General features: G+C 39.6%; 1 protein-coding gene and 4 long non-coding RNA genes across 20 annotated transcripts in view; 2 read left to right on the top strand and 3 right to left on the bottom strand.

The window, feature by feature from the left end:
• The window catches only part of Mecom (MDS1 and EVI1 complex locus), a 558,464-nt gene extending 458,821 nt beyond the window's left edge, over positions 1-99,643 (top strand). The window contains exons 1-16 of one of the 15 annotated variants that reach the window (XM_011249661.3): positions 1,806-2,796; positions 41,042-41,176; positions 53,191-53,293; positions 57,237-57,453; positions 63,762-63,909; positions 65,442-65,598; positions 69,982-71,338; positions 73,593-73,680; positions 78,233-78,259; positions 84,120-84,286; positions 85,413-85,490; positions 87,711-87,880; positions 89,822-89,966; positions 93,390-93,626; positions 94,450-94,633; positions 98,089-99,643. In XM_011249661.3, the coding sequence (XP_011247963.1) occupies positions 53,245-53,293; positions 57,237-57,453; positions 63,762-63,909; positions 65,442-65,598; positions 69,982-71,338; positions 73,593-73,680; positions 78,233-78,259; positions 84,120-84,286; positions 85,413-85,490; positions 87,711-87,880; positions 89,822-89,966; positions 93,390-93,626; positions 94,450-94,633; positions 98,089-98,223 (3,159 nt within the window). In that variant the 5' untranslated portion in view covers positions 1,806-2,796; positions 41,042-41,176; positions 53,191-53,244 and the 3' untranslated portion in view covers positions 98,224-99,643. Of the gene's footprint in view, positions 1-1,805; positions 2,797-37,433; positions 39,869-41,041; positions 41,177-53,190; positions 53,294-57,236; positions 57,454-63,761; positions 63,910-65,441; positions 65,599-69,981; positions 71,343-73,592; positions 73,681-78,232; positions 78,260-84,119; positions 84,287-85,412; positions 85,491-87,710; positions 87,881-89,821; positions 89,967-93,389; positions 93,627-94,449; positions 94,634-98,088 lie in introns of those variants that run through there. The other 14 variants (XM_006535394.3, XM_006535393.4, XM_030252416.1 and 11 more) reach the window with 14 other exon arrangements.
• Mecomos lies at positions 27,761-30,999 on the bottom strand. The gene is made up of 3 exons (XR_003954597.1): positions 30,799-30,999; positions 30,386-30,468; positions 27,761-28,390 (listed from the first exon to the last, which is right to left on the bottom strand). It is a non-coding gene; the product is annotated as an MDS1 and EVI1 complex locus, opposite strand (long non-coding RNA).
• On the bottom strand, positions 50,692-54,646 carry Gm52621. The gene is made up of 3 exons (XR_003954598.1): positions 54,446-54,646; positions 51,196-51,357; positions 50,692-50,849 (listed from the first exon to the last, which is right to left on the bottom strand). It is a non-coding gene; the product is annotated as a predicted gene, 52621 (long non-coding RNA).
• Positions 99,644-126,747: 27,104 nt separating the features above from the next.
• Positions 126,748-159,922, bottom strand: Mannr (Mecom adjacent non-protein coding RNA). Its single transcript, NR_110437.1, has 2 exons — positions 159,690-159,922; positions 126,748-127,949 (listed from the first exon to the last, which is right to left on the bottom strand). It is a non-coding gene; the product is annotated as a Mecom adjacent non-protein coding RNA (long non-coding RNA).
• Gm33206 lies at positions 157,712-286,434 on the top strand. Of its 2 annotated transcripts, XR_880724.2 has the most exons (6): positions 157,712-157,833; positions 186,612-186,799; positions 218,870-218,967; positions 277,378-277,539; positions 280,073-280,165; positions 286,366-286,434. It is a non-coding gene; the product is annotated as a predicted gene, 33206 (long non-coding RNA). The 2 variants fall into 2 exon arrangements; XR_880723.3 differs by lacking the exons at positions 277,378-277,539; positions 280,073-280,165; positions 286,366-286,434 and adding an exon at positions 224,387-225,845.
• The last annotated feature ends 1,924 nt before the right edge of the window (positions 286,435-288,358 follow it).

Below are 288,358 nucleotides of genomic sequence, written 5' to 3'. Positions count from 1 at the left end.
AGTCTTTGTAAGCAAACACTGCAGCCCTGGGATCACACACACCACAGCGATTTCAGAGGACTTGAGTTCAACCGTTCCTTGTTGACTGGCTTTGCCATTCCTAAAATCTCTCTTACACATTCACATAGAGAATGGAAGGGTAGGGTTTCCTTGCTTTCTGCACAGTAGCTTTGGCATTCGAGTCTAAAGGGTTATTTCAGAGTAAAGGCCTTCTGTGGTCTGGAGGAGATGTTTAAATGTAGGCTGTGAGGAAAGGCATGGATGACACAAGAGAGGTAGAAGTAACAACAGTAACAAAGCAACAATGTACAGATAACTTTCAAAACTTTCTGAAAAGGTGGACTCTTTTAATACTATTGTATTTTTCCAAGTAGATGCCAGAGGGTTTTTTTTTATTATCCTTATTGATTTTCTTAATGTCTGAATGTATTTATGTTTATAAATAATAAGCACTAAATTAGTAATGTAGGCATAGTATATCCCAAACTGAAATTCTCATGCCATTTAGAAAACTGTAATTTAATGAATAAATCTGACTAATGGGAATGTCTTCGACACAGTGGACAGCAAGAGGTGTCCAGTGTCTGAACATTAGCATCCCCATGAAAGGCGCAGTTATATGTATTTCAAAGAATAGTTATCATTTTCTTTGGGATACTAGCACACACATTTGGTCTACATAACCTATTTTATTTATCCATATGCCCTGGGTTGAATCAAAAATCTCGCATGGGGAAGGGAGTGTGAGTGAGTGGAGGTAGTTTGAGAATCTGTTATGGGTGAGGAGGATGTCTGTAAAATAATAAAGACACTAGAGATAGAAAGAAATCACGGACTCGGGATTAGAATATACAAGTCCTACAGCTCAGACTTGAAATGTTTCGTCTAGCCATTAAAGATGATGCAAAAGAAAAGACCGTCTGCCTGTTCTTAATGCCTGAGTATTAAAATGGTGTTTCCTACCTGTTTTGCCCTGTGAAGAGTTGGGCTTCACTTTGTAAGGAATGGGCGTCAGTGGTTGTTTGCCCGGGTGCTGGCGTAATTCCTAGGAGGCAACATATTCTTGTGTTCAATGTTAAGTACCAGGTGTCAGCTTGGAAAGGAAAGGAGACAGAACTGACCTTGTCTTGCGCTGTTCAGCTGCTTTCTCCCAATCTAGCTTCTGTTGGATACTCCATAATCTCCAGCTGTCTTTCCCAAGAAGGTGCAAGAAAACATTATTTAGCAATATAGCCCTTACATTGGCTTAGTAAGGATAAAGTACATCTTTTAAAACTAGTTTATAATTGAATGATTGCTGATATCCCTAATGGTTTAGGGCTAAAATTATTTCTGTCTTGATGTTCGTTTTTTTAAAAGATGTTTTCACTCCTGCTTTCCTTCCATTGTGTCCTTTAAAAACATTATCTTTCCACGTAGTCATTGCAGTAACCCAAATCATCTGGAAGGTAGCTTCTGTAGTTTGATGTCACGCATTCACTGAAGTCTGTGGAGTATTATATCTGCATGCAAGGAAAATGTGCCCGGGCAGGGCTGCCAACCTGAACAAAACTTACTCCTATGCTAATTTTGTATCTAACATGAGCCCGCAACAAAGATTCATAAGACTATTTTCCTGGTCTTGAAAAATCTTAGGGTTTACTTGTAATTAGATAGGTAGACAGACAGACAAGACAGATAAGGAGACAGACAGACAGATAGGCAGATGGGAAGATAAATAGAGATATTTTAAAGAAAACATTGATAAACTTACGTCCAAAAGGTCATGGAAACAGAAAAAAAAATGCCCATTCATCGTGAGTTTGGAAATTTATTACCTATTTCTAGGGACAAACAACTGTGAACCATGAGTCAGTTAGGTATGTAACTGTTAGAAACGATTTAAAGGGCCACGTGGTAAGCCAGGTTGTACCTGTTGAAACAAGGACTCAGAGCATAACCACTAAGGTGAACTGAAGCTTTTATATTCCAGTCAGTCCTCAGAGAATGCCAAACAGGGAGTGGGCAAACCAGAGCTTGATAAGATGCTAGAGACCACATGGAGTGTCATGCAGAATTCTTTGGCCCTTTGCCTGTCAGTGTGTCGTTTAGGGGCATAAGGCAAGGAAGGTGTGTGTGTGTGTGTGTGTGAGTGTGTTATCTGCATGTGTGTCTGTATGTGTCTCTCTGTGTATGGTTTCCTTGCAATTTGGAGCTGAGACTGAATCCGGGGCCTTGTACACCTGAGACAGGTACTGTCCTACGGAAGTAAACCCCTAGCCCACAGAGTTTGCCTTTTATTCAAGCTACGTCAACCCAGTGGCATTTGGAGAAATGGCTTAAATGAAGTGGGTTTGTATGCAAGAAGCTGGGTGTGCTGACTGATGTGGAAGAAGATAAGCAAGGGTGAGAAGTGCCTGGCATGAAAGCTGCTTAGAAAATGTCATCAACAGGCCTTGGGAACTAGCTGAATTCGGGGCTGGAGAGAAACGCCGAGGCTAATCAAGTAGCAGCCAGAGAAAGAAGGTACACACATTTTCAGAGTTGGCCAAGTTGAACTTAGATACCTCTGGGACAACTGGATGAACCAGTTTGAGGTTCAGAAGGAAGCCTGTGGTTAGAGGCATTGTCAGTGAGTTATCAGCATAGGGAAGGAAAGAAGATTATAGTCTGGGAGTGGTTGAATAGAACCCAGCAGGCATGTTAAAGGAAGAATAGACTGGGGACTAATCCTTGGGAGAAACTCAGTCTGTCCCCAGCAATTGGAGAAGATGACTTCGGGTGAAGGTTTTGAAAATGAATCCAGAAAAGTAGAAGGTAAACCAGGGGAGGGTGGGCCATAACTGCCAGTGAGGGGCACTCTTAGGAAGCAGCACCAAATATCATTTTACATATAGCTTAGCATTGACATTATGTTCATTTTTGAATGCACTTTCTGAAAATGGATATAGGAGTGCATAAATGCATCCAAACATTTTATAAAATATAAACACCTTAGTGTAAACATACAACCCCATTTTTAAATGTAATTAGAGTATCACAATCCTCTAACTGATTATTAAATAGTATATAGATCATAAATGTCTCCATCTACAATGTTACTTGGTATTTAATGAGTGTAGTTATGATGAACATCAAGACCTTAGGATTTTTCATTTTCTGTGATCATCCCAGTGGCTTGGCAAGGGGAGCTCCTGGGAGCTGAGGGGTTTGCTCCAGAGCATTGCCTTCTCAGCCTTAGGACCTGTCAGACCTTGATATCATGTTAAAAGCCCAGACATGACTGTTACACACCCATTTAGGCTATAGCCACAAATGTCTCTGCATGAATTCCTCAGCCTTTTTAGCTCCCCCTTAGCCATTGTTGTTCAATATCACGAATTTCATATGGTGCAATAATGACATTATGAACCACCACTTCAGTGTAATCCATTGCTCCACATTTCAGGCCTTTAGAAAAATCACTTGCAGATACAAATTATTTCCTGGGAGATTGAGTTTATTTATAGGCTAATCACTATATGCTTAGGTCTTTAATTGAATCTACAAGGGTTCCCCCAGGAAGACATAAGGTAAAAACCTGCATACAATGGAGAGAAAGAAAATAAACTGACAGTCATCAGGATCTGTATATCATCTAGAAACTATTCCAAATAAAAGACAACAACCTATAGACATTTAAATCCATGGCATCAGAGGTGGTCAGGCTGTATCTCTTAGTACAAGGAATTTGCTGTCCAGGTAGCTAAGCATGAGTTATACTTCTACACCAGGGTACACCAAGGACAAAGTTTTCATTGTAATCTTTGCATATATACCCTTAGAAAGACATCTGTCTCATTATTCAATACTTCCTTTGTTAGTTTACAAGATTCATATGCAGTTCGTGTTATTTCCTCTGTCTTATGTCCAACTTTTGATGGCTGCTGTTGAATGTTGGTTTAATTTCTGATTTCCCATTGCGGAATGACCTAGTCTTTTCCTATTTGTGTTTCCCAGGAACTTTCTATTTTGTTAGAACTAATTCTCTTTCTTCTCCTGAGAGAACTAAGGTCCAAGTCCTTGCTTATCAGTGCTTCACCTACATGTTAATTATTTGAACAACTTTCCAGGTCAGTCTCCCTGTCTCTCCTAATGGCCATGGCCATTTAACAATAGCTGAGCGGTTCTTGTTCCCATTTTTATCATCTGACTTAGAATAATATGGTATAAGCTTTTGATAAAAGATCATTAAATGATGTATTGCAACAGTCATTTATTTTATTTGAAATTACTTTCATTTAATGTTGGATGAATTTCTAAATAATTTTTAAAGACAAATTTACTCTACTGTAAAAGGACAATGGTAATATAATGTTGAAGAGTTTTTAAAGATTATTTTAATTGGTACAAACACATTATATATATATAAGTGTGTGTATGTATGTGTGTGTGTGTGTGTGTATCTTGTAACAATATTGTGATATGTGTATATGTTGTATAATGTTTGAATCGGGTTCAGCACATATGAGTTTTGAAGCATTACATTTATCATATATTCTTGATGAAAACATTCAAGTTACTTACTTTAAGTTTTTGCTGTCTATACTCTATGCCCTGTAAAGTAGCTCCATAGCGCATCTTGTTCCCCTAACTATATCTTAGTACTAACTGATCTACCAGTCCCCTTCTTACCATCCCCACCCCCACCATAGCCTCTGATACCTACCATTCTATGTTCAACTTCTATGGGACAAAATATGTTAAAGAGCTTTATAACTGCCATAAAACAGTATTGCCAACTGTCATTTCATCCCACGTGTATTGTATATAGACTATATACCAACTTCCAGATGAGGCAGTAAAAGAGGTAGAAGGAAGAAAAGGACCCCCTTCCAAGATGAAAGTCTAATATGTTATACGGGAAATGAAAATCTGATGAACAATATTGGTTTATTGTTGGTTAATAATGGGTTTCCTCTTGATAGCCAACAACTTTGCTATTGTATAGGTAGCAAACATGGCTAACAGAAAAAGAAAATAGCCTTTTACTCAGACCATCTTTTTCCCTCTCTCAAATCTTTACTATTATTTCTGCTCTGCAAAAAACCATATTTTATGGTAGAAAATTGGCATGTGTATGCTTAGAGAAGAGACTATTTTTAAGAGGCATTGCATTCATACAAGGAATATGAAAGCACATAGTGACAGAAAAGCAGAAATAATTTTTGAAAGTACATTTGAAAACTGGCTGCTAATCTAATAGCATTGGAAGGAGAATATCTGTTTTGGAGTTTTATCATATATGTCCAAACTCTGTTGTAGTGTGTGTTATAAAGTGGTGTGTTGTATATTGTGAAAAGTGTTTATATTGTGTGTTTTGAGTATATGGTGTGTGAAGAGAGTATGTGATTATGTCTTGTGTGTGGCATGTTTGTGTTGTCTGTGTGTGTTGTGTATACATGTGTGGATGGTTGTATGTGTGCTGTGTGTTCTTGTTTGTGTGTTATATGTGGTACATATATGTGTTGTGTGTTGTTCATGGGAGTGTTGCCTGTGGTGCTGGATCAAATTCGGGGTCTTGCACATGTTGACAAATGGACTACCCCAAACTACATCCCGAACCCCTATAATTCATCAGCTGGACTCCCTTCAAAAAATTTAGAATTTAATTCAAAATGGGGAATCCAAGAGTTTCCAATGTTTGCCATCTCGTGGTGGAAGAGAAAATAGTAAGCAGAAGTGCGAAAACACCTAATATTTCTTCAAGAAAAAGAAGTTAATTAATTTTGGTGTTTAATCCTCTTTTGAGTCCCATGATGTAAATAATCCAAGGCGGAAGGGTGCTCAGATATTCTTTGTGTTTGACCTCTCACTTTCCCTACTGCTGTGTAAACTACTATGGATGTCTCTGCAAAGCTTTGTACATGTGGCTCAGAATGGGACCTGTTGGCTCATAATGCCAAGCAGAGAAGTAACCATAGTTCTACCTACTTTCTGCTGGATGGAATTTCATAAATATGTATGTTCCCATGTAACTTTGTTATTTTATATAATATAGTATATCTGTGTTAGTACACATTTTGTTGCACAGGTGTGTATTTGAATTGTATCTTCCTCTGACTTGCTACAATTAAGTATGCTCTACTTTGAGAGTGAGTTCTGAGAAAAGGCGATGCTTTCGACTGTTAATAGGCAATTCCAATGACTCAACTAGATGTAAATCAACAGACGTAAAGACACAGCGCTCAGCTCCGAGGGGCTTGTAATACCAGGATGCATTTGGAAAAATGTCTGTGACAGTCTGGGGACTCCGTTACCAGTCTGGACATCACAAATGGCTAAATACAATGACTTCCTCTCACCAGATGCAACCTTGCTCTTTTGTGTTTGTCTGGCTAACATTTGTTTCTTTCCTATGAAACGAAAGGAAACAAAACAAGAGCCCTGCCTTCATCTAGAACGGAATAGAACAAAGTACCCTGTTGCTACTTCATATTTGTTAAGGCAAACTTCTGATAAGATGTCGGCAGAAGTTAGGGCAACTCATGGAAACTAGACTGCTTGCTCTCGTTAGTCCACACACATTATTGTACACTTTAGAATCCCATATTGAAGCTATCTGCAGTTTTTAAAAGTATACAATGTACTGAATTCTGAATACCTTTGGCTTCTTTTTGTTGACACTGAGTAACTGAAAATCTTAATATTTTTACTTCTGTTGACACTCTGAGATCAGGACAAATGTTTAGCAATCTAACAGGTAGTGTGCATTTGAGTTCTATAATATTTTCAAAGAACATAGCAGGAAACTTCAGAGGAAAAACCACCATCATTTCTCTTTATGAATCATTTTGTTGCATAATAGTTAATTATAAATTAAGGTGGTGTTTTTAATTCATTTTGATGGCTACAAACATGCCTTTCTCCAAGTGTTGTATCTGACTGAGGAAAAGGGTGGCCACAAACCAGGACAAGCTAGAATGTGTTATGTTAATCAGGATGTATAATGTTTTCCCTACATTTCATAATAAAACAGAAGACTGACTAATTTAAAAATAGTTTTTTATTTTATGTGAATGTATTTTGTGTGTCTGTGAATGCACACATGCGTGTGTGTATGTGTGTGTGTGTGTGTGTGTGTGTGTGTGTGTGTGTGTGTGTGTGTGTGTGTGTGTGTGTGTGTGTATGCAATGCTCTTGGAGGCCAGAAGATTGCATCAGACTCCCTGGAATGAGATTTACCAGTGGGCATTGCGTCATTATGTGGGTACGAGGGACAGAACCCCAGTTCTCTTCAAAAATAGAAAGTACTCTTAATTACTAAGCCATCTCTTCAGATCCTGACAAATTCTTAAGTGCTGTTTTCCTCAGTGAAAGCATACAGTTCTCTTATATTTATTCTATGCTTAGAGAGTAAATAAAGGAAAAAAATTACCCATAAAATTTTAATACACAAAATCTACTCTACGCAATATATTTTTCTTTATTTTTGTCTATATGATTTTCTATTCATACTATGTTTAAATTTTATCTATAGTCATCTATTATATTTACAAATATTTGCCTATAGAATTTATTATGTTTTGCCTATAATAAATTTTCTTCACATATTTTATATATAGGAACATCATGGATCATTTCATTTATAATAGTGTATTCTAAATCATGAGTGGTTTAATTTTATTTTATGTTAGTTATGCTATATGCTAGTAATATAACTTTAAATATGAATTCGTATTTTGTATATAACTTGCCAATTTTCTGGTTCTAATCAGACAAGTCTCTTCAATGAAAACCAGGATACTGAATAGCTTTTAAAATACTCCCTCCATAAAGTTCATGTACCAGAAATTAATAAAGTAGACTACTGAGATCTATAAAATAGCTTTAATAAAGAGAAATGATTAGATGTCAAATCAGCATAAACTTTGAAGTTGGTATAACAAATAAATGTATAACTTTTTTGCTTGGTCATAACCAATCCCAATGTAGTTTTATGTTAACAACAAGTCTGCTACAACAGCATTTAAATCTAGAACCTGACATTTTCCAACTTCACATATAAAAGTATTTAACTTGATATCTCTAAATGAAAATAAGAGAACTATAATGAAAACCAAACAAAAATAAAATAATAGTATAATTCAAATAAGGACCAAGTAGATTAATTTGGGGAACATGGAAAGAATTCTCCTGCATTTCTCATGGGCTTTGCACACTGTTTTCAAGTTGAAGTCTCAGTGAGCACAAGCTAGTCAGTAGGCAGTCAGCAACCTAGCAAGTTAGTAAAGCAACTCAAAAGTACAATGTGATTTGTTTATCAAGTACAGTTTTGAGGGGCTGGAGACATGACTCAGTGCTGGATTTTCTTCCAGAGGACCCAGGTTCGATTCCCAGCACCCACGTGACATCTCAAACTATATGTAACTCCAGTTCTAGGGGATCTGACGCCCTCTTCTGTCTTCAATGGGCACCCAGATACAGATGTGGTACAGAGACATACCCTCAAGTTAACATTTATATGCATAAAATTAAAAAGAGATACAACTTTGAAGCTGTATGTATGTATGTATGTATGTATGTGTGTGTACATCTCAAACATGAATTCTACATTCCTACATTAGAGTTGAAGAGTCTACTTATAGTAGACATTGAAGTTAACTTTTAATCACCTAAGAACAAGTTGGCACATTTGGGGAAACCTTGGGAAAAGGCAATCCTAAGGGATTTGTGGAGGTAATTTAAATGTTTGTCAGTCATCTGGATTCCCCCACAGTAAGGAGTTGTTTATGATTTAGAACTATGTAGTAGATAAGTACTCACACAGCATCTTTTTCACTCTCACATGGGGGCACAAGCTTCCTGGCCAGTCAGAGACTTTGTACGATCTGCTTTGTTGCTGTGACAAAATGCCCTGATGGAAGTGACTGAAGGATGGAAAGGTGTGTCCTGCCGTACAGTCCATCACAGTGAGGAAACATAGCAACAGAAGCATGAAGCATCTGGGGATATAGCATCTGAGGTCAGGAATCAGAGAGCGATAAAATGCTGTGTTCAGACTATGTCATCCAGTCTGAGATCGTAGCTCATGGGGTGATACCATTCACATGTAGGTTCACTCTTCCTGCTCCATTTCACAAGAGTAGATATACCCTCACAGATACAGTGAAAAACACATTTTAATGGTGATTCTAAGTCCCATCATCATGACAATGAAAACCAACCATCACAACTCCATTCTTTGTCAACTTAATATCCAAACACATCACTTTTAAAACAGAACTCTCTATCCATTGCCTCTATCGGCTTATGACCACTTTGTAATATAAAAAGCATTCAGTTCGACTTCAAAATTCCTTATGGTCTTTAACAATCTCACAGCTGTAAGTCCAATGTCCTATCTCATATGAAACTCAAGGAAATCTCTTAATATGAGTTCCTATAAATAAAAGCAAATTACCTTCTTCACATTGACAGTGGCATAGAATAAGCACCTCTATTCCAGACAAACAAAGAAACGAAGAGAGTGTGGGCAGAGAGAGGATTGAGCAAAGCAAAGCAAGACTGAAAAGGCAGAAAACACAACAAATACAACTCCATATCTGGGGTTTGAGGGTTGTGATAGAATCCTTGAGACTCCAGATGGCTTGGGTAGACCCACCTCTCCAGTTAAGCCTCCTGAAGCACATATACTCTCATTTAAGCTAATTCCACTCCATTCTTGCAGCTGTCCTCAACAGACATCCCATGGCCATGGCATACATTTCCTGGCCTCTTTAGCTCTCAGTACAAGGCTCCATGACCATGACCATGACCCACTTAATCCTGCATCCTACAAAACCAGTACCATGTGAATACTGTTGCCAAGTTCTGATGTACGCTCTAGTGGAATCTGGGCCCTCTTTAACTTGTGTCCCTTCAAAGGAGACTTTAACATTTCAAATGGGTTTTCACAACCTTCTTTGTAAAGACACTTGCCCTCAAGGTTCCTTTCTCAGTCCAAAGCAGGAGGTATTTTTAAAGGTGTAAATCTCTATTCAAATCTCTATACATTTTCATCAGCATTCCCCTTACCAGAAACTTTCAACTTGTTTACAAACTTTTCCTCTCAAAGTTCATAATTATCTTAACTTTCAGCTTTATATTTTCCCTCCCTCACTATAGAACTGAATGGAAGCAATGAGAAGTAACCCCAACAAAATTGAGTGTGCTCCTGTTTTAAATCATCTTCTACTAGACAAATTAGTCCATTGCCTTTAAGTTCAGCCTCTCACAAGTTCTTAGAACACAGGCAGAAAACCATAAGGTTCTTTGTCAGAATACCACAGGAATGACCCCAGCCAAGTTCCTTGCTCCCCTCCGAAGCCTCATGAGCTAAGCCTCCACAGTCCCCTTGATAATCTTGTCTTCCAGGCTCCCACCAGAGTACTGTACAGTATCCAACTGACTTTCTAGCCCAAAGTTTCAACTTCTTCCACAGAGTTACCACAAGTTAGTTCCAAAGGCCCAAGGTCAGGTTTATCAAGCAATGGTCCCATGTCTTAGTACCAATCTTCTGTATAAGTTATCCTAATAAAAGCTGCTGTTGATAGAAAAGTTAATTGTACTAACATTTGGAGGAACAGGTTTACCCTAACAGGCAAGGAGTATCACCAGTGGCCACATTGCACCCATAGTTTGGAAGCAGACAGCAATGAAATGTTAGCTTTCAACTTTCTTCTTTTTATTCAGTCTGACAACCCATCCCTTGGGATGGTACACCCTACATTAGGTTGGAACTTTCTGTCTCACTTACTCTAATGTAATTACTCACTGGTACTCCCAGGTGTTTACTTCTATGGTGATTCCAAACCCCATCATGTTGATAGTTAAGCTTAACTGTCACACACAGTTCAGGACAGTCACAGACAGTACAGAAATATTTCTCTGTTCTACTCACTGCCCTCCTTAGAACTAAGAAATGGCTGGGCTTTTGGAGAGGCTAGAAGGATTTTTGTTTTTTGTTTTTTTGTTTTTTGTTTTTTCTACTCATAGTAGAACTGCAGAGCTAGATGCAGAGAGGGGAGAAGAGAACGGAACACGTGAGGGTTTGCTTTCCCATCACACGGTCCTCTCTCTCTATTGGAGACGGGCAAGCACAGAAAAGTCAAATCAACTGTGAATCTAGCGGTAAAAGTAAACATGAAAGATGTTAAGGAACACAATGCTGTTCTTATTATATTATGTAAACTGTTCCATTTCAGGAAAATATTTATGTGTTCTGCAAATTTAGGGACCAAACCTTTTGCACTATTGATCTCACTCCCTTAGGTGTAAACAGTAGGCTGTTAAAAGCAAGATGCTATTGAACTGACTACATCACATTCCATATCTAACCTAACCCTTTTAAAAAAGCATTTGCTTACTTTCATTTTTTTTTTTTTTGAGACAGGGGCTTATTTAACTCAGACTGGCTAAGCATGCACTATGCGTCCTAGAATGCTCTTGAACTTCTAATCTTCCTTCCTGCTTATATCCCCCAGACCTGGAATTACAGGCACATAATGTTCCAGGTCTATGTGGTGCTTGGGTTTGAACCCAGGGCTTCACAAATGTTAGTCAGATCCTCACACATCCTCAGCCAACCGCTGATGACATTTGTGTTTCCATTGATAACGCATTCATACATCACATGACCCACTGTCTTGTCACCCGTGAGAACTGGTTTGTAGATGGGCAACTAAGTGGGCAGGGAGTGGGAAATGGTTGCAATGTGTCAGTGTGCTCTGTAAATGTCCTTTGTGCATTTTCAGTGTTATTGAGAGACAGATGTCTAGGCGATGCAGATAATAGACCTTGGAATGTTCAGGCTTGTTGTTGAGGAGGTAAAGGTGAGGCTCTGAGAGAAGTCGATGCTGTTTCTTCTCCTCTGGCAGCGTCTTGTTAGGGTTAAAGTTTACCATGCAAACTTGTTGCTTTTGTCTAGTGATAAATATAAGCCATCCACACTTTTTGAATAAAATAAACTTTATGTTTTGATGAGGAATATGGAATTTGGCAGTTGGGGTTCTAAAGTATAACTTTTAAGAAAGAGGTGATCATACTGGAAAGCCATTAAGTTAGCTAAGTATCAGAAAGTGGAATTAAAAGGGACTCTGCAGTCGGGGAGATGGGGTCCTTCAATGCTGGTGAAATGACGATATACACACTGTGACCCAGTTGCTTGAGAACATTAAAAATCCCTTCACTTAAGCTGTTGAAAGCTGCTGCAAAAAAGACCAAGTGTTCTCCATCTCAGAGCACATTTCACTTAGCCATGTTTTGAAAGCTGTTATCTAAACATTAAAAAAAATCCAAATCCAGTATATTTTAGAATGATTTCTTCCTTGGATGTAGATTTCGAGTTATACTTTAATTTAGGAAAGAGAATTTAAAAGGAGAATGGAAAAATCCCATTTTATTTTCCTCCCTCCTTGTTGATCTTTCCTCAAAGCCCTTGCGGGATATAAAACAATAAAAAGCCACCAGGTTACAGTTTGGTTAACTTATCTTGTGAACATTAAACATTATGCCTCAAATTTCTTATGGTACATAAAGTGTTTCGCCTTGTAAGATCGTGTATACAGCACTTCAAAAGCTGGTGGGGCAGCTCACTGACCATGATGAACGTGTGACAGAGCTCTTTAGATCTCTTGTATTTAGCATGGCAACTCTAGGCTCTTAGGTGCTTTAAACATGATATCTAAAACTACATATTTTCCCCTACTGGTGAAAAAATGTAGACTAATTACAAACTTCTCATATTATATAGTTAGCCAGACAGTCTGGTACAATGGCAACATTTGATTGGACCAAATTTCTTTTCCTTACTGAATTTTAATCAGTTTCATAGCTTTACTTTATTGCTCTTAATGAGATTCCCTGCTCCACTCAGTAGAATGAATGGTTGCATAGGCAGGGCTGGAGTTTGGACCGCCCACGGAACAGAGTCTGTGTTCCATTCTCCTAACATTTCTGAGATCTGAATTCTTAGGTGCTTTCCAAATGTGCATCTGTCTCTCTGTACACCATCCCCAGTCTTTCACAACTTTAATCAGCTTCTGAAGATGATCCTCAAACAATCCCCACGGCAATACCTGCTTTATGAACCAAATACTTTGCTAGTTGACTGCTATATTAGCAAAACTTTTTTCAAGATACTCCTTCCAGAATGTGGCTAACCAAGAGATATGCTGGAAGATCACTGCCTTGCACCCCAGGGGTGGACCCCAAGTGGATCTTCATGCTAGAAGCTTTGAGGTGTTGTAATAATATAATGTAAATAATGCAATATAAAAAATCAAATCAGGAGGCAGAGAGAAAGGACAGACATGCTAAACATAGGAGGAAACTTCTACTGACCCAGTGACCTTCCCTGGGCTACAGGACACAATTATGGCTGAATTATTTATATATTATTAAAAGTAAAAGCTTATTGTGTTATGTGTATATTTTGACATAAATTCATAGATAGAAATTAATTTTTTGCCTTCTTTAATGATTATATGTTTTATAGAAATACAGATGTATAGTAAGGGTAAGTAATGCATGTTTTAGGGAAAGTTATGACAATCTTAGAACATGAAATTTCCACTTATAACTTTATGGGAAAGGAATGATCCTCCTCTTTGAGCACTGAATTTCTCTTTGTACATGTTCTTTTTGAAAGACTATAATTAAAATACACTTAATCAATGAGCGAGTAATTGAAAAACTGGTGTAATACCACAGAGCAAGCCAGGATACAAATTAGTTCTTGCTTTGATTTGGACCAAGCCTTGGCAGCGCCAGCATACTTATTGGCCGACATTTAATTAATAGAGCATAGACTTCCCTCATGTCTCATGAGTCCATTTTGGTTTTGAAAAAGCCTTTAGATGTATTGCTTTGTTGATTTAATGTATATGATATTAAGCTGAGGTTTGGGGTTCATCCTAAGGTTCCCTGAAGTCATTGGTTGACTTGGTGTGGCCAGAAATGACATCTTTCAATGATCAGGAAGACAACATATTTGGCACTTTAGCAAGCCAGCCTGTCAGGTTGCTATGTCTGATGTAGCATACACTTGGGGTAAGCAGTACAAAGTACAATGAGATAGATCTGAGCAGGGCACAATAAGGTCATGCCAATACATGGGAATTGGGAGGTAGAAGCAGAGAGATCAGGTATGTAAGGCAAGCCTTGAGTTCTTAGGGAGTTCAAGAACATTATAGACTGTAGGAGCCCCTGTTTCAAAACCAAAACCCAGATGAACAAAGACATAATATGACTTAGGGCAATACTTACTTAGTCTTGTTGTATTAAACCTATCCATGTTAAACAAGATAATAAGTACCTGAGCGCGTGCCCGCGAATTACTAAATCAAATTGTACATTCCTTCTGGACATAAAGAAAGACTTATTAAACAATTGATTTGTCACTCCTGCTATTTCCTGCCTTCTCTTTCTTCTGCTGTCTCTCTAGCTGTCTCTTCCATTACCTGGTATCACTGACTCTGCCCCCATTGCACACTGTTGTCAGTGGAGTTTCTAAGATGAGAATTTGGCAAGGATTATGTCTGATTTCCTTCTGGGATAAGCAAGTAAGTTGGTGAAATGAACAAGACCAACTTAGGTTACAAATAAAATATTCAGTTCCTTTCTAAGAAAAACAAGCAGAGGGAATTTGCTTCTGCTTCTGCTCTTAGTCACATAATGTTAAAGGAGTTAAATGCATCAGCTGGCTTGGAGTGTTTCCTTAGACACGCTTGCACTGTCGGTTAGTCTCTGCGTTTGTTACTATTTCTGTTACAATGAAGTGAATGTAGCATACAGTGTAGTGCTTTGAATAAATAAATTATATAGGAAGATCTACTGTCAGAAATCAATGTTTTCTGCTTGTTTACAACTCATCTTGACTGTATGAATCAGTATGTTAGTAATGTTTAGATTAAAATTTCACTTCCCTATGTACCTTATGTGTTCTCCCAGTTGTCTTTTGAAAATACTTTAACTAACGCCGAGTGTTTCTGAAGGACAGGGCACAAAACATTTGATAACTTAGTATCCATCAGGAGATTGAGTATATTTAGAACATGCACATTAATGTATATATACCTATGTATACTGCTGCACTTTGAGGCTGATCTGATATACACAGGAAACAACACCATGATGGGATTTATCAAAACAGTTAAACCCAGAAGACACTTAGAGTCTCCTCTCCAGAGTTCAGAGTGAGATGAGGGCTGACTGTGGCCCTGAGGCCTCCCCTAACATTCAGGCCTTTACCTATCTTTCTCTCTTCTGTCCTAAGATTTATAGATCTTACAGATCAAGGCACATCTTAGTAACACACAGTCTTGTGCTGTCTGCCACTCCTTCACTGCTAAAACCTATCACATGGGGCTTACCAATGGCGGCAATAGTCTAAAGTCATTGTGTGATTCCCTGTGGCTTCTCAACCTTCTCCTGAGACTAGTTCTATCATTTTCAGCCTATAAGTTGGAGACCAAATGGTGGAGAGAGTGATGTGGGTGTTGGGGAAATATCCCAGCATTACTCCAAAGCCCATGAGCCCACGTAAAGCTGTGTCCTTGCAAATTTCTTTCCAGGAGCATGTGCAGTTGGACATTATTAGAAAAAGGCCTTTGAAGAGTTAAGACCATTGAACTTGTAGTTTGCCTCTGACAATGTTGCACTCAAATCTATGTTATCTACTTATAGAGATAGCATGTCCTTAGAACTCTACTTTGGTTAAGGAACGTTATTTGAGACAATTTATGTGATCAAGCTTGTTGAGTTCAGTGTGCTTGCTTGTAAAACAAGGATTATAATCATCATATATATTTATTGTAAGTGGATGACTAGGTGAAATGATGTGCAGTAAGCCCTGGACATGACTTTGGTTGCTCTTCATGTTATTGTGACAATCCCTTTGGGAAATAATACACGCCAAGGAGATGCTTTGCTCTCATGGGCCAGCACAAGGTCATCCTCTTAGGATTATGTTGCTTTTTGTTTCTGGCTTTGGAGATCTCTTGGTAAACAGTAATGCACAATGTTCCATGACTAACATATTAGCCCTTGTACATACAATGACAGAAATTAGTTCGAATTTGTAAACCAACTTATCTCTCCTTTACTCCATGACCTCACACCCACTTGTCAAGCCCATCATCTACTCCGAGGATCCTGGAAATCTTACTATGCTTCTACTCTGAAGCCTTTGTTTTAGATCTGGTTTTTTAAGACAGGGTTTCTCTATATAGCCCTTGCTGTCCTGGAACTTACTTTGTAGACTGGGCTGACCTCAAACTCTGAGATGTCCTTGCCTCTGCCTCCAGAGTGCTGGGATTAAAGGTGTGTAATCCCACTGCCCAGCCCACTCTGAAATGTATGATCACTGTTATTTTTTTTTTAATCCTAAGTAGTCTAAATGCCAAGTGGTGTTAGAAGCCTTTCATTATTTTGTCTTATCAAGTCATGTCCCCTGATGCCCGACCACCCTGGGATATTCTCGTGAGTCTATTAACTTAGGAGTTAATAGACTTGGGAGTAGAGCCAGGGAAACAAATATGGCTAGATGACTAGATATTAACTCTTCTTTGATGCTATATCAAGATCAGACTGCTTCAGATCCAAGTCAAGACAAGCTCCTTAGCTAGATGCATGCCTCCTTTGCTGTGTGCAAGGATGCTACGGCCCAGAGGCCATCACCAATCCCTTAGTGGTACTCTTCTCAGGAGTGGTAATGACACACTGATATTCTTCCCATAGGACAGTCAGGTGACTACAGGGTACAGCTTATAATGATGGCCAACACACTGGAGTTTCCTTCTAGACTCTGGAGTTCCTTGTAGGCAGGAACTTAAAGGCTCAGTTATCAGCATCTATTCAGTGCCAAATTATTCATCAAGATGCTGCAGATTCCTCCTAAATACTTGTGGAGCAAAGCAAACTAAGCTGTCTTACAGATTGAATCCATGATGTGATCTTATGTAACATAATGGCATCTGAAACATCATGTTTACACATTCAGGGTTCAGCACCCTCTCCAGATCTTCTGGATTCACCCAGTGTCACATTCTGTGTAGCCATCTCTCTTTCCTGGTATACATCTTTTGACTCATCTTACAGTCTGAAATATGTCTTTGAGTACCCAACATTGCATATTGACCAAATGGATAGTTCAAATTGATTTTCTGTCGAAGGTTTGTTTTTTAAAGACTGTATCAATTCTGGCAGCATTATGAAAATGCCCATGTTTAACTTGGCATTGTGGCACATGTCTCTAAACCCAGCACTTGGAAACTTTAAGCAGGAAGGTCTTGAGTGCAAGGTCATCCTCATTTACATAGCTAGTTTGGGGCTAGCCAATGCTACATTTATTTTGTCTGCACAGGACAAAAAATGATTACTGTTTTTCTTATGTCTCATTTTCCTTATTCAGAAAATTTACTTCTTAGAAGATAGTTTTTTTTCTCCTCTTGTCAGGATAAGGATCCCTGACTTCGCTAGCAGCCATTATGGTGGATCTCCAGTCTATCTCCTTTCCATTATTTGATACTGGCTTAGTGTATTTCCATTTGAAAAACAAAAACAAACAAACAAACAAACAAACAAACAAACCAGGACTGGAGAGATGGCTCAGCGATTAAGAGTACTGACTGCTCTTCCAGAAGTCTTGGGTTCAATTCCCAGCAACCACATAGTGGCTCACAACCATCTGTAATGGGATCTGATGCCCTCTTCTGGTGTGTCTGATAAGAGCGACAGCATCCTCACATATATTAAATAAATCTTTTTTAAAAAGCCAAAATTAGAAAAACAAAAACAAAAACAAAAAAACTACTGCTTTGGTGAGCAGCAAATAAATTAGGAAGAAAAACAGCCTCTCTCTCCTGGTAAAAGGATTCACACATAAAATAATGAACAGAACACAGAGGGTATTTGTGAAGATAGTTATTCTGTTCTCAAGGTAGCATCCTATTATAATGGACGTGCAGGAGGTCTCCACCTGCTAGCCGCTGAAGTGAGGGAGGCCTGTGTATAGATCGTCTTCTCTAATCCTCTCAATAGCAGTATATCACACACTGGCTCTTATGCTAATTTATCTTCATTTTACAGAGGAAGAAACCAACAAAGCCAACAGGATGCCTTTTTACACACGCTCCTCACCTAGCGCACCATGAGGCTTATAACTGTGGCAAGGGCCTTTTGGATTCTGTGGTTTCAATCTCTTGTATTAAGTGTCCTCCATTGTAGACTCTCTTATGGATCAGGCAATATATTGAGCATCCTATAAAGCTAATCTCCCTTGCTTAATTCTAGGAGCCTCCTGTGATGAAGGTGCATTAACTCAGTTTTAGAGGTAGCAAGAAGGAGGCTCAAAACCCAATTCTCTCAAAACTACCTAAGTAGAAGCAGGCTGGGAGGGCTCTGTCAGGAGAAGGATACAGCCTAGCAGGACTGGGCAAGAGGCTGATTTGCCACGAGCCCAAGGTTTCCAGCCTTCCAGAGAGGATGCTTGCAGTCTTCAGAACTCCAGGAAAACGATCTTTTTACCTTTGTGACAGCTTAACACATTCAGTCCGTTTCTTTCTTGTTACAGGCCAAAGGAGGCAGGAAATTTGCTAAAACAAACTGTTGTAATTACATCTAGGTATACATCTAGGTATACATAGGGAGGGATATCCTGTGCCAATATTATTTTCTGAATCATACCAAAAAAAAAAAATCAGAAAAACAACAAAACAAAACAAAAACAAAAGCAAAACAAAACAACCCTGGAGGTGGAAAAGAATCAGAAAAGAGCTGATTTTCTTTCCAGTGTTCAATAGATACACTCTTTGGTGATTCATTTCTTGAGAAACCCGTGTTCTGCTTAGATATGTACAACTGTCTGTAACTACTCTCTCTCTTTTCCTCTCCCCTCCCCTCTTCCTTTCCCTCCCTTGACCTGATGCACATTTTACATCTTTATCAAAACCTTTTTCTGGTGCTAGAGGGGTGTCTCAGCATTTAACAATGCCTGTTATTTGTGCAGAGGACCCAAGTTCAGTTCTCAGCACTGAAACTCACATGACAGCTCACAGCTATCTGCAAGCCCAACAAGATCCTGTCCATTCCTCTGATATCTTCAGGTTCCCTTATGCAGATGGCACACATACATACATTCACACACATAAAAGAAGAAAATAAAGTTCAAAGCTAGATTCCCAGTCTGTTACATAAAAATATAGTTTTAGCCCTAATTATTACACTTGTCATTATTATTCAATAGTTTTCAAAATTGAATCCAAATGCAAATAATTTCTATCTTTCTGAGACATTAGTTTGTGCAAGGAACAAATCTCTTTTCTTCTCTCCATTTCCATTTCCAGTTCATAATAGTTACATTTTACTAAATGGAGTATACCCCCATTGTCACCCACTGTCTTTGACAAAACACATTATAGAAAATATTTACGAGACAGCCGGCCACCTTCCTGGTGAGAGCACGGGGTCTGCCTGGCCTGAGAGGTTTGTGGCACAGGCGCCGGCGGGAGCCTTCTTGGCTCCGGGACTCCGCGGAGGGCAGGCTGCACGGGTGACCGTGTGGAATACAGAGTGCCAGCTGTTTCTGGGACGGGCGAGAGAGTCGCAGAGCTTCTGGGCGGCGCCATCTTTAGCTCCAGACAGCCGGCCACCTTCCTGGTGAGAGCACGGGGTCTGCCTGGCCTGAGAGGTTTGTGGCACAGGCGCCGGCGGGAGCCTTCTTGGCTCCGGGACTCCGCGGAGGGCAGGCTGCACGGGTGACCGTGTGGAATACAGAGTGCCAGCTGTTTCTGGGACGGGCGAGAGAGTCGCAGAGCTTCTGGGCGGCGCCATCTTTAGCTCCAGACAGCCGGCCACCTTCCTGGTGAGAGCACGGGGTCTGCCTGGCCTGAGAGGTTTGTGGCACAGGCGCCGGCGGGAGCCTTCTTGGCTCCGGGACTCCGCGGAGGGCAGGCTGCACGGGTGACCGTGTGGAATACAGAGTGCCAGCTGTTTCTGGGACGGGCAAGAGAGTCGCAGAGCTTCTGGGCGGCGCCATCTTCAGCTCCAGACAGCCGGCCACCTTCCTGGTGAGAGCACGGGGGTCTACCTGGCCTGAGAGGTTTGTGGCACAGGCGCCGGCGGGAGCCTTCTTGGCTCCGGGACTCCGCGGAGGGCAGGCTGCACGGGTGACCGTGTGGAATACAGAGTGCCAGCTGTTTCTGGGACGGGCGAGAGAGTCGCAGAGCTTCTGGGCGGCGCCATCTTCAGCTCCAGACAGCCGGCCACCTTCCTGGTGAGAGCACGGGGTCTGCCTGGCCTGAGAGGTTTGTGGCACAGGCGCCGGCGGGAGCCTTCTTGGCTCCGGGACTCCGCGGAGGGCAGGCTGCACGGGTGACCGTGTGGAATACAGAGTGCCAGCTGTTTCTGGGACGGGCGAGAGAGTCGCAGAGCTTCTGGGCGGCGCCATCTTTAGCTCCAGACAGCCGGCCACCTTCCTGGTGAGAGCACGGGGTCTGCCTGGCCTGAGAGGTTTGTGGCACAGGCGCCGGCGGGAGCCTTCTTGGCTCCGGGACTCCGCGGAGGGCAGGCTGCACGGGTGACCGTGTGGAATACAGAGTGCCAGCTGTTTCTGGGACGGGCGAGAGAGTCGCAGAGCTTCTGGGCGGCGCCATCTTCAGCTCCAGACAGCCGGCCACCTTCCTGGTGAGAGCACGGGGGTCTGCCTGGCCTGAGAGGTTTGTGGCACAGGCGCCGGCGGGAGCCTTCTTGGCTCCGGGACTCCGCGGAGGGCAGGCTGCACGGGTGACCGTGTGGAATACAGAGTGCCAGCCGTTTCTGGGACGGGCGAGAGAGTCGCAGAGATTCTGGGGCGGCACCATCCTCAGCTCCAGACAACCAGCCACCTTCCCGGCAAGAGCCACAGAGCTTCTGAGGCTGCGACATCTTCGACTCCAGACAACTGGCCACCTTCCTGGCCAAAGCAACACAGCTTCTGGGAAAGATTCTGTTTTGGGCCTTCACCTTCAGCCAGGAGGAGGTCCAAACACCAGATAACTGTACACCTTCCCTGAGAGAGGAGAGCTTGCCTACAGAGACTGCTCTGACCACTGAAACTCAGAGAAGAGAGCTTGTCTCCCACGCCTGCTGATAGAGGGTAACAAAATCAACAGAGGAACAATCTTTTAACAAAGACAACTATAACAACTAACTCCAGAGATTGCCAGATGGCGAAAGGTAAACGTAAGAATCCTACTAACAGAAGCCAGGACCACTCACCATCATCAGAACCCAGAACGCCCACTTCGCCCAATCCAGGACACCCTAACACACCTGAAAAGGTAGACCTGGATTTAAAAGCATATCTCATGATGATGGTAGAGGACATAAAGAAGGAATTCAACAACTCACTTAAAGAAATACAGGAGAACACTGCTAAAGAGTTACAAGTCCTTAAAGAAAAACAGGAAAACACTGCTAAAGAGTTACAAGTCCTTAAAGAAAAACAGGAAAACACAACCAAACAGGTAGAAGTCCTTATAGAAAAACAGGAAAACACATCCAAACAGGTGATGGAAATGAACAAAACCATACTAGACCTAAAAAGGGAAGTAGACACAATAAAGAAAACCCAAAGTGAGGCGACGCTGGAGATAGAAACCCTAGGAAAGAAATCTGGAACCATAGATGCCAGCATCAGCAACAGAATACAAGAGATGGAAGAGAGAATCTCAGGTGCAGAAGACTCCATAGAGAACATCGGCACAACAATCAAAGAAAATGGAAAATGCAAAAAGATCCTAACTCAAAACATCCAGGAAATCCAGGACACAATGAGAAGACCAAACCTACGGATAATAGGAGTGGATGAGAATGAAGATTTTCAACTCAAAGGACCAGCAAACATCTTCAACAAAATTATTGAAGAAAACTTCCCAAATCTAAAGAAAGAGATGCCCATGAACATACAAGAAGCCTACAGAACTCCAAATAGACTGGACCAGAAAAGAAATTCCTCCCGACACATAATAATCAGAACACCAAATGCACTAAATAAAGATAGAATACTAAAAGCAGTAAGGGAAAAAGGTCAAGTAACATATAAAGGCAAGCCTATCAGAATTACACCAGATTTTTCACCAGAGACTATGAAAGCCAGAAGAGCCTGGTCAGATGTTATACAGACACTAAGAGAACATAAATGCCAGCCCAGGCTACTATACCCAGCCAAACTCTCAATTACCATAGATGGAGAAACCAAAGTATTCCACGACAAAACTAAATTCACCCATTATCTCTCCACGAATCCAGCCCTTCAAAGGATAATAACAGAAAAAAAACAATACAAGGACGGGAACCACGCCCTAGAAAAAACAAGAAGATAATCCATCAACAAACCTAAAAGAAGACAACCACAAGAACAGAATGCCAACTTTAACAACAAAAATAACAGGAAGCAACAATTACCTTTCCTTAATATCTCTTAATATCAATGGACTCAATTCCCCAATAAAAAGACATAGACTAACAGACTGGCTACACAAACAGGACCCAACATTCTGCTGCTTACAGGAAACCCATCTCAGGGAAAAAGACAGACACTACCTCAGAGTGAAAGGCTGGAAAACAATTTTCCAAGCAAATGGTCTGAAGAAACAGGCTGGAGTAGCCATTCTAATATCGGATAAAATCGACTTCCAACCCAAAGTTATCAAAAAAGACAAGGAGGGACACTTCATACTCATCAAAGGTAAAATCCTCCAAGAGGAACTCTCAATTCTGAATATCTACGCTCCAAATGCAAGGGCAGCCACATTCATTAAAGACACTTTAGTAAAGCTCAAAGCACACATTGCACCTCACACAATAATAGTGGGAGACCTCAACACACCACTTTCATCAATGGACAGATCGTGGAAACAGAAACTAAACAGGGACACAGTGAAACTAACAGAAGTTATGAAACAAATGGACCTGACAGATATCTACAGAATATTTAATCCTAAAACAAAAGGATATACCTTCTTCTCAGCACCTCACGGGACCTGCTCCAAAATTGACCATATAATTGGTCACAAAATAAGCCTCAACAGATACAAAAATATTGAAATTGTCCCATGTATCCTATCAGACCACCATGGCCTAAGACTGATCTTCAATAACAACATTAAGAATGGAAAGCCAACATTCACGTGGAAACTGAACAACACTCTTCTCAATGATACCTTGGTCAAGGAAGGAATAAAGAAAGAAATTAAAGACTTTTTAGAGTTTAATGAAAATGAAGCCACAACGTACCCAAACCTTTGGGACACAATGAAAGCATTTCTAAGAGGGAAACTCATAGCTCTGAGTACCTCCAAGAAGAAACGGGAGAGAGCACATACTAGCAGCTTGACAACACATCTAAAAGCTCTAGAAAAAAAGGAAGCAAATTCACCCAAGAGGAGTAGACGGCAGGAAATAATCAAACTCAGGGGTGAAATTAACCAAGTGGAAACAAGAAGAACTATTCAAAGAATTAACCAAACGAGGAGTTGGTTCTTTGAGAAAATCAACAAGATAGATAAACCCTTAGCTAGACTCACTAGAGGGCAAAGGGACAAAATCCTAATCAACAAAATCAGAAATGAAAAGGGAGACATAACAACAGATCCTGAAGAAATCCAAAACACCATCAGATCCTTCTACAAAAGCTTATACTCAACAAAACTGGAAAACCTGGATGAAATGGACAAATTTCTGGACAGATACCAGGTACCAAAGTTGAATCAGGATCAAGTTGACCTTCTAAACAGTCCCATATCCCCTAAAGAAATAGAAGCAGTTATTAATAGTCTCCCAACCAAAAAAAGCCCAGGACCAGATGGGTTTAGTGCAGAGTTCTATCAGACCTTCAAAGAAGATCTAATTCCAGTTCTGCACAAACTATTTCACAAGATAGAAGTAGAAGGTACTCTACCCAACTCATTTTATGAAGCCACTATTACTCTGATACCTAAACCACAGAAAGATCCAACAAAGATAGAGAACTTCAGACCAATTTCTCTTATGAATATCGATGCAAAAATCCTTAATAAAATTCTCGCTAACCGAATCCAAGAACACATTAAAGAAATCATCCATCCTGACCAAGTAGGTTTTATTCCAGGGATGCAGGGATGGTTTAATATACGAAAATCCATCAATGTAATCCATTATATAAACAAACTCAAAGACAAAAACCACATGATCATCTCGTTAGATGCAGAAAAAGCATTTGACAAGATCCAACACCCATTCATGATAAAAGTTTTGGAAAGATCAGGAATTCAAGGCCCATACCTAAACATAATAAAAGCAATCTACAGCAAACCAGTAGCCAACATCAAAGTAAATGGAGAGAAGCTGGAAGCAATCCCACTAAAATCAGGGACTAGACAAGGCTGCCCACTTTCTCCCTACCTTTTCAACATAGTACTTGAAGTATTAGCCAGAGCAATTCGACAACAAAAGGAGATCAAGGGGATACAAATTGGAAAAGAGGAAGTCAAAATATCACTTTTTGCAGATGATATGATAGTATATATAAGTGACCCTAAAAATTCCACCAGAGAACTCCTAAACCTGATAAACAGCTTTGGTGAAGTAGCTGGATATAAAATTAACTCAAACAAGTCAATGGCCTTTCTCTACACAAAGAATAAACAGGCTGAGAAAGAAATTAGGGAAACAACACCGTTCTCAATAGTCACAAATAATATAAAATATCTCGGCGTGACTCTAACTAAGGAAGTAAAAGATCTGTATGATAAAAATTTCAAGTCTCTGAAGAAAGAAATTAAAGAAGATCTCAGAAGATGGAAAGATCTCCCATGCTCATGGATTGGCAGGATCAACATTGTAAAAATGGCTATCTTGCCAAAAGCAATCTACAGATTCAATGCAATCCCCATCAAAATTCCAACTCAATTCTTCAACGAATTAGAAGGAGCAATTTGCAAATTCATCTGGAATAACAAAAAACCTAGGATAGCAAAAACTCTTCTCAAGGATAAAAGAACCTCTGGTGGAATCACCATGCCTGACCTAAAGCTTTACTACAGGGCAATTGTGATAAAAACTGCATGGTACTGGTATAGAGACAGACAAGTAGACCAATGGAATAGAATTGAAGACCCAGAAATGAACCCACACACCTATGGTCACTTGATCTTCGACAAGGGAGCTAAAACCATCCAGTGGAAGAAAGACAGCATTTTCAACAATTGGTGCTGGCACAACTGGTTGTTATCATGTAGAAGAATGCGAATCGATCCATACTTATCTCCTTGTACTAAGGTCAAATCTAAGTGGATCAAGGAACTTCACATAAAACCAGAGACACTGAAACTTATAGAGGAGAAAGTGGGGAAAAGCCTTGAAGATATGGGTACAGGGGAAAGATTCCTGAACAGAACAGCAATGGCTTGCTCTGTAAGATCGAGAATTGACAAATGGGACCTAATGAAACTCCAAAGTTTCTGCAAGGCAAAAGACACCGTCAATAGGACAAAAAGACCACCAACAGATTGGGAAAGGATCTTTACCTATCCTAAATCAGATAGGGGACTAATATCCAACATATATAAAGAACTCAAGAAGGTGGACTTCAGAAAATCAAATCACCCCATTAAAAAATGGGGCTCAGAACTGAACAAAGAATTCTCACCTGAGGAATACCGAATGGCAGAGAAGCACCTGAAAAAATGCTCAACATCCTTAATCATCAGGGAAATGCAAATCAAAACAACCCTGAGATTCCACCTCACACCAGTCAGAATGGCTAAGATCAAAAATTCAGGTGACAGCAGATGCTGGCGAGGATGTGGAGAAAGAGGAACACTCCTCCATTGTTGGTGGGATTGCAGGCTTGTACAACCACTCTGGAGATCAGTCTGGCGGTTCCTCAGAAAACTGGATATAGTACTACCGGAGGATCCAGCAATACCTCTCCTGGGCATATATCCAGAAGATGCCCCAACTGGTAAGAAGGACACATGCTCCACTATGTTCATAGCAGCCTTATTTATAATAGCCAGAAGCTGGAAGGAACCCAGATGCCCCTCAACAGAGGAATGGATACAGAAGATGTGGTACATCTACACAATGGAGTACTACTCAGCTATTAAAAAGAATGAATTTATGAAATTCCTGGCCAAATGGATGGACCTGGAGGGCATCATCCTGAGTGAGGTAACACATTCACAAAGGAACTCACACAATATGTACTCACTGATAAGTGGATATTAGCCCAAAACCTAAGATACCCAAGATATAAGATACAATTTCCTAAACACATGAAACTCAAGAAAAATGAAGACTGAAATGTGAACACTATGCCCCTCCTTAGAAGTGGGAGCAAAACACCCTTGGAAGGAGTTACAGAGACAAAGTTTGGAGTTGAGATAAAAGGATGGACCATGTAGACACTACCATATCCGGGGATCCATCCCATAATCAGCTTCCAAATGCGGACACCATTGCATACACTAGCAAGATTATGCTGAAAGGACCCTGATATAGCTGTCTCTTGTCAGAGTATGCCTGGGCCTAGCAAACATAGAAGTGGATGCTCACAGTCGGCTATTGGATGGATCACATGGCCCCCAATGAAGGAGCTAGAGAAAGTACCAAAGAAGCTAAAGGGATCTGCAACCCTATAGGTGGAACAACATTATGAACTAACCAGTACCCCGGAGCTCTTGACTCTAGCTGCATATGCATCAAAAGATGGCCTAGTCGGCCATCACTGGAAAGAGAGGCCCATTGGACACGCAAACTTTATATGCCCCAGTACAGGGGAACGCCAGGGCCATAAAAGGGGAGTGGGTGGGTAGGGGAGAAGGGGTGGGTGGCTATGGGGGACTTTTGGTATAGCATTGCAAATGTAAATGAGCGAAATACCTAATAAAAAATGGAAAAAAAAAAAAAAAAAAAAATAAAAACTTCTGACGGGCTCTGTGAACGCAAAAAAAAAAAAAAAAAAAAAAAAAAAAAAAAGAAAATATTTACTTTATGGGCATATCCCAGCATTCAGTGCCAAGGAGATGAGTGCAGAAAATGAGTAACATTTCTGAAAAGACAACAGCGCAGTTTTCAAGTTACATGACCGAGGTACCTAGTGAATTATTAAGGTTTGGTTCATTAACAGCAGACCCTACTGGCTCTGGTAGGAAGGAGGCAGTGAGCAGCAGAATAAAACTCAGTTAGAGATGATACAGTTTGGCTCAAGTGTTTGAGTATAAATTTGAAAATCAGAAGTCACTGGAATTGTACCATTCTAGGCTCCTGGTCTGAGGTTGCCCATGTCATGGCAGAGAAGTAGCCCCATGTCACATGAACAGAGATGCATGTAACTTGGGGTATCTGAATTTATGTGTCTACATGAAGACCCCAAGGCTTTCCCTTCTCGGATGGTAAGATACTAAATGGGCAAACCTGGGAATTTTTTGTTCTAGTCAAAATTTATAAACAGAATACAAATAACTTTAGTGCTCTTCCTGGTAAAAGTGACCAGTATTTAATTCCGAAGCTTACAGATTGGCTATACAGTAGGGGTTTATTTGAAGATGAATAGGACACACTTTACAGGAAGAGCTTTTGAGGTCTGTGTTTTTAGAACAACATTAGGATTTTGCTGTTAGTTTAAAGACTATTGTGATAGTTTGGCCTTGAGCTGTATGTATCATAAAATATGCCATACATATAGTGGATTATAAGCTATACTTTTCTGCCTCTGCAGAGATTTTATTTAGCATGCCTGGCTGCAGTCACAGAGACGATAAAATGGAATTTTAGGATTATCAATATAGAATGGACACAAATATTTCATTAGATCATAGATAAGAATTTAACCCCTGAGTCTTAGCTGTTTAACAGGTGTAAATAGTGGAACAATTCCCCTATAGCCTCTGTCACCTCTATGCTGCTACGTGACTAAGGCTAGTCTCTGAAGCCTTACGTTCTCTTCTACCTTCCATGTACTGAGAAGACAGGCACCCTACCAGCACCCACCTCCTCTTGCTTTAGTGTATGCCTCTACCCGGAGCTCAGCATTTCCAATAGACTGTAAGTTTATCACGGCATAAGTTAATTGTGGCAGTTGCTGCTCTGTGTAGAGATGATTGTGTGGTTGCTGCAGGGAACTTCTGCTCCTCAGTGTGCAGAGTTGATTCATCTGGAACTGTGTTAGTTCCTCAAGGTGTGTGGTTTATCTACAGATAAAATTTCTGTAACTTTGTATGCCGTCTGATTTAATGTCCACTTAGTCCAGTGACTAGATGGCTCTAAGCAGGCCAATACATGACTCCAATGTCAAAAACTCAGTAGGAGGAATTCTTCATATTTAATTCAGGCATCTGTAGATGGAGAGTGTCCCGAAGCTTTTCTTTATCCTAGGGAAATATACATCTAGATAAGGCCAAATCCTATTAAGGAAAACTAAATGACAAGAAGCACCATGTGAAACCATGCTCATGGTAAAAGTTACATTTCAGAAAGACTTTTAATGGAAAATGATAGGAATGAGTTACTTAATTGTGAAATGAGATTTTATTCATTCTTTCAGAAAGTTCTCATAGCATTATACTCAACTACAACTTGTTTTAACAGTTTACAGGTAAAGGATCAATTGGCCAGAATTTATTGATGGCAATTCCTTTGTGAAAGACCTTCTGGATGTTTCTAGAATAAAGATGGAAGGTTTTGGGTTTTTTGTTTTTGTTTTTATTTTTGTTTGTTTTTGTTTTTTTTTTTTTTTGGCTTCTTTATGACTCTTTTTGTTCAAGAGTAGAGTCAGTAAATAGAAGAGTATACATAGAAATGTTTATGCTTTTTTTTGAAACAGATACAAAATAAGTTGTTTGTAAGACCTGGCCCCTACCCTAGGTGTTTCAGTGGAAAGAGAAAGAGGGTTTGTGTATGTTTAAATACCTTCCATGATGCCTAGTAAGATCAAACATATTTTACCTAAAGGGCTTATATTTTTAATTTTCACAAAGCATTTACGACATAATTTTCACTGGGATGCTTCAAGAATCAGATATATTGATGTCAATTAGCCCCAGGATGTCTGTTATTAAGAAGGACCTCCTGTGAATAATCCTCCAGGCAGGGTGTGCTGTTGTGCAGCATGGTTCTTGCCATAGACTAGGTTACAAGCAGCTTAGAAGATGTTGGGTGAGCATGACAAACAAAGCCAACACTTCATCTCCTCAATCTATGGCTCTAGTCACTGAGTGACTGGGCCATCAGAGGCAAGAGAAGGAGCCATAGGAACCCAGTTAAAGGGTCAAGAGCATGCACTTGTGTGCTCATTTCTCTGCTATAGATCGGTATAGGAGGAAACTAAGGGAAAGGGCCTGGAAGCTGAGCTTGACGTCAAGTTGTAGAGGACATTGAATTTTGGATCAGTTTTTTTTTTTTCCACCAATAAAGTAGGATCTAGTGTAATTTTTATTTAGTTTAGTTTAGTTTGAAAAGTGTGGGTTTTTTTTGTTTGTTTGTTTGTTTGTTTATTTATCGATTTTTTGCTTTTTTTGTTTTTGGTAAAGTACATTATTACAGCCTTGTTATTTCAGAAAGATGAGTTTTCACTGTTAAAAATGCCATAGAAACTTGTAATGATAAGAATTCCACTAGGACCATTCACATGGGGAAGGAGGAGGGAGAGAGCAAATCAACTCGAACAGGTTAACAAAGCCAATGCCTGGCCACTTGGGGAAAGGGAGAAGGAAAAATTTAAAATAAGTTGCAGCAAAATCTAAACTGAGCCCAGGGAAAAGGCTGACACAGAAATGAATTTGGGGGAGAAAGTAGCAAAATGGCCAGGATTCTACTCTAAAACAACAAAAATGGAAGACATGTTTGTGGCCGAGTCCACAGACAATGAGCTATGTATCAATATGTATCAACTGATTCCTCTGGGTTGGGGGAGGGGGCTGGGGGGGGGCAGCATCAACCAGCCAATATCAACCAGCCAAGGATGGCGTTCTTTCAAATGTGTCCTCATGTTTTATCATAGTTACTCTCACAAAGACGTACAAGTTTAGTGTAGTTTACTGTGAAAAGACACCAACTGAAGGTAGCCGTGTGAGTGGCTCCATCTTCTAAATCATGGTGCTTCTTAAGGGCAAACCTGCTACGGGAGCTGGCTTTAATCCAGGAGAGAAGCCCAGTGAAGGAGAAAGGCTTTGGACCCAGCTGATACCAATCAGTAGGCAAAAAGGAAGAAGTAGGGGGTGGGGGAGAGGTAGATAAGATTTAACCTGAGGTCACCAAGGTAAAGTGAATTCCAGGCAGAGTGACAATAATTACATCAGCACTATCAACAATAGTAGTCACTTTGTATTGACCAAATGCTGTGTCCCATGCAAGATTCTACGACTTACGTTTAGTGCTTCATACGATTCCCTCACACTGGGATAGGTCTGCATTTCAATGACAAGGTCCTGCAGAAGGTTGGGCAGTAGATCTGGACAATATAAAACAAAGAAATGAGTCAAGGGTGTGCAGAAGCTGAAGATCTGTGACCAGATCATTACAGTCATTCAGATGGATGGTCCCAGGCATCCAAGTTTAGGCTCACTAAGACCAAGCACGCGTCTGGTCAGCAAATACCTCTTTAGTACTTGTTTCAGCTTAGACCCTAGGCAACAAGGGGTAAATTATACCTACCTAATTCTCGTTTTTCTGGCATGTGAAGTTTACCAGAGGACATTGTAAGTAAGGCATGCCTTTTCTGACCTGAGGGGCGGGTGTGATGTGTGGGCGAGCACGCATGCGCGCTCCTGTTCGAGCTTACCTCTTTGGGTCCCTGTTCACCTTTGTTTATAAGGCTCTCTTGCTGATTAGCCTGATTAGCAGAGGACACAGTAAATGGGAATGGAGAAGCTCAGGTGCATGCCAGACATGGACAGACATCTTCCAGGGAAGCAGAGCGAGAGCGAGAGAGCGAGAGAGCGAGAGAGAGAGAGAGAGAGAGAGAGAGAGAGAGAGAGAGAGAGAGAGAGAGTGAAAGAGAGAGAAAGAGAGAGAGAGCAAGAGAGCGAGGAGAGAGAGAAACAAAAAAAACCCAAACGAATTGTTAAAATTCTCCTCTCCCAAAGTCAAGATAAGAATTAGGGCAACTGACGTTGGAGCAGAACAAAGGATTAAAAAAGTACAGTCACACTTGCAGGCGGGACTAGCTTCCGTGTTGTGCATACGTGGGTGTTTACTTGAGTCTGGTATACAGACACATTGCAACTTACTTATTTTGACCTGTTCCCACGGAGTCAGAGCACCTCACGCTTACATTACCCAATGGATTTTCCCAACACTCTCATTATGCTGATATTATGAAACTTGCATGGAAATCAACTCAAAGGTTAAGTGACTTACCCAAAGGTACACAAGAGGAGTGGAGGCGAGGCGTGCATGCCTTCCAACTCACTCTCTCCACAGATTAGAAGGCTGAAAGCACTTTTGAGTAAGTTTCTAAAACCCTGGGGAGGACTTCGACCCTGGAGTTATTGCACACTGTGCTAAACACTGTCTTGAAAAGGCTGAATTAATTAAAATGAATAAAATAATGAAAAAGAAAAAAGCAATTCGTACAGAGTTGAGGTGAGTTCCAAACACATTAACTGCCTTAGTTCTGCTCCAGCATAGACATAAGAGAAGATTTGGCATTTTGAGAATGACCATGGTTAGTTTTCTCTAGAAACTGAAGATAGTTATAAAATGCCCTCAGTGGTATAAAAGATGCCCTTTATCCTATTGGCACAGGTGTACGTTGTGCGTTTTGTGACTCTTTGTTTCTTAGACTTGTGAGTATATATTGGCTTGTCTCTTTTTTTCCTTTTGAATGTGTTCACATCGAAAGCATCAGACAGTCAGATAAGAGAAAAAGAATGCTATTCTGTGCTCCCCTCCCACTTTGCTGTGTTTTATTAAGCTGCTTATTTATCATACGGTGTTCACTGAAACTTTAAAAGAAGCCTTTTTGTTGTGATACTTCAGCCACTCAGCATAATGGCTCAGGAAATAGATCAAAATAGCCAAGGAAAATATTTTAAATATGGCAGCTGTAGTTGAAGTTTGGGAAATAAATCTTTGAGAACAATAATTTATTCACTTGAGCTGTTGTTTCAGCAAAGTATTTCATCTTAGTTTCAGAATAGTTGCTATTCATTACTAAATATGTTTAAAAATCGAAGCAGAGAAATTGATTTCATTCTTTCCAGACATCCTAAAAAATACTCAGGTGTTAAAGTTGGGTGCTGTATCGGTAAAAGCAATCAGATAGGGATTGTGGCTATGTGGTTAATTAAAGGTAGTAGGCGCCTTCGGGGTAACTTTGCATCATGGACTTATGGAGGACTTCACACTGTAGGGACAATAACGTGGCGCTCCTTCCGAATGTGCACAGTGCTGTCCTACAAAGACATCAAGATGTGTAGGAAGTCAACCCTCCTGCAGTCCTGCCAAGCCAGACTGACCCCGGCAAATGAAAATAATCAAAAGTAATTAGAAGCGTGCTGGATGACTCCTCCGAGAGCCGAGCGGGAGAGTAAACACGCCCGAATCCTCGAGCCACTGCAAAGGCCCATGTCTGAGCTGTTAGGTGCCCTGACCTTGTCCACATAAAGATGTGATTTATGAAGTGCAGGGCACAGCAGCAGGGCTTCTGTCTTCTCCTGGAGAACCAAATTACTGAGGCGGAGATTAACATGGCTTCAGTGGAGCCTGTTTCCAGACCAGGGGAAATTTTTTATTTACCTTTTTTTTTTTTAAACCTTTAATTTCCTTTCTGTCTGTCTGTCTTTTCTTTTTTTCTCTCTCCTTTTCTTTTCTCTTTTTTCCCTTTCTTTTCTTTCTTCCTTTCTGCAGCACCGTATTGGTCAACTTAAGAAAAGGAAAAATAAATAAATACAAAGGAAGAAAGGCAGAGAGTCCCTCAGAAATGACCCAGGATCTCTCTGGAGAGCCATGCTGACAGGATGCTCTGGGGGTGCAGTCCCTTTGTGCCTATAGCTTGGTGTTTGGCTGGGCAGACTGCAAGTCTGCCTACCAGTATCCCAGAATTCAAGTTCAAGTTTGTGACATACTTCCCTGATAAAGCAGCATAAATAATTAAAGTCAAATGGAACATTCGTCACATCGGCTCCCTTGGCTTTCTGATCTAGTTTCTGCACCTGTGCATTGAATTTTATTCAAATTTCATGGAACAAAAAGATTTAAAAGATCTGATAGGTGGTAAGAATTTGGAGGAGTCGGAGGGAAGGAAAATGGGGTAGCAATTGTAGAGGAATCAGCGACACATCTCTTGAGTCCCAAAATAATACTGAAATTTTCTTACCTGTGTCTCACTTAAGCTTAGGTGAAAGTCTGACCACTTCCCACATTGCCACTGTGCCGTGGAGAGAAAGCATTGATTTTCTTTTTAAACACACATCAATATCTATACACAAAGCTAATTTAATTAGCAAGCAGTTATTGTTCAGCCAAATGTCAATTTCTCAAATTATTTCATGCTTCCCAACTGTATGAACGGTATGAAGCAGGATTTCACAGATAGTCTGTGAAGGAGAGACTGCATATGAGATGCCCCCCCCCCCAAAAAAAAACAAAAAACAAAAAACAAACCCATACATTTGCTTGGTGTTAGAAGAAAAAAAAAAGTCAGACTTGGAGTTCAATGGCTGCTTAGCCACCCCAAGAACCCAGAGCTGCAGAATTAAAAAGACTATACTTAGGCTGAGGTTATAAAGGGCCTTCCTCTATAAACTCAAAACATAATGTCAGGGTGAATGGGAGCCTACTTTATTAACTTTATGGTATTGAAAACTGCCAGCAAGTTGTCTTGTTTTTAAATACCGTCCTCTGCAGAGTGTTACAGGGCCGTTTGTCCACAGGAAGCCATTAAAAGTGGACAGTGCAGTCATTTCATCTGGCTTTCTGTGGACTGCTTTTCTTTCTTTTAATGATGTGCTGGCATGTACCATGCCCATAGGGCCTCCATTAGCTGGACTCTTGCTTCTGGGACAACCCTGAAGTTTAAGGCTTAAAAGAGGCATCGGTTTACAGTCCTGTGGGAATCACTTGGATACTGGGGCGCTGACTTATTACCGCTTTAACTAATATATTGACTTATTTTAAATAAACAGTTATACCATGAAGGCAGAACCCATGGCCTTATTGGAAATCTTTGGGCCTTTTAAAGATTCTGCAGTCCTTGCAGCCTAGGGAGGAAGGGAAAGGATTGCGGAGGGTTTATACCCATTTCAAACCTGGAAGAAAATGCATTAACCCCTCCCACCCCAGCCTGGCCATCAACCAGTGTGTGACTCCTAGAAAATCTACCCACTCTGCTCAAACTGAGAATTTCCCAATGTTGTCTTCTTGGTAAACAACAATTAAGAGCAATAAAGAAAAGAAGCGTGCCATGGCTAGTACTGAAAAGCGGTTTAAAAGTATGATTATTTAAGAAAAAAAAATCTGATCGCTACTCTGTAAAAATCTGATCGCTACTCTGTTGCATGCATTCTCAAAGCCATACATTGCTTAAAGCCGCCTCCTGCCTTCCACTACCCTGGTAGTTAGATCAACTTTCCTGATCCGGGCTTGCAAACTAAAGCTGGTTCGAGATTAAGGTAAAACCATTATTTGTAATAGTCTATTGCAAGGGCGGTGCTAAACTCTGCAGAACAGGCGTATTCCTGATCACTGTGGAGCAGAAAGCAGCTTTGCAGTGGCTTAATTTGTAGCTGGTAACTACTGTAAACAGATTTCTCTAGAAATCCAAGGAGTAAAGGGAGTTGGTGGATTTGGCTCCTTGTATTTATTTATTGTTTTAGAAGGCTCCTAACTAACGGGAAGCAAGCTTACAGGGAAGCAAAGCACACTCCTTGCAAAACTCTGCCCTCTACCCTTGTTTGAGCCTGTTTTTCTTCGGATGGGGTAGATCTCCTAATGGGTTACTATTGGAGAGAGGCAGGGAGGAGCGCTCTATCACTTATTGTGAGATTGTGGGACTTTTTCTCTAAATTTCAAGTTATGTTAAGACAAAGCAGGATGGCTGTCATCATGTGAAGTTCCTGCCTCATATGCAAAAGAAGACGGTGTTGGGAGGAGGTGAGGGGAGTGGGGACCAGGAAGCTGCTGTTAGACTTTCTTCGCCCAGATAGATGCTTGTGATAATGCCGTGTAATCTTTCCTGCAGTTTATCTGTTGTACAAGAGTGAGAATCACAGCACCAATATTGATACTATTTAATAAGAGACACATATTAAACGGATAGCGGTAATGTTAGAATGGATCCTCGCTGTCTTTAGACACATCTCTCAAGGTCTCAGGGAGGAAATTAAGGAAATTCAGAGGTAGGAGCATCCTCCACTCAGGCAGTTTCCCAGGGTCTGTGTCTGTGAGACCTGGAGGCTGCAACCAGGCTGTCAGATCCTGGTGGGTTCACCTAGGTCGTTGAGGCTGCAGGCACTGTACTTTATTTCGGGATACATCGCCACCTAACGGCCTCCAGCCGTACCTGCAAGAATACCATCTAGACCCGTCGCTCCGCCTCCCACACCAGAAGCTAATGTAAGTGGGGAGAAAACAAAACAAAACAAACAACAACAACAAAAACCTCAAAGGTTTTTTTTTTTTTTTCCCTGAAATGTGAATTTAGTTAGGACCTGTCACTGATTTCCCAGGACCTTTGTGTCGCCACCAACCTTTCCTGCTTTTCTGAGAAGCTTTGAAAAAGGTTAGGCAGTGGGTGCTGCAAGGCCAGGGTGGGGTGAAGTAGGGGCTTGGAATGGTTTGGGGCACTGAGCACCCAGACCCCCTGATCAAGCTGAAGTGTCTGAAGCACTCAGTTCCCCAGATTACTTGTATTTAATACACAATGCATCATAAAACAAATCTCTCATCCTGACAGGAAGAAAATAGAACAGCTCATAGCTCCAGCTATTCCAATTTATGGCTAAATTAAAAAAAAAAAAAAAAGTAAAAGAAAAAGAGCACTTCAACAATGGGCAAGTTGAGGAAGGGCCTAAGATCAATGCAGGGAAGCCCAGACTCCTCATGATTCTCAGGCAGGGCTCTATGGGAATATCTCAATGCTTAGGTTATTTACAAAGGATTTTTCCCCTGTCTTACCTACTACTGCTGTGAGATCTCCCTCCCCCCCCCCCCCCCCCCCGCCAAACAATGGCCATTATCTGAAATAACAGTTCAGTGTCATAGATAACAGGCCACCAAAATGAATTAGTCACCACCTCTAGTCATTTACTGTCACCTGCTTCCTTGTCTTCTGACACTATTTTTGTTTTTTGATCAGCATTTTGGGGAAAATAAAGATCTACTGGATTTTCACATTAACTTGCCCTTGGAGAGAAAGAAATGTGGGTGGTACTGTGAGTCCTGATTCATAGATAAAAGTTTAATGTCAGCACACATTCTAAGCCTGTGAGCTGGCTCCACCCCTCCCAAGTACCTGTTCCTAGACCTAGGCATTTTACTAAATTTTCCATTGTTGAGTTGAGAATAAATTGGATCTGAGGGCTGGCGATTTAGCTCAGAGGCAGTTCTCTTGCCTAGTGGGGGTTGGGGGTGGTTGTCCTGGAGGTGTTTCTGTCTTCTCTTGGTGGGTAGGTGAGCTGTATCTTTCTATTTGCTTTTATAAATGGAGTTTTCTCATCAAAAGCATTTATTCTCAATTAAGCGGTGGGTTTAACATTTTTTTTTCCAAATTTATCTACAAATAAACACATGGATTCTTATATTTTGCCATCCTCTATCCAAATTCTTTCACCCAATGTCATCTCTGCATTGTATTGATAGAAAGTGCCCAAACTTATTATAAAGTTATCTAATATATAAAATATGAATCACTAAAAGCAACCACTTGCATAACTTGACTCTGGGGAAGTCATGGCCTTTTGAATAACTTAGAAAATATTCTCAATCTACTACAATCTATTTGTGAGAGAGATATGAAAATAATGCTTTAGATTTTAAGATTTGTTCTTGTGTGTGTGTGTGTGTGTGTGTGTGTGTGTGTGTGTGTGTAGGGGTATTTTTAAAATGTACACATTTCTGGGGACCTAACTATAAAAAGGAAAGGAATAAATTTAAGTAGAAACTTAAATTATATTTTATTTTAAAATATGCTTAACTGGAAACTGGAAATGTGTGTTAGTTTTCACTTTTGAAGCTGCTGTCTTGAGACTTTTAATGCGAGCCAGTATCTCTTTATCCTAAGAGTTGCCCTGGCCCTCTTCAGAGCTTCCAAACTACCAGCCTGCCTGGGGAGGCACCCTCACACCCCTGAAAGCAATTCTCCACCCTATCTTTCCCATCCCCCACCCAACTCTAACACAGACTCTCTCTCTCTCTCTCTCTCTCTCTCTCTCTCTCTCTCTCTCTCTCTCTCTCACACACACACACACACACACACACACACACACACACACACACACCCTTGTGCTCAGGACATCAAAACCAAAGAGATTTCCCTGGGGAAACAAATCCTGCCTGGAGAAATTTCCCCATTGGTTGTTTATCGGCAGAAATCTACATGTTTCTGGGGATGGTGCATCTATAATCAGTCTGTCCCTATAGGACTTGGGTCTTGGCGACCTTTTTGTGACCTCTCCCGCCAGAGGAGGCTGCTGTCACTTTAAAAATTTACTGAAAGAGGAGCCCGTCGTCTGGCTTCCGACCACTCTGGAGATAGCTCCCTTTCTCCCTCGCCCCGGTTTCTTTCTGGATGGCCGAGCAGATCCCCTTTAAAGAGACAGTTCATGAAATAGAAACCCTGCGGCTGGGCGCGGAGTGGCTAAAGGGGACGAGCCGGTGAGGGTCTGGCCCCGAGAAGGCTCTGGGAGGACCTGGGGGGCCGTCCTGGCCTGGCAGGCCCCCTACCTTCGCACACTTTCCTCCTGCGGGTCTTGCCCCTGGAGCTGCGACAGAGGAGTGGGAGAAGTTTTAGTAGGTTTCAGATAACTTTCATTACACATCGGGCTGATAAGAGCAAGAGAAAGTGAGGAAAGAGGGAGGTAGTGAGACCAGAAGGAATAGCTGCGAGCTCATTTAGGAAGAGGGGAAAAACCCAAATACACCAAACCCGGCTCAATTCTGGTCTTAAAACACTGTTGGCGGACAATAAATCCGAAACGCGTGGTCCTGGCGATCAGCTCCCAGGGAACGACAAACTTATCAGACACCCATTTGGAAGTGGAGACACGAGGCTTTTATTTTAAAAAAAAATTTTTTTTTCTTTTAAAATATCTCGAAATGTTAGCGGGTGTTCTTTGAAAAGATTTTCCAACTCGAGTACCTGGCTGCTGCTGATCTTATTTTTGTTTAATTCTGCTGTGATTGCTTTTGATTGCTGAGTTGAGGCCGTAGAAATCGGAAGGTAAGCGAACTCACTTTAAAAAGTCTTGGCTGTGGGCAGGGTGTCGCTGGGGACAGCGTCTGCGTCCCGGGTTTGCGCTGAGGTCCCCGTGCCCCCGGAGCGTCCCTGGTCGCTGGGACTCCGCCGCCTCGGGTGGGTCAGCCCGGCTGGCTGCCGCCTTCTCGGCTCTCGCGTCCTCCTTCCCCTCCCTCCTACGTTCAGTCGGTCAGGTTCGGGGACGCAGAAGGTGGGGTTGCCAAAAGTCAGAATTCCTGGCACCAGCCAAGCGACTTTGGAAGTGGCTTTCGGTGGAGTCTCACCTTGCCAAGTAACAGCTTCACTGGCCAACTGCGTGTGTTGCCTTGAGAAAGTCACATTCGGACTTTTGGCTTACAGTCTGGGATTTTCCCCCCTTTTCGTTTGGGTATTTATTCTATTTTTTTTTTTTTTTGAAAGGGCCTTTTTCTCAAGTCCACCTAAAGAAATTATTATTGTTGTTATTTTGAAGCTTAACAGCTTTTGAAAAGGCAGGACTGTGTTAGCCGGAGAAGGGAGAAGATGCGCTGTTTATCTTACTCAGATTTGAGGTGACTGAGACATTTGGACACACATGAAGTCGTGGTAGCAAATAACTTGGACAACTTGCCCGGAGTGGAGACAGTCAGGCAGCCTTGGGGCAGGAATATTGAGAGCAAGGAATCAGTATGGTGGTGAAACCTTTGAATAATCGTGTAACATTATGTTAAAAAAAAAAGAGAGAGACATTCTTTGGAAATGATTTTTTTTTAATTAGCCTCCCTGTTGACAGTGGCAGCAGCAGGGATGTTAACACGAAATAAAATTACACCTATAATTTTATGTGCACAGTATGTAATCTTTAATTCCCTACCTCTGCTTGAAAGCTGAGCGGGGTGGAGGATTCCTGACTTTGAAATGAACGAGTTTTCCATGTCTTTCTGCAGCATATGATGAGACCAGGGAAGCATTTAAGCGGCTTCACCAGTTTCCTTTATTAAATATTTCTTTGGTGTGTCAGTTGACATGCCTCCCCACCCCTTTTCTTCTCAGTCAAGAAAACAAACGATACACCCCAAATCAGAATAAATTCCCAAACAAAACAACAATCCCACTTAAAGAAGAGCAGCAGACTTTAGAATCTGTGCTAATTATTCACTCTGTTTCTGGGACTGGGAGAGATCTCAGGGCCATTTGCATTGCTCAGCCTTGAGAGCTGAAGGAACATCTTAGAGCCTGGAATTTTATAAGTAACGTATTTGTTAAAATGTGTCTTCCATAGAAAGGGTATTTAACTCTCTGTTAGTGTGGAGAGATGGAAGGAGGGGGAGGGAGCAATTATTGTCTTTCTCTTCCGTTATTGTTTTTCTTTTTAAAGTCCTGCAACGACTTACTGCCCTTTGAGGGCCTCATGGTCAAGGACTTATTCATAGTGCTTTAGCCTGGAACGCTCAGAACCGAGTTCTTGAAGTTTATGGTGAGTTAATGACTTGAATCTGCAAGTGGATGGTTATTGGAGTTCTATGTAAAACTGCTTTCGGGCCATATAGCCAAGGGTTTCATGTTAACTTCCAGGCAGTATAGTATAGCAGGAACAGAGTTCAAGGGTTATTTAAGTCATTAGTTTTTGTTGTAGACTATGCTATTTCGTCTGGAGCAGAAAGCGTCCTCACAGTTTGCATGAACTGACTGACATAGCATTACCAGCCCCTAGTTCTCCACCATGGGCTCAATGACGCCATAGCTTTTAATATTAAGTCATCGAGGTTAATGATTCAGAAAAGGCTTGATTTGAGTATATGAAACCTTAAAATTAAAAGCTTCCCGTCTCACTTTAGGTTTCCTAAGTGTCCTTAGTAATATTAACATTTCAAATGGGCCAAGCACAAGTTGTCTGTAATGATAAAACATTGTCATAAGGCAATACTGGCAGTATGTGATGACATCTACCAATTTTGGACTTACCTGTAAACCACTTTGTTATTCTGTTTGCTGTATGTGGCATGAAAACATGTATTGGTGTTGGTTAACTAAGTCTTAGGTTATACTTTGCATGTATGTTCATATTTATATAAATTTCATTTTCTTTTCTTTATTTTGGTTAGAAGCATCTATGAGGCAGTTCTTTAGCTAAGAGTATAATTTTATGGTGAGGAAATACAAACTAATAAATGAAATTTAATAATAGTTATATGAAAGTTTTTAATCGAATTAAAATGACAAAATATGTATAAACCTTCACCCACTTATAGAAGAGACTATAGAGAGCTACAGTATTGACAGTTGAATTATCCAAACCTAAATATTGAATGTTTAGTTTAGAAATATTATGTTCTACATGCTGCTCTATATGACTTTTCTGTAAAAACACAATGAATAAAATTAAGTTAATGAGTTTTTTCATGGATAATAAAGAAGCAGGCTTATTTTGAAACCAATTAATCAGTTTTTGTGCTGTTACGATTGCTTTATGTCTTTTGTAAACGCAGCATAACTTATGTCTCCTTTAATATTATGTGTGCTGCCTGACCTTTTTCTTGTAAAGATTCAAAGGAAGAATATGCATTTCAATGAAATATTTTCAAGGAACTGGCTACTTGCTGCAATGGACCGATATGGCAATTTATTGTTCTCTTCTTCTTCCTCCCAGATCTTAGATGAGTTTTGCAATGTGAAGTTCTGCATAGATGCCAGTCAACCAGATGTAGGAAGCTGGCTCAAGTACATCAGATTCGCTGGCTGCTATGATCAGCACAACCTTGTTGCATGCCAGATAAATGATCAGGTATGTTGTAAAGATTTTCTTGCCTTTCTTTGAGAGCACTAACGTATCAGGGAAGCCTGAAGAGTAAAAATAACAGGGAGCTGCAGCAGACCCATGTGGCCTGTTTGTTGATAACGGCAGAAGGTAACACACAAGTCCAAGATGCAGAACGAAGACATATTCAGCTCTGCTTGTTTTCACGGATGTTTTCTTTGGGTGATTATTCATGTTGTCTTAGCATCTTTATAAATACTGCAGTTGTTGTATTGTGACCCTAAGTTCTTCTTTGATACTTACTGTTACATTTTTTTTCTTTATCATCCAAATGGATACATTCATAGGATGTATAGAGCTAAAACAGTTTGAGAATTTGTACAGAATTTGTAAATGATATATGAATAGTTTTAGTTTTATTTGAAATGGTAGATGTATATGTCTGTTATTGGTGTCGACTTATCAATTATACATTATAGAATACATAATTATAGTTAATTTTCTAAGTCAGCATAATAAAATGAGATTTTTTTTTTTACTCTTTGAATAGTCAAAATACTTTTCCTTTATATAATGTATAAGTTTAAAGTTTTCACGATTGGAGAATTTTGTGACTTTATGGATGATCAAGCAGTGAGACTTTAAGAAAAGTAACTATGAAATACAAACCGTAATATCATCATAAAACTAATTTTACACTTAATAGAATTTCAAGTCTTTGAACTTTGAGAGTACCTACAGAATGGGAAGCCTCATCCTGTTGATTTTCTTCTTACAAACATCACTGGGTTAAAATGTAATTGTGTTACAGTCATCTAGTGTTTTTAACCCCATGGTGACTTAAACATGTTTCTAAGACCATGTAGAAATGGTTGTTTGGCAGCCCACAACACCAGAAAAAGGAAAGTTTAAATTAGCTGGTTCTGAATGAAAGCTGTGTAGCATCATGAGCCCAAGAGTCTCAGTCATCGTTAGGAGGTTGCTCTTTGGCATCTCACCAGCTCTCAGATAATTCTTACTGGCTAAACGAAACATGAGGTAGTAAGTTGTAAAATTACATTTAAATAGGAATCACTTAAATTGTCAGCATAATCAAAAATAATAAACTCATCAATTGAGTTTTTCCCTTTGCTGTAAGAGAACAAAGTGTTATTGACAAATGAAAATATTATTAAATTAGTTATTGATTTTGAACAGAACATATCCCAAGTCTGTCTTAGGAGTTATTGTCACCACCAGCAGCAAATATTTTTTGAGCACCTACTGTTTAGAAGTATGGGAAATGGTTAGGTGTTATGAGGGGGTAAAATGTTTTTGCTGTGTTTTCTAGTAAAGAAAGTGTAGGACCTCAAAAGATACCTTTAAGATGAAATAATATAATTACATATTATGTATATATATATACATATATATCATAATGATTATTTGCTGTTCATATTTACTAAAAATGGATATGTTTCAGTATTTATCTAAAACAATTTTATAGTCAGTGAAAAGATGGCTCAAGAAGGCTACTTGTAGCTAATACAAGGCCACATGTAGCCAATTTTGAATTTGACTTTTATGTTTTATAATAAAGTCTTTTGCAAAGCTTAATTGCATTGAAAAAAAGTCCCATGGTTCCTGACTATGTATGAATAAGGTTGCTCATTACAGTTGTCACTTGTAATTAGCTTGAGAGTACACATTGTGTAGGCATTGTTTCCAAAGAAAATACATTAACCTTCTCTCAAGAACATCATGTTTACTTGTTTTAACTGAAGAAGTAGCAAAAGTAATTGAGAGAGAGACTGAACACTGATTTTAGGTTCATATTTATCATTTCTTAGAACTATTCACTTTAAGCCTCTGTGGCACACAAGCCAAAATTAAGATGATAACACAGTGAATGTACATCAAATAACACAATGATGAAACTGATATTTCATGGTCAAGTAGGCTCATCCATAAACAGGAGAGAAAGTCAAAGGTGAGAGACACATGTGTGTGGCAGGTATGGCTCTGTAGAATGTTATACTGGGCCCAGCTAACAGAACAAAGGGGGACAAGCACCTTGATACTGTGCACAGGTAGATTATAAACTCCTTTACTAATAAGCTCATAAGCAGTCCAGGAAGACAATTTAGATGGACATCTCTGGACAGCTTTGACATGTGATGTTAGATCAGGTACAATGAGACAGTGCTGACAACAGAGACTCTCCAGGTCTATCGCTGCATGTTCTTTTCCATGGTAGGGGCTGCCAAATGGTGAATAGACACAGTTCATCACATCATAAACACACTCATTTACTACCAAGACATCAAGGGACGCCCTGCACAGGGGACCGACTGCTCAGTGACATCAACCATTCCTGCACAGCACAAACCTGTAATATTCTAGAATAAGTCATAAAAATGGTCCTTTTTGCTCTGATTCTTAGAAGGATTTTAAGTTTTTAAAAGAATTATGATAGCACAATAGGTAAATATTGTAGGCTCTTAAAGAACTGCAGGTAAACCTTTCAGCTCTGATCTAAGTCTGGTGCTCTGTAGATGGCCCAGTAAACAAAAGTAATGGTTATCCTGAACAAATGAAGGGCGTGTATACTACATTCTGTTTTGGTGAATATATATATTCAAAAACGTTCTAATGTTTAAGTTAAAGTTTAATGGATTTAAATCAGCTTCACTCTTGTATGAAAGGAGAAGATCTACAAAAGAAAATAAATATGCATGCCATAATGCTGAAATTGAGAGTAGGAAACTGTCAAAACATGCGTCCTGGATCAAACCCATGCTTGCCTTGTTTGATTGGTGGATTTTGTTTTTTGAGTAATGCTAATAATGAATGTAATCTGATTTGTGTCATAAAATAGAAACAGGGACCACACAATTAACCATTTCCCACTACTTTTCCATAAGCACTTTATCCCAAGTGATTTTCCTTGGTTTAAACTTTTTAACAGATTCAGATGTGTGTGTGTGTGTGTGTGTGTGTGTGTGTGTGTGTGTGTGTGTGTTTTACTTTCAGATATTTTCATACCAGAGTGAGCCTTAAAAAGATAGTGTCTTTTTTTGACACTGTTGCCTAGAAAAGACTGAGGTCTTATGATTTTAGATGGCCTTTTATTTCACATTCTCAGAGTTATTGCTGTGATGTTTGAGAGGATGGAAATTCTGGGTGTGCTGGCATTGCTGCTAAAACATAATTTCTAAGTAGCTGTGAGCCTGACTGATGTTGTATTCTCCAACTGGAAGTACAGAGTTAACTGTAGTAATTTATCTTTATGAAGGAAGGCCACACCAAAGACACCAGGGGAGTGAGACCTCAATCACAGACAACCCATAGAATACCACGACCATTCAAACATCCACGTGTCCTGCCTCTTGGTGTCTAGATTGTTTTCCCATGTTCCTTAAAGTTTGTATTCAACAGCACATAGCTTCACTGCTGACACCCAGTATTGAGCTGGGACATCTTCACAGTGACAGACAATGAGTGGACACATTAGAGAGCTTGGGTGGCTTACAGAAGCAGCAACTGGTTCTGAGCAGTAGGGCGGGGCAGCAGCAAAGGCAGGAGTTAAGTTGGATACTGGAAGTTGTCCCAACCTCAGTCCTCAAGGGGACCAAACACAGAAAGGACACCTGAAAGAGCTTTATCAATTGTTCAGAGATTTTTCTTTATCTCCAGGAGCTCCTCCCATTACTACATAGTTAAAGTCAAATAGTCCAGACATCTAATGATTTGCTCAGGCTTTTAAAATTTCTTGTTATGATAATACCTTTCTCTTGAAGTCTTACATAGCTCCCCTTTACAAACCAGTTTGATTGGAATAAGTAGCACATTTCTTTAGACTTGGTCTCATCTTACCTGTGCATCTCTCTCCATCCTTGATAAATCTCCTCTTAATCTTACCTTTCTATATTCTTTACCTAAAATCAAAGGCATGCCTACCTACAGGGTATTATTGTCCACAAGCAATGCTTTTCTTATCATCGTTGAATATAGCCACAAGTTTTGTGTACTTTTTTTTTTTTACCCTGAAGCATCTTTCTTCCCCCCCACCCCCGAAAACTCAGACTCTTTGAATTTCCCTGAGAGAGGCCATTAATACTCAGTACACATAAGTTGATCTTTCAGATGAAAACCAAGCCAGTCTTTCTATTATGGTGATCAGAATGACCTAGGCATATTCTGTAGGATGTTTTGTCTGTCTGTGTGTGTGTGTGTGTGTGTGTGTGTGTGTGTGTGTGTGTGTGTGTGTGTGTGTATTAGGATTCTGCATCATGGAAAGGAACATAGTCATTTGAATTCTCTCCTGCCCTCACATGGTCCTCAAATGTAGGAAAGCTCTCAGGCAGCCAAGGTATTGTTAACCTTGTCATTTACCCAAAGTGATAAGTACTTTCATTTTTAAACTGGCTCCTGTCAGCTGGTATTTAGAATGAGAGAAGTCTACTGTTGCCTCTCAATCAAAAGAAACACGTTAATAAGAGATTACCCAATGCCTGTTGTCCATTCTGAAGCAACGAGATATAGAAGAATGTGTGCCCCACAAAGAATACGAAGGCAGAATTCACTTAGGCGATCCTGCCAGCTCCCTGGTGGTTAATGAATGGCAGCAAGACTCTGCAGTGTTTTCAGTTGGAATGGGCATTGTTCTCATTTGTGCTTTACCTTATAAACTTTTAACTGCTTCCAGGACGATCATGGTTGATTTGGCACACCCGCTTCCACTCTGCTCAGGCTCATATGAGTGATGCTATCGGACTGCCTGACACTAGAACAGTGTTGTTATTGCAAGCTTATTATGGGCTCAATTATTAACTTATTTTCTTTGGCCTTTTACTGAGGAGAGGAAAATCCACTTTCCTTCAACATTCACTTAATATACACGGTGCAAAAACAATGAGGCCAAAAGCTCCGAGTGTAGAGAACGGCAAGCTCCCTCGGCTCCCCCCACTTTGTAGAATATGTTTGCCTCCACTGTCAGGTAATTTGTTAATTTCTCCTCCACTACAAGGATTTCTGTCCACGTTCCCTATGCTTTCTTTTGATGTTAAAGTTATTATTGGCTTTGGGCATTTGCTTTGCTTTGCTTTTAAGTCAAATCCTACTTTTATACCAAAGTTGTACTCTGCTGTTTTAAGATGAATGCCAGCTGGCAGTACCCAGGGACCAGCTTTGAGTGCAGCGTGCGAGCTGACCCTGGAGGATGCTATCTGCCTGATAAGTTGCTTCCTTTACCCTAAGATGAAACTGCCTCGGACATAGTTTGCTGTTTGATATTTGCATGAGAAAAACAGTCCCACCTCCCTTCCTGTCTATAATGCTCAGACCATGATGGTGGCACAATACATACAGGAGCCTTTCACTGGGAATCACAGACACTGTGCCTTGAAAATGGTGACCTAAAGTATTATGCCATATTAAATTGAAAGTCACCTGCTACATCACGTGTACATTTTTAATAATCAATGTTTGCATCATCTTTCATTCAGGAAGAGCTGAAAACATAAAGCACTCAGGAGATTCTAGCTCTTTCTGGTACAAAGCCAGAAAGGTGGTCATCAGCAGGTTTCACAAGCCACCAAGGAGAACTTGGTGGTCAAGGGCATAAGAAATGCCTCCAACTTGGAAGGACACCATCCAGAGATGATCTTTAGCTTCTTTGTAATGAGACTGTGGCACTTTTGCCAAAGCTTCAGAGAAGACTTGGAATGTTCAATTGGTTTACATAGGATTAAAAAAAAAGTCAATATGTGTAAGCCCTTTCCTTACACAGGCACCTTCCTTGTGGGCCCTGTGGGGGAGATCCTGAGACATTAGTTCAGATATTGGTGCAGGCTTCTACACTGGGTAAACAGCTCTAAAGGCACACTAAGTGGCTCTTCAGCTCTTTTCTTTTTATAGAAACTAAACCCGAAATCAAATTTGTCTTCTTTAATTCATTAAATTATATTTGGCTGTTTTCTCATAGTATTAATAATGAGTTGAGAATGCATAGAAGAAAAAAAAAACTTCAATGATGTTTTCTACTGGATGTTTTTAAAAGAGGGAAACCCCACTTTGTCTCGTGTGTGTGTGTGTGTGTGTGTGTGTGTGTGTGTGTGTGTGTGTGTGTGTATTAATGCAATTATTTATTTTAGGCACATGGATTGACCTCAGGGCTTCATACATGCCAGGCAAGCTTGAGGACACAAGGCTACCTCTATCCATTCCAATCCCCTATGTCTTGATTTTTCTCTGTGGCTATAAAGATAGATGCAGAACACCTTCTGTTTGGAGAAACTAAAGGGTGTATGGCTTATGCAAGGCTTAACCATGATAAAGCTAACATTCTGTTGGGAGGGCTTATTTCCTGGCTGCCCATGTCTGTCTTCCAAAGATGCTTCTCTGCCTCCCTGTAAAATTAGACTCAGAATGTACACTGGGATCTTTTTATCCAGAGGTCAAAAGCTTGACTTCACTATAGCTTTCTTGAGTTAGGGTTTCTCACATTGCTCTAGGGGTAGATGAGGGGTCTAGGCTGTGCTTCTTGGGATGGTCAAGTGTATATACATATGGTGTATGAGCCCAGGCTGTCTCTGCAGCACCAAGACTGAGAGCTATGTTCCCACCAAATGTTGACTCTGTTTAGACATGGACACTGTCACTCAGACTCCCTCCCAGCCACTTCCAAATACACAAGTTCCACTTGGCTTTCCCTGCTCCTGCGTGGTCCTTTGAATGAAGCTATAGAAGAATAAAGCACTCCAGCCAAACATTAGGAGTTGGAGGAGGGAGAAATCAACTGACAGCTTGAAAGGGGAAAAAAACAGTGATAGTCTGAAAAAGCTGATTTTTCATATAGATTCTGCAGGGAGTATATTTCTCTATTATTTCAATTATTAGAACTTCCTGAATAGGTTGCAGGTCACTCATAATTCACACTTCTGTCATTTTTAAACATGCCAAGTGCAGAATATTATGCATAAATAAAACTTCCAGTGCTTTACCAGAGACATAAACGGAAAACCATAACAATGAGGCCTTGTTCATCTTTTAAAGAGTAAATGGTTTATTTTGTTTCTTTTTTTCTCCTGGACACCGGTTTACCTTCTAAGTCAATAGTACAAACATAACACTTTGAGGTGACCCAAGTGTGGTAGATTATCAGCAAAGCTGTTCTGAAAGATTCTTAAATTTTCTCTTCTGCAGAATAATGAATAAGAACGTAGTTTTACCTTTTGTAAGGGCAAATGGAAATATCGTTATCTTGATGGCAGATTTGGTTGGACAGAGGCCTTGACAAAATTGAATTAGTCTGAGAGCCTTCTGTGGACTCTTAACTCTTCTCAGAATGCTTTTGAGCATCTCTACCCTCTGTGGTGTGGCCTTCTTGAGCTAAAGAAACTGAAGGAACTAAGCATCCAATGACATGTACTTAATGTTAATTCTCATTTTATTTTTATATAAGATATATATATATATGTATGTATGTATATATATATATATATAAAAAACATAATATATAATTAATTGTGGCCTATATCAAGCACAATTAGAGTTAATCTGGTCATTACACATTAACAATTAATGCATATGATTGTTAATAGTTTATGTAAAATTTTAAATTCATTGAAAATATGAACTTTGCTTATTAGATGTCACATGTAAAGTACATAATATGTCTTAGTAAAAATTATTTATGTGTAATACTGAGTGACAGTTGATCTCTAGAATCTTAGAATTGGCTGACTTCTGTCCATACCACTGCTATTTTTAAAAAATTCTTTGTATTGTCTTGTGGACTTGCTTTTTTGCATTAGAATTGGTTTCAGAGTTTGCTTAAAATATATTAATTATAATAACTATATCTATAGTAAGTGATGCCCATTTACAAGTATACTTATGCTTAAGCAATAAATGTCACTAATAATGAAGGAGAACAATGTTGACTATTTTTCATCTTGTTTTTCAATTATGTAAACAATTAAGGATTCTTTTTGAAGAGTCATCAATTTTGCTAGTGAGAGGAAATACAATGAGAGTTGGTGATAAAAGACTATGGCAAAGTCAGTTAGTAAAATAAGTGCTATAGACCCTTAGTTTTTTAAGTTGAAGAATTCAGAAGTCCAAGATATCAGTCATGCTTTTTGGAAAAGAAAAAAAAAAACCAGTCTATCCGTATGCTAGAAAAATTAAATTTTTATGTTATGAAAAAGTTTAACTGTATGGAAAACTCAGTCATTTTCTTAATATCTATTTCTGAATTTTAGTATCATGTATCAAATTTAGATTTCTAGAGAGATCAATGAGTTTGAGATATGTAATAATTCGATTGAGTTTGAGATATTCAATAACACAATTATTATATTAGAATTTCCATGTTCCTGTCTCCCAAACTGCAAGAACCATTCTTCTGCCTTTCCACTATGTGCTGGGATTACCTTTCATTTTAGCATAGTCTTTATGAGTGAGTGAGAGAGAGAGAGAGAGAGAGAGAGAGAGAGAGAGAGAGAGAGAGAGAGAGAAACAACTTTTGTCTTGGTTGAAACTTCTTTCTGAATACTTAATATTTCTGTACTTGTATTGAATTCATCACAAACCCTAGGACATTTTAATTTTGGATCCAGTTAAGTTTTTCCACACAACTACAATGGGGAAGGAGAACTGTTAACTCTTTTATGGAATTTAGCAGACAAATCAACTCCCATTTTTTTCCACAGCACAAACCCCAGAAAAGTAGTGTATTTTCTTCTGCTGCATAACTCAGATGACACAGGGTTTACAGGCTTGCAGTGCAGCCAAGTCTCTGGGGATGCCCTGGTCTTAAAGGCGGGCTGTCTATAGCATCCACACCGGTAAGCGCCTGCACACACCACTCCTGACGCTGTCAGTTTCTTATTTACCACAAGATGTTTTTATAACTCGAAAGGAGAGACATAGCATTTCCTGAGAATAGAGACACAGCATTTCCTGAAGGAGGAGGTTCATTCAGGGTTGTCTCCCATCGTTTTCCCATGTAATTCAGTTTGAGGGGAAACAAAAAAAAAAAAAAAAAAAAAAAAGGAAAAGAAAAGCCATTTTGTCTTGTATTATAGGACTTCTCTCACATGTCAAAAGCTTGATAGTATATTTCTATTGTCGTAGGCATATCTGGGCTCAAGTATTTGAATTATACTTTGGTGCCATTCTAATTAGAAAAGGCCATGGAGTTTGAATGTGGGTCTTCTAAGATCCCAGGGAATGGCAGACAGCAAGGACCACAGGGGCAGAAACACCTTGAGTGGAAGACCGGACCCTCGAGGGTGTGGAGGGTGCGACTTCGAGGCACATTCTTATTGCTGCATGGGGAAGCATGCCCAGAATTTGCCCTCGTTATGACTGGCGCTTGCCAGTTCTTTTCAAACCCCAGTTTCATGAGCACCATAAAAATTCAGTTAAAATAGAAAAGAACACCCTGAAGTTAAAATCCACTCTGCTTTGCCTTGCCTTTCATGGCCTGGAATGTCACCTTTTACCTCCAGTAAATAAAGCCAACGTCAACACTCTTCCATGTCTTTTATATTTTATGCACTCAATATTCTTCACATGACAATCTGGACACTTAAAGGGTAATTACAGGAGTGATCTATGTCCCGGCAAAGAGAATTGTCTTCATAATATATAGTTGCAGTGTATCTATCATTTTCTTTTGTTCCTTGGACTGCTCACATTGGATTGAGTAAATCTAAAATGGAATTAAAAGAGACATGATTAATAGAGGACTGGAAAGAAATCATGATATCATAATACTTTCTTAAAGTGGCCTGACATGTGTGTCTGGGAAGCGTTCCTCAGCCAATACAATCCTTCTCTTTGACCGTCTTGCTGTGCTTTGTCTTTTTAACCTCACTGTTTCTGAGAAGCGACTGAAAAGTCCGAATGTGTCACGATTCAAATGTTAGCATGCTGTTGGAAAGGAAGCTAATAAGTTAAACGTGTAAGAGATGCCAGGACAGAGGTGATTCAAACTGCTGAGAGAAGCCATTGTTTTCTAAGGGGAAATGGACTCAAGAAGGAAGCGGGGTACTTACCCATGTTTAACTCAAAGGTGTAAGGAGGAAGGCACACGGGCACAGTGATATTATCTTCATCTGTTAACTTCATGAGCAGGATTCTCTCCTCTGCCTGTGAGGCCCTGGAGAGTGATGGGTAGGCTCTGGGTACAAGGTGACCATGTTCTGCTTTGCGTTTCCCTTTAAAATAGAAACTTCAGTAGAAGAATCCTGTTCTATAATAGTCTAGATTTCACTTTTAGACAAATAAAAGAATCTCAGGTTGTATTACAGCAGTGTTCAGCACTCTTTTCTGATGGCCAATATAGAGGAAGTTAAGTTAGCTTAACTACTAATGAATAAAGAAAGCTTCATTTTAACATGGAAGAGACTAAGCAGAAAATATTATTCATTGAATATACCTAAATTTCACATAATTCTGTGCTCTGGTCTTTTTATAGAAACACATACACACCACCACCACCACCACCACTACCACCACTACCACCACCATCACTACCAACTGGAGTTTAGAGCCACCTACTGGAAGAAAGAGGCGCATACTTCTCTGAAGCCCTCTAGCATTTCAAAGGATACACAAATAGTTAAATATAAAAATAGAGGAATATTTCCATTTATCTTATAAGCCAGTTTACACAGATTTCCTCAGTTTGAAACAACCAAACAGTCCTGGTTAGCAGACACAGAGCCAGTCCAAAGCTGGTCTTAAATGAACAAACATTTTCTTCAGGTTATTCTTCCAATTTCTTGGTTGCAGTTGTCTTCCCTATTGTTTTATATATATTTTTTTCCTCCTACATTTGTCCTGGTGTTCAGAATAATAGGGATGGAGTGCAGTCTTGTTTATTTAAGGTTTAGCTAGTAGAAGTATTGGTGTGTGGTAACAGGAAAATAGAATACAGGTTACCATGAGCAAGATGAAAGTGTGAGAAAAGACATAGGGCCGATGCACACTGATGGTTCACAGGGCTAAAAGTTTTAGTGTTTACGAGGTGCAGTATAGCTTCTCTTTTATCCCCCCCCCCCAAACCTCCACTTGATTATAGAGTTGTTATTTAATAAATAACCTCCGGATAAGACAAATGATTGATAGCATTCTGGTGGTAAGGTAAATACATATCTTGAAGATATCTGTGATTAAATGTGTCATTTATCCGTGATAAAAGTCCGGAGCCTAAACACACAGGAGGTCACGGCTTCTCTGTCACTGAGCTCTTAGGAAAGGTAGGTAGTAGATCTTGGATATTTCAGATTATGATTCTTCACACAGCTTCCCCAACCCACTAGTAGCAGATTTATTAAGTCTTTCCTGTCTGTCTTGCCTTATCGAGAAAGCCAGGGCAAAAGAACCCAAATCAGCAGCCAGATCACAGAGTGAACAGGAGGCACAGTGCTTGCATGTGGGAGCTGCAATCGGGAGCTGGGGCACAAGGTCAGGGACTAGGTAGGGGATCACCTTTTGCATCGGTGGAAGCAGAGAGTGGTGTTTGGGAAAAATGATTCTGTTCTTCAGAGACCATAGCTGTTGAGTTTGCTACGATCCATCAGCCATTCCCTTTGGAGTCTGTTGTAGAGAAAGGATCCTTTGCTAAGCAGGGGCCCCTCCGGGTTAGCTAGGGCACTGCCGGACAGGACAGCCAGGAGTGTTAAGCTTTGCAAAGACGTGGCCTGCTAGGTGCTTTGAGGAATTCAAGGATGGAAAAGTTCTTTTCTAAACATATGTAGATTATAGGTAACACAGCAAACTCACATTATGAAATTTTGTGTGTATACTAGCTAGGATTTGGAAATGTCTTGTAAACTCCTTGAGAGATTTTTTTTTTCCAACAAGGAGATTATTTTCTTCTCTTAGTTAATAAAACAGAAATTACCATTTCCTTTGGTAAAAATAAAAATAAAGGGGAATATGTTTATGAAAATAGGAGAAAATTTAAAGCTGCCCTGGTGCATCCTGCCTTTTGTTAACGTTTGCTCATGTCTGTCTTTCCTGCCACCTGTGCCTGCTCTTTGAAGATATTCTACCGAGTAGTCGCAGACATTGCGCCTGGGGAAGAGCTCTTGCTGTTCATGAAGAGTGAAGAGGACCCGCACGAACCCATGGCGCCTGACATCCACGGTGAGTGCTGAGTGCCAGGCGCAGTGGTTTCAAGAGCAGCATGTCTAAGAGGGTCCTTCGCACCTGTGGTTTCTTCCTTTACTTCCTTGGCTGCACAGTGCCATTTTGGCAGACATGTTTATCTCAGAATGGATATTTTCTGGAGTTGACATGTGGCTACATTGATGGAGAAAGCAGTTAGCTGAGGTCTAAGCTGAAGTATACATAATGAAAAACCTGAAAGCTTGATCAAGAGCATCACTTTAAGTTTGGTTACAATTCCCTCTGTAAGAATCTTTCCACTCTTTCTAAAGAGTTTGTTGTTTAGTGCGTGAGTGTTCTGGCTGCATGGCTGTATGCGCACAATGTACACGCAGTGCCTACAGAAGCCAGAAGGGGGCGTCAGATCCCATTAGCTTGAGTGATACACGATTTTGAACCACCATGTGGGTGCTAGAAATTGAGCCCAGGTCCTCTGCAAGAGCATCAGGTGCTTTTAACGACCGAACATCTTTCCAGCCTTCTCTTTTCACTTCTTGAGAGTCACCATAAGTAGCCAGGCTTGGATCTTTCTTCAAATACCAACTGTCTCTCCCATGTGTATTTCTATTACTGGCAAAGTGTCTCTGTGAGAGCAAAATCTTGATTGCTTGTGTGTCATGGAGGTGAGTTGTTTTCTTTTCCTTCCAGTTCCTGTCTCCTAATATAATGTGATTTGGTTCAACACTGTATGTTGAACCAAAAATACTTGAGTTAGAGGCCAGTCTCCAGTGACTCGAGGGAGACCTTTTGCTTTCAAACCTAGTTATTTTAACTCAAGTGGTATCCCCTGTAGTTGGGCTCCATTTTGTTTGTTTGTAAAGTATTATGGTGATTTGGGAATGTCTTTGGGGCATGTGTTTCCCTTTTGGAAGTCTGACATTGAAATTGCTTTTAGAAATATAGACTTCCCGGTCAACCTGGTAAAGTTTGAGCCTGAATGGGGAGTCTGGCCTTTCTTAGACAGTACAGCATGCTTCATGCTACGGGCTCCTCTGGTGTCCCATGTCATCTGTACATGGTCATTGAGTTCTAGGTGTTTCAGGTCCAAATAGAAGTGCTCATTCCACTCTTAAGTGTTTTAAGATACTCATTAAAGCATAAAGTATTCTTGGGGCTAGAGAGATAGTTTACCTTGTAAGTTTGTAGGCCTGAGTTTGATCTCCAGAACCCATCTAACAAAATCCAAGAGTGGTAGCAGGTAGTCCCAGTGCTTATGAGGTGGAAACGTGTGGCTTTGGGACATTGACTGGCTTGCCTAGCTAACCTAATGAGTTCCAGGGCAGGCATACACACACACGCACACACGCACACGCACACGCACACGCACACGCACACGCACACGCACACGCGCACGCGCAGGCGCAGGCGCACGCACACGCGCACGCGCAGGCGCACGCGCACGCGCACGCGCACATGCACACTCATCCTTGAACCATTAGCTGTATGTTGTTTCAATGTATCAGGCTGTTCTGAAACATATAACCAAATACTGAATGTTTAAGTGGTTATTTGGATTTTTTACTTCTAGACAAAATAAATTTAAAGCATATGCATTCTTTATGCAGGATATAGTGCATTTTGCATATATTATCCTATTTAACCTTTTACATGCAGATTAAAATTTCTGAGTGAGGAATTTCACAGATGGAGAAACTGAGGCTAAGGCAATGTAGGTTATCTAGGAAGACCACATGGCTAGCATGTAGAGTTGGCCTCCAGGGTAGTGCCCTTGCTGTCTAATATTGGGCTTTTTCTATGCATTTTAAAGCCTGGAAGTTTTCTTTCTTTATGGGCTCCTGATTGAGATTGGAAGCCAAGATCTTGAATGTATAAGACAGTGTTATAACTGTAGGAAAAAGTTTCTTTGGTTGCTCCTGTTGAGATTTCTGTCTCTAAGGCAGAGGAGATTGATTGAAGAGTAACCCACCCTTGTAACTGGGCATCCAATCAGATGTCTCTAAGGCATAAGAGATTGATTGAAGAGTAACCCACCCTTGTAACTGGGCATCCAATCAGATGTCTCTATGGCAGAAGAGATTGATTGTAGAGTACACCCAACCTTGTAACTGGGCGTCCAATCAGATGATGCTACCTGAGCCCTTTGCCATTGGACCCTTGTAACCTTGTTAATGGTGTCATTTAAGCTAAATCCATGTCCCAGTGGATTATGGTAGCAGGCTCTTGGTAGTTTTCCTCTTAGATCTGCCCCACTGCAGATGGGTGAATTCTTCTACAAAGCAAACCTGAACACATCCCAGCTCCCAACTTCCAGTGATGTTCTGTTCCTTTCTTAACATGACCATCCATGCCCTTCTGTCCCTTCACTTCCTTCCTTCCTTCCATGTGCCTTAAATCCCTGGCATACTTGGCTACAGGCTTACCCCTCTGTGAGTCACGTGTGTGAGTCCCTCTAGCCATCCCACCTGGCTGAGTGTTACCCATGAAAGCCCTTTGTGAGTCAGTTTCTCCAGCTTAGCTGAGTTATGCAGTTCCCCATTGCTCCCGTGTGTTCATTTGTCTTGGCATTGCAGCTATACATGTGCCTCTGAGTTCCTGCACACGCATTCTCTAGCAAAGCATATGGCAACTCAGTAGGCAATTACAATGTTTTCCCCCAAACACTTAGTCAATTAATAACTGAAGAATAACGTCTTCCTTGGTTATGGGTCTACAAAACAGTCTGTGTGTCATGGTGTTACTATGGGTGTTTTTAGGCATCACGAGGTATACACAATACCTCTTGGGTCATACCTGTGGACTTTTGTGTGGGTTCTCAGCCATTGAGTAGAAAGAGTAGGAACAGTGCTCTTTCTAACCAACTTCATTAAGCTCATTGTATTTTCAACTATTACCGTCTATGTACTCTACTGATTTAAAGTATAAATTCATGTTTGCTATCTAACAAAGCTATGCCAATTATCGCTGGCTCCTGAGAAATATAAATTAGCCTCAAAGAGTTCTGGAAACACCTTGTGCTGCACTCCAGGTAATTGATGGTTTACTAACAATGATGGGCATAATTGCACCTCAGACAGGGCCTCTGTGTACATGCCTTTGGCTTAGGGAAAAGAAGTGAGTTTGGGTTCGGACCCAGCCACTTCTCTTTTGGGTCCATAACTGATTACTTAGTCGCTCTAAGCCTTAGTACTGTCATCTGAAAAATTGGGTGAAAATCAGACCTATATATTCTTATACTTAGCTGTTAAGGAATATGAGTAACTCCTGGATTGGCTTGAAACTTGAGATTATGATCAGTAAAAGGCAATTACCACTTCCATTATCCCGAGAACCTACAAAGATTCAGGTGCTAAGTTTTACTTGAAGGGGAGATTACCTGGTAGCCTCTGTAGGTGCATTATTCTCCCAGACATCTTATGGGGTCCTTCGCATTTCTTATTTTTACTTTCCTTGTTAACTTGACTTGGAGAAATGCTGGTCAAAGCTTTCAGGGTTGGGAGTGGCAAAGTGGGTAAATAAAGTGTTTGCTGTCCAAGCCTGAGGACATGAGTCTGAATCCTCAGCATCCATGTAAAAGCAAGCATGGCTGCGCACATCAGTAACCCCATTGAAGGGAGGGACAGAGGCAGGGGCATCCCCAGGGTATCGAAATGGTGAGTCTAGGTTCAGCGAGAGGCCCTGTTTTAGAAAAAATACAGTGAGGAGTAGAGTAAGACACACAATAGCAACCTCTATGTGTGTACACATGTATGGGTGGGTCCACTGTCATACAGTCTCTCTCTCCCTCTCCCCCTCCCCCTTCCCCTCCCCTTCCCCTCCCCCTCCCCTTCCCCCTCCCCCCCCTCTCTCTTTCTAAGCAAACTATGGGCTGTGTTTTGTGTAACTCCATAAGACGGCTGGTTATGGTGATGAGGACTTTTGGATCCCACCTTGCTAGCTAAAGATCCTTGCACTGTTTCTACAGAAGAACGGCAGCACCGCTGTGAGGACTGTGACCAGCTCTTTGAATCCAAGGCAGAGCTAGCCGATCACCAGAAGTTCCCATGCAGCACACCTCACTCGGCCTTCTCCATGGTGGAGGAGGACTTGCAACAAAACCTGGAGAGTGAGAGCGATCTCCGAGAGATCCATGGCAACCAGGACTGTAAGGAATGTGACCGAGTTTTCCCCGATCTGCAAAGGTTAGAGAAGACATGGTGAACGTGGGTGTGTGCTCTGCAGCAAAGTGTTATGCTGGAGTTTGACAAGTTTGCTCGGGGGAAGACTAGAGCTTCAAAACAACTGGCCAGATGTGCTGGTGGCATGCTTGGGAATCATTGCTTCCTTAAAAAGCCTTGTCCTTAAGATACTTACAGTGGACCTGGATCATTTTTGTCAATCAGAAAATATTCCATCCCTTCCCTTCCCTTCCCTTCCCTCCCCATCCCTTCTCTTTCCTCATCTTTCTTTTCCTCCCCTCCCCTTCTCTCCCTACTCTTCCTTCCCCTTCCCCTTCTCATTTTCCTCCTAAACCTAGGGATTATACCAGAGCCTTGACTGTATAAGACATCAATATGTCATTGAGCTATATTGCTAGTCTATAGATACTATGATTTAAGCAGGGTTATAGTGAACTCAAGTCTTAACTTTACAGGGAATTATGACTTTGAGGAAAAAAATACAGAGTCAGAAGAAAAAAATAACTAGTGATATGTCAAGAATAGTAAGGCTACTTCTAGTAAGGTGACCTCTACCTCATTTAAATAGCAAGGCTACCTCGATGTCATTTAAATAGTAAAGCTACTTCTATCTCATTTAAAGGGCTAAAATTCTAGATCTCAGGCTCACTTTCAGAGATAAATTTTGACAGATCCATATAGGTCACAGATTTAACTCAAATCATCCATCAAATTGCATATCCACAAAAGAACCAGACTATGTTCAGGTTCCCAGTGTAGCATTTTCTAAAGGGAAGAACAGCACTGTAGGGATCTAAATGAAGCAATGCTTTAATATTTAAGAAGATGAAAATCAGATCTCAGCAGTGTATTTGCTTTGCATAGCCTTTTGAATTTAGTTCCTGAATGTTCTTTATTTGACTGAAGGAAACACCAGCACTGGAACCCCCGCCCCCCCTTTGAAAACTATGTTGATAATTATACTACAAAATGCAACTTTATGTTCAGAGATGTCAATAGGTTTTCTTTTTGTTTATTTCTACCTAATGCCTTTCATTTTTGCTTTGCAAAAGGGTTTTAATAATTGTGTTCATTACTTCTTTTTTTTAATTAGGTATTTTCCTCATTTACATTTCCAATGCTATCCCAAAAGTCCCCCATACCCTCCCCCCCCACTCCCCTACCCACCCACTCCCACTTTTTGGCCCTGTTGTTCCCCTGTACTGAGGCAGATAAAGTTTGCAAGTCCAATGGGCCTCTCTTTCCAGTGATGGCCGACTAGGCCATCTTTTGATACATATGCAGCTAGAGTCAAGAGCTCTGGGGTACTGGTTAGTTCAGATTGTTGTTCCACCTATAGGGTTGCAGATCCCTTTAGCTCCTTGGATACTTTCTCTAGCTCCTCCATTGGGGGCCCTGTGATCCATCCAATAGCTGACTGTGAGCATCCACTTATGTGTTTGCTAGGCCCTGGTGTAGTCTCACAAGAGACAGCTATATCAGGGTCCTTTCAGCAAAATCTTGCTAGTGTATGCATGGAAACAATCTTTGGAAGACATAATTAGGCTTTTCAAGTGAAACCATCACATTGTGTTTCTATGGGGATGCTGGTGTGTCAAATGGCCTTGTTCTACAAACAGCCCCCACTGCACCTCACCCTTTCCTTCCTTCTTTCCTTACTTCCTGGATGCTTTTCCTCTTTTCCTTTACTTCCTCTTACTGCCCTGACTTCTTTTTCTTCTCCTGGATCATGCAAATGTCACTGAGTTGAAAGCACGGATGACTAAGAAACATTGAAGTGTAACCACTTCCTCATCAAGACTGAGTCAAATGATGCATCTCTAGCTTTGAAAATTCAGGCCCAAGTTTGTTAGTTACCAATGAAAAAGAAAAATGGAAAATAAGAGGGTTTCCCTAATACCCTTTACACTCATCTCTATAGATGTGAATCTACCAAGAGTGTAATTCAATAAATTCCCTATATATGTCTAGTAAAATGTAAATTTATAGTAAAAATTATATAATGTCTTTTAAATATAAACATGCCCCTATATTATAAAAAATAAAATGAGACCAGAAAATGCCAGTAAGATAACAATCCACAGAAAGAAGTGCTATCTCTAGTACCAGAAATAAATTATTTCACTTTGATTTTTTTACAAGAACAATGGATTATATTACTGCACACAAAAAACTAGATTCTCACTTCCTCTGGGAAGTGGATAGCAACCATTCCTAGGAAGAACCTTCTGGATCTATTCAACCACTGGCAAAAGCTCCAAGAAGCTCCACTCCATGATGAAGGCAATTGTCAGTTAATCATTGAGTGGACCCCAGTACAGAATCCTCCAAACGTAACATCTGGAAGCTCAACCAGACGAGTAGAGTATACCATCAAGCAGTTAGACACCGCTCTCCAAGTGTGGAAGGCGGTCATGCATCCTATACTATAGTCTTAACCCAAATTCACATTTTTGGGTATTTCCTTCTTCATTGAATGCTGCCATTGTTGCTGATATTGTCATGAGAAGACAGTTCCATCTTCAATGTGATACAATCTTCTTTCTGCATCCCCCATCTAAAATCTCTAAAATTCCTTTATTGAATTTATGTGTGTGTGTGTGTGTCTACTTGCAGGAGTTGATTGGTTCTCTCCTTCAATTATGTAGAATGTAATTTGGTATCCTTGGCACCTCTACCCACTGATCCATCTTTTTGTTCTTAAGAGTTTTTAAGCTAATGCAGAGGTGGGGGCTGCTGACCAAAGCTCCATGAACTCTTAAGTTATATGAAAAGGAGGGAAGACTGAAGACTGGCTAGTGTGCTTCTGTGTCTATGGAAGCAATAGAATTGCCTTTTTGAGAGCTTGTTTGTGTTCCCCACTTTATGTGTGAGCTTGAAGGCTATGAGTGTGTATGTGTGTGTGTGTGTGTGTGTGTGTGTGTGTGTGTATGTGTGTGTGTGTATGTGTGTGTGTGTGTATGTGTGTGTGTGTATGTGTGTGTGTGTGTGTGTATGTGTGTGTGTGTGTATGTGTGTGTGTATGTATGTGTGTGTGTGTGTATGTGTGTGTGTGTATGTGTGTGTGTGTGTATATGTGTGTGTGTATGTGTGTGTGTGTGTGTATGTGTGTGTATGTGTGTGTGTGTGTGTGTGTGTGCACGTGTTCACATTTATGCATTGCTATGTGTATACATACAGGCATATGAATGAGGAGGACAGAAGACAGCCTTGACTATCATTCCTTGGAGGCTGTGTACCTATATTTTTCCTTTTTATTCTGAGACAGGGTTTCTCTTTGGCCTGAAGCTTACCAAGTAGGCTACATTGGCTGGGGCCACTGAGCCCACCCAGGGATCTTCTTGTCCTTACCTTCTCTTCTTGAATTACAAGTGTGTGCCACCATGTCAATCTTTTTTTACGTGGGAGCTAGCAACTGAACTTTGCTCTTCATGGTTTCACTTTACCAATGGAGTTATCTACATGATCCACCCCTACCCACGTTGTTTTGCGGGTTTGCTTTGTTGTTATTGTTGTTGGCCTTTTGTTTTGTGTGTTTTGTTTGACAATGATGCAGTGATAACGCCATGGAATAATATAAACCTTATACTGCACACAGAAAATAAGAAGGGAATGTCCCCTTGCTCTGTCTTCCCTTCCTGAGAGCTACATGCTCACAACATGCCCTTGGAACGAGAGCACATCCTTGTAGTTGGAGAGAGAATCAGACCCAGAGCACATGGCAGCCTTCTGCCACTGGGATGCGGGGATCAGGGTTTCACATGCACATACTGGGATACCTGTTCCCTCCTTGGCTGCTAACAATAAACAATAAAAATAAAATAGTAGCTCTAGTACTGTGTGTTGAGGAAGGTAGCAGCACTTGTGGACAAACAGTGGCACTGGCATCTGGATTGACTCATGAGCCCCCCTCCCCCCTCAAAAAGTTCAGATGGCAATATGGATAGGAAGGAGATATTGGAGAAAAATAAGTGTGGGAAAGGTATTTTTAATTTATCACAATAGGAGCACAATGCTTTGCTCACTTACCAATTCCATGCACACTGCTGAAGAATGAATATTCCAGGCTGGTCTTCACTGATATTCAAATATCGATCTCACAGAAAAAGGAGACAGCATCAAACACTCACACTTGGCAGTTTTAATAGCGTTCAATTGTAGAATGCTTCACATAGGCACAAATCAGAGAGAAAGGTGAACTTACAAACACCCCTGTGCTTCAACATCTTCAGGTACCACAGGAGGCCAGCTCTATTTTGGAGTATTTGAAACAAGGCCTGGACATTATTTCATGAAATTTTTGTTTGTTTGCTTGTTTTGTAATTTCTGCTGGATAAGTCTAGATATGACTGTAGAAAGTAAAGACTTTTAATGTGTTGGTTCGATAGAGCCCTTTAAATCACAAGACTGGAGTTATCAGGTCAGAGTTTAAATGCTAATAGTTAGGGCTTTTAGGACTGTTATATATAGAAGGTCCATGTATGTCAACTGATTGTCAGAATCATGTCTACTTTAGACTAGTGAGCATTCCTCTTGTCAAACCCTTCCACTCTGGCTATCTAGCTCTCCAGCTGTTGGTCTCAGTGCGTTTCTTCCCTGTCAAATTCTGTTGTTTATATGTCCTTGGTAGTGCCTAACACCTTTCTTCTTTCCTTCTTTTATCCATAAAGGCATTATTACTTCTTAAGCCTTAGTTGGACTTTAGATGGTTTAACAAAATGGACATTATCACTTATTTATATCAGGAAGCATGCAGTAGATCACCCAAATTCAGGGCACATGAAGAATTCTGGTTTCATCATCCTTTCATCATTTATTATAAGGATTAACTAATTTTATCTAGAAAAAAACGATTCCTTATTGTCTATTTTGTCTCCCTAAAATAGAATTTACATCACAGGAAAAACATGACATGTTTGTGCATTTTCCCCTTACAGTCCGGTTCTGCAATAAACATCCTATAAGAGTGACCGGCAAGGTTCTGTTTGTGCATTTTTTAAATACTCTTTTTGTTAAAGAGTATTGTCACTGTTACTGGTGCTTAATGTGGACTACCTTTGGATAATGAGCATCTTTAAAATTGGCATCCTAATTTCTTTTGAGGTCATCTGCTCCTTTTTTGCTCTCTGCAATAACAAAATGTTCAGAACGTAGCCTGTGTGCTTTATCAGATTGGAAATGGCCAAAGGCTCTCAGGGGCTTTGGCTACAGTGGGTGAGTGCAGTATACCAGTGTGCCAAGGACAATGTGGTCAATGAACAAAAAAAGCCTCAGGTAGCTTTCAACTGCAGCAGTAGCACATTGTCTATATTTTCTTTCCATTGTATTTGTGCAGATTCATGTACAAATGTAGAAAAAGCAAAAAGCAAAAAAAAACAAAAAACCATACAACCCAGAACTTTCTAAACTTTAAAACATAGATAAACTATCTTATGAGGACACTCTAATCATGTTTTTCTCCCATTAGAAGTCTTAATGCTATATTGATTTAAATTATGTATGTTATTCTTTGTAATTCATGAGTTATCTATCATCTATTTATCTATCATCTATCTACTGATATATCTATCATATCTATCTATCCTATGTATATCTGTCTGTCTATCATCTATTTATGTATGTATATATGTATGTATGTATGTATCATCTGTTTATGTATGCATGTAAAATGTATGTATGTATGTATGTATGTATGTATGTATGTATCTACTTATCTTCTTTTTTGTTATCATTGCAGTCACCATCATCATTGTCATTGTCATCACCTGTGATTTGTACACATGTATCCCCATGTATCTACCCACACATCGCATCCCTTATCAGGGCCATAATATGAAGTTACTTTCAGTTCTCTTTCCTCTATGACTAAAAATACAAATATTTCTGAATCTAGAGGTTACATATATTAGAGAGAATGTCTACCTTATGTTCTTAAGTATTTTATTAACATGATTTTTATTAACATGATTAATATTTGAATGAAGTAAATAGTAATCAATGTTGATAATTAAGATCATAGCACAAATCTTAATAGACAGATAACTCTCTCTCATAGTTCCAAATTATCAAATAACCCTTGATAGCTGTGTCAGATTAATTCCAAGCAGGGCTATATCTCTGTAATGGTGGGGCAAAGTCTACGAGAGACAACATGTACTTTTATCTATCTAAGACCATTTCTTCTCTTTCTTCTTCAGCTTCTTTCTCTCTCAACTCTCTCCTTGCCAGTTGGATTAGTAATTAAGTGGAATTCTGTTTGTGGCCATATTTCATGTCACCCTGTCTTATTAAATCAATTGTTCTCTTGACAGCTTGGAGAAGCACATGCTGTCACATACTGAGGAGAGGGAATACAAGTGTGATCAGTGTCCCAAGGCATTTAACTGGAAGTCCAATTTAATTCGCCACCAGATGTCACATGACAGTGGAAAGCACTATGAGTGTGAAAACTGTGCCAAGGTACAGTGAATTTGTAGGCTACTCACCTCTCTCTATCCTCTCTCTTAATCCTTCACTTGCTCCACAAGCCTTGAAAGAGGGAACCATAAATACCCTCAGATAAGTAGGCTGAGTGTCGCATGCTAGAAGGCATTAGCACAGGGTATAGAAACACTTAGTGAATATTCTTTTATTTCTGGAAGAGAGGAAGTGAGGCTTAATGGTAAGTTACCGAGCTAGGTGTCAGACATCCTTGGTAAAATCCCAGGGCTGCTACTGACTTACAAGTGCGGGCTTGTTTTATAGCCTTGTGGGGAATGAACATTGTATCCAACATGCATTACTTACTTCTTTTAATAGCAATTTGTGAGGAAAATCACATAAAGCTTCTGAAGGCTTATTCATGAAGAATGGGAGACTCCAACTTTTTAACCGAATCCTTCTTGTAAATCATAGCTTGGTACACACTGAACAGCACAGGGCATCTCTGTCTTAGTGGCCAGTTCTGTACAACACTCAGATGAAATAACAGCTTTGGGCCACAGAGTGGGCTACAGCAATGGTCGTTCACAACTTGCATGGTTTGGTTTTGTTTTTTCCTTCCTTTTTTCCTTCCTTCCTTCCTTTTTTCCTTCCTTCCTTCCTTCCTTCCTTCCTTCCTTCCTTCCTTCCTTCCTTCCTTCCTCCCTCCCTCCCTCCCTTCCTTCCTCCCCTCTCCCTCCCTCCCTCCCTCCCTCCCTCCCTCCCTCCCTTCCTCCCTCCCTTCCTCCCTCCCTTCCTCCCTCCCTCCCTCCCTCCCTCCCTCCCTTCCTTCCTTCTTCCCTCCTATTCTCCCTCCCCTCCCCTTCTCTCTCTTTCTTACCCCCTTCCCTCCCTCCCTTTCTTCCCCCTCTCTCTTTCTTTCTTTCCTCCTTTCCTTCTTTCTTCTTCTTTTTCCACAGTGAACACAGAGAAGTCAGGGAATGGTTTCTTTCTATTTCTACAGTTTTTCTCATGGCCGTGGGAACTGGGACACTTGATAGTGCCTTAAAGGATATTTTATTCATGGATGCATTACTGGGTCTCTCATATTTTTATTTCCTGAAACATTCAAAGGAAAAGGTCTAGGTTGCTAGAAACACACGGAAGAAGCAATGTGTTTGAGTTTAACCTCTGAGGGAAATTATTTAAATTGATTTGGGGTGCTTTCATCAAAATCTTCCAAATCCTGTGTGTAATGTGTCTTTATTTTAAAGGGTACTTTTAATAAAATCTAGGACTGAACTTAGTCTTTGGCCGTAGTTTCTACAAAGGCCTTCACTATGGCCTGATAGCGCCATTCATTGTGTAGTCTGATAATGGACACTAATGGATACCCTGATCAATGCAGAAAAGTGAATCATTTCTTGTTTCTCCCTTCAAGGAGTTTCTTGCACTTTGGAAACACAGCTTTCATATTGTCTTTGCTAAAAACTACAAAAATGCAAGACAAAGAAAATTCCGCTTTGTGCCTTCACTGGTCTTTCTTGTATCTATAAGTGAAGTTTCTGGATTAATCAGTACTCATTTCCTAGCAGGTTTTCACGGACCCTAGCAACCTTCAGCGACACATTCGATCTCAGCATGTTGGTGCCCGGGCTCATGCTTGCCCCGAGTGTGGTAAAACATTTGCCACTTCGTCAGGCCTCAAACAGCACAAGCACATCCACAGCAGTGTGAAGCCCTTTATCTGTAAGTCTTTAAATACCCCAGCCTTCTTTCTGCATCCATCTCTCCTTTAAAAGCCCCGCCCCCTCCCGACAATCGCATGGCCACACATGGCCTTTGTGGGTTGGAGGAGTTGCCTTCTTAGCTTTGTTATGGTCCAAAATAGAAGGGCTGTTTTATGTTATAAGAAAAATATTTTATAAGCTTATCTGTATCATTTTGTCTGTAATCCTTGGGGTGTTTTCTTTTAGGTAAAATCAGTATCGAGTAAAGAATAGAGTTGTTAAATAAATAAAGAAAAGTCTTCCTAGGTCGTAGGATTTAATCAAGACAACCAGATTTGTCTCTTACCGTAAATGTTCATAGCTTTGTAAAACAGCCAATTACTGATATCACTAAGCAAGATGATCGCTAGGAGCTGGAAGAGCCCTGCCTGGCAAGAAGGGTTTATGTTGCTGTGTGTGGATTAGAGTGTATGTGTGGGTGGGGTAAGATGTTCTTTCCTCCTTTGCTGTCTGCTGTTTACATTGCAGATCTCTATTCTGGGCCACTTGAAAAAGCTAAGTATTCTCCCTTTGATGCAGGACAGGCTCCCTCTCCCATCCACTGCACTCAAGCAGAGTTACAAGCTTCATGCTTTCAGGGGACACCCCCTTTGCCCACCTACTTGGCACACTGTTGGACCCAGCACTTTAATAACACTTTAATAACTCTTCAAGGCAAGGAGAACTTGACTCACGGTCTTCTGTTTACCAGTGCAGGTCTGTTTCTGGGTTGTGCTGCAATAATCCAGAAGGTAAACCGTTTGTTCTCACTTCATCTAGGCAACAGCTCCGGAGCCCTTTGTTCCAGAGCTATGCTGGGTGTGTAAAGACAGGGACAAAGTGAGCTATGCTACCAAATTCTAAAGTGATTTTGGATCCAGATATGGATGGGATTGTTTGACTCGTTACAGGCACCTCGCAGCACCTCTGAGTTTCTGCTTTGGGAACTCCATGAAAACCAGTTTCCCCCCCTCTTTGGTTTGTTTGTTTGTTTGTTTATTCGGACAAACACTGATGGTTTGCAGTGAGTATCTGAGGTATTGTACTCCTACAGGACTTGTTGGCAAGGCACCTACTCCTCAGTGCCAATGTGGATCTGCCAGAGACTAACTACACTGTTCTTCACCTTGACACAGCCTTCCTTTGTGCTTCCAAGAGCCAGAAGTACTTGTCTTTCCTTCTCCAGGGTACAAGAGTCTGTTTTACTTAGATGTCTGTTCCCTGGGTGGAGTGAAGACAACCAGCAAAGAAACAAAGGGTGCCCTGATCTACCTGGGGAAACTTGGTTGAAACCATGGGAAATTAAGTATACAACAGGAATTTAAAATTTTTGTCTTAAGAAAGAAAGAAAGAAAGAAAGAAAGAAAGAAAGAAAGAAAGAAAGAAAGAAAGAAAGGAAGGAAGGAAGGAAGGAAGGAAGAAAGGAAGGAAGGAAGGTTGGTTGGAAGAAAGTGAGCATTCATGACTTCATGACTCTAAGCCACATTTCACTGCAAGCCAGCTTGGAAGTGCTCTGGGCTTTCTATATTAGTTTATTTCAGGCTTATCAGAAATAAATGCTGGCAAGATTTATGTTTTGGTGAGAAAAGCAGACTAGATCACAAGGAACTCTGATTATCTATCTCATACTTTATCTATTGTTAAAACACGAAAGCATAGGCTCCATCGCTTAGCTCTTGCATCTGCGCATTCAACACATGAAGCCTGTTAAAGGAAACAGTTCCACTTAAGTATCAGATTGTCCTTTCTTATTTGACTTGCATCAAATATTTCCCTTGAATGCATTCTCAGCAATTATTGGTAAATTTAAATAACAGATGACTTTCTTCAAATATCAAATCTGACAGTGAACCATGGCGTAATTACAAATAATAGCCGTGCAATTTCAGAACAAAGGGGTTTATGGCTAGGAGTTGCCATGAGTCTGCAAGGGTGGAGGTTCACCTATGGCTGCTATCTATTTCTCTCTCAAAGGCCACACACCATGATTTGGCCCCACTGGTGTGTTTATGACAACTGTCTCTTATTACAGTGAGCACAGGGTCCCTAGCGCTAAGGTAATTACTCACTGCCTTTACAGCAATCTCTAGCCTTCCCAAATAGAAACCACATGCTCTAATAGACAGAAAATATTCAAAATACTTCTTAACTTGTTTACGAGGGAGATGCAATGTTAACTGCAGACTAATTCCTTGTTACTGAGAAAATTACACTGGAGTATAGACTTCAACATCAATTGAACCATTGACCTGGAGCCTGGTTATTGATGTCTTAGATCAAGCCTTCAAGGGTGGTAAACTAAGCTCTGACTAAAGAAACATCCCAGATTCAATGATTTTGAGACCAGACATAGACTCTACTTGTCCTGCAACAAAAGCCGCAGCCAGACAAGTCAAGAACATCTTCTGTTATTCCAACGTACACACTGTGGATTTTCTTAGAGCCATCCTGCTACATGAAAGAAGAGGCAAGAACAACAGTTTATTTCTAAAACAGTACAGCTCCTGCATTTACACTTGTTTAACTACCCATCAAGACATTTTCTCATAGTACATTTAGTCTCAAAGGATATATTCCTTTAAAAAAGAGTGTTATTTTATAATTTCAATAAAAAATGACTTGATAGTTTCTTGGAATTGCCCATAAGTGAATCAACATAATACAATCATGTGGGAAGTCTGTTACCCACCTCCATGGTGACTTTATTTAGTGTATCAAGTAATATAAATAGAACATGTATAGATAGAGCCTTTTTAATACTGTCAGAACAGACTAAAGGATGTCCTCTGGTAGAAATCTGAAAAAAAAATCATCTCTTCTTATTAAAATCCTTGTGACAGTCCCTGAAGTGTTATTCACAGGCACACTGATGTGCAGAAGGACTGTCTAGTCTTTATCAGAAAAAAAAAAAAAGCAATTGCTTAGCACTTCCTGTTTGTGGAGGGGGAAGGGCAAATTTCTGGTGAGTTTTGCTTGACTGAGTTCTATAAAATCATCTTTGCATGAATTGTCTTAAACGTTTTCATTGTTTTGATTCAAGTTTTTGACTCGAGCATTCTGTACCTACAGTCAGTGATCACTGGAAAGGAGTAACTGTCAAATTTTATGTTTATTTTCTTGAAATAAATTGGTTTCAACAATTACCAGCAAAAGACGTCATATTTCCATATGTATAAAACACACACAGAAGCATTAAAGTGAGCTCACACATAAAGTAACTCATCTCCAGAAAAGTTTTTAAAAAATGATGTTTAGCGATTTGATCTTATAATCAATCCTGTAAGACTCAAACTGAGTAAAGTCTTGCTTGAAAGGGTGAAGGGTTACACAGTTTGGCTTTAAAATATACTCAGAAATCTTGGCACATCTGTGAGAAGGGGTGTGCTACTTTATTGACAGATTCTTAGTTAAAGGGGATAGCTCAGGACCACACTGGCTGCCTGAGTCTTTCAGGATCAGAGTTGTCTCAGCCCTCTCCTCTGCTTCCCATACTCGGCTGACACACACTGAAGTCAAGGCCCGAGATAACTGAGGAAGATACACCAGCAAGTGAGCATGTTTCCCAAGGATGGGGGTTTCATCTGCAGGAAGGTTACCACAGCCATCGGTGTGAGAGGAAGTCAGAGGACGTGCTCATAGTTCATGGGAACCAGCAATCCAGGATGGGCCACATTCAATTTAGTTTCCTCCGCAGGCTTAAAATAGAGCCATTGTAAATTATGTCAGTCTTTCTCAAATCATGAAAATGATTGTTAAAAGGGTCTCCCAATACACAATGTGCATTGTTGTGTGGCTTTGATGTGTGAACGATGAGAGTGCATGATATAACGCTGATGAAATAGTGGGAGAACAGCTTCCAGCCCTTCCCCACAGGGAGAGGGGAGAAAGGGGAAGGTTGTGGATATGGGGAAGGCTGTTTACCCTGTCTTGGTGTATACAGTGCAGAATGTTTTCAATGCTCTGAAGTGTTTGTGCTAAACATATCTTTAATTTTTCAGAGTCTGCTAGTGTTAGGAAGCAGGTGGGAGAAGCAATGCATTCTGGGCTGTGTCTTTTTCATCAATATTTAAACATACAAATATTATGAAAAATATTGTGCAGTGGGGGTGGGTGGGTGGGAAAGGTTTACATTCTCTGTGTGAAATATTTGTGCTGCTTTGTAGACATTTGTCAGGTTGGATGCCTTGCTTTGGAATCTAGTAAAATGGCATTTTCTGTGTCCTGAGCATCCAGATCGCTGACTCCCAACTTCTATTCCTGGCTTCCTAATTGAAACTATTCTGGGTAAACCACTTGTGCTACTTGCTGCATCCAGAAGCAATTGTCATAAAGCCTGAGACTCTTTTTTGTTGTTTGCACACAGGTGAGGTCTGCCATAAATCCTATACTCAGTTTTCAAACCTTTGTCGTCATAAGCGCATGCATGCTGATTGCAGAACCCAAATCAAGTGCAAAGACTGTGGACAAATGTTCAGCACTACGTCTTCCTTAAATAAACACAGGAGGTTTTGTGAGGGCAAGAACCATTTTGCGGCAGGTGGATTTTTTGGCCAAGGCATTTCACTTCCTGGAACCCCAGCTATGGATAAAACGTCCATGGTTAATATGAGTCATGCCAACCCGGGCCTGGCTGACTATTTTGGCACCAATAGGCATCCTGCTGGTCTTACCTTTCCAACAGCTCCTGGATTTTCCTTTAGCTTTCCTGGTCTGTTTCCTTCGGGCTTATACCACAGGCCTCCTTTGATACCCGCTAGTCCTCCTGTTAAAGGATTATCAAGTACCGAACAGTCAAACAAATGTCAAAGTCCCCTCTTGACACATCCTCAGATACTGCCAGCTACACAGGATATTTTGAAGGCACTATCTAAACACCCACCTGTAGGGGACAATAAGCCAGTGGAACTGCTGCCCGAGAGGTCCTCTGAAGAGAGGCCCCTTGAGAAAATCAGTGACCAGTCAGAGAGTAGTGACCTTGATGATGTCAGTACACCAAGTGGCAGTGACCTGGAAACAACCTCGGGCTCTGATCTGGAAAGTGACCTTGAAAGTGATAAAGAGAAATGTAAAGAAAATGGTAAAATGTTCAAAGACAAAGTAAGCCCTCTGCAGAATCTGGCTTCGATAACTAATAAGAAAGAACACAACAATCATTCCGTTTTCTCAGCATCTGTAGAGGAGCAAAGTGCCGTGTCAGGAGCTGTGAATGATTCTATAAAGGCTATTGCGTCTATTGCTGAAAAATACTTTGGTTCTACAGGACTGGTGGGGCTGCAAGACAAAAAAGTTGGAGCGTTACCTTACCCTTCCATGTTTCCCCTCCCGTTTTTTCCAGCATTCTCTCAATCAATGTACCCATTTCCTGATAGAGACTTGAGGTCGTTACCTTTGAAAATGGAGCCCCAATCACCAAGTGAAGTTAAGAAACTGCAGAAGGGAAGCTCTGAGTCCCCTTTTGACCTCACCACTAAGAGAAAGGATGAGAAGCCCTTGACTTCAGGCCCCTCGAAGCCTTCAGGAACACCAGCCACAAGCCAAGACCAGCCCCTGGATCTAAGTATGGGCAGTAGGGGTAGAGCCAGTGGGACAAAGTTGACTGAGCCTCGAAAAAACCATGTGTTTGGGGAAAAGAAAGGAAGCAACATGGATACTAGGCCATCTTCAGATGGCTCCTTGCAGCATGCCAGACCCACTCCCTTCTTCATGGACCCCATTTATAGGTAAGGATGATGGGAAGAGACAGTGGATGAGACAGATGTGTGAAGTGCGGGTTGTATGCTATGTCATCCCAGATCCCCTATGATCTCCCAGATCTCCACCCCTCCTCCTTGTGATTATGAGGTTTAATCAAATGAACTCATATTCTTAAATTCGGAAATTGACAGATTAATTTGGACTTATTTTTGGATGTCTCTGAAATTGAGGTTTTGGAATAGACCCACAGGATTTTTTTTATTTCGACAATACACTTATTTTCAAACATTGTCAGGAAGTGGAAAATATGAGAAAGTCATCTTTAAAGCAAGGCTCCTGAAGGATTAGCACTGATATGCGTGGGCGTGTAAATGGGTTGCTTATTTAGAATGACACAAGACCTAGAACGGCCTGTCTTCTCTTTGTTAACCCAATGGTATATATTGATGTGTGTACTAAATGCATTCTCTTTCTAAATAGATCTCTTAGAACCCCAAGTATGTGAAATAGTAATCACAAAATGGCTTTCTATTTAATGAGTAAGTTGCTTAAAATAAATCTATTTAATCCCATCATTACTTAGTTTCCTTTAGTATGTGTAAGCATTCTATAGGTAAATCATATACGTTTCATAGAATGTGTTTTACACAATATATTGTAACAATTACCACAAAAAAAACGATTTGGTTTTTGAATTTTAATTTTCTTTAACCATCATATTTATTATGCCTTTTACAGAGAATAGGACTTTTCAATTTACTCTGAAATTCAAATTCTGAATAGTCTCAAGACTTTGTGGAACATGTGGACTTTTTAATTGAATTTATGTAGGATCGGATCATTTTCATAGTGTGCCTAGTGCTTCTTAATGAAGAAACTTGGCATTACTCTTTCAGTCAGTAATACTGATAAATAGCCTCTAGTTTAGTCAGTGCCAGAACCGAAAGTCCTTGTCAGTGTCTTCTTCTAAAGTTTGCTAGTGTGCTAAAGACTGTCTCCATTTCAACAAGAGAAACAGAAGAGCCCAGTACAAGAGCACGATAACATGGGCCAATCTTCACATTCCCGAGGCTGAGGCAGGAGCATCACAGGTTTGAGGCTAGCTTGAGTCTATGTAACAAGACCATATCTGGGGGAAAACGAAGACAATGTAAAATGTTCTTGTGCTACCAGTGGTCATGTTTCAGCACTGATAGAATACCCACTATGCCATCTTCATCACCTCTGACCTTCCTCAGCCCATGCCTGCTGACTTCAGTTTTATGGCTCCAGACCTTTCATTTTTTTAAGAGGCAAAGTGTCATGAAAAACCCCAAAGCCTAGTGTTAGTGCCAGGCCCAGGGTACAGCTTAGCCTTGCAGCCTCCAGAATTTTCACTCTGAAATGGACCTCTTATTGCTCACTTCAGTAAGTAAAATAGTAGATCTAAAATACAGTATGAGTAAAATGTCGTGAGTTCACAGCTATTATGTTTCAATGGCATTTTCCAAATTTGTTCTTGACATGAGCCTAAAACTCCCCATGCAGCCAAAGTTGACCTTTATCTCCTAACCCCTTCTTTCATTTCCTAAGTGGTCCCTAAGTCTGGCTTTCAATTAAAGCTTAAATGTGCTTACATTTTCTTAAAAGGTAATTGACAATAGCTGGTAAGAATGAATCTGTCTTACATCACTTCTCTAGATGCCTAACTGCAGAGAGAATGCGGGGCATGTTTAAAGTTATTCCTATTTTTCCAAACTTACTTCCTACCTTCCCTTGAAAGAGAGATAGAGACTATTTGAACATTTATATACCCATCTCAAACATATGTTGCATATAAATGTATGTACCTGAGCCCATCTTGAATATCTGCAACAGAGCCTAGCTAACTTGGAAGTTCCCTTGCACCCAATAGGCAGATTTATGATCACTAGAGTGGATATTTAGAAGGATGTAGTAATTAAATCATCCCAGTTTTCACCGGCCATTTCAAACTCTTCTCATGTCTTTGCTCCGTCTGAGTCAGAAGAGTCCCAGCCTTGTACAGACTCCTGTTACTCAGTGACAGCAGCTTTCAAACTCCCTTTCCACCCTAGTCATCAAGTAGGATTTTTCCATTATCAAGTGGACTTTCTCCCTTTGAGGACTTAGAAGTGTCCAATGTCCCCTTTCCCAGGAGTGGTCTCCTTTTAAGTGTGTCCCGGTGAGAACTTCCTTCGGCTTTGCTTCTTTGAGTGACACTGGCTGTCCTGTTACTGAGATTCAAGACTGACTCTCCCAAATCTGATTCTAACCTTTCAGAGTAGAGAAAAGAAAGTTAACTGACCCGCTTGAAGCTTTGAAAGAAAAATACTTGAGACCTTCTCCAGGATTCTTGTTTCACCCGCAAGTAAGTAATTTGGATTTTAGATGTCAAGCTTGTAAACTTGTTGATCCTAAGAAGCAGGTGCAGTGGATTGAAAGAAACTTTAATAACACTAGTATTTCCTATGACGTTGCCATGCAAGAACACAGGAAATTTTAGCAAGACTAAAAACCCAAGCTTCTTAAAAGAAAAAGTCATCAGTATATGTGTAAAAATAACATTGTTTGGGTGTTAAATTGCTATGCGCCTTAACTGTTCACCGAGCTAAAGTGCATGTTGGAGCGAGTCAGACTCAGCTAAGGAAATAAATATTGAAGTCGTCTTTTGTGTTTAAAGTTTCCTGATATGAAGATATGGATCACACTGTGACTCGTCCCAACCTCATGAAGGTCACTCCTGTCCTTTCAGTGCTTAGATAAAAACAGGAAATGAGTCTACCTGACAAGTTGTTACCATAGAGGGTGAAGGAATTTATCTAGACACCACTGGGCATTCCAGGGAAGGTCTATAATTGCACAAGAATTCACCACAATACACAGAGCTATTTACTGAATGGAGCCAGGCCCATTTATCAAAAGACATACAGTTTCTCTTTGCAAATCGGTATACTGAACAGTGCTATCTTGTGGCTTCATCTCTGGGTCGCCACCCATTTAATTTTCTTTTCTGAAGACTGGTTTACATATTAATCCACAGCTAGAGAGTCATATTGAAAGTGCAAACATAATGTCTGGAATCTGCTTTTTTAAACTCACATTTCATTTTGTTGTGCTTTGTGTTTAAATGATGCAAACTCTGATCTTTAAAGACACTGAAGGTTTTAAAGAAAATACCTGACAATTTGGTACATAAATTTGTTCTGTTGTAGTATATCCAAGCCATAAATGATAGTCCTCTAAGTAAACTGGTGAAAATCTCTTCCTTTTAGGTAGCAAAGGCATTAATTTGTCTTAGGATAGGAATCTTACCTTTTCTCTCGTGTTCTTAGTTTTTCAATTTTCTTCCTTAATACCGAAACAAGCATGGGAGAACAGAAATCCAAACATCTGTTTTAGTTATACATAAAAACTTACTTCTGTTCCAAAATTCCCACTCTAATCTAAATTGAGAAAATATATGCTTAGGTATCAAAAATTCCAGGAACATTCCACCATGGATTTTATAAAGGAAGGTTAAGGACTAATACTGTTTACATAACCCCTTCACAGAAAGAGCCAAGTGCTGAAGCAGTGAATGTTTATCGGTAAATATTTGATATTTATGCTGACCTAATAACACTTGCAAGGGTTCACAGTGTAATAATCTAGAATACAAAATGCCCTGTTTCAGATGTTGCATAAAAATACAACTCTCTTGGTATATTCTTTTCTAATTATAAACAAAAGCACACATGCATCTATATTACTGTATACATTTAATAATAGTAACCAGGTTGCTTATCTATTTTTATTATATAATAATAAAATAGCAGTAAAAAGCTGAATACTCTAGGGTATGATAGAATGAAGAAAATGGGAATGGGGTTTAGAGTCTGAGCAGTTTCTTCTATCTGGGTGTTAGTTTTCTTATCTATGAAAATTTTCTGAACATGTTGACTTCAAGGTACCCATGGCCTCTAAAAACCAATGGCCAGCCTTGGTCATTGTGCCACTTAATAAAGTGGTTAAGTTCATTTACCAATAATTACATGTCTGTAGGACTGTATTATAAATGTGGAATTTATTTATATTTAATAAGGGAATATGAAGGAATGTGTTATATTTTAGTATTCTCAAAGGTAACAGTGAATATGACAGGTAAGGGTTGTGCCCATTGCTCACAGCAGAGTAGTGGCCCCTCCTGTAGACCCTCTGAGGAATGCCATGGGAATACAGGGGGAGTGTATTTCCTTCCCACCTACAGTGTCACATTTTGGTGTGTAGACTGCCTGTTGCTGCGTGTGGTTGTTAGGACCCAGTAAGGACAACAAAAGTTAATTTGCAGTACTTAGTGTGTCCTAGATCCGACAAATAGAAGTGGATTCCTGCCATTCTGTATTCAGTGTCAGTATAATGCCAATATCATATGTGCTGGGCAGTGGGGAATGCCACAGGGGACTTTGGAGGGACAGAAGTGGTAGATAGATATTCAGGGTGCCTAATTCACAAGCTACTTCCAATCTACAGTGGAGCACTGTTTAAAGTGCCATTCCTGCAGTCTTAATAAGTAATACTTAGTAGGTGAACTCCTGGGATGCACGCAGGAGAAGCTCAGCTCTAACTTCAAGTTCACTGTCTTAAGAGAGGTCTGCTCTTTCAGAAAACTGCTCATGTCCCAGTGTTAGTCATTTTGTTTGTTTGTTTTTGTTTTTGTTTTTGTTTTTTGTGTTCTATCAATTCCATTCTAACCTCAACTAATAAAACAAAGGGTTTGGGATTAGGAGTACCTGTGGCACAGTGTTTTTACTATTTATAATTAGTCAGAGTGTTTGGTTTTGAGGAAGATTGCTTAGTTCTTTGTGTATAATAGGAGAAAACATGGCTTTACAGGGTAGCTATAAATGGCAAGGTTTACCAAGAGGGTATATTTGACACTGTGTCTGGTTTCTGAAAGAAACTAATGGACATCCTTAGAAATGGATGTGCAGGTCTCCCGTGGTGAGGATAAAGTCCCTGTAGTAAGCATCTCATGTCCTGATCTACTTTCTAAGCCATGGCTTCTCCATGTACCCTGGGCTGTTTAGAAAGGTGGTTATCGGGTCCTTGGTATGACCATACTATGTAGATGCTATAAGCAAACACAGAAAGGTTAGCCCCTGCTATCAGGGTTTTCCACAATTTAACAGTTAAACAAATGCTTTGGTAAGACCATTTTAAGACTCTTCCCATTCAAAATTCACCGAAGCACATGTAGGAGCTGCTGACATTCACTGTCTGTTTTTCATGCTACCACACAACAAAGAAGATATCACATTCTAAGATAGCAGATTTCTATTGGCACATTTTCTCAGTTGCTTTAGAAAACTGTGAAGACATATACCAAGTTTGCTTAATGGCATGCCACAAAGAAGCTGAGCTTTACATTATTTTAAACACAATCCCTCCAAACAACTCAGTCTTTAGACAATAATAAGAGAATAAGTCAATACATATCTATTGATTTTTACTGAAAGACTGTTAGCCTATCTTACTGCTTATGGCATTACAGTATTTTAAATTGTGTCAAAGTATTTAAAACATACATACTCAGATATGTTCAAATTAAGAGAGAAGTCCCGAGAGTCTCAGTTTCTCCTCTCAGTACTTGGAGAAGCAATTTGTGCTCTCAGGCTATTGGAAGATGCTGCTTCTCTTCCTCAGATCAAGAAGGTAGCTGAGTAACAGGAGTAATGAGCACTGTAGATGTTCTCCCTGGATACAGAGTTGAAGATTATCCATGGTTCTTTAGATTGAATTCTAATTTTGAAAAAGAAAGCACAGCCACGAAGAGATAAGGTGGAGAGAATATGTCGCTGAGTAATACCACAGACTTCACTTCTCTAGTTCCTGCTCAGGTCATCTTCATCCATGCCACACATCACTGGGAATGAAGTACGAACCATTGGTCATTATATCCACGTCAAAGTGGCTATGACTCATGGTTTGATTTTCCTGCACTTTTGATATTATTCTTAGTTATTTTCATACATTATTTTCATAGATCTGATGTTTTTCATCTATATCAAAGACCTTTTGTCCAAGCTTTGCTTACATTGCCTGACCGTGTGTCTACTACATTTCAAGGAGCTGAGGATAACATAACATATTCCAGGCTGTCACTTACACACTGTTGTGGGAAAACGCACGTGTTCTTTGCCTTTCATAGTCTATTTTGCTTTCCTATTGGCACATTTCTTACTTGTTACGAAGCTTATGCAAGCATGGAGTGTTTCTGCTAACTGATATTTTCAAGGGTTTAAACTTCAGCCTTTGATAGAGCATCTAAGCCATGGAGGCTTTCCCTGAAGACCATCATTGTCACAAATAACTATAACATTTTTATTCATTCCTCCTATGATATATTCTGAGGACCAACAACCCAAGTCCCTTACTACCAAGCACGGAATTCCAAATAACAATTTCAACGAAAGAATTATCTTTTATTATATAATTATTCCCATTTTAGTAAATGCCATATTTGCCTGATTATTGATGTGATAGAAATACAACAGACTAGATTATGGCAGGAAATTGCCTTAAATGAAATGAAAACAGAATTTGGGAAATTTGGGACCATGGCTTTGTAGTGAATAATAAAAAAGGAAGGATTCCCCTGCCTGGTTATGGGTTCCATAGCACACAGTAGGTAGCTTTCATAGAGTGGCTGTCATTCTGGTTTCTATCCAAGCTTGGTTCAATGATTAATTTAAGGAAGCAGAGGAAACTCACCAGTGTTATACATAGACTTAATTTTATTTCTAGAACTTTTACTGAAGATAGAGTTACATGATAAGTAAAAATGATCAGATTAGAATAAATGCTCATTTCTCAGAGGAGAGATTGCAGTCAAGTTCCAACACAGAAGTAATTTTCTGTTTCTGTTTCAATTTTGCTACCAGTTCCCACTACCTGACCAGAGAACATGGGTAAGTTCCTTGCATTTTTGACTAAAGTAATGTAGCATTAAAGAGAATAGAGCTTATTATGAATGCCAGGCAGACAGGAATCTGGAGCTGTCCATGACACGATAGGGGTGAAGCGCACAATTTCCCTGCTCATATTCCCAGTAGAATGGGCATTTAATAAGCTGAAAATGACTTATGCAACAACTTAATTTGCTAAGTCATACCCACTCCACATAATTATACTTTGATATTTGTGTCCTCGTATAGACTCTCTATGGGGAGTTTTGAAATGAATCATTAAGTAGAAACCATTATTATCTGGGGACAACACATTGCAGATATTTTTTGACAAAGCCTCACGCAGTGGAAGACCTGAACTTGTGTAGAACCACAGACTGATTCTGGAGTTCCAGCTCCTCTATCCCAAGGCAGAAATGTCCCCTGCTGTTTGGAGACGGATATAAAACTAAACGTTTGTACCTAAGTACTGCATGGACTTTTCAGGACTAGGTCTCAGTTCTGTAACTTTTCGCTGTGATGTATGAGTAAATCTGGTTTCATTTCATGAAGCAAGGGATAGGCTTGTTTCTTTTATACAGGAAGTTGTACATGGAAGGAAGAATCCTTATTTTATATTTCACCCTGAAATAGAACTTGGTGGATGGGCAACATGCATTTCAGATTTTCACATAGATGTCCATGTCTTCACACCATCACTCAAAATGGCCTGCTTCACAGGGGTAGAGTGCGTATCCTAGAGTCATATTGTTTTCCTATCTGAACTTAGTTAGATAGAATACATTAGCACTTATTTATTTCTTGTAATTATTCTTTACCATGAGTTTGTCCATTTTTTTTCTATTGTGGAGTATGTGATGAATTGTGAATTCACTACTGTTGAACATCTAAGTATTAATCTCATGTATTTAAAAAGTATAAAAATATTTATTAGCAGTGAGGGGAGAGCTTGAGAGAGGGTGGGGGCACCGGTGAGAAAGCATGCAAGTCCCTACTTTAATCGTGCTAAGCTGTACAACAGTGGGTATTTCCTTGGAATATTCTGGCCAGTACTTTCTAGATGTCTCCTCTGTCTTCTCCAGCACAGGTCTGTTCTGAGCTTCTTGTCTCAGTTTTCTTATCCTTCCTAGGATACAGTGTGACTTTGACACTTGCCATGTTGTTAGCCGCTTTAACCTCAGGATGCTGACCACTGTGCTTGTCATTACACCCATTGACCAAGCCACTGACCAGCTAGGTTTCCTCTCTGCATTACTACTGCAATGTCTGGAAATACTCGGTTCCACCAAGTCAGTTTTCAAGGCTGTGACTTACACTTCTGTTATAAAATTGATACTCGTGATAAATACTGAAGACGGGGGCTTATAATTCTCGATGTCAAATAAACTCTAAGTGATTTTGTCATCATGACTGTTGAACTTGATTCACCAGTGAGATAAACATAAAATATGAGTATTTACTTCTCCCTCAAATGACCACGGTTTTGAGGTTTCTCAAGATTATCAAGTAAACAAATATAGAAATCTACGACTCCATGAACTTTCCCATCCTGTTGTTTATGAATAGTTAGTTGTTTTATGATAAAGTCAGATGCAATCTAATTGAGAATCACTAGTTCTCATAATTCATTGTGTGCTTGGACAGATATATTATTTCCCATAATCAGGTTGTCACTTTAATAGTTTTGATGAGAAACTTTCCAGGACTTCAGTAATTAGCACTCAGATAATAAATATTATGCTAAGCACTTACATCCATGTTGGTGAATTTTTTTTTAATTACTCAACTATGTTTGATGAGGCACATAGAAACAATTTGGTGTAGGAGCTAGGGAATTGTGTCTAATATAGTTTGCGTTAGTATAAAGTTAATAGCCTCTTGGGGACTGGAAGGGAGAGAAATAACTTCCTGCTCCAGACATCTGGCTGTAGATACTATTAACGACTATTACATATATGCAAATAAGATTAATACTCTATTGGAAAAAAACTCTCATTTGCTGATTTTAGATTAATTGAAGATATTAATGGGTCATATGACAATATACTACTAGAACATACAGTGGGTAATCTCTTTCCTTCAGTTTCTCTGAATTTTTATTAATTGTATCTCAGTTTTCTTTTTATTGGATTTGTCCTAATTAAATAATATAAATTACATCTAGCCATATTCTACTATATTAATCTAATTTTATCTTGACTTTAAAAAACACTAAGTCGCTAGACTGTGGTGGCTTATGCCTTTAATACCAGCACTAGAGAGGCAGAGGCAGGCTGAGTTCTATGAGTTTGAAGCCAGCCTGACCTACAGAGCGAGTTCCAGGACAGCCAAAGCTACACAGAGAAATCTTATCTTAAAAAACAAAAAACAAAAATAAATAAGTAAATAAATACATATAAAGTCAGACTTTAAAATCAATATCACAATATGCACTATTTCTATATAAGATAGATAAGCTATGTTTCTTCTGGAGGAGTATCACAAGTCAGACCAGATAGAAGGAGAAAGCTGAAGTTTTTAAACTCCTATTAAATAACCCAATAAGGTATGGGTCTGATCAGCGTTGGTCACAGAATTGCTAGATTAGACTAAGCACCAACTGCATGCTGTATAAATTGCCTCTGTCTGTTCAAACAGTGATGCTTAATCACTTTGACTGAGAGCAAGTGATGCAACAAGAATCTCATGAGGAGGAAAGGAAGGTGGAACAAGAGCTGAGTGTCTAGCTAGCTGAGCACCATCCCTCTCTCTCTCTCTCTCTCTCTCTCTCTCTCTCTCTCTGACTATGTGCATATGTGTATGTTTGTGTGAGAGTGTGTTTATATGTATATGTCTATTTGTGTGTGCACACATCTGTGTATATATGTGTAAGTGTGTGTGCATGTTTGTGTATGAGTATGTATGTATTTATGTGTGAGTATGTGTGTGTACATGTATGCACATGCATATGCTTTCATGTGTTTATAATGCTCATAGCTATCCTTTGCTCAGCTTCCATAGTCGGCTTTTCTCTTCTCCATCCCAATCTTATCCTCTTTTCATTGGACCCCAGAAGTCAAAGCTAGGTGTGGCTTTTAAGAGAAACAATTGAGTAATGTCTATTTTTTTCCTGCTGTCTTTGGGGATGCCATCCTGCTGCTGTTGAATCTGTAATATATTTTCTTATTTCTGATGCCTTTCCCACATTGAAACTGTTGGAGGTGATGTAAGCTCACTGATCTTTCTTCAGAAAGGATCTGGCCATTAGCAGCTCCTAACGCAAGACACAGTTCTCAGCAGCCAATTGCTCTCAAATAACTCAAAGGACTCATAGTTTCTGTGAGCTAGAGATGAAAGCTGAAAATAATACCAGTTCTGAGTAGGCTGCTTTCCGTGAAAGAGGAAAAGTGTTTCTAACAAGATGCATTGCTGCCGCAATCTGAGTGTGTGCAAGGCGAGCATTCAAATTACTTAAAATTACTTAATAATGAAACATTACCCAAATGTTAAATGTACATAAATAAAATATTTATAACCACCACCCATGCACCCACGGCTCTGCCCTCTGAATGCGTGAGAACACTGTGACCCTTCTCTTGCTTCTTACTGCTTGTCAGATTGCAGACCAGAGGTTATTTTTCACTCAGATAATTTATTCCATGGTAGATAGATTATCAAAATGATTTTCTGCAAGGAACAATTAGGAGGAATAGATGCAAATAAAATAGCATCATAAGCTATTTCTGAATTGATTTTTAATAAATAAACTGAATGTGTTAACACTGGCTGGAAACGGGTAACGACTGTGTTCGGCAGGGACAGGCTTTCCACGAAGCACTCCGACCGGCGTCATCATTCCATATCTTTGCCCTGTGATCAGTATGTGTCGAAATCCTTCATAGTGACAAATGTGCTGTCCACTTGCATCTGTGGAGAATGTTTTAGCTGCTGAGTGATTATGAATCAAACCCTTGAGCTTAGAGCCCTCACTGCCTCCCAATTCGCTCACATTTGTCGTCTGGCAAGTAAATGTATCTTGACTTTCCTCTGAGATATTTTTTTATGTGCTGTGTTTGATGAAAGACACTTGGCAAATTGGCAGTGGTACCCTGTACGTTGCAATTTGTAGCCAGCATTAGGAGTCCAGACATGAAATGAGAGGGCAGGTTCCAGGATAAAGAGAAAAAAGAGAGAGAGCTAACTAGAACATGAATAGTCATTTGAAGAATTAAACATACAACATACTCATTGTGAGAAGAAAATAATATTTGGGATTTTGGCTTTAGCTTGTGAAGTTTATGGTATTCTGTCTAGCTCTCTGTCCAGAAAAATTCACACCTTGTTACTTTTTTCTTTTGAGCAAAAGACATACTGGGTTTCCTTTTAAATTTGATCTTGTAAAAAACATCTCTCTCTTTCTGTGTCTTGATGTCTCATTAGAAAAAACAAAAATGTGTGCTTTTCATTAGCCACTTGTTTGAATTTGCACTTGCTCCCTAGATCCTTGCTTATACCACCAAAGCTCTTTCAGACATATGCAGAGTGTGTATGAAATACTTGTAGTTGGTATTTCTTTGGTAATTTAGCACTCCGAAAAACAAATTAACTGAGCAAGATGGCCTGAATGATAGGTCGTGTCTGTTCAAAATGTTGTAGTGCATAGTTCCCCAATAAAATGTATGCACCAAGCAAACAGTATTTGAAGAAAGTTGCAGGAAAAAGGAGAATCCACTCAATCATAGACGATAAAAACCAAACTAGTGAAAAGAAACTAAGGTCCTCTAAGCATGAGTCCTTCAAACACGCCATTGTGTGTGTGTGTGGGGGGGATGGTAAGCAAACCATGTGCATCCATTAGAGTCTGGCAAGTGTGTGTGTGTGTGTGTGTGTGTGTGTGAGTGGGAACAGCTCTCTCACGTGATAATATCCATTCCACATGACATTATCTGAAGACACCATAAACTCATTTAAACTAGATCTGTTCAGAATAAATGATTGTTTCACCAAATTTCCTTGTATTTCATCCCCCTTAAAATTTGTATTGTCCAGATTATAATTTAACATAGCACTAAGGAATACAATTTTTACACATTGAACTTTTGTTTCTGGATGGCATACATTTTGCTTAAGCTGTACCCTTTGAAGACTTTATGCTCTTTCTTGCTGTCAGTTCTTCTCATTGAACACCATGGCTCTTATATTCTTAATTATTTATGCATGCTGGGTAGCATCTTTCCCTAAAATTTTCAGTTTCTCATTGATAGCATAGTGCTGTCAATTATATAAAGTCTTACTTGGTTTTATTATCTTTTTGGGGAATTCCTTTACTCAAATCACATTACTATGATGTGGTCTAACCGTTTCATGGTGGTAGAATGCACCTAGCTTAGTTTTACTTTTCTTTTTCTTTTTTATCAGAGCATGAGAAATGTATTTACCAACTGGACACATGACAGAATACTTCTATTTTTTTAAGTAACAAACAAACAATAAAAAGAAACCTAAAAATTTATATGAGGTCTAATTATATACCCTATGAAACGTCAAAATAATGATGAATTAACACGTTGCTAGAAAAGTTCATTATATTATTTAAAATGTATTTCTCAATGAAATCAAATGAAATTGGTAAAATATTTATCCATATAAATAATCTTAGTAAAGTGCTATTTTCACACTAAAAACAAAGATTCAAAGTTTGTTTAGCCATCACTCTGAGAAGGAAGTGTTAGTTTTTCAAATCCATCAATTGTCTCGTTATCACTGAAACCTCACAGTCTCTCTCAGAATCTGTTGCATGTAGAAGATTTGAAGGCTTCCCGTAGATTAGGGAGAGATCAGCAATGATCTCAAACCCTTCACGGTCCGCGTTTCTTCCTTTCAGATGTCAGCAATTGAGAACATGGCAGAAAAGCTGGAAAGCTTCAGCGCCCTCAAACCTGAGGCCAGCGAGCTCCTGCAGTCCGTGCCCTCCATGTTCAGCTTCCGAGCTCCTCCCAACACCCTGCCAGAGAACCTGCTGCGGAAGGGGAAAGAGCGCTACACCTGCAGGTATGAGGAGCTGGAACACCGACCAGCTGGAAATCTCCCCTTTGTTCTAAAACAGCCTGTTGTCTGTTTTTACAAATTAATCCTTTTTTTTTTTAGATTTATTTATTTATTATATGTAAGTACACTGTAGCTGTCTTCAGACACACCAGAATAGGGCATCAGATTTCATTACGGTTGGTTGTGAGCCACCATGTGGTTGCTGGGATTTGAACTCAGGACCTTTGGATGAGCAGTCAGTGCTCTTAACTGCTGAGCCATCTCTGCAGCCCTTTACAAATTAATCTTAAGTGGATGCCCCAAAGCAGTCATGATAGATCTCAGCTACTTCAAAGTGCTCTTTATTTAGTGAATATATAAAAATGGTGGTTTAAAAAATGATTGTTAAAAATGAATTTGAACACTGACCATTTGGTGGAAAGAAGCAGACACGGTCCAAATCCCGTTTACTCGTCTCACTTGAGTAGCTAAGAATTTCCTTTCACGGTTAATTTTTGTTTGTTTGTTTGTTTGTTTTGCTTTTGTTTGTTTGTTTGTTTTGTGAGACAGGGTTTCTCTGTGTAGTCCTGGCTGTCCTGGAACTCACTTTGCAGACCAGACTGGCCTTGAACTCAGAAATCCACCTGCCTCTGCCTCCCAAGTGCTGGGATTAAAGACGTGCGCCACCACCCCCAGCAATTATTTTCAAGCAAATGTAGAATACTGCATTCATTCAGAATCAAGCATATATTTATTAATTGCTGCGCCCCTAATTTTGAATAAAGCTATTTGCACAGGACCAATGAGGTCCATAAATGGGGAAAGCTGGCTAACACACACATTTCTTGGTACTCATTGGGGAAAGAGGAAAGCTTCTTTTATGCTTCGACTCACGGGGCTGATCAGGACTAATGCCTTTTTTTATACACTACTCACTTATGTGTGAACAAATTCAACAAGATCGCGTAAGGCAGCCTTTATTTGTAGAGTTATTTATAACTTTAGAATGGCTTTGTTGCAGATTGTAAATGCTAGAGACATGTGTTGCCTGCAGAATTAATTAAGTCACGGATAAGCAGATGAGCACTCTGTGCTGTGGTGGAACAACGAGCTATGCTGACTTTCTCTTGTGGATATTTTTTCTTCAAAGGTACTGTGGCAAGATATTTCCAAGGTCTGCGAACCTAACACGGCACTTGAGAACCCACACAGGAGAGCAACCTTACAGGTTAGACAGTCGTTTTTCTAAATATCTCGATAAATACTATAATAGTCAATGCTCATTAGGTCACGGGGTAATAAGAACTAGTTTGCGGCATATTTAAATGTATACTAAAATTTGAGGATATCTGCTAGGGTCCAAACTAGGAATGTCTTTTCTTCATCAAATAGGACTTCTTAGTTTTAAGTCAACAAGATCTAGTATAATTTCTAATAGCCTATATGCATTTGGAAGGTGCTAGCAACCTTTAAAAATCAGTATCATTTTAGTTTATAAAACACTGAAATTGCTGTCATTCTAGCCTCAAGTCTCTGCCAGGAGTTAACATCCAAATATATCTGCTTCCTTCGTACAGCTAAGTCATCGTCCACAGATCTCAACAGGGGGTTTAAGACACAAACATCTTGAACCTTAGAAGAAGGAAAAAATGTTTAGATTTAGAGATTCAACAGATAGAATATTCTAGGAAAAGGGCCAGTTCTATCAATAGTCTCTTATTCTGTTAAATGCTAAAATTAACCAAACTACACACAGGGCCCAGGTAACTGTAACATCACTGCTTACAATACAGTGAAAATAGCAACATGGCTTGTTTTAAAGTGTAACTCATAATTTAAAGTGTAATACTTTGCTCTCAGTATTAGAATTCGGATTAGGATCTCTCCAAGAGTGAATAGAATGTATCTTAAGCAATGTTATATATAGTTTTTGTCCTTTACAGTTCTTAAGGGAAGTGTGATTAGTATAATTATGTTGGCCTGAACACTAATTTTTTCATTACAATAAAAAATTATCTTGTTTCAAAGTTATTGTTTATAAACATGAGAATGAAATAAAAGGGCATGAGAGATGGCTCAGCTGCTTGTCGTGGGACAGTTCATAATGCCTGGAGTTTCATTTCAGGGGTATTTGATGCCTCTGGATTCCACAGTCACCTTTAGTCACGGGCACACGTCTTCTCTCCTATACTTTCATTTAATGAAACATGTAAATCTTAAAAGGAGAGAATAAAAAAATAGAAAGGCCTATGCTCATTCAAAGATAATTGATATTTTAGAAGAAGCTCTGAAAATTTGTGTTTTTCTTAAGTTTTTTGTTTCTATGAATAAATCTCACTTCCACTTTATATGTGACAAAGTGAATTTGGTAAAACAGATCTCTAAGCTATAGAGCAATGGGCAGCATTAGGTAAACCCCCCTTTAGAAACCATTCCATCTCCCAGGAATTCTGCTTAAATGGAAAGTTTTCTTCATTCATTTTTGTCGTGGCTGAATGCTGTCCCAAGCTGCAGCTGTGATGTCATGCTCCGGTCATTCTGTATCGGATGCAGCAGCCGTATTCTGTTTCGGATGTACTGCTGTTGTACATGTGGTTAAAGCCCCACGAACTAGAATCTGCGTAGCTGGAAATCTCAAATGTTTTGTCCACCTTTTCCACTTTACAAATGAAGGAAAAGAAGAAATCAGATCTTAAGGTGGTGACTGTGCTCTGTGAAGTTCAGTTCTCAGGCTGGACTTTCTATTTTGGGCTTTTACTTCATATCAGATTTCAAAGCTTTTTTTTTTTTGGCTCCTATTGTCATGAAGACTAACATTAGACAATATATGCATAATTTTTATCAATTAATTGACTTATTCATTGACATCCCAAACACTGCTCCCCTTCCCTCACAGAGTCCCTCCCCTTATCCTCTGAGAGAGTGAGCCCGCATGGGGATTCCCCCTACCCTGACACATTAAATGTCTGCCAGATTAGTCCCTCTGAGGCCAGACAGGGCAACCATGAAGACTGGGCTGCCTGTCTGCTACATATGTGCTGGGGGCCTCAGTCCAGCCCATGTATATTCTTTGCTTGGTGGCTCAGACTCTGAGAGCTTCCAGGGATCCCGGTTAGTTGATTCTGTTGGTCTTCATGTGTGGTTCTCAAGCCCTTCAGGGCTTTCAATTCTTCCCCCACCTCTTCCATAAGTGTCCCTGACGTCTTTCTAATGTTTGACTGTAAGTATCTGCATCTGTTTTAGTCCTTAAGAATTCTTGAAACACAAGCTTGATTTGAGCTATCACTTAAATACAAGTTGATACATTGGGATACAAGTCTCCTGGAATTGCATTCTTCCTGTATAAATTACTATTCCTATGTGAAGTGTTATTTTGGCTTCCCTGTCTGCAAGCCTTGTGCTTATCTTCTAATATGTTTGCAACACTGTGTCTGTATTTACTTTCCAGATGCAAATACTGTGATAGATCATTCAGCATTTCTTCCAACCTGCAGCGACATGTGCGCAACATCCACAACAAGGAGAAGCCATTTAAGTGTCATTTATGTGACAGATGTTTTGGTCAACAAACCAATCTTGACAGACACCTGAAGAAACATGAGAACGGCAACATGTCTGGTGGGTCCTCAGTGGTGTTATGGGAAAAAGATGGCTAATGTTTTTGTATTGTGTAATTTTGTCTTCCTTTCCATTTTGACACTAAAATCTGATAGTCGCCTGGAAGTTCATACCACATTTCCCTTGAGGTTTTGAAACACGTGAGTAAGGCAGCTGCTCATGAACATGTCTGTGAAACTCCATGGTCTTGTTTAGGTTTTATTTCCACCCAGTTGGGTTTATCTCAATAGGCAATCTCAAGCAAAGACAGACATGACCTAGAGTCTGCACAGATACATGAGTGGGAACGTTCTAAATTGCAAAGCATTCTCTTTTCATCTATTCACAGAGTACACATTCTAAGTGCAGCAAAATCCCTGAATATTAACCTAGAGAACATAGTCTCTCTGATCATTTTATATAAGACAAGGTATTGGAAGTGAACATGATCAGAGAAATAGGTAAAGAATGAGCATATCTTCCACTTTTGTCCTACAATCTTATCTCACATTAAATAACTACAGTCCCCAGCCTTCCTTGGAGTCAAACCTACCGTATGTGTTGAACAGAAGAGATTCTAGATCTTTGCTTTTGAAGTCAGATAAGCATCCGGGATCTAGCATTTGTCTGCTGGTGTAGAAATACATAGACAATCTGCAATGCTTTGAGTCAAGGAACTGGGTAGGGAGGATGGTGAGTGAATCCCATATTCAAGAAACCGGGATTCAGAGAAGGGAAAAAGAAACAGAAACAGATGTGCAGAGCCAAATCATTTTCCTTGAATAAATTATTTTGTTGATTCTTTTTTAGCTGTAAGCAACATTGTATATGATCTTGAATGGTAACAATGTATATTTAGCTCCCTAAAGACAGAAACCTAGTCCTTGTTTTGTTTTTTGTTTTTTTTCAGAAGTGTTAGACCTTAGGTCTAGATGTCTAATCCAATGAGGAAAATTAGCTTAATTCTACATTACCTAATCAACATTATTTCAGAAAAAAATAGAAAGTTATAAATGTAATTAATGTGGGGCCCAGGAATATGACTTCATGATAGAACGGTTACTTGGCATGAGCTGGGCTCTTGAGTTTGAGCTCTACTTTTGAAAAACAAAACAAAGCAAAACAAACAAACAAACAAACAAACAAATAAAAAACCAACCAACCAGCCAAAATACTTTCTAATGTTGAATGCTTCATTTTGACTTTTAACCAGATAATTTCTTTAAGATGAGGGAAAGTACTAACTTCCGATTGTCATATGGATGGTAATAATAAATGATTAAATTGTAGGTACATTATGGGAATGCATAAGCCATATAAAGCCTGTGTTTGCACAAGACATGGTGATACATGAAGTAATTACAACGGTGTGAGTTTGTGTAAACCAATACAACAGCTCTGTGACACAGGTGCCATGACTCTAGCTTTGCTAGGAGGCTGAGGACCATCCTGTAAAAGGCAGATCCATTATTGACCTCTTGCTGTGCCAGCCTCTGGGCTCTTTCTGAGCCTACACCCAGCTCCTTGTAACAAAACACAGTATTGAATGTAAGGGGTGGTTTTAGCCCTTCACCTTCTCATGCGTAACAGCAGACCTGTGCTGATTACAACCAGTACTAAGTGTGATGTGTGACCTCAGAATTGGCATATACAATTTCTGTAATATCTTATCCTATCTTCTCATACAAGTAAACATACTCCAGTGCTCCTCAAGATAAGAACAAGGGAGTAAGAGAAGTGACCGCCTTGGCAGTTTATAATTCTTGATCTTGGAGTCTCAGAACACTCTCAAGAGGCTTTCTCATGCGCATGAGAGTTACAGTTGCTAGTCCTCCCTCACATTGAAAAGGGCAAGTTTGAAGACATGGTACTGCTCAGTTCGTACAGAATGAAGTTCTAGACAAGTTGCCATTAGCAGGGGTTAGCAGCCATCTTCTCACCAAGGCTCTCTCTCCCACTCAGGGACGGCAACGTCCTCGCCTCACTCAGAGCTAGAAAGCGCAGGCGCAATCCTGGATGACAAAGAAGATGCGTACTTTACAGAGATCCGCAATTTCATCGGGAACAGCAACCATGGTAGCCAGTCTCCTCGGAACATGGAAGAGAGGTAAAACAGGTCTTGAGGACATTGCTGTATGCATGTGCCCGGGACTATAGTTATTACTGATGCTGGTGGCTGGTGCTTTTTTGAATATGGCTATATAATGTTACACATACTAGCTAATTATTTTTTTCTTTATCATGTGTGTGTGGAGTGCCTGTGTGTATGTTTACATGTGTATGGGTTCCCATGTACATGTGTACATATGTTGTGGAAACCCAAGGTTGAAATCGGGCATCTTCCCCAATTATTTTTCCACCTTACTCATTGAGGCAAGGTCTCTCAGTCAAACCTAGAGCTCACTGATAATTGATAATTTTGCTAGCCAGCTTGTTCCCAGCATCCTTAGTCTCTGTCTTCTGGGCTCCTATGTCCACCCAGCATTTATGTGGGTTTGGGGGACCCCAACCTTTGTCATCTTGATTGGACAGCCAGTACTTTAGGTGCTGAGCCATTTCTTTAGCTCCATATTAGTTAATTTAATTTTCACAATGACCTCATAAAAGTGACTGCAATGTTATCAGCAAAGGATTGGGGACATCAAAGGTTAACGACTTGCCAGAAGTCATGGAAATAATTGATGAGTTGCAACCTGGGGTATTTGTTTTGCAGCCCATGTCACTACCAGGTAGTTCTGCTTACCTTGGCAGCTAAATACTTTATTTTAACGAAAAATTTAAATACCAGAAGGAAACTCACTATTGGGATTCAACTGAACCACTGGCCTTTGTTAGCTTTTACTATGTCTCATATGGTATTAACAGGTAACCCATGACACATTTCTTGGTGTGTCTCCATCTTGCCTATCTCTGTTTTTATATATGAGGGTCAATTTGTATATGAATTACACATTGATTAGTCCAATATGTTTTGCCCAAAAGCTATTTGAGAACTTTCCAATTAATATCCAATTATTTCCCTGTGTTCTTATTATTTATTATTACTCTCAAACAGGCAGGTGTACTAGCTTTGGTGGGCATAGCTGTGCTTGATCTAGTATCAGCATCAAGCACATTAATAGAGGAGAAGCTAATGCTGTTGCTAATTGCTCGTTCATCTGCACTTGACTGTGTATGTAAAGTGAATAAAATGGTATTTTGCCCAAACTTTTCTTATGTATAACTTTCCTTATCATTAGGTTATAACTAAATATCTGGTATTGAAGAACTACGCTTCTCTGACCATAGCCTATTAAGTTGGGAGATTTTAAATATTGTGAACTTAATTGATGAAGATTCCATGGCTTTTAAACAGAGAAGGGTTATTGTGCTGCGTGTTTAATTTCATATGCTGGAAAAGCCAAGACTAATCATTTCAGATTGTGTTTCAAGGAAGTTCACTTCAGATAACAAATGCTCTAACATTTGCTCAAAATAACAGCAAAAACAGGCAAACACTCTAGTTCTTCATTTTGTATAACTGTAGCTGAGGAGAAGAGAAAGAAGATACTTTTAGGCAACTAAGAAGTTATAAGAACTACAGCATTTCCTAGTTGGATGTACAGATAGATCCCTCTGCTTGCCTCTGTCTGCGTGTAAGTGTGATTAAGACAGAGCCATGGTTCAGCAGTACAAAATGGAGCTAGTCACAAACATTATATACACCTTAACGTCTGATTCAGTAATGCAAATAAGTAATACTAAAATCACCATTTGGGTTCTGAAAAGTCTATTCAAAATTGATAGCTCAGAACTGGTGACTTCGAGGCTGCACAGCTGCAACATCTGGCCTCAACATGTCTAAACATAGAAGTAGAGAGCTGAGTCACTTGACTTTGCCAGCCTCAGCAGCTATCAGGCTACCTTTGATGAATAATTTATCCCAATAAATTGCCATATTTGAAAGCATAATTAACAAATAGGTTTTCTTAATCATGCTGGATTTTGTTGTTTTTGGTTTTCATCCATGGTCTCTTTTGTTCTTTTACTTTCACTTTCTCACTTAAAAAAAAAAAGTAACAATTTCCATCCATTCAAACTAGCAAGTTGGCAGTATATCTGAAAACTAATAGTTTATGTCTGGGAAAAAATATGTTTTCGTCATTCTTTTTGGTAAGAGAGGTTAAGAGGTTGTATAAAATGTTCAATAATGATGTTACTTTTTCTGGTCAAATGCGTTTGTACTTGGCACTTGCATCGTTTGCAAGACAGTTTCATGCATGTTGTCTATTTATTTCTGGGGAATCTAAACATTAAGGTCTATATATTTTTATGGGAAAATTTCTGCACATGCTTTCTGGTCTTTCATGAACTAAAAAATATCATTTCATGTCATACATAAGAATCCCTGTCTACAACAATAACTGAAGACTGTGCAATTCTGATACAGTAACTAGATAGAGGAGCATGGTAACAAAAGCTTACGGGGGACCTAGGGCTTAGATGCATGGGTGCCTGTAAGGGTTCACATCTTAACATACTTTCTTAGCCTGGTCACCTTCCCTGTTCATGTATGTTTCAAAGGCACACCCTTTTAAAAAGAATTTGTAATTATGTCATTTTTAGACTCTTATAACAGAACATATCCAAATTTTCTTTATATTGATCACTACTCTAGAATCATACATGCCTCCAAATTCCATAGATGGAATTTGTATAGTAAGTTACACTTGAGTCATCCATAGCAATTCTTACAAATGTAAGCAGAAATATTATGGAGGACATTTTAATTTAAAAAGTGATACTTTGTATTGTTAGCTGTGGCTGCTAAGTCAGTTTCAAAAGCTGTTAGCTCATTTAAATTTCTAGCTGATATATCCTCTCTGTGTTTTCTTGGAAAACAAAGAACTCTTTCGCTGTTAAACAATTTAAGATCACTTAGAAGGAGCCAAGATAAGTGGGCTCTCAATAACTCCAAGCTTGAGTCTCGTGCCCAAGAGGAGATGATTATATCTGTAATCCAGGAGCAGTGAATGCACATTGCTCCCTGGCAGCCCCTTTCACATTGTGTTTGGAGCCATAGATTCAGTTTGTGTGTGTGTGTGTGTGTGTGTGTGTGTGTGTGTGTGTGTGTTTAAGCTGTTGTCTGTCATAATTGGTCAGGGATATATGTTTTCCAGAAATCAATTACTTTAAATGGTGGGTACTTAAATGGTAATTACGTACATTATGCAGAGAAAACATTCATGTGCTTGTATATTGCACACACCATATCATTTATCAGCAGTGATAAGAAGTCAGAGACTGGAGCTGTTTTTCCTGTTCTGCCAGAGGCTGCATTTGTAGTCCAAATAATCAGCCAATTATTGTTTTTCCTTGTGTCTCCCCTTTGTGAAATTACATTATTTTCCCAAGGTTGCAACGAGGCACACACAATACAGATTTCTTTTGTAAGTGTTGACGGTTTAAACTCTTGCTAGGGAGATGAGCTAACAGCGTGTTTAAAAATCAAGCCAGTAATTGGTCCGTTTACTCTTTATGCTCTTGAAAGGATGAATGGCAGTCACTTCAAGGATAAAAAGGCTTTGGCAACCAGCCAAAATTCAGATTTATTGGATGATGAAGAAGTAGAAGATGAGGTGTTGTTGGATGAGGAGGATGAAGACAATGATATTCCTGGAAAGCCCAGAAAGGAGCTAGGGGTGACTCGTTTAGACGAGGAGATCCCGGAGGATGACTACGAAGAAGCTGGTGCCCTGGAGATGAGCTGTAAGGCGTCCCCGGTGAGGTGAGTGCCTTGCAATATGGCAAGCCAAGGGACAGACGTGGGGGACTGTTGGGCGAATTCCTCCTGCTCCGCTCGGCTACTGGAAGAATGTGTTAGATTATGGGGAATTTGTGAAGTAACAAACCATGAAAGTTCAATTTGACCTGGGAAAGGCACACACAGTGCGTCAGTTTTACATAAAGGGAAACGAGGAGGCAGGGCACAGGATCCACAAGCACGTAAACACATTAGTATTTGTGGAACTCCGGTGGCCCCAAGGCAGGAAGGATGAGTGAAGATTGCACGAGTATTTAATTTTGAGATTCTATGTATGAACTTCATGAAAAAATAGACATTTCATCATGACTGAGTCTACTCAATAATCTACTATAATCGTAACTCAAGACATTTAAGATAAATTTTACAGATGATAGATTTTCCTTAATTGGAAAGACTCAATGAATAGTTAAAGTGAAGGGAATATTATATTTCTGTGATGATAAGGTATCCTGACTGAATATATTCATAAATGACTTTATTTTAAAAGAAGTTTTCAAGTGTATGACTTCTGTTCCCACACATTGTGGGATGTTAATATGTCATTGACTTTACTTTAGATATATGCTTGGCTTTAGACAATAAAATATTAAAGGAAATATATATCAAGATATGGTATTTGTAATTATTTTTAATCTAGTGATTATTGCATGCTACTTGACACAACAAATGCAATATGAAGTTTGAGAGCTGTTAAGATAAAGTTGAAAATGACTTGATGAGACAAAAAAAGCAAAACCTGCCTAAGAAAATCCAATTTCTGTGCTTTCCCATTGGTTCATTTTAGGTATAAAGAGGAAGACTATAAATCTGGCCTTTCTGCTCTAGATCACATAAGGCACTTCACAGATAGCCTCAAAATGAGGGAAATGGAAGAGAATCAATACACTGACGCTGAGCTGTCCTCCATTAGTTCTTCTCATGTGCCAGAGGAGCTTAAACAGACGTTACACAGAAAGTCCAAATCACAGGTACAGACTGCTGTGGTCCACACCATGGGACCCTGCATGCAAGCGTGCATCTCTCTGACGAACCTAAGCAAATATGGTCACCTTGCAGCATTCTAGAAGCCAAGCAGATTTGGGTACTTGGTTGATGATGTCCCTGGTTTTGCTCTGCTGATGATCAATGCCAAAAGTAACCAATGAAACCATTGACATGTAAAATGCATTCTGCCCTGAAACTTCCATCACAAGCCTGACCCTGCCATGAGTCTGCTGTTAGTTTTTTTTTCCCCCTCTGTTTTAAGAGTACACACACAACTTTCCTTCAGATTCTCTTGCTAGCTCAGGATAGTTTTCTGACCATTTCGTCTCTTTAGTTTTTGTTGGCATACTTGTGTTTTGAAATGATCATTTTCTATCTACTACATCTAGTGAATTCTTATGTTTAGTTCATTTACTATTCATCAGATAATGAACTCCAGAGTTTAGAGTTAAACTGAGGCCAGAAATAAAAAGATCTGCACCAACTTAGTGACATATCTGGAAGTAAAGCTTGTGAGTTTTTACTGAGTGAGTGATTACCTCTGACTCATGAGCGACCAGCCTATGGCAACTAGAAGTCATCCCAACAAAGGATTCACAAACACCAATAAGACAGCCTCAGTTATTTTGTTAAAAGATAAAGGGAGTCAGTCAATATAATTTTTTATGACATCTACACTCAACTCAATGTTTATTCACGCCATTTTAAAAGGACAAGTAACTTGTATTTTTTTTAACACTGTTGAATTGTGTGGTTCACTTAGAAGATTTTGGAGGTGGCATGGCATTTTATAATAAGTGGGTCATATTAACATGTACATTTAGATACAAATTCTTTGAGATGTTTTGGGTTGGTCTTAACAGTGACATAGTAGAAAAATCTATTGTGATTGCTGATTGTCGTGTCAATTTGACTATAGATGTGGAACATGTTATAGCAGAAGGATAAAATAATATAAATCATTGGCAATCCTTACATTCAATAAAAGTATGTGAAATTATGTATGGAATAGAAAAAATAATGTTCTTTTCAAAGTGGATACAGACAGTAATCATCTACATAGTGGATTTCTACAGCTTATATCATCTTGGCAGAATCATGTAAATTAAGAATGGACACCATTTCCTCATTGTAAGAGAAGGGGGGGAAAGTTACCTCTTTTTTTTCTATGACACGATAGGCTAAACATGACTTCTCAGTTTCTAATATTAACATTAAGCCACCCAGAGCCACTTAGAGCTATCTGTAATAAGTGGTGGCTTCAATAAATCTCTTTTTTTTTCCAGCTGTCAGAGATTCCTAGAAGAGCCAAACTTTCTTTTAGTTCTTCCTCCCCAAATACTGTAAAACATATAATAGCTATCAAAACTATCCTATATAAAAGAATGCCAAAGGGTCTGAGGATGAAGAAACAATGGCTGTGGCATGCCTCGAAGGACCCACGTTTTGAGGCCAATGTCCTGCCTAGATATGACAACAGCTAGCTAGGATCACAATAAATATAAGGGTGTGTAAACAAGCTGGTGTGTTTTTACTTCAATATACATATATGTGTATATATGGATATTCTATCAAATACTTGTGTAAACTAAGTTGATCAAGAGTCTTCTTTATTCTTTCACTTGTCATTCATTCATTCATTCATTCATTCTCTGGTTCAACAGTGGTGTGAACCAGACAACTGGCTCTGGGGAACTGGACATTCATCCCCATGTTCAGTCGCCAACTGATTACCAAAGAGCACACACTTTGTGTCATATTTTAAAAATAGTTTTCTAGTGCTTCTCAAGCATTTATATATTAACTCTCTGTAATTTTATAGTCATCGAATCCAAAGTCATTGATCAGCAAAATAGTGACCTTATCCTGCTGTGGGAATTTCCTTGAGGAAAATTATATTCTAGAACAACTAATTTTCTGATAGGTGCCAATTTTCATGGAGCATACAGAAGTAGTATTATGCTTCCTCTATAATCACTGGAGACAGTACTATTATATTTTATGGTTGTCTCTGCTTTGTATAAGGAAATTAAAGCCCAAGGTCACCACAAAGGACCAGTAGTCTATATTATCTGTCCTTAATTCTTTAGTTAGTTAGCACAGTGCCTGACAATGGTTAAACAATATTAGTTAAACACTGAGATTTTTGTGCAAACTCAGAAGGCAAATCTCATATATAAAATCAAATGTGGCTCAGTCATTAAAATACTTGCTACGTAAGCATAAGGACATGAGTTTGAATCCCAGAACTCTTGGAAAGAAAGCCAAATATGGTGGAAGGAGGGTCTGTGATGCTCACAGACCACAGCTAGCCTCGTTGGTGAGAGTTCTAGACCAGGCAGAGACCATGTTTCAAAACATAAGCTGCACTGTGCCTGATGAACAATATCCAATGCTAACCTTTAGTTTCTACGTAAACAGATGTGTGTGATCATGTGTACATGTAATTCTCATGTGCAGATATGTGCATATGTGTGTGCGCGCTTGCACACACACACACACACACACACACACACACACACACACACACTCACACTCACACAAATAAAAAAGACAAGTATGTGCATTGAGAGCAATGATCCAGCAAATCAGAATCAGCCCTTAATCTGACCAAATACCATGGTGAGAGAAGAAACCACAGGCTGGCCACATGTCTCAGCATGACTCCCTGAGATGAAATTGGGCTGAACAACAGAGGCATTTGTCTTTGTTTACAGACAGTGGAATGTCTCTGGCAGGACTTTAATGATTCCACTTCAACAGCGTTTTGACAAGCAAGTTTAGCAATGGATGAGACCTACAATAGCAAATCAACAGGGAAAAGTTCACTCACAAGTCAAGACCAAACACTTCATTTGAATATTTTACTTGGCAATGGTGAGGGAATCTCTAAACAGTTATTTGGAACTTGGCATGATCACAGGGAAGAAAGTGTCCCTCCTGTCAGGGCACTTCTGTGCACCGTCTGCTCAGCGGAGTCCTGAGTAAGGGTTGCTTGGAAGTTGTTGGGTCCTCATGCTTTGTTTTCTTTCTTGGTGGAACTTCCCTGGGCTCTCTTATTCTCAAGGGTGTCAGGTGTCTACACTAGGTATTTTAAGCACAAAGTAGAACTTGAGAAAGGGCACTAGATTGAAAGTGAGCAGAAATAAGCCCTAGATGTATATTGTTGAGGGGTCTGGGAGTGGTCATTTACCTTCAAAAGTCTGGGTTCCGAGATGCAAGAGTCAGAGCATCCCCTACATAAGTCTGGCTAAGGTGAGCACTGATTTTATGCCATTTTGATTAAAAAAAAAAACAGCACAGCCCTACTTCCAAATATGCTCATGAAGTGTGCTTCCGTCCAGGCTCTCACGTCTAATACCTGTGGATTATCTTATTTAGATTAGATCTGCTGTTTTTGTTCCAATGCCACTCACCGAATCTCTCCTTTTCATTCTAGGCATATGCTATGATGTTGTCACTGTCTGACAAGGATTCCCTCCATCCCACCTCCCACAGTTCCTCCAACGTGTGGCACAGCATGGCAAGGGCTGCAGCAGAATCCAGTGCCATCCAGTCCATAAGCCATGTATGACATTGTCAAGGTTGACCAGAGTGGGACCAAGTCCAACGGTAGCATGGCTCTTTCATACAGAACAATTTACAAGACTGCTGAGCAGGATGCCTTATAACCCTGAAGGGTCACGCATTTAAAGTCTGGTGACCTTAAACTGAATGAGTAAAGAAAGAGAGAGAAAAAGGAAGCTATTTATTCTCAATATTTTGTTTTGCACAGCCAAGGCAGCTGCTGACTTCTGGAGGATCAATTAATCCAAAATGATTGGAGGGGAAAGGAAACCTCACCAGGGAAGGCATCTTTCATTCCCCCTGCCGCAGGGCATGGGTGGCTGAGAGGAGCAGTTGAAATGGCAGCATTGATATAAATGGACATTTCATAGAAATCAAACTCTACTCTACAGGATCACCTGATCTGACTGGGAACAGTGGCTTCTAACTACCAGATTTTTTTTTTCCTTTTTAAAGTTTTATGTAATTTAATCTTTTGCAGATGGAAGTAGTCAGAAGAAATGCACAATGATTATAGGAAGTGATAGCAGGATTTTTTGTCACCCCCCACACCCTCTTAACTTTGGCCTTCTTGAGTACATTGTTTAAAACTAGGGGGAAAAAAGGGTATGTGTATATTGTAAACTATGGATGCTCATGCAGAGAGGTTAAGTCGGTGACATAACTGTTTATCACCACTGTACCACTAATACAATGTTTGCCAAATCCTTGTAATGACATCTTAATTTTAGACAATCATGTCACTGTTTTTAATGTTTCAATTTTTTTGTGTGTTGTGTGTATCATGTATTTATTTGTTGGCAAACTATGGTTTGTTGATCAAAAAGAGCACTGTTCCCGTCAGCCACTATTTTATGATGTCTGAGGCACACCCCTTTCTGAATTCCAAGGACCAAGGTGACATGACCTGTGTATGGGAGTGCCCAATAGTGTTTGGCTTTTCTTAACATTCCTTCCTTTTTGTTGTTGTTGTTTTGTTTTCCTTTTTAATGAACTAAATACCAATAGATGCAACTTAGTTTTTGTAATACTGAAATCGATTCAATTGTATAAATGATTATAATTTCTTTCATGGAAGCATGATCCTTCTGATTAAGAACTGTACCCCATATTTTATGCTGGTTGTCTGCAAGCTTGTGCGATGATGTTATGTTCATGTTAATCCTATTTGTAAAATGAAGTGTTCCTGACCTTATGTTAAAAAGAGAGAAGTAAATAACAGACATTATTCAGTTATTTTGTCCTTTATCGAAAAACCAGATTTCATTTTTCCTTTTTGTTTGTGATCTCATTTGGAAATAATTGGCAAGTTGAGGTACTTTCTTCCCATGCTTTGTACAATATAAACTGTTATGCCTTTCAGTGCGTTACTGTGGGAGGAGCAACTAAAAAAAAAAATAAAGACTTCCAAAAATCATGAAAAATAATGACTCCCCTGTGTGCTGCTTTCTTTTCTCATGCAATTTTAGTTCCCTTCTGGCATCCAAATGATCTAAAGATACAGTGTTTAAAACCTTGATGCCCTAGCAGATTTGGGGAATGTAAGCATGCTTGTAAGGTTTTGAGATGACACAGTGATAGATCGTAGCCAGCAATGAGTTCTGCAGCTTGTGGTGAACTTTGCTCACAGTGCAAGTCAAGACCCGTAGGCAGGCTCCGCTTCCCAGCTCTGGCCTTCCTCTAGGGCTGCAGCACACATGGTAGTTGGGACAGAGCGCAGCCAGCAACAATGTTCGCTAGGGAGCTTCCTGGTATTTCTTTCTTTTTTGTCTAGCTGGTGTATGTGTTCCAGGTATAAACCCAGGGACTTACTACACACACTAGGCAAACAGGGTAGCACTGAAATATATACCCTACCTTTGATTTTTCTTATAATAATATTGATGCTATTGAAATTCATAAGGACAGAAACACCATTCATTCCCCTAGGTTCTTTTAAGATTATTATATATATATGTGTGTGTGTGTCTGTGTGTGTGTGTGTGCTGTGTGTGTGTGTGTCTGTGTGTGTGTCTGTGTGTGTGTGTGTCTGTGTGTGTCTGTGTGTGTGTGTGCTTGTGTGTGTGTCTGTGTGTGTGTGTCTATGTATGTGTGTGTCTGTGTGTGTGTGTCTGTGTGTGTGTGTCTGTGTGTGTGTGTCTCTGTGTGTGATGTACATTTCTGGTACCCCAAGGGATCAGAAGATGGCATGAGGCAACCTAGAACTTGAGTTCTAGGGAATTATCAGCCTTCTATTGTGGGTGCTAGAAAGCGAACCCAGGTCCTGCTAGAACAGCAAGTGTTCTAAACCACTGCTCCACCTCTCCTATGTTTCTTTCAAATTTCTGCCCAGATTCAAAATACCATTATAAAAAGAAAATAACAAAGTCATTGTATACCATGAAAAGTTCTTCATTTATATGTTGAATCAAACATAGTTTCTTCAAATTTTCAATATTGTTGAAAACTAGGGCTCCTCTGCTTCCATTTGTACAAATGAGGACATGTTAATTGTCATGTACATTCTTGCTCCTGGGAGCTCAGGGCCACATGTGCAGCGCTGTGATGGGACGAGAGACCCTACAGATCAGGCCTCTCCTGGGATAAAAATCAAGGATTTTGGGTTGCTTCTTGCATATAATTCAGTGTCAGATTAATTCTAAATGTTGCTATTATAGGAATATAATTCTGGGATTTAGTGTACAGATTTTATAATAGAAAGTAAACAGGATTTTCAAGAAATAACCTTAAGGTATACTCCCGTAACCAAGAAACAGAACATGATTATAGCATTTGACTGTACAAGCAACACAAGGGAGAAGGCGGAGCACTGGAGAAAGGGGCAGTTTAGACTATGCCTATGCTCACAAATAGCAATGAATGCAATTAAAATGTCCCCAGTGCTGCTAGCTTCCTTGTAGACTTCGATGTTCACATCCGTGATTTGCTAGAGTTTATGCCTCAAGTTCTAGGAAGCTAATCAAGATTTACTTCTTGTCTCTTAGTCACTTGCTTTTGTAATCACTACACCAACTACCTGCCCTGGGAAGAGTCAATGATACGATCAGGAGACTATCTAGACACTGGAGACAGAAGGCCTGGATTCGAGTTCCCCCAAACCTCCTCTGGGAAACCAGGGGCTGCTGCCATCTGGTCTGCTTCACTGAGTGGCTGCATACGTGGAGACGAAAACCAGAGGATGAGAGCTCAGTGGGAGAGTGTTGAACTCACAAAGTCCTACGTTCAATCCTTCAGCATTGCACATTAGTTAATTAATTAATTAATTAAATTTTGTAAATAATTTGTAGTAGTTCTTAATGTACAAAACACCTTATAATTTTTGGGAGGATTTTAAAGAATATAATATACAATATTTGGGTATATATTTTACAGTGACATAATATGTATATAGTGGCACATATGCAAATATTACGCGAGAACAAATTTATAATACAGCAAAGATCTATTCTATATTATTGTAATGAGTGAAAGAGAAGTTTCATACAAAAAAGTTAGGAATATTTCTCTTTCATTCTGGCCCTTGTATTTCTGCTTGGTTTTATGTGATGGGAATTGAGCCTGGAGCATATTAAACATGTGATCTACCACTAAACTATGCCTCTTGCTGTAGACATGTTTCTTGAAAAGCATACACAGGCTTAAAACAAAGGAAGTTAAATCCTTTGAAAATGTGAAACAAACAGTGTCTACTTGTTTTCTTTCATTGATAAAATTACATATATTGATGGTATATGCGATTGTGATACAAGTGTATATTAAGGAATGATTAAATTACTTAACATCATGCAATTTATGAGAAGACTACTATATCTATTCTTTACATTTAATATGCAATATATTGTTATTAGCTATTGCCACTAATATATGTATTAAATAAAGTTCTTGACATTTATTCAAATATAATTCTTTGAAGCTTCCCAAAAGTTCAAGAATAATTAAGAAAAGACATTCAAATAGCTCATTCATTAACTTGATTTTTCACATGGCTGCTACCTACAATCCTATTTCAGGAAAAATAATATTGTTCTTGCATTTACTAATGCAAATGTGATATATACATATCTATCTATCTATCTATCTATCTATCTATCTAATCATTGCTCATTTAATGTGCTTAACATGGAGACAGGGAGCTATCTTCCTGTTTTAGAGATAAGGAAACTAGAGCTGAGAAACTGCTATTGGCTGGATGAGAATGTGTAGTCTGCAGGGAACACAGTGTCTTAGATATCATAGTTCATGTACAGGAGAAGAAAGAGAATATTCCAAAGCTGAAGAAATGTGCCCAGTGAGAAACCAAAGTGAGGCTGCACCTCTGCTAATGTGCCCAGGAGACAGTGAGGCGGCTGAGTCTTGGCAGAAAAGAGTTTGAAAGATACTGCCAAGTACTTGTTCCCAGGTTTTAAAAAACTCAGGTTATTCCAAGTCAGAGCCAACAGTACCAGTGCTTTTGAAAGACCCCTAGTGCTTTATTACTAAGGGTCTTGGCTGTCTTTTCTGGACCTCGTAAGCTGGTGGACCTTATTTTTTCTAAAACAGAAGATTTTTCACAATCTTATGTTTTGAATTGATTAACATGCAATGATTTAAGCACCTTCAGAAGCGGTTAGACTCAGGAGGAAGCAAGCATAAGAGAAGGAACAGTTAAGAGCGGTCCTTGTTTGCTCTCCTTGGGCTTTAAAGGGATTGTCAGGAAGAGGGGTGTGGGGAGGAGAAAGGATGATACAGAGGGAAACTTAGCAAGCAGGTTGGGGACTTCCCCCAAGAGATGCGGTTTATTGTTTAATTGTTCTTTGTAGAAAAAAACGATTCATGGTGGATTCAGAATGCTGTTCTTGAAGCTCTGTGTATTTAAAACAGAAAAGCACCCTGTGCTCATTAGGATATAGGATGGGTACTATTCAAAAAATAACAATTGCTGGAAGAGCAGAGAAAAATACTGTAAAATGGAAAAGCCACTTTGGGAAACTACATGAAAGTTCCTAAGAAAATCGTGAATTCACTTCGGGTTATACACTCAAAAGGACTGATATCGAATTGTCAGGAGATATTTACATACTTGTGTTCACAGCATCAGTTTTTACAGAAGACAAAAGATGGAAGCATCTAGTGGACATCAAAAGATAGATGAGTGAAATGTATATACATCTATATCTATGTCCACATATCTGTGCAATGGGTATGATTCACTCTTCAAAGGGAAGGGGATTTTGACACAGACAGTAACATGGATAAATGTCAAGAACATTTTAGTAAGTGAAATAAACCAATCACAGAAGGGAAGCTACTGTAGGAGTCAGCTTCTATGGAGAACCTATGGTAATCAGTTCATAGAAGCAAAGGTGGTTTCCAAGGGGCTGGGAGATTAAAGCATGCTGAGTTGTTTAATGGGATTTCAGTTTTTGCAAGGGGAAAAGAGTCCAGTTGTTGGTGCACACTACAGGAATGTATTAGTCATGCAGGAACCATATGTCTAAAGAGGTTGATAGATATTTTATGGAATATATATTTTACCCTTATTAAAGAGCAAAGAAAAAAAATACCTCTCCCTATGGTTTTCCCAAAGAATTAAATTCTGTGTACCCTAAGGGGAAAGGCAATTACCAGGTGGTTATGTGAGAGTGTATACAATTGAGGTAAAGCTTGGGAACCAACCCAGACCAGGGAGTAGCCCGTGGAAATTCTTACTGAATTACTGTCATTAATTTTTCTTTTTTTTTGGTCACTTTACATCCAGGTTATAAAGGGACACATCAGAAAGTTGTCTCTGGTAGAAATCAGGAAGTCATGATGGTCTCGGTTACTGTGGGTTTTCTGATGTACTGTTATAACCCTGATACTGTCTCTACTATGGACTACCTGTCACGACCTGTTCCTGTTCCTGATATTATCCGTTCTCCAGCCTTTGACCCTATCATTGTACTTCAGTGGAAACTAGCAGGCAGGAGAAAATGCAGAGTAAGATTTTAGAGGCCCTTGTGATACCAAGGGACAGTGATAGGTACCAGAAGACCATAGTTAGTACAAGGCCTCTCAAGAACATATATATTCCAGATGAGGAATGGATGAGGGATGCCCTCAGCATCTCTCCCGTGTTTCTTGAATGGATACCACCTGGTCAACATGGCCTGTACAGACTTCCATGAGCTGGTTCTTCACTGCTATCTGGTTTCAATTGTCTCAGACTGGCAGAACTCCTATCAATCACCAAGTTCAATTATACATTTGAAGACTGTGTACATCATACTATTCTTGGAATACCTCCTCTTTACTCCTCCTAATCTAGACTCTCTCCCCCCCTCCAGCCTCCACTACATTCCTAATTGGCTAGGTTACTAGGTGTACTGGCTGGTTTTGTGTCAACTTGACACAGCTGGAGTTATCACAGAGAAAGGAGCTTCATTTGGGGAAATGCCTCCACGAGATCCAGCTGTAAGGCATTTTCTCAATTAGTGATCAAGAGGGGAGGTGCCACCTGTGGGCTGGTAGTCTTGGTTTTATAAGACAGCAAGCTGAGCAAGTCAGGGCAAGCAAGCCAGTAAGGAACATCCCTCCATGGCCTCTGCATCAGCTCCTGCTTCCTGACCTGCTGGAGTTCCAGTCCTGACGTCCTTGGTGATGAACAGCATTGTGGAAGTGTAAGCCAAATAAACCCTTTCCTCCCCAACTTGCTTCTTGGTCATGATGTTTGTGCAGGAATAGAAACCCTAACTAAGACACTAGGTCTTTAGATTTTAATTTTAATTTTAATATTGCTATGCCTGCTATCCTCTTCTCTCCTCACTTGCTAGTGTGAATCAATTATTCATTCATAAACGTAATTTATATGCATGTACTATTCTAAAATAACATAATGCACATATGCATGGACTATTTTTACAATTATCTATGATCTCTTTTCCTGAAATTTTAGTCTCTGTGCTAATTATATCTATTTTATCAAGACTGCTAGTGATGCCTGAGACAGTGACACATTGTGGCTATTTGATGAAACTTATTAATAATTAATTAAAATAATAAAATTTTAAAAATTAAAATATAATTTAAAATCTATTAATAGCTCAATTTCCTCAAATGGCATACACCATGATATTATTGCTGGTTACCTCTGGGAGATGGTGATGCCAATATTTATATATTACACTTCTTATTATTTCAAGGCTTTTTTTTTAAACAAATGAATCATTCTTACCTTTGAAAAACAATGTGCTTTTCAAAATTAATATTGATCAATACAAAGAAATTTTAATCAGGAGTTCATTCTGAGAAATTAGTTGGGATTACATATGTGGAAACTGCATATGTGGAATTTAATGAAAATGTTGATAGTTGCTTATATACATTTTATATTGTGTAAAACTAAAATTATGTTGACTTCTATGTATCAGGATTGAGTTCAGGGAGCTATCTATGCTAGACAAGTGCCTTCCCACTGAGATATATCCCATCCTTCTTCTCCATTTATATTCTGAGAGAGAGCCTTGCTCAGTTGCTCATGCCTTGAACCCACTATATATCCCAAGGAGTCCTTGAACTCAGAATCCTTCAGTTTTGTGGATAGTGAATTAGGCACACACTGCCACTCTCTGTTGTCTTACTTGTAAGAGAAAAACAAAAACACCATTAGCACAGCAAACAATTATTCCCTTTATTTTTTTAATTAGATATTTTCTTTATTTACATTTCAAATGTTATACCCTTTCCTTGTTTCCCCTCTGGAAAACACCCTCCCCCTATCCCTTTCCCCCTCCCCCTGCTCACCAGCCCACCCACTCCCACTTCCTGGCCCTGGCAGTCCCCTATACTAGAGCATATAACCTTCACAGGACTAAGGGCCTTTCCTCCCATTGATGACCCACTAGGCCATCCTCTGCTACATATGCAGCTGGAGCCATGAGTCCCACCATGTGTGCTCTTTGGTTGTTGGTTTAGTCCCTGGGAGTTCTGGGGGTACTGGCTAGTTCATATTGTTGTTCCTCCTATGGGGCTGCAAACCCTTTCAGCTCCTTAGGTCCTTTCTCTAGTTCCTTTATTGGGGACCCTGTGCTCTGTCCAATGGATGGCTGTGAGTATCCACTTCCAAATTTGTTAGGCACTGGCAGAGCCTCACAGGAGACAGCTAGCTCTAGGCTCTGAAGCTAGATACCAGGCTCTGGTCAGCAAGCTCTTGTTGGCATCCACAAGAGTGTCTGGTTTTGGTGGTTGTTTATGGGATGAATCTCCAGGTGGGACAGTCTCTAGATGGGCATTCCTTCAGTCTCTACTCCACACTTTGTCTTTGTAACTCCTTTCATGCTTATTTTGTTCCCCCTTCCTTCTTGAGTTTTGTGTATTTTGCGAATTGTATCTTAGTTATTCCAAGCTTCTGGGCTAATATCCACTTATCAGTGAGTGTATATCATGTGTGTTCTTTTGTGATTGGGTTACCTCACTCAGGATGATATCCTCCAGATCCATCAATTTGTCTAAGAATTTCATAAATTCATTTTTTTAAATAGCTGAGTAGTACTCCATTGTGTAAATGTACCATGTTTTCTGTATTCATTCCTCTGTTGAGGGACATCTGGGTTCTTTCCAGCTTCTGGATATTATAAATAATGCTGCATCCTTAATCATCAGGGAAATGCAAATCAAAACAACCCTGAGATTCCACCTCACACCAATCAGAATGGCTAAGATCAAAAACTCAGGTGACAGCAGATGCTGGCGAGGATGTGGAGAAAGAGGAACACTCCTCCGTTGTTGGTGGGATTGCAAGCTTGTACAACCACTCTGGAAATCAGTCTGGCAGTTCCTCAGAAAATTGGACATAATACTATCGGAAGATCCAGCAATACCACTCCTGGGCATATACTCAGAAGATGCTCCAACATGTAATAAGGAAACAGTCTCCAATTACTCCATTTTAATCAGTTAAACAACACAGAGGATCAAAAAGGGAATCCTGTCTGAGGGCTGTCTGGTCCTCACCACAACACAGGTGGGCCAGTGTGGTCTAGAGTGGGGTGATAGTTTATCTAAGGTTCAAGATCACAAGCTAATGCCCAGTGCCCACATGTATTCTCACTTTCTGCAGAGCTTGCAGTGGAATGTGAGGTATGGGCACAGAGAGTATTCAAGTGAAAGAAGGCATCATGAGTGAAGCCTTGAGTCTATGCATGTGCCCATTTGACTGGGTCACACACTTAAACCCTACTTCATCTTATTCGTGTATTAGCACCTAAAACCTTACCTTAAGACCACAAGCTTATTGAAGACATTGTAAAATGTATGGTGTGGTATCCACCTATTATGTGGGTCACTCCCATTCTATTTCAGTTGGGGGGCTTGCTGAACCTCAGAAATGAGACTCTTAACTGGATAGCATCAAGCCCAAATAAGGGGAGGGATGGTCAGAAGATTCTTGAGTAAAAAAAATCTTTGCTTACTATAATATGTTAGGAGGCAAAACTAATTTAAAGTAATGGTTGCTTAGTGTGAGGGAGTATCCCATGACAAACAAGTGGATGGAGGGCATGAATTTCAGGGTGTAGTTCATTCTTCCAATTGTTGGGTTCCCAGGATCTGAGCTTATCAGACTTGGCTATAAGTGTATTTGCCCATTGGCTTCCATCATAACTGTAAACACTTTCTCCTCTGTTATCCTCCAGCAGGATAAAGGTGTTGCTTCTTTCAAGCATTTCTGTAGATTAAGGAGACAGCATGGAGGGAACAAAACAAAACAAAACAAAACAGGGAACAAAGATTAGTAATTCTTCTGAAAGGCAAAATTTATGAGGTGTGATAATGACCTTGTCAATATCTGAGCTATCCCAGAGGCATCGCCACACTTGATTTCAAGTTATACCACAGAGTTATAATAATGCAAACAGCATGGCAATGGCTCAAAACTGACACATAGGTCTACAGACCAGAATAAAGAAATAAGAAACACATAAATGTGGTTGTAGCCATCTGGTTTCTGAGAAAGATGATACAAATACACATTGGAGAAAAGATATCTCATCAACAAATGGTGCTGACAAAATTGGAAATCCATACATAGAAGAGAATGAAACTAGATACTTATCTTTCACTTTGTATTAAAATCAACTCTACATAGACCAAAGGATTTAATGTAAGGCCTGAAGTGAAACCGAGAAAGGAAAAATGTAGAGAAGACACATGAAGACATCAGTACAGCTAAAACATTTCTGGATAGGATTTCAGTTGGTCAGGAAATAGTGTTGGCAATTGACCAGTGAGATCACATGAAATTAAAAAGCTTCTGTACAGGAAAGGAAACAATCAGAGTGAAGAAAGTCCTACAGAATGGAAGAAAATCCTGGCTAGCGATGTATCTGATGGAGGATAAGTGTTTAGAAAGAACATCAATTCATAAAGGAAAAATCTGAATATCAAAAATTAAACAAGCTAGTCAGTAAATGGGGCAATTGAATAAGACAATTGTTATAGGATAAAATGAAAATGACCAACAAACTTAAGAAAAAGATTCAAGTTCACTGACAAATCCAGTGAGAAGTGGAAACACACACACACACACACACACACACACACACACACACACACACCTTCATTGAGATTCCCTATTTCTCAATCAGTGTGAGAACTTTTTTTGAGTTTTTTTTTTAATCAGTATTTTCTTTATTTACATTTCAAATGTTATCCCCTTTCCTGGTTTCCTCCTGGAAACCCCCTATCCCATCCCTCTCCCCCACCTTCTATGAGGGTGTCCCCCCACCCACCCACCCACTCCTGCCTCCCTGCCCTGGCATTCCTCTACACTGGGGCATCGAACCTTCACAGGACCAAGGGCCTCTCCTCCCATTGATGCCCACCAAGGCCATCTACATATACAGCTGGAGCCATGGGTCCTTCCGTGTGCACTCTTTGGTTGGTGGTTTAGTCCCTGGGAGCTCTGGGGGCCTAGTTGGTTGTTCTTCCTTTGGGGTTGCAAACCTTTTCAGCTCCTTCAGTCCTTTCTCTAACTCCTCTATTGTGGAAACTGTGCTCAGAATTCTTAAAAAAGAAGAAATAATAATGAATGCTGGTGGACTAAAGGGAACACGTAAATCATGTTGTTGGGAGTGTAAACTAGTTAAAGCACCATGGAGTCAGTAGGGAGACCACACACCCAAAATTATAGAAAATAAATGTATATATGACCAGCCATACTGCTTTAGTATATTTATTCCAAAGACTGGACACAACATAGCAGAAAGGACTTTTGTTATGCTGTATTTAGTAACACTTTTTTTCAGTAGGTAACTCACAACCAGCCTAGGTACCAAACATGTGGTGACAGAGACAATGGTTTAGAAACACAATAGACTTTTCAGCCACAAAGAGGAATGAAGTTATATCATTTGCTGAAAGATGGATTAATCAGAGATAACTGCATGAAGGGAATTATGTCAGTATCAGAGAGACAAGTATCATAGGATTTCTCTTGCCTGTTGATCTGGACATTAAAGATGCATACTATCATATATGTACTGACATAAAAGTAGAAATGAAATTATCTGGGCAACAAAGAAGATGAATGGGAGTGGAGAGGAAGGAGACAGTAATGGCATGCTGTGGGGTTATGTTCCACGAACACTGTAATACCTACATGCAAGTAGTTTTAACTAACTGTACAATTAAACCTGAAAGTGTCCTGCTTTCTCCACTGAAGGCACCCTGATCAGGCCATATTTATAGTGTCTTCACTTAAAAGGATCATGAAGTGTTCTAGCAGGGGTGACCATTAAATGAAGCTTATTAGTTCTAGGAACCCAGGAATCTGGTCCTTTTTTCCTGAGATGGCTAGCAAAGATTCCTCCCTTTTTTCCCTCCCCTCCCCTCCCCTCCCCTGGGAAAGGGGATAACATTTGAAGTGCAAATACATAAAATAGCTAATTAAAAATTGAAAATAAAAAAGGAGTTAGGGTTAGTAGATTCTCTAGGAGAAGCTATGCACTTAGACCAGCCAACCAGATTCCAGGAGTTCTGGCTTATCAAGAAACCCTGCCACAATGAACAGAGTAGAGAGCAGTAAAGGATGATACTTGATGTCAATGTTTTGACCACCTTCATACACATGTGCAAACACATGCATACACACATCACATGTGGATACACACACATGTGTGCATGAATACACACACATGCATACACACACACACACACACACACACACACACACACGTACGTACGTACGTACGTACAAAACCAGCAACAACAAAGCAAAGAACAAATTGAATGGAAAATAATGATTGCAGCTTGGGGTAGTGTAGCTCGAGTCTCACTCAGGAGGCTGAGTTAGGATGACTTGAAATGATGAGTTCAAGGCCAGCCTGGTCAACATTGAAAGACAGGGCCTCAAAATATTTCTGAATGTAAGCCTTTAGCTTTCTTTACAGAGAAAGAAACATGGAATGGATAGAAAGATAATCCATTCACAAACCTAGTAGTCACTGTTACTTGATTGAGTGAATTAGTCATTTCTTTTACTATTATCCTATGTACTTAAATCTATTGGTTTCTGTTCCTTTCCCCATTTTCCTCTGCTACATACACCTGGGGGGCCTACCATGTCTCTCTTATGAGCCAAATAAGCTTTATATCAATAACTACAAAGTGGTTCTGCAATTCTTTTAGTTTTTTCATAAATTACAAGCCAAAAGTATATAAAAAAATAAAGACTAATTAGAATAAGTGAAAACAGCCAATTTATTTTATTCATGTGAGTATTCAGAAGTCATTTATCACTGTTGTACAGGCCACAGAAAATGACAAAAAAACAGACATGGCCACGGAAGCTGGACTCATATTCTTGCTGTGAGCTAGCTATAATATATGTTTAGAGTTTGTATAGAGTTATATATGTAAAGTTTGCCATGTCTGCACATCTCCAGCATAGCTAACACACATTTTTGAAAGGCCAAGGTGTATCCAGCATAGTCTAGACTCTAGGCTTACAAGAAGCACAGGAGATGTCTTGGTTGAGTCAATCCTGTGTGTGCTGGTAGCAAACAAGTAGAGGCCTGAATGTTGGGAAAAAGTCTTCCAGGAAAGTTCTGTGTAAAAGATGTCCCCAGGGATAAAAGTGTATAAAGTTCCCCAGACACAGGGCCCAGGTTATTAAAATGCAGAATTAGAGAGAGCAGAGAGAAGTGTCTCATAAGATGTGTGTTTCTGTGTGAATGTCCATATACATATATGTGTGTGTGTGTGTGTGAGAGAGAGAGAGAGAGAGAGAGAGAGAGAGAGAGAGAGGGAGAGGGGGAGAGGGAGAGGGAGAGGGAGAGGGAGAGGGAGAGGGAGAGAGGGAGGGAGAGAGGGAGAGGGAGAGGGGGAGAGGGAGAGGGAGAGGGAGAGGGAGAGAGGGAGGGAGAGAGGGAGAGGGAGAGGGAGAGAGGGAGGGAGAGAGGGAGAGGGAGAGGGAGAGGGAGAGGGAGAGGGAGAGGGAGAGAGGGAGAGGGAGAGGGAGAGGGAGAGACAGTCAGACAGACAGACAGACAGAGAATCAATTCATCCTGTTGGAAATGAGAGTTATATATTTGATTACAGCCATTAAAACATGGCAGACTTTTCTCCTCTGCCCTGGAGTTTGATTCCAAAACTTTTGGCAGGTTGGTCGAGACAATTCCCCACCACTGCACTGCTACCCCAGTCTGAGGTTTCTGAGACAAAGTCTCTGCATAGCCATGGTTGAAACTGAACTCTTGGACCTTGGCCTCCAACAAATGCTGGGGTTACATCTTGCACCAGCATATCAGATTCGATTATTTTTGTTCGTAAACTTCTTCTCAATCCGGTTGGGGAGAAAAACAATGCATTCTGGGAGGATGAAAGGAAGATCTGAGGAGACTTACCCCAGGTTACACAGAATGTTAATAGAGACTGGGCTGGCCTGGCAGTCTACGTCAATAATCCTAGCTATGTAGGAGGCTAATGCAGGGGCTTTGCATGTTCAAAACTTTCCTGGGTTGTAAAGAGAATTCCAGGCCACACTGTCAACTTAGTGAACACTTATAACAAAATAGGAAAAAAATGGACTTGGGCTATATAGGTCAGTGGTCCAGTACGTGGCTAGCATGTCCAGGTCCAGCATCTCACAATAAACAAACAGTAGAAACAAAGATACTGGAGTCACTCTCAGCTGTGTGGGTTTCCAGAGACTGCTCCCCACATCTTGCCTTGATCCTCGTGCTAAACATGAACAACGCTGCTCTCTTTTCCACAGAGTAACCACAGCCACATTTTCTGCATCAGCTGGGCCCTGCTCTTTGCTTCTTGACCGTTTGGAATTTGGTCCTGAAGACAGCCTTCCATCCAGCCATGTGCTGAGAATTTGCCTGCATAAACAAAACACTTTGAGGAGGGGTTCACTGGCCAAGGGCTGCAGCAGCAGCTCAGTTCTGCAGAGTAGGGTGGATGCCACTGAACTTTGACCAATTATTCACATATGTCTCAAACATGAGAATCATTTGTTAGTTTCCTCCAATTATCCACGGAGCTGGGCAAAGTTTTGGGTCACTGCAGAGCAGGTGGTTGCTTTCCAAACAAAGTCATTTCTGTTTGTGTGAGAGTCTGTGTGAGGTGAGGTGGTGGAGGTGGGACATGAAGGGACACTGGAAATGATAGCTAGAAGTTGACCAGTGGGCTCTGACATCATCAGGCTGGCCTTAGGAGAGTTTCTGTAATACAATCAATACATTAAGAGGGATAGTGGCGCAGAAAGCACAAGACGTAAGTCAAACGCATCCAGGTCGAGACTGTAGCTTTGTTATTAACTGGCTTGTGATGCTAGGCAAGTCATTCGTCCTTTCTTCACCCAGTTTCTTTAACTGTGAAATGAGGGGAGCTAGCATGCAGGCGTGGAGAAGATAAGACATTGATGCATGTGGTCTACGACCGAGATCGCTAAATCACATAAAACAATCAGCATGTGTTCCATTTTAATCTCCACCGACATTAATTCTTATTGTTATTTCATTTGTCTTAAGTAGGTCTTTGCACAGGAATTACAAGGCAGAGAAGAATAAAAGGAACCATGCTGAAGCAACACTGTTTCTCTTTTCGAGTTCCTAGAAAAAGATGGTTTTCCCTTTAAACGTGAATTCTTAAGATTCTTGGACATTTTTCTAGAAAAGCTATGTACTTTGCCTTCTATTTATTGCTATCATAATATAAATTTCTGGATCTTTTTCCTACATAATCTGCTCTGGCAATCGTTGTGTAAGATTTCAGATGAAGTGTGCCCCAACCCCTATTCCACCCCCTCACTCTTTCCTGCTTCTCCTGTTTGCCACGGCACTCTGGTCAAGTCAGTTTGTCAGGATGCCTAAAAGCTGCTCATGAAGCAAAAAGAGTTTCACAGAAACTTGCTCCTGGAGTCTGGTGTGCTCTCTTAATTCTCCATTCCCGTGTTAGTCTAGTGTATGAATCCACGTGCTCTCTTTCAGTATCATCCTATTATAAGTGCCTTTTAAGATTGAATTCTGACATAGCTAAAGCCTCAGTGTTCCAACAGTCCTAGAACGTCCTTGAGCTAGACAGTGACATTCAGAATAGCCTCTGGTATTACACTATCAATAAGAGCCATGTCGCTCCCATATACAGGAATTTACAATGGTTTAGGAAGTAGATCGGGCTGTGGTTTTAGAGTATTGCATTATTCATGAGATGGTTAGCTAGACCGGAACTCCCTAGTTAGAACCATGACTTGGGTGTGAAAGCCCTTGCCCTAGGAGAGTAAAGACCTCACACCTGGCTTCTAAGACTATAGCTGAGTTACACCCATACACAGGTATTTACAATGGCCTAAGGGGAAGGTGGACTATACAATAGACTAAAATAGGAACTATGGCAAGGGAACGAAGCCCTTGACCCTGGCTTCTAAGAGTAAGTGAATCTTAGTGGAGCCCCTTTTGATCCCAGTTGTTAACAATGAATTCTATCCCAGGTGGTTCCTGTTAGACCTTCTGTGTTTGCATTCCTCTGTTTTATGTAAGAATCTAGTAACCTCTTTGTACCTTGCTGGTGTGTCACCCAACTTCCTTATTGTCTTCTGCATAAAAAGTCCGATGCTCGATTTGACAAATTACATTCAGATTCAACATGACCTCTCCTGTGTGCATCTGTTTGTCACTCATCCGACTCTTTGCCCACCCGCGACTAGAGACCTGTTCCACACAGACAAAGGGCCCAGAGGGTCTGTGGCACCTGTTCGTTTTTTTTTGTTTGTTTTTTGTTTTTTTGTTTTTTTGTTTTTTTGTTTTTTGTTTTTTGTTTTTTTGTTTGTTTGTTTGTTTGTTTTTCATGTATCTAATAGTTCACTATCCTGTGGACATTTGGGGAAGTTTTCAAGATTTTGCTATTTGAACAGCTTGATGAGTAAGGCATCAAAGAACTTCGTGGTGACAGGTGCCATGCTTAAGGAAGACACCAGCATGCAACAGTTGGCACCAATACTACTTAATTCCTATGCTAATCAGTGATTCCCTTTTAAAGCTTTGCTGTCTTGGATGATATGACGTGGAGCAGAGCATATCTTTCATTGTGAGGCTGTGTGGATACCTTCATATATTTAAAGTCCTCAGATGTCTTTGTATTCTTTCTTTACTGATAATGAATGTGCTTAGATTTGCTTTCTAGCCTGCATGACTTCCAGCCTTGTTTCCCAGGCAGCCCCTTTCCAAAGCCAACAAATCTTTTCCAAATCTTTCTAGTCTAATAATAATTTACCATTGTGCTGAAATCCACTGATCCTCTCTTTAGGTTTTCTTATAAACATTTGGAAGTTCTGACTATTAACATTTTTATTGTAGTTTCATTGAAAGATATAAACTGTTCTGTTCAGTTTTCCCCAAATAATTTGATTGCAATTAACATTTTATCACTAATTTGAAGTGTCAAGTTTACATATTCTCTGTGTGTGTGCCTGTGTTTGTGCATATATGTGTACATGTGCATGTGTGTATGCCTCAGTGTGAGTGGTTTCATTCTTTCTTCTAATACTAACTTTAAATATTAGCAGTGCACCTGTTTAGAGTTACTCTCACAATCAAGGTGGAGTTGTTCTACACAACCATATATGTAGTTCATTTCCAGGACCATTAAAGGGTGATGTCCCATTCCCTGCCTCCCTACATTGTACAACCCTCTTCAGTTAATAAAACTCATTCAGAATTTCCCTGCCATTATCACCTGCTCATTTTTCAAATGGAATCTTAGGACTACAAGGTTTAAAGAGGGACTGTTGGATTTTTGTTTTCAATGAGAGATCTTAAATTTACAAATTAGAGAGAATTGAATCCTATCTTAAACCATGTCAAAACATAAAATCGCTTTCCCAAGAGCTATTTAAGTAAAGGCAAAGCTAAGGAACAAATATTTGAAATAATGCAGAGTTATCTTCAAAACACTACCGTAGAACTTTTAAAAATGGGTTACAAATATGTTTACCCAAAAGGATCCCTTGTTGGGCCTTTGGGTTCAGAAATTATGTTCGTAATCAATAGAGATAAGATAGGCAACTCCAGTAGAGAGGTAGAACTTTTCACAACAATTCACAACAGAGGGTGACTGGGTATTCAGCTTCATCAGTGATCAGTGGTTTCCAAGTGAGATCATGGTAAGTTATCTATTTCATATACACATCATGCAGTGAGATTAAAGATCCAGAGCACAAAGTGCTAGTAAGCTGTGGGTGGGGCATTGAGAGCTCTCACACAGTGCTGCTAGGAGCAAGAATGGGTGTGTCCACCTCAGAAAATGTTTTAAACTGTATCTACTGGAATGCAATGTATTATCCATAGGTCCCATGCAGACACAGCTTATAATTCATGTGCAGAAATGGTCACAGCAGTATATGCCTAATAGCTCTGAACTGTGAATAATCAAAGTCTTTGGCAACAATAGAATAAATCAACATAAAAGTGTATGCAGGAAATATTATTTAGCATTAAAATTTCATGACAAAAATGCAACAGACTAGGTTGTGTAAGAATATTTTATGTTCAAGAACTTAGATGCAAAGAACACTTACCATGTTATTAAATTTATTCATACAAAGAAAACAATAAGGCTAGTGTATAATAATAGCAAAAGTAGTGTTTATTTTGCATAAAGGGGAAACTAATAATTCAGAAATATTAAAATAAATTTTTGATCACGAATTTCACTGTGTTTACTACTCTGGGTGGTGGTTACATGGATGTGTTAATTTCACAATAGTCTCCAAGCTGGCATTTAGGGTATGTGCCCCTTTCTAACTATACTTTAAAAGATATTAACATATGCTGAAATAGAATTTTACCTTCCTCCTTCTCCTACTCTTCCTTGTTCATGGTGGTGGTGGCGGCTTTGTGTATGTGCGTGTGTGTGTGTGTGTGTGTGCGCGCGCGCGCACATGTGATATGTATGTATGTAGTACGTGCTTGTAAGTGCATAGGTACTTGTACCCATATATACTATGCAAACCCCAGAAAAGCGATCACTGTCAGTCTTTCCCTGAGACAGTATCTCTTGCTGATCTGAGGCTGAAGACTTGCTGTTTGTGGCTTGACTGACAGTGCAGGGAGCTCTCAGATCCACCTGCCTCTGCTCTTATCTAGGTTTCTTTTCTATAGTAAAGACAAAATGCTCTAAAAAAGCAATGCAGGGGATAAAGTTCTAAGAACTATAGACATTCTCTCCACAGTGACAGGAGCTGGAGACACTGTATACTTAGACAAGATTCAAAGGGATGGATGATGCTACCTCTCAATTCCTCTCTACTTATACAGTTAGGTTACCCTAAAGAGGGAACGACCCTGCCCACAATTTAAATGTGCCTTCTTACATTAATTAAATTAGGCAAGACAATCCCTCATAGGGCCATCCAGAGACCATTCCCCCAAGTGTGTCTAGAGTCTGTCAAGTTGTCAGGTAATACAAACCTCCAAAGATCTTCAATTCTAGGGTTACAGGCACAAAACCATGCCTTTAAAAAATAGTAACCAACAAGATTTATTGGCTACAAAGAGACCATTCATATCTCAGCCTGTCTCAGAGCTGTCCCCATGTAGAGGGATTAGCATATATGCAACCTGTTTTGTTCTTTTTGGTTTTTTTTTTTTTTTTGCAGGGGGGGGGGGTTGTTCTTCATGTCTGCAGCCAAGACTTTCAGGAGGTCTTCCCTGGTCACATTTAGTCTTTATTAACTTTGAAGTAATCCACAGTATTTCATTTCCTGTTGAAACACAGACTTAACCTCTCCCACAGTGCAACACATTTCCTGACCTCCATTCTGAGGTTATCACATGTATAGGCTGATTTAATTCAACAGTACTTTCTAAAACCCAGGTTCCCCCCCCCCCCAGCAGCTCTGCTACCTGTCTCATTGACATTAAAAAATTTAAAGTCAATAGAGCATTATTTAATCTATCTCTGGGAGATCTCATATCCCCTTCTGTTCTATGAGCATTTCCTTTAAAATATAGTTAGATGGTTTTACAATTATTTGACCTGTAGGATGGTAAAATACATCTGCAACATATTTTTTATGCCACAATGTTTAAAATTTTGTTTTATTCCACTGGATTCACATGTTGGAGTATTAGCTTCAACCTACCAATGGTACCTTCAAAACAGTTATTACTTCTAATAAATGAACAATGTCAGAATCATCCTTTTCACAATTTAAGGTAGAAGTCCCTTGAAATTTTGAATATGAATCAATTGTATGATGTGTTTACATACTTTAGATTTTCAAACTCTACAAAATGAAACACAGAAGCTCTTGTATGGCATGGCTCTAAGATGGCATCATTAAACATAATCTGTACTCTTAGTTCAGGATATTGCGACTCTATTTGTTGCCGTTCTGTAATCTCATCACAAGGTGTGTTTTTAATGTGAGTGTGAATGTGGCTGCTGCAGGACCAAATTCAGCTTCACATTTTTGTAGCCCGAGCTCTCTTACCACTGAGCCATTTCCTCAACCCTTATCTTCTTATTACTAATTTGTCACCAAGTTTTATACATCTATTTAAACCTTGTACCTTTTAGCCTATTATTCTCCAATGTTATTCCTCTTTCCCCACTACACCTTAATTGACAAATAATTCCAAGCCTTTGAGGTATTTTCTATTTTATAAATAACATCTCTATCGTTACACTAATTCATTATTTTCGTTTTTAGGTATTATCTAAATCACATCATAAAAAATAAGAATTTGCATTTCCCCCATGGTCCACCACATTACTTCCCCCCCATCTAACAATGCTTCATATATTTTTTAAAAAATTCCAAAACAAGCTACTGAACAATTAGATAGTTAAAATAAAAATATTGATAATGATTACACCATATATGGTTATGTAAATATTCACAGCTCATTGCCTCATTACAGTTTACTTTTAAAATTCATTTATATTTATTTATATATAATAATACTAGCTAGTTTTATGTCAACTTGTTAAAAACTAGAGTCATCAGAGAGGAAGGAGTCCAAGAAAGGAAACTCCTCCATAAGATTGAGCTGTAGGCAAACATGTAGGACACTTTCTTTCATTAACTTATTTTTTCGCTTTATATCCTGATCACAGCCCCCACTTCAATCTTCTTCTCCCAGTCCCACTCTTTTTTTAAAGGCATTTTTAATTAGATATTTTCTTTATTTACATTTCAAATGCTATCCCCCAAATCCCCTATACCCTCCTCCCGCCCTGCTCCCCAACCCACCCACTCCCGCTTCCTGGCCCTGGAATTCCCCTGTACTTGGGCATATGATCTTTACAGTACCAAGGACCTCTCCTTCCACTGATGGCTGACTAGGCCATCTTCTGCTACATATGCAATTAGAGACACAGCTCTGGGGGGTACTGGTTAGTTCATATTATTGTTCCTCCTATAGGGTTGCAGACCCCTTTAGCTCTTTGGGTACTTTCTCTAGCTCCTTCATTGGGGGCCCTGTGTTCCATCCAATAGATGACTGTGAGCATCCACTTTTGTATTTGCCAGGCATTGGCATAGCCTCACAAGAGAGAGCTATGTCAAGGCCTTTCAGCAAAATCTTGCTAGCATATTCAATATTGTCTGGGTTTGGTGATTGTATATGGAATGGATCCCGGGATGGGGCAGTCTCTGGATGGTCTTTCCTTCTGTCTCAGCTGTAACTTTCCAAACTTTGTCTCTGTAACTCCTTCTATGGGTATTTATCCCTACGGGAGCCCACTGTGAGTAGTGCTTTTAGGTTCTACAGGCAGCCCTTCTCCATGGCTCCTGCATCAGCTCCTCACTGCAGGTTCCTGTCCTGCTTGCGTTTCTGTCCTGACTTCCTTGGATAATGAACTGTGATGCAGAAGCCTAAGCTGAAACAACCCTTTCCTCCCCAAGTTAGGTGTACCATGGTGTTTCTCTAAGCGATAACAACACTAAGACAAACATATGGGGTGTGCATGTGGAAGCCAGGAGACAACTTTGGGACCTTGGTTCTCTTCTGTCACTATGTGGGCTCTTGGGAGAAAGCTCAAGTCACAGAACTTGGAACCCAGAAACGTTTACCTTCTAAACCACAATGGCATACCATAAATATGGGTATGCCAGCCCATATTTTATTTTGTATTAACTGTTGTCTGGAAAAAAAAAGTTCTAAATTGCCCCTTGATTTAAATTTCCTCTCACTTGCTTTCCATAGGCATGAACCTGAGTCAGTTGCCTACTGTTTGCATGTTGAACAACTCCCAACCCCCTTTAGTTGCACTGGTGTGCAGACTGGAGACTCTGTTTTGTGTTCAGCTGCCCTTTGTGACATCTGTGTATCTGTTTCTTCTAATGGAGTCCTTACCTCCTCAGCAGCATGGGATCTTTCACAGACACCTGCCAGTTCCCCTCACAGAATCCCTTATGTTTATTCCCTTGCTTTTTTTCTTCTTTTCTTCAGTGCCATACATGGTCCTAGGAGTCATTGCTTGCCTGTCGCATCAAGTAACATTCTGTCAGGTTTCTCCAGTTGAGTCTATTTACATTTCCATCAAGCCTTTACACCATTAGCCGATTTAATTTCCAAATCACAAGTCTGATCATGTCATGTTCCTAGTAAAAATATTTCAGTAGTATATTTTAAAGGCATTTGTAATGTTATCCTATAAAAACAATGGAATGCATGAAAAATCCTCATGATACTATGTAAAAGTAAAATCTCAAAAACAGAACCACCTATAAACCATCATTCAAGTTTTATAAAATTTAGCATAGACATTGAACAGAAATACATAAAGCATTCATTATATGTAGAGTCTGGTTTGGGGGGGCTTGTGGACTTGTTATTTTTTCCCAAAAAGGGGAAAAGTGTGAAGCTTTTATTGACCATCATGAAATTACAGAGAGGAACATAAAATCATATGCGTAAGTCTCAGAGGCTTAGCAGATATCAGTGAGACGGACAATAAAGGATGCTGTGATCTAGCAAGGCAACAGAAGAAGGTATATTCTGGACCACAGAACTATCTGGGGGAAAGCTCAGAACATGAGAAGGAACTCTAGGTGCAAGATCTGTGGTTTAGAGAGAAAACCACAGGCATTCGGGAAGGGAACAGCAGATGACAGCTGGAGATGCAAGGTGACCACATATTCTCAGGTTGTATTGTAGGGGGGGTGGCAAGAATTTATCCTTCAGGTGGCAGAGGGGGACAACAGAGATATATCATAGTGTAGGAATATTTAGCATAAGGCTTATAATCTAGGAAGCTAAGATTTGAAGTAGCCACATTTAGAAAATGAATGGTTAGGTTAGCTCAGTAGTTCTTAAGCATGCAGTTCCCCCTTGTAGTAAATAATAATAGTTTTAAAATAGCCACTAAAAGGTACACTGCAAAGCTATGTCTGCACATAAGGTACTCATGTTTGCAAGTATAAGCAGGTCAAAAGTAGACTTAGGAGAAGGCGTTGGTTAATTTAAAGATAGTCAGTCTATAATCCATAGATCAGTAGAAGCTGAGGAACAAGAAGGGCTTAAGGGGGAATTCATGAGAGAAGGAAAAATAGATTTTGTGAATGTAGTGTGCTGGATGGGGATGGATCATTGGGTGTTATCATGAGGCTTCTAACAGAGGTAGAGGGGTGTCTCTGACTCTCTTGCCTGCTCATGGGGCTCTTTTTTCCCTACTGGATTGCCTTGCCCAGCCTTGATATGACAGTTATGCCTTATTGAAATTTGTTATGCCATGTTCAGTAGATAACTACAACCCTGGGAGGCCTTCTCTCTATCTCTCCCTTCCCCTCTCCCCCCAGGGAAATGGGGGAAACAGAGGAGTGGAACGGGGAGAGGGGAGGTGGTGAGATGGTGTGGATTACTATGAAGCCTGGAGGAAGGGGAAGCTTCAACACATGAGAGAAGATTGAAATACTTTTTAAAAGTCTTGATGTCCAGCATTTCTGTGGGACTCCTATCCTCATTTTGGAGCCTTCTGTTCCTATCCACTTTTTGTGAGAACCTACTCTGACTTCCCATCCTGACTTCATAACTACCCCAAAGTGTGATTGACACTTGGCAAGAATCCTCCAGATTGCTGATAAATATGAATTTAAACAGAATGTTTCCTAAGAATCAATTATGAAAGTGGAGAGCAATGGAGCTGGCCTCCTGGGGCTCTTTTCTGATCTCCCAAGGAGCACACACAGATGCCTGTACAGGTGACAACACTTAGCACACACTCAAAACCAACTGTAAAGGAGTCTAGACAAAGTCCTATCTTCTGTTTGCTGTCTTTTTTTTTTTTTTTTTTTTTTTTTTTGGTTTTTTGAGACAGGGTTTCTCTGTGTAGCCCTGGCTGTCCTGGAACTCACTTTGTAGACCAGGCTGGCCTCGAACTCAGAAATCCACCTGCCTCTTCTGTTTGCTGTCTTATCCTGAGCTACTGTAATACACTTTTCCAATTGTGTAAATGAGAACAACCCCACATGATGGAATTTGTTCCTCATGGTTGTAAAATGGAATCAATTCAAGATAGGGGATGAGCATGTAGTGAGCTTTCTTGATGCATCATTGTATATGTGAAGGTAAAAGAGGGAAAGGGAAGAGGAGACGCAATACAAAAACACACTGGAATAAGGATGACCAGGTCCAGAGGAGACTACAGGAGCCCAGAACCAGGTCCAGAGGAGACTACAGGAGCACACTTGTCAACATGGAAGAACTCCATGGAGGATGTCAGAAGGCCCTGTCTCCCAATGGCTTTGGATAAGAGGATATATTTCAGATGCCTCTGTTTAGGGGCACACTTTCAAGACAGTCCCATCTAATTTGGTACAAAATATCTTTATCAACACCCAGAAGTCTGAGCTTGACTTTAAACCCAAAGTTCCACTCCAGCACATCGCAGCTTAGAGTGGTCATATCTAGTTCCCAAATCCCACAAAAACTCTCCCTTTATTCTTCCCACTTCTGAACCTCTGTGCTGTGTGATCTCTATGCATGCACAATATGTGTAGTCACTAATGCTACAGCTCATGTTTGTTTTTCTGATAATATCCAGTCTAGTTGTGTCTTAGTTATATGTCCCAGCCTCTGGGATATGCCCCTAGGCAGGAAGCTCTGTTTTCTGCAGAGCTGACTGGAGAAGTGCTTTCTAAAACAGGTGGAAATGCATGCTTGATTTTATTTTATATTATTTTACTTTATTTTTGGATGATGTCTGCTCATTTATTTGTTACTCTTAAAAACTTACTTTCCCCTGGAAGTTAGCCTTAGCATCAGATGCTCTCTGCGAGGACAGTTGACAATTGGTGACCTGTTCATGGCATTTTACTTTGGTTCCCTTCATTGTCTTGGTCATAAGTTAGCCATGTTTTTCAACCATTGGCATTGGTGTTGCAGGACACATGGAAAAAACACTGTGCTTTAACTCATTGCTTGGGTGATTTGGCCCCAGGCTTCTGCTTTCTTTGTTTAAGAGTTTGCTGACAGCATTTTGTCAGACATTATCTTCTTCAGAGAGATTGGAGGAGTGTTCTTCTTCCTCCACATCCTCAACAGAATCTACTGACACTTGAGTTTTTGATCTTAGCCATTCTGACTGGTATGAGGTGGAATCCCAGGAAGACCATAGTGTGGTAGTGTGGATACTTAGAAAGGTGGGGGGAGCAAAACACCCATGGAAGGAGTTATAGAGACAAAGTGTGGAATAGAGACTGAAGAAATGAACATCCAGAGACTGACTCACCTGGGGATCCATACCATATACAATCACCAAACCTAGACACTGTTGTGGATGCCAACAAGTGCTTGCTGACAGGAGCCTAATATAGCTCTCTCCTTCAAGGCTCTGCCAGTGCCTGACAAATAAAGAAGTGGATGCTCACAGCCATCCATTGGACTGAGTATAGGGTCCCCAATGAAGGAGATAGAGAAAGGACCTAAGGAGCTGAAGGGGTTTGCAGCCCCATAGGAGGAACAACAATATGAACTAGCCAGTACCCCCAGAGCTCCCAGGGACTAAACCACCAACCAAAGAGCACACATGGTGGGACTCATGGCTCCAGCTGCATATGCAGCAGAGAATAGCTTAGTTGGACATCAATGAGAGGAGAGGTCCTTTGTCCTATGAAGGCTTTATGACCCAGTGTGGGGGAATGCCAGGGCCAGGCAGCAGGAGTGGGTGGGTTGGTGAGCAGGGGGAGGGGGAGGGAACAGGGGGAGGGTGTTTTCTAGAGGGGAAACTAGGAAAGGGGATAATATTCGAAATGTAAAGAAAGAAAATTTTCAATAAAAAAATGGAAAAACAAAGAAGAATCTGATAGCTCTTTTGGACCCCAACCACTGAGACACTGTCTTATGTGTCCAAATAGAGATGTCCTCTCCTTTTTTCCAAAAAATAATACCCAAGTTCAGAACACTTAGATTGGTATTCAAACACACCCAGAGTAGACTAGCACTTTCTCTCTCCAATTCTCTATGATTTGTAACAAGAATACTCCTTAGTCAATCAATAGCAGGTACACTCTGCCATATAGCCAGACATCCTGGTTCATGGGATACCCTTGTTCCTTATTCACACTACTGATTTGAACCATATAACCCTTGGCACTGTTCACCCAGAGCATCAGCTGCTGCTTCTGAGGCCATGCATTTCTCATAAAATGTGTGTAGCTTGCAGTCATCATCCACCTCAATGAGTTTCCGACATCAGGACATCAAATATTCAGCTACATCTTGGCACAGCAGACTGCTAGGAGGTACCCAAAGAAGAGCAGAGGTGGGGGGACATCCTTTTGATCCTTCTTTCTAACAGTAGGGGCCAGGAAGCATACCAGAGAGGTCACAGATGGATTTGTGACTATGAGGGAGTGTGACAGACTTGTACTTGAGGTTTTTGCTTCATCTGTAAACTAAGACAGCATCTCTGTGGAGAGAGAGGTGTCAGTTAGGTTTGAGGCAAGTGGAAAGAATGATTCTGGCTCAGGTAGAGAGTTACATTGCTTAGAAAAACTGCCAAGTGGTAAGGAGACATTCTCATAGACAAATGAGACCAAGTGACCAGCATCGTATTGGGTTTGAGTGAAAAATAACCTCTGGCTGGGGAATGCCTGTGACATCTTGGAGTTTGTCTTGGCTGTGAAGGAACATGGCATATAGTACTCGCTATAATGAGGTAAAGGCAAGAACTCACTCAACAGCAGTTTGGGGAATAGTTAGTAGGTAATTACAGGATTATTTTTGAGTCTTAAATATTAAGTCATAGAAATCAAAATGAAACAAAATTCTCCTTCCACCCTTGAAGCAAAATTGCCCCTTACAAGGGGGCTCCAAGCAATCATGCCTCATTTCCAGAGTTCTGTGCAAGGAAGAGGGCCCTGCTTCCTGTGGGAATTATTTCAGAGCCTAACAGTTATTGAAGCCAGGACGTTTATTTTTTTTTTCTCCTCTTGATATTTAGTCCAAATCATATTCTTCTTGATTTCAACCTGTTATTATTAGTCATTTCCTCAGGGTTAACTTAGGAATAGCTATCCATTTCTGGGATTTACACCTTCCAAATATTATGTTGACTTATCACCTGATCTGGCATTAAGTGTTCGAAGTCATACGCTTTTGGTTTATATGTGAGGTGATGGTTTTACATCCTATAAACACTCTGTACATAGAGGTTGAGGGACCCAAGAAAATACACTTTGTGAGTTAAAATATGCAATTCCATATTTACCTGACCTATGCAATTATAAATCTTCATAATCATTCATTTTCGACTTGCCAAATGGCACATGTGGAAATGTTCAATTTTGTAATGTGATTTTATAGCAAAAAAAAAAAAAAAGTGTTTTTGATACCTGTGGCTTGGTACAGAAAATGCCAAAAGTGTGCTACACTCCCTTTTCCTAGCCAAGCCAAACTCTGAAAGCAGTTTCAGAATTCTGAGGAATCTCTTTAAGCAGTCTTACATCAAGGTCAATCACACCAAGCAGCCTTTGTCTAACCGGGGTGAGGGAGGCAGCTGAATATTTTGTCACTAAGCAAACCCTGTATAAAGGTTACAGCTCCGGGGTTGGACAAACACAGGGGACAGGGACACAGCATTCCTATACTGGATCCATCACCTTCGTGGCTCTGGGAATGTCTCGTTGCTTTCTGAGCCATTGCCACTCACCCTTTGCTCTGTCCTAGCCATCTTTCATATGTGGTGAAGGCATTACAGAATTAAGGGATGCCAAGAAGCATGCTCTCTCTCTCCTCTCTCTCTCTCTCTCTCTCTCTCTCTCTCTCTCTCTCTCTCTCTCTCTCTCTCTGTATGTATGTGTAAAGAACAATAGAGGACTTCTTGACAATACTTCAGTTAAACCGTGTATAAGCCTGTAAATCCACATGTGCTGTGGCCCTCATGGTTAATCCCTACCTGAACTGTGCTACCTTCTTCAGTGCCCCCAAGCCCTGTTCTTATATCTTCAGTGTATAATCTTCATTCCTTTGCAGCTATTTATGGAAAGCTCTGTGCTAACCCCTACCTACAATTGTTGCCTCTCCTTTTCTCCTATTGTATATAACTCATCTATCCTTTTTCTATCTATAATGTATCTATTATCTATCTATGGTCTGTCAAATATTTATCATTTCTCCATTATATTTATTATCTACTAACATCTATCTCTCTCTATTTATCTTCTATCTATTATCTATCATTTTCTATAATCTATCTATCTATCATCTATCTATCTATCTATCTATCTATCTATCATTTATTTATGTATCTATCTTGTATCAGACATTTCTCTAGTATCCTACACACCTATATATCTGCTTGTATGACTTCACCCAACAAAATGATTAACTTCATATATATCACAAGCCTGGCAACGACATCCTAATTCTAACAGTAAAGAGTCAAATTTCTCTAAGCTTCAGTTTCTCTGAATATACTGAGAATATTTTAATTGTAATGTCAGAATTTGTTTGAGGAGGGCATTTTAGATTGGAGTTAATATGTGCGAATTGTCCAATAATAATGCCTAATACTGTGCTGTAGATTGGAATCCAGAGATTTGCATTTTGAAATGATGACTTGTGCACACAAAGTTTATTGGAAATACCCTGGAAATCAACACCCGAGGGTGAAAGAAATATACAATCACAAAGAATATCCCAGCACATCCTGTGAGGCCTTTAAAGTAATTCCATAGAATGTTGAGGGAAGTCCATCATATCTCAGTATCTTCCAGTCACTCAATGAAGGCTGGTCTTGGGCAGGAGACATTCTCTTGGGTACAGAGACCATGTTCACCTGACAATAATAATCAGCAACCAAAGGACACAGTGGTTAGAATTCTGCAGATATTTCTGTTGGCCTTGCTTGGCTTCCCTTTTTAACACCCTTAGTCTTCAGGACTCTGGTGGTCATCTTTTGCTAGGGAAACTCAAAAGAGTATTAGTGGAGTGAGCTGCGGCCACTACGATTGCAGCTATTCCTCAGACTATAGCAGAAACCTTTCAGGTCTCACTGGTATCATCCATTCTTAAACCCCTTGGTTGGGATATGTGATAGCTAAGTGACTTATCCAGTAATGATGGCTCAGATTCTTCTCTCTGAGACACCTGTTCTCAGAGTCTTCATGCCTTTTCCATTCATGCTTGGGTCATTTGTTCCTCCGCCATACAACCTGGCAAGGGAGTATCAAAAAATAAAACCTTGACCTCATATATGGTAATACCTCTTCTGATTTCTGGGATCAAGGTTAATTATTTTGTTGAAGCAGTTGGTCTTGATATGCAAAATCCAATGTGATCAGGCAGTGGCTACAGTTTGATATTTACCAAAATGCATGTGCTAGCATACCAGTATAAGTCTCAAAGCTTCTAAACCTGCAAGCATCTCCAGCACATGTTCCAAAGGTCAGTGGGAGTGACAGATATAAGACCACCTTTACTTCTACTAATTACATATTGGACTGTGTATTCAGAAGAGACAACTATACCATGAGGTAAATATAGGTGATACATTGTACTATGAAACATAAGAGCCATATTCCTTAAGCTGCATCTCCTGGATGTTTTTTTAGTGGAACCCTTCCATCATCTTTCCAGGACCACTGAGTGTGGTGGCTTATGATGGTGACCAGTGGATCGTAAAGCTGCATATCTGACTCTTTCTATAATCCACAGCATCTTTCTTTTACTGCACAGAGTCCATTGGTTCAATGTGATGCTATGTGAGGTTCCATGTTTGGGATAAAGCTCAGTACATTCTTGGCTGAAGGCACCATTAGAGAACCTGTGAGAAAAACATATCTGTATTTAGATTTCACACTGATTGCACTGAAGGGGACTTGATATCTCTTTAAAGGTAAAAGGGGGCCAATTGTCAGTGTGTAGTCAAATTGTACTTCTTGATATTTGTTGCCACATAAAAAACACAATTTTGACCTCTACTGATAGCAAGTTAAACAGTTGGTAGTGGCAATAACTAGATAGCCTTCCTTGAGCAAGAGTTCATGTTTCTATTCCATGTAGATATATAATTCCTCTTGTCTGGTGATTCCATTCATGAGTCTTTTGTTTAAGAACTAGGGCTACCAATGAGCAAAGTCTGCTCTGACAGTAATTAGATATTTAATTTCTTTTACTTAAGCTTAATTTGAAGCACAAACAACAATAAAGGCTTATATATATATACATATATATATATACATATATATATACATATACTAGAGTATTATAATATTATGGAACATTATAAAACAATGATTACAATCTAAATTACTGATACATGTATCAATTGATAGCATGCCTTGTGTGTGTGTAGTCTTCAGATCACTTTCAATTAGCCCTTTCCTAGCAAACTTTAAATCTACCATGCACCATTATTAACCATATTCATTTGATGTGTATTGTAACTTTGGGACTTTGCCGTCTTACAACTGGGCATTTTTACTCTTTGGTCAATATCTCTCCATCTTCTCCTCCACAGTTCTAGACCAACCCCATTCTATTCTGTTTCTGGGCTTCTTTTGTCTTTAATTTTGTTTTTAAAAACCTCTTCAATGACATATAGTATGTTTGGAGTGTTCTGTGATACATACAACTTTACACTTCCTGTCTTGAATGAACCTGCATAGATTCTTGTCCCCTAAACCTCCTTCCTGTTGACTGAATATTTCACAATCAGACACTTTGAGACACAAGTGTTGCCTTCATTTTCCCACAGGGATGTGCTCCACAGAGGCAAGGATGTTTGTGTTCATTGCTTGCATTATATTTGGGTTTGCTGTGACAAAATGCCAGGCAGACTCACGTAAGAAGGAAATATTGATTCTATTCCATTGGTCTACTTGTCTGTCGCTATACTAGTACCATGCAGTTTTTATCACAATTGTTCTGTAGTACAGCTTTAGGTCAGGCATGGTGATTCCACGGGAGGATTTTTTAATCCTTGAGCAGAGATTTTGCTATCCTAGGTTTTTTGTTACTCCAGATGAATTTGCAGATTGCCCTTTCTAATTCATTGAAGAACTGAGTTGGAATCTTGATGGGGATTGCATTGAATCTGTAGATTGCTTTTGGCAAGAGAGCCATTTTTACTATATTGATCCTACCAATCCATGAGCATGGGAGATATTTCCATCTTCTGAGATCTTCACACAATATGTACTCACTGATAAGTGGATATTAGCCCAGAAACTTAGAATACCCAAGATATAAGATACAATTTGCAAAACACATGAAACTCAAGAAGAACAAAGACCAAAGTGTGGACACTTTTCCCCTTCTTAGAATTGGGAACAAAACACCCATGGAAGGATTTACAGACAAAGTTTGGAGCTGAGACTAAAGGATGGACCATCTAGAAACTGCTATATCCAGGGATCCATCCCATAATCAGCTTCCGAATGCTGACACCATTGCATACACTAGCAAGATTTTGCTGAAAGGACCCTGATATAGCTGTCTCTTGTGAGACTATGCTGGGGGGGGGGGGGCTAGCAAACACAGAAGTGGATGCTCACAGTCAGCTATTAGATGGATCACAGGGCCCCCAATGGAGGAGCTAGAGAAAGTACCCAAGGAGCTAAAGGGATCTGCAACCCTATAGGTGAAACAACATTATGAACTAATCAGTACCACCCCCCGCCCCCCGGAGATTGTGTCTCTAGCTGCATATATATCAGAAGTTGGCCTAGTCGGCCATTAGTGGAAAGAGAGGCCCCTTGGTTGTACAAACTTTATATACTCTTACACGCGTTCACACGACCGGTCAGGAAAGACGCAACAAACCGGAATCTTCTGCGGCAAAAGCTTTATTGCTTACATCTTCAGGAGCAAGAGAGCAAGAGAGAGAATGGCGAAACCCCGTCCCTTTTAAGGAGAATTATCCTCTGCCTAGGACGTGTCACTCCCTGATTGGCTGCAGCCCATTGGCCCAGTTGTCATCACAAGAAAAGCAGAACACGTGGCGGGAAAACTGCCCCTGCACGTGTGCAGATTATTTACTACTTAGAACACAGCTGTCAGCGCCATCTTATAATGGCAAATGTGAGTGCGGCTCCCCACAATATACCTCAGTACAGGGGAACGCCAGGGCCAAGAAGTGGGAGTGGGAGGGTGGGGGAGTTGGTGGGGAAGCGTGTGTGGGACTTTTGGGATAGCATTGGAAATGTAAATGAAATAAATACCTAATAAAATTTTTAAAAAAGAAGGAAAGATTGATTTTTCTTAATGTTTCAGGGAAGCTTCAGAGCAGACATGGCAAAGCTGCTCATTGGTGGCAGGAATGTGCAGCAGAATTCTTTATGTGCTGGTTGGATCAGCAAGCAGAGGTTGGCATCAGAATCTAGTCTGGGATTTAACTTTCAAAGGATCAACCTTAGCACCAACCGTTGCCAGATAGGTCCCACATTGTCCAAAGGCTGTGCCATCTCCACAAGCAACTCAACCACCTGAGAAGCACTTGTCAAATACAACGCCTGTATGAGAACGGTTTAGGTTGATACTCTACCACTGCCCAAAGCTCTTTCAGTTAGCATTTCCCATCACTACTGTCTTTCAAAGTTGCCTATGAGTAATGGTGGCATGCCGTCAGCTCAGGACAACCCATCTATGAACCTAAGTAAACACCTTCCCATTTCCCGTATAATCGTTTCCTCTTACTGTGTGACCATGAGTATGACCCGAGAAACAGGTGCTTGTCCAATAGCATTGGGGAATGCAGACAACTAAGTAGCATTGCAGTTCATATTGTGTTCCCTGGACCTGCTCATCACATGGCTTTCATTGTGATTTGAGTTACCATTGGGACTCACCCACATGTTTGACTCATGAATAGAGGGTTCTAGTTTATAAGAGGCAGGTGTGGTTAGATAGATACAATATTTCTTTACCAGGTTCTTCAAATTGACTATAGTCTCTATTAAGCAATCTAGACCCTAGTGTCCAAGGGTTCTAAAATTCTCATTTTCAAATTACCTGACATTGCTCTAGAACTGTAATGACCCATGCTTTGATACTCCTATAGGTCCCTATGGTTTTGGACCTGCTCCTGATACTCTCATACGGTGGTATCTGCTGCTATGTGGCCTCTTAAGTAGAGAACTTAACTATCTTCACTGTGTTCTCCTAACAATCCAGGGAGACCTAGAAGAAACCTACTGGCTCCTTCTTAGTGATGGAGGTATGCAATGATTTGTAGTCCATGTTGAGCAGGAAATTCTTACACAGGCAGATCATATATCCAAGGATTTTGAATGTTATAGGAGGTTTATGAAATGTTTTTAGATCTGTTTCCAAGCCTCAAGTGCATATGTGTGTGTGTGTATGTATGTATGTGTATATGTATGTGTAAGTATGCACACATGTGTGTGTGTGCTTGTGTGTGTCTAACTACAATGCTATCACCAGTATAGGGGCCAGAACAATTTCTGAGGCTTGTGAAGGTTGTCTGTTAGGTTCAAACCCCTTGTACTGCATTATGATGGAGAGAGAAAAATTAGCACAGAGATTTCAACAAGATTATCCATACCTTGTGTATTCTAAGTTTTTGGGCTAATATCCACTTCTCAGTGAGTGCATATCATGTGAGTCATTTTGTGATTTAGTTACTTCAGTCAGGATGATATCCTCCAGATCCATCCATTTGCCTAAGAATTTCATAAATTCATTGTTTTTAATAGCTGAGTAGTACTCCATTGTGTAAATGTACCACATTTTCTGTATCCATTCCTCTGTTGTGGGACATCTGGGTTCTTTCCAGCTTCTGGCTATTATAAATAAGGCTGCTATGAACATAGTGAAGCATGTGTCCTTATTACAAGTTGGAACATCTTCTGGATATATGCCCAGGAGTGACATTGCTAGATCTTCTGGTAGTACAATTTGCAAAATGTATAAAACTCAAGAAGAAGGAAGACCAAAGTGTGGATACTTCGTTCCTCCTTAGAATGGGGGAACAAAATACCCATGGAAGGAGTTACAGAGGCAAAGTTTGGAAAGTTACAGCTGAGATGGAAGGAAAGACCATCCAGAGACTGCCCCACCTGGGGCTCCATCCCATAAACAAAACCCAGACACTATTGCATATGTGTAGCAAGATTTTGCTGACAGGACTCTGATATAGCTTTCTCTTGTGAGGCTATGCCAGTGCCTGGCAAATACAGAAGTAGATGCTCACAGTCATCAATTGGATGGAACACAGGGCCCCCAATGGAGGAGCTAGAGAAAGTACCCAAGGAGCTGAAGGGGTCTGCAACCCTATAGGAGGTACAACGATATGAACTAACCAGTTACCCCCAACCCCCCAGAGCTCATGTCTCTAGCTGCATATGCAGCAGAAGATGGCCTAGTTGGCCATCTTTGGAAGGAGAGGCCCTTGGTCTTGCAAAGATTATATGCCCCAGTACAGGGGAATGCCAGGGCCAGGAAGGGGGAGTGGGTGGGTTGGGGAGCAGGGTAGGGGGAGGGTATAGGGGACTTTCAGGATAGCATTTGAAATGTAAATGAAGAAAATATCTAATAAAAATTGCTTTTGAAAAAAAAAAGATTATCCATGCCTATTCCTTTTCTTATCCAACTGAAAAGAATATGAATCCTGCCTGATCTTAACTTTTAGTAAGATTACAAAAGAATTCTATTACCAGATCAATAGCCTTGTGTAATACCTCTAAGCTTTATTAATCTGCTCTAGCAAAGGTACCATCCCTGGTTTTACATTATATTTGAGGTTCCAGAATATTTGAGTTTGTAACAGTTCACAGTCGTGCTCGGCAGTCCTTTCCCTTCTTATTTTCTGTTTTTGGTTTTTTTTTTTTTGTTTTTGAAATGAAACATTAATCGTTTTTAATCCAGTGTTACAAAAACCATATAAGAATATGTGGGAGTGGCAAGTAGTTCAAGCACTCAACATAATTACCCAATCAGATGATACCACACTAACATTCTTGAATTTCCAACCTCTATGAAAAATTGTAAAAGCACATTAAGGTTTCCTTAACCTAAGCTTCTTGAAACATGCTGCATGATAAATTTCAAGTTTTTAAACTCTATTTAATTAAGAAAGTAATTGCTTGCTATGAATCTCATAATGAGTTCTTAAATTATTAATTTTCTTACATGTCTACATACATATTGATCCAGAGATAGGAAAATATCCAACCAATAAAGACAGGAATACAAATGCATTATACTCAAAAAGTAAAAATATTGAAATAATCAGTAGTCAACCTTTAAACATAAGCAATACCCCCAATACTCTATATGTTGACACTTATTATACATACTAAATTCAATTCCCATATAACATGACAGGTACCATATGAAGTGTCAGGTGGAATAAGAACTAGATAGTAATACATTTTGGCAGCAATAAAAAAGATGTCTAGATAAAAAAAATGAGAAGATAATATATTTCCATCTTGAATATCACTTTAAAACTGTCGTTGCTGATGGTGGCAACTGGGTAGGGAGGACCAGCATGGTTTTCTTTGGATTGACACATTTAAGTGTTTCTTTTTTTTTCCATTTTTTATTAGGTATTTAGCTCATTTACATTTCCAAAGCTATACCAAAGTCGCCCATACCCACCCACCCCCACTCCCCTACCCACCCACTCCCCCTTTTTGGCCCTGGCGTTCCCCTGTACTGGGGCATATAAAGTTTGCCTGTCCAATGGGCCTCTCTTTCCAGTGATGGCCGACTAGGCCATCTTTTGATACATATGCAGCTAGAGTCAAGAGCTCCGGGGTACTGGTTAGTTCATAATGTTGATCCACCTATAGGGTTGCAGATCCCTTTAGCTCCTTGGGTACTTTCTCTAGCTCCTCCATTGGGAGCCCTGTGATCCATCCAATAGCTGACTGTGAGCATCCACTTCTGTGTTTGCTAGGCCCCGGCATAGTCTCACAAGAGACAGCTACATCTGGATCCTTTTGATAAAATCTTGCTAGTATATGCAATGGTGTCAGCGTTTGGATGCTGATTATGGGGTGGATCCCTGGATATGGCAGTCTCTACATGGTCCATCCTTTCATCTCAGCTCTAAACTTTGTCTTTGTAACTCCTTCCATGGGTGTTTTGTTCCCAATTCTAAGGAGGGGCATAGTGTCCACACTTCAGTCTTCATTCTTCTTGAGTTTCATGTGTTTAGCAAATTGTACCTTATATCTTGGATGTCCTAGGTTTGGGGCTAATATCCACTTATCAGTGAGTACATATTGTGTGAGTTCCTTTGTGAATGTGTTACCTCACTCAGGATGGTGCCCTCCAGGTCCATCCATTTGCCTAGGAATTTCATAAATTCATTATTTTTAATAGCTGAGTAGTACTCCATTGTGTAGATGTACCACATTTTCTGTATCCATTCCTCTGTTGAGGGGCATCTGGGTTCTTTCCAGCTTCTGGCTATTATAAATAAGGCTGCTATGAACATAGTGGAGCATGTGTCCTTCTTACCAGTTGGGGCATCTTCTGGATATATGCCCAGGAGAGGTATTGCTGGATCCTCCGGTAGTACTATGTCCAATTTTCTGAGGAACCGCCAGACTGATTTCCAGAGTGGTTGTACAAGTCTGCAATCCCACCAACAATGGAGGAGTGTTCCTCTTTCTCCACATCCACGCCAGCATCTGCTGTCACCTGAATTTTTGATCTTAGCCATTCTGACTGGTGTGAGGTGGAATCTCAGGGTTGTTTTGATTTGCATTTCCCTGATGATTAAGGATGTTGAACATTTTTTCAGATGCTTCTCTGCCATTCGGTATTCCTCAGGTGAGAATTCTTTGTTCAGTTCTGAGCCCCATTTTTTAATGGGGTTATTTGATTTTCTGAAGTCCACCTTCTTGAGTTCTTTATATATGTTGGATATTAGTCCCCTATCTGATTTAGGATAGGTAAAGATCCTTTCCCAATCTGTTGGTGGTCTTTTTGTCTTATTGATGGTGTCTTTTGCCTTGCAGAAACTTTGGAGTTTCATTAGGTCCCATTTGTCAATTCTCGATCTTACAGCACAAGCCATTGCTGTTCTGTTCAGGAATTTTTCCCCTGTGCCCATATCTTCAAGGCTTTTCCCCACTTTCTCCTCTATAAGTTTCAGCGTCTCTGGTTTTATGTGAAGTTCCTTGATCCACTTAGATTTGACCTTAGTACAAGGAGATAAGTATGGATCGATTCGCATTCTTCTACACGATAACAACCAGTTGTGCCAGCACCAATTGTTGAAAATGCTGTCTTTCTTCCACTGGATGGTTTTAGCTCCCTTGTCGAAGATCAAGTGACCATAGGTGTGTGGGTTCATTTCTGGGTCTTCAATTCTATTCCATTGGTCTACTTGTCTGTCTCTATACCAGTACCATGCAGTTTTTATCACAATTGCTCTGTAGTAAAGCTTTAGGTCAGGCATGGTGATTCCACCAGAAGTTCTTTTATCCTTGAGAAGAGTTTTTGCTATCCTAGGTTTTTTGTTATTCCAGATGAATTTGCAAATTGTTCCTTCTAATTTGTTGAAGAATTGAGTTGGAATTTTGATGGGGATTGCATTGAATCTGTAGATTGCTTTTGGCAAGATAGCCATTTTTACAATGTTGATCCTGCCAATCCATGAGCATGGGAGATCTTTCCATCTTCTGAGATCTTCTTTAATTTCTTTCTTCAGAGATTTGAAGTTTTAATCATACAGATCTTTCACTTCCTTAATTAGAGTCACGCCAAGATATTTTATATTATTTGTGACTATTGAGAAGGGTGTTGTTTCCCTAATTTCTTTCTCAGCCTGTTTATTCTTTGTATAGAGAAAGGCCATTGACTTGTTTGAGTTTATTTTATATCCAGCTACTTCACCGAAGCTGTTTATCAGATTTAGGAGTTCTCTTGTAGAATTTTTAGGGTCACTTATATATACTATCATATCATCTGCAAAAAGTGATATTTTGACTTCCTCTTTTCCAATTTGTATCCCCTTGATCTCCTTTTGTTGTCGAATTGCTCTGGCTAATACTTCAAGTACTATGTTGAAAAGGTAGGGAGAAAGTGTGCAGCCTTGTCTAGTCCCTGATTTTAGTGGGATTGCTTCCAGTTTCTCTCCATTTACTTTGATGTTGGCTACTGGTTTGCTGTATATTGCTTTTATCATGTTTAGGTATGGGCCTTGAATTCCTGATCTTTCCAAAACTTTTATCATGAATGGGTGTTGGATCTTGTCAAATACTTTTTCTGCATCTAACGAGATGATCATGTGGTTTTTGTCTTTGAGTTTGTTTATATAATGGATTACGTTGATGGATTTTCGTATATTAAACCATCCCTGCATCCCTGGAATAAAACCTACTTGGTCAGGATGGATGATTGCTTTAATGTGTTCTTGGATTCGGTTAGCAAGTATTTTATTGAGGATTTTTGCATCGATATTCATAAGAGAAATTGGTCTGAAGTTCTCTATCTTTGTTGGGTCTTTCTGTGGTTTAGGTATCAGAGTAATAGTGGCTTCATAAAATGAGTTGGGTAGAGTACCTTCTACTTCTATTTTGTGAAATAGTTTGTGCAGAACTGGAATTAGATCTTCTTTGAAGGTCTGATAGAACTCTGCACTAAACCTGTCTGGTCTTGGGCTTTTTTTTGGCTGGGAGACTATTAATAACTACTTCTATTTCTTTAGGTGATATGGGACTGTTTAGATGGTCAACTTGATCCTGATTCAACTTTGGTACCTGGTATCTGTCCAGAAATTTGTCCATTTCGTCCAGGTTTTCCAGTTTTGTTGAGTATAGCCTTTTGTAGAAGGATCTGATGGTGTTTTGGATTTCTTCAGTATCTGTTGTTATGTCTCCCTTTTCATTTCTGGTTTTGTTAATTAGGATTTTGTCCCTGTGCCCTTTAGTGAGTCTAGCTAAGGGTTTATCTATCTTGTAGATTTTCTCAAAGAACCAACTCCTCACTTGGTTAATTCTTTGAATAGTTCTTCTTGTTTCCACTTGGTTGATTTCACCCCTGAGTTTGATTATTTCCTGCCGTCTACTCCTCTTGGGTGAATTTGCTTCCTTTTTTTCTAGAGCTTTTAGATGTGTTGTCAAGCTGCTAGTATGTGCTCTCTCCCTTTTCTTCTTGGAGGCACTCAGAGCTATGAGTTTCCCTCTTAGAAATGCTTTCATTGTGTCCCATAGGTTTGGGTACGTTGTGGCTTCATTTTCATTAAACTCTAAAAAGTCTTTAATTTCTTTCTTTATTCCTTCCTTGACCAAGGTATCATTGAGAAGAGTGTTATTCAGTTTCCACGTGAATGTTGGCTTTCCATTATTTATGTTGTTATTGAAGATCAGTCTTAGGCCATGGTGGTCTGATAGGATACATGGGACAATTTCAATATTTTTGTATCTGTTGAGGCCTGTTTTGTGACCAATTATATAGTCAATTTTGGAGAAGGTCCCGTGAGGTGATGAGAATAAGGTATATCCTTTTGTTTTAGGATAAAATGTTCTGTAGATATCTGTCAGGTCCATTTGTTTCATAACTTCTGTTAGTTTCACTGTGTCCCTGTTTAGTTTCTGTTTCCACGATCTGTCCATTGATGAAAGTGGTGTGTTGAAGTTTCCCACTATTATTGTGTGAGGTGCAATGTGTGCTTTGAGCTTTACTAAAGTGTCTTTAATGAATGTGGCTGCCCTTGCATTTGGTGCGTAGATATTCAGAATTGAGAGTTCCTCTTGGAGGATTTTACCTTTGATGAGTATGAAGTGTCCCTCCTTGTCTTTTTTTGATAACTTGGGTTGGAAGTCGATTTTATCTGATATTAAAATGGCTACTCCAGCTTGTTTCTTCAGTCCATTTGCTTGGAAAATTGTTTTCCAGCCTTTCACTCTGAGGTAGTGTCTGTCTTTTTCCCTGAGATGGGTTTCCTGTAAGCAGCAGAATGTTGGGTCCTGTTTGTGTAGCCAGTCTGTTAGTCTATGTCTTTTTATTGGGGAATTGAGTCCATTGATATTAAGAGATATTAAGGAAAAGTAATTGTTGCTTCCTTTTATTTTTGTTGTTAGAGTTGGCATTCTGTTCTTGTGGCTGTCTTCTTTTTGGTTTGTTGAGTGATTACTTTCTTGCTTGTTCTAGGGCGTGATTTCCGTCCTTGTATTGCTTCTTTTCTGTTATTATCCTTTGAAGGGCTGGATTCGTGGAAAGATATTGTGTGAATTTGTTTTTGTCGTGGAATACTTTGGTTTCTCCATCTATGGTAATTGAGAGTTTGGCCGGGTATAGTAGCCTAGGTTGGCATTTGTGTTCTCTTAGTGTCTGTAAAACATCTGTCCAGGCTCTTCTGGCTTTCATAGTCTCTGGTGAAAAGTCTGGTGTAATTCTGATAGGCCTTCCTTTATATGTTACTTGACCTTTCTCCCTTACTGCTTTTAATATTCTATCTTTATTTAGTGCATTCGTTGTTCTGATTATCATGTGTCGGGAGGAATTTCTTCTCTGGTCCAGTCTATTTGGAGTTCTGTAGGCTTCTTGTATGATCATGGGCATCTCTTTCTTTATGTTTGGGAAGTTTTCTTCTATTATTTTGTTGAAGATATTAGCTGGCCCTTTAAGTTGAAAATCTTCATTCTCATCAATTCCTATTATTCGTAGGTTTGGTCTTCTCATTGTGTCCTGGATTACCTGGATGTTTTGAGTTAGGATCCTTTTGCATTTTGTATTTTCTTTGACTGTTGTGTCGATGTTCTCTATGGAATCTTCTGCACCTGAGATTCTCTCTTCCATTTCTTGTATTCTGTTGCTGATGCTCGCATCTATGGTTCCAGATCTCTTTCCTAGGGTTTCTATCTCCAGCGTTGCCTCACTTTGGGTTTTCTTTATTGTGTCTACTTCCCTTTTTAGTTCTAGTATGGTTTTGTTCACTTCCATTACCTGTTTGGATGTGTTTTCCTGTTTTTCTTTAATGACTTCTACCTGTTTGGCTGTGTTTTCCTGCTTTTCTTTAAGGGCCTGTAACTCTTTAGCAGTGCTCTCCTGTAATTCTTTAAGTGACTTATGAAAGTCCTTCTTGATGTCCTCTATCATCATCATGAGAAATGTTTTTAAATCTGTGTCTAGATTTTCGGGTGTGTTGGGGTGCCCAGGACTAGGTGGGGTGGGAGTGCTGCGTTCTGATGATGGTGAGTGGTCTTGATTTCTGTTAGTAGGATTCTTACGTTTGCCTTTCGCCATCTGGTAATCTCTGAAGTTAGCTGTTTTAGTTGTCACTGTTAAGAGCTTGTTCTTCAGGTGACTCTGTTAGCCTCTATAAGCAGACCTGGAGGGTAGCACTCTCCTTAGTTTCAGTGGGCAGAGTATTCTCTGCAGGCAAGCTCTCTTCTTGCAGGGAAGGTACCCAGATATCTGGTGTTCGAACCGGACTCCTGGCAGAAGTTGTGTTCCACTCACTAGAGGTCTTAGGATCCCTTCTGGAATCCTGTGTGGGCCTTTGCGGGTGTCAGGCAACTCTGCTGGCAAGGTAGCCTGGGGCTCAAGTGGAGCGGAAGGGGCTTGTGCCCCAGATCAGGCCCGGGTAGCCTGCTTCCCTATGTACTGCAGTCTCAGGTTCTGCGCTATTGGATTGGGGCAGGCGCTGTGTTCCACTCACCAGAGGTCTTAGGATCCTGTGGGGAGTCCTGTGTGGGCCCTTGCAGGTGTTGGGCAAGACTCTGCTGGCAAGGTAGCCCGGGGCTCGAGTGGAGCGGAAGGGGCTTGTGTCCCCTTCTTATTTTCAAACCAGAGCCTGCCGCATCCACTTGGAAAAGCTGAAACATACTCATATCAGAAATAACCAAAGTCCCCTTGGCTGTGACCCTTCTCCCTGAGCCAGTATGTTTCAATAATTGTTCCTACCTTCCTTCTGGTATTTCAGTTTCTAGTTCCCATCATTATTGTCAATCAGAGTCTGTGCAAACCTCCCTGTCATCTGTTCTAGCCTCTACACAGCAGGGCACTCTGAGTGCCTCACCAGTGCTGGCTCTCTTCGGACCTGCATATTACATATCATTTTGGGAAGCTATCGTTTGGATTTCTTGCAGAAGTGTCTAGGGTTTTGCCTGCTTTTCAAATTGTATGTCTGATTTGTATGGCTTGTCTTTAACTTATTAAAAGAATTACGTTTCCTCTCTTTTCAAACTATCCAGGTGAATCTACTTCATTTCTCATGGACCAAACTTCTACAAAACTTCCAAAATCCATCTAAAAATGTGGTAATACTGTCTCTCTATGATTCTTTATTTGATAAGCAAATCCTGGGAAATAAAGGAGTGATTTAATAACTGTTCAACTTTAAATTCCCACCTCTCTGGTTCAGCAGGCTCAGGATCCAGTCTTGTGTGTATGGTCCTGGTGTTAATTGGCCCAGAGTTATAGACGTCATGATTTCTTTGAAATGTGGACCACTTCCTTTCTCAGCAGACCCCGACCCTTCCCTGACTGGGCTATATGAAGCCTTAATTCAGTTACTAGCTTAGGAAATATTATTGAGACAGCGAGGAAGGATGTCTTGTTGCTTCTGCACTATATTCAAAGTGTGATACTGACTTTGAACATGGGGAAGGCCATCTGTAAAGACTGAGAGTTAAGTTAATTATAGGGAGACGTGTGGTGTTTTAATCATTGGCTCTGCTCTCCTCCGTCCAAGCTGAGCTCTGGAGTGACAGAGCAGCCATGGTGGAATGTGCTTTTAAAGGTTTGAATCTCCAGATCAATGTCAGGCACTGGTCCACAGCCTTTTCTGCCCTCAGCCTATAGAAATGGAGTCTCTTTATAGTGGCCAAAGCAGCTAACTTATTTTTGCACTTATTCTTCATGTGGTAAATAATTACAAAAAAAAAAAACTTTCATTTTTTTTGTTGTTTATTCATCTGATGCTTAATCCTTGACCGTAAAATTTGATATTTATATTTGTTTTATAAAATATTTCAGTAAATAAATGTAGATACCATTTAACTTACTATGTAGCCCAGGCATATATTTAAAGTTTGATCCTCCTGTCTTAGTGTCCTAAGTGCTAAGGGTTGGAATTGTGTTCCATCACACTAAAGGATCAGTATGGTGGCCCTGATGGCCCTTCTGTGCTATGACATATACATTATAGTGCTTTCTATTGATACTTGCCTTAGATATCTAATAATTGCAACAATTATCTTCTAATTTCAGTACCTTAAATGGTAATAAGCATACATTATCTCCTATAGACCTCTAGTCTCTGCCTCAGCAACTGTCACAGGCTGGTCACATGTTCTCCTGGTCCTGGACTCAAAGCAAGTTTGATTGATGAAAGAGTGCTTCACGGTCTTGCTATACATTGAGTTACAACTCAGAGTATTGCCATAGGAGATCCTTAGCTGCCTTCTTGACAGGGTAGTAGGCTTCTGAAAGACAGAGTAAGCAGAGGTTCCAAGGTGGGAGTTTCAGTGTGTTGATATGTAGCCTCAGAATTAACTCAGTATCAATTTGACAATATTCTGTTAAGTGTTTAAACTATCAACTCTGACAATATTCTGTTAATTATTTAAACCACCAAGTCTGCCTGCACAGGAATTACAGGAAGGAGTTCATGCTAGGCAGAAGGCTTACGGTGCCCATTTTACTGATGCCCACTTTAACACAGCATTTGGATTTTTGTGATCAATGAAAATGTTGACAGCTACAATACTCCTACAATACTCCTGCAAGTTGTGGCTGTACACAGTCTTCTGAAGCAACCTTAATGGGGTCTTTATTATAACTCTAGCAACCGAGCTCCAAAATTATGTTTGGAGCTTATACCCTTGAGCCAGTCCTGGTTACTGGGAGGTCAGCACTAAGTATATCATGGGCACAGGATGAAACACTGAACAAGGCAACTGAACTTCTTTGTCATTTAATCACTGAAATCTGCTGATTCAAGAGGAGCTCCATAACCTGGAAGCATCCTTCAAGTTGTCCTATGTTAAGGCAAGGGAGCAGCAGCTTTGTAGTATCTATCTTATCTAACAGGAATTAAGTAGATAGATTCAGGGAATCCCTTCTATCTCTGTATCTATGTATCTATCATTTGTCTATCTATCTATCTATCTATCTATCTATCTATCTATCTATCTATCTATCTATCTATCCATCCATCCATCCATCCATCTATCTATCTATCTATCTATCTATCTATCTATCTATCTATCTATCATTTATCTATGTATTATCTGTACATTGACATATCTATCATCTATCATTTACTTATTTTTCTATCATCTATCAAATATCTGCCAACTATCTTTTATTGATGGATTGATTTATATATGGATCTATTAGTCAATTTCCAGAATTTTTGGATTTTCAGCACCTCCTTTTATTCTTTTCCAAGTCATACTTAACCTGGTCCTAGTATCTTTGTGAATTGAATTGCAGCTATATCTCCAGATATATTTCTTCTACCCACACAGATGTCACCTTAGGAGATAAGCCACATCTTTTCACACTATCTTAAGACCTTTTGTTTTCTTGTACTGCTGTGTAATCATTCCTAACACTCCTTATCAGGAAATTACAATAGACATAGACTTATTCAATTGCTCTATTTTATCTTCTGCAGTGATATATTTTTACCTTTTATACATTTACCTTTTATACATTATACATTTACTTTGTGTAACATCAGCTTTTTCTAATCCTATTCCTACTAATTTCTATCCCTACTACCTAGAGTGACATCTGAGATACAGAATGGGCCCTAAAATACTTGTGAAATAAGTAAATTCTTTACCTACACATTCATAGTGTCACTACATATTGCACTGATATTCTTTGCTGAGGTGTCTGTGGGTTCTGATTGAACACAAGAAGTCATAAGCACTTTGTATCTTCCCCGAGTTAAATTTAGCTTTAATCTTAAGACAAAAGGCACATATTCTGCTTCCTAACTGGCCCTATTTCCTTCTGCATTGACATCCACTTTGGAGTAGCTATTGTGCTGTGAACTTTGCTCTTGTAGAACCCATTGTTTGGCATTATACCAACATAGAATCCCTTACAGTTAAAACAAAAGGACTAAAAGGGATATGGATAAGTCTACTTCTCAGCACTAGGCAACACGATTCCCACGATTTATCTGATCCAGAGATTATTACAGCTGTCCCCTCTCCATGCCACGGTGAACCCAGGATGTGTATACATTGCTTGGCAAATACTGTGTCACTGTACCATGAACTGTGTCCTTGCTTCCAGGTTGTTCCCTTCATGTCCTCTCTGCCAATCAGAATTCTCACTGCTGTTCACTTTAAGTATTGTATGCCAGAGGAAACGAGGAGAGACAAAATTACCAAAAATGTTCTATTCATTGTCAATATTTTCCTTATAATCACTTGGTGTATGAAACATGGTCTATTCTGCTATTTGGAAATGTTTACATTGTTTCTTAAGAGGTGTTGCCTAAATATATATAGTGGCAAATTCACAGTGGTGACATTTATATCTGCTCCAGCTTTCATCTAAAGTCACATGCTATCATCATTCTTTAACATCTAGATGATACCTCAGGGAATCTATGAATAGAGAACATACTAATATTAGCTAGATGAAGTTCAGAAATAGTTATGAGTTATCAGAAGTCAGTATATTCAGCTTCTTTATGTGTGTAGTTGACCATTTATGTTGGTTATTTATTAGAGTGTAGTCTCCATAGAAAGATTAATTCATTTCTATTATTCATATTTTTCTGAAATACCTAGAGCTTTTTCTAGATATGTTGGACACTTGATACATTTTTTTCTCTTTATGAGGCAGAATCTCTTCGACTTCCTAAATGCTGGAAGTACAAATGTGAGCCATTACGTTTCTTAAAAGAATAAAAAGTTTGTGTCTTTTGCTTATGCACACTTGGCTTCCCTTATCACTATATAGTAAGAATGTGGTTGGTTTGTCTCTTTACAGAAAAATCATAAAAAATACATTCTTGATTTCAGAGGCTGCCTTAAGGGTTATACTGAACTGAGGAGAGAAGGGTGAACTGGAGTTCTCCAACTGGAGAACAGCAGAGTAAAGTGTCCTTGGTCAAGAAAGGACCAAGTTCAAAGGTCCCAAGTACATGAAAATCTTAGTATAGTCTCATTTTGAAAATCAACTGCAAGACAATGACTTTGATAACAAGCAACAGAGTGCGTGGCAAGGCTAAAGAGATCTGTAAGACATGAGTATATAGATCACGGTTTAAAGTTGGAAAGAACTAAATGTTCCTTCATAAAGGACGTGGAAGGGCCAGAACTGATTGTGTATGTTGCAATAGCTTGCTGACTTCAATGAGAAGCACTAGGCACAGGGTTTAGGAGCCCATCAAACTTCTTCCTGTAAATAGACATGGTGATCTGTGGCTACTGTGGTGTCCACTGAGCAACAGGGGTTTAAGAAACAGCATTCCAGAACTTACTGAAGAGTTGATTTTGGAAAATAAAGGGAAAGGTAGAGTCATGGATCACTTCTGTATATGAGTTAATTCAGTTGAGAGTAATAGAGGCAGAATGCACTCAGCTAGGTTAGTTGTCATCCAGGCAGCCACCTGCTAGGTGTGATCACAGAACTTGCGAGCCTTCCCGTCGGTTTATTGAAATCGTCAGGATCTGGATGTAAAGGGGGTTGTGGATCATCTTCCCAAGGCGTGTCTTCAGAGAATCTGCAGAAGCACAGCTCTTCTGTTCCTGTCTATTTTTAGAAAGAAGTGTCTGGCTCTTACCTTGTAGAGAATCTCATGGATATCTTTCAGTACTTCCCAAATACTCTGCTTCTGGATCCTAGTAATGGCTGAATGTTCTAAGACTGTTGGTATTTCTTTAAAACTAACACTGAACTCAGAAAATAAGAGCAAGAGTATCATATGAGGAAATTCTTCTGGGGAATTTGCAGTGCAAGATTGAGAAATAGCCAAGAGATGCTGTTAGGTCTTGGAATGCCAAGGAAATGTAAAGTTGGATGGCAGTAGAACCACTGAAATGGTGGGACAGAGCTACATACAAGTTCAAACTATGGGGCACAGAACCCTAAAATCCCAAAGGGCAATGCCTTCTTTAAAGATATATAGGCAACAACTGTAATGATAAGGGGGAGAAAAGAACTCCTTTTTCTGGGAAGAAAGGAAGAGAGGAGAAGAGATACAGGGCAGTATTTTGCTTTGCATTGTGTCCACCATACTAAATATGGTTGAGTTCTACAAACCATCTGTCATTGGTCAGAGCCATGGTAACAATCCTAATTCCTCTGCTGTATCTTGCCATAGGCAGCACAAAGTGTAGCTTTTCAAATTTTGTCTTGTCCATACAAAACTAACATCCTTCCGTCCTTTCTCTCTCTCTCTCTCTCTCTCTCTCTCTCTCTCTCTCTCTCTCTCTCTCTCTCCCTCCCTCCCTCCCTCCCTCCCTCCCTCCCTCCCCCCCTCCCCTCCTCTCTCTTTCTTTCCCCCTCGTCCACTCTCCAACTGTTCCACATCTCATACCTCCATCCCACCCCCTGTCTCCATGAGAATGCCCTGCCCCCACACCAGACCTCTAAACTCCATGGGGCCTCTATTCTCTTGAGGGTTAGGTGCATCTTCTCTGACTGAACTCTGACACTATATATGTGTTGGGGGACTCATATCAGCTGGTGTCCTGGTTGGTGATCCAGTGTCTGAGGGATCTCGGAGGGGGGGGGGGGCATAGGTTAATTGAGACTGCTAGTCCTCCTACAGGTCACCTTCCTCTTCAGCTTCTCCTAGATTTTCCCTAATTCAACCACAGTGGTCAGCAGCTTCTGTCCATTGGTTGGGTGTAAATATCTGCATCTCATTCTTTCAGCTGCTTGTTGGGTCTTTTGGAGGGCAGATATGATAGATCCCTTTTTGTGAGCACTCTATAGCCTCAGTAATAGTGTCGAGTATTTTAAAACATTATTAGCATTATTTGCATTTCACACAACTCATAAATTCTGTCACCCTCATTTGAATATTTTAAGAGTTAGTTGTCCTCTTATATCTGTGCATTAAATGCCACAGTTCAAGTATGATTTGAGAAGCTCTAAGCTCCATAAGACTGCCTGCTATACATGGTAACTTTGTAGTAGCTAAAGCTCTTTCTAGAAATTCCTGAAAGTATATTTTTTATATTCTGAAATTAACTGTTTCTTAGAAAAAAATAACATGCAAACTTTTCTTTGAGAGAAAACACTGTCATGAAGTGAAAATACACAGAAATATTAGTGATAATACTAAATTACCTCCATCTACTTATAGCTTAGTTTTATGCATGTGCAATAGGTTAGCTAGAAGGTATTAGGCCCAAATCAGAATGAAATGTGAATTCTTGGAACTTTGAGAGAAGCATAGAATGGCAGAGCTGGAATGTTCACCTGGTTACCCATGGGGGTGGAGGGAGGCTGAGTTTCTGACCCAGTGAGAACACAAGGAGGCTTCTCTAGGTTGCGGGAAGATTAATGAAAGTAAAGACAGTAAATGTAAGAAGAGCAGCTCTGGGAAATGACCCATTTGTAGGTGCTTCTCTGTGTTGAGCAGACATCCACCAGGGGCGCCTTGACACTGCTGTTTGTCTAAGATCACTACAGGGAGTAGAAAGAATAGAACAGGCCATCTCTGCCCATCTGAAGATGTGTGGCTGTCCATGAGCAATGAGGGTAAGAATGCAGAAAAATATTCAAACTCCCCACAATGACTCATAGCACTTCAGGCCAAGAACTGATCTAGCACCGTCATATATCAAATGAGGGGAGAGTTTAATGTCTGATTCCCATGCCTCTTAAACAGAAGCGTGGATGACTTATTACAACACCTCATTTTCTTCTTTCTTTGTAAGGGAAATGGAGGAGAAAAATTGAGAAGTTTGTTTGCTTTTAAAAAACAAGAACAAAAAACAAAACACCGTTCTGGATGACTCCAGCAGCAGTCTTACATACACGCCCCTTTATACAGAATTGCAATTGCAATCTCAGCCGTGCTGAGCCCTGCCAGTTCCCAACAGATCTGGTCTGTACTGGCAAGCTGTCTGCACGTGGCGAGTGATCATGGGCCATGCTTTGTACAGAGAAGCATTAGCCTTGGCGTCTGACAAGAGTTAGCTCTTCCAGGACAAGAGTCTGCCTGGCTGTACCAAAATGAAAGCATCAGTCATTTTCTCACCATGTCGCTGGGGCAGCTTTCACGACAGAGAGGCTCTATGCCAAAGGAAGAAAAGAACTCAGGCATCCTCTTGTACCTTCCCAGGCTTGTCTTAGAGATAATCTCAAAGGCTGCAGGTTGGGTTAGCCTTCATAAAACCACAATACTTAATCTCATTAGGGCTATCAACCCCATTATGTATTATGAGCCCTCCAGCCAAGGCAGTGGGAACCAGGATTTCTATTTCATACCAAGAGAAATGGTGGAAGTCAGCGATTGATATTAACACAATGATGGGAAAAAGTGTCCAAAGCTGCTGCTCACATATCTCATTTTACAGCATCTTAAAAATTCAATAGAGAGGGCTCCACTAACAATACTGCCCCACACTATGCACTATTGTTCTCAAGCATTCCTAAAGCTCTCAATGCAAACTTCACAATAAAAATGCTCTATAAATACAGACTATTAGTGCAAACAAATGTATTTTTTCCTTTAAAAAACAAAAGCACACAGTGTTAGCTGTGAGTCATATAATATCCCTTAAGTGATTACTTTGAGAAACGTACATATGCATGTTTAAAAGATTAAATCTAATAAAATAAACTATTATTTGGCATCAGAAAATATTTGCAGTTAACTGGGGAAGGGATGTGGATATTGCCCTTGGATGACCACACACCACTGCCTGTGTGATAGGTGATCTTTATGGAACATATGTATGGCTCAATATGTGTTGTCTCATTTGTAAAGGCATTTGAGGAGAAATAGAATTTTCTTGCAAAAAATCATATAAGGTTCTAAAATGTTCTGCTATGTATTTGTCTGTGATCTTTTTTATTTTATCACTGGCAATTTTGGAATAAGTACATTTAAAAATCAGTTTAAGTGGGAGAGAGTTACTACCATGTCATCGCCATCTGTTGACTATGCCAAATGAACAAACAGATAAAATTCTAACACACAAAATATGGACCAGCATTGAAAAAGATTTCAAACTAGCCTAGAAAAAAATGTCTTCTTCCTGTTTTACTCACATGGGAATAAGAACCAATTGATATTATGAAAAAAGAAAACTTCCTACATTGTTTCCCTAACACTATACAGAACTATATCATCCTACAATGGAAAGGATTGACAAATTAGTAATATTTTGCTTAATACTGTGTTGCCAGAATACCTAATCATTACATGTAGTTTAATAGTCATAATTGTAAATGAATTGATGAGACTGGATAAGAAAGGATTTTGTTAAAGGGGTTGGAGAGAAGGCTTGGCAACTAAAGGAGCTTGCTGCTCCTCCCAAGGTCCTGGGTTCAGGTCCCAGCTCATGGCTGCCTAGAGCTCCAGCTTCAGGGGACCTTCTGTCCTTCAGGGCTTCTAGGGCATCTATACATCCATTTCATACACATGCAGACAGACACAATACACATAGAAAAATTTAAAAGAATATTGTTAGTGTTATTATAAACTATTTGTGGAAAGTCGATTTTTTTTTAAATTATGCTCAGATAAAATTCATTTTCAAGATGTTACATTGAATTCTTTAAAACGTTTTGGAAACAAAAAACTGAAACTCAAACTAAAATATTGATAGTGTCATTTTGAAGTACAGTTTATACGCAATCTATTTTTTATGAGGCTGAAAAATGTTTTATGGTATTCCTTGTTAATTTTTGATCATTAAGAAAACTGTTGTGGGGTTTTCAAATGTATTCCAAAGCAACTGTTGTAGCTGAATCATAAAGGATACATTTCTAATCCTCCCAGAACTGTGCAAAGACATCAGCTTACATCTGATTTCATCTTGATGCTCAAGATGATTACTGAAGGGACACTCCGAGATGATAACTTTGTATTCTCTCTGGTCTGTTCCCAGTATAACAAACAATCGTCACTAGAGAATGAAAGACCAGTCAGAAGAGAGAGAGGTTTAACTTTTTCAAGTATAGTAAAATGATCAAATATAATATTTGGAATAGAAACAAATTATAAAAATGTGACTTACTTGAAACAGTTTTGTTCCTAGGAGCCATAGTTTTGTGTTTGATGACTCTCATCCATCCGAGCTTACTTTTCAAAATTCACCTTTTTAATATAAGAAAGCTGATAGTAAAAGAGTTTATCTTACAAGGTTGTCCACTAGACACCATAAAACTCCATAATAGCACCTTGCAGTTTGGAAAACGTGTAATTAAAGCTCAGAACTTAAAATTGCCATATTTTATTTTGAAAAGTGGGTTGTGTCTATAGGGTGCAAACATATTGGGATGTAAATTTATGACCAATAAAACAAAACAAAACAAAACTAAACAACCAAGCAAATAGAAAATCCAACCATGATTGTTCTGAGAGGCTTTGTCTGACTGGAACTGCTCAAATAAAGCACACTGTGGTGGAGTAAAAGCAAGAAAGGGCAGGAAAGAGGAAAGACCATCGTAAGGAGAGAGAGTAGAGCGAGCAAGCTGTAGCCTAACACACTTCCTGTGTGCCATTCCACCCAGGGATGCCGCCTTCCCTGGTCCTGAAAGACCATTTCTATAGGGGAGACTCTGTGGAAGCAGTTTTACTGGAAATAGTCGACAGTTGATTAAATGACTTATCTTGCTTTGAATGGTTGACTTTTTAACACCCCTGTCTCCTCTGAGTAAATAAAGAATATCTTTTTATAAATTCAATAAGGATTAGTTTTGTGAACAATGATTAGAAATGTACTGTAATACACTTCCAAATACTTTTCGGTTTGAAAAGTAGAACTGACAGGCATTTTGGAGAGCTGACCTACCCCTTCGTGATTCTTGCTTAGACACAATCTGAAGACTTTTGTTTTGGTTCTAGATATACTCCCCATGAGACAAACATATTTTTTAGTGTCTCCATTTTACGGTGATTTATTTTAATAAATCCCTAATGGAGACTAGGGATGGTGTTGCTCTGTGATAGAGTGTTTTCCTTGTTTGTGTAAGGTTCTGGTTCCTTATCTAATTTTCTACACTCAAACACACACACACACACACACACACACACACACACACACCTCAAAACAACAACAAAACCCCAATCAACTACAAAGCTTCATTGCACAACTCCAACTTTAATGAATTACTCTGCACTGTTAAGGCATTTATAGAGAGCTCCATTACTCTATTTATGCAGACACTTGGGACATAAGGTGCCTTTTTTTTCCCCCCTAAGGACAATGGTTTAAATTCAGTGTTTCAAACAACAGGGGCAAACAGGACCTCAACTAGGGAGTTCTACATAATTCATGGATGTGCTTGGAAATAGCATTTCCACACTGAAGTCAGAAGCAGCTGCAGAGAAAAATGGCCTTTCAAAAGAGAGTCCCTATGACAATAATTTTATTGTTGCAGGTCAGTTCTGAGCATTGTGTACAATGCCAATGCCATATTTGTACATGTATATTAGTGTGGGAAAGAAAAATGAGAAGACTTAAAGCATATACCATCACAAATATAAAAATACTTTCTAGTCTTGCAGACAGTGTGTGTTGCTTGTTAGTAAGTAAAAGTACCCCAGTGGTGGAATTGAAGAGAACATCCATGTGCTTTTAAAGTTTTTGTTAATTGACACATATTTGTTGCACAAAACTATGGGCTTCAAAATAGCTGAAAGAAAGGACAAATAGTTGAGGTGGTTGTTTTCTGATTTTAAAAATAAATCAGGAATTTTTGGCAGAGATTCCCTAATCCACGAAGAAAGTACAACAACAACAACAACAACAAAAAACCAGGCTATCACCCTTCCCCAGTCTTAATTTCACAAATGCATTTATCTAGGTGTAGAATCAGAAAAAATAAAAAATATGTGTTGGAATAAATATGAATTTCATTAGCATCCAGGCAGGCTGTCCAACATCCTCAATTGAACAATGAGCAGATGTGAATTGCCTGTTGCTCAAACTGTCTACACTAAAAGTGTGGAATTGAAAAAGGAAGTAATGAAAGCCTACAAGAAAAACACCCGTATGGAAGAAGTTGTCCTCAAGTCACTTGGAAAGAAAATAACTGATGAGTGTACACATTTCATTTGACTTCATTACTGGCAGCTTTTGTGGCAAGAATGACTCCCAACCATGGCCAGAATAGAATACATGAAGATACTACTTACAGTAACACAGGATTTAGGCATTTAAAAATTTTAAATCCCCTTTCTTATTTCAAAAAAATAATAACACTAGACTAAATTTTAAAAAATTAACAATATCTTAGACTAAGTAATATATTATTAAAAGTAACTTTACACTAAACTTTTAAGGCTATCTAGACTAACTTATTTTGAACCACACTAAATTAATCCTGTGGTTAATTATAAAAAATACTGTTCATTTTTAAACTTTAAGAAAAAAATAGCTTCCTGTTTCACAAAGCTCAGTGAAGTTTTTCAAATTTGTAAATTAATCTGTTTATTCAAGCATGAAGGCAGAAACAGTAGATGCCTGTGAGCGTAGATGCCTGAGAGGTCAGAAGGAGGCATCACATAGCCTGAAGTTGGAATCACATAGCCTGAAGTTGGAATCACATAGCCTGAAGTTGGAATTCTAGACCGAGGTGCCAGAGTGCAATGCTGGGAACTGAACTGAGGTTCTTCACTGCCCGAGTGCATGCTGGGAACTGAACTGAGATTCTTCACTGCCCGAGTGCATGCTGGGAACTGAACTGAGATTCTTCACTGCCCGAGTGCAATGCTGGGAACTGAACTGAGATTCTTCACTGCCCGAGTGCATGCTGGGAACTGAACTGAGATTCTTCACTGCCCGAGTGCATGCTGGGAACTGAACTGAGTTTCTTCACTGCCCGAGTGCATGCTGGGAACCAAACTGGGGTTTCTTCACAACAGTAGAGATCTCTGACCTGTAGTTCTCTCACAAAACTCAGGGACCTTCTCATAATTAATTTAAAATGTTGTTTTCTTTGAGGATTTTATACACTGGACATATGCCTTAACTCACTTTGAGAGTCAATTCTCAACACTATTTCCTCTGACTTGGATCTATGAGTATATGTAAATTGCAAATTAATAAATAATAATTAATAGTATTCCACTTAGAACTTTTAAAGCATATCTTCTATAATTGTAATGTTTTTCTTTTTTCTTGTAATTGTCAAAGATATTGTTTTCTGTTTTATTTTTGGTCTGGTTTGTTCTTTATTTGCTTGTTTTTTAATTTGATATTACTACAATACTCCAAGGTATCTTTATGTAGTTGATTCAAATCAAGTCTTTCTTAAAGTTATCATTTTAACCCATACCAAATTGTGCCCATGGCTGTGAGTTGCAGTTCATGGGAAAAAGCCATCATATGTTCGACTTAGTACCTAGTGAGCTGTAGGAAGGTAGTCTGATCTTGACGCCATTGAGAATGTTAGGGTTCTATTCTGACACCCCATTCCTCCAGGTCTTGTCTGCAGAGGACATACTTCTGATGACATTTTTAGCTACTCTCTTCAGATACTGAGAAACTGTGACATGAAGAAGATGTACGTTCAAATTTCTTTCCCTTACTGTCACATCCTAGCGCTGCACTATTGCTTGAAGTAAAATTCAAGGCTCTAAGATAGGTGGGCTGTGATCAACTGGGCACAAAGACAGAAACTTTGCCCTTCCAGGTGGGTGCAAAGTCCATTAAATGGCCTTCTCTGATTTGCCAAGATCAGAAAAAATGGTTTTGAGTTATTTGTATGCCAATTTTAACCCATCTTTGGCTTAGTTCTAAAATATATATATATATAATTATGTCTTAATGGTTTCAAAAGTCAGAAATCAGCAACAGAACAGACCCTGTCTTGGACAGGTATTAACTTTCTTTTGCCAAAAACACAGAAAACATGAAGAATTTTGTTTGCGCAGCAGTTTGAAAACACTCCTTGATGACTGGAAACATCTTAAACTCAGCTCTCTGCCATGATCAGTGTTCTGATTTGGGGCTTTAAGTTAAAAGGAGATAATGAATTAGAAGTAAACCTCTATGTTGAAGTGAAAGGGGCATCCTGTTGGTCAGGAGAAGGTTCTCGAACATTTAAAGGAAGGCTATGTGTACTGCAGAGCCTGCTTACCATGGACTCAGTGACAGTGAAGTTGGTTGTTCTTCCCCATGTCTTTCTCACTGTCTGCCCAGTCTAGTCCCTTTTCCATAAGGCTCACAGGGGTGGAGTGGGGGAATGTTGTCATCTTTTTTTTTCTTTTCTTTTCTTTTCTCTTCTCTTCTTTTCTTTTCTTTTCTTTTCTCTTTCCTTTCCTTTCCTTTCCTTTCCTTTTCTTTTCTTTTCTTTTCTTTTTTAAAACATTTTTTATTAGATATTTTCTTTATTTACATTTCAAATGCTATCCCGAAAGTTCCCTATACCCTCCTCCCATCCTGCTCGCCTACCCACCCTCTCCCAGTTCTTGGCCCTGGCGTTCCCCTGTACTGGGGCGTAGAAAGTTTGCAAGACCAAGGGGCCTCTCTTCCCAATGATGGCCAACTAGGCCATCTTCTGCTACATATGCAGCTAGAGACAGGAGCTCTGGGGTTACTGGTTAGTTCATATTGTTGTTCCTCCTATAGGATTGCAGACCCCTTCAGCTCCTTGGGTACTTTCTGTAGCTCCTCCATTAGGGGCCCTGTGTTCCATCCAATAGATGACTATGAGCATCCACTTCTGTATTTGCCAGGCAATGGCATAGCCTCACATGAGACAGCTATATCAGGGTCCTTTCAGCAAAATCTTATGGATCCCGGGTGGGGTAGTCTTATCTACAGACTTTTGCCCCTTGGTAGGACCTATGTCCATCCAAATGTTCTGATAACTTTAATGTTAGAAATATTTCCTACCCTGGATCTTACTCAGTTTAAACTGGTGTCTCGCCTTTCCTGGGAAGCACTGCTAGGAAATAATTGTAGCCCCCTTTAGAACGTTATCTAATTATATTCATGCAGCTAAGGAGAGACGTGGAGCAGGCTTCACAAATCCTTTCACATGCACACAGTTCATCGTTTCTCATCAATAACACATGTTCCGATGCATTGGCCCACAAATGTGTCTGGTTATTGGCCCATCAATTTCACTCATACTAAATAAAGTAGTTTAACTTTATTATTTACATGATTCTCAAAGTATGCAGACCATTGACCACACAAATAAACATGTGCCTTTGGATCTGAATAAAGCCTGGTGTTTATGAACAGGGATCTTTGTGTTTTTAACAATATCTGGCACGTTGAAGGAAAACGCTTTGCTAAAACATGGAGCCATGGTAATTGTGTGCTTTGTGATCTGTGCTGGGCAGGAGCCACAACTTCTACTCTTCAGGCAGACAAGAGCACAAAAATCTGTTATTGAAGTTTGACATTTTCTTTGTACGATTAGGTCAGTTGGTAAGTCTCCACCTCATAGTTCTTAGAAGCCCAGCTTTCCTGTTACAAAGCAATGTGGTTCTGATTACAGTATTACTGAAATCCAGGCACAATACCTGTGCTCTATAATCACATCTACTTCTCTTTTCTCGTGTGCACAACAGTGTAACCGCCTCTCCTTTGCCTGCACTGCATGGGGAGAGCCACAGTCCTGTGAGTTAAGGTGAAGAAAGCAACCATTACCTCAAGTATGGTGTTCTTAAGTTGGGGAAAGTCAGGGCATTTAGAATTGAAGAAAGTGTCTTTTTCTAATGCAGGGCTGTGACTCATCTGCTTCAGACTTTAAATTTGTCACCGACAAGTTTACTTTGAAAGACAATATGATGCACACAACAGAAGTCAACACACCACAGGAAATCTCCATCCTGCCTAGCACCATGGGATAACTGTGATCCCTAAGCCATCAGCAGCTTCCTGTCTCTTCTCTCAGCCCAGCAGGCATTCCCTCTGATTAGTGATCATCAACTGCTTTCCCTTACACCCTGATCAGCTCCTATCTGTGATGTCAGAAGCCAGACCCATTTGGCTGCACCATTTTGACTGCCATCATTCCTGGTTCGTACAGCCTTCTATGTAGAATGGGAGTCCAGTTTGGAACCTTCTGAGCTGAATGTTACCTCTTTCTGAAATAGTTGCTCTTGCCACATCACATGAGTTACTTCTTACTCTGCTTTCAAGTCCTTCCTGGTCCTTTGTGTCATCTCCTAAGAAAACCCTTCTCAGATCACTATACTTAAAGAAATCCTTTAGAATTTTCTACCACCTCATTTTATTTTTGTTCTTCACAGTGTTCATGATTCGAGGCCTTGCCTGGTTCCTTCAGTAGCTTATTTTTTATAGTGTTTTCTATTTCTATGCAAGGTTATGTGTCTCCCATGAAAAGAACTTTGTGGGCCACCACTTTCACAGCATAGCCACCCAGCAGGCAGATTAGACAGCAAACCATTGAGTTCATCTACAATTTTTAGTGGCCAGAAAAAGTCTATGAATGTTTCCAGAGCCTCCATCGATGACACCTAACTTAGGGTTTGGTCATCTTCAATTACTAATTTCCATAAGTGACTTCATTACTGCTGGAGCCCTGAATTTATTTATTGTATCATGTATCCCAGAAGGAGATCTTACACACATTAGGTGTCTAATCAATTCTGAAAAAGATAGTCATTTGATATTTTATTTTCAATATAGTGCAAGTCACATAGTTGCATAGTTAGCAACTGCATTAAATAAAAAGGCCAGGTTTCTTAACATGTAGAAGAGAAGAGTTAGTAATGAAAATACCCTTACTTCAGCGTCAGCAAGCTGGGTTTCTGTACTGCTTGAATATGAGAGTATTCAGACAAAGAAACGGAAACAATCCTGTTTATTTTCCCAGAAGCCTCTCCACAGCTGCTCCCAGAGACTAGCTTTAAGGACATGTTTATAAACTTCCTTTGCAAGGCAGAGTTGGTGTTAGGTGACTAGTGTACAGGACTTCACATTTCTCTCATCCCACGATACCCTTTCCTCCTCCTCTTTCCATCTTTCCCTTCCTGCTTATTGGCTCTTTGTGTGTTCTTGTCCCTTTTGGTTTCGTTTAGGCCGTCCTTTCTCTCTCCTTCTCCTCTCTCCCCTTCTCCCTCTATTTGTCTTCTTCCATCCCTCCTTCCCTGCCTTCCTCTGTCCCCTTCTCTCATTTCTTCTAATTAACTTATTCATTGGAGAGTTCGTATATGTGTATAATAACGCTGGTTCCACTCATCCCCGGCCTCTCATTCTGCTCCCACTCTTTTCTTCCCATTAAGTATCCATCCTGGGTTCACATCTCTTCAATTTGCTTCTTGATGCACTGTGTTTGACTGCAGCTGCCAGTGTAGGCACTGCTGTGTCATTCCCTAGTCAGTACATCACTAAAGACAGCGACTTCCTCTCTTCCCCCAGTCTTCTGCTTCCAATAGCTCCCCTGGGTGTGTGTATGCATGGATACACACACACACACACACACACACACACACACATATATATATATATATATATATATATATATATATGTTGTGCACAGGTATACATAGAGACAACAGGGCAAACCCCGGTATCTTTTCTCAGGAAGGTATAAGATACTGACTGGAGCCTGACTAGGAGGAGAGATTGGATACCTCTTAATCTCCAAGGATCCATCTACCCATCTCTTCTTCCCTAAGGTGGGATAGAGGTTATACTTAAACTGTCTTTGGTTTTCTTCTGGGGTAGGATCTGGAGCTCAAACTCAGGTTCTCATGCTTGCAAACTAAGATCGTTACCCACCGAGCCCTTTCTAGCCCTTCCTTTCGGAGTTTCTGGGAGGTCAAATTTATCTCTAGTTTTTCATCATATTGTGTGAAAGTATGAAGATGTCTGAGGGACAGAAGCAGTGAACTGCAGGAAAGCAGAAAAGAAGAAATGGGCAGAGAGCATGGTGAGAATCAGGAGGGCCTCAGAAATTCCAAAGAGCTTTCTACCAATGTAAACAATGGCCGTTGCAGGGAGCAATACTGTGTATCAGCTAGAAGGGGTTTTGAATGTGGCAAGTGCACTTGCCTGAGCTGACAGTGCTGCCACTCTCTGTCCTGTCTCCAAGGCATTCTCAGAGCTCCACAATGAGAGCATTTGAACGCCATGGCTACCAAATAAGATTTAATTGACAGCTAAAGAGCACATTTTCAGTTACGATGGGTAGAACAGTGATGTTTGTTTCCTTGCTTGGTCTCACGTCTTCTATGACACTGTTTCTTTCTCTGGAGAAAGATAAAATTCATTGGAAAAGAGGGTAACTAAAAAAGCCAGTGAGAACATGAATTCTCATCCATAGACTAGAAACCAGAGAACGCAGAAACATGTGCAAGAACGTCAGCTTTTTCACTTCATCTGTGGAAGTCAAGGAGAAGCCTGGGGAACTGGCGTTTGGTCCAGCCTGCCTTGTACACACTACCATAGTCTGCCTCTCATTCTTCTAAATTATAACCAGGAAGAAAGTCATAGATTTTTTTTTCCTGCCTAGGAGGGTTCCCTAATAGAAGGAAATGGACCACCACATATGATTAATTGGGGAAAAGTGTCTCTTCCAAGGAAGCATGAAATTCCTCTAGGAACTAGAGCGTTCACACATGGGATTCTTTCCAGCTTCACGTAAGTCATGATAGACAACGGGTTGTACTTACTATGATTACACTAACATAAATTAGAGGTAATAATATGTATTTTGCAGTGATGGTTTAAATCTGATATATTAGTGGCTTCATAGAAAATATGTGATAATTCATGATTTTAAAATATAGAAGTAATTCAAATGGTCAAAAATAATAATTGCTCATGGGTTATGTTGAGAAGCATATTATTTTCCAAATATGAAACAATTATACCTTCTCTAAATTCTGACTCATCATTAAGGAAGCTATTCTCAGCAAGACAGAGGTCACATTAAATAAAGGTCCTTTTGAAATGTAGTTCATTATAGTAGTTACAGGTTCAATATATGACTGAAAATCAATGAGCAGACAGTCAGTTAAGACATCTAGAAAAAAATTAAAATTGCTTAAATGCCAGATTGCTGGCTTGTCCATAAATAGAATATTAAGGAAGAGCGTATTTCTTTTGAAAAGCAAAAATTTTTATACTTAAAATATGATAATCTGAACTGATTTACAAAATAACCTAAATGTGTAAGTTGACTGAATACCATCTATAATTACTTTGGAAAAATTTCAATACATAGTTTTCTTTCTTACTATTTAGAATCTGTAAATTACATATGCTGACTTTAATTAATAGATTTTTACTCTCTGTCACTTGGTAACTGGAGATCATATTTTAAGCATTTTTTAGATTTATCAAACTAACTTTTAAGATTCTCTGAGAATTTCCTAGAGCATAGAAATAGATTTTGTGTGTGTGTGTGTGTGTGTGTGTGTGTGTGTGTGTGTGTGTGTGTGTATGTGTGTGTGTGTGTTTTATTGAATTTGAAAGTAACACACTAATTGTTTTAAAACCAAAGCATTCGGGGAAACGAAACGGTGGAAGAAAACAGAAACAAATCATTTTTAAGACTCATTCCCAGGGGGGATTGCTACTTTGAAAATAACATACAGATATTTTCCTATGTAGCCAAGCACAGTTTCTTCCTGTGTTGTATCACTTATGGCGTTTAATACTCACTATGAATTAAAATTCCTCCTGTGTTTTCAGGGCCAGCACGTGTACGTGTATTTTATTGTCAGTGTCTTTTGTCAAAGTCTTGCTGCACCTCTATACCTTTATTTTTACAAATTTGATTTCTTTGAAACACAATTTTTATTTTTTTCCAGTTCTCTTTTACTATTGAAGCCTCTACATTGAGTTCATCGGGTTGTTTTCACAGTGTTAATTCCCAGCGAGGAATTGTCTCCGTTAAAGGAAACGCACATTTTAAAGCTTGTCGCTCTACCTTACTTTCTAGCTGCTTCCACATCTGCCCCACAGGCTGTGTCATCTTTCTGTTAATACAAAGCATCAGGATCGTGCTGTTTTCAGCACAAACTCTGCTAACACAACATTCTGCCATTTACTAAGCACAAACAATTTTCACATGCATATTGACTGTGATTCTAATTTCGTGAGCTTGGAGTAATTCTATTTTATTTTACTGGCTGTTCAACTTTTTCTTGAACAGATTTATAGTAACTTCTCATATACTAATTCTGTTCCTAGCCGTTTGTGAATTCATTTTTTTTAAATTCGCTTTTAAAATTCATGGTATTCAACATATTAAGTCATACATGGCAAAGCTAGTGTGAGCAAAGAGGGTAGAGAATATAGAGAGTTAGGGAAGAGGTTTAAGAACTATCACGATATCCTCCAAACACCACTTTATATGATAGTTAAGCTATAAGAGAAAAAGGTAGAATTAGAACTGTAAAACATTCCTGGTTGCAAACATTTGAAAATACTGGTCATGTTCTAAGGGATGCCCAGGCCTGCCCTGTGGGACTCTGTCTTGTACCACATACCTTTGTGTCTTGTATATTCCACAGGGACAGGGCAGAAACTTCTCAAGACACCCCTGAGCTCTAGGCGAGAATATTTTTCCATTTCACACATGAATATGGGTTTCCTGAAGGTCTAATTCCAGGTTCTTTCCTGATAATTTGTTGATCGTGTCGGCATTGACCTTCTTGACTACATAGCTTTTAAGGGGGAGAATGGACTCCCGGACTGCCTCTCCAAGTCCATGAACATGAAGTCCATCGGACTTTCAAACTTTCCTAATAGCAGAGGGCCCACATCAGTGTGACTCTGAGTCACTGAGTGAGCTTTAATTTCTTACTGCTCTCTTGTGGCCATTCAAATGAACTGTCCAAAGACCTAAAAATCCTATAATATTAATAGAAAAAATATTTTCCAGACAGTCATCATTTTGTAACAGAAAAAATTATTGTCTTGACATTTGAACATCAAAGCCAGAAAACAATTTCTTTTCTTCTTTAGGTATTGTGATGTAGTCTCAAAATTCAAAAGTAAAGGCTGGAACATTCTCTCTCTCTCTCTCTCTCTCTCTCTCTCTCTCTCTCTTTCTCCCTTTCTAATTTCTCCTCTCTTTTGTAAAGTCAACCACACAGTTATTTCTCTATGAAGTCATCAAAAGAGTGAAGATTGAAATATTTCTGGCTATTCTGAAGATAAAATAATGCAGTTCCCAGCTTGTTCTCTTGCTGTGGTTTTGGGAGTATCTGCAGTCTGTGTTTAGTCATCATAATTTGAAACAGTCATTTCTTTAAGGAAGAAAGCCTTCAAATGCAGACTCTATACTTGAATGCAAATACTGCACAGTTAATAAAAGTCGCCCTGTCATGTTTGTGTCTTATGATGTTGTTTGTGAGTAGAGTGGACTCAGGCACTGCAGTCTAAGGAATTCTAAGGGGGAGAGAATGTGCTGAAATGCTCTTTCCCTGCAGTTACATCAGTCAAGTAAGGTATAGCCTAACAACTCTCTAATTCATTTGACTTAATTTCTGTGGCCATGTCTAGTCAAGAATACTATGGTTTAATCACAATTATGAGCAACTGTGTTGGAATTAGCTTGTGCACATCATATAGATAACTCTTCTACGGGATGAGGCTCATGCTGTTCCTGGCATCATTCTATAGCCACAAAGATGGTTTCAGAGGATTGCCGGGGGCGGGGGGTGTGAATCCCCAAAGGCTATAATATCAATATGTGAAATCTTGACCACTCAGTTGCAGGATTGTCTCCTGAAGATACTGGCTCACAGAAGTTGTAGTTTATTATAAGACAAACAAAACCTAAGCATGCCATAAAGAAATATAAAAACAGAATCATGTTAAACATCACAAACAAGAATGATATAAGGACATATCTGGCCATGAAGATCAAAGGATGGTTTCCTGAGAATGTGACGCAAGAGTCTAGAAGCCACAAAGAACAGAAACGATGGGGTGATTAGGAGGACCAGCATGTACACAGGCTCTGCCCTGAGAAGAGTGGAAAGTTTTCATAAGATAAAACAATGGCCAATACCTTCAGGAAGAAAGCAGCAGAGAGAACAAAGTAACTTAAAATTGAGGTACAAACATCTTATGAGCTCAGCCAGAGTTAGTTCATCTTGACTATAAGAGAGAAAAGAAGGCATCAGCATTCTCTAAGTATAAGACCTTCTCATGTTTGAAAAGGTTGTTCTCCCAGGTACATAGACAATGGAATTAAAGAGGTCAGAGGGCTGAGAAGCAAGTCAGTTGAAATTTCCAATAGTTCACATGGCAGGTAACAGACATTTACAAGGTCTGAGGAATATGGGTAAAAACAGAGACAGGATGTTGATGGCTCAGGGCTTGAACATCAGTACTAACATCACAGAAGGTTATTATCAGCATTCTAGCTTCAATAGTGGGTGTGCTTCCTCAGCAAGGATGGAGAGGTGACCAGTTGGGAGGGGGAAAGTTGAGTTTAACAGGTACATGACTTGTCAAAGTGGACATATAATGAAGGAAATTGTACATGATGACCAAGATTTCAAAGGAAGGACCTGTGAAGGAGAGATATGAATGGAGTTGATATTTAAGTACAGGAGGAACCACAAATATTAATGAAAAGATTTGACTAAAGGGGAAAATAATTAGTAGTATGCTAGATAACTAGGACACAAACTAATAACCTCACTAACAATTGTAGATCTAACATGATAGATATTTCCTCATATCTTTGCTCCTATTAACTCATCCAATAGCCCCGATTATTCTATGATGGAGATACTACTGTTATCCCTTCTTTCTGAGAATATTTCCATGTGTGTGTGGATATCCAGGTGTGGGGGGATGTGTATACATGTGTGTGTGGATATGGAAGCTAGAGATTGTGTCAGGAGTCTTCTTCAAGCACCCTCTCTCATATGTGTCCAGGCAGGGTTTCTAAGTTAACTCCAGGGCTTGATGACACAGCTAGTCTAGCTATATAGCTTGCTTATGGAACTTCCCATTGCTGTCTCCTGAGTGCTGGAAGCACAGACAGGCCAGTACACCCACTGGCACTGATATGTGTTTTGGGAATGTAAACTCGGTCATCAGGCCTGCTGCTTACAGCACAAGTACTTTAAGTGCTGTGCCATCTCCTGTCTCCCACTACTATCATCCTTATCTTATGGATGAAGCAAGACGTTGCACCTTGCTTGGGGTCTCAGATGTAGTGGTCCAGAAGAGTGAGTTTTCCATTGCTGTTGCAGATACCTGAGATAAGGAACTTAAGAAGAGAAACTATTTGTCTTGGCTCATATGTAGGGAGGCTTTAGCCCATGATCAATGAGGTCTATTGCTCTTGGGCCTATAGTTAGGCAGGTGTGCCTGATGAGGCAAAGCTGCTTACCTCGTGGCTGTTATACGAAAGTGAGGGAGAGAGGAAGAGACCAGGTTCATGTGATCCCTTCCGATGGTGTGCCCCAAGATTTAAAACAACCCACGAGACTCCACCTGCTAATATTGGCTCTCTGGAATCATGGCTTTGACATGCGAGTCTTAGAGGATGCTCAGGCTCCAAACCATAGCATCTCATAACCCAATTCCACTTCCACGCTTTGTTTAACCACTATATTGTTCTGCTTCCTGAGAGCTCAAAGACAAAGAGAACTTTTTAAAAAAAGGTTTATTCAAGTAGTGTTTTTGAAACTTCTAGCAGGTACAGGGTACAGCTTAGTCATAGAGTGCTTTCCTGAGACACTTGTAAAACAAATAAATGTTTTCTTAGTTGTTCAACAGTTCCATACAATGTACTTTAATTGTATTCACCCCAGCACCACTTCTCCCTAGATCCACTCCCCTCCCTACTCCATTCAACTTTGTGGTTTTATTTCTTTAAGACTAATTTGTGATGCACAAATGTTTTTTGGATTTGTGGTCATACACTAGAGTGTGGTTGACAGACTAGGGGCTACACTCTCAGAGAGAACTCTGTCTGCCTCTGCCAGCAGCTAACAACTGCCAATAGCTCCATGGCTGGGGGTGGGATTGTGTGCTCCTAGTGAGATTTGTTCTGTCTTGGACTTGCATAGATCTCTGTGTGCTGTAGCAACCACCATGAGTTGGTATGTAAAATTGCCCTGCTAGGTCCAGAAAATAATGTTTTCTTGTAGCCATCTAGAGCCTCAGGCTGTTAACCCCCCTTCTGCAATGGTCCCTGAGCCTTCAGCAGAGGGGAACACATCTTTAAATTTAGTGATACGAAGGTCAATGATGAACTGGATGGAATGGCAGGGTCATTGGCATCCTGCAGTTAAAAAAAAAAAAAAAGAGTCAAAGGGTGGACATTGTTTTTGAATATAGCAAAGCACACATGCTCTGAAAACCATTGCCTGAATCAGGCCTACATACACTACCAGGAGGACTCCTGTGACCTAAGAAGAACTGAAAACTCTAAAATAATCAATCCAGAAATATATGCAAAGGGCCCAGAAATGCACCAGGCCCAAGATTCTGGTTTAGAATGAGATAAAAGTATAAAACATTAAATTTTGAAGTGAAAAGCTATTTTCTTTACTATCAATCCTATTTCTAAAACATAATCTGCCTGCCTTGCTGTCTCCCTCCCTCCCTCCCTCCTCCCCTCCCTTCCTTCCTTCCTTTCATTCTTTCTCTTTGTTTTTTGAGGCAGATTCTCATGTGGGTCAGTCTGCCCTTGAACTTGTTAGATGGATTAGGATGATCTTGAACTTCTAATACTTCTCCTTCTTCTACCATCCAAGAGTTGGAATTGCAGGCATATACCATCATGCCTAGTTTTATACAATGGTAAGAACAAGCCTAGGGCACTGTGTAATCAGGCAATCTATACATTGACAACATTCTCAAACCTACTATACACAGGGCAAAGAATTATAGTGAGCCTGGAGAAAGACCTTTGGCTATAAAAGGGGGAAAAACTATTAGTGTCTTCAGTAAGATTAAGAATCAAAATATATTATTAGCTATGCAATTTTATACAAATGCTAGGTATTAATATAACAGTATGGTATTGAAAAGCCGAAGAGTGTGTAAGATGATGAAGGACACTGAGCATGGTGGCACCTGACTGTATAACCAGTCAAGGAGGGCTGGTCATGAGTTCTAGGCTGGACTGAGTTGCAAGCTAGAGAGAGAGAGAGAGAGAGAGAGAGAGAGAGAGAGAAGAGAATGAATGTTGATACGTTGATTCAGTAGACCAGAAGATACACATGCATATGTTCATTATAGGTACTTGAGGGTAGATTAACTGGTATCTGCTGTTTGGAAAGGGCCAGAAGCAGTAGGATGTAATCACAGTGGTCAGCCAAGGGGCTTCATGGCCTCTTTCCAAACAATACATTGATTAATGTAAAGGGGATTGTCAATCTATCGGTACTGATAGTTCAAACCTTACATAAACATTTGCTGATTGATTTATTGAACCAAGCACACCATCAACACTAAACCAAAACATTACCACAAGCAATCTTGTGAGATTTTAGAGGAGGAAACCCACTAGCACTACAGCAGGCAGACATTTTCTGAGCAGTCATACTGCATAAAGATTTGCCCAACAGTGTCAAGTAAAGGTAGTGCTCATTAAACCCGCAGGGTGATTAGCAAGATCACTGTCAGGAAAAGTTCACTGGGGAGTAAGTAATCTATAATGTTATGGTTTCACATACATTTTGAGAGAGAATTCGTGGAAGATATGAGACATCCCTGTGGTGCTGATGTAGACTAGACATTCTTCCTTCAGAAGAATAACAGAACAAGGCAAAACTTTTCAAACTTTCATGAACACTGGGATTTGTGGGTCTTTCAGATATTACATTATATTGTTGAAACATTTTTTGGATGTAAAAACAATGTATTAAGGTAGCTTGTAGGTCAATTGCCTTTGTAAACAAATCTTACAAAGGTAAAAAAATTAATAATGCAGTGAGTGAGGCAAAAAAGAGAAAACGAACATTTGTGTTTGAGTCTACAACCAGACCCTGTTCACGTGAAACCAGCAGCCAGAGTTTTCTCCATCAGATCCCTAGAAGAATATGTCATTAATTTCCACATTTTTTACATCTATGAGGCTCAGCAGATAGTGCCAGCATTCTTCCTGATGTGTGAAAATGCACAACCAGTGGGACGACTGCAAGGATCATGGTCAGATATGTGTTTTCTATGCAGTTAATGTAGACAGCCTCTATTTTGATGTTTGAATCATTTTGTTTTGTTTGTGTCCATATGTTGTCAGTATCAGCTCTAGGTTACATCACTTCATTTCTTATTTTTTTTTTATTTTATTTTTTTAGTATTTTTATTTGTTTTAGGGCTGAGCTGGCAGCTGATTCTCACAGGACACAGGATTGGCAGGCAACTGAATTTTTTTTTCTTTCCATTTTTTATTAGGTATTTAGCTCATTTACATTTCCAATGCTATACCAAAAGTCCCCCATACCCACCCACCCCCACTCCCCTACCCGCCCACTCCCCCTTTTTGGCCCTGGCGTTCCCCTGTTCTGGGGCATATATAAGTTTGCAAGTCCAATGGGCCTCTCTTTCCAGTGATGGCCGACTAGGCCATCTTTTGATACATATGCAGCTAGAGTCAAGAGCTCCGGGGTACTGGTTAGTTCATAATGTTGATCCACCTATAGGGTTGCAGATCCCTTTAGCTCCTTGGGTACTTTCTCTAGCTCCTCCATTGGGAGCCCTGTGATCCATCCAATAGCTGACTGTGAGCATCCACTTCTGTGTTTGCTAGGCCCCGGCATAGTCTCACAAGAGACAGCTACATCTGGGTCCTTTCGATAAAATCTCGCTAGTGTATGCAATGGTGTCAGCGTTTGGATGCTGATTATGGGGTGGATCCCTGGATATGGCAGTCTCTACATGGTCCATCCTTTCATCTCAGCTCCAAACTTTGTCTCTGTAACTCCTTCCAAGGGTGTTTTGTTCCCACTTCTAAGGAGGGGCATCATTTCTTATTTTAAAATATTGTAGTGGTTTGAATAGGCATGACCCACATAGACTTATGTGTTTGAAGGCCTGACCCATAGGGAGTGGTATTATTAGGAGGTTATGGCCTTACTGGAGTAGTTGTGGCTCTGTTGCAGAAAGTGTGTCCTTGTAGAGGTAGACTTGGGTCTTATATATGTTTAAGCTATGCCCACCGTCCCCTTCTGTTACCTTCAGATCAAGATGTAGAACTCTCAGCACCATGTCTGCCTGCATGCCACCATGCTTCCTGCCATGATGATAATATGATAATGGACTAAATCTCTGAACCTGGAAGCCAGACTGAATTAAATGTTTTCCTTTATAAGCCTTGCTGGGTCATGGTGTCTTTTTATAGCAATGGAAAACCTAACTAAGACAAACATATTTAACATTTTAGTACATTTCTCAACATAGGATCTTGCTATGTTTCTCAGATTGGTCTTTGAACACATGACCTTAAGTGATGGTTCTTCTGCAGCCTCCCATATATATATATAGCTGTTGCTATAGGCATGGGCTCCCATGTCCAGCTTCATCTCAGTGTGAATGGTGCTATTACACAGAAGTCATTGGGTCTATTGTAGGAGAAATAAGAAATGAGAAGTAGTGACCAGTGACATTGTTCGAATGGATCACTATTATGGGAACACTACTTCTTATGGTATATACCCCCTTCCCTCGAGACAGGTTTGAAGTAGGATAAAGAATAGAACCAGTTGATAGATTAATGTGTTTGTGGTCACCATTCTCACATAACTCCCACCACAAGAGCCTGCATGAGGGAAACTGCAGGCTAGAGCTCTTATGTTCACTTCATGTAAGAGAGGACTATGGCAAAAGAGAGCACAGGGGTGATGTGGCTTGATTAAACATTTAGATACTTGTCTAATTTCATTTATTTGTGATACCAAGTAGATTTGTATAACTATCTTGGTTATCAAAACTAAGGAATAATATTCATAGACTAAGGAATGTTTGTAAGTTTACTTGAGATAATTATAGTCCAAAGATATATTGAAAGCCGTCAAACATCATAGTCCTGAAGATTTGAGAGTGTTCAAGAAGCCAGCAGAAGGAAACCACCATAACATCTCATACATGCATGAGTGAAGATGGGTGAAAGAATTGCACCAAGAGTAGGATACTATAACTTATATTATTGTTATAATAAACTATAGAGTAGGAGCTATTTGGAGAGATATCATGTATGTGGATCATAGTATATGAAGTAACAACAAATGTATAAGAGGTTGCAAAGAAAAGGGTAAAGTATTTTGTTAGTGGGAATGTAAGTTAACATAGAATATGGAAATCAGTATGTGGGGAAGGCTTCACAAAAGTAATCTACCGTATGACCCAAGTGTGCACATCACAGAAACCTGCACATGAATGCTTATTGCAACACTGTTCTTAATCACTTAATTCACATTGCCTGCTTAGATGTCCGTCAGTGAAGGAGTGGAGAAAGAAAACATAATACGTGCCTACTGTGGATCTCTACGTAGCTAGTAAGATGAACTAAATGATATCATTTGCAGGAAAATGAATGAAACCAGAGATCATATTAAAGAAGTCAAGTCAAATTAAGAATGACAAATATTGCATATTTTCTCTGACTTGTGGATCCTTGATTTTATATAAATATATAAAATAGTATGACATAAAAATAGGAGCAAAACTTTCTGGGGAGGTGACAAGGTGCTACAGGAGAGGGAGCACTGGGAGAAACTTGGATACTGACATCATACACTTAGAAGACAATAGCCTGTGAAACCAAGTACAATGTGTAAAGAATGTACACCAATGGAGGACACATATTCTGATCGGAACACCCAAGTTTGAATGTACCAGGGAGAGTGTAGGCTTAGATTTTTCAAAACCCACTTTAATAGGTGTTATTAAATGCTTTGACCCCACCCCACCCCAGCCTCTTGTCCTAAGGTAGGGGAGAGAAGATGGTAAATAGAATGAGGGACTGTGGACCTGTTTAGAAGTAGTTCTACAGGGCAATTCCAATCTTTGGTGTCAGGATCCCAGCAGTCCAGATCAGCAATGTCACCAAACATGATTCAGCAGAGCCCCTCAGGAGACAGCTATATCAGGCTCCAGTCAGCATGAACTTCTTGACATTCACAATAGTGCCTGAGTTTTGTGACTGTGGTTCTTTTGGTCATGTGTTTCTGTCAGCATGGTGTGTAGGGGTATCTGAATATTAAAACAAGGACAGGAGAAAGAATGAGTGAGGGAATTGAAGCTATTGGCCAGGAAGTCCAAGAATGTAAGGATAGGTTTGGTTAGGGTGGTGTCTTTACTACCTGCTCAACATAAAACCCTATAGGACTCTGTATCATATTTCTTCAAATAGCTGAGTGATATTAAAGCAATAGACAGAGAATAAGAGTTGGGATCAAACAATTATAGAGTCTGAGTTTGCATCTTTGAAACTGGAACAATTTCAGTTAATGTCCAAAGTGCCTAATTTATAACTTGCTTATAGATCTCTGAGGACACCTGACAGGGAGCTGAAAGGTACTGGGCCAGTGTCAGATAGATATGCTGAGAACCTTGGTTGGTTTCGGCTGAACACAGACCATTCAAAGCACTCATTATAGTAATGCAACTCTGGAAGAGAAATGTAAGCCAGGCAGTTAGACAATCTGGAATGACAGACAGGCATCAGGAATGGAAGTGCAGAGTGAAGGCAGAGGACATGAGGGTCACAGAAGTTGTTATTCCTGACGTCATTCCATGACCTTCATGTTTAGTGTGGTTGACTCATCTGCCTATGGGTGACCATGGGAGCTCTAGAGGCTGGTGTATGAGTTTTCATATATAAAATGGCATGGGACTTCCTGTCTAGAAAATTATTATATACTTATTATATATTATATGCATATTATATACATTAAATGTGGCATATACATGAATCTTACTTCTCTCTTCTGTGTGTGCGAACATTGAGTGAATTTATGATGACAATTTATTATATGGTAATGTTCAATAACTAGAAAGGATATTCGAAGTAGTTTGAGTTTCAGACGTTTCTCTAATAATGAACTCACAAATTCTTATTATTTATGGTTCTTTCTTGGTGATCATTCTTGCTTACTTTTTATTTTCTGTGAGACTAAGTAGGTGATTTAGGGGTAAGTTGATTTTTTTTATCTCTAAAATGGAGTGTCTATCATATACAATTTTTAGGATTAAATGAGCATAGTATGCTAGCATTTGTACTGGCAAGGCCTCTAATGCTTGAATGTTTTAGTTTAAAACTGAGAGCAATAAAAACCTATTATTCCTTGTGTATGTGGTGTGTATGTGTTTTGGGGTGAACATCTTCACATGTCTGAGGGCATACATATATGTGTGTGCATGTGTGGACATGAACATGTGTTTGTACATGCATGTGAAGCTGGAAGTTGATGGCCAGCATTTTCCGCTATCAGTTTCCATTTTACTCATGGATGAGTGGTCTCTTGCAGCACTTGGAGCTTGCTGGATCCAGCTATGCGAACCAGCTAGCTTGACTCATGAATTTAGTTTGTGCTTTCCAAAGAGGTGTAATAACAGGTACCTGCCATGCCCACCAAGCTTGTATGGTGAATCTTCTCCCTCTTCCTTCATCCCTAGGTCCCAAGCCCTGGAATTCTAAAAGTCCTGCTTCTGTCTGTCTTGCCCAGCCATTGGCTGCAGGTGCCTTTAGTTACCAATCAGAACCAATAGGGGCAGGTTCCCAGAAGCTATGTACTTAGAGTTATTCCTGTGAAAAAAATTTTGGTGACACAAACTACCGTAAGATTACAACCAGTCACACTATCCAAAGAATTCCACCAACTGGGAACCAACTGGTTCAAACATGAATCTATGGGGCTTACTCTCATTCACCACTACCTATGTGTGATGTTGAATACTTTATTTCTTTAGAACAAAATTTAGAACAATTTTTTTCATGTTTAAAAACCAATAGAAGTAGTTTGTGCCATTGTTTTAAATCTAGAGAAGTAGTCATTAAAATAATCATATAGATAATTAATGTGTGTGAGCATGTGCATTTTATGCATATATGTGTGAGTGTGTGTGTGAGCATGTGCATTTGTATGCATATGTGTGTGTATGTGTGTCTCTCTGTGTGTGCATGTAGGTACATGTGCATTTGCGTGTGTATGTGTGTGTGTGTGTTGTGTGTGTGTGTGTGTGTGTGTGTGTGAGTGTGTGCAACATGGTTGTTTTACTTTAAAATGCTTTTCCACTTTAAGACTCTGATAACTTTTAAAATTTCTTCATTCCAGTTTTGTCTGAATTAGGCACTGAAAGATAAAGTTCTGAGTTCCTAGGTAAACAGTGAGTGGTACTGTCTATGCTTGCTCTCTAAAACATCTCACAGGCAGTGGTCGTTTGCTCCACTATTCCACAGCATTCTTTTCCCTCTCACTATTTCAACTATGCTAGTCAAATGAATTTCCATGGCTCTGTCCTCACAAGTTGTACAAGACATGATGGATTATTTTATTTGGCAAAATCCTCTAAAACGTGATTCATTGTCTGCAGGTGATTCATGGTTGGGAAATTAATTCTGAGCTGTGCCAGTGATTGTGGTTGATTAAGGTCCAGAAGTCCCCAGTTGGCTCACTAGCACTCATTGTCAACGGAGATATTTCTAAAATTAAAAGAGCCGAAAGTGGATGTGTGCTTGATGCATGGAATTTACATGCATGTTTGCATCTTTTGAAGCAGGTCCCCAGCCTACACAATTTTAACTGTTGGCATGAAAATCATTCTCCAAGTGTCTGCCTGAATGAATCACATTTTACAAATAAATATCTGTCAAATGGTGCAATTACTTCAGATCCAGTCATTAAGCAATAAAATAAAGAGTAAATAGAATACATCTGCTGCGAAGTGCTAGAGAGATGCGGGTTTCCTTCTCAAGTTTCTTGTCTTTCCTATTTTAGCCTAATTGAGAAAGTGATTCACGAGAAACATGTTCCACTCAGGCTATTCATGACATTCCAAAATTGGAGGGCACAGGGAGCCCGATGCCTTCTTTTAGGAAATGAAAGAAAGACTTACCTGTGAGAAAAGGAGAAAAGTAGGGAGGGATGACAAATTCCTGTCATGTGCCACAGGCAGAGCTCACATCAGAAAAGAGCAAACAAATCTCACAGTGTGAACTACTGAGATTTTTCAACCCCTTAGCTCTTTGTTGGGCATATACATATGAAAGTAAAACTCAGGATGTCTGTTGCTACAAATAAACTGGCATTGTTTTGATGTGTAGTATTTTTATTTTTTGAATGAAGAAACATAAGTGAAAGACATGGGTTGGTAGATGCCCCATAATCTCTACTACTTTGAGTAGATCAACAAGAGGGAGTTTCTGTTGAAAGGGAGATGGGGATATGGAAGGAGGGACTGTGTCTTTTGACTTACAGACGATGTAGCATGGTACCTTTGTACTTTCCCTTTTCTTCATTCATTCTCTCTCTCTCTCTCTCTCTCTCTCTCTCTCTCCCAAAAAGAAGACACTGGACAGGAGATTTGTGAACATTTAGTTGTTTGAAATATTAGAATTAACTTTGTATTGTCATATGATCATAAAAGAATTATGGTTTCATTGGTAAAATGCTGAGGAAAAATGAAGGGTGAAAATGGTAAATCTACAGTAAATATTACCATTGGGCCAACTAATGTTGACACCTATACACCTTAGGGCATTTTGGGTTTTCAATAATCACAAAAAATGACATGAAGAAACTTCCCTGTATTCACCAACTCAGTCTCCTCTGTGTCCACTGTCTCAGGGTCCCCTGGGTCCACTGTCTCAGTCTCCTCTGTGTCTGCTGTCTCAGGGTCCCCTGGGTCCACTGTCTCAGTCTCCTCTGTGTCCACTGTCTCAGTGTTCCCTGTGTCCACTGTCTCAGTGTCTCCTATGTCCACTGTCTCATTTTTCTCCATGTCCACTGTCTCAGAGTCCCCTGTGTCCACTGTCTCAGGGTCTCCTGTGTCCACTGTCTCAGAGTCTCCTGTGTCCACTGTCTCAGAGTCTCCTGTGTTCACTGTCTCATTGTCCTCTGTGTCCACTGTCTTAGTATCCCGTGTCCACTGTCTTAGGGTCTCCTGTGTCATTGTCTTAGGGTCTCCTGTGTCATTGTCTTAGGGTCTCCTGTGTGCAGTGTCTCATTCTCACCAGTGTCCACTGCCTCTCATGTGTTTGCTGTCTTACTGATTCTCGGGTGTCTTTTGTCTCAGTCTTCCCTTTGTTTGCTGCAACATGTATCTCGAACATCGCCATAAATTGTACATACTCTACTTGCTGGTTTAAGGAGAATGAGAAAGTCTGGGAGTATACAGAGCAGAGCTACTCAAGCTAACCATATTCATACAATGATATATGAGTAGTAATAAGTGATTGTTGTTTGGGGTTGATTTGTTACACGGCAAGAAGTAGCAAATACAAGGCATGTTTTGGACGAATGATATTTTCATCTTGTTGCTTCAGCTAACATATAACCACATGTCATAGTTCAAATAAATATTTATATTTTTTTCTCCTCCTGCCAGACTGTGAGGTTAATGAACACAAATATAACTATGTGATATTACCGAGTTCAACCTTGTATACTGTTAGAATATTAAAATTATGTACAGACTAAGTTAAGTTTTTGAGGCGTCATTTGATAGTTGCATTTTATTTCTTCATATACATGATATATATGTATACATATATACATATATATGTATACATATATATGAGAGAGCCATAACTAAGTATATAAATAACATATATTCCATTATATATAATGGAATAAATTCAGCTATTAAATACATACATATAAATAATCACACACAATAATATATTAAATCAACCTTTATTTTATCTTGTTCAAACACATTATGTAACCTCAGACTATCTATCTATCTATCTATCTATCTATCTATCTATCTATTGATCTATGTCTGTCATCTATCCATTATCTATTAATCTCTCTCTCTACACACACACACACACACACACACACACACATTGTCTGTTCTGTATTGAGCATTTTCTTGGGAAAAATTCCTGTTAGCAGAATTTTGGAGCTGATATTATAGAAAGGCTCTTTAAATATAACTTTTCAACTGTTCTGTCTGTTTTTTAGTAATTGCAGTTTGGCAAATGGATTTTCTTTTCCTTCTAACATGGTTCCAAAATGACCTTTTTAGATTGAAGTAATATATTGTGAGTTGTCTCAGTTTGCTCCTTAGAACAAGCAGAATTTTCTCTGTTAAGAAAATATCCAATAAAAGAAAAAAGAACTAATAAAAAATTATGATGTATCTTGCTAGCTTTGGATTTCTAGGGCACTTCTTCATCTTTCATACTCTGAATAAAGGGGTGTTTTAACAGTAAAAAAAAATTAAGAAATTAAGCTATACCTGCATCTTTTTCTATCATTGTCTGTTTCTTTAAAATTCTATTTATTGCTTACTTAAAGAAACACACACACATATAGATAGATAGATAGATAGATAGATAGATAGATAGATGATAGATAGATAGATGATAGATAGATGATAGATAGATAGATAGATAGATAATGGATAGATGTCAGACAGATAGGTATAGATGAGAGATAGATAGATAGATAGATGGATAGATAGATAGATAGATAGATACCGTACTGGCTAGTTTTGTGTCAACTTGACACAGCTGGAGTTATCACAGAGAAAAGAGCTTCAGTTGAGAAAATGCCTCCATGAGATCCAACTGTAAGGCATTTTCTCAATTAGTGATCAAGGGGGAAAGGCCCCTTGTGGGTGGGACCATCTCTGGGCTGGTAGTCTTGGTTCTATAAGAGAGCAGGCTGAGCAAGCCAGGGGAAGCAAGCCAGGAAGGAACATCCCTCCATGGCCTCTGCATCAGCTCCTGCTTTCTGACCTGCTTGAGTTCGTCCTGACTTCCTTTAGTGATGAACAGCAGTATGGGAGTGTAAGCTGAATAAACCCTTTGCTCCCCAACTTGCTTCTTGGTCATGATGTTTGTGCAGGAATAAAAACCCTGACTAAGACAGATACATACATACATACATACATACATACATACATACATACATACATACATTGCCTTACCATAAAGGAACAGTTACCCAGTCTGACATGCAACGATTAGAGGACAACGCTGTAGAGCTGTTTCTCTCCTTCCATCAGCACATGGGTTCCAGAGATCTAGTTCAGCTCATCAGGTATGCATGACAAGAGATTTTACTTGCTAGCCCTCTTACTAGCTTTCTCTTTTATACTTTTTATGTCTAGTCAACAAAACTCTTCTCAACTTATATATGGTCTAGTTCCCCCATGAGACTGCTGTCAAAAGGCTGTCCTCCATTGCACACTGAAGAGATCCATGCAGTAGGAGAGTATAGAAACTCCAGAGAACATATGCTGACAATCCCACCGATGGGACCTGTAACAGCCAAGGCCAAGTGATGTCACTCTGTGTCTGTGTGTGTGTGTGTGTGTGTGTATGTGCATGCCCTTATTGTGTGGGTTGAGAGGACCTCTGATTCTTTACAGCAAAAAACAGTCTTGAAATCAAGAGGCAGGAAGTTGACTAGAAGGGCCAGGGCCTTGTTATCACTCAGGGGAGAAGATATGCACGCTGAGGCTTGGGAGCATGCAGCCATGGCCCTTGACTGAGCACAGTCTTTCAAAGAGGCCATAATTGTGTCTGCGTCTCTTCCTTCCTTGTCTCCACAGACCATTGTGCACACAGACTCCACAGTGAACAAAGACACTTTCTTTCCTGCTTTCTGTGTAGTACCTGCTTAAACACAATAGACTTGTCAATCCATGGTAATGTTATTCCCACCTTCGGCTCAGCACTGTATTTATTATAAAGCATAAATGACACTGGGCTGACAGATTTTGTTAGCATAGACACTAGGTTTTAAACTACACTTAATATGTTTTAATTGATGTATATTTCTATAGTTTCAAAAACTTCGGTGGATTGTTTCCTAAACGTGACCAATGTCTATTTTAATGCTGATATCATGTGCCATTTGGTCTATAGCTAAGGAGAATAAAATCAGAAGAACTTAATTCTTCTTTGAAATAGGTCAATGGTTTGTAAAGATCAGGAAAAAAGGGGGGTGGGTTTCTTTTAGTTTTGAGTTACTGTAATTTTAACTCTCTCCTGATATGAGGCTTGTCTTGAGTTGATTTGAATATAACCCCCTTTAGCAGAGGTGAAACATTTAATCCAGGATCAGAATTCAATTCTCTAAGTAGAATAAAAGCTGAAAGGATTTGAAGAAACATGTTTTTAAGTGTTCCCCATTCCCAACACTGCCCCCCAAAGAAAGCAATGTCTTGTCACATGAAGTTGGGCTTATATGAAGTTGTGCTTGTGAGCAGCCAATTTCAAACCAAAATTACAGTGGGAAGTCCCATATTTCAGTAAAGATTTTCCCATTTATCCATAAACTTCAATTTAATAAAAAAAAGCCACTGGATTTTGAAACAAATTAGAAGGGGAAAATGAAAAATGATACTCTCTATTTATGTTGGAAAATTGGAGACATAATTCAGGGCCTGCCCTCATCCCCATCCCACAAAAAGGCCAGATTTATACATATATTCAAAATGATATGAATAATTGGTGCAATTATTCAGATATTTGGCTAGAAATATTCAGACATACTACATGAAAGTGTTTTGATATTTGCGGGGCTTGAATTATTGAGGTAATTGGAACAACTCACTCTTTCACTTTGCCTGAAAGCACAGGAGAGTCTAATTGTTGCCTAATTTACAGGCTTTCTTTTCCTTCACTGACACTTTAAGAATACCATATCCTAAGCCAGGAGACTGCTGTTCTTTTCCCCTTCACACTTGTTGGTCATGTGACCTTGGGCACAAGCCATGTTCCTACTAGTGGCCCTGCTTCCTGACCTAGATGGATGATAAAGTGGACTTAGCACATTTTATGAAATTAAGGAGAAGGCGACTGATACAGGAGGAAGAGCTGCAGGGTTTCTGAATAATTAATTTCATTCAACGTCACCACCATCATAGGGTGTAGATCTGGGCATGCGTAGAGAGGGAGACAGGCAGCAAGAACTGCACAGAACCCAGACATGAGTCTAATGTCTGCATCTCGTAATGAGATAAACCCATACGAACACGGGATCCCCTGCCCCCTAACCCCAATTGATTCCAGTGAGTGCAATGGACCAGACAACCGACACAGGACTGAGGAAAGTTTTAGTTCATATTTAAACTTTACCCAAATTTTACCTGTTTTAAAACTGATTATTCTGAGACACTAGAACAAATGGCTCTGAACTGTGCCACTGTTGGACTCTGGCCCAACTTGATGGGCATGGGAAAACTGTGAGCTTTTGGCACCACCATCAATAATCTTTTTACCACTTCCCCCAGCTTGGAAAGCAGTCCCCGGGGCTGGATTGGAAACAACGGCATGAGGCTCCTTATCTGATCACAACTAGACCTAGTCATATTTCAGTGTATTTGACAAGCAATGACGTAATTTTTCTTGCTGACATTTGAATGTCACACAGCAATATGGGTGTCAAATGGATGACAGATAGGACGTTTAGGAATGCTGTACTTTAAAATAGAGCAGCCTCTTCAGGTTGAAGCTTTACTAACCAGCCACTCAACCGCACACATGCATGCATATATTGTCACATACACACTTAGTTAGCGATGACATAATAAGGATATACCCATGAAAACAGACAGATTGTATCTCTTATAAGCATGGAGAGGTCACCATTTTCTCCACATTCAAGTTGTTCCTACGCATTGATGAAAAATCATTTTTAAAGCTTTCTATTTGGATTACAATGGAGAAAGGCTTCCCACCTGCTCATTACCTCCTTAACCATAGGATATTGTGATAATAACAAAGTGGCTGATTCCACTACCCCCATATATTTCTACCACAATTTCCAAGAAACAGATTATACAATAGTTTCAGGAGAGGAGGCCGAGCATTGTGTAGTTGGAAGGGGAAATTTGTAATGAATAATGGGAATGTTATCCCTTTCTAGAAATATTGCTTATAACAACATACAGCCCAACTCTGTGAAATACAGAATACTATAGAAATACAGAATACTATACTCAGCCTAATTTTGCTAGTAAAACACAAACGCAAGTCAATCTTTAATAGGTCTAAAAATGCAACCATGTGGATTAGATTCTGTAGTCAGAGCTTCATCTGGGTAGATTTTTTTTTTTTAAATCTTTGCAGGAAGCCTTGCTGTTTTGGGTAGAAGCTGACTGGGCTGTCCATGTCAGAGATGAACAGTCAGTTTCTGAGAATGCGCTCCAGTCACAACAGCACGGTCTGTTTCTCGGGCTGCTCTTTTAAGTGTCTCACACCGACCTTGTAGACTTTGCATTTCTTATTTGACAATCTGCCTTCAGTTTAAAGTCTATTGTAGTGGCAAATATTTGGGTTTTCACAAAAAGTAAGTCCACTGTCTGAGAGTCCCTCTGAAAGAGCCATGCCATTGGAATGCACATTTTAAAGTCTTCTTTAATGATTAACATACATTTCTATGCATTGCTCACACATACTGTTGGCTTCTGCCTCAGTGAAAGGGGATAATTGTACACATTCTCACTTCAACACTTCAAAATAATTGAGTTAGATGATGAAACAACTCTTAGAATGTCTTCTGAAAATGTCTAGAAGAAAGTCGCTTTATCATGGAATCAGCTATAATGAAAGCACATTGCTTTCCCATGCCCCTTAACTACTGCTTGGTGATGTAATTCCCTACTTGTGCTGTGGTAATACAGGCGCTGAATCGAATGTATATTTAATATAAATTATTAGACAATGGTCTGTCCTAAGCAAATACAACTAGATAATTTGGATTAGTTTCATTTATCACTCAATTTATGGGTCTTTGTTGTTTTAATGTGTTCTCCTGCACATGTATGTATGCATATGAAGAGGCCACGGGATCTTGGTCCGGGACCCGCCGAACTTAGGAAATTAGTCTGAACAGGTGAGAGGGTGCGCCAGAGAACCTGACAGCTTCTGGAACAGGCAGAAGCACAGAGGCGCTGAGGCAGCACCCTTTGTGGGCCGGGGACAGCCAGCCACCGTCCGGACCGGAGGACAGGTGCCCGCCCGGCTGGGGAGGCGGCCTAAGCCACAGCAGCAGCGGTCGCCATCTTGGTCCGAGACCCGCCGAACTTAGGAAATTAGTCTGAACAGGTGAGAGGGTGCGCCAGAGAACCTGACAGCTTCTGGAACAGGCAGAAGCACAGAGGCGCTGAGGCAGCACCCTGTGTGGGCCGGGGACAGCCGGCCACCTTCCGGACCGGAGGACAGGTGCCCGCCCGGCTGGGGAGGCGGCCTAAGCCACAGCAGCAGCGGTCGCCATCTTGGTCCGAGACCCGCCGAACTTAGGAAATTAGTCTGAACAGGTGAGAGGGTGCGCCAGAGAACCTGACAGCTTCTGGAACAGGCAGAAGCACAGAGGCGCTGAGGCAGCACCCTGTGTGGGCCGGGGACAGCCGGCCACCTTCCGGACCGGAGGACAGGTGCCCACCCGGCTGGGGAGGCGGCCTAAGCCACAGCAGCAGCGGTCGCCATCTTGGTCCCGGGACTCCAAGGAACTTAGGAATTTAGTCTGCTTAGGTGAGAGTCTGTACCACCTGGGAACTGCCAAAGCAACACAGTGTCTGAGAAAGGTCCTGTTTTGGGCCTTCTTCTTCGGCCAGGAGGAGGCCCAAATACAAGATATCTGCGCACCTTCCCTGTAAGAGAGCTTGCCAGCAGAGAGTGCTCTGAGCACTGAAACTCAGAGGAGAGAATCTGTCTCCCAGGTCTGCTGATAGACGGTAACAGAATCACCAGAAGAACAATCTCTAAACAGAGTCAACTATAACTACTAACTCCAGAGATTACCAGATGGCGAAAGGTAAACGGAGGAATCTTACTAACAGGAACCAAGACCACTCACCATCACCAGAACCCAGCACACCCACTTCGCCCAGTCCAGGGAACCCCAACACACCTGAGAACCTAGACCTAGATTTAAAAGCATATCTCATGATGATGGTAGAGGACATCAAGAAGGACTTTAATAAATCACTTAAAGAAATACAGGAGAACACTGCTAAAGAGTTACAAGTCCTTAAAGAAAAACAGGAAAACACAATCAAACAGGTAGAAGTCCTTACAGAAAAAGAGGAAAAAACATACAAACAGGTGATGGAAATGAACAAAACCATACTAGACCTAAAAAGGGAAGTAGACACAATAAAGAAAACTCAAAGCGAGGCAACACTAGAGATAGAAACCCTAGGAAAGAAATCTGGAACCATAGATTTGAGCATCAGCAACAGAATACAAGAGATGGAAGAGAGAATCTCAGGTGCAGAAGATTCCATAGAGAACATCGGCACAACAATCAAAGAAAATGGAAAATGCAAAAAGATCCTAACTCAAAATATCCAGGAAATCCAGGACACAATAAGAAGACCAAACGTACGGATAATAGGAGTGGATGAGAATGAAGATTTTCAACTCAAAGGTCCAGCAAACATCTTCAACAAAATTATTGAAGAAAACTTCCCAAATCTAAAGAATGAGATGCATATGAACATACAAGAAGCCTACAGAACTCCAAATAGACTGGACCAGAAAAGAAATTCCTCCCGACACATAATAATCAGAACATCAAATGCACTAAATAAAGATAGAATACTAAAAGCAGTAAGGGAAAAAGGTCAAGTAACATATAAAGGCAAGCCTATCAGAATTACACCAGATTTTTCACCAGAGACTATGAAAGCCAGAAGAGCCTGGACAGATGTTATACAGACACTAAGAGAACACAAACTGCAGCCCAGGCTACTATACCCAGCCAAACTCTCAATTATCATAGAGGGAGAAACCAAAGTATTCCACGACAAAACCAAATTCACGCATTATCTCTCCACGAATCCAGCCCTTCAAAGGATAATAACAGAAAAAAACCAATACAAGAACGGGAACAACGCCCTAGAAAAAACAAGAAGGTAATCCCTCAACAAACCTAAAAGAAGACAGCCACAAGAACAGAATGCCACCTTTAACAACTAAAATAACAGGAAGCAACAATTACTTTTCCTTAATATCTCTTAACATCAATGGTCTCAACTCGCCAATAAAAAGACATAGACTAACAAACTGGCTACACAAACAAGACCCAACATTTTGCTGCTTACAGGAAACTCATCTCAGAGAAAAAGATAGACACTACCTCAGAATGAAAGGCTGGAAAACAATTTTCCAAGCAAATGGTATGAAGAAACAAGCAGGAGTAGCCATCCTAATATCTGATAAGATTGACTTCCAACCCAAAGTCATCAAAAAAGACAAGGAGGGACACTTCATTCTCATCAAAGGTAAAATCCTCCAAGAGGAACTCTCAATTCTGAATATCTACGCTCCAAATACAAGAGCAGCCACATTCACTAAAGAAACTTTAGTAAAGCTCAAAGCACACATTGCGCCTCACACAATAATAGTGGGAGACTTCAACACACCACTTTCACCAATGGACAGATCATGGAAACAGAAACTAAACAGGGACACACTGAAACTAACAGAAGTGATGAAACAAATGGATCTGACAGATATCTACAGAACATTTTATCCTAAAACAAAAGGTTATACCTTCTTCTCAGCACCTCATGGTACCTTCTCCAAAATTGACCACATAATAGGTCACAAATCAGGCCTCAACAGATTCAAAAATATTGAAATTGTCCCATGTATCCTATCAGATCACCATGCACTAAGGCTGATCTTCAATAACAAAATAAATAACAGAAAGCCAACATTCACATGGAAACTGAACAACACTCTTCTCAATGATACCTTGGTCAAGGAAGGAATAAAGAAAGAAATTAAAGACTTTTTAGAGTTTAATGAAAATGAAGCCACAACGTACCCAAACCTTTGGGACACAATGAAAGCATTTCTAAGAGGGAAACTCATAGCTCTGAGTGCCTCCATGAAGAAACGGGAGAGAGCACATACTAGCAGCTTGACAACACATCTAAAAGCTCTAGAAAAAAAGGAAGCAAATTCACCCAAGAGGAGTAGACGGCAGGAAATAATCAAACTCAGGGGTGAAATCAACCAAGTGGAAACAAGAAGAACTATTCAAAGAATTAACCAAACGAGGAGTTGGTTCTTTGAGAAAATCAACAAGATAGATAAACCCTTAGCTACACTCACTAAAGGGCACAGGGACAAAATCCTAATTAACAAAATCAGAAATGAAAAGGGAGACATAACAACAGATCCTGAAGAAATCCAAAACACCATCAGATCCTTCTACAAAAGGCTATACTCAACAAAACTGGAAAACCTGGACGAAATGGACAAATTTCTGGACAGATACCAGGTACCAAAGTTGAATCAGGATCAAGTTGACCTTCTAAACAGTCCCATATCCCCTAAAGAAATAGAAGCAGTTATTAATAGTCTCCCAGCCAAAAAAAGCCCAGGACCAGACGGGTTTAGTGCAGAGTTCTATCAGACCTTCAAAGAAGATCTAACTCCAGTTCTGCACAAACTTTTTCACAAGATAGAAGTAGAAGGTATTCTACCCAACTCATTTTATGAAGCCACTATTACTCTGATACCTAAACCACAGAAAGATCCAACAAAGATAGAGAACTTCAGACCAATTTCTCTTATGAACATCGATGCAAAAATCCTTAATAAAATTCTCGCTAACCGAATCCAAGAACACATTAAAGCAATCATCCATCCTGACCAAGTAGGTTTTATTCCAGGGATGCAGGGATGGTTTAATATACGAAAATCCATCAATGTAATCCATTATATAAACAAACTCAAAGACAAAAACCACATGATCATCTCGTTAGATGCAGAAAAAGCATTTGACAAGATCCAACACCCATTCATGATAAAAGTTCTGGAAAGATCAGGAATTCAAGGCCAATACCTAAACATGATAAAAGCAATCTACAGCAAACCAGTAGCCAACATCAAAGTAAATGGAGAGAAGCTGGAAGCAATCCCACTAAAATCAGGGACTAGACAAGGCTGCCCACTTTCTCCCTACCTTTTCAACATAGTACTTGAAGTATTAGCCAGAGCAATTCGACAACAAAAGGAGATCAAGGGGATACAAATTGGAAAAGAGGAAGTCAAAATATCACTTTTTGCAGATGATATGATAGTATATATAAGTGACCCTAAAAATTCCAACAGAGAACTCCTAAACCTGATAAACAGCTTCGGTGAAGTAGCTGGATATAAAATTAACTCAAACAAGTCAATGGCCTTTCTCTACACAAAGAATAAACAGGCTGAGAAAGAAATTAGGGAAACAACACCCTTCTCAATAGCCACAAATAATATAAAATATCTCGGCGTGATTCTAACGAAGGAAGTGAAAGATCTGTATGATAAAAACTTCAAGTCCCTGAAGAAAGAAATTAAAGAAGATCTCAGAAGATGGAAAGATCTCCCATGCTCATGGATTGGCAGGACCAACATTGTAAAAATGGCTATCTTGCCAAAAGCAATCTACAGATTCAATGCAATCCCCATTAAAATTCCAACTCAATTCTTCAACGAATTAGAAGGAGCAATTTACAAATTCATCTGGAATAACAAAAAACCTAGGATAGCAAAAACTCTTCTCAAGGATAAAAGAACCTCTGGTGGAATCACCATGCCTGACCTAAAGCTTTACTACAGAGCAATTGTGATAAAAACTGCATGGTACTGGTATAGAGACAGACAAGTGGACCAATGGAATAGAATTGAAGACCCAGAAATGAACCCACACACCTATGGTCACTTGATCTTCGACAAGGGAGCCAAAACCATCCAGTGGAAGAAAGACAGCATTTTCAACAATTGGTGCTGGCACAACTGGTTGTTATCATGTAGAAGAATGCAAATCGATCCATACTTATCTCCTTGTACTAAGGTCAAATCTAAGTGGATCAAGGAACTTCACATAAAACCAGAGACACTGAAACTTATAGAGGAGAAAGTGGGGAAAAGCCTTGAAGATATGGGCACAGGGGAAAAATTCCTGAACAGAACAGCAATGGCTTGTGCTGTAAGATCGAGAATTGACAAATGGGACCTAATGAAACTCCAAAGTTTCTGCAAGGCAAAAGACACTGTCTATAAGACAAAAAGACCACCAACAGACTGGGAAAGAATCTTTACCTATCCTAAATCAGATAGGGGACTAATATCCAACATATATAAAGAACTCAAGAAGGTGGACCTCAGAAAATCAAATAACCCCCTTAAAAAATGGGGCTCAGAACTGAACAAAGAATTCTCACCTGAGGAATACCGAATGGCAGAGAAGCACCTGAAAAAATGTTCAACATCCTTAATCATCAGGGAAATGCAAATCAAAACAACCCTGAGATTCCACCTCACACCAGTGAGAATGGCTAAGATCAAAAATTCAGGTGACAGCAGATGCTGGCGAGGATGTGGAGAAAGAGGAACACTCCTCCATTGTTGGTGGGATTGCAGGCTTGTACAACCACTCTGGAAATCAGTCTGGCGGTTCCTCAGAAAATTGGACATAGTACTACCGGAGGATCCAGCAATACCTCTCCTGGGCATATATCCAGAAGAAGCCCCAACTGGTAAGAAGGACACATGCTCCACTATGTTCATAGCAGCCTTATTTATAATAGCCAGAAACTGGAAAGAACCCAGATGCCCCTCAACAGAGGAATGGATACAGAAAATGTGGTACATCTACACAATGGAGTACTACTCAGCTATTAAAAAGAATGAATTTATGAAATTCCTAGCCAAATGGATGGACCTGGAGAGCATCATCCTGAGTGAGGTAACACAATCACAAAGGAACTCACACAATATGTACTCACTGATAAGTGGATATTAGCCCAAAACCTAGGATACCCACGATATAAGATACAATTTCCTAAACACATGAAACTCAAGAAAAATGAAGACTGAAGTGTGGACACTATGCCCCTCCTTAGAAGTGGGAACAAAACACCCATGGAAGGAGTTACAGAAACAAAGTTTGGAGCTGAGATGAAAGGATGGACCATGTAGAGACTGCCATATCCAGGGATCCACCCCATAATCAGCATCCAAACGCTGACACCATTGCATATACTAGCAAGATTTTATCGAAAGGACCCAGATGTAGCTGTCTCTTGTGAGACTATGCCGGGGCCTAGCAAACACAGAAGTGGATGCTCACAGTCAGCTAATGGATGGATCACAGGGCTCCCAATGGAGGAGCTAGAGAAAGTACCCAAGGAGCTAAAGGGATCTTCAACCCTATAGGTGGAACAACATTATGAACTAACCAGTACCCCTGAGCTCTTGACTCTAGCTGCATATGTATCAAAAGATGGCCTAGTCGGCCATCACTGGAAAGAGAGGCCCATTGGACACGCAGACTTTGTGTGCCCCGGTACAGGGGAACGCCAGGGCCAAAGGGGGGGAGTGGGTGGGTAGGGGAGTGGGGGTGGGTGGGTAAGGGGGACTTTTGGTATAGCATTGGAAATGTAAATGAGCTAAATACCTAATAAAAAATGGAAAAAAAAAAAAAAAAAAAAAAAAAAAAAAGAAGAGGCCACGGATCAACATTGGATGTCTTCCTTAATCGTGTTACTCTCATTTTGGGGGACATATTCTCTCGCTGAACCTGGAGTTTGCAGATTCAGCTAAACTGGCTGGCTAGCATATCTCTACCTCCCCCTTACAACAGTGTTGGCATGCTCAGCTTCTATGCATGTGTGGAGGATCTGACGTCAGGTTCACATGCCTGTGCAGACCGCATTTTACTCACGGAAACATATCCATCCCCCACCAAGATATTCTGCATTCAAGCTTGTTCATATTTTGGTAGAATTTTCTCTACAATCTGTAGTGTTTTGGTCTAAGTCAATTGGAATGCAGATGTAGTTTACTGTGGTGCTTTGTGGCTTGCAAAATCTTGGCCTGGGGATGGCTGTAACATCCCTGTTGGTCCTAAGTGACCATTTGCACTCAGAGCAAGCCTTTTCTTCTTAGTATGCGTATTCATGGTTAGACAGCTGTCTTTGTGCCTTTTTGAAACTTGTTTTCAAGTATGGCTAAACTAAGGGATACTTCCTTAGATTTAAAGGGACCATCTATCTATGCTGATGACAGTGCAAACTGGGGCAAACACTATGACAATCAGTATAGAGGTTCCTCACAAAGCTGGAAATTGATATAGCCCATGATCCAAATGTGCCAGTCTTGGGCATATACCTGAAAAAGTCTATGTCCTACCACAGAGGTATATACTCCTCCATGTTCTCTTCACAGTGACTAGGAAATGGAAACAGCCTTGATCTCCACATTAGATGACTGCCTAAGGAAACTATGGTACATTTACACAACAGAATATTATTCAGCTGTAAAGAAAAGCAAAATTTGAAGGTAAATGGATAGAACTGGAAGCAATCATGCTGAGTGAGATAACCCAGACCCAGAAAGAGAAACAGTTCATGTTTTGTCTCATCTGTGGATGTTAGCATTACCTTGTTGGAGATATGTGTTTTATTTGGAATACACATAGAGATCAAGAACTTAAGAACGGGCCATGATGGTGGGATTTCAAGGAAAGTACATTAGAACACAGTGATATAACAAGGGAGAGAGGAAATGCTGGAACAGGGAGGGTTTAATGGGGAGGGTATTTCCAACATCTTGTGATTGTCTGAAATTATCACATGGTTTTGTTATGACAACTCTAAATGTAAAAATTAGAAATATATAAATAGGAGCAGTAGGACTTATTCAGCAAGCCTTAAAAATAAGATTTTCTTTTAGAATCTCAAATATTTTAAGATTTTAATTTTTATTCTTCTATATTTTTCTGCCTTTATATGATTTTTGTCTATGCTCTTTTGTCTATGCTCTTTGTAAATATTGTTTTGAGTAGAAACGGTCCAATCTTGATAGTTTTATCCTCATTACCTCTAGAAACTGAAAAGCTTTCTATCTGCTCCTTTCTCTCCTTTAATTATCAAATGATTTAAGACTTTGAACGCAGATTCCTAATATGGGAGGTTAAGCTAACTGCAAAAATTTTAAGGAACTAGTCTCCACAAAAGGCCATTCTCAAGTTTGACAGTTCATGAGAAATCTCCCATAACTTAAAAGCTATGACAGTTTCTTGCATATGAAACAAGTTAAAATTCAAGAAGGGGCTAACTGTGTGTGGCTGAGGATCAGGCATGGCTGCTGTCCTCTTCTTGTAGAGTTTTCTATGCGGTCTGTCTTGGTATTGATGCCTGACAGTGTGTGAGGAATATTAGCAGCCAGGGACACTCACCCTGGCTTGTGTGTTTAGGACTTCTGCTGAAGTTCAGTGGCATTCTGAAGGTTTTCATCCTCTTTCCAGGTCAGGCCAATCTCTGAACTGTTGGCTCTTCTATAAAGGCAGAGCTGCTACAGCAAGATCCAATGCCATTATCAAGAACCGCATCATTAGACCGTCTGGTGGCTCTAACTCCAAGATAAACAGTTACTTCTGTCAGCCACAGCATTCCACAAAGCCCAGCGATCACAACTGGGCAGTTGAAGACACAGGTCAGAGACGTTTTTGATGAATGTTTATTTCTTCTCTCGATCTCAGGACAGTGAGTTCATCTATTTTATTTCTAGCTTCTTAAAGGTGAAAGATGTTTTGCTTAATAGTGTGTGAAGAGTGTTTATGTGGTCCCAAGCTCACATGTTAAATTTTAATTTCTAGTCAGACGGTGTTGGAGGTAGAGCCTATGGGTGGTGATTTCATAATAAGGCTAAAGATCTCGATGCACGGTGTTAGTGTCCTTCTAAGAAGTAACCCAGGGAGTTTTCTCACAGTCACTAAGGCCACCAGAAGCCAGCTGTCTGCAAAGCAAATGAGCCCTCACCAGAAACAGTCTTCTTGTGTGTTGATTTTGACTACCAGCTCCCAGAACTCACAGAAGTACAAATACTTGTTTAAGCCACCCACTGTGCGATGCTCTGTTACCTCATTCTGAAATGTGACATGCACAATTTTTCACCAAGGAATGTGGCACACATAGAGGCTCTGTGAATATGATGGTTAGCACAAAACTGTTTGTCCTGACCGGGTTCTCACTGCTTCAAGTCTCAGCTGTGCTCGCACCTCACATTTGGCAGGGCGTATGTGCCCTCTGTTCAGTGGGATTTATGTGTTAGCTCGAGTGTGTATCTGGTATTAGAAGCTCCAAGATCTAAATCCAGATCCTCCATTCTTTTACAAAATCAGAAGCCCAAAGGCAGATCTTAATGAGAAGAGCTAGAGCAGCAAGCATCTGTGTGGTACAGACAGTACCTGTGTGGCACCTTGCCTGAGTTCACTTCTGCTACCATCCAGCCTGTTGAGCACACCCCGTATTCTGTCAATTGTTCTAACAGGCTAGTTACTGACTCCTGGTAGAAATGCTCCATTTTAACACTTCAAAGAAATCCGTGATATTATTTATAATAATAAATATCTTTCTTTCAGAGTAACTAAATAGGAAAATAAAAGAGATTTTAAAATGATATAGAATTATACGTCGTGGTGTGATGTACTTACTGATGTAGTGAAAATAACTGTATGCCTGTGAAATAGGATCCTAGAACATAAAGTTAGATTTCTTAACTTTTACCACACGTGACCCCTTTGTCCAATTTTTTTTTACATACCTTTGGGTATATATATATATATATATATATATATATATATATATATATATATATATAAATTACATAACACAGCTCAAATATTTACTGATAAAAAACCATAAAGAGATTTATTTAAAACCATGCTTTGGTATACATGTAATTTACTCTTCACTAAAGAGAAAAAGCAAATTTGCACAGCGATGAGATGGTTCTATTTATTTGCTTTTAAAATGTTGCATAAATATATGATACTGAAAGACAGAAAGCATCTTCAATGAGTTTTCAGAGTTGACCACTATTTGGATTTGGATCTTAACATTGAGAGCACTAAGAATACTGCTCACACAAGTACACCACATTTCACAATATATAGCGGTCTACTTTTGGGCTGCAGTGTTTTGGACAGTGGTCACATGTTTCCTTTGATGTGACAGCGTGCTCAGTGCAAAGTGCATCTGTGCACAGAACCAAGCTGCAGCGAAGTCATCCGAAGCAGTATGGACAAGCATGCCTAGAAACACTCCTGACTAAATCATTTATTTCTAATTACATTTTACTATGAAATCAGAATACTTACTGCTGAAGATTTTTAGGACCCCTGTGTCCAGTTACTTCACCACAAATGGGATCAAAACTACAGTTCAAGAGATCGGGTAATAGAGAAAAACATTAGGTTTCTAACAGTCAGAAAGATGGCACTCTCCCACATACATAGTCAAGTAAAAAGCTAGTTAAACACATTAAATAATAGTAATAAATTGTAATATTAATAGTAGTAAATAAAATAAATTTCAAAGATCTAGAACTGAATAAACAAAAAAGTCAACACCACTCTTCTCAAAGGAAAATAATCATTTTAAATATATATATCATGCCATTAAAATGTAAATAAAGACACTGATGCAGGGCTAGTGAAAGGATGAAGTTAAGAAAAAAATTAAAAGTGAAGAAATCATAGATAAAAATGTATCATTTCTTGCTAGAAAATAGAAGAAAGTAATCAAAACTAAAAAATGCTGATAAATTTAAATACACAAAAATGAAAAACTTAGCTGGGCCTGGTTAGCTTATACCTTAATATCAGCACTTTGGATGCTGATGCCAGGATACTATGAGTTCAAGGATATATATATATATATATATATATAATGTGTGTTTTTGTGTATGTATACCACTTAAACAAACAGTAAATAAACAAATAAATAAATAATTAGAAAACTATTCTTGAAATTATTTATTATTATAAATCACTTAATTATTGAAAATAATGAGGAATAAGTTAGTAAAGTAATTAAAAATAACACACAGCTGTTGCTTTGAGTGCGGTAAATGAAGATCTATAGGCAGCAGGGTGGGCTAGTGCATAGCAACCTGCTAGGTGGATCTGGCAACATGGGTTTCAACCCTGGGACTTATGGGGCAAAAGGAGAGGAAAGGTCCCTGCAAGTTGTCCTCTGAACTTACATACGTGTCAAGGCATGATTGTGTGGTATACACACATATGTATACACACACATACAAACACATACCACATATATGTGGGCACATATATACATACTCATCAATCAGTCAATGTAATAAAATAGTAAGAAAGATATTAGGAAATGTTTATTAAATAAAATGAAGGTAACATACAAATTGTTCACATTATAATAAAATGTTTATATAACACAGACTCAACTAAGATAGACTGGTGAAGGTTTTGTACAGATAATGTTGGCAATGAATAAAAACGACAGTATTGTGTGCTAACAGGAGTAGTTGGAGCGGAGGTGGACATTCCCTGGGTTAAGACACTGCACTAAGAGATTTCCTAAAAGGCAACATGGATCAGATGGAAGAAAGCTTTCAAACAGCCACAGATCCGAGACAGCAACCTCAAGTGTAGGAACACATTCTAGGAAACCACTTAGATCTGTTCACAGAGATTTATGTTCATTTTGGTTATTTGTAGCATTATTTATGCTGCCACAGAAACATTCAGTAAGAGAGGCGTGGTGAAGTACATTGTTGAATGGACAAACTCAACATAACCATAAGCAAATTGAGTTAAAGAGGGATAGTGTACTCTGCTTTTGCAAAGCATGTATAATTCTACATTTGTAAAGGTAGAAGAGACTGGAATTAAATATGCAAAGGAGTCACAGGATGAGTAGAATTTGTATTTAATGTTTTAGTATGTTTTAGTGTGCATGTGTTTGTCTTTATGTTGTATTTGTATAATTGTATGTACGCAGGTGTGTATGTGTGTGTGTGTGTGTGTGTGCACAGAGGCCAGAGAACAACCTCAAGTGTTATTCCATGGAAGGCCTCACCTCTCCTTTGGAGAGAGAGGAGATCACAGACTTGGCTGACTGGTCAGAACCCCTCACCCCCACTCTGCTCCTGGGATCTGGCTGTGTATGCCTCCCCATCCTGGGATTACAAGTACTCACCATTGCTCCCAGCTTTTTATACTTGAGGTCTGAGGTTCGGACTCAGGAGGTACTCACGGTTGCAAGAAAAGATTTTACAAGCTAAGCTTTATCAGTAAACCATTTTCCACATTCTAAATTTCCTTTTTTTTAAAAAATTACTTTTCTAATCACAGCAAATACTGCTTTAGTGAATATTTTTTGCATGCATATTTACTCTCGCCTCAATGAACCCTTTGACCTTTCCAGAAATGGGTATATATATATATTATCTATGTATCTGTGTGTATGTATATATTTCAACAGTAAATATACATTGTTATATATTTAAAATGAGATACCGATATTGGCTTAATATGTTTTGAGCCTGGAAAATAACATTCTGCAATACTCTTATATTTAAGTATTAAAGGCAGTCATAGTGGTAGACTTATTTTTTTCTTTGAGTCACGATCTCATGTATGCTTGGTTGGTCTTAGATTTGCTGTTTATCTAAGAAAGACCTTGAATTTCTGATCATCTTCCCTTCATTTCCTGAGTGTTGGGATTGCAGATATATGTCATTGTGCCAGGTTTATGAAGTAATGGAGATCTCTGGGCATCCCATAAGCTAGGAAAGTACTTCAGAACTGAGTGAACTACATCCCCAGAGAATAATAATTATCTTGAGTACAGTGACTATTCAGTGGCATGTAAAGTATCCCAGGATATGCTATGCTCCGATAAACCATTACGTTACTTTGAACATCTTCCTCTCACTTATAGTACACAACTTGCTTGTCCCAGAGCATACTCAGAACTTGCTGACTTCCTCGAGCAGAGATTCAGAGTGTGGTATTCCCAGCCAAGACGCTGCAGCCATCAGGGGAATAATCTGTCTCCAGTCTTTGACATTATGTTTGGGACACCAGCATTTTTGCATAAATAATTAATTTGTAATACATCAAAGAAAATTTTGAGTGAAGGTTGAAACTTGATTTTGACCTTGTAAGGAGGAGCAGTCAGCAGGCAGAGGTGTGACTTAATGATGCATTTGTTGAACTACATATGATAGAGCAGTCACTTAGCAGCATCCCAGGGCCACAGGTTTTATAGATTAAAAAAAATAGGCAAGAAAAGTAAATGCTGCTATAGTGAAAGGAAGACCAATGGAACTTTGAAATTTATTTCTTTTAAGGGGCTGACTGTATGGAATATTTGAAATATATGCTCAAATCCTTCAACACTTTGATACTTAAGTATCTATGTGTGATTGGTGTATGCGCACATGGTTATACAGACATAAGAAAAACCAGAAGTCCTCTGGTACAGAGCAGGGAAAACCTGAGTTCTGCCTTACTCCCTGTAACAGGGTCTCTTACTGATCCTGGAATTAGTTTGTGGCTGGCCATGTACAGTGATCCTCTGCTCTCCACAGTGCTGAATTGCCACACTTCAGATTTTTTATGTGTGTGCTGGGGATTTGAACACGGGTCATAAAGCTAGAACAGAACTCTTACCCACTAAGTCATTCTCCTAGCCCCCTCAAAATTTGATTTAAAAAAATTATGTTATGATTAACCTATGAATTTTAATAGAGGAGCAAGAAAGGAGTACTATATAATTGCTTGAGACTTACATGGATAGCTCTTATGTAAAGAACATAACTCAGCACCATTCCAGAAAAGGGAAGATGCTTGCTATGTTCTGAGAACTGAAGGCCATCAGTCTGACTACAGGGCAGACTGACAGTGCCTTTGTGATCCAAGACAAAGCTGGTAGACCTCGGTGCCACTCCATTTCAAATGCTGGTGAGGAGCTGGGAAACAGGGGGGCTATGCTCCATTGATGGGAGTGTAAGTTAGCAAAGCATAACAGAATTGTCTCAGAGCTTTGTCAGGAAACTAAGAGTGTAGTTATCATCTGGCCCATCCTTTCCTATCTGGGATATTTGTACACATGTAAATATATGTGTATGTGTATATGCATACATTACACATTAAACAAGCACATCTGTATGAGGCATTTTAAGAACAAAGATGAGGATGATATTTTAGAATGAAGAAAATAAAATTGTGGAATGCATAAATTAAAAACTTTGCATCCTCATTTTTAAAAATGTATTCATGAGGTATATGATCTATATGCAACAAAATATACTAAGTTTGGATGTGTACTTTAATGATTTGTGTTTGGGTACTACAGTTTTGCAACTTCGCCTCCATCATGATGTTGGGCATTTCTATCTCTGTCAAAGTGGCTCTAAGACCCTTGGCCACTATGTCTGCCTTGTTCCTAGGCCCTGGCTGCCTCTGATCTTTTGGTTAACTATATAAACTCTTTATAAAACTTTCACAGAGAGAAAAGCATTTCTATTTTTCTTACAACTGAAAAATACATTACATTAACTTCCTCATTGTGTGAATGTTTATGTGTGTGCATGACAGAACACTCACGTAGACACAGTTCTCTGGACAATTTTCCAGAGTCAGTTTTGCCTTCCACCATGTGTGTCCTGAGGATCACACTCAGGTAGGCAGGCTGGACGACAGACATTTTTATCAGCTAAATCATCCCTGGCCCTTCAGTTAAGATTTCAGAAGTTTCCTATATGGTCATATCAGAAATTAATTTATTTTACTTATTGAAGTGTTCCTTTAAAAATACTTCTTTTTATTTTATGTCTATGAGTGGTTTGCTCACATGTATGTAAGAGTACTGCCTGTGTGGCTGGTGCCTGAAGAAGCCTAAAAGAGGGTGTCAGATCCCGTGGAACTGGAATTCCAGGGGTTATAAGCTGCCATGTGGGAAGTTTATTAAGAGAAGGTTTTAAGTTGGTAACAGGACCCAGGTCCTCTACAAGAGCAGCGAGTGCTCTTAACCACTGATCCATGTCTCTGGCTCTAGTCTTATTCATTTATATAGATGTATGTCCCAATCTGTTTAGCCAGCAGGTGTGTACTCAAGTTCTTTCCAGGTTTTGGTTGTTGCATGTTAGGCTGCCACCTGAGTTTGCTTTCTGTTGTCATGCTAAGAACCATGACCAGAAGTAATTGAGGGATAAATAAGACGGGGATTATTTTGTTTACTCTCTTGAATGTGGCAGTCTGGGACATTCTTGAGGTTCCCCTGCCCCCACCCCACACTGCTGCATATTTCGATTCATTCTCTTGACCCTCTGGGTCTCTCTCTTGTCTCCCATATGCGATCTTACACCCCCTTTTCCCTCCTCCTCCATTCTCCCACCCAGATCCCTCCCTCCCTCTGCCTCTTGTGATTGCTTTGTTTCCCCTTCTAAGTATGATCAAAGTAGCCACACTTAGACCTTCCTTCTTGTTATGTCTTCCTTCTTATGGTCTGTGAGTTGTATCATGTGTACTCTGAATTTTTAGGCTAATATCCATTTATCAGTGAGTATGTACTAAGTATGTCCTTTAGAGTCTGAGTTTCCTCACTCAAGAAGACATTTCCTAGTTCCATCCACTTGTCTGCAAAATTCATGATGTCCTTGTTTTTAATAGCTGAGTGTATTTCATTGTGTAAATGAACCACATTTTCTGTACCCATTCTTTGGTTGAGGGACATATGTTTTTTCCCCATTTTTCTGGCTATTCCAAATCAGGCTGCTATGAGCATAGCGGAGTACCTTCCCTTGTGATACTGTGGAATATCTTTTGGGTATATGCGCAAGAGTGATACAGCTAGGTTTTCAGGTTGAATGATTTCCAATTTTCTGAGGAACCTCCATATTAATTTCCAGAGTGGTTGTATCAGTTTTCTATCCTACCAGCAATAGAGGAGTGTTCCTCTTTCTCCACATCCTTGCCAGCATGTGCTGTCGATTGAGTTTTTGATCTTAGCCATTGTGATTGAGGTAAGGTAGAATCTTAGGGTCATTTTTGTTTTGCATTTCCCTAATGACTAAGGATGTTGAACATTGTTTTAGGTGCTTTTTGGTTATTCGAGATTCCTTAGTTGAAAAATCTCTGTTTAGCTGTGTACTCCATTTTTAAATTGGGTTATTTGGTTTTCTGGAGTCTAACTTCTTGAGTTCTTTGTATATTTTGAATATTAGCCCTCTATTGGATGTAAGGTTAGTGAATATCTTTTCCCAATCTGGAGGTTGCCATTTTGTTTTATTGACAGTGACCTTTGCCTTACAGAAGCTTTTCCATTTCATGAGGTCCCATTTGTCAATTGTTGATCTTTGAGCCAAAGTTATTTCCCACTATCTCTTCTGTTAGATTCAATATATCTGGATTTATGTGGAAGTCCTTGATTCACCTGGACTTGAGTTTTATATTAGGTGATATATATAGACCAATTTGCATTCTTCTACATGTGGACCACCAGTTAGACAAACACTATTTGTTGAAGATGCTTTCTTTTTCCCACTGTATGGTTTTGGCTTCTTTGACAAAGATCAAGTTGTACAGAGGATACTAGAAGGAAAACTCCAACATAAAGAGGATAACTACACCCAAGAAAACACAAGAAATTAATCATCTCACAACAAATCCAAAAGAAAAGAATCACACAAACACAATACCACCTCCAAACCCCAAAATAACAGGAAATAACAATCATTGGTCTTTAATATCTCTCAACATCAATGGACTCGATTGCCCAATAAAAAGACACAGGCTAGCCAACTGAGTATGTAAACAGGACCCAGAATTTGGTACATACAGGAAACAAATCTCAGTGACTAAGATAGATACTACCTCAGAGTAAAAGGCTGGAAAAAGGTTTCCTAAGCAAATGGTCCCAAGAAACAAGCTGGAGTAGCCATTCTAATATCTAATAAAACAGACTTTCAACCCAAAGTTATCAAAAAAGATGGGGAAGGACACTTCATATGTATCAAAGAAAAAAATTCACCAATATGAAATATCACTTATGAACTCTTAATTCTATACCTCAAATGCAAAGGAAACCACATTCACAGAAGAATCTTTACTTAAGCACATTGGACCTCGTGTAATAATAGTGGGAGAGTTCAACACTCCACTCTCACCAATGGACAGGCCATTGAAACAGAAACTAGACATAGACACAGTGAAACTAACAAAAGTTAATTGTTGATCTGCCTTAGCTATTGGTGTTGTGTTCAGGAAGTCGTCTCCTGTACCTGTGTGTTCGAGGCCATTGCCCACTTTTTCATCTATTAGATTTAGTGTGTCTGATTTTATGTTGAGGTCTTTGATGAACTTGAGTTTGTCCAGGGTGATAAATATGTATCTATTTGCATTTTTTGCATGTATGTAATCATTTAGTCTAACACCATTTTTGAAGATGCTTTCTTTTTCCTACTGTGTGGTTTTGGCGTCTATGTAAAAATTCAAGTGTCCCTAGGTCTTTGGGTTTGTTTCTGGATCTTCCCAATGATTATATTCCATTGATCAACTTGTCTCTTTTTATGCCAATGCCATGCATTTTTTATTAATATTACTCTATAGTACAACTTGAAGACATGGATAGTGATAGCTCCAGAATTCCTTTTATTGTACAGAATTGCTTTAGCTATCTTGGTGGGGTTTTTCGATAGGAAGTTGAGAATTGCTCTTTCAGGACTACACATCCAGGGATGGCTTCATTCACAGTAGCATGGGCCCTCCATGCTCACAAACAAACACCAAACTGAATTTATTATATACCACTACTTGGCTGACATATACCCAAATAATATTTCATAGATACTTGCTCAACCAAGTTTATTGCTGTTCTGTCTACAATTGTTTTACAATTGAAACAACTTGAATGTCCTTTAATTGACAAATAGTTAGCAACAATGTGGTGCATCTACACTGTAGAATACTATTCAACTATGAAGAAAAATGAAATAATGAACTTTGCAGATAAGTGTATAGTACTAGAAACTGATAAAAAAGTGAGGTTAATTTAGATCGAGAAAGGCAAACACCTCATGTTCTTTGGTATCTGTCAATCTAAACTTTCAGATGTGAGTATATAACCTGAAGTAACCATAGAAACCAGGAAAAGCAAAGGTGTTTTGCAGGCAGGGCATGCTAGATAGAGAAAGGAGGAAGAGTGCAGGTGATTTGAAAGGCTAAGCTGGAACTGAGGAGGAGGAAGAGAGGTCAATGCAGGAGGAGAGGGATAGAGGAGGGAAAATAACACCGAGAATGGCAAAAATTCCATAAGGAATAACACTAGTTTTCATTCATACAATATAAACTCATTTCATACAATATAAATGTACATGCATGCATAGATAGTTTAAACAAATTTAGGCCACTTGAGCTGAGAATGTATCTCCCAAGAGTCATTGACCATGTAATAAAACCCCAGTACCAAACATGACATGAGAAACCTTATTTCCAGGTGTTGGTCAAGGTTGTCCAAGTGACTCCCAAAACACATAGGCTTTTGCCACTGTTCATGGTTGCCTCCCTGAGCATGATAATAAGTCCCTGTTTGTGAAGAAACCATGTCCTCATACACAGGGAAACACACTGGTACCTGAAATGAGAAGGCCAACTGTCAGGACACAGTTGCAGAGCTAAGGTGCTGTGTTTCCAGTATTTTCCTTACTCTTCAAGCTCCAGTTATTCTGTTTCCTTCCAAAAAATTCTCCAGGTGGCAGCAGTATGGCTATAGACCTCTCCATACCAGCATTCCAAACACTTGGAAAAAAATGAATAGACAGAATAAACCTTGGTAGTCATTCACATTTGAGCTATATGTGTGTTCACATCTCTACTTGTACGTGCGTGTGTACACATCTATGTGTGTGTCCTTGCATTCATGAAGTTTGTATGTGTGTGTTTGTGTGTGTACCTATGTATACCTTTATGTGTGTGTGCTCACAATTCTGAAGTGTGTGTGAATGTGTGTGTGTGTGTGTGTGTGTGTGTGTGTGTGTTTGGGTGTGTGATTCTTGAACTAGTCCCTGAGAGCAGGAAAGAGTTATTTTCTGATCAGCCTGGTCTCTGAAATCTGGAAACTGGATCAGGTAAAATGGGGTTCAAAGCACAGATTGTACTTGATATCTGGTCTTTCCAATTTGGTAAATGCCTTCTGTGCTGCACAGTGAGTCACGGAGAAAGGTGTAGCCAGTTTCTTTCAGTAAGTGATCCGGAGGGAGTTAATTGCGTGTTACGAAAAGGCACTTTCATTCCACAAGAGTAAAATGTGCTGTTTGGCCAAGTGGTTCACTACAACAGGCAAGCAAACTAATACAAAATAACCTTTTATAGTAACAGAAAAAAATGCGGAACCCCTGTACATTATGAGGTCATAGGGAAAAACAATACTGATTCATTTCTAACTTCCTTCTTTTATGTATGATATACTTAAGCAAAGAGTTACAAACATTGACAATACAGATAATCTTGTTCATGAAATTTCTGACATTAGCCAGTTACCTTCTCGAGGACAGGAAAAAAACAAATGTGCTCTTTGGTCCTCGTCCTCCTCTCAAGCTGAGATGAGATTTTCAAGTAAGTGTTTGTTGAATGAATAGCATAATGTTCTACAGGAGTATTTTGTGGGGTCACCTATGGTCTCACAAGCCTGTGCGATACAGTCTATTTTCCCCTCCTTTTGCAAAGGTGTAAGACTGTAAGCCAAGACATCTCACTAGCCTACAATTCTATAAATAAGGACCAGGTTCAAACCCAGGTCACCTGATACTGAAATACTCTAAGATTCATTTTTTAAAAGCACAAATTTGTGAAGTGCTATTTCCGGATAACGAGGAGAGACAAAGCTCGATACTGTACATGTCAATAAGAAGGGTGAGATTTGCTTAGTAACTGTAAGGCGTGAGGGGATTATTTATTAACTGGCGAGTCAATGAAGGTGCTCAGAAGAAAATCATCCCTGTTGGGCTCCAACAATCCCCTGAGTGACAGACATTGTTATAAAGCTGCGATGCTGGTCTCTTTGTCCTGAGGTGGCCATGTAGAAAGGAACAAGATCAAGTGACAGCCTCAGTGGCTGGTGATATAAAGAAACCACATTCTGTTTTCAAGGCAGCAAATTAGTTGACTCATACAATAAAGCTTTGCAAACCTCCACTACTGTAGCAGAACACAAAACCAGGCTCAATGGGGGAGTGAAGCAACTCGGAACCTCTGTGGACCATTGTGTGAGGAGGCCATTGTCCCTGCTTAATAGCTTTGGTTTGATATCACTGATGTTTATTTTAATTCATGCATGTAAATTACTTAAGTTGACATTATCAGTAAGCATGGCTGGTTCCAGGAAAAAAATGACAGTATGACAGACATCTCTGTTGTTTCTTACTCTCCTTCCATTTGACTATTGTTTTCTCTTCCAGTAACCTGAAACATGCTTAAGCTAGCTTAAATAATAACAAAGATAGAGTTGCTTTTGTTATGTTAGATGTTCAGAAACAGGGTGCTGTGGAGGTGACTAATGTGCTCACAACGGTGTCACAAACCTGGACTGTTCTAAATTCTTTGCTCACATAGGTACATTGTGAGAAGGCCCTAGGTGGCTTGTGTTTTACATCCGTATTCATGGAGAAGGACTGAGAGTCAGGTTACCATTCATTACATTGAGAAATTAAAATAGTATGTCATAAAAATAAATGATGATAAGCTACAAAGTGCTCAATACAATAAGTAATAAAATATGATTAAATTTGTAGAACATAAATTATAAGACCACCTCATTAAAATTCTTTGTGAAGGAGTCACTGACACTGACCCCCAGAAACACAGGGCACTGAATGAGCCATTAGCCTTCCAGAGAGAGAGAGAGAGCACTCTGGAGGCTGAGACAGGAGGATTTCCAGCCAGCCTAGGCTATATGATGCGATCTTGCCAACAATAAAAAAATAGAATTCTGGGGCTAGAGAGATGGCTCAGCTGTTAAAGGCTAAGCTCATAATCAAAAAAATAAAAATAAAATGAAATTCTGTGTACTTATTGCAGTAAAATTCAAGTTATAGCAATAGCTAGTCTGTGAACGGTTATAGGTGTTTCAGTTTCTTTTGAGTTAAAAAGAAAACCTACAACAGCAACTATTTCTGGGACAGTCAAAGCTTTACTTTAAATTTTATCTTCTATCTACTACTGACTTGGATCATGTAGGCATTTGTCAGATTGTCCTTCATTCTGCTGTAGATAACTGTCCATATTCTCTCAATATTCTATACTCTTTCTTAGAAGTTAACTCTGCTTACCAGCCTTGTGGCATGACCTCACTGCTCTAGTGAATGATAAGCCAATATGTAAGAGGTGGGTGATTTACCATGAACGGAGAAATACAGTTAACAACTTTTGTCTTCATGTGAGGAATGTTCAAATGACCACAGTAGTGACTATTAACAGATTCATTGAAAAACACACAAAAAAATCTTTGGTTCTGAACCGACAAGTGTTTAGCACATATAATTAGCTACATACACACATACACACAGAGACATACAAACACATAAATACACATCTACCTATATGTGTGTATGATGTATAAGGTATATATACATACATATATATATGTATATGTGTGTGTGTATATATACATACATACACACATATATAAATGATGTGTAGGATATATGTATCTGACGTATGATATGATGTTTATATATGTAGACACATTATATATACACACACACACACACACACACACATATATATATATATATATATATATATGTATGTATATATTCTACACAAGCACACACACATATACACCCACTAGGTACCCATATACTCATATATACATATATACAAACACAAACCCCCAATTTTATTAGTATAATGTCATAACCTTGTTCAATTCTTTGATCAGCTATACTTGTTGTTCTGTAAACTCTGTGGCAGAATGGAGTTGCTTTCAGCTTGTGTTAAATGCCATGTATCACCTGTTATGATTGCTACATGAGGTAACTTTACCGCATGCTCTGTAAACAATGTCCTTCATGAACGACAGGCAATAATGTGAAACAACTGTGAGTAGTTAGGCTCCAAATCCTGTGCTGGAGACGAAGTTTCACAGAGTCACTGGAATGAAGCACTGAAACCTCAGTGTGGCCTCTCTCATTGTTTTAGAACCTCTGCTACTCGTTTTATATAAAGGCTCCAAACAAAAGTCACGAACCATGTTGTAATTTGTATTGGCATTAATCTTTGCAAATGAACGAGTGTACTTTAAAATTGTGCATTTAAATTATACGTTATAGACTACAAACAAGAGTCACTATTAAAAATACCAACAATTAGATTAAAATTAACTACGTGGATTCCATCAATTTATGCTGCAGATATACAGAACACAAGAACTTACAAATTTCATAAGATAAATGTGATAAAGTCTAAAAGATATAAATGTAAATTAGAATTTTAACATTTGAAATTATTTATAGTTCTATGCTTGTTCTGTGATTTTATTTTGCTTGTTTGCATTTTTATCTTTTTTTTTTTAGAAAAAGAAGGTAAATTCCCTACTTCCAGAAGAGAAAGCCCTTCAGTTAATAGTCTCAAATACTTCAAATATCCAACAGAAAAGACAAAAATCACATATAGTCCTTGCTATCAAGTTTTCTACTGTAATAAAGGACACACTGGGAGTTCAAGTGCACAGAAAGGCCTACAGGGATCTAAGGGTAAACCGCACCTTGAGCAAAGCTTTCCTAACGCTAGCGTGGCTTTTAAATTCCAAAGCAACGCTTACTCTAATTTGTTTTACTCGCACAATTATAGGACCAGTCTAGAGCAAGATTTCTGGAGCTTCTTTTCTGAAAGTATTTTATAACATAGTTATTTTCTGATCTTTATTTCTTGTCTTAAGTTTACGAATTATTTACCTCCCTGAGAGGTGGAGAACAGGCTTAGACTAGGTTCAGGTGAGAAATCAGAGAAAATTCTTCAGACTCTTTTCTGATCTCCTGACTCGTAGGTCCTCAGTTCCTCATATAAAGGCCCATGTTCCTCTCTTGGGCAAAGTGACATGGAGCCATTTGTATGTGTGCATACATGTTTATACACGATAGTACACATACATGCATGCAGTCAAAACACTCACACACATAAGAATAAGTCCTCAAGCAAGGCTCTACAGCTCCAGAATAGCCAGCCTAACTGTATAGAAGTTGCCTGAGACATACAAAGTTTGCGATAGGTCACGTGTGTGATTGAGTAGCCGCTTTAATCTAGTTATGTTTTTATTTGTAAATTCATTATAATAAAGTGTTTAAAAACTCAACATCAGTGGACCCTTGCATCAACAGCTGTACCCTGAAAACTAGGAAGTCTCTTTTGCTTCATTTTCAGAACTTTTTAAATGGATCCTGAACTAGTATGACATTTCAATTGAGTTCAATAAACATAGAAGTTATATATAATCTCTCCCCTGACTTGCCAGTCAGAACGATGCCTTGGCCAGGACTGTGTCCCAGGACCTAAGGAGCTTGGTGGGCTTCGTTAGAAACCCCGACCTCTCTCCATTTTTGCTGTCTTTTTTTAAAAAAACCTGTTCCAGCAGCACGTGATAGCATCAAACAGCCTGGGTTGACATTATAAACAATAAGATTGGAGAGGAGGAGACTTATCAATTTCAAGTTAGATTTTAGAAAAATACTGAATTTCTCTGGTCTGGAGTGCTTTCCTTTGTCTGCAGTCAGACTTCCCCACAGTCATTAGACCTGTACTCTCTGGTTACACCCCAGCCTGGCTTTGTGGGTGTCCAGGGAAGTTACCTTTACAGCCCTGTTTCTGGTTCTTCTGGATCTCATGACTTAGCTTTCACCCCGTCTTTAGCTAAGGACTTCCAGAGCCAGGCATTTTACTTCACATTCTCTCCATATTTTTTTTTCTATTCCCAAGAGTCAGAAATCTGTCAAATGAGCCCTGCTGGGGCCAACATGCTTTCATGGAAGGTTTTAGGTAACCTGGACATGTGCCTCAAGATGGTCTTGTACCTGTTCTGGACAGGCGCAAAGTTATTCTCAAAGGAGACATTACTCCTCACCTTGGATTTCAGACTGTGGATGTAATGAACCTGAAGAAACTGGAGTTTCTCCCAAGAATTTCATGCTGGAGGTAGAGAAAGGCTGCAACCCTGCTACCAGGCAAAGGAAGATAATTGTCCAGTAAGAGAGTTCTATGATGTCTGTAGATGCACATTGTAGGATAACGGAGTCCCATCCTCCTACCCCCTCATTAAGCTCCAAAGCCATTTGTTATCTGTGTCTCCCCATCTGTGCAGTGTTTTAAGCAAGTTGGTGCGGGTGGTGTATACTGCTCTCAAGGTGTAGCTCTTACAGGATATGAATTAAGACATGTGGATGAAGTACTAATGTAGTCATTGGCAACCCTCTTACCTTTCCTGGTTGGCTTATTGTTTACCTAATTGCCAGAAATAATATTTCATTGTGCATAGAATGTTGGCATCAGGGACCAGGTTCCAGCTTATTGATAGTTCAGAGTTTCTGAATTGATGCCCTCAGCAGGCTGCTGCCCTGAAGAATGGCAATTATGGTGGCTCCCACAGAGGTCACTGTAGCCGGAATATTTACTCCTTTCAAATAATTGCCCCTGAGGAGCCGAGCAGGTAATTGTAACATCTGAAAACCATGCTTTTGGCTCAGAATCAAAGAGTATCAATCTCCAGGACAGAGGTGTTGGGAATGAGCCTCAAGACTTGTTAATGAATGCTTTCTGGAGGGTTTAATTTGAAGACCAATTGGAGGAAGCTTAGTGAGCTTTCCCCACCCTAATGCCAATTAAGCTATTGTAGAGACACCTAGGTAACAGTGAGGGGTGTCTCCAGGTTTTGAAATTGCTAATGCCCTTTAGTGATTGATTACTTTTAGACTTTGATTGTGTTGCTTAGATGCTTCAGCACTTCCCCCTGCCATCTTACCCTGTCTACTAATCTCAAAAAAGCATAAGACACTCTTTCTCCACCTCTGAATATTTATGCGCACCCTCTGTAACAACCGTCCACAAATGTACCAAAAGAGTCATAGAATGGCTTGAAATGAATTCTTATTTTGTCGTGTGACTTAGATGAGGACAACTGATGCCCCTTCAGTACAGGTAATGATAGTATCTTGAGGCCATGTCTGAGTCTTCTACAGAATCATATGATTGCCAGGTGTGGAACTTCTTCATTTACTCTTTGTTTAAACTTGACTTTTGGAAAAGGTACTGCACAAAACAGGAAATAAAATAGAAAGTACCTAATGTGTGACAGTTCAAGAATGAAGAGAAGGTGAAAGCAACCAGCAAAGGCATGATACAATGTGGTCTCCTTACAACCTAAACGTCCAGACATCCTTAAGGGATAAAGAGAGGGAATAAACAAAAATAGTTTTCTTTACATATAGAAAGAAGATACAGAGATAACATAAACTCTGTAAACATCTCAACTACTTGGTGTATCAATATTTGTCCTTCTTGAATTATTGGAAGCAAGTCAGCATGCTGAGCAGAGCGTGGCCAGGTCTATTCAGCTGGAGCATCATTGTTCAATAAGCCAGGGGATTCCAGAGGATTCAGTGTCATCGTATTTCAGGCTGATTAGTGTTGCCAAGAGGAGTGATTAGGAGACTCCAAACTAAATTATGAGTCGGTTCAGAAACACTCAACAGTCAGAACAACAACTCTGAGAAAGTGATTATGAACTTAAGCAAATACAGATCAAAACGATGGGATTAAAATATGGACATTGGTAAGGTTAGCTATGGAGACGTTCTATAAACACATGCGCAGCTTAAGAGAGTGAAAGGATAGCAAGATAAAGGTAGAATTATACATGCAGTCATACACATAAATTGCCTTAATCTTGATTTACTGAAGGCTTTGATACACTAGTCTCCTTCTGACACAATCATGGCCTTGTTTTCCTAATTAGATTATGGGAACTGAGAGATCTCTAGATGTACTGGATGGGAGGCATGGCTTTTAGAAAGCATATGTTCCAGGTACCTGCCACCACGAGGCTGATAAATTTCTCAACCATGGATGACAAACAGGCTCCAACTTAAAAGTCAGTTCCAGTAAACTGCAAGTTGACTGCCTAGGGCCCTGTGCTGGGGCTGACTCCTAGGAAGAAGGGAGGAGTGAGATGCGGATGTCTACCGTGAGGCTATGCAGGAAGCTTCTCTGACTGCAATTTGTCATGGCCAGGAGTCAGAGCCCAGGCACACACTGGTGGAAGCTAGCTCGTGTTCCGTGCATTTATCCCATTTACATTCAGCACAGGCTGATAGATGTTTGGGGTGGAGTAACCAAATGCAACTGTATTTAATATAGATTCCCTTTACTACCAAATTTGTCTTTGATGTGTTAGGAGATTTCTTTAATGCCATCTACATCCTGAAGAAGTGAAAGGATCTCACAAATAAGTTGTTGGCCAGCTCATTCTTTAGGTTTGCCACTCTCAAACAGGATGCAGAGGCAGAGAATAATCCTTATCACCAGTGTGAGATGAGAGTAGCTGGCCTCAGCCTCATGCTCTGCCATGCTCTAAGAACCTCGACAGGTACCATTGCTTACTCACCTTTTCTCCCATCAATAACACTGCCATATGCTTGAAAGAACCCATAGAACCCGTAATGGTAATGGCCTTCATTTGCCATGCCCCATCCCAAATCTGCCCACGCTTAATAGGTATGCAGAGTAGTAAGCAGTTCTCATAGGAAAGATGCACCCAGTTCATTTTGTCAGACATCCATATTATCACAGGAGTGAACTCAGCTGATTCCCAACTCCTGATTTTGAGTTTCCCTCTTACTGTCATAGTCTCTTTGCATGATTTTCAAGCAATTCAGAAGCATTGAGGTCCTCCTGGACTTCTTTCATTTGGCGTTATTCTTGCTTAGTTCCTGTAGCCTATAATGTGTATATGGTCTATGCATTTTTCTTTGCTGTTTCTCATCCATCTGCAGTCAATTTTACCTAAAGCCTGTATATGTAGCAAACACTGGATGGCACACTTCAAAGCCTTTAACGAGAGTAAGTGGCAAATACAGCAGTGAAAACTTTTTCTATGTGCTCTTGCTTCTTCCCAACATTTGAGGAACTAAACACTGCTACCATACAGCATGGTTAAAGAAATCTAGTGCGAGAGATATTACAAAAACTTATTCAACTTCACATAGCAAGGGAATTGGAGCTTGGCAGTCCTCTCGCTGGCAATTCTCTCTCACTTGTAAATCACTGCTAAGTAGTGTACCCTTTATAGGACAAAGCATTGTGCAAATACATATAGAGCTTGCAAATTAGTCAGGTATCAAATTCACTGCCCACTTTGTAAACCGTTCTATACCTGCTCAGTCTGGTAGTTCTCTCCTGCCTGCCTTTCCTATTACTGAGCCTGGACTGAAAGCTTCTTTCTTAAGATTCTAGGCTCTCCAGCAACATGACCTCCAGGAAGGTTTTTCTATGCACTTCAAGATCTGGAGTTTTGTATTGATGGGTTTCTACCATCACATGAGTTGGTTCAAAGACATATACGTCATTTATAGTTTATTCCACGTTATTTAAAATGATTATATCCACTTCCCCACCACAGAGTCCTTCGATAGATGACTGTTGATCAGCTCTTTCGGTTCTTTTGACAAAGATACTCTTAGAAAATGTAAAACCCAAGACCAAAGAACTAGAATTCAAAGTAATGTAGCAGTCGCAGTGCCATGGAAGTGCCGGAGTCAGTACAGGAGAAGCTGAGCCAACACCAGAGTTTGTTCTATTTGGTCTAATCAAGGGAATTTCTGTTAGAAGTTTGGGTATCTCTCATGGTAGATAGTCTGTGCAAAGTCAGGGTGCAGTTCTTCATCTTGACTAAACCTGCTGAAACTGGAACACAATATTTGCTTCACAGTCGCTCTGTGATTTGCAACATTTTCCATTATGAGTTAGTGAAACTGAAGGTGTCATTGAAAGTGTTAAACGGCTATTTCAGAAAACCCTGGAAAAAAGTAAGCATGAACCTAAGAAACGATGGCATCAGATGATTCTTGATGGCCACTGTTTTGTGTTAAAGGTAGTTATTCCATCAAAAATACTCATGTTGGATGGGTTGTGGGGTGCACCTGGATGTAGATATAACCCCCTATTTCAGTTTTATAGCAACAGTCTCAGTATTATTTTGAAATGACCCTTATATCTTTAAACCATTTAAGTTGGCATAAATAGGCTTTAAATGATATTTTTCTATTTTCTAATGATAATATCCCATTTTGCACGAGTTGTCCTTGAATGCATGGCTATAACTCAGTTCTGTCAGATTGAGCAAATTAATTAAAATAACATATTTGTAAAACAAATGGGAAGAATGAACATTCTCCTAGCAAAGGAGTAATTATTGCAAGGCCAAAGAAATCAAAAGGAAGATGAATGGATTTTGAAAGCTTTTGAAAGCTATCTATGTATCTATCATCTATGTATCTGTCTATCATCTATCTATGTATCTGTCTATCATCTATCTATGTATCTGTCTATCATCTATCTATGTATCTATATGAGGTGACAGGTGGATCTTTGGAAGATCTTATGCATGGAAATAGGAAAGAACTTAGAAACTAGGAAATAAGAGTAAAAAAGGGAATACAGAGAGACACTGAGGAGTGCTTTGTGGCACTACACCAAGCTTTCCCATTTTTCCCCTTGAAAGGAATGTACAGATATACCCTTGGGAGAGGTATGTACAGATATACCCTTGGGAGAGGTATGTACAGATATACCCTTGGGAGAGGTATGTACAGATATACCCTTGGGAGAGGTATGTACAGATATACCCTTGGGAGAGGTATGTACAGATATACCCTTGGGAGAGGTATGTACAGATATACCCTTGGGAGAGGTATGTACAGATATACCCTTGGGAGAGGTATGTACAGATATACCCTTGGGAGAGGAATGTACAGATATACCCTTGGGAGAGGTATGTACAGATATACCCTTGGGAGAGGTATGTACAGATATACCCTTGGGAGAGGTATGTACAGATATACCCTTGGGAGAGGTATGTACAGATATACCCTTGGGAGAGGTATGTACAGATATACCCTTGGGAGAGGTATGTACAGATATACCCTTGGGAGAGGAATGTACAGATATACCCTTGGGAGAGGAATGTACAGATATACCCTTGGGAGTCTTATGATGGTGCTGCCTGTTGTGGCTCTTATGAAGAGCCAGGGTCTATGTACTAAATGTTGGGATGATGTAGGATCTACATATGCTGGAGGATGTAACGTCAACTCTTCATTTTCTTCTCCTAAAGGCATTCAACCTGATATTCACTTGGTTTACATGTCTGGATGTCATCCTTTAATCACAAGTCACAGGGGATATATCTGTCTAAAGCTGTCAAATGTTTTCTTAGTGTCTGCTTGTCAGAAAGCGTATTGAATAATCCTCAAAATTTTATCATAGCTATAGAAATATTAATCCAAAATTGATTTCTTAGTATATTTTGTTTTGAAGTTGATAAGTAATTTGGGAGCAGTGTTTAAGTCACCTCCCATTATTGTAAAAATTCACCCAAGATATTCAGGTTGGAAAGAGGAAAGACAGTGGGTTAAAGTTCATTGTCAATTGAGCCAATCATCTTTGAGCCTATAGTGAGGTAAGGCATCCTGGCTGGAGCACATGGTGAAAGTTTCTCTTTTCTCTCACACCAGTTAGTGAAATAAACAATTCAAACTCAGGACCACGTGTTTCTATAGCAGGCACTTTATCCTTACAAAGCTGTATATGTAACTTTGTATCTCAATTCTTTTGAAACATTAATTTGTGTGTATATTTTGTCTACATGTACCTATGTGCATTATATGCATAGTTAGTCCTGGTGGAGGCTAGAAGAAAACACTAGACCACCTGGAACTGGAGTTGCAGAGAACTATGATCTGCCATGAGGGTGCTGGGAATCCAACCAAGGTCCTCTGGATCAGTGCTTTTCTCTTCTCCTCTCTCCTCTCCCCTCTCCCCTCTCCCCTCTCCCCTCTCCCCTCTCCCCTCTCCCCTCTCCCCTCTCCCCTCTCCCCTCTCCCCTCTCCCCTCTCTCCTCTCCCCTCTCTCCTCTCCCCTCTCTCCCCCCTCTCTCCCCTCTCTCCCCTCTCTCCCCTCTCTCCCCTCTCTCCCCTCTCTCCCCCCTCTCCCCTCTCCCCCCTCTCCCCTCTCCTCTATTCTCCTCTTTCCTCTCTTCCCTTCTCTCCTCTCTTCTTCTCTTCTTTTCTCTCCTTTTCGTTTTTTTTCTTGGATTTTTTTTTTTAACATTTCAAATGTTATCCCCTTCCCAGTTTCCCCTCTGGAAACCCCCTATCTTATTCCCTTATCCCTGCTTCTATGAGGGTACTCCCCTACCTATCCTCCCAACCTACTCCCCCCACCCAACTTGGCATTCCCCTACACTGGGGCATGGAACCTTCATAGGACTAAGGTCCTTTCTTTCCATTGATGACCAACAAGGCCATCTTCTGCTACATATGCAGCTGGAGCCATGGGTCCCTCCATGTGTACTCTTTGGTTGGTGGTTTAGTCCCTGGGAGCTCTGGGGGGGGGGGTCTGGTTGGTTGATATTGTTGTTCTTCCTATGGGGTTGCAAACCCCTTCAGTTCCTTCAGTCCTTTCTCTAACTCCTACATTGGGGACCCGTGCTCAGTCCAATAGTTAGCTGTGAGCATCCACCTCTAGTCCAGTGCTCTTAACTGCTGAGCCTTGTCTCCAGGCCTACACCTCAAGTTTTACAGATTTAGCAACCTCCCAATACTGCCTTGGTTGTTGCCAATATATTGATAAATTGGTCTTGGTGAACTCTTATCTAAACAATAGCAGACAACAGTGTGTAAAGTATTTTTTTTCCTCCGTATTTGCCCAGTTCTCCACATGAAATAAGACACAACATTTTATTTTCTCTTTGCCTAAATGTACGATTGGCAATGCTGGGTTGCAGTTCTGACACTGCTGGTTCACACCCTGACTCGTTTTCTTTTGTTGCTCTGTGTTGCTTTGCTATAAATTAATAAGCCTTTTCTTTGGTCACATTTATCTACTCAATATTTGTTTCCTGTTTCATTAATTTTGACTCCAATATAGTCATATTTTTTTCTCTTTTCTTTCAGCTTCACTTCTTGTTCTGTTTTAATTAGCTTTTCAAGGATTGTTTTTAAAAGAATTTTGCTCTTTTTTTCTGATACATATACTATTATACACATATTCTCTAAGAATGACTGAAGTTGATTCCTTTCACATGTTTTATATTTTTATAATTATTAACTTAATCATTTCAATTTTCATTGTGATTTCTTCCTTAACCCATGGTTCTATATAAATATGTTTCTAGTTTTCAAACACTCAAGAACTGAAATCATTTCTATCACTGGCTTTTAGCCTTATAGGACTGCTGCTATAAAAACAATGCATTCTGAGTGGTTTGGGGGTTTGAAGTGGTGATGGTGTGCCTAATGATCCAACATATGTTCTATTTAGGTCAGTATTTCAAGGCTACTCCTACAGGTGTTAGGTAAAGTGCTTCAGATGTGCACTTAAAATTTTGTTCATAGACTTTATTGCCAGAAAAAGAAAGAAATCAGAAAGACAAAAAAGAACTTTGCCACAGAATCTGGAGGAAGAAAAGGGAGAGGAGAGAAGAGAAGAGAAGAGAAGAGAAGAGAAGAGAAGAGAAGAGAAGAGAAGAGAAGAGAAGAGAAGAGAAGAGAAGGTGTGGAGGTAGAATCTACACACAGAATTACCTTTGTGCACTTCTAGATGATGTTCATTCTGAGGCTGCCTCTCTACTTTCTGCTTTTCATTATGTCTTCCTCCTGTGTCCTCTTGTGCCTGTCACTTCTTGGTGCATCAACAAACATGTTTAAGAGATGCATGGCCAGCCCTGTCACAGATGGTAACACACCACTTTGACTCAGATTTCTTGTTGCTGTGCAGATGCAGACATAATTCGAGGGTTGTCTGTTCTGCTGTGTAGACTCCAGCTGGATGGAGCTAGAGCCTTCTCTCTTTTTCCTCCTCTACCTATAGCTCTTATTCAAGCTTTGCTTGGTGTTCCTGGCTGTCTGCCTGACACCCAGATTTGCCTCATTCTGACAAGACAGAGTGGTCCACCTAACTTCGAAATAACATCTCAGATGCCAACCAAAGTAGACCAGATACACGATCCAAAACTACTCTTTCAGGTTATTCCAAGACATGGATGAAGCCAGGAGTTGTTCCAAAAATACATCACTGTATTCTGCCTTAGGTGTCATTTCCCTACTTGGCAAACAGGGCCTAAAGAAACGGGAACAGAGGTTCCTGTTCACCCCTCTAATGCTCTCACCTTTCAGATACACATCTTTCTCTTGGACTCTTTTATAGGACTGAACTGTTTCAGATATACAACTATCTGAGGCATATTAGAAAACAATGGGCTTTCTATATTTTATCTTTGACTCTCTCCCAAAATGGTTTCGTCCAAACCTTCCTCTTCAACTAAACAAATGTGTTTGTGTAAACACCTCAATGACTAAACAAGCATTCATTTTTCATCTCCACCTTCATATGCTACACAGAAACCTTTAATTGCATAACATGTATCTTCTTCTTGCCTATTCTAATCATATCCATCTTTGGTGACCTCACAAGCCTTGGAGACTCCGATTGACACTGGTTTGCTTGATATATTTTATAAGGTTATTACTAAGAGAGTAATTTTTATTGATGATAATTAATCATAAACATTTAAACAGTGTGAACAGCAGCAAAGTCATTACACCTACAGCAACAGGGAACTCCTTAGGAGTAGTGTGGCCATCTATGTGGACAGAGTGTTTAAAACATACACAGCATTATTAGCTGTTTGAATATGTTTCTTAAAATATTAAAGCAAGGTAATGTTCTTATTCTCATTCAAACATGATGATAAAAGATGCAGCTCAGGGGAAGAGCATGTGCCTCAGAATTTATTAGATGCTGGGCTGGATTCCTAACACTACAAAACAAAAATGAAATAACAATAAGGACGATGAAAATGATATTTAGGAACTATCACAAATGTATATTAATTCAAGGAACTAAGTTAACATTCTTACTTCAAGGACTCAGACTTGCTTATTTATCCTACTACTTCACATTTAAAAAATATTTTTTAATTTCTTTGTTTTATTAGGTATTTATTTCATTTACATTTCCAATGCTATCCCAAAAGTCCCCCACATGCTCCCCCACCCACTCCCCCACCCACCCACTCCCACTTCTTGGCCCTGGCGTTCCCCTGTACTGAGGCATATAAAGTTTGCAAGTCCAATGGGCCTCTCTTTCCACTGATGGCCAACTAAGCCATCTTCTGATACATATGCAGCTAGAGACATGAGCTCCAGGGGGGGTACTGGTTAGTTCATATTGTTGTTCTACCTATAGGGTTGCAGATCCCTTTAGCTCCTTGGTTACTTTCTCTAGCTCCTCCATTGAAGGCCCTGTGATCCATCCAATAGCTGACTGTGAGCATCCACTTCTTTGTTTGCTAGGCCCCAGCATAGTCTCACAAGAGATAGCTATATCTGGGTCCTTTCAGCAAAATCTTGCTAGTGTATGCAATGGTGTCAGTGTTTGGAAGCTGATTATGTGATGGATCCCCGGATATGGCAGTCTCTAGATGGTCCATCCTTTCATCTCAGCTCTAAAATGTGTCTCTGTAACTCCTTCAATGGGTGTTTTGTTCCCAATTCTAAGAAGGAGCAAAGTGTCCACACTTTGGTTTTTGTTCTTCTTGAGTTTCATGTGTTTAGCAAATTTTATCTTATACCTTGGGTATTCTAAGTTTCTGGGCTAACATCCACTTATCAGTGAGTACATATTGTGTGAGTTCTTTGTGATTGGGTCACCTCACTCAGGATGATGCCCTCCAGGTCCATCCATTTGCCTAGGAATTTAATAAATTCATTCCTTTTAATAGCTGAGTAGTACTCCATTGTGTAAATGTACCACATTTTCTGTATCCATTCCTCTGTAGAGGGGCATCTGGGTTCTTTCCAGCTTCTGGCTATTATAAATAAGGCTGCTATGAACATAGTGAAGCATGTGTCCTTCTTACCGGTTGGAATATCTTCTGGATATATGCCCAGGAGAGGTATTGGAGGATCCTCCGGTAGTACTATGTCCAATTTTCGGAGGAACCACCAGACTGATTTCCAGAGTGGTTGTACAAGCCTGCAATCCCACCAACAATGGAGGAGTGTTCCCCTTTCTCCACATCCACACCAGCATCTGCTGTCACCTGAGTTTTTGATCTTAGCCATTCTGACTGGAGTGAAGTGGAATCTCAGTGTTGTTTTGATTTGCATTTCCCTGATGATTAAGGATGTTGAACATTTTTTCAGGTGTTTCTCTGCCATTCGGTATTCCTCAGGTGAGAATTCTTTGTTTAGCTCTGAGCCCCATTTTTTAATGGGGTTATTTGATTTTCTGGAGTCCACCTTCTTGAGTTCTTTATATATATTGGATATTAGTCCCCTATCTGATTTAGGATAGGTAAAGATCCTTTCCCAATCTGTTGGTGGCCTTTTTGTCTTATTGGTGGTGTCTTTTGCCTTGCAGAAGCTTTGCAATTTTATGAGGTCCCATTTGTCGATTCTTGATCTTACAGCACAAGTCATAAAAAATATTTTTAAATGATTACGCATCCATGTTCTTCCCTTTCTTCCCTCCAATCTATTCCATGCACCCTGTCTTTGCTCAAATTCATGGCATGTTTTTGTGTAAGTAGGTAGATAGATAGATAGATAGATAGATTGTCAAATATATAAATACAATCTCCTCAGTCCATATGTTGCTTTCTCCCCATTTTAAATGTGTCATTTTTTGATATTAGGATATAATAACATCATTATCTCCTTTTATTTCCTCCCTGTAAGCCTTCTCTCATATAGCTTCTTGCTCACTTCTAAATTCATGGCCCCTTTGTCTCATTATCTGTCATTGTACACAGACATATAAATGTGTCTCCCATGTGTGTATACCTCTAAGTTAATAATAAAACTTGCCCAGTCCATGCAATGCTACTGGCATGTACATGTTTTGGGGCTGACCATTTGATATTGATTAACCAATTGGTTTTTCTTTCCCAGGAGAAGCCTGTTTTTCTCACGTTTAGCATTCCTTAATTGCCTTTAGTTCTCCAAGCTGGAATGACTTGAAAACTTCCTTCTGTATTGTTTGTTTGGTTGGTTGGTTGGATTTTGGTTTTTGGTTTTTCAGAGACAGGGTTTCTCTGTGTAGCCCTGGCTGTCCTGGAACTCACTCCATAGACCAGGCTGGCCTCGAACTCAGAAACTCGCTTGCCTCTGCCTCCCAAGGGCTGGGATTCTGGAGGACTGCCTTTCCTAGTACCAGAAGGTGCCACGCAAGCTTCCAAGAAGAGAAGTAAGCAACAGTCCAATCCAACTACGACACCTTTGAGTCACAACAATCAGTATGGCACAATACTTCCAAGGGTACAGTAGTGGCACGCATACCTTGGTGGTAGCCAACAGCTCTCTCAGTTGAACTTAAGGGCCCCCAAACAAAAAGGAAATTATGCTATACTGGAAACCTAGATATCTATTCATGCCTCATCAAACCATAGATCACAGAGGAAAACCTACAACTGCCACTTTACTAACCAGTCTACCTACTCCTTAAATATTTGTCTTTATACCCATTGACAAGAGTGGTTCTGACCCATCATCAAGGGCACTCTCCTTTGCAATAGGAAGAAAGACCATTACAGAAAAACACAACAAAATGAAATGCAGAACTGTGGAGTCTAGTCTCAACAGATACATCTACAAAACTTTTCAACACCTAAGATTCAAGGATGGGCTGGAAGAGGAGTGGAAATATGATAAAAGCCAGAGGAACAGGAAGCTGATCAAGAAACCACATCTTATAGAGATGGTTCCCATTTTTAGAAACCCCTTAAACTCCTAGTGAAGACTCCCACAAATCTAAAAGAGGGAGTAAAGACACATGCATTTTATTCTATTTAATAATTAAATATTTATTTAGAAATAGACCTGATGGTACTTGCTTTAGAGTAAAAACTCCCTGTGGTTATGGAGTACATATACAAAGATATAGACATGTATCAGTGTGGAAAAGGAGCAAGAACTAAATATCTCAAGAGCTGGACTCACGTTGCTAAGCCCATGATTCTAGGTTCTGAATCAAGTTATTCCAAATGTTTGAGTGTGAGGACTGACTGAGCAGGGTAACTCCTGATTCTGTGACTTAAGTCATTAGATATACTAATAGACTATATCTTATACATATGCATCACTTGGAGATATCTAAACACAGCAGTAGCACAGGCAGAATGTTAATACGATCATTTCTTCAGATCTAGCTTGAGCTGTAAGACATTTTGGGCCAGTACATATTGCAAAAATGAATTTGTCTTCAGACTGAGCCTATATGTTTCCTTCGATTGACTCCTCCCATTTCTAGGAGGATTTGAAAGTGTTAAATTTTCTGTGTGTTGCCTTTCTGGCCTGTCAGTAGAGATTACTGGGTATTATCTGTGCTACTAATTTACTTTTCTGACCCAGAAAAGTGTATCTTAAAAAAAAAATCAAGAGAAAGGAGAGAAGAGATTTTAATGATAGGTTCTTGTGCATTAATCAGCATTCCTATAAATTGGCTTTTGTGCTTGAATAGCTCACTTGGTGCCAGGGACAATTCAAACTTTACAATACAAAAAGGTGAGGCTTAATCACAATAGTGTCTAGACAGAAATTCGGTGACAATGCAGTCAAACCATGATTATAAAATTAAAAACAAAACAAAGTAAATGATGTAAAATTACTTTCAACTATTCCTTGGTGCCAGATCCTCTGGCCTCTTCAGTTGTTTTTTTAAAACTGATACTTCTTCGCTTTTGAAGGCTATTTTTCTAGTAAGTTCCTTGGTCAGAGGCAGTGACTCTAACACAAGAATTGGGACAGAAATTTTACTTGCGCCCAAATCAGCTTGGCTGTCCTCTCTTTGGCTCAGCTCTGCATTGCCAGCTCTCTAATGTACCTGTGTTGGACGTCTAGCACTGCCAAAGCCCTGGGTAGTCATTTCATAAGTTGGCAGCCCTAGCGTGCTGCTGTATGTCAAGACAGTGTCCTAGCAACAAAATGACTCACCTCTTAAATTATCTAAAATTTGGTAGAAAACTTATAATTTCCTTTCAATAGGCTTTACTGCCACAATCCAGTTTCTCTTTTAATTACATGCAGGGGAAGGGGTCTGTGTTGTGGTGGGTTTCTTTGATTAGTTTAAATTAGAATTCCTTCTTTATGAATATATATGTCCATATACATGCACATACATACACATACAAATTAAAACTTCATATGTTGCTTCCTTTAATCTCTCTATTTTAAAAAAAATATACATTTTTTTATGTTAGCTTAGGATCAGTTCCAAGTTCCAATCCCCAATTTAGATTACATGCTCTGAAACCAACTCCAAACGTTACTGAGTTTGAAGGTCACAGTGCTATTGATTGATTTCTAGTTATAATGTGTGTTGTCCTAACATGAGCTGTGCTTTTTTTTTTTCCTGCAGCATTGGGCTGAGTCCAAAAATGCAAGGATCAAAGCATCTGGACTTGTTGCTTTTATGTTTGGCATATAAAGGGGCTGGCAGTCACCAATGTGGTCTTGGCTGGTCCTCCTTGTTTTCATTCTCTGATGTGAAACAGTTGGGAATCATAGGCCCTCCAACAGCTAGAGTGGACTCAAAAAACTGGCTTAATATTCTTCCAAGAGTGTGGAAGTGCCAGTCTCGACAGATTTTCAGCAACTATTGGCCACATCATCTCTCTCTCTCTCTCTCTCTCTCTCTCTCTCTCTCTCTCTCTCTCTGTGTGTGTGTGTCTGTGTGTGTCTCTCTCTGTGTGTGTCTCTCTCTCTGTGTCTCTCTCTCCTTCCCTTCCTTCCTCTCTCCCTCCCTCTCTCTCTCTGTCTCTCTCTCTCTCCTTCCCTTCCTTCCCACTTCCCTCTCTCTCTCTCTCTGTCTCTCTTCCTTCCTTCCTTCCTTGATACCATCCCTTTTTTCTTCACTCTTCCTCCCTTGTTCTTTCTTTCTCTAGCAAGGGATTTACTGACTAATGTTTGAAATAGGTAAATATTCACCATAGTAATTCAGCTTTGGTCATCTTTGGTCTCATTAGTTCCTGTGCTCCTTCTTCATATAGACATGATTTTTTTCTTTTATCAATCTGTTCATCTAACCAGTGAGTATCAAATATGACATTCAACAAATAATTTAGAGCTTGTTAACGTTTGACAATTCTATTCAAAGTTCACTAAATTTAGAAAGATAAACTTATTTAGTAATTACAAAATGTTTTGTGTTACATAATTGAAAATTTTATTCAATTAAAATATTGAGCATAATGATATGAAAATCTATTTTTGTTGGGAACATTCATTCAGTTTTCTTGTATTCTAGGGACATATTGTTTATTGCATTAATTTTGCTGGCATGAATACTACACAGAGGGGTAATATTTTAGCATAAAGCTTGATAGTAAGTAAATATTTTAATTACTTAGAAATTCCTTGGTTTTACATATAGTTTTTATACTTATCCTCATTCTATTTATCTTTACTGTTTTGTTCCTCATTATCAGTAGTCACAATGCATTTTTAAAGGACTGTTAGGTCTTACAGGAAAAGACTAGCCTTCTCTAGGGTAAGTGTAGATGTAGATCAGAAGTGAACTTCACAGTTGGACTCATGCTTTATCTATTGCAAAAAGAAAAATGAAGGAAAAGCTAATATTGGGAAGAAAGAAATTTGTCATTATTTGCTATGATATGTCTGTTTACTTAGAATGTCAACAAAATGAATTACCCATATTCATGATAAATAAATGTGGCTAGTAAATTTGTTAGCAGAAATGTTGAGCCATTAAATTTATGCTATTATATATTTAAAAATGCAATATAAGACACAAACTAGGCAACATTTTTTATAATGCAATATAAGGGGAAGTGAAATATGGAAGTATCTTCTAGCAGGAGAAGCATAAGGCCTATGAGAAGAAAATAGGAAATACTATGAAATAAAAGCACAATTTAAATGAGTTTTTAATGTCTCATAGTGAGATATGGACCTTAAATATTTCTCCCTAATTAGTCTATGCATTTAATATTAAGAGGAGCTATTTGGAAGCAGATTGTTGTTTCTGAAATCCATGCAGAAAAAGTAAGTATGAAAATAGAATAAGAACAATTCTGACAAATGACAAATGAGGAATGCATGGGCCCTATATGAAACCATGTTACAATGCTCAGATAATTAAAACTGTCATGCTGGCATAAGACTAGACAGGCTGATTAACTAACTGCCCCCAATGTCCATGGATAGATATAGAGAAGCATTAAACATATGGTAAAGATGGAATTATTGATGGAAGGAAAAGATGTATTTAATAAATATGTTGGAACAACTGGGCAAACATCTGGTAGAAAATAAAGTTGAATCCCTACCTCATACATTACGCCAAAATAGATCCCAAGGAGGATCAAAGATTTGAATTCATAGGAAAATGGCCATGTAGCCTGAAAGTGAAAAACTTTTGTGACTTAGATTCAAATCAAGAAGCAATTAAAACCAAAGAAATTTGATAGTTTCTATTGTGTATATGTCAGAGAATTCTTCATGGAATGTGTGTGTGTGGTGTGTGTGTGTGTGTGTGTGTGTGTGTGTGTGTGTGTGTTTCACTCTCAAACCTCACTTCTGATCTACTTCTACACTTTCCCTAGGAAAGGCTAGCCTTCTCCTGTAAGATGCTAACAGTCCTTTAAAAATGCATTGTAACCACTGTGTTTGGGGAACAGGATAGTAAAGGTAGAGAAAATAAGGAAAAGTATGCATAAGACCAAGGAGTTTTTAAGTAATTAGGATATTTATTTACTGTCAAGCTTTATTTTTAAATATGCCCTTTTACACAGTATTCATGGCAACAAAATTAATGAAATAAACAATCTGTTCCTAGAATATAAGATAACTTGATTGAGAAAACTCAGCCCTATTTAATAGATGTCTGCTATTCATGGAATACACACACACACATATATGTGTGTCTGTGTGTGTGTGTGTGGAGAGAGAGAGAGAGAGAGAGAGAGAGTAAAACCTATAAATGTCATGAAAATAAAGTGCTGTTAACTTTTTCAAGTACAACTCTACGATGAAATTATTGATACAACACTGAGTGAGCAAATCCATGCAGAATATTTATCACAGTACCAGACAAGGAACAGAGTTCCATCCATGATACTTACTCTTTTGTTTGTGTGGCCATAGCCATTCTTCCTGAGGATATTAATATAAGGCTGTGAACTCTCCCTAAATAACATTAAAGGGATTACCAATGAAAACTTCAAAAAGAGTGCAGCAACAGGAAGGTGAGCAAGCAGTGTTAGCCTATACAACACAATAAGCAATTCCAGCCTATATAACACAGTAAACAGTGCTAGCCTATATAACATTGCAAAAACAGTCTTCAATCATCATCCTTTCTCTAGGCATTTTGTTGTTTTCTCTTCATGTGGCTTGGATAAAATACTCTGACATAAGCAACATAAGTGGAACATGTTTTTTTTTTCTGCCTCACAGTTCAAGTGTACAGTCCTCCATGACTGAGAAGTTCAAGTGTACAGTCCATCATGACTGAGAAGTTCAAGTGGACAGTCCACCATGACTGAGAAGTAAAGGTAACAGCAGAATGATGCAGATACGTTAAATAAGGTTGTCCCCACAGGCTTGTCTAAAGGTTCATCTCCCAGACTCTGTCAAGCTGACAATTAACACTCACCACCACAGGAATGCTATTGCATGATATAAGCAATTGTGTTCCTAGGCTCCCATTATCTGATGCATTTACCTCTTAGCTGAACCCGGTTCATATTGGTTTCTGTTCCCTGGAAGTGTAGCTTTCAGCTGATTTTTCAAGATTGAAAAGAAGCTACATTGCAGACTAAACTATACATTTGTATCATTCTAACTTTTGTTGATAATATGTTGCAAACAGCAATGTCCCAAACAGACAAAATAATCAAAACAGTTGTGGCTAAGTCAAAGATGTATCTGAGAAGATCAGTAAGAACTGTAGGGGGATGCACTGTTTATATTTGAACACACAGGACAAGATAATAAATCTAATGTTTAGATGAAACTACTGTAGCACATCTACTCTAAATAAGAAATGGTAACAAAACAAATTAAGTGGTCCTTTGAGACTGTCAGTGATTTTTATAAATATAAGATAAAAGCCACCTATTAAACAGCTGGGTTTCTTTTGTGGTCCATTTCCTACAAAGAGTTAAAGGTTTCGAGCTTCAGTGAAAGACTTTTATGCACATAAAGTTGAGCTTAAGAAAACCTACTGGACTTTTGCATCTTAATAGTTTCCTAGCACACCTAACCTATTTCTACCTCTCAAAGAAGATAGCTTATGTTCCAGCAGGAATACCCACTGTTTTGTTGCTTCCAAATCCTGGGGTGCTTTAAAGTTATAGTACCTAAAAGGCAAACATCCAATATCCTGTTATGGCATATAAGTGTTTACATTTAACATTCAACACAGCTCAATATTATACATATTTGACTCAACTGTGTCTTGATCACAGCTTCCTTTTAAATTAAATATATTATGGATTCCAAGTGTCCCTGTTGCCTGAATACTATCCCTTCATGAAGTTTTGGAGATCTTTGTGAATTAACAATATATTTAATTTCTCACTTTCTCTACAGGCTGGATATAACAGTCCCAAATACAGGTTGATCAAACTAAAGAAAAGGAGGTTTGGTTGATTCAAGGTTCATGAGCTGTTAAGGCAACAACCTTAAAAAATCACAGAGCTGTTAGGCTGATGTTCAGAAACTTAGTTTGCAAGCCTTGGCCAGAATACCAAAGTCTTGCAGTTTTCCAAATCATTAACTCTATCTGTAACATAGATACTCAGAGCATGGTGCAGCCAGACAAGGCTGAATGTCTTCTTTGTGCTCCTTCCTTCTGTGTCCCTCTTCAGCGAGACCATGTTTTACATATTCCAGGTCCCCTGTCATACATCCCAAAGCTTTGAGGGGGGAGGGTCTTCTGGAGGGAAATGGCATGGTCAGGCCAGCAGTCTCAAAGCAAAAGCAAGAAGCAAAACCAAGGTGAACATTCTTTGTGCACATAGAAATACTCCTGTTTCGAAAGTGAGCATGTTCACATTCATTTAGGAATCTTTTATTAGGTAAAAACTTGAGGCAAGAAGCAGCACATTCTTCATTTCTTCAATGCAGCAGCAAATTTTCAGATTTTCACACATGCTTTTTAAAATTAAGAGAGGTCCTTCTGTAAGGGAGCATATGTAAGCCATTGGGAGGGGTTGGGGAGAGAAGAGGAAAGAAAACAACTTTAGGTTATACAACTCCCTGTCCTTAAAGACAGCTTGGAGACATGGAAACCATATGTGAACTTTTAGCTAATAAAACATAATGCCAAGATGTGGTGTCTAAAACTATTGCACCCAAAATGTAATTGGACATATGTTCATTTACTTGCTTATAATCAAAACATTAAAAATTGTTTTGAACTCCACTAGGTGTGAGTATTGGACTCACTTAATTTATGTAATTATCTCACATGGAAAAAATGCACTGGTGCCCTGGTGTTATTATTACATTGAGGAAAGTAAATAATGTATAAGCTGGAATAGATAATATCTAAGCAGAACCAAACGGTGCCTATTGCTCGTGCTGAAGAAAGGAAAACAGCTTATTAATTTGACACTGTAGTTGTTTTCCCATGAGCGTGCCATTCAACTGGTATGCTCTCTGCAGACTTACCATGTCAATGCAAAGGAATGTCAGTCTGTTTGAGTAATCAATGCAAATTTCATTTCTTCAATGAGAAAGAACCGTTTTTGCTTGTCTGCTGAAATTGCCAGGATGTCAGGATTTGGTTACTAAGCTCAGTTTATTCATTGTATGGATCTGGATTTCATATGTGAGTTCATTCAAGAATGTTCAAAAAGAGCCTGGAGAGATGGCTCAATGGGTAAGGGGATTGGCTGCTGTTCTATAGGACCTGGGCTAAGTTCCCAGCACCCACATGGTAGGTAACTCACAGCCATACTAACTCTAGTTCCATGGAATCTGACACCTTTCAAGCTCTATAGGGACCAGGTAGACATGTGGTGTACATACATACATACATACATACATACATACATGTAAGGAAAAGATTCATTAACATAAAATAAATCTAAAAGAAGTTTCTTTAAAATAAATAATATCCAAATAGTGTCAGGAGTCCCCTGTCTGAAGGGTCTGCTGTGTCACTTGATCCATTTATTCCTATTTATTAATATGTTTGTTTATTGGCTGACTGGCTTATTGAACACCCAGAGAAGAAAATTTACTAAAAATTAGATTATATATATAATTTTTAATGTTTTGGATATAGGTGAGTTATCACACTTTCTTATATTAAGCATAGACAATGATTTCCATAATCACTATTTTTAATCTATAGAGAACTGAGTCATAGGTATAAGAAAAATCAATAAAAGACATCCAGACAGGAAAGGATGATGTAATTATTGCAGTTGGTTGAGTAGATTTATATAAAGAAAGGCCTAAAAACACACATACAAACACATGCACATATGCATGCACACACACACAAAACTATAAATACTCTAATTCATGAAGGTTGTAGGATAAAAAAGCAACATACGAAAACAACAACAACAACAACACAAAAACCCCAAAAACCAAATTCCTGTCTTGCAAGAAGAATCCATCCTGAGAGTCTAAGGGGTAACAAACTAACTATAGTGATATTAACTCTGCTATAACTGAAAAAACGCATGTCTTACATATTCTTGCTGCAAAATAGAAAGTTTGCTATGTGAGATGGTGTATGGCTACATTAGATTGGTAGTGGTAGTAATTTAACACCATGTGTACATATCAAAAGTAAAAAGAAAACTAAATATAAAAGCCAAAGCAAATCAAGATGATTCTTTAATTTAGGTAATTTGAGGGGAAATAAGAAACTTAAATTAATTAATAACAGAATTATTGAGCTATAAGGAAAACATTAAAATTCAATTTTCTCCCTCAAAACAAGGTAGCACAGAGAAACAAAACAAAACAAAACAAAATGTGTAGAAATGATATGTAAGACAATTTCTCATCCTCCTGGGGGCCATAATGCAAACACAGTGAGATTAGTGGGGCTGGGTGACATGAGAATGCTGTGCACTTCCAACATTTTACTCCTGTGTGTCTCATTACCAATTCATTAAAGAGATTCAAAACATATCCATCTGTCTGTAATCAATAACTTTTGGAATATATCTTCTACTCTTAGACATTACAGAACCATTACAGGGTAAAGTTTTTCAGAAAGAATATATACTTAGGCATGCTAACGTGAAAGGCAGATAGCAGCATCCATTGATGTGGGCTGTGAGGTGGGTCTGTGGAGAAAGCGCCTGCTGTCCAAGACCAAAGACCACACTACAGATCTCCAGACCTCAGGTAAATGGTAGGTAGGTATAGTCGCCCACCTGTAGTTCTTGGTTTGAAAGGAGAAGATTAATGGGCTCCAGGTTCAATACAAGATCCTTTAAATAGATAATGTGAAGAGAATCTGAGACAGTCAGCATTTAGCTCCCATAGGCGTGCATACGTATATTCAATATGCATCACCTCCCTGTGTAGCCAGACACATTTGAACATGCATCCATACATGTACAGATATTCTCCCACCCCCACACCTCCAACATTAAAATCCAAAATACTGGATCAGCAAAAACAGCGTCAGGAAGACCAGGAAACAAGTCAAGATTAGAAAGTTAGTTCCTCGTGTGCCTAAAGATAGTTGATCAATTAAGGGATAGTGCCAAAAATCAAGAAATGAATGAAAAAAAATTAAGTTGAATTTAAATCTGAAAATAAGAGTAACCCTTTGATATTTTAAGTTTTGTATTAGTGTTGTGAAATTTACAGATTGGTGAAAGTTGGTGAAGTAAGACTCGCATGGGCAATGTTTATGGGAGCCACATAGAAGGCCCGGTTATTCCTGTACCATGTTACTTTTGGAATGGACAACAGCAGCAACTTTCCACAGAGTGACTAAGACATGACACTGTCTTGTGCTTATGAAAATTTGGTGAAAAGTCTCCATTTATGTGGTTTAACCTCTGAGACATAGCTGTGTCCCACCAGCACCTGGAACATAGAATCTTAACTGTAACAATGTAACTGGTTGTTAGAGTTAGATATTCTACCACTGATAGAATATCCATATGAAAAAAATCATAATGTCAGATCCATTTGTAGTGCACTGGGTTGAGAGGAAAGCCACTGAAAATTAAAAATAAATGGCTCTCCTTTTCTCTTTACATGAATACGACTATATCTGCATGAACAAATGGGAAGTGAGAAGATACTTAGCGTCTACAAGAAGCATAGCATTGCTAACTTCCCTAGGTTGGTGCTCTGTATTCTGTAGGGAAGAGGTGTTCCTATGAGAGCCAGCAGAGCTATCAACTATAACTAACCAGTTCTCAAAGCTTCTTACTATTTCCATATAGTTCATATCAAGAATGTGGAAATAAATCATAATTAAATGCATTTGTAAAATTGTCTGTATTACAAGGATATATTGAAATCTATTAATAAATAGTCCTTCTCTGTCAGACAATAAATTATTACACCACTGTGGGGAAAAACAAGAGCAGTGGGTGGAAACTATCTAGCTTTACATAGTAACTCTACCACTTGCTAACTTCAACACCTTTGACCTAGCATCCTTTCTGAGTCCTTGTGTTAAAGCAAAAATTAATGGTGTTTTGCTTTAAATGTCTTAGGAATGTAATGAACTTTAAGTGGAGTGTTATAGGCCATATCCTTAGACTAGTGTCCAACACATACACACACTCACACATATATAAATCCTCATGTTAGTAGAGGGCTCTAAAGATTGAAGCCCCTGACTTACAAAAATATGTTTGATTTCATCCATTCAGTTACTAGCAGAAATGAGGTTTTAACCCAAATATGCCTGAGTTATCTTTCATCAGAGTCACGGGCATTGCTATGTGAGCTGGAACTCTCTGAATGTCCCTTCAGGTGGTGCCCTAGATACCAGTACACCAGAATGGATCAGCCTGCCATTGCTCCAACCCCCTCATGGCCAAAGACTGTCAGACACCCTTCACTCTCCAATGACCTCTGTGGAATTCATTGAACCTAAGCTGCAGATCTGAAAACTTAACTCATTCAAAGGAAACCAAAAGGTCTCCATTTCCTCAGAGCAGCCAGAATGGTTCTTTAGTTTGTTTGTTTGCTGAGGATCGCATGACCCTCCAAGGAGAACGTGTAAGACTCAGGAGACTCGTTGATTTTTCAGTGTTGAAAACAAATGACATGATAACTGGACAGGCTTGGATCCAGAGGGGGCAACAACAAACAAAATCAAGAGGTACTTCAACAGTACTGTTGAAGTTTGAAAAATCCATTACCAAGTCGTGGAAAGAAAATAACTCGAGGAAATATCATCTAAGGTCGACCGTTTCCAATCACTGGTACTCCATCCATTATATGCTCGAGTGGTTCCAGGAACAACAGAAGACCATACACTGCTTCAATGCCAAGGACAAGAAAGGCAACCCAGCCTGTCGGCCTGACTTCCCCTCACTCAACCCCAACACTTCAGGCTTCGCTTCCCTGCCCAGATGAGTTAGACATTTGAGAAGAGATTTTGAAGCCAAGGGCTTTGTTGTCAAACAAGTCCCTCAGCTCTCTTGTAGTCTATCTGTTGCTTCCATAGGCCTTGCACACAAAAAGTATTTGAGGGGGACAATAAAATGTGTCAGCCAGTCCATGTTAAATCTTGGTGTCTTACATCTACATTTTAAGAACTATGGTCAGCATCATGGGTGTGCAGTAGCTGATTAGTAGAGGTCTTGTGTGTGCAGTAGCTCTTTACACAGGCCTATAAGTCATGATCATTCTACATGAGAGTAAGTCAACACACCTATTTTGAATATGTTTTATGCATACTTCACAAGTATGATCTTATATGCAGTCCAAAAATCCGTGGCTTTTCACCTGGCAGAATTTAGAATGCTTCACACAATACTGTAGACTAGATGATAGTTCTCTGTCAGACTGTAGGGAGAACACAAAACTTGTTTGTGACAACCAGAAAATTGATACCACTGAAAGAACCAAAGGTTCTGATGACTGAAGCATCTCATCATGAGAGTGAAAAATGAATTAGCTTGTCTAATAGATATCTTTTCATAAAAGAATGGATGGGTAAGAGAAAATTGAATTGTAGCTGGTCTGGAAGTTTGACACAATCTTTTAAAGTACACATATTGACAGTGACAAAAATAAACAAAGCACACAGTTATACTGAGACATTATTCCTAAATTCCATTTGACATTCTGTTCATTTGGGTTTGACTCAAACGTTTATGCTGAAGAATTCAAAGTTTTTCTGAGCCTCAACACATGTATCTCAAACCTTCTTTGAAAATTTAATTATCAGTGTTTGTGGGATAAAGCTTAAATGAGACTGTCAGCTTGGTGGAGAATTAATATCTAATTAGAATTAATATCTAGAAAGAATACTGTCTAGATATAAAGTTTTTGTCTGAAGATCCTCATAAAACTATATTAAAATTAATTATTCAGAGGACATTTGTCCTAGAAAGAAGGCTAGTTGCTTAGCATTGAGATGACAGTATTTGTTGCTCACAGATGATGATGTCTGCTACAGTGAGTTGGACAACCTTGAAAAAAGTAAAATAACTCTACATGGAGTTTATCAAACAGAAATCTATCAAACAGATTGGAGACAGTTTATAGATAATACTGGTTGTGACAGTGGTGGTGGTGGTGATGATGGTGGCAGAGTGTGTGTGTGTGTGTGTGTGTGTGTGTGTGTGTGTGTGAGAGAGAGAGAGAGAGAGAGAGAGAGAGAGAGAGAGAGAGAGAGAGAGAGAGATCTTAGGTGATTTTTCTCAGAAGCAGACAACCTTGCTTTTAATGAAACAGGGTCTTTTGGTCTGGAATATTCTGATTAAGGTGGACTGGGCAGCTACTGAGTTAACGTTTTTCTCTCATCTCTACCTCCAAGTGCTAAGAATCCAAACATGTGCAACCATGTCCACCTTTTTAATGTGAGTTCTGGGGAATCCAAATCAGGTTTATGCTGCAAGCACTTTACACACTGTTCTATCTCCCCTACCTTTGGGTACCCAAATTCTTGTCATTGGTTTTGGGCTAAATTTGATTAACTGATCCTGTAGTTTGGTGGTTTGAATGTGCTTGGCCCAGGGCATGACACTATTAGGAGGTGTGACCTTGTTAGAGGAAGCATGTCACTTGGGGGTGGACTTTGAGACCCCCTTTCTGTCTGTCTGGAGCTGACTCCTCCTGTTTGCCTTTGGAACAAGATGTAGGACTTTCAGCTCCTCCAGCACCATGCCTGCCTGAACACTGTCACGCTTCCTGGCTTGATGATAATGGACTGAACCTCAGAACCAGCAAGCCAGCCCCAATTGAATGTTGTCCTTACAAGAGTTGCCTTGGTCATGTCTCTTCACAGAAATGGAAACCCTAACTAAGCCACAAAGCCATTTGCTATTCTCTCTCAAAACATGTATAAAAGTAATAAAAGGGACTCCACTGGCTCACTTTCTATTTTCTATTCTGTTGAACATTTTGTCCTAATATCACCAGTCTAGGAACGAATACATTCATGCTGGACTTGAGTTAGGGAACAGCTGGTGTGGAAAATGTTTCTCTTCTTTAAGCCCTTTCCTCTGCTTATCCAAACAGAGAAGACAAATATATTTTCTCCTATTCAAAAGGAGTGGAGTGGAAATCCAAGAAAGCCAGCCCCTCCCCCAGCATCCAAATACATTGAACATCCACCTTACTGTTCACTAGACACTTAAGATTTAACTTCTGGATTCATGGCTTTTTCTGAATGCTGGGCCACTTTTCAAAGTCTCCCAAGAAGTAGGTGAGGATAAATTCCAGCTTAAGAAACTTTTAAATAGATTTTTAAAAGCAAAATGGCAAACAAACCGTCTGGATACCAGTCTTTCTGTTTTCCAATGGCTGGAAAGTCACCAGTTCCACCGAGAGTTGCCACCGTTCTGACTCCTTCTTTGACCCTTCAGTCATCCAACAAGAAGTTTGGGGAAAAACAAGAGCCATTGAAAAGTTGCCAGTTAAGAAGTCGGTTTGAAAGTCGCTAAGCCAAAGCTGTGTACTTAGAACTGTTGGTCCTGGGTGTGTGTTTGAGTAATGTATTACATGGTATTAACATGGACAGTAAAACTCTTGCATTATTTTCTTCCCCGGGGGCACATAATGCAAAACTTCATTGACTGGAGCCCTGTTTGGTAAATGGGGCAGAAAATGCCTGTAGAACTGATGTAATGCTATGAAGAGAGTGCAGCCTAAGATGGCATATAAATTCTTAATGGCATTGTTTCTGGCTTCTCCATGTGTAGCCCACTGGATATGGTTGAGGCCTTTTAGGGAACAGCCCGGTTACAATTAAAACATCAGCCTGGTCATTTCCTGGCATGCGCATGAGTGCAAGGCATAGATTAGAATGCATTTCATCAAGCTTTAATTTCATTTTCAGCCCCTTAAAAGTTCCATATCTCTTAAACAAGCTACGGGCAACCTGTTATCTGCTGTAATGGAAAGCAGCATGCCCACGCACCAAATAAAAGCCCAAATAAAACCCAAACCTGTTTCGCTTTCCAGGCACGGTTTCATTGCGGCTTCCATCCACCTCTTCCCACTGCCAGGGGCTCTAATGAGCGCCAACTCAGGCCCAGCCCTGCCAAGTGTGAGCAGGTGGGTTTAATGGGATGTGAGATGTAGCTTGCCTGTAAACCAGACTACCATTTCCTGGCAAGTTCGTGTGACTATTAGCAGGAGGAGGGCAGAGAAGGCAGGGGGGTAAGGTGAGAGGAAAGGAGATGGGGAGAGAGACTTTCTAATCATGATGTTTATAAATAAGATGTAAATTACATAAATCATCCCACCAGTACTACTCTTCTATTGAATAACAGTGCCATGTCAGATTTGAAATGTCTGAAAATCCTTCTTCCTTTTATGACATAAATGGATGTTTGGCTATACATTCTCCATTATGACAAAAGAGATGAATGGAAACTAGAACTATTACGCATTCATTTAAATACTCACCCTCATTTGAGCAGTTTTGAAAATAAGTATGCTTACTTATCTCTTAGACAAATCAAAGCATAAAATGATGGAGCTGGAGAAATAAAAACACAATTATTTCATGGTTATGTTTGATTTTCTACACATTTTGAACAGAAAGATCTGATATGTAGATAGCTAATTCTGGGTTTGGTTTAAATTATGCTGTCTGTATATTCTGAGGAGGAAAAACTATGCTAAAGACATTCAAGCATGAGTGTGTGGTTCCTAGCAGATGACGTGCTGTGGAAGGAATTTCCAAAATAGTGAGATGTTTTACAGATTTACAAGCCTGTTGTTATCTTTCAAGGTAAAATGGCCTAGGGTAGGGGGTGGGGAATGGGTGATGGGCAGAGTCAGAGTCAACTACAAGCAATGTCACCAATAGCTGTGTGACTTAGCCAATGAACAATGTAGGCTTTTGATTTTGCTTATTTCTAACACCTGCCGTCCCTTTTCACAGCTTAGATTATATGAGAACCAAATACAGTTTTAAGCACTTCTTAAAAATGTAAAGCACAATAAATAATTCCTGAATTGCACCTTAATTTTCCTTCTCCCTGTAAGTTGCAAGACTGGGCTGCTTCCCATAATTTTGCAGGGCAAAGGGCATCTGGTTTCAGAACAACCTGTTCAAAGATCCTGTGGAGTTTTATCTATGGGAATTGGACTGTGAACTTACAATTTCTTTCTTTACACTCAAAACAAAAGAGATTCTTGTACTGGTTATGTATTTGCAAATACCTTTTCAGAGAGTATGATTTCTATTTTTATTTTCTTTGGATCATAGACACAGTTATTCTCATACTGTTATTGGCTTTTAGTTCTTTGAAAGTTTCAAGTTCCTACAATATATCCTGACCATATTCAATATAAGAAACTTTTAGTTATAGATAGAAAAACCAAACAGAGAATAAATATGGATATACAAGAGATTTAAGGCCTTGATTTAGCCTACATGGTTTGCAAAACACGTAGTAGTTTATATTTGCATAAGAAGCTTTAAGCCTTCAATCTCTGGCTTTAATAAGGTAAGAAAAGGGGCCAATTCAATTGGTAGGACTTGACATTGATTCCGACCATATTTATTGAGCCATCCCAGTTTCTGAGTCCCACACCGTGGTGTTTCATTTATTCATCAGGTTCTTCTATTTTGTATTCTAGTTTGTATTCTGTCCTACTGATCCATCCAAGTATCCTTGTGGCAAAGTCACTTTCTTAATAATGATATATTTATAGTGTTTTTAAAAAAGTTTCTTAATCCCATGTAAGTGTGTTGGGATGTGTACGTGAGTACAGATGTCCATGGAAGCCAGAGGCACTGGATTCACTTGGAGTTGGATTTATAGGCAGCTGTGAACCTCTCAGCTAGAGGTGTAGAGGTGTGTAGGTGCTAGAAATTAAATTTAGGTTCTCTGCAAGAGACATATGCACTATGAGCAACTGATTGCCCCCACCCCAAGAATTTATCATGATTCCTAATGTCTATCAGGCCAGCTGCCTCTTCCTCATCTAAGATGGTATTCAATAATGGAAATTCAAACACTTTCCACTCAGACCTAGAACAAGGCAAAGATATCCTCTCACACTACTAATTTTCCACATTGTAACTGAAGTCCTAAGAAACAGAGTATTTTTCTTCACAAATTGCATGAAAGTCTATGTATAAAAACTTAGACTTAACATATAAGAATCTTATATAAGAAATAATCTATGATAACAAAATTTGGGGTTAAAAAGTAAAGACAGGCAAGGCTTTTGCTATTATGGCAACAAAGTAGAACTTGAAGCTTAAAATGTCATTTATACTAGCACTACAAAATTAAAACACATAGGTATAAATTGAACAAAGCAATTTATACTATTCACATGAGAAAAATCACTGAACTTTCACAAGAAAAACCAAGGAAGAAGCAGACAGCTGAAGAGATAGTTCATATCTATTGATAGAAAGAATGTTTTCAATGTTATTTCCTCCCAGTTTGAAATATTTATATAAGCAAACCTGATCAAATCCAGGTTATTGTGCAGGGCACTGAAAAACAACCTAAATATATATATAAACATGCGAATGAGATCTGGCATACAGCTGTTGGTAAAGTGTCTGTCCCAGAAGCATGAAGGTCTGAGTTTAAATCTCAAGACCCCATATTTACAAGCTGGTGCGGTAGTGCATCTTTGTAACCCTGTGCTTCATAGCAGGTAAGGGAACAGAGACAGGTGTCAACCTGAAGCTCATTATGAAGCTAGCCTAGGAAGACTGATGAGCTTCAGGTCCAAAGAGAGCTAAATCTCAATAAGACAAAGGTAGAGAATGATAGAGTAAAATATCCCATACTGTCCTCTAGACTCCATACACAGATGTGTACACACTGCACACACTCATGAACACACACACACAATCCATGCAAAGAAACAATCAGACAAAATACAAAAGACACAATAGAGGCAGGCAATATTGAAGGAGAACAGACTTGAAGGACTCATAGTGCCCAACTACAAGACCACAGCAGTGAAGATAGAGCGATCAAATACATAAAAAAAGAAAAAAGAAACAAGAAAGACTCAACCTCCACTAACATAATCATTTGTTGACAGAGAAATCAAGAAAATACCATGGAGACTAGATCATCTATTCTATAATGTGTTCTGGAGCCAGACATTCACATATGACAAATTAATGTAGACCCAGGGCTCCCATCCACAACACAAAATAAATGGAAATGGAACACAGACCTAAATAAAAAAAAAAAAAAACTAAACCAAGTAGACAATAACAGAACATCCACATGAACAGTAGAACAGCAGTATTCTTCCAAATACTGAAGGTACGATCCTTTAACTAAAAAAAGACTTGGAAAACTTGAGTTTATTGAAGTTATTATTATTCTTTGCTTTGAGAAAATTAATGTCAACATAAAAAGACAGAAGCCATAACCCAGAAGAAAGTATCTGTAAACTTAGCAAGAATCCTATTAGAGAGTACTCTAAGTACTTCCACTTCTCACTAGGAATAAGATGTTGACCGTGAAAGCAACATCCAAGAAGATCTCTTTATCTCATGTCATTGGGGAGAGGACACACCTGTGTGGCTCATGTCCCTGTGCTGAACATCTCAAATGATAGGAACACCAGGGTGCTTTTCATTTCCAGTAGTCATTCACTGCAAATGATCTGGAAACCTAAGACAGCTTTTTATGAAACTAAACATGCTTTTGCATAGCAACTACTGTCTTTGATATGTATCCAGAAGTGGAAAGTTTACATTTCTGCATAATACCTGCCATAAATAGTCAAAACACCTTAATTTACAAATACCCACATTTTATAGCAAGTCAAGGATCACTCATTAGGCAGATGAATATATAGGCCCCAGAGTATCCAGATTGTCAATAGATGCTTTCCAATGCTAAAAAGAAATGAGTTATCAAGCCATGAGAAATCATGGAAGCGTCTGACTAAAAATAATAAGCTGATCCAGGAAAGACAGCATACAATGTAAGTCTCACACCCAGCTCAGTGATTGGCAGAGAGAAGGGAGGAGAGAGGGTTAGACAGATGAAGCACCTCTGTGCCTTTCAGTCATTGGAACTGTTCTCTCCAGTAGTCCAAGCATGTGGAGTGCAGAATCTTGAGGATTAACTTTAGTGCATGCCATGAACTTTGGGTTATTATGATGTGATGTTGTCACTGTAAAAGAAGTGTTTGTTGTTAATGGAAGATGCTTTGTGGCCAGCGCAGGTAGAACGGCCCAGGGCCAGGTGGAGAATCTCTCCTTCAGTATCAAATTTTCTGTGAAACTAAAATATTATAAAATGAAGACTTTTTAAAAATGTGTGTAAAATCTGGTCTAAGATATACAAAAAGCTTTCAAACAAACAAACAAACAAACAAACACAGAAGTAAATGTGTAAGAATACCATGTATGTAAGTTGCAAGAACAGATATTGTTCAGATTGGTGTATAGATGCATCTCAAACAAACTCAAAAATCCAGTGGATTTAACAATTAGAAATTTATCATGTAGTTCTAAAAGTCATTGTGGAAAAATTAAAAGGATTTTCCAGAATTGCCAAAAGAATGTAGTAAAAGGAAAATAATGTTGACTTGTCTACTGCAAAGGCTGGCATAAGAATGGACAATGGGTTTAACAGAACAAAATAGCAGTCCGAAAATAAACCAGTGGATATATAGTCAAATTACTTTGGACAAAGATGCTATTTTAACAAAGAAAGCCTAGTCTTAACAACAACAACAACAACAAATAATGCCAGGAAATTAGATGTCTGTGTGGAAAAAGATTTAAGTCTCAGTAATTTTCATGTAAAAAATGAAATACACATGAGACAATTATATATCCACTGAAATGGTTAAAATTAAAGGGTGTCAAGTGGAGGTAAGTGTGTGTCTATGACAAGCCTAAGTTTTTAGATCTGGTCGTGAACTTGTGCAGGACTTTGGGGAAAAAATTTACATGGTTTCTTACAGTGAAATAACACTGACATGTAGCTGAGCATCCCCCAACTTATAAACCCACCTAAAGAAAACTGCACAATACTAACTGCAAAGACATGGCCTAAAAACTTTATTCTGTAATTAGAAATATGTCCAACAGGTGATGCCATACATCTATAGTAATGAAAAGTACACAACAGAAAGGAAGAATTTCGTCATGTGTGCTGCAACGTATCTAACTGTTTTATGTAGATAATTGTCATCAGTAGATAACTATTTCATGCCGAGAAAATGTCACCAGAAAGACTCCATGATTCTTCTAACGTAAAATACTAATGTGTAGGGACAGAAATCACAGGGGTATGGGCTTTATTATGAGTGGGTAGGATATTCAAGGGGGCTCCCAATTCTCATTGCTCTGGTGGAAGGATATGGATTTCCAGTGAAAATTATTTATAAATACAGTTCAATTTCTCTTTCCTTTCCTTTCCTTTCCTTTCCTTTCCTTTCCTTTCCTTTCCTTTCCTTTCCTTTCCTTTCCTTTCCTTTCCTTTCCTTTCTTGAAAATAATTCTCAGTGAGGAGGGAAGATGAGTACATAATTCAGAAAAAAAAAGCATAAAAGCAATTTGGGATAGGAAATGGTTTATTTAACGTGAGAGTCCAGGTCACAGTCCATCACCAAGGGAAATCAAGGTGAGGGCTCAAGGCAGACCCATTTGGCAACAAGTCACTTCGCCTTCCGCAGGCACAGTGGGCACTGTGGAGGATGCTGCTTGCTAGCTGGCTCACACAGGTATTGAGGTTCTTAATTAGTTAAGAACCATCTCCCTAGAGAAGGTGCTTGCCACAGTAGGCTGGGTTCTCCTGTGTAAATAACAATCAAGACAATCCCCCACAGATATGTCCATAAGCCTACTTAATCAGTTAATCTCTCAGTAGAGACTTCCTTCTCAAGTGATTCTAGGTTATGCTAAGTCAGCCAGGACGGCTTCTAAAACCAAAGGAAAGTTACCTAACTTGGAATCACCCTCCAGTTAGTAATCTCTTTCACGTGCTGCTTCTTCTGACCTTGTCCATGTGTTGGCATCCTAAGCCCAGTGTTAGAGATACACACTGTTCTTTCTCCATTTCTCCCATAAATCTTCATGGAAAAGAAACAAGCTCAGCAGGTAGAGCGGGCAGTGCTGTCTAATGTCTAACCAATACAACCAGAAACAGTGCTTCCTGCTACAGCCTGGGCACTCTCAAGCCAGAATGGCAAGGCAGCTGTGTTGGAGGTTAGGGAATTCAGATGAGGAGTTTATTTCCTGGTTTCTTTGTGTTCTGCCCTTATGGAGGCATGGAGCAATTTTTTCATCTTTCAAACGGAACTGTATAAGAATTCAAAGATAAATTTATCTCAATATATCTGAGTGTTCTGGAAGAAGTTTGAGTGTGCAGTGACCTTCATCATCACTGTGAATTTTATTTTAGCAATTAGGAATCATGATTTCTACAACTCATGCATAGTCTTAGTGATGGATAAATATGGCTCATTATACATTTCTCTAAATTGGGGAAGAATGCACTACCATTTCCTAGTTGTTATTAAGCCAATGAGAGTAGGTAATAAATGCTGCAGGTGACCATTGCTACAAACTGATGAGTAGTGGCACAAGGTGTGTTCCTGTGCTAGAGATGAAGAGTGAAGGTCGAGTTAAAGTAAACTTTTAAAATAATTTAGATTTTTTTAGTTAATGAAAGAGCACTCCAAAGAAGAAAAACATATGAGCTGTAAAATTCTGGGAAGATACGGAAGATGTAAGAAATGATCTTAATAAAGTCAGATTTAAAAACATGGATCATCTCAAAGTGCAAACAAAATGCCGAACTTGAAGAAAATGTTGCTAAACACAACTAAGAAGTGAGAGACAGAGACAGAGACAGAGAGAGAGAGGAGAGAGAGACAGAGACAGAGAGAGAGAGAGAGAGGAGAGACAGAGAGAGAGAGAGAGGAGAGACAGAGAGAGAGACAGAGAGAGACAGAGAGAGGAGAGACAGAGAGACAGAGAGAGAGAGAGAGAGAGAGAGAGAGAGAGAGAGAGAGAGAGAGGAGAGAGAGGGGGGAGAGAGAGGGGAGGGAGAGAGAGAGGAGAGAGAGAGAGGGGAGAGAGAGAGGGGATGGAGGGAGAGAGAGAGAGAGAGAGAGAGAGAGAGAGAGAGAGAGAGAGAGATCTACAGGATCAAGAGCTTTGTTGCTGTCATTTTTAAGAAGTCACTGCCCCACTTGGCAGCTTATCTGGGATGATTGTCTGAGGCTCTTCATTGTTCCCCCTCCCCCATACCTCTGAGATTTGAAGAGGATGGTCCAGAGAGAAGCAGACATGGCTCAACCAAAGGTCTGAGCAAGGAATAATAAGTATATATTTCATTTCGATTTAGAAGATGATATTGTCTCAAATTCAAAAGAACAGAAGTGGTGGTTTGTGGAGTAGGTACCAGACCCACCCCGCCCCCTGAGATGCAGAACTCTTTCATCGGTGGTAGATGATTCTGAACTGTAGTTAGGTAGCTCAACCTTCTAATAACACGAGGAACAACTTTCTGAATTGTGGGATTCTAATGGAGGCACTGGGTCTTCTTTGACGATGAGAAGGCAGATAGGGCATTTTAATGTGTCCCTGGAAAGATTGTTTTCTCAAGCTATGCCATAAAGTTATGTTTATACCCCCAACTTCAACACCATGCTTGCCAAGAAGGTATGATAGCTCACAAATGGATGCTCACAGGGCACAAACACATGTTCTTAGTTGCAGCCCAGGGAAGATGAAGCTGATCATTTAATGTGGAGCTTTCTAGTGAACGGTGGTAGCCAATACTGACGACTAAGAAACATTCACTTCATGAAAAACACTTGAGTAATGACATCTTTTCTATTTCAGCCTTTTAACGAGGCATGGGATCTGGGATTGAACGTAAAGCTGCTATAGGAAACAGGCTATGCCCACAACTGATCACTGCCTGGACTGACTCGTGTTTATTATCTGCATTTCTCTATTGTTTTACCACCTGCCAGAAAGTTTGGCTTGTTTCTCTGCCGGCTGCACATTGGATGCCCAAGTCTCATACACAGACAAAGCTTCCTTCCACGGGAGAAAAGACATAGCTAGACTGGGGTTCTGGGGTCACGGATGCATGGTTCTTGGTCATTATGTTTGGCTTTTAGACTCAGTACTTTATTCTCTCTGTCTCAAATAAGAAAGATACCCATACTTCCTTGATAGCTCTGGTAACACTGAAGTATTGAAATAATAAAATTATAAGTTTTGCAAAGCAAACAGAATTAACATTATTGGCAGGCAAATGTCATTGCCATTTGGAACCCGAGAAAGGTTAACTTTTATACATGGCTAATTTTATCTGGTTACTTAATTTTTGCCTGTAAGTAGACATTTGGGGGAATAGAAAATAAGTCATGAGCATGCTGTATTTTCATCTACTTTGTCTTCTCCTGTATTCCTGAGTTTTGAAGCCATTACAAAATCAAATACTTGTTTAATCTAACCCTTTCCCATTTTTAAGTATAAACAAGAAAAAATGACACCATAGGCACATCACTTCTCCCTCAAAGTTATTTCAGGACCTTGGTTTTTGTCACTAGAATTCTCTCTTCAAAACATAGAAGAGATCCTGGCCACATACGGACTGGCCCACCTAAAGGTTCACCCTTATTATTGCACATAGTGAAGGGTGCTCTTTCCCTCAATTACACAGTCCTTCAAATCTACATAAACAAACAGGAGCTATGCCTGCATGTCTAGATCCCAAATATTCTATTTCTCATACATTACATTCTAGTCAAAGCAAATCCACTGATCTGGACCCTGCATTTAAAAAAAATGTTGAAATTAGCCCGACAGACCTGAATAGCAGGTCAGTGTGATGATTCAGGGGACTAGTCTTGTAGACAGCTGAAAGAGAGCCCCCTTTCCTCCAATTGTCTTTTTACCACATCTGTTGTTAAGTCAATGCTGCATATAGAGTTTAGATTGCACATAGAAGAGGATGAGAGAAGGAAACAAACTTATTCAAAGTTATTCCTTGCTCCTCTCTGCCCCTGTCCCACCCTGCTCAGCTCCTACTGTTAGAATCCTAGCCAGAGTTCATTGTGAACCACTGGAGGCATGTTTCCATTGGCATTCGCCTCCCTTCCCATCACAGCCTACCAACTAGGCAAGAAAGAGGACTGACGAGAAACAAAGGTAAGATTTGTTCTAGAAGATGATTTATTCTGCTGTAATTTCTTCCAAGAGCTCTTTCCCCCAACACACACTCCCCCTCTTTCCCACTTAAATAAATAATGAGCTTGGGAAGTCCTTTAGCCCGTTTTGCTTATAGACATATTTCTAAAAGAAAATAGAGACAGTGTATTCTGGAAGTTTATGTAAGGTCCAAGAACAGAGTCACTCTGGTGCAGCTCCCATCCCGGCTACAGCAGGTTTCTTTATGGTGAGTATGACAAAGGGCAGGCTGTGCTGCAGGAATGCCAGTCGCCGCCGCTGTTCCAGAACCTTCTATCACTCTTCCTGATTTGACATGAAATATTAAACACCGGTTACCAACAAAACGTTATTGAACACAGATGTCCACTATCATTTTCAAATTGCTAAAGTCAATTTAGGAATATATATATATATATATATATATATGCATTTCCCTAAAACACAAATGTCATGTGACAGTAATGATTTCACAATATACCATTTCAATTAAAAGAGGACATTGTATATGTGTTTTCATTTTAAAAATCCCTTCTCTTTCATTAAAAAGGTCTGGGTCTTTCAGTACAAACTGGACCGAAGATTGAAAAATAAATTAAAAGAAAGAGCGCCACCTACTGATGCATTTAAAAACTCTCCCATCGGCTCTATTTCTGAATGGAAAAGGCACAACAGGGACCTTGTGAACAGTAACTCAGACTGCTTGGCTCAAAGAGAAGAAAGAAAGGAGCAGGAGTTGCCCCCGTGGAAAGCAACTGGCTAGAATGGAGCTGTCTCCATAATGGAGAAAGCCTCCCCTTTTCTGTGCCCCTCAGAAGCTCTAATTAATAAGTCTGCTCCAGGTTTAGTGCTCCCCCAAGACACGGGTTAACTGTGCCGTTCCCTTTTGCTGGGTTTACCGAATCCGGTCGGGTCACACATTTTGCTCCATTACAATAATCGTATTCATGTCACCGGCTGCCCCTTCCGACTCTCAGACATGGTGGGCGCCCTTTGAAAGGATTTACGGGACCATTTCTCCCACCAGTGAGGTTGGGCTTGTTCAGAGCCTACCATACTCCTCCCCTGCCCCCACCCAGCCTAGATTCATGTGATTTCACAGGGGAGGGAAGAAAAACATCCACTGGGAACTTAAAGCCTACCTCAGGAGGCAAAGAGTAGTTAGTTGAGGAGAAAGCAACTGAACCAGACCAGGAGGGAGATGGCTCAGAGAGGCTGATCAATGGCCCCTGCAGTTTTTGCTGTCCCATGCCCCGCCACCTATCTATACGGTCTTCCAGGACCAACTTAGATTCCTGCTTTGACACATCTTTTAAGAAAGGCACACTCTCTGAGTCTCTCTTTGTGTGCCTTACGTTACAGACAGATGTAACTTATTGTGAGCGCATCCTGGCCTCTCAAAGGGTCTTGGGGTCCTGGTTTTCTAGCATGGACTTAGGTTTATAACACCACTGGCTTTCTTTTAAGATGAGTAAAGTCTAAATTATGTTTGTTTCCTACTTTTAAGCAGTGGCTATAAGAAATATTATCAATATGCAACAGGACAGCATCTAGAAACACACAATGGAGTAATTTAGAGTAAAGTCCCTTTGAAGATGTCTGTTCAGCCATGCAGAGACTTGATTAGCTAACCGTAGGCCCAGGTATTCAAAGTCTGAATAGAAAATGTTTATCTTCCCCCAAATGAATCACACATCACCTATCACTATAGAGTTGCCAAACTGTATGGTTTCCTTGTCACACATAAATTCAATAGCCGGCCACATCCAGGGACAGAAATTCCTTATAAATCAAACACCTACATACATTACAAAGAAAGGGAGTGGGACATACTGCCGAGTTTCAGTCAATCAAAACATGTGTGACGAGGGTCTTGTGTATCCAAGGCACAGTGCTAGGTTTCATGGGGACATTTAATGAAATATGACCTGGCCCAACCTCCAAGCAGGGGAACACCTGCCTTCCACTGCTGCTCTGGAGATTATGTGCAATGGCTGAGCAGTGCAGGGTGACAGGTAAATGACTACTATTATCATGACTACAAGGTCATTTTGAAACAATATTTAAAGCAGAGGTGGGAGAGATGGCCAAAATGGAAGAAATAATATGGGATTGAATGGTGACACGGTGACACTGATTTACTGGGGTCAGAAAAAGAATGAACATGTCTGAATCTTACCTTCAGAAAGCTTCATGCAGAGGGTTTCAGCTCTGAGTTTACTGTTTTCAGAAACTCATTAGGTTCTAGGCAGAAGGCTGAGCTATTGACATTTTCAACTCATTTTTCAAACCTCCCCTAATTCAAAGGGTATAAAGACATTATCAGCCTACTTTTATGGTTTAGAATTCCAGAGAGACTAAGGTACGCATGCTGTCACATGGAGTTTTCCTACTTAATCAAATTGTCTCCACTATAGACACATGTGTGTGTGTGTGTGTGTGTCTGTGTGTGTGTGTGTGTGTGTGTGTGTGTGTGTGTACGTGTGTGTGCATGCATGTGTTTATATCTGTGTACACCTGTATGTGTGCAAGTGCACATATGTGTGCACATCCGTTGAGGTCAGATGATGCAAAGTTGACTTCAAGCGTCCTCCTCAGACACCATCAACATTTGTAGGCTTTTGTTTTATGCTTTTGTTTTCTCTCTCCCTTCCCCCATCACCCTCTCCCCCTCTTTCCCTTCTTCTCTTCCTCCCACCCTCTCTTACTTTCCCCCACTCGCTGTTGCTGAGATACACTCTCTCGATGGCCCAGAGCTCAGTGACCAGCACTGGGAGAGCTGGCCAGGGGTGTCCTATGGATCTCCCTAGCTTTGCCTATGCTGGTTTTAGAGAACACTCCACACTGTCAGCTTTTAAAAGTGGGTTCTGTGGCTGGAACTTGAGTCCTCATCTGTGGCCAACGCTTTGCCAGCTGAGCTCTCTCCCAGGCATTAGAATAGGATTTTAGACTCTAGGGTTGAGAGGGATGCACAAGCCCTCTTTGCTACCTTTGCAGATAGAGAGGGCTGTAGGAGAAAACATGCCTGAGCTTACATGCCTAACTAGTGACTTCACAGAACTCAGAAAGCAAGGTCTACCCTGCCAGACTGGTGCTATTTATAAAGTTTTCAAATATTTCTCAGTAAGTCATAAATCAATAGCCATTATTTTTATAAATCCAAAAGGCCATGTAAGGAAAACCTCTCTGCTGCGTGTCAGCTCTACATCTTCTCTTTCTTTGGCCAAGGAGAGAGCTACTCATTTCCTGTTTCTGAGAAATCATTCATTAACCCTCTCTCAGATTCCATCCCAGCCCCATCCACAAGACAGTTATCCTAGTATCAGGCTGGCTCAGACAGCAAAATGGAGGCAAAATGTATATCACAGCATGGGAGCATATGTCTGGAAGTCTAGGGAAACTGGACCATTTTCTTCCTTAATTCGCCTTTTGGTAGAACTTGAATCTAATCTGTTTGCTGGGTAGTCTACATTTTGGGGTTAGAAGCATACGTCTTCTATGGTTCCTGGGTGGTACATATTCAATCAGAATGTCAATCAAAGCAGATTGTCTTCCAAAATGAAGAGATTTTGCTCAGCCTCATTCTTTTCCTTGGCATAAAATGCTGATACAACATGGGTGTCCTTGCTTTGTTCTGTGACATAGTTCTACCTATCTTGATACCCTCAGCACAAGACTAGAGGCACTAAATCACATGACCCTGAAGTAGGCAGACCTTCTTAAAAGGAGACTATAACCAAGCAACAACAAATTGTAATTGTGGTGCCTTAACTTTCAGCTCAGCAATTCAATCATTTTTCTCGTTTTGAAAGCAATTCTTTGTTGAAAAAATATTTGAGGATGCTGAAGAGATGTCTGAGTGGTTATGAGAACTGGCTGCTCTTCAGAGGACCGAGGTTCAATTTCCAACATCTGAGCTCTGTCACCGGTAACTCCAGTTCCGGGGGGATCTGATACTAATCTTCTGGCTTCTATGGACACAGCATACATTTCTTGAACACACACACATTCAGGCAAAACACAAATGCACATAAAAACGGTAAAGAAATAAATACAATGTTTTAAAAACAAACAAAACAAGTTTTGACTATGATTATCATCAAATCCATGGAACATTATGTTGTCAGTGACCTGGAGGCCCTTTGTCCCTTCTCCCTATCTCTTCAGCTTGGAAGGGGCTGCATTTTTAACTACGTATTGGAAGGACAATTGTTCCATTGATTTCCTGTTGCTTTTAAAGGTTGTCTTTATTTTGAAAATCTTGGACGTGTCTTCAATGAAATTTGATAACTGTTTCCCATTTCTCCATGTCAATTCCTGGCTAAGCCCCACTCCCAACAGGCCCCTCCCAACTTCACGTCTTTATTTCATTTTTAGAACCCACTAAGTCCAGTTAAAGCTGTCCACGTATCTACAGCTATGAAGCTGTAGCATTCAGTGGTACAAGGGAAACCAGTATGAGCTGTGTCATAAAACCAAAGTCTCCTGGGAGGCTCTGCCAGTGCCTGGCAAATACAGAAGTGGATGCTCACAGTCATCCATTGGATGGAGCACAGGGTACCCAATGAAGGAGCCAGAGAAATATCCAGGGAGCTGAAGAGGACTGAAGCCCCATAGAAGGAACATAAATATGAACTAACCATTACCCTCAGAGCTCCTTGGAACTATACCACCAATCAAAGAAAACACATGGTGGAACTTGTGGCTCTAGCTATATTTGTAGCAGAGGATGGCCTAGTCGTTCATCAATGGGAGGAGAGGCCCTTGGTCCTGTGAAGGCTCTATGCCCCAATATAAAGGAATTCCAGGACCAGGAATGGGAGTGGGTGGGTTGGGGATCAGGGAGAGGGGGAAGGGGGAGGGGATTTTCAGAGGGGAAACTAGGAAGGGGGATCACATTTGAAATGTAAATAAAGAAAATATCTAATAAAAATTAATAATAATAATGAAAAGGAGACAGTTCTCCCTCCCCCAGTAATGATCCACAGCTGACAGCACCTTGGTTGGGGTGATGCGGTTTTGGTAGCTTGATCTTGTGCAAGTAACAGGGGCTGTGGTGAGGTCATGATTGTGATAGTCATGCAGTGTCCAGAAGGCAGCATCTCACAGCACTCTTCTCTACCCTCTGGATCTCACACTTCTTCCATCTTCTCTGATGTTTCCAGAGTCTTGGTGCTGCTGTAGTGAATATAGATGTTCCATTTGGGGATAAGTTCATTACACTCATATATTTATACCATCTAAGCCTGCATTGTTAAATATTATATTTTCTTTTGTTTCCAAATTGTTTTTAGACTATGCATGAATCTGTTTATCTATCTATCTATCTATCTATCTATCTATCTATCTATCTATCTATCTATCTATCTATCATTCATCTATCTATCTATCTATCTATCTATCTATCTATCTATCTATCTATCTATCTATCTGTGCTTATCCCTCAGCATTCCAGGGATCCAGTTTTAGAAACCTCATGAAACATTTAAGCATTTTACTATTAAGGATTTTGGGTTGTTTTCAGTTTGACTGTGGTAAAATGCTGCTGGGAACAATTTTGTGTATTCTTCTGGGTGTGTATGATCAATAATCTTAGCTACATACTGAAGAGTAATATTACAAGGTTGCAAAACTGTGTGTATTCTTACCTTCATTAGATTGGTTTTAGGAGGTTGTAGCCATACCCAGTTCCATTATTCCCTCACTTGTATTAATCTTTATATGTGACTTTAACTTGAATGCTCATTCTTCTTGTTTGGGTTTATTCTTTTTCTTGAAAATTTTTGTTGCATATTTTTAAACGACTCTGTGTGTGCCTATTCCTTATGTTGGTGGCAGGTGCCTGTTCAGTTTCTTTGACCTTATTCCCTATATTGTCTGTCTTTATGTGGACATTCTTTGTATGTTAAAGAATCAAGTTCATAGCCTGAACCTGTATATCTCTCCTCTTCGCATTTAGTCCTTCCACCCTCTTGATCACATGCTGTCATGAGCAGCCACTTTAAGCTGCTTAATACAAACAGTTCAAAATCCCATAGATATTGTATATTTTATGTATTTATTTATTTAGTATGTATGAAGCAATTGTCTTCATAGCTTTCTCTCCCCAATCAACTACTAATTCTTTTGTGATCATTTTTGACTCATTTAAGGACACCCCACCCCAGGAAGATTTGGTGTCATTCATTCATTCACATTGTAGTTTATGACTTGTCCTGCATAAGATCATACCTAAAATTAATAGCCTGTGCCCACCCCACTACCATCATGGTGATCAAAAGCACTACTTTCTTATGCTTGTATGCTTGAAATTGCTTCCAGTGGGTCTCTCTGTTTCTGTAGCTCATCTCTTCAATCTACCTTCTTTATATATGAAAACCTCAGCAATAACTGATATAGCAATTATATTCATGTTGGTTGTTTCTTAAGAAATGTTTAGTAATGTTTTTTTCGTGATTTAGAGTAAAATCCAAACTTCAAAATAGAAAATCCACCAGCAATATCTGGTTGCATAATATATGAGTTCACCTCTTAGTGCCTTTCTCCCCTCATATCTTCACCTGTCTCAGCCACCTCAAGGAGGTGCCTTGTGGCTTTCACAGTGGCTCTCCCCTTTGCCTAGATTGTCATTTGTCTCCTTTGAATAATTGCTGTCTCTCCAAGTTCTCATTCTTGAGAGTTATTTTTACACAAACTTTACCTTCTCAGTGAGATTCTAAATTGCATCCTCAGACTTGACCCCATGTTTGGGTTTCTCGCTCCATCTCTCCACAGTACTTGTTCTGGCTATCATACTGTCAAACATATATGTTTTGCTTATTTTATTGCTTATAAGGCAGAAGAATGGAAGGATATATGCCTCCATAAACAAGTAAATAAATCAGGTTAGCTGAGGAGCCCACAATCTACTCTGGAGATTTTGCCCCTGATGACTCCCTGTGATATCTTTAAAGCGCTTGATTGGGCAGATCATATTTTATTATACAGAACAATTCTTTACGAGTGACTAGCTTCTGTGCTTTGTGAATGAATGCACTTCAGTATTTTGGCTGTCAAATGTGGATTGAAGTGGGAAAGATGGAGAGGTAGGCCATGAGCAAGGGCAGAAAAGGTAGATAAAATAAAGGCTGGCATAAGACTCAGTTAAGCTTACTCATTGTCAACTGAAGATGTTGCTGAATGTTATATGTGCCATCTATGTTCACATCAGTGAATGAGGATGTAATTGTCCCAGTCACTAGTGTTTACTTAGACCAAAAGTCTCTTTATTTTTTTCAAATATTGTAGATTGAATCTATTGTCCTATGTTTGTTGATAAGCAATGGGCCACTGAGTTATGTCCCTGGCCACCATTTTAAATTTTATTTTGACTTGGTTTCACTCAGTTGCCCAAGCTAGCCATGAAATTACTCTGTAGCTTACTCATCATGGCAGGAAATGTGGCAACATGCCAGCAAATGTTGGGGCAGTTGCTAACAATTATTTTCTGATACGTAGCCAGAGAGTGTGGCCCAATTGCTAAGAGCTATATCCTGATGCCTAAGTGAAGAGGGGCACAGGGTTTGCATGGGCTTTTGAAACTTCAAAGTCTACCCCAGTACCCAGTGACACACTTCCTTCAACAAGGCTATACCTTTAAACCGTCTAATCCTTTCAAATAGTGTCATCACTGGTGATGAAGCATTCAAATATATGAGTCTATGGGGCCAGTCTTATTCAAACTTCCACCCTGAGTTTACAGGATCTTGCTAAAAGGCAGGGGTCTAAGATTCTCTGGAGTTGGTACAGGCTATAATTCTGGAAGAATTATCAATGCTGTGCAACCATTGCCAGTCTCAGATGAGATGCAGAATACCATGGTGTCTTTTTAAAACATCTACTTGGCATTCTCTGCCTTGATTGCTAGAATCTCCTTATAATTTTTTTCTGTTAGCTTTACCTTCTACCTAATACTGAGGATACAGATCGTTGACCTTTTCCATCTCTGAGTATCCTGTAGCTAATTGTATACAGTTCTCGATGTGCTAAAGAATCTATGCCACCACATACCGTGATTCTTACGTTTTTCTTGTCTTTTCAGAGTGTACGATTTCTTGTTTTTTTAAGTGGAACATAATTTCTTTTTGAAAAAGTTATTTGTAGTATATTGAGTACTCTGCTTAAGTTAATTACACCTTTGTGAAGGGTGTTGATGAATCTGACAGTGCTCAGTGTTTCCTAAAGCAATATGACAGATGCGGAAAACTCTAGGACTGTACTTACGCTAAGGTTCTCAGGACAGTCTGCATCTCAAGGCCCTAAACTGCAGTCCACTGTTAGGATACTGAGTCATGGGAGTAACATTTTAGAGAGGGAGTTTTCTGTGAGCTTATGACTAAATTTCATGTTCTTTGTGGGCCTCTTTGTGACCTGGGCTGCATTTCCCCCAGGTGCTTCTTAGTAATTTCATGTCGTGGTGGGGATGCCGACAGGTTGTCCTGAATTTAGAAAATGGGCTTTAGCACACACCATGGTGAGTGCTTTCTTTTTCTGGGTAACAGGTACTCCTGTTGTACTAATAGCCTTCCTCTTCAGCACCCCGTCTCCTTTCTTCTCTGTTTCTCAAACTGTCTGTGTTCTCAACCTCCTGATCCAGTGTCTCAGAGTTAGGAAAACAGAGTGCATGTGTCAACCATCCCTGGCTAATGTTTCCTTTTAAATGTGTTCTTTTTCTCTGAGTCTTGTTGCTTAGAATTGCAATTTGACCCACTCTCGACCAACACCTGCTTCTAGTTTTAAGAGTCTGGAATTCACGTGAGAAGTACAAGGGCGTCTAGAGTGTATACTCTCAATTCTAAGCCTTTTCCCTAGAACTACATTATACACAAGTTACTAAAACTAGAGCCTAGAGTATGTCTGATGAAAAAAAAATGAAGGTGTTAGCTCACTGTGAGCCACTGCTGTTAGCCATCAGTGATATCACTACCCAACCTTTGTGATATCAGGAAATATGGATGCTTGAACAAAATATTAATGTAAAGGTACCATGAATCATGGATGAGTTTTATTTGTGATTTTAAAAATGATGTGAGGATTTTTTTTTAGTATTATTTAGTGTGTGATGTATACAATGTTAAAATATTATTCATATTTCTCTTACAAAATTTATTATTCCTTTTCTGGTCCAAACTTTAAAATATTTTGATCTAGTTTCCTTTTTCACTTTTGACTCTTTTGAAGATATAGTAAATTGTCATTGGTATATACTACATATACCTATAAGGTATAAATTATATTATAAATGTAATATATTATTGATATATATTTGTGTATAATATATTTATTTATATTTTATACACTATATCAAAATATAATATGTACATTATATTTATATATGTATACATATTCATATTTTGTATATATTATACCTATAAGATATATTATACAAAATATTATGTAATATAATTATAAGTATATAGTATAACATGTGACATATTATATCTTACAGGTATAATTAATTAAGGTGAAGTATTATTACTTGTATAATAGACTAGGTACCTAATCATTTTTAAACAGTGTCCTTAGAAGGAGACTACCATATTGAAAGACTAATAGAAAAGAATGTCCTTTGTTGTACCCCACACCAAAAGCTGGCAATGCCTGTCTAGTTTGGCTTTTGTGGTTTTCATGTTTTGAGGGATGGGTAAGCCTGAGGGGAGTATATGAATTTGGGTGAGTGGGGAAGTAGGGAGAATCTGGCAGAAGTTGGAGGAAGAGAAGGAACATGATCAAAATACATCACATGAAAAGTGTTAACTAAAAATTCAAAGAAAAACCCGAGAATCCCCCTTCTTAGAGTCTTTAGAGGGAGCATGGGCTACATAGTATGGATCTGTGATGAAATCAATTTTAACTTCATTAAAAGACCAGCCGGGTTGTGGTTGTGTGTGAGGGCAGAGAGGGGTGTGTGATGCACATTCCTTCCCTGACTTCTCCAGTCCACAAGCACTCAGCCTCCTCCCGGACTGACTCAGCAGCTCCTAGGCTATGGCTGTGATTGCTCCTTCCCATGGCCCTGGCAGCCCTGGTAGCAGCCAGCTGGGGTTCTTTGAACATGTGAGTCTTTGGGAGCACACGGTTGTAAGGATCAGTTCATTTAAGCTCAGTTCACCTCGGGGACTGCTGTGTTGAAATTGAATCTCAAACAGGCACACGGTGATTTAAAACAAAAAAACTGTGCTAGAACTCTGGCCTCAGACACCAAGTTTGGTTTTCTTTCCAACATGCTGGTTTTATAAGCAATCTGGATTTAATTTAACGTTATCCACTTCAAGAAAAGCAATTTATTATTTGTCTTACAAGTATTTATTTGATATTATGCCTTTATTATAAATAATTTCCAAATGAGAAAATAAATCCTTTGTCAGAATTTTTACACAGGATTTGAGATGATCAGAACAAGTACGCATCTGTCTAAGGCTGCATTCCCTCTGACACTCTGTACTTTATTCTGAATTGATGCTAGAGTGAAGAGGGACTATGTTAACATAAAATATTATTTTCAGGATTCATTTACCCTAAATCTTCATCACCCAGTTTGAGTTTTAATATTTTCCACATATTCTGAGAAATAAAACCCAATAAAATTGACAAATTAGAACATACTCTCTAGGGGTAAGATTTTTCTTCCCAGGTGTAAAGGAACCAAAAGAGAACAAGAGCCCCTTTACTTCACTCATTGCCAGATGGAGGATTCCCTGCCTTGCATAGGACAGGGAATTTATACTTATATTTACATTATTTGCACTGTTCCTGAAATAGAGGAGTGCAGGGAGGGAGAGGGAGAAATCCTAAACTGTTCACTCCCCCTGACAGCAGACAGTGAGAGGAAACAGTGAGCAAACCCAGGTAGATGGCCTGGATGACTTCTGCTAGTCACATTTCTGATGTCCTTTCTCAGATGAAGATGCTAAAGGGGGTTTTGTAGGAAAGCTCAGGGGTCAACCAGACAACAGGGCATATGTCATATGATATTTTATTAATTGAGGACAGGCAACCAACTATGCAGGTGTGATCCCCTGGCGTGGTCCCACAAGATCGTAGGAAGCATCTGTCTTCCACCCTTTGAGATGTGGTGGAGATTAGGTCTGAATGAGAATTTAAAGTTTGCAGAGTAATTAAAAGTTGAGGTGGGAACTGGTGACTTTCATGTAGAGCAGTAGTGGTTTGTTTTGTTTTGTTTTGTTTTAGAAGAAAATTATGTGTAAACTAATTTCTCCAGCATAAAAATTTGTCAGGCCAACTTTGCCTGTCAACTTGAGGAAGCTGATCATTTTAACCAATAGAATCCTGCTCTAGGTGTCAATCAGATATCCTCCTCCCTTGCAAGGGAGAAGAGCTTTAGAAAATATACCCAGTGAGGTTAACATTAGAGTTTGCCAGAATGAATTTAGAAAAATCATTTGAAAACCCCTAACCTTATTATAATATAGAACTCATGTGATGTGCTTTGGAAAGGAGGAAGGAAGGAGGGAAGGAAGGAAGGTAGAAGGGAAGGAAGGAAGGAAGGAAGGAAGGAAGGAAGGAAGGAAGGAAGGGATGAAGGGAGGGAGGGAGGGAGGGAAGGGAGGGAGGGAGAGAGGGAGGGAGGGAGGGAGACAGACAGACCGAGACATTGAGAGACAGAGATACAGACAGTGAGAGGTGTCCAAAAAAGGCAAATCACACAATGCTTCTATAATAGAAACAGCTGTTTGTAAGAGCCAGCCATTCAAAGCAAATTATAAAATTCCATGGTTGTCAGAACATTTGTTTCAAGTGGAAAAATAGCTGAGGCATTCATTTCCCTAACTATGGTGATAGTCTAGTCGTAAAACAATAGTCTACCTCATTATTACAGATACACTCACCATTCCAGAGGATGAAGTGCAAATCCTTTAACCATATACAAGCAAATATCTGCTGGCACTGCGTGCGCAATTAATGTACAATTAATGACAGAGCAGGCTGCCATTTTGTTTTAAGATTTGATTTCAGCAGCTCTGCCATTCACCTTTCAGATATGTCAGGTGCATATATCAGGTCAGAGGATCTCATTTCCAGATTTTTCTGGGTCATTAGGAGCAAATTCTTATAAGTATAACACTTTTCTTCTTTTCAGAATTTGAGCATTTCATAATGATCACAATTACACTCTACCGTTTCCAGAGTCTCCAATTTACTTTGCTCTCTCCACACTACCCCCAGGATAGAGATCTTGAAGGTTAATGTTTAAGTGTTAATTAAACCTAGCCATCTCTTAGGAGATAAGTAAGTAAACAGACTAGCCAGGATGACAAGGTTTCCAAGAGCAGACATAAAGGAATGTTAATGCATCTTTCATAGTGGAGACAACACATTTATAATCTCAGACTTACCGTAACTATGGTTACAAAGCCTTATGCTACTTCACCTTCACTGGCTTCCTTTCACTAGGATTCACCTCTGTCATCAGGAGAGTCTCCTTGTACTAATGGTACGCCTTTGTCACCGCAAGAATACAAAGATTAAACACCTAATGAATGGAGAGTGTAAATTTCTTTATCTGCCTGAGAAGTGTCCTTTCAGTAAGGAAGACTTAGTCAACAAGAGAGAAGTGTTCTCATTTAAGCTAACTTTCCAAACAAAAAACATTTGCTTTTTATTGTTCATGAAGTGTAGGGTCATCAGGGACTCCCCTGTCAAGTGCTTCAGTCTTTGTGGCTGTCTTCTCAGTGTTGACCGAGAGCTTCAAAGGAGAGACTCTGCACATACTTATAGTAAAAGAGCCTAGAAGATCTTATCAAAATAGGATTTAGAATCCTGGATTAAGGAGGCGTGCTGGAAATACCTTCTCAAAGAACATTAATAAGGTAGGAAATTGTTCATACCAGAACACCAGACAGTCAAAACTTTAAAAATAATTCATCTTTTAAGAAAAATGATACAAGGCATGTGAAGAGAGAATGACGCATTTGAATTAGGGAAACATAGTTGCCTCAGAGGTAGACTTACTGATGATTCGTTGAAAGAAACATGTCAGGGGAGTACCCAGTGTGCCTTTCATCCTGTCCAGTTTAAATCAGAACTACAGGTTGGGTAGCTATGAAGAACTCTGTTCATGTGAAGCATTTTCCAGAGTGGGTGAACAAACAGAATCTGGAGATGTTGATAGCATTAGCTTCCCACCTCGCCTTTTGCAATGTACTCTTTGAAAATTTCATAAATGTATACAATGTGACTTGATTGTATTAGCCCCCAATCCTCCATATCATCCCCCAGGACATACCTCCCTTTACATCTCCCTCCTAAGTTCACAATTTCTTTTATTATGTATAACTGTGTGAATGTCTTTTCAATCCTATGAGTCCAGTCCCCATGGGGGAGCTGGATGCATGGGAACTCTCTATAATATGTCTATTCCTAAAGAAAAATGATTCGTCACAAGCTTTTGTCAAATGTCTTTTCACCTGAAGTGGAAATATGCACTGGAATTCAGAAAACAGCTTTAGGAACTTGAAGGGCCATTGATGAGTAGAAACAACAAACTTTCCCCCAAAGATTAGAGGTTCCATAAAAATGCCATTCACCTGAATTTAAAAAGATAGTTTCTTCAGCTAAGGGACAGATTGGTCTTCCAAAACGACTAAAAATAGTCAAAACGGGGTTAAGTAGACTTCTAGTGATAATAATGAGTAAGTTTTAAGATACATTTGGGATTTAAAACCTATCATTTAACTCTTGGGTTATCTTGTACACACTTCATATATTTGCTCCATACTTGAAAAGTTATAGCTCATGCTTTTCCTTACCTCTACTTTCTATCTCCTCCTGAATAGAAGAAAGTTTTAAGTAGTGGCTGGGGGCAACTTGCACTAAGAACAAAGCTAAGAGAGCTTCAAATTGCTCTTAATGAAGCCTCTTATTTCTGTACTGACAGAAAGCACTGCCTTGTGTACCACAACGCAGTGTCTGTATGCTGTACATGGTTCCTTGGGGCTGAGACAAACAAGATGAACTATGCTAAGATTTCCATGACCTTCCTGTTCAGTGAGATGCCAGCCAAGCTGCCATCTGTTCCCTTGGAATATACATTTCAAAACAATTTTACTTAGAAAGGATATGTAGATTTTATGAAAGCCCTGCCCTGCCCAGAATGCCAGATAACAATACTCTTGTGTAAGGATATGGGTGATCCTCTTGCTTCTCACTGGCTCAAGGTAGGAAGTGCAGGTTCTTGTCACTGTGACCCTTGGGAAATCAGCCAAAGAATAGCAGGAACTTTTGTTCTAAATACCAATGATTAATAATCCTCTAATAAAAAGAAATAACTTCATCAAATACATTGTGTACATATATAAATATCTCAATGAAACCAATTACTGTGTGTATATGTATATATATATATATATATATGTATATATATATATATATATATATATATATATATGCTACTAAGTCATTGTGGTTTGAATGAAAATGGCCCCCATAAACGCATAAAGAGTGGTACTATCAGGAGGAGTGGCCTTGAAAATAGTTTTGTCCTTGTTGGAACATATGTGTCACAGGGTGGGCTTTGATGTTTCAAATGCTCAAGCCAGGCCCAGAGTCTGTCTCTGTTCTTGCTTCCTGCTGATATGAATGTAGAACTCTCAGGTTTCTCTCCAGGACCATTTCTATCTGTGTGCCACCATGATGACAATAGGCTAAACCTTTGAACTATAAGCCAGCCCCAGTTAAATGCTCTTCTTTATAAGAGTTGTCGTGGTCATGGTGTTCTTTTTATAGCAATAGAATCCTAAGGGAGATAGTAAAAACAAAAAAAAAGTCAATACTTAAAGTTTTAAGCAATTTAAATATTTATAAATATTGGCCCTCTAAAGTTCAAGGAATATCGTCCCTATCTGTCTTCTTTTTATTTAATTTGGACAGTGTCCTGCTTGAGATAGTACTGACAATGTACTATATACTAAGGAGCACATGTAATAAGATTAACTTCCTCAAGGGTGGTCGAAGGTGCTAAAGCTATGCTCAGTCTGTGATAGGCTGACTTTCTGCACTTAGAAACGAATGAGATAAGATCTTTTCCTCACTCATTGGCAAGTACATGACTGGCACCTCTGAGAAGAACCCCCAAATAAACAGATTAGTAAGAGAAAAAACTTGAAAAACTTGTTTAATCAAAGCTGTATAAGACATGGAGGCTTCAGATATGAAACTCAGAGATCAGAGAAGCGATTTTTATGGACAGTTATGCAGAGAATGTGCAATTTGAGACCAAACAGGGAGAATTTAATGGTGATGAACTAGGAAGGAGTCAAACTATTATTTCTAATTCTTCTCGGACTTAGTGACATTTCCTTTTTGTGACTACAAGCAGGACACCTGTGACGTGAGGGTGTTCAAATAGGATAAAGGTGGATGCAAAAATCTCACCTTCCAATTTCAGCAGTTTTCTATGAGGTGTCTGTTTTGGGAGAACTGTTTTTTTTTTTTTTTTTTTTTTTTTGTGCCCAGCCAGGCACATGAAGACTCTGAACTGAACACACCACTATAGTTATGGATGTGTCTCTATTAATAGGTAAGGCTTACAGCTCATAGGCCATGCTCCTAATTTCATTTCCACTACTGTGATACCATGCCCCTGACAAGGAGCAGTTTAGAAGAGTAAAGGCCACTGAAGGAAAGTCAAGGTGGCAGGAACTTGTAGCAACTCCTGCCGTCATATCCACAGCCAAGCAGAGAGACATAGATGTGTGCTCACCTATTACGCAGCCAGATCACTCGTGGATGCTGCTCACTTTCCGGCTGGGTCTTACATCAATTACGGCAATGCCGACATTTTTCCACAGACATGCCGATGGGCACAGTCCCTCACTGAGACTTTCCCCAGGTGATTTTAGGTTGGGTCCAGTTTCCAGTCAAATCTAATCAGTTTAGTCCAGATCCTTGCTTTTCCTGAGCATCGATATGACCCAGGCACTGTTTTCATTTTAGCTACTTGCTCACACGAGTGCACATCTTGTTCCTTTTTGGCCAGATGAGTAACATGAGGGATTCTTTATGCTTGCTGCAGGTATCAGTGCTAAGGTAGAGGGAGGATACAGACTCAGGTCCTGATTCCATGACTGAGACAAATGATCTTTTATTTTGTTTTTATTGGAAAACAGTCTTTTTATACAATATAGTCTGATTATGCTTTTCTCCTTCCTCAACTCCTGCCAGATCCTCCCAGCTTCCCCACCCATTTAACTCCATGACTTGGCTTTCTTTCCTCATGCCTTAAGAAGTAAGCTTAATCATTCACCTAGACATTGCTACTCTTGCTTCCTCCCATGAGTCAGCCATGGAACTATCTCTGGGACCAAACACCAGGGTATAACACAAAAATTGTTTTGAATCACTTTTAAATAAATAAGTATATAAATAAATAACCTCACAAGATACACACACACACCCAAAACCCATAAAATCTGAAACCGTTATATACAACTAAAAAATCAGACAAAAACCAAAATGCTCAAAAAGATATGAGACAAGGAGTCTTCAAAAATAGTACTGAATTGTTTTTTGTTGGCCATCAACTGCTGGCCATGGGGGGTCTAACCTGAAGTGTGCTTAATATATTCAGTGAGACTCCTTTGGATAACACTGTTGTTTTCTTTTCAAAAGTGTCTCAATTTCAGTTTGCTTCTTGGCTAGGGTAAGAGCCCATGTTCAAGTTCCCCTCTGGCACTTGGCATCCCATCTTGCTTGGAGATGTGCAGGCCCTATTTTTTGCCAGTCTGTGTGAGTTCATATGTACTGTTGTGTCTGAAGGACACTGTGTCCTTGGAGTCATCCATCCCCTTCAGCTCTTATAATCTCTTGTATATGGATCCCTGAGCCTTGCAGGAAAGAGGGGAAGAAGTTGATGGAGACAACCCATTTAGAATGCTGTGCTCTACATTCTCTCACGCTCTGCACAGTTGTCAGTCTGTGTTAGTTCTCATCTACTGCGAGCATCTCAGATGCACCTTCTCAGATGATGGCTGAATAAGGCAGCAACCAATGAGCAAGGCAGAATGTCATTAGGAGTCAACTTCTTGCTATACTCCATTAGCAGGGCAATAGTATTTTATTTACCCCTGAGCCCCTGACCTATCCAGTCTCAACTCATGACCACCTGAGCAGTATTAGGCATGAGTTCCGTCTCATGGGGTAAACCTTAAGTCCAATTGGAAATGAAGATGAGACAGAGGATCTTTATTATGCTTTCATACCTTCTGACACAAACATTTAAAACACCATCTGATCCTATTAATCCTATAAGACAAGTGTGGAATTCAAAGCAGTGTTGTGAACACGTACAGAGCCCTTCACATACAACAGTGGATCTCAAAAATAAGAAGCCCCAAATATTTGGGGGTCATTTCTTGGCCTGTACATATTCTCTGATAATTTACCTTCTCAATGCAGTGTGTCTTTCTTTATAAATTAACATTTAAATCCTACCATTGTGTTATAGTTCAAATAATTCTAGTAGTAAGGAGAAACATTTCAACAAAGATGGAAATTAGGAAGCTGAACTGGAAGAAGTAACCGGTGTTAGCTCTGCTTCTAAACTGGAATATGGTAGATAAACACTCTTGTTATTGTATGTATATGCTGAAAGAGACATAAAAGCCTGGCCAAGTAGTTCCATGAGGCTGACAAATACAGGGGAAAGTGTTTACTTGTCTTTGAGAAAGGAATTCTAGGCTTCTCAGACATGAGTCAGTTTTTTAGAAGGTGGCCGGCATAAGCCTACTTGGTTGTCTGATCATTCCATCTTTTGGAAACACTCTCATTTAGCTAAATCTAGAATTTGGATTTGGCCAAACTGTAAGTTAAAAGAATGCTATATGGGTAGGCATCCCTGTTCAAGAGATTTCTTTTGCCCTTGCATTAAAAAGTAACTCAAGTGATTCTCAAGGGATTCATTAGAAAACTGATTTTTCTACTTTATAGCTATTTTACCTGGCAGATGGGATCTGGATTTTTTTTTCTTATGCTTCATTTTTTTTGAGCTAAGTATATATGGTGGGATGATAATATACTCACCCATGAACAAAAATTCCACATTCATACAGCAATAAGATTAAATTATTTGGCATCTACTGTCCACATATGTTCATTTGGCAATGGCTTATCCGAGCCAATTATGGCCACAGAGGGAGTCGGCATTTGAATTTTAAACAAGCAACTCTGAATTTTCTAGGAGAGAAGGAACCACCTGATGGGTGGGTTAGTCTCTAACTCATTTTGAGTGCAGCAGCCAACTTCATTGATTATGTTTCCCTCCAATTGCACAGTAACTTCAGTGCTGGTAAAGACCCTAAGACAGTTTCTTTATTACTGAATGAGTCTTTAAGAATAAATGGTTTTACCATGTAGAGAACTCAGCATATCTAAAGAAGACAAAGACAGTATGGCAATGTGGCAAGCTCACCATTTAAGCCTCATGTGGTTGGTTGGAGGGCAGATGGTGAAATGGTGCAAACAGGAGGTTAGGAAGGATACAGGAGAGAGAGGGGGGGGGGAGGGCTTTCTGCTACAAAGAACCACCATCACAAGTTTTCAGGTGAAGTAACTCTGGTAGATAGTTGTAAAAATTGAAAAAGAGGATATTACACTCTCCAAAACACACTATCTGCTTTGCTACACCATGACTCTGTTACATAGATCTGAAACTAACTGGGTACTTACCAGGAACAAAATTTGTGTTGACACATTGTAGAGAAACCAAGAATCCAAATATGAAATCCCATGACCAGAATGGCCCTTTCATTGTGAGTTTAAAATGAATTATGTGGTGACTGGAAAAGAATAGATCATGGATACCAAGACTGTGAGTCCACTTGATCTAAACTCAGAAAATTAATTGTTATTCATAGATGTATCAAAAACATGTAATATATGATGCTCATAAGCAAATATCTTATTCACTAAAAAGAAAGTTGAAAATATGACTCTTCACGTGTTGTGTTTGATATGCAATATTAAATATGTAGATATACTTAGTTCTGTGGTATGGTTTCATTCTAACTTGGATTTAACAACATTTCCTCTTCCTTGAGGCTGGAGAGATGACTACTTAGGCTTGCTTCGCAGCACCTGCACCTACTGGTTCACAAACACATTTAACTACAGTTCCAGGGGATCCATACCCTCTTCTGGCCTCAGATACATGTATACATGTTGTACACACGCACACACACACACACACACACACACACACACACACACACACAATTTTAAAATAAGCAATTCTTTTAAAATGTGTGCCTATGCAAGAATGAAACTTGAGACCTTCATCCTATGTGATGGTGTTTTAGAATTGCATACATACCATAGACAGGAGATATAGGTTTCTGAGTCAGGAGCCCGACCTGTGCTCCACTCAGTGACAGCTTGATCTCAGCAAATATTAAATTCCTGTGTCCCAACTTCATCATTTTGTATAAAGAGAAATGCCTACTCATATTTTCCAATAGTTATTGAGATATTAACTAAAAAAGTTTGAATATGTTTATTATGGTGTCTGATATATACTAAGACATTGTTAAATTCTACAGTCACTTGGTACAATTATTATTATAGCACCACAATAAACATGATAACCATCTTAAGAAAGAAGATCCTGGAAAAAATAATTTATATGCCCAAGCCAGCTGACTAAATGTAATGATTAAAGGATAGTATTAACACAATAACACTTAAATGTCGTACTTTAGTGCTTAGATTTTTTGCACCTTCTCTGTGAGTTACTCAATAGAAAAATTGTTATGGTTTGTAAGGGAAAGAAAAACTCAAAATACATAAAAGCTTGCATGGAAGCTTGTGCAAAAGTCATACCAACACAGATTAAGGAGATGAAGGGATAAGGGAAGGGAAATGAATCACAAATATTAAACATTCATACAAATATGTCCAAATACCATGCAGTAAAAAATTATTAGCCAATTAATTGATACTGTCAAATAAAATCATAGAAATCTAAGATGTATCAGTCATTCAATCTTTTATAATGTGTACTATTATTCTCAATATTAAGTAATTCATCTGTAAAGTGATATTTGGATTATGTTCCTGACTTTAATTGACATGGTTACAGTAAAAATGTCATGTACACATTCAAAGCAAATGAGAATCATTTTCAAAATATAAGTGTGTTTTAGAAATGCATATGCATAGATACATAGCCTCTACTTTTAAAAATTATACACTAGACTAAAATATAGTTTCCATATTTACTTTTTGATCAAAATTTAATAAAATAGATTTTGGAGAACAGTCCTAAAACGATGTAAGAACACACTGAAAACTTAGGGAAAAAGTTTCATTACTTTACTGATTTTTTCTTTTTATTTATCTTTTTTTAATTTTTTATTAGATGTCCCTTTTTTAATCATTTCACTAATAAATTTTCCTTAAAAATCATTGTCTTACATGGTCTAAGTATTATAAAATATATTGATGATTAAATATATGATTCAATAGTTTATTATTAAAATTCCATACGGAGCATCACAGGGTGCAGACAGCTCATCTCTTAGTGAAGCTGGAGAGCTGAGCTTTTGAAGTGTACATGAGCCTGGAGCAAGCATTTCTATTGACTCTTTCTCAATTTTCTTTACTAGATCTTTGTTGAATAAAGAAAACACTAGGCTGTGTGCATGGTTAGTCATATTTCTACAGAATAGGTTCATAATCACTTTCTGGGATTTCCACTACAAATTCCTCCCCACTAATGGAAAAATGATAAACTTAATGTAGTTTTCCTTATGGCTAGAAATGGGGTATTAGCCAATAATATTTCTCAAAGAGTCCTTTGACACTTACGTAATAACTTCAAAGGGAAAAATTCATGTTTCTGTAACTTAAATCTGTGAATTACCTTTCTCATTCATTAACGAAACTGATAGCTGGGAGAAATTTAGGCATTACTGAAATACATTGGCAAAAATTCTTTCTTCTAAGATAGTATTTCATACTATAGTCCAAGATGTCCTCGAACCCAGTATGCAGCCTATGTTGGCTTTGGACTCTTGTTCACACTCCTGCCCAGCCTTCAGCATGGTGGGATATGATAAGATAATATGTAAAAATGGGTATATGTTTGTCTAACCATAATCTCCAAAACCAAAGAACCTCTTTAAAATAATTATGATTTAAAGTGTGACAACAAACTTGTCACTAACTTCAGTCTCTGACTATCCCTCTCAAATAAAATGTGGACATCTAATAGGTGGGGTCTGTACAAGTTTATAATTCAGAGCAGCGTAAGGCCTCAGGAAATGTGTATTGTTGACATCACATGGTAATATCAAGGACCCAGTGCTGCAGACCTGTGAGAATAGCAAAGCCTTCCTCATAGGATGAACTCATATGGATGGCAAAGCCTTCCTCTGGTCTGAACATAGATGTTGATAGTCTGTGCCAGCAGGAGCCTCTACTAAAGATTTGCCAGTGTGTATGTAGTATGAGACTGCTCTGGCAGTCTTAGTCTTAGGAGAAATTCCCTACCCTGACTAACTCCTCCCACTGTGCTGTTCACATAAAGTTTTGAGGTTTTGTAGTCACTACTTCACAGTGTGGGCATCCTGTCTGACCCCAGCTTTTCTATACACATGTCTCTGTATGGGTCTGTTCTTTCTTCATTCCCTTGTCTCCTCAGTCAGGTTCCCAGAACCAAGTCATCCAGCAAAGAACACTGCCTGTGTGTTACAGCTTGGTTTTATTTCGTTCTCTACCATTACATGAAAAAGATAAAGTACTGCGTTGGACTCTGGTCATGCTAAAATTGAGATTTTATTTTGTTTTAATGTGTGCATTTTAAAATTGGAATATATGTGCATGAAGTCATATACAACTGGAAATAAAGATGCTTGCGGCTATATAGCATGCTACAAATGTATTTGCAATAACTTCTGACACGTCAATGAAAGATATGTCATACTTGTTATGCTAAAGATAATTCATCTCTAGAATTTACTACCACCAACATGAATGCAATTATGGGGTTGGTAGGAGGAGCATGCTTTGTCATGCATGTGGAGGTTAGGGGACAATTTTGTGTGTTGATTCTCCCCTTATCCTTCCTTTGACACGCATTTACCAACAACAACATGAATACATTTGTGAGGAGGTAGGGGGAGCATGCCTTGTTACACATTTGGAATACAGAGGACAGTTTTGTGTGTTGACCCCTAACCCCCAACTCCCATACTTCATTTGAGACACAATCTCTGTTGTCTCTCATGACATATTCTAGGCCAAATGGTCCTCAACATTCTTGGCATCTTCATGGCTCTGTCTCCCATCCTGTAGACTTTCTGGGATTATAGGACATGGTATATCACCATGTCCAGCTTTACTTGTGGCTAAGAGACGGAGACTCGGGCCCTTAAGCTTATGTCACTCCTGCTGGGTCCATGCAACGATTCCTCAGTCTGATGCTCTGGGATTTGCTTTCAAAAATTTCCCACCAAGTGAAAGGCTGGCTGCCCAGTCTGGACTTGAGTCTTGCGTCTTCCGACTGGAATTCACAAGTTGCAATAACACTAGACTTCCTAAAAGATTTCAGTTGAATGTACCACTCGGCTTCTGTAAGCCAGTAAAGCATTTTTTTTGTCAGTGTTATTGACTGTAAGAATCAAGCAATTATCCCCTTTCCCCCTGTTTCCTTTACAAAATACTATTAATTTGTAGTTTCATCAAATACTCACTGGAAACGTTCCCCAGGACTTGTGAACCTGGGTAATATCCTCCGTGAACTGCAGTTGCTTCAGGCCAGAAATAAATCTAGAGAACAGATTTTTAGGGAGAAAAGCAAAAACAAAACAAAACAAACAAACAAACAAACAAACACACAAAAACAGGGAAATCCAGGAAGATCGGCCAAGATAAAGTTGCAAGTCTAATTCATAAGCCAAAGAGCACAGTGTGGGATTTGTTACCTCAGTTTTCCCACTAGGCTCAGAAACAGTAAACCTGCAACTATCTTAGCCTCCTCCAGGAAATCTCTGCTCTTCCTGCCTAGGATCCCCTCAGAAGGGATATCAGCTCTCTGCATATGTGGGAAACCTATTCTTCTGGCAGAAGTGGCTAGAGGAAGGAAGAGAGGTATAGAAACCAGGCTTTCAAATAACCAAAGGCTTCAAGGAACATAAAAAATACAAATGTGCAAGCAATGCCTGAGTTAAGTTATTTAAATAAACAAACGACCTGAGGTCCCAACACTGCACTGGTTCTCAGGAAGAAGCTCTTCCCTTGTTAAAATCGTCCTTAGGGGTTACAGAGGGACAAAGTGAAGGCATCCGACTCCACTGTGATGCTCACCTGAAGTCATTAACAGGGCAATTTTAAGCCATATACATTTTAGTTTAGTTTGCTAAAAAAATCCCAAACTTATTTTGAGATATACCTAAATTATCTGTGTATCTATGTGTATCTGTCAGTCTCTCTGTCTCTCTGTCTCTCTGTCTGCCTCTGTCTCTCTTTGTGTGCATGTGTGTGTGTGCATGTGTGTGTGTGTGTGTGTGAGAGAGAGAGAGAGACAGAGAGAGAGAGACAGAGAGAGACAGAGAGACAGAGACAGTGACAGACAGCAAGACAGAGAGACAGAGAGATTCTCTTTTCCTTTTTTTCTTCTTTTCTTTCTTCTCAGGGCATATTCCAAACTAGCATCATAATGATGGCCTTCCTGCCTCAGTCCTCCAAGGACTGGAATTACAAGAAGGGCCCCAGTGCCATATTTAAAAACCCTATATTTAAAAATATTTTTGATAATTAACTACCTCAAAATAAAGCTAGATTTCTTTTAAATGTCTAAAATCACATCCCCTACACCTATGTCTCAGGGTCCATTGCAGAAGAAGCAGAAAGATTGTAAGACCTGAAGGCTTAGACTACTGTCACTGCATATTAGTGTCTTCTAGACAGGATAGAAGTACTGTTCCTATGAACTGTCAACAATATGGCTACCTTCAAAAAACCTGCAAAGACCACATCTACATGCTGACATGATGGAGGAAGATTTCAGTGCCTCGCCCCTAGTTGTGAAGCCATAGGCAGTCACTGGCTGCTGAGGCATGTAGAGCCAATTTGGATTTTTATGTCTGTCTAGGGACAAGACCCTGATCCTAAATGGTCATCACTAATTGGACTGATTAGTTAACAAATATGGAAAATGTGATTGTCAATTTGAGAGAGTGACAGTAGGAGTTTGGGCAGGGGGAAATAATACAGATGCAATGTACTCATGTATGAAACAATCAAATAAAAATGACCTCACCCCTCTCCCTCACCAGGGAATAAGTATATCCACCAAGAGAGAAGGCTTGGATACAGAATATTGAAAATGACAAAATTGCTGTCAGGATGGCAGAATGTTCTCTGTTATTACACTTAGCTACAGATTCCTAAATTGCTATCACATTGGTGTGCTCCCAACCTTGAAGGTGCAAAAAGTTGTACATGTTTATTTAAATGTGAAGTGTGTTTTATAAGTTTTTATTTCAAAGCACATTTAAATTCCTCTAGCAGAATTAAGAACTCTTGGCACATGGTTGCAAGTTATGTAGAATGTGTCTGTGTCAGAAAAGTATATGTTATGTTAACAAAACAATGACAACAAAAAGTAAGAAAAATGTAGGAAATTCATGGGAAAGGTACAATACTGAGCTATTAAAACCATGGATGATGTGAAGAACAGCCAGCATGGCTAACCTCCACTGAAGTCGATGCCCATGGCTAAGATAGCCTCCTGCCCCTGGTCTCTGAGATAAGGAAACATCCGTATTGGGCATTACTATTTTTATGTCTAAAACAGTGCCTAGTATAGCAGCATTCGATAAAGACTAAAAAAGAATATAGGACACAAGACATAATTAAAATGCAGGAAAATACTCTTTTGGTAAAGATTAAAAAGTGATAATAAGATATTCTTCAGTCAGAAATGACCTGAATGAACAGCAGTTAACATTTAACTATCTAATCAATCATTAACAAAATTAGTTTTGCTTGTTTTTCCATATTCATCCAAGTCTCATGTATAGAATTTTATGACTAAGCTGAATGTGAATGCTGTGTATGTCAGCAGACCAAAGTTGTCAGAACTTAAGCACATATCCAAGTTTTCATATAAATGTCTTTATGTATTCAACTATGTAGAAATTTTGTCATAAAATCTGAGTAATAAAACAATATTTTCTAGATGTCCTTTCATTCTTCTAAGGCAAGGATACTAATATACAACTGTCTCCTTTAATTTTTAAACATTTGTATATTTTGTGTATATGTGTGTGAGAGAGAGAAAGAGTGAGAAAGAGAGGGAGGGAGGGAGGGTGGGAGAGAGAGAGAGAGAGAGAGAGAGAGAGAGAGAGAGAGAGAGAGAGAGAGAGAATGCACATGTCTGTAGGTGTGTGCATACCATGAAATCCTTCTGAAGACCAAAAGACAACTTGCAGGCATCAGTTTATTCCTTCTACCAGGAGTTCTGGGAGTCGAACTCAGGCCATCAAGTCCAGTGTCATGTCAGGCACCTATACCTGATTTGTCACCTCACAAGCCTTAATACTCACCCTCCTATGTATTTAAGATATTTAGTAGAAACCAATACTTAGAATATTGATCTATTAGGTCTGAATTGAAGTGTTCTTAAAATGTGAGCATTTGCACATAACTTTAGAATAAATGATTAACTATTTCATGCAGCATTGACATAAAATGTAGTAAGGAGAGAACATGATCAGTATTCGAAAGAACATAGGAGAGGTGTGAGACATGGCTCAGTGGTTGAGTGCCTGTTTTTCTTCCAGGAGACCAGAGTTTGGTTTCCAGCACCCACATCAGGCTGATCACAACTAACTGGAACCCCAGCTAACAGATACCCAATGCCTTTGGCCTCCTAGGGCAGCTATACACATCCACCCACCCACACATACACAAAATAATAATGATTTAGAAAAAGAGGTAGTATCTACCCCTTTTAAGCATATATTTAGAACTTAGTTATTTATACTGGGATCCTTTTACTTAGAAACACTGGGATTTCAAAAAGAAAGTAGAACAGAGTTTCCACATAATTAGCTAAAAGAGTCTAAACTTTGGAATCTCTTTGAAACCTATTTTAAAGCTCAGCTATATGCCTTTTTTTCCTATTACAGAACCATGAAATGTTATTTCAAGTGAATTGCAAACATAACTTCTAGAGTGTAGACACTTGCTATTATTTGTGCACTTCATCAAAATGTTCTTTTAAATTCTTGATACATCTGTATTACTGCATCTTGAAGAAACCAAGGTGAACGAGGCCCAGTAGAGGCCAAACTCTCCTTCCTATTTCTAACAAAGGAAATGCCTTCTCACCACTAAATTTTCGAATGATTTCCAAGTTCTCTAAAAATAATTGAACCTGTGTCAAGTAGCTGTCTCTTCTGGAAAACACAATAAATGAACATAAAACTCAGAGGATACAGGGAAAGTTTGGTGCTATGCTGAAATGGCATAGCACAGGCATGCTGATGGAGATGCTAAATTAGGGAACACATGTCCATTTCTCTTTAAACTTGAGCTCTATTATTGTAAAAAAGCAAATTAATCCCCACTCTGATCTTGTATTTCAAATGAAAGAGAAGGAATGTTACAGCACAGGCATTTTTCTAAAGAGGTTAAATATTATGGGTGGATATATTTCCTTGAGGATCAATTTTTCTGTATTCAAAGGACAGGTTGTACAGTGAAGAAAAACAGGAGATGGAAATACATAAATTATTCCAATGACAGAGATTCTCATTTTACATTGAACCTTAGCATAAGGAGAACATACCTACTAAAGCATAGGCCACTTTAAACAATAGCTAGATTTTTTTTTTTTTTTTTACAGCATTGAAGAAATTACAACCTGGTAGGCAAATCACTGTTCTCTTGAATTGTATGGAGTTATTTAAAAGATTGAAGTTATTTAAAAATATGTGTATGTATATATGTTGGGGGAGGGTAGGTGCCTATGATTGCAGGTGCTGACAGATGCCAGGAACATCAGATTTCCTACTCCTGGAATTATAGGCACTTCTTAGACACCTTATCGGGGTGCAAAGAATTGAACTCGGGTCCTTCACAAGAGCAGTATGTGTTCTTAACCCTTGAGCTATCTTTCCAGTGCCTTAAATGGCTTTTTAAGTTGTCAGATCTCAGATAAATCCATATACTGTAAAAGTGAACAATATACTTTCTTTGTTTAGAACAAAGTTTCAGTCGAATATTTTCTTAATTTGCACACTCACACACGCATGCATGCACACACATTCATTCTCTCAAAGTTGTTTACAAGAAAATTAGGTTTTCTACACTTCAGACTATGACTTTTCATAGGAATCACATTGGTTGATTATCAGTACATCTGTGATATGTTGCTTGTGATAATTTTCAGAGTGGAATTGTATCCTCCAAAAGAAGAGACATGTAGCTTTAAGGGGGGACAAGGTAAACTACTGTCTATTCATTTGTAGGGCATCATTTGAACTGGTCCCAGAGCTGACAGTGCTAAGACCTTGAAGCATGCTGGTACTTTTGGGAGGCAGTTAAAGGTTAAGATGCAGCCTATAACTAGTCTTCAAGTCATGCCTGGGACTGACCCTGTTGAACAAGGCAGAGAGACCTTTAAACCCTTTCATCCCCTAACTTTCCCATCCTGGCCAAAATAATCAGGTTTGTAAAGCCATGTGCTCCCCAATAATATGCAGCCTCCATTAAAGGCCGAAAACCAATAGGCTCATCAAGTCTGTTGCAACAGTAAAACCTAAACAAAATATTTGGACATTTTTTCATCTCAAATTTATCATCTTAGTACTTGCCATAGTGACCAAAACCTTACTAATAAAAAACACTCAGATTTTTTTTTCAGGTTAATTCAAAGTACATTGGAAACATTTTGATTTCAAATTTTTACAAAGAAGGGAAGCTATGGTAACTTGCATAAGTTCTTGCTAACTGGTATAGTAAGGAGGAAGGGGAAACTCAATTTGTCTAAAGAGTCATGCATGTCAGATGTGATGGCACATGCCTTTACACCCAGCACTCAAGAGGCAGGGCCAGCCTGGGCTATATAGTGAGCTCCAGGACCAGCGGAGATGCATAGTGAGACACTGTCTCAAAACAGCAGCAGCAGCAAAAAGGAGCCACACAAGGTCATGCTAGGAGGTCAGTTAACCCGCATAATCTTTTTTTTTCCATTTTTTATTAGGTATTTAGCTCATTTACATTTCCAATGCTATACCAAAAGTCCCCCATAGCCACCCACCCCCACTCCCCTACCAACCCACTCCCCTTTTTTGGCCCTGGCGTTCCCCTGTACTGGGGCATATAAAGTTTGCGTGTCCAATGGGCCTCTCTTTCCAGTGATGGCCGCCTAGGCCATCTTTTGATACATATGCAGCTAGAGTCAAGAGCTCCGGGGTACTGGTTAGTTCATAATGTTGTTCCACCTATAGGGTTGCAGATCCCTTTAGCTTCTTGGGTACTTTCTCTAGCTCCTTCATTGGGGGTCATGTGATCCATCCAATAGCCGACTGTGAGCAGCACACAGCAGACTGTGTGCCGATGTTCTCTGTGGAATCTTCTGCACCTGAGATTCTCTCTTCCATCTCTTGTATTCTGTTGCTGATGCTGGCATCTATGGTTCCAGATTTCTTTCCTAGGGTTTCTATCTCCAGCGTTGCCTCACTTTGGGTTTTCTTTATTGTGTCTACTTCCCTTTTTAGGTCTAGTATGGTTTTGTTCATTTCCATCACCTGTTTGGATGTGTTTTCCTGTTTTTCTATAAGGACTTCTACCTGTTTGGTTGTGTTTTCCTGTTTTTCTTTAAGGACTTGTAACTCTTTAGCAGTGTTTTCCTGTTTTTCTTTAAGGACTTGTAACTCTTTAGCAGTGTTCTCCTGTATTTCTTTAAGTGAGTTATTGAATTCCTTCTTTATGTCCTCTACCATCATCATGAGATATGCTTTTAAATCCAGGTCTACCTTTTCAGGTGTGTTAGGGTGTCCTGGACTGGGCGAAGTGGGCGTTCTGGGTTCTGATGATGGTGAGTGGTCCTGGTTTCTGTTAGTGGGATTCTTACGTTTACCTTTCGCCATCTGGCAATCTCTGGAGTTAGTTGTTATAGTTGTCTTTGTTAAGAGATTGTTCCTCTGTTGATTTTGTTACCCTCAATCAGCAGGCGTGGGAGACAAGCTCTCTCCTCTGAGTTTCAGTGGTCAGAGCAGTCTCTGCAGGCAAGCTCTCCTCTTTCAGGGAAGGTGTATAGTTATCTGGTGTTTGGACCTCCTCCTGGCTGAAGGTGAAGGCCCAAAACAGGATCTTTCCCAGAAGCTGTGTTGCTTTGGCCAGGAAGGTGGCCGGTTGTCTGGAGTCGAAGATGTCGCCGCCTCACAAGCTCTGTGGCTCTCGCCAGGAAGGTGGCCGGTTGTCTGGAGCCGAAGATGGCGCCGCCCCAGAAGCTCTGCGACTCTCGCCCGTCCCAGGAATGGCTGGCCTCTGTATTCCACATGGTCACCCGTGCAGCCTGCCCTCCGCGGACTCCCGGAGCCAAGAAGGCTCCCGCCGGCGCCTGTGACACAAACCTCTCAGGCCGGGCAGACCCCCGTGCTCTCACCAGGAAGGTGGCCGGCTGTCTGGAGCTGAAGATGGCGCCAACCCGCATAATCTTATTATTGGTTTATTTGTTTATTTATATATGAAGGCTTTGGAGGAGGAATGGGTATAGAGGAAGATAAATAAGAAGCATCTGACACTGGCCCAGAACATTTTGCTTGTGGTCTCTCATTTACAAAGAAATGGGCAATGCACCAACAAGAATAAGCAGAAAGAAATCTCATTGTTTTTCTCGATCAAGTTCAGAGTCTGTCTTCCCTCTCCATGGAGAGGATATCTTAAATTGTGGAGAGCCGGTACGTGCTGCTAGCAATCGCATGTGTGCTGCCAGTAATCTCTGAGGAGAGCCGTGTGTGCCGCGAGCAATCACCATTATAAGATGGCGCGGGCCTCCGCTGTGCCTAACTAGTAAACAAGCCTTGTACGCAGGTGCAAGAGTGAATTCACTCCTAGTCACTCCCATTCTCGGGGTGTAATAGTGGGGTGATGGGCAAGCAACGAATCGGGAGCTGTCACGCCATATCAGGTGCTGAAACGTCACGCTGCGGGTTATAAAAGCAGCGCCATTTTCCCGGTTTGGGATCTTCCTGAGAAGCAAGCAATAAAGCTCTTGCCGCGGAAGATTCTGGTTTGTTGCGTCTTTCTTGCCGGTCGAGCGGACACAATATTAAATAAGGACAACAAATCCAATTCTATGCCCTTTTCCTCTTTTATAGTCACTGTCTTTTTTTATTAGATATTTTCCTCATTTACATTTCCAGTGCTATCCCAAAAGTCCCCCATACCCCCCCCCCCACTCCCCTACCCACCCACTCACACTTTTTGGCCCTGGCGTTCCCTTGTACTGGGGCATGTAAAGTTTGCAAGTCCAATGGGCCTCTCTTTCCAGTGATGGCCGGCTAGGCCATCTTTTGATACATATGCAGCTAGAGACACGAGCTCCAGGGGGTACTGGATAGTTCATATTGTTGTTCCACCTATAGGTTTGCAGATCGCTTTAGCTCCTTGGTTACATTCTCTAGCTCCTCCACTGGGGGCCATGTGACCCATCCAATAGCTGACTGTGAGCATCCACTTCTGTGTTTGCTAGGCCCCAGCATAGTCTCACAAGAGACAGCTATATCAGTTCCTTTCAGCAAAATCTTGCTAGTGTATGCAATGGTGTCAGCGTTTGGAAGCTGATTATGGGATAGATCCCCGGATATGGCAGTCTCTAGATGGTCCATCCTTTTGTCACAGCTCCAAACTTTGTCTCTGTAACTCCTTCCATGGGTGTTATGCTCCCAATTCTAAGAAGGGGCAAAGTGTCCACACTTTGGTCTTCGTTCTTCTTGAGTTTCATGTGTTTAGCAAATTGTATCTTATATCTTGGGTATCCTAAGTTTCTGGGCTAATATCCACTTATCAGTGAGTACATATTGTGTGAGTTCTTTTGTGATTGGGTTACCTCACTCAGGACGATGCCCTCCATGTCCATCCATTTGCCTAGGAATTTCATAAATTCATTCTTTTTAATAGCTGAGTAGTACTCCATTGTGTAAATGTACCACATTTTCTGTATCCATTCCTCTATTGAGGGTCATCTGGGTTCTTTCCAGCTTCTGGCTATTATAAATAAGGCTGCTATGAACATAGTGGAGCATGTGTCCTTCTTACCAGTTAGAACATCTTCTGGATATATGCCCAGGAGAGGTATTGCGGGATCCTCCGGTAGTACTATGTCCAATTTTCTGAGGAACCAACAGACTGATTTCCAGAGTGGTTGTACAAGCTTACAATCCCACCAATGGAGGAATGTTCCTCTTTCTCCACATCCTCTCCAGCATCTGCTGTCACCTGAATTTTTGATCTTAGCCATTCTGACTGGTGTGAGGTAGAATCTCAGGGTTGTTTTGATTTGCATTTCCCTGATGATTGAGGATGTTGAACATTTTTTCAGGTGTTTCTCAGCCATTCGGTATTCCTCAGGTGAGAATTCTTTGTTCAGCTCTGAGCCCCATTTTTTAATGGGGTTATTTGATTTTCTGGAGTCCACCTTCTTGATCTCTTTATATATATTGGATATTAGTCCCCTATCTGATTTAGGATAGGTAAAGATCCTTTCCCAATCTGTTGGTGGTCTTTTTGTCTTATTGATGGTGTCTTTTGCCTTGCAGAAGCTTTGCAATTTTATGAGGTTCCATTTATCCATTCTTGATCTTACAGCACAAGTCACTGTCTTTTTAATAAATGATGAAATTAGAAGAGTCCTGATAGTGAGAGGGATATTAACCCAGATCTTCACACTACTGACTTAAGAAAAAGATAAACACTACTTGTGTGTGTGTGTGTGTGTGTGGGGGGGTATGTATGAGTGCACGTGGAAGTGTATGTGAGTGTCCACAGGAGTACATGCACATATTTGTTTATATGGTGTCCATGTGGTGGCCTGGCTTAACACTGGAAGCTTGATTGCTCTCCATATTATTCTTTGAGGCAGGGTCTCTCTGTTGAACCCAGAACTTGCTGATAAGGCTTGTATAGCTAGCTGGTTTGATCCAGGGATCCCCATCTCCACCTTGTGCTGGAATTATATGCACCACCATGCCTAGCTTGCATATAAGTGTAATTTGATGACCCATACTCTGGTCTGGATGGTCTCAGCCACCTCCTAAACCCTGCTGCTGCCTTTTGAAAGCTCAGAATACTCATGATACAACACATAAACCATATGGAGCTTAAGAAGAAGAAAAACCAAAGTGTGAGTTCTTCAATCCTATATAGACAGGGGGAACAAAATCATCACAGGAGGGAGAGGGAAGGAGGGACCTGAGATGCTCTAGGTTTGTCTTAACAGGAAGGAAAAAAAATCTCTGAACTACTTCCAAAGTAATAAGGATCAGCTTTGATAGAGGGAGACCCCCCTAAAGATATCAGCAGCACATTTCATACAAATGTCTTTATAGAGCTATGAGTTGCTTGTTAGGTCTGTATATTGTACAATGGAAAAACCATGAGAGCAGTCCTGAAAAAATTTACCAGTGAGGATGCTGGGATGTGGAAACCTGCTGTTTCAGTTCCTGATCCTGTCTCAAACTGATGCTGTTTCCAGAGACATGCTTATAGAACAGTTTCATAAAGGACTGCTAATCCCAGATGACCTTGGTTCATCCAGCTTTTCCTGCTGTTCAAGTCAGGACTTCCATTAAGTTCTGAACTTTCTCAACACAACTGAACGCTATAGGTGGAACAACATTATGAACTAACCAGTACCCCGGAGCTCTTGACTCTAGCTGCATATGTATCAAAAGATGGCCTAGTCGGCCATCACTGGAAAGAGAGGCCCATTGGACACGCAAACTTTATATGCCCCAGTACAGGGGAACGCCAGGGCCAAAAAGGGGGAGTGGGTGAGTAGGGGAGTGGGGGTGGGTGGGTATGGGGGACTTTTGGTATAGCATTGGAAATGTAAATGAGCTAAATACCTAATAAAAAATGGGAAAAAAAAAAGACTGGACAACAAATAACGCCGGGTAGCTTTCATTTGGCTTAACCATCTTCCCAATTTCCTTTTGGTCCCCCAAAAAGGAACTCTTTTTCTCAATTCAGCAGGAAGCAATTATCAGAAGACTGTTATCCCAGTTTGTTAAGTTGGGGTGGATGGTTTTTGCCATTTATGAGTTATAGCTATATTGCCATTTCAGGGATGTTTACACGTAATTAAGGTCATGGAAAAGGAGGGAAAGAAACAGGGAGCTTAGACTCAGAAATTTCTGTTTTTTCCTTTCCTCTTCTCTATCCTTTTATCTTTCTTAGTTCTTAGTTAAAAGAGAGGGCTTTAAAAAGAAAAGGGGCAGATACAGAAATATTATAATGCATTAGACAAATAGGGATACATTACTGAATTTACTCTTAAACCAAAAAACATTTTGTAGCATAATCTTACATTGGTAGAGATCTTTGTATTTTTTGTTGCAAAATTGTAGTTATGTTTTGCTATATTGGGACAGAATTTTGCACATTGATACATGTTTAAGATTTTCATTGGTATAAATCTTTGTATACAAAACTTGTATACAAAATTTAAAATTAATTTGTTACATTACATATGTGTGTGTGTGCGTGTGCGTATTTCAACTCTTTTGTAGGTATTATGCCTATGCCATTCATTTAAAAATACAAGATTTAGTCCCAGTTTTTTTTTTAACAGCTGTTATTATAAACAGTAATTAAGTAATGCAAGTTAGTAGTCAGATAATCAACTCATGGCCATTTTAGATACTAGTCTAGTTAATTATGATAACTAGACTAGTCAAGGTGGTTCAGATAGTAAATAGCAAAGAATAAGCAATGTTTGATAATTCAGATATATTATAGAGAATTGGTCTTCAAAAACCTCAGAGATCCATCCTATATGGGATTTAAAATGACTTTGTTAGACGATCTTTTAACTATGAGACAAGTCTGTTTCTGACAGTACCCCCAATTCATTTCAAAGAAGTTGGTGAGCATTGATAACCTCCGTACAGAGTTGCTTCAATTGTGGCTATCTAGCCACGGAGCAAAGAAAAGACGCATGCTTCAGATACAGACAAATCTGTCCATGACGTACAAATGGATACAAGTCCTTCATAACTCCTGTTTCACAAAAGGTCTGTCAGACAGACTGGGCCAAACAAAAGGCTGAAGATGGATGCTCCAGTATTATAGAGACAATGTTGAGAACTGTCCTGGCAGTCAGCGGTCTCTGTCATTTCTATAATTTTTGGAAGCTGTACCCCTGAGCTTCCTGTGTATTCAGGTAATAATTATTTCTTCTCAGGGCTCTGATGGGGTGGATTAAAGACTAGATAGCTTTAGTCTTACTATAGGCTTAAATTGTTTAGGATTTAATGTGATGTTCAAGGTCTAAAAAGATGTTTTAATTTTATAATCCAAGATAGGATAGACAATAGAATTTCTTCCTTAATTGCCCAACATACAATGGCTGTACATTGTATGTATCTGTATTTATACCTGTACCTATACCTCTATATCTATCTATCTATCTATCTATCTATCTATCTATCTATCTATCTATCTATCTCATACATTATAATTTTATAATTGTTATAATAATTTTCAATTCATATTTGAAAGAAAAAATGCCTTTTATTGTAGTGAAAGGGGAAATTGTAGACAGAATATCTTGTGTATTGTATGGATGCATTATCTGTCAATTTAAAAGTCTGTGGCCTATGGCTTAGGCAGGAAATAGATGTGGGACATCCTGGAGGTGGAAAGAATTTTGGGATAGAGCCAGGCAGGAGATTCTCTGTGAAGATGTAATGAGAAGGACACACGGTACTTGAACACAGGTAACCAGACACGTGGCAGAATGTAGATTAAAATAAATGGGTTATGTTAAGTTATAAGTTAGGAGAAAGAGCCTAGCTACATGGCCACATATTTGTAAGTATATTTTGTGTTTGAGTCTTATTTATGGGAGCGTGGGGATACGAGGAAGAACCACAGCTTAACTTCAACACAAACTAACAACTCTGCTGAATTTACAACATCAAGTTATTTTCATAAATCTTTCCAACAATTTTATCCAAAATTAGCTTTGATTTTCAAAAGCCACTATAGTTGTTTTATATAAATAAAGGCTAGTCATATACTTTCCATAGTCTCTGTTTTTATTCTGAAACGCTGAGGCAAAGTGAACAACAGTTTTGGTCAATGAAGTTATTATTTGCTAATATGAATTAGCCAGAATTCTGAAAACAAAAGAATGCTTATACTGGGCAGTGGTAGCCCACGCCTTTAATCCCAGCACTTGGGAGGCAGAGGCAGGCAGATTTCTGAGTTCTAGGCCAGTCTGGTCTACAGAGTGAGTTCCAGGACAGCCAGGACTACACAGAGAAACCCTGTCTCAACAACAACAACAACAAAGAATGCTTATATAAAAATCCTTGAGAGCCAAAACAAAATTGACCCATCTTACATTTATGACTATGAGCTGTTTGAAATGATGAGTAATTTGATTTTTAAGGTTATTTCAACCCATTCCTGAATTATGGGAAATGGAGCATCCACAGAGTTTGCTATGCCTTGGCCTCTCTCAGCTCTGCCCATGTTTTCCCTGCATGCTGGCTAGAAACAGAAAACATCACTAAACATTCTCCTGACTCATTGTTCTCTTACACGTCGTGTTTTTATTCTGAGCCTTTTCCCTGAGGCCAAAGACTTAATATTCTCTCGCGTTAAAGGCCATGTCCAAAATACAATATATTTAAAGTCTGCAGCAGCGTTACTGGGAAGTAGATTCTGAAAATAAATAGACGAAATTCTAACCATTTCTAAAGAGTATCCAGCTACTTACGGGCACTGAGGTTTTCGGTGAATAGGTGTGAATATTTCAAAGCAGTCCAGCCTGCGCTACGAAGCAGTTATTCCTTCCAAGTTCAAATACCTCCTGCGCATATTTTCTACAAAGCTCCTTTTATTAGCTCAAATGTTACTGTGGTTCAGATTCTGAACAAACACTCTTTTTTTTGAGTGTGGACTTCGAGAAAAGGAAGTTCACAAGGTTCGGCTGGAGGAGAATTGGGCGTGCAGGTGATAAACCCGAGTGTCACCTTCTCAATTCCTGATGCTCTTGGGATGGAATGGGGAGAGTTTCTTTACCTGCCTGAGTTAAGGTGATAAGCCGAGAGGAGCTGCACCCAAATTTGACTCACTTTCTGAGGAGCTGTGGGTCTTTGGCTGATGAGGAGCCAAGCCATTCTTCTCACAGGTTGGGCCCATTCTTCTCCTGGGACAGGTGCAGCTGCCATCAACAGGGTTAGAGCAAGCTCCCTATGGGAGTTAACACAACAGGAAGTCAGGTAGTGGCCTGCCTTACGTTCTGTAGGGGAAGAAGGAAAAACCCAAACAACTCAAGCATTCTATAAAATACAGTCTTGGACCTGAACGAGATAATGAGAGTCTAGGAGAAAAAAAATCTGTTTTCTTCTATGGCATCTTTCCCCTATTCTAGCATGTTATGTAATGAAAGCAAGAAAAGTCCCTCAGTGGGAAACAGCAGGGCGGGGAGCGAGGAGGAAGTTATTGAGAAAATTGGAAAGAGGAAAGTGAGGATAGCAACTTCCATTTCTACAGTGCCTTCTCAGAAACTGATTACTCCATAACATTTACAGCAGTCGCATTGTGCGGGACACAGAAATGGATTAGCTGCCTGGGGGTCAGAAAAAGCCAGCGCTCACCCCGAAATGTACAATGTGGGAGGTTTTTCTTTAGGTTAAAAACATGATTTTGTGTGCTTGTGTTGTTGAAAGTGAAATGGCTTTATATTCGACTCTTGTCTCTTAAAATATGTCAAAGGGGCCATACATCCCCAGTGTGTCTGGTGTTCTGTACGTGCTAAAAGGACTCAAAGAATCTGTAAGTTGAATTGTATTGTGCCCACCAAGAGTAGCATAGTTGGGGTGTTGGGGCAGTGGGTGTTACAAAATCTATTTAAGAGAAAAGACAACGCACAGCAGCCAATTGTGAGCTCTTAGTCTGTTGTCCAGGAGAGAGTGAGCACAGACTGAACACATCCATTTTCTGCAGGACGGAGGGCAAGGAGCAAACGCTGCTCAGCCCATGAAAGGAAAAAGATTCATGCTTCCTAAAGCAGAACACAGCTTAGAGGTATTTAAGTGCTAGACACACTAACTTCGTTATTATAGCAATCTCCCTGGTCTGCAGAATAAAAGTGGGAATTTGAAAGAGTCGGTTGGTATCTGGGAAGTATTGGAGGGAGGAATTGAAGTGGGAAATGATGTAATTACATTATAATCTCAAAATATAAAAGAAATAATTTTTAAAAGCAGGTTGTTAACACATTACCTCATTTGCTTTCAGCAAATACCTATAATGTGGGCAAGACCATGAGAGAAGCTCTCTCCTTCTGGAGAGAAATGAACGGGTTTGCTGTGATCTGTGACTGTTTCTAACTATCCTACGCCTGCAAAGGGACAGAGCTGCGTTTTTGCTCATCTAAGGCTTCTTTTTCTTTCGTCTAGCTATGTGAAAGCAAAAACATTGAGCATATCCAGAAAGCTTAAATAAGGAGCTGAAATCTAGAAAGTGGGAAAATGTGGAACTACCAACTAAAACATGAAGATGTGGTACTAGAGAGAATTTTGAGTCTGTGGGGATATTTTTCTTTAATAAGTCTTTATTGCTCCAATCTCTCCCACAGTAGGTTAACGATTGATCCCTCATAAATTATCCTTTATTTTATTCATTATTGTGTGTGAGTGTGTGTGTGTGTGTGTGTGTGTATGTATGTGTGCAGGTGAATTATATGTGTGTAATGTGATTGCCCATGTGCCATAGTCAGCCTGTGGCAGTTAGATGGCCACTTGATGGTCACACTTCCACCATGTGTAGGTACTGGGGATCGACCTCCGAACTTCAGGCTTGTGAAAAACATACTTGTGTACTCTATGAACCAACTCTTAGACGCTTTACAAGTTCTTCCTGAAGGGGGGGGGGGTGTTACTACTCTTCATTTTGATTTCTTTTTACTTGTATTATGAAAGCAGATGAAAACACACTTTAGCTTTCTTGCCTTGCTCTATTAGATTTTAAATATGAAATAGGAATATAGACGAACTCTTGAAGTAACTGTTTGGCTGATGGCTCCTCATTGAACAGAAGGAGTAAAGTATTCTTTCAGGAGGACACTAGGCCAGCAGCACAAGTAAATGCTGCCTACAAATGCATTTGAGGTCAATGAGATGGTTGAGATCGTAAAGGCTCCTCTTGCTGGGTCTGATTACCTCCGTTTGAGCCTCAGAACTCCTGAAAGTTGTCCTTTCATCTCAATATGCATGCCCATTATACCGCAATGCTCATGCATGCATACACAAAAAATAAGCAGATGTAATGAAGATTAATAAAGATGAGTTTGTTCTCTAAATTTTAGGCTCGGTGGAACATTTTTTTTTTTTAAAAACATCTTTCCAAAGTGAGCCCAACACACTAGCTCTACCCAAAGTCTTGCAAGATTATGTAGTTGGGTGGTAAGACCACAGTTTTTTTTTTTTTCTTTTTGCTCAAAAGAGTTATTAGTTAGGATCGCTTCTGAGAAGTGGAGAATCTGATTTTAATTTATAAAAATACCACATTTTCATGTTAATAACTGTGTGTATTTAAGCCATCTGTTTGAATGTCTGCAAATGTTAATTTACCAAGAGGAGGGGTGAATGACCCAATAAAAAGTTGTTACATTCTTTTATGAATTAATAGTATGGCTGTTTAATAGGTCCTTTACCAGAGTTAAGTTAAAATGAGGTCTTTTATCTTTATGGCGACAGCATAGACACAGCTGCTCACAGTTAATATTGCAGATGAACTGTAACTAATTGAAAATAAAAATGCAAATAAAAGACCTTGTAGTACATCTGTACAGGCTGGGTGCCCCAAGAGTACCAGGCAAGAAGGTCTCTCGAGGTTCCTGTGGAGAACAGATACAGTACCACATCTGACTCATGTCTTGTCATCATTTTATCACATGTGGCAAGCAGCTCTGAGTGTCTCACAGCGCTTAGGCCACAGAAAGCAATGTGAGTTGTTACCTTGAGTCCTAACCACCACAAGTTCTCATGGTTAAGTACTTAGTATTATTTTGTAGCCTTGATTTTTTAGATTACATTTTAATTTATTTATGTTCCCTGCTCCCTGTATGTGCACGTTGCCTGTGTGTGTTTGGGGGACAGGAGATGAATGGCTTAAGATCAGAGATCAACTGAACAGACTTTGTCCTCACCTTCCACTCTGTAGGACTAGGAACCAAACCCAACTTGTGAGGATCGACAGCAATTGCCTTTACCCATTGTGCCATCTTTCTTGTCCTGTTATTATTATCACTGCCTGTGTGTATTCATGTTTAAGGGTGGCCCACAGCATGTGTGAAGGTCACAGGAGAACTTTTAAGAATTGGTCTTTGCCTTTGCACTTCTTTCTGAAGCAAGGTTCATTCTGTTGTTTGTGACATTTTAAGGTCAGATTAGCTGGCCATAAGCTTCCAGGTGATTCTCCATTGTCTACCTCCCATTTCCTGTTAGAGTGTTGGGATTGAAGGTACACACTTGGTATCTGTATTTTGACTTGCATCCGGGAATAGATCTTAGGTTGTCAGACTTGTACTACAATTGCTTTTTACCAACTAAGCCATCTTTATGGCTCTGCAGGTTACTTTTAAACCATTGCAAGTACCATGTATTAGAAACTTTTGCAGTGGTGGGCATTTTCTGTTATACAATCCAATATCTATCTATCTATCTATCTATCTATCTATCTATCTATCTATCTATCTATCTATCTATCTATCTATTCTCTATGAACTCAGGTCCTCAGTTTCCTACTTTATCAAACAGGAGTTGGAACACAAACAACTCCTTGGGGCCACAGTATGAGTTAAATGAAGGCAATGCTTTTAGAATCCTGTCTTGTATTTCAGGGAAGCCACTGACATTGATATGGTTCAGAAGATAGCTGGATTGTGGCGTGATGTTGGGGGAATAGAAATCTTCTCAATCCCGGAAGGCTAGCGTGGCTTTCTCACCACTACCAAGACCACAAGTTCATAGACAACTATTGCAGGAAGGGATCTACACAACAGGTAATTCAATCCTATTCCTTTGGAGATAAGCAAAGTCAATTCTGAGACTAAACACTCTCTGTAGGGTCTTATCTGAGGTAGGCTTGGCACCCTGAGTCTGAGATGAATGATTTCAAACCTTTGATCTAGCAAGCAAGTGTCACGTCACACTGTGGGGGATTAGTCACCAACTGACTGGATCCACCCTTCTGTCTACTTTGGATAGTTGTTAAATCATCAGAGCTTCATATTCTAGTTCATTCTCTCTTTGAATGGGAAGGAAAATAAAGTATAAATATTAATTTTTGAGGATTTTTATGGGATCTTGGATATTAAGAATACTACCTGGATTATGATATAGTCTATTTTTAGTCTAATACTTTTTGGAGTTACCTTAATGCTCAGTGTGTTTCTTTGAGGAATTTTGTGAATCAAAGTATTGGTATGGAATGTCTATGGTGTAATGGCTACAAACTGTGATTCCTCAAACTGAAGACAAATGGAAGCAATACTGGGCAATTTACCTTTAGAGAGCGACATTTTTAGTAGTGAGATGTCTGTAGATTATCCTTGGGTCTTTTTGCTCTTTGGTCATACCTGTTTCACATCTGGCTCCTGTCCTCTGTGTGTGTGTGTGGGGGGGGGGCAGGTGCAGAGGTATTTTCCTATGATTGGGTGGCAAGAACTTTCTCCGTCACAGTCATAACGTTGATGGCAATTATCCCCAAACATTCCAGGTGGACATTCAGGGGTTAGTAAAATACTGAAATATTAGAAATATTAGCCTCTTGTATTATTATGAATGCAAGAGTTCTTTAGATACTCTCCTAAATGGACAATAGAATATTCTGTGTTGACCTCAGGTTTGGTAAAGATCAAACATCTGAGGGACTATGTGAATTCAGATTAAACAGATATTTTTTTCAAGATTCAAGTAAAGATGACAAAGTGATCAAATGGAGGTTTTCTGGTCAGAAGGAGAGGACATATTGGGAATTCTCAGAAGTAGGGATCAGTGCCTGGCTGCTTGGACACACATTTTTCAACACTTAATTATTCTGATAGTAGTTTATAATTTTCTAGAATGTAAGCAATCTTCTCTTAAAAATCTTAAGGAATCAGATCATGTGTTAGTATTTCTATTAGCATGTAATGTATTGTTTTCCTCTCTAGAACAGTGCATATACTATGTCTTCCACTGTGTTTCTAGAATTTAACACAGAAATAGGCAGATAGTAGTTTCTATCTTATTGAGCCATCAAATAATACTTGAACAAAATAGGAACAAATGATAAAGCAATGGTAAGCTGTGGTGATATCTCAAAATACAGAATGACTATTTGAAATTTCATATACAGGAATTTTGATTCCTCATATAGAACTAAGTGACCACTGTCCCTGTAATGTCCCTGACACCCTCACCATGGTTGTTATAATGCTACATAGAAGTCTGTATTGCAAGTGAGCACAGAGATGCTCACAGATATCTGGGAGCATTTTCACTGGCCCAGTCTTTTTAAGACTTTGTAATATTTTATATCAAGCTGATTAGCCCTTATTTTCACTTTCATGTTTCATACACATTCATAGCTGTGGCTACTGTAGCAATAAATGTCCGATCCCTGTCTTTAAATATTTACATGATCTCCTCTGATCTGTTTCAACACCACAAAGCCAGGCATTTATGTCACAGTCCTGAACTAGACATTTCATGAAATATTTATTCTTGCTCAGAGGTGCAATCCTTGCTTATATTAGCGTACAGCTTTCATTTTGAGATATTAAGCAATTTCATGAGAGAACAATATTTTTGACCAAATAGTATGAACAATAGAAGAGTCTGATTATACCAGACCCTGAATATATTCCTCCTGGTATAATGTATATAAATTGAGAGCTTAAGTGACAAATTTTGACTTAGGTTTCTTCATGTTTACGAATAGATCAGAAGACTCCATGCTTACAGAGAATTCTCATAGACATGTGTGCTTTAAAACACCCTGGCTTTACCTTGTTCACAAGAGTTGCCATAGAAACCTGATGGGCAAACACACTGCCCACTTACTAAGTTACAACTGACTCCATTCTGGCAGTCACAGATATGAACACAATTAAAACCATTAAATTCAGAAGGACATTCTAGAAGATTGAAATGTCAAAGTGTTATCTTTAACTTAGAAAACAAAATGGAAAGAAAAATTAAAGGATATTTTTTAGTTCATGTGTTTATCAAGCCTAAAAATTAGACCAAATGAAAGAAACAGGAGTATGGGAAATCAAACAAGAGATTAATTACAAATGAGTTGATGTTGTTGTCTGAAACTAGTAAATCCCATGAGAAGATCTGAAATATTTTCATAAGGTCATTTTGCTTTGGTGTACTATAGATGGCCAAAGATAGTGCTGCAAGCCCCCTATACCCAATAAGCTCACTTATTTGAATACTTGGTCTAAAGCTGGTCCAGTGGGAGCCTACTGGAAGAACACTGCGTTAGGTCTTGAGGCTTTATCGCCTGGTTCCACTTTCTGTTCACTCTGTGCTTCCTGACTGTAGATGCAATGTGAGCAACCAGCCTCCTGCTCCTTAACGGCCTCATCCCAAGTCCCAGCTGGGATAGACAGCATCTCCTCTTGACTACAAGGCAAGGTAAGCACTTTCTCCTCTCAATTACTTTATCGCACAAAAAAAAGACAGAAATTAAGACATTTAAAACCTAAATAGCAATCTTTAAACATCTGACTCCAGCTAAATCTAGTGATACTAATATTGAATTAAATTCCTTAAACAAATAAGGCACTGTGTATGAAAAGTGATTTTCATGGACTTTTATTTGAAGTCCTGTGAGGGGACTCTCAGGGACTGAGCAGGAAGGAAACAGGAGAGGAAGAAAATGAAGGGAAAAGAGAATGATGAAGACATATATATATATATATATATATATATATATATATAACATTATATAAACAGTAAGTTGGCATGTTGGCATTTTATGGGGACATTAGGCTTTACAGTCAGTGGGATTTAGTCTTTGAAGTATTTCCTTGGATTTCCCCTCAAGTAGAAAATAGAGTTATCTTAGTATGTCCAGAACACTATGTCTTACCTCCAGGTTTGGGGAAGGTAAATATTTTTTGTGGCTGAACGTTTAAGGAAATACTTATTTTGCCTCCTTGGGCTGTGTATACAAATCCAATGCACTTCTATGTAGAATGAATTCATCTTCCTGTAGAGATGCTCGCATTGGAGTATCAGGAGCTAGACTTGACTTCCTTCCTTCCTTGAGTTTTCTCTGTCTTGTAGTCGCTCCTCATCTATTGTATGAAATTTACTCACCTGGCAATTATTTATATTTCCCTTAGCTCCCCCCTACCTTTCTTTCCCATCCCCTTTCTAGGCATGCAGAGTGAACTATTTTAACATATGTGGAACTTTTCCAAAGTATGTGGAGTTACTTAGAATAATTCTAAAAAGTCACGGGGCAGTGGAAAACCAGGAAATACAGAAGAAATTAAACAATGTATATGTCCCCTTTACTGATCTCATTGTAACTGTTAAGTAAAAAGAACTGTGGTTGAATTTCTATCTTAGTCATTATATATGTTAGAGAAAGAATGTATATGCGTACACACACACACACACACACACATATATATATATATATATGTATATATATATATACATACATACACACACACACACACACACACATATATATATATATACATATACATATATCTATATACATACACACACACACACACACACACACATACATATACACTAAGGGATAAAGTTGCATTGGTAGGTATTTCCATTTTGCTAAGTGACATTTGTCATGGTTTGAATATGTTTGGTTCAGGGAGTGGCACTTTTTGGAGGTGTGGCCTTGTTGGAGGAAGTGTGCTACTGTGGGCATTGGTTTGAATACTTTAGTCCTAGCTGCCTGGAAGGGAGTCTTCCACTAGCAACCTTCAGATGAAGATGTAGAACTCTCAGCTCTGCCCACACCATGCCTACCTAGATGCTACCATGCTCCTGCCTTGATGATACTGGACTGAACCTCTGAACCTGTAAGGCAACACCAATTAAATGTTGTTCTTTTAAGAGTTACCTTGGCCATGGTGCCTGTTCACAGCAGTAAAACCCTAACTAAGACAACTTTGTATTTGTTTTCAATTTTCTCAGTCTTGAAATTTAGACACATGTTTTATGTCCTCGTCGTTAATATTTCAGTCACCTTTACAGTGAACTGTTATCCCTGAGTGTTGTTTTGTTTGTGAACCTCTATTCTGCCCCTAGTCTGGTTAATTTTCAAATCCTAGGTGGTGTGGTTTGAATGGGGACTCTTCCCTATCATAACCTCATGCAAATTACCACTTGCCACCCAGAGAATGGTACTCTTCAGGGCCACAACAGCACCTGTAGGAGGTGGGGCCTTGCTAGAGGAAGTACATCCCCAGAGACAGGTCTTGAGGGCTTGTAGCATGGTCAGTTCCTGTCCTTGTTCTGCCTCTGGATAGCTCCTTCTGCCTGAGGGGCTCCCCACCTTAGATTGAGCCACTCCTTCACACCACAATGGCCACAAGGTCAAAGGTCTGCCAGAACAAGCCTCCCTCCGGCTGCTTTCCTGAGAGTACAATAGACTAGCAACAGGACAGTGACTAAGACTCTGACTCATCACTCTACCAACCCACCTGAACGCCTAGGCCGGTGCCTTTTTCCTGATGAACAGCATTACGCCCACACGTCTTGGTTATTTCATCTTGGTGATTTTTTTTTAACCTAAAGGACTCCTTAATAAGCCTATAATGTAAAAGACATGGGTTCCAAATAAATACTTTTCCCCTCCTTTACTTCCCATTTCAAGTCTGAAAACAAAACCAAGGAAGCAAACAAAGAACACAAAATGTCTGATTTTTCATTCTCAGCCATAAAACATCGGATTGCTTACTAGAGTCTGAATCCCCCAATGCCTGCTGATGTCCATTCCTTTCTTTAAGGTTGAACTATTAGGACCACGGTCAATATCATTTCAGACACTCTGAGAAAAACCTTTGCATTCTAAGTAAATGATATCCACCAAGATTTTGCAGTTCAACTCTTCTCTCAATGCTTACACATGCTTTCTTATTTAGTCCTCATGACAAAATTTATCAATACCACAATGCAGATGGTAAAGCTGGCAGGAATAGGTAGTCTAGGACAAATTCTGGAGTCTGGAGTCTCACATGTTAATCTATGAGTGACACTGCCAGTCAGGACTTTCAGGTGCCAAGTTATTGTCTATGTTTCTTTTTTTTTTTTTTTTTACAATGCTGGCTGAAAATATTGAATAGCAGCAATATGAGAAAAAAATTGAAAGAGAAGGTAAAGGCAGATCTTTCAGGGTCAAGTCATGGCTAATATGGACTATAAGCAGCATCTTCATCTAGTATCTCTGAAAGTCATCTGGGAAAACAGGCCTTGCTTTAACAGACCCATTGCTGGTTCATGGGCATCTCTCTGCCTGCTGTGCCTTCAAATGAAACTGGGGCTGTTGAGCCAGCCATTGGCAAAAATGCCTTAAGAACGTTAAAGAGATGGCTTAATGGTTAGCAACAAGCAGTGCTCTTGCAGGGGATTGAGGATTAGATCCCAGGAGCTACATGGCAGCTCAAACTGTCTGTAACTCGAGTAATAGGGGATCCAATTCTCTCTTCTACTCTCCAGTGTACAGACATACATGCAGGCAAAACACCACACACACACACACACACACACACACACACACACACACACACACTGAAATGTTTTTAAAAGGTGAAGAAAATGACCATCCAATTTGCAAATATGAAAACTTTAATATAAATAAAATTTCAAAATGAAATGAAATGGAAAATGCTACAGAGAACAACATTCCAAAACCATCCTAATTACATGCAGGAAACCTAATAAGGCCAGTGAGGTGAAACAGCTCTCGCATTTGACTAAGAGTATAGCAGAAAGGAAAGGAACTCGCTATTCACAAGTTCACAGGGAGTCTACAAACTTCAGTTCACTATATAGACTTAGAGTACTCCAAAACATTGAAAGAGGATGGAAATTTTCAAATACTACTTACTGGGTGCATGGAATAATATTTTTAAAACCCAGAAAAGTTTGCATAAAAGCAACTCCCTTTCCTTCTTGGATACTAATGCCAAAATCATAAAATACATAACTATATAGAATCCAATAGCACTTTTTGAAATAGCTAATCATGGTCACACGGTATTCTTGGAATGTGAGGTGACTCACTATTAGAAATTCATTAATATTATGTCACATATGCTATCAGGCTAAAGAGATGGTCCATATTATTAACTTTATAGATTAGGAAAAAGCCTTGTAATAAATTCAGTAAAATATAGAGGAATACTGCAAATTGATTGTTTGCTCTTTGACTTGAATATCTTTTTTTTTAAAGATTTATTTATTTATTATATGTAAGTACACTGTAGCTATCATCAGACACTCCAGAAGAGGGAGTCAGATCTCGTTACGGATGGTTGTGAGCCACCATGTGGTTGCTGGGATTTGAACTCTGGACCTTTGGAAGAGCAGTCGGGTGCTCTTACCCACTGAGCCGTCTCACCAGCCCTTGACTTGAATATCTTAATGTGAATGTTGAAGCTAGCATCCTAGTTGGTAAAGAGTAAAATGTATAACAAAAGGTGGACTCTGTTGTCCTTGAATATAACAAGTTAACCTAACAATGCAATTCCCCCTGAAGTAAACATAAAGTACAATAAGGCAAAAACATGAAATATGTTTTCCCTGGAGAATTGATTAGAACATGCATTTGGAAGAACAAATAAGCAATAACAAGAAAAGCCCTTAAAATGCAAATAATAAAGGAGATAGCCATTTCATAGTTCTGATTTGCTTGTAGCCAAGGCTAGACCTGAATCCCAGCTGCTCTTTAGTATCCATAGTGCTAAGATTAAAGGCAGGAGCCAGCAACCCCAGGACACAAGCCTGCTCATCTCCCAAAGACTGGCATATTCTGACCATTTATCAAGTCCTCAGTATGTGTGGGTTTCCTCAGTCCCCTGCTTGGAATCTTGAAGCTCATCTGACTTGATGTCCACAATGACTTTGGGCTTTAGGGTAAAAAATAGAATTGAGTCTTAGGGGAATTTGTTCCCATTGATACTATTTCAGTTTCTTAAGAGGCCTCAGAGTTTTTCTGTGATGTTCTAAAAACTAGCTAATGATCAATATTTGTATAATTTTATTGGAAATGTGATTGCAATTATTAACAAGTTATTGGAAAACAGTCGTTTCACAGGACTATACTCATTGCCCCATCACAGCAAGCTCTAAGTGTAATGTGTGAGGACTAAAGGGACCATCAACTTTCTCCCAGTAATCCCCAGCCCACCCAAGGCCACAGCTGCAGCTTCCATCCTCAGGGTTGCAATGTCCACCATTTTTATGAATACACTTGAGTTCACAATTCGTGCTATATCTTGTCTGAGAACATAAAGGAAAACATTTTGAAATGTTACATTAAATGAATATGTCATGGATCAACAATGTTTTTTTCTCCTTTGAGATAGCTTCCATATGAAGAGAACAAAAGTTAAGACAAAGGGCCACCTAGGTCTGTCTGCTAGGTCCCACATACAGCACTGCCCTGGGCTCACTCATTTCCCAGTCTCTCCACAAATATTTTACTGTGCTGGCTCAGCAGTAATTCAGATCAAAGAGTGAGATGGATAATGTTGATTGTCAACTTCGGAGGGATCTGAAAGAATCCAGAAGACAAACCTTAAGGACTATCCTTGATTCTTTAGTTTAGGTTAGCTCCTGCACAGGCCTGTTGGGGACTACATTGATTGGGTTAATTGATTAGGATGGCACCATTCTCTTAGTGTGGCTTCTGGATTGCATTGAAGGCAAGCAGGAGAGCTGGACAGTAGCATTCAGTATTCTCTGCTTCTTGGCTACAGATACAGTGTGACCAAGTTGCCTGAAGCACCTGCCCTCATATCTTTCTTAGGACTGTGTCCTAAAACTGGGAGCCCAAACAAACTCTTCCTCCTTTAAGCTGCTTTGGTCAAATTATTCTATCATAGTGATAGAAAAAAGTAACTTACATTAGGGAGTACTTTATATAGTTTCTCAAAAGTGGATAGGGAGGCAGGAAGAGCAGTGCTTTCCTTAATATTCTGGTGCTTCAATGTGTGCCAACAGCATACAGTTAAGGTACCGATGAGTACAGAGAAACAGGCGTGAGGACTTTCCTATCCATGCCAGGGGAATATTATAGGGTGATGGTGATAGGAGGCACTGTCAATGTGAGATTAGAACCCTTATAACATGAGGAGGATGCTCATATTTAGTTGGTTTTTCCATAAAAATATGGCCCCGGACTACCATCTAATACATGTTAAGGAAAACTCAATATCCATATAGTACATGGAATTCTCCAATCTTTGAAAGTTGGCAACTAATTAAAATTATTTTATAACAGCATGGAAGGCATATTCTGCAGCCAATTCAAACACATTTGTGGCTAGATTTGGCCAAGGACCTACCATTTATAACCCCTAGTTTATAGAGTCTTTACATAATGATATTTCACACATGGATTATCTCATTTAATGCTCCCAAACACCCCTGTGATGTGGGTTACAGTGGTTTTAATTTTCTCTTGGAAAAAACTAAAGCTTGCAGACTAAAGCATTGTATAGATTTAGATAACCAGTAAGGTCAGAAATCAAGACTCAATTTGAAACACTGAACCTCTGACCAAATTTTCTTTCAATTTTAATACTAGGAGAGGTACTGAAATATCTTTTGTTTGTTTGTTTTAATTCCAGGCAGCAGGAAAAATTGATGGATTTACAAGGAGAAAAAAACAACAAGCAAACAAACACAGACACACAAAGGTAAAACTACTCACCCAAACACACAAAGAAAAACCCCTCACCCAAACAATTTGTCACATACTGTGTAAACCAGGATGTTTGAGATATGTAATTAAAACCTACCCTCATTTTTGTCAATAGCACATGGCAGCTACTGTTTGTTGCTCACAGCAAACCTGAAAATGGTTCCGTACGGAACCTACCTGTATCTGTCCTATGACCAACATTTCCCGGTTCTGTTTCCTCTCTAAGCCTTTGATAACCACTCTTGTGAAACCTATGGTTTTAGATTCACATATGAGTCATATGTTGTGTCATTTATTTTCTCTATCTGATAGAAGAGTCAATGAGTCATCACTGTTCAATGGGTCTTGTGATATAGGAAGAGTTTGCAAAGAGCATGTGTTGTTACATACCATGGCAATGTCTATCCTGTTGGCTCTCCAGTACTGATGATGATGGAATGAAGATAATTCTATTTGTCCTCTTTTCTCCCAATATTAGTTATATAATTTAATTAACTTATTCTCATTTACAGCATTCAAAATGCTAGAGTTTGCAATGAAACACTTGAAATATTTGATTTGCCATGCTTAATCCACATGAGTTGATAGAGATTGGGTGCTTTCTGCCCCAAAAACTTCAGTGAAGGAAGGTAGATAGACTTACACTCTCACTTTGCTCATTCAGTTTGTGGATCACTCACATTTGATAAAATATAATTTCATTATTTATTTATCTTTTACTTGTTACTTAAAAGATTTAAACATATCTTTTTCCAGGAACATTTTACTTTAAAAAGTAGCCGTTTGTCTTAGTTAGGGTCTTATTTCTGTGAAGAGACACCATGACCAAGATAACTCTTACCAAAGAAAAAATTTAATTGGGACTAGCATACAGTTTCAGAGGCTTATTGCATTCTCATCGTGGTGGAAAGTATGGCAGCATGCAGGCAGACATGTGCTGGAGGAGCCAAGAGTTCTACATCTTGATCCAAAGACAGCAACAAGGGACGACGGTTCTGTTACCAGCCAGGCAGAGGGTCTCTTCCACAATGGGCAGAGCCTGAGCATCATAGACCTCAAAGCTGATCTTTGCAGTAACACATGTCCTCTAACAAAGTCACACCTTTTGCAGTACAGCCACACCCCCTAATAATGCCACCCTCTATGAGCAAGCATTCAAACCACCACACTGTTGATTTGCCACCATGCTATATTTGAAAACAACTTAGCTATGAAACAAAAGTTTGGATCATATTTTTCCCCCTAGATGTGACTAGACATGGGTTAAGGATATGCTACTGTTATGAGGCACAAAGCCCCTCATGTTACACTCACAGTGCCTTCAGAATTCCCTCATATTCTTAGCAGAGTTCCCAGGACAGGCTTTTGGTCAATCTTTTATTTCTGAGTGATATATTTAAACTTTTGTCTTTCTTGGTTTTACACATCTCCTTCCACTGTTTCCACTTGTCCATTCTCCTTCCCACCATCGTGTCCTGCATGTCTTTGCCAGGACCATGACTGCCTGCTTTCCCAACCCCTGCTGTTATCATGGCCTTCATTAGCATGATGCAGGATCTAGCTCTTCATCTTACTGTCTATCCTTGGGTTGTTCTGTAATTTATTCTGTGAACTGTGCATCTCTGCCTTGCCATTTTATAGAAAACACTTTCATCAGCCCTTTGAATGCTGGGAGAAATGCCAACTGATAGTTTCCTGTGTTCTGAAGTAAAAATCTTCTTGATCTATTTTTTCTGTGTTTTGCTTTTCAGGTTCATCTTTTTCCTTCTTACAGAATCAACATTAAGAAGCCAACAGGGGTCAACACATTTCATTTTCGTTTTTGTAAAATGAGCGATGTGCTTCATTCACTAACTTTATTCACCAGATGTGTTCCTAAGACACACGTGGGCTTCAGGGTTGAAAAACTAATAAAAACA

Source organism: Mus musculus, chromosome 3 (assembly GCF_000001635.26).
Source record: "Mus musculus strain C57BL/6J chromosome 3, GRCm38.p6 C57BL/6J".
Taxonomy (NCBI): domain Eukaryota; kingdom Metazoa; phylum Chordata; class Mammalia; order Rodentia; family Muridae; genus Mus; species Mus musculus.
Note: the sequence above shows the minus strand (reverse complement) of the source record. Positions and strands in the feature narration are given on the sequence as shown.